General features: G+C 50.6%; 8 protein-coding genes and 3 long non-coding RNA genes across 27 annotated transcripts in view; 3 read left to right on the forward strand and 8 right to left on the reverse strand.

Moving 5' to 3' along the window:
- The first annotated feature begins 23085 nt into the window (after positions 1-23085).
- Positions 23086-59459, forward strand: MAPK6 (mitogen-activated protein kinase 6). Of its 2 annotated transcripts, none has more exons than XM_020790032.3 (6): positions 23086-30725; positions 52152-53371; positions 53894-54038; positions 54763-54927; positions 55772-55973; positions 57075-59459. In XM_020790032.3, the coding sequence occupies exons 2-6, from the start codon at positions 52817-52819 to the stop codon at positions 58168-58170; spliced, it is 2163 nt and encodes a 720-aa protein (XP_020645691.3). In that variant the 5' UTR covers positions 23086-30725; positions 52152-52816; the 3' UTR covers positions 58171-59459. The 2 variants fall into 2 exon arrangements, with proteins under 2 accessions (XP_020645691.3, XP_020645690.3); XM_020790031.3 differs by lacking the exon at positions 23086-30725 and adding an exon at positions 45472-45735.
- On the reverse strand, positions 31271-45349 carry LOC140702461 (uncharacterized). Its single transcript, XR_012081646.2, has 2 exons — positions 43436-45349; positions 31271-31723 (listed from the first exon to the last, which is right to left on the reverse strand). It is a non-coding gene; the product is annotated as an uncharacterized LOC140702461 (long non-coding RNA).
- A 7777-nt stretch (positions 59460-67236) lies between the features above and the next one.
- Positions 67237-72127, reverse strand: LOC144584651 (uncharacterized). The gene is made up of 2 exons (XR_013539041.1): positions 72000-72127; positions 67237-67804 (listed from the first exon to the last, which is right to left on the reverse strand). It is a non-coding gene; the product is annotated as an uncharacterized LOC144584651 (long non-coding RNA).
- Positions 72128-92428: 20301 nt separating this feature from the next.
- Positions 92429-100719, reverse strand: BCL2L10 (BCL2 like 10). Its single transcript, XM_072981994.2, has 2 exons — positions 99700-100719; positions 92429-93659 (listed from the first exon to the last, which is right to left on the reverse strand). Exons 1-2 carry the CDS (start codon positions 100180-100182, stop codon positions 93528-93530), a joined length of 615 nt encoding a protein of 204 aa, XP_072838095.2. The 5' UTR covers positions 100183-100719; the 3' UTR covers positions 92429-93527.
- A 1588-nt stretch (positions 100720-102307) lies between these two features.
- GNB5 (G protein subunit beta 5) lies at positions 102308-118414 on the reverse strand. Of its 2 annotated transcripts, XM_072981876.2 has the most exons (13): positions 118307-118414; positions 115675-115819; positions 114423-114534; positions 113767-113903; positions 112934-112975; positions 111901-111977; positions 111008-111140; positions 109472-109615; positions 108542-108633; positions 108240-108288; positions 105844-105940; positions 104218-104384; positions 102308-103489 (listed from the first exon to the last, which is right to left on the reverse strand). In XM_072981876.2, exons 2-13 carry the CDS (start codon positions 115798-115800, stop codon positions 103478-103480), a joined length of 1188 nt encoding a protein of 395 aa, XP_072837977.1. In that variant the 5' UTR covers positions 115801-115819; positions 118307-118414; the 3' UTR covers positions 102308-103477. The 2 variants fall into 2 exon arrangements, with proteins under 2 accessions (XP_072837977.1, XP_078237159.1); XM_078381033.1 differs by lacking the exons at positions 114423-114534; positions 115675-115819; positions 118307-118414 and adding an exon at positions 114162-114180.
- A 1199-nt stretch (positions 118415-119613) lies between these two features.
- On the reverse strand, positions 119614-146382 carry MYO5C (myosin VC). 6 transcript variants are annotated; one of them, XM_078381027.1, is made up of 42 exons: positions 146213-146375; positions 144556-144666; positions 143664-143829; positions 143415-143559; positions 143061-143217; positions 142396-142539; positions 141656-141737; positions 140841-140948; positions 140350-140456; positions 139451-139716; positions 138432-138513; positions 137856-137996; positions 137157-137282; positions 136564-136647; positions 136124-136258; positions 135537-135634; positions 134923-135009; positions 134736-134847; positions 134379-134590; positions 133563-133728; positions 132528-132674; positions 131867-132031; positions 131617-131710; positions 131294-131344; positions 130515-130578; positions 129762-129942; positions 128963-129056; positions 128070-128133; positions 127878-127958; positions 126978-127158; positions 126408-126501; positions 125837-125900; positions 125189-125357; positions 124686-124773; positions 123907-124005; positions 122454-122608; positions 122228-122317; positions 121693-121843; positions 121201-121483; positions 120879-121053; positions 120431-120511; positions 119614-120263 (listed from the first exon to the last, which is right to left on the reverse strand). In XM_078381027.1, the coding sequence occupies exons 1-42, from the start codon at positions 146237-146239 to the stop codon at positions 120111-120113; spliced, it is 5280 nt and encodes a 1759-aa protein (XP_078237153.1). In that variant the 5' UTR covers positions 146240-146375; the 3' UTR covers positions 119614-120110. The 6 variants fall into 6 exon arrangements, with proteins under 6 accessions (XP_078237153.1, XP_078237152.1, XP_072837975.2 ...); XM_078381026.1 differs by having other exon boundaries at positions 123907-124008; positions 146213-146374; XM_072981874.2 differs by lacking the exon at positions 131294-131344 and having other exon boundaries at positions 146213-146373.
- Positions 146383-149647: 3265 nt separating this feature from the next.
- On the reverse strand, positions 149648-198954 carry MYO5A (myosin VA). Of its 2 annotated transcripts, XM_072981869.2 has the most exons (40): positions 198837-198954; positions 187880-187990; positions 187347-187518; positions 186872-187016; positions 184283-184439; positions 181598-181741; positions 180669-180750; positions 179994-180101; positions 179472-179578; positions 178548-178813; positions 177369-177450; positions 176780-176920; positions 175788-175913; positions 175228-175311; positions 174556-174717; positions 174266-174363; positions 174004-174090; positions 173794-173902; positions 172784-172995; positions 172104-172260; positions 170683-170922; positions 170216-170464; positions 169352-169445; positions 168691-168839; positions 168112-168222; positions 166368-166511; positions 165801-165854; positions 165235-165462; positions 164075-164175; positions 160675-160873; positions 160076-160150; positions 159045-159138; positions 156112-156258; positions 155609-155763; positions 154899-154988; positions 154210-154360; positions 153766-154048; positions 152488-152662; positions 152167-152247; positions 149648-151647 (listed from the first exon to the last, which is right to left on the reverse strand). In XM_072981869.2, exons 1-40 carry the CDS (start codon positions 198861-198863, stop codon positions 151495-151497), a joined length of 5550 nt encoding a protein of 1849 aa, XP_072837970.2. In that variant the 5' UTR covers positions 198864-198954; the 3' UTR covers positions 149648-151494. The 2 variants fall into 2 exon arrangements, with proteins under 2 accessions (XP_072837970.2, XP_072837971.2); XM_072981870.2 differs by lacking the exon at positions 160076-160150.
- Positions 198955-207328: 8374 nt separating this feature from the next.
- ARPP19 (cAMP regulated phosphoprotein 19) lies at positions 207329-211824 on the reverse strand. The gene is made up of 3 exons (XM_020790097.3): positions 211632-211824; positions 209727-209849; positions 207329-208775 (listed from the first exon to the last, which is right to left on the reverse strand). Exons 1-3 carry the CDS (start codon positions 211674-211676, stop codon positions 208605-208607), a joined length of 339 nt encoding a protein of 112 aa, XP_020645756.1. The 5' UTR covers positions 211677-211824; the 3' UTR covers positions 207329-208604.
- A 2556-nt stretch (positions 211825-214380) lies between these two features.
- ATOSA (atos homolog A) lies at positions 214381-242717 on the reverse strand. Of its 4 annotated transcripts, XM_072981951.2 has the most exons (13): positions 242512-242650; positions 230779-231070; positions 226060-226244; positions 225258-225460; positions 224616-224741; positions 222543-224349; positions 221342-221452; positions 220793-220872; positions 219800-219908; positions 218931-219089; positions 218012-218080; positions 216324-216523; positions 214381-214994 (listed from the first exon to the last, which is right to left on the reverse strand). In XM_072981951.2, the coding sequence occupies exons 4-13, from the start codon at positions 225395-225397 to the stop codon at positions 214841-214843; spliced, it is 2955 nt and encodes a 984-aa protein (XP_072838052.2). In that variant the 5' UTR covers positions 225398-225460; positions 226060-226244; positions 230779-231070; positions 242512-242650; the 3' UTR covers positions 214381-214840. The 4 variants fall into 4 exon arrangements, with proteins under 4 accessions (XP_072838052.2, XP_020645718.3, XP_020645717.3 ...); XM_020790059.3 differs by lacking the exon at positions 230779-231070 and having other exon boundaries at positions 242512-242717; XM_020790058.3 differs by lacking the exons at positions 230779-231070; positions 242512-242650 and adding an exon at positions 234691-234914.
- An 11542-nt stretch (positions 242718-254259) lies between these two features.
- Positions 254260-258783, forward strand: LOC144584612 (uncharacterized). The gene is made up of 2 exons (XR_013538986.1): positions 254260-254345; positions 258576-258783. It is a non-coding gene; the product is annotated as an uncharacterized LOC144584612 (long non-coding RNA).
- A 1679-nt stretch (positions 258784-260462) lies between these two features.
- The window catches only part of PKM (pyruvate kinase M1/2), a 22994-nt gene continuing 3934 nt past the window's right edge, over positions 260463-279522 (forward strand). Inside the window, exons 1-9 of one of the 6 annotated variants that reach the window (XM_078381031.1) lie at positions 260463-260599; positions 267694-267854; positions 268457-268548; positions 270623-270754; positions 271556-271742; positions 272192-272462; positions 273095-273245; positions 273987-274139; positions 278397-278563. In XM_078381031.1, coding sequence (XP_078237157.1) covers positions 267713-267854; positions 268457-268548; positions 270623-270754; positions 271556-271742; positions 272192-272462; positions 273095-273245; positions 273987-274139; positions 278397-278563 — 1295 coding nt within the window. In that variant the 5' untranslated portion in view covers positions 260463-260599; positions 267694-267712. Of the gene's footprint in view, positions 260600-265466; positions 265939-267693; positions 267855-268456; positions 268549-270622; positions 270755-271555; positions 271743-272191; positions 272463-273094; positions 273246-273986; positions 274140-278396; positions 278564-279086; positions 279254-279522 lie in introns of those variants that run through there. The other 5 variants (XM_020790146.3, XM_078381032.1, XM_072981920.2 and 2 more) reach the window with 5 other exon arrangements.

Below are 279522 nucleotides of genomic sequence, written 5' to 3' on the forward strand. Positions count from 1 at the left end.
CTTTGAGTGGCCTTCAGGCACACCTGGCTGGCAGCAACCCGATCGGAAAGCGTTCAAAGGGTGGGCTTGTTCAGGGGTTGCCAGAGGGCTGTCCTTGAGCCAGAGCTAGGCAGGTCTTGCTGGTTTAAAACAAATCAGGAATGGAAGAGAAATGCAGGAATCCCCTTCTCCAGACAGCAAACGCAAGGCCTTGTACACAGGCACGGACCGCTCTCCCCCCCACTCCTCTCTTTCTCCATATTCTGTCCCTGTAAACACTCTTTTTGTGGGAACCCTCACCAGTGCCAGCTATTTGAAGATCGTTATCCTGGCCTTCCTCTCCTTCTCTCCCTGGGGCGAAACTAACTGGCGCTTCTCTTCTCCACACTATCATGAGGTCTCGTGGTGTGATCAGCTCTCTGCCTTCCTTCAGATTTCCTCCAATTTCTCTTTTGGTTAAAAAAGGCAAACATGTCAGCCACATTTGCCACAACCTCTCGCTTTACACAGAAGAAAAACATTGGGGTGTGTGTGTCTTTCAACAGAGTGTCGGTCAGGCACACAGCAGCCAGGAAAGACGAATTGCCAACTGTGTGGCCGGGGCGGGACGGGAAACCCAGCGTCACATTCTGCTCAAAGAGTGAGGAATTTTTATCAGCGAAGCTGACTCTTCCACACACAAACACACTGAAACCTCTTAAGAGACTACACTCCCCCCCCCTCCCCGCGCTTCATTCTGCCAGTCCCTGGAAAAGATAATTTCCATAGACTACATCACCCAGAATCCTCTAGCACTCTCTTTCACTCTCTTTCTCTGTGGCATAAAGACACACTGATGTACATGTACATTTCCTGAGAAGTCAAGAGAGCCCAGTTTTAAACCCCCGCACAAGCAGAGTTTAAATCCTTTTGCACCCGAGATCTGTAACGTGAAGGTAAGTGGGAACCCCCCACGCCCCCCCCCAAGCCGAGGAACCTTGCGTCTCACTCCCAGTTTTCAGCATCCTTGACGTTTGTGTCGTCCACCACCCCAGCGGCCTGTCCTTCTGCCTGGGGCTTTCCATGCCCTCGCGCACAGCAAGCGATCAATACCTGTTTCAAAGGGGCTGTTTTGAAAGGTCGAGGGCGCAGCCGGGCATCTCGTTTGGGGGCCTCCCAGTCAGCTGATGGGTGTGTCGTGTCCCCCACGTGGTTGGCAAGAGCTGCCCTTGAGCTGGGAGGAAAGGCAGAAACCTGGCAACACCCCAGATCAATCCAGCAAGGAGTGCCTTTCTAAGTCTGAGATTACTTGGGGGGGGGGCGTTCCTTGAAGTGTTTCACCACTTTGAAGCAAAGTATTTTCCCACTGGAGGACAAGGAAGTGGGGGAGAAACCTGTTCCCTGGAATCCAGCCGTTTCCCATGGAAACAAGCCCTCTGTTTCGGCTGCTCCCCGGCCACCTGCCTCGTTCCTCCGCCAAGCCCCAGGAGGACTGAGGGAGGTGTTGGGAGCCTGCCATCCCCCCTCCCAAAGAGGGCTGTCCCCTGTTGTGTGCCTTTGGGAGGCCCACGAGTGGGTGTCGTGGGTCGGAGGGGGGCAGTGAATTCACAGGGGGGGGCGCCTTCCCCACGCCCGTTGACCTTCCCTTCCGTGCTTCACCTCTTCTTCTGCACATGCAGAGGCAACAGCCCTGCAGAGAGAAGGGCCACTTGAGGGCTTTGTTGCCCCCTCGTCCAAAGCAGAGCTTGGAGAAAGTTCCCTTTCTGGAGGACGCCCCCAAATCTTCCTAACAGTGGGGGCTCCGGAGCAATGGGAGCAAAGGCAGGCCAGCCCTGTCCGCGGCACTGCATGTCAAGGGCAGCCGTGAGGGGACTTAGACGACCCGCCCCCTCCCCATCTTGCCTGGAACAAGATTCTCTAGATCCTGTAGCCTCCTCCAAACATCAGCTCTCACTCTTAATGTGCCATTTTCAAAATGGATCAGGATCTAGCTTGTGATACAAAGGGGCAAAAAAGGATTAGCCCTCTTCCTTCGGGTTACCCTCCACCATACATAAAGGCTATGAATCATGCTCAGAGTTTGTTTGTTTTTTAGTGGCTAACATCAGAAGGTTGACTTAGTTTCATCCGCTACCTGCATTCAGGATTAAAGAAAGAACGAACCAGGTAACGGCCACACCTTGTTGATGGCAAGAGGCCAGGACTCTCCAAGTCATCGAATCAATTCACGCCCTCAAGCAAGCACAGAGTAAAACTGACCTAAGTGCAGGCATATAAGCATGTCTTACAGCGAGGCTCTGTGTGTGTGTGTGTGTGCTTGTTTGTTTGTTTGTTTGTTTGTTTGTTTGTTTGTTTGTTTGTTTGTTTGTTTGTGTGTTTCTTTTCATGGTCCAGAATCAGCACAGGGCAATGGACCCCTCGGTGCTGGAAATTGGGAAATTAAGAGCCCTGACGGCTCTGGCTCTTCTGGAGGCAGACTCTCCTCATGCAGCCGTTGGTTGGGGGACGCGTGTGCAAAGACAGACAAACCTCTTCTCCCCGTCCTGCCTAATTAAGCCCGGGAAACAAAATTGGCCTGAAATATAAGCCATGTTCTGCACAATCATTGGGGGAATTAGCCTTTTGGGCTAATAGGAAGTAAAGAGTGCTTTACAATTGCATGTATAATCTATACATATCTCTGTTTGACACCCAGCTCTTGGCTACAGCTGGCTGAATCATTTCCTGCTTGTTTCTTGCCACAGAAAGAATTGTTCTGAACCTCCTTCCATTCCCAACAGGGGAATATTTTGAAGCTGTAGGAAGCCTTAGTACCTCAACTTCCATTCCAATAAATGCATTATGAAGGACCCGTTTGTGCTGGCAAAACTTTAAAAGAGCCACATCTTGGGTGTGGACAAACCACACAGGCTCTCAGACCTTTGTCCAAACCCTCAGAGCAGGCAAAGGGCTGCTCCAAAGGCTTTCCCTTCTGGAGTCCTCAGACCACCCAGCGGTGCTCTTCTACAATTCATGAAAATATGGAAGCCGAGGGAAGAGAGTAACTGGGGAGTAATGTCCGTGCAGCCTGCACATTTATCAAAGGAAACCATCATTGATGGAGTTCTTCAATCCCTGTGATTTTCTGCACATGGTTTCTAACCATGAAACCACCTTGACCGCGGCACTGGAAAGGCAACCTAGAAATACAGGAACTAATCATCTTGTAACCAAATAATGAAGTTCCTGACAGCCATGACTGTTCATGCTTCTCTTTGGACCGGACAGGAGAGGAGGAAGGCCAGCAGATTCTTGCCCAAGAATCAGGAAAGGAGCTGGTGGTGTCCTAGCTTTGGTGTTCTCTTCTCAGTTCCCTGCCTGTTCCCATCCAGGATTCCTCCTTTTCCGATCCTGCGTTGGCAAACACGGTTGCACCACCTCATCTCTCTGTGTGCAAGAGTCCCCAGCCACAGACAGAAAGACAAGCAAAAACAAAGCAGAGCAATCCCCACAAACATCATCATGACTTGGACGTGACACGTCACCGTCCATATCTTCAAACAAACCGTGGGCTATTGCATGTCATCATCCCAGCCTCCACCAAGGACTGTGGGTTCAATCCTGTCTGGCTTTGTTTACAGACGGACGTGGACAGACGCTGGCAGGACCCTTGTGAGGGCTGATTCCCTTAAAGGAAAGCCACAACTCTGAAGAGAGACCACGTGATGCTGTGGTTAGAGCGACGTGGGAAACGCTCTCTTTCCTGGAACCCCTACGGACGGTGTGGCCAGTGGAGCTTCCTGGGGGAAATGGGTGAGATGTAAGCAGACCAGGTGGAAAAGGCTTGGCTCGTCACCCTGATCCGATGGAGTCAGGTGGAGTTTGTCCCCTAAGGCAGGGTGCCTGGAGACAAAGAGGCCCACGCACCCCAAGCATCTTCTCACCTGGGCAAAGAAGGATAAGCTAGAGCTCCCACTCCTGTGCCTTTTAGGCAGCCCAACCAGAGAAGCCGTTCCAATCATCCTTCTTCCACACGGGAGACAAGGCAGCAACCTCTTCCTCCACCCCACCCCCACCCCCAAAGGCAGCTGCCTGGGTTTCGAACTGCAGGACTCCTCACCAGCCAGTCTCCTGGCACCTCGCTGCCTCCTTGCTCCCTTCAGCAGAGCCCCCTGAGGTGGTGGCCACATCACCCCTCCCCTTAACGTAACAAGAGGGTCGGCTCTGTCTTCGCTTCCCCTTTGCCAGTACATGGAAACCTACAGGGTAAGCGCCAAAAGCACCACTACCCTCAAGACACAGATCTCAACGGCTCCTGCCTACTGAGCCGGATCAAACCTAGTCACTCTCGGCCTCGGGAGGCCACCTGCTGTCCGCCACCAGGAAGGGCTGGGAGAGAATCCCACTTGAAACCCTGGAAAGCAGCCATGGCTGCCGGTCAGAGCAAACCACCCAAGGTTGGAGGGGCCCAAGGCTAGGCTCAGCAGGCAGCTGCTTCCTCTCGTCTTCCCCCCTGAAGCGGAGAGCTCCGGGACTGTAGTGTATTAACTGCACGGCCTTTGGGCAGCCTTGAAATCGGAGGGTCTTGCCACAGTGTGACTTTGCACTAGGAGATTTGGAATTGAAGAGCTCAAAGGACCCCGAGGAAGTATGTAGGCTTCTTATGGTGTGCTGAATTGCTGCAAGAAGATGCAGAAGGCTTACAGAGTGAGCTGTCTGTGCCAGCGCTGATCTGCAGGGATTGGGGTAACGGGTGGGGGACTAGGAATCAGATTTAAGAAGAACCATGTCCTAGTTTTCTCTGTGTAATTTAGAGAACCTGTTCAGTCAGCATAAAGAAAATCTTTAGGGGAAAGAAGGAGATGCTGTGTAAAGCAGGGACAGGCCTTGCCTTGCAGCCAACAAAAGGCCAGCTTTCCTAAAACCTTGGGCTTGACTTGAGACCTGTAATTAACTCTAACTGAGAGAGGAGGCAAAGTTCTCCTATGAAGGAGGAATGATGCAGCAGGATTTGAAGCTTCCTTGCATCCATGATCAATGTCCTCTTTTTGGTGGGTGGGGGAGAGTCTAGCTCCCCTCCTGGGCAATGTTTTCCTAGACCATCAACCGCTGACCAGCCCAGTGCTTTCTAGGTTCTACAGAGCCACATCAGTGAGCCACAAGAGAAATCCTCCTCCTGATTCACAACGCCACTTCCTGTACTCACGCAGCCACCCCTTACTCATCAGCAGAGGTGGGAAAACTTTCTCCTGTTTCTGCAATCCGGCTCCTAGAATTCTTCAGTCCACAGGGCCCATACGTTCCCTGGGATCTGGAGTCCAAAAGTCACATTTCCCCTCTCTAGCCAAGGCTACCTCCAAAGTACAGAAGTATTTACTGGCTGCAGGTAGGGTTGGAACCGACAGGGCCCTTTTCTTGCAATTTCACTGCTCTTTGACTCCACTGTTTCCTTCTGACCAAGGAACACAACCTATAGAAGCCCTTCCACCCCATCTTTCTTCTCCAAAGAGCCCTTTTGAATTTAGGGGACTCTCTGGTAGGAAAGCCTTCCCTAGAACATAAATGGCACTAATACATAAATAAACCTCCCCCCGCGAGAAACGGCAGCAGCAGGCAGCCTGTCCCCCTTTGGTGTCCAATCAAGGCTTTGGGATGGATTTCCATGTGCATCTGAGAAAGTCACATTGCTTTCAGCAGCTTCATGTGCTTCCAAAGAGCATGGCGAGCCCCACCAGGCTGCTACATGTCTGATAAGCAAATAAAGCCAGGCAAAACGTGATGCTTTGTGTTATACACTGCAGCTGAGTTGGTTCAAGGAAGGAGAGCTTCTTTTAATGAAGCAAGCAACTGCCTGTGAGTAATCAAAGGGCTCTTGCAGCAAAAGCTGCCTTTAGGTGATGTCAGCCTTGGCACCGATTCCTTCCTGGGTGTGAGGCTGGCAGTGGGCAATTATTCTGTTTGGCAAGCTAATCCAGGGCAAGGAGGCATCGGTGCCTTCCTGCAAGGGTGGAAAGACGTCTTAAAGCATCCAGAGCCTATGTTCGTCTTCCTGCTGGAACCTCCAGAACCTCAAAACACATCATCTTGCCGTTAAGGATTGGGGAGCCCAAGGATTTGTTCTGGCTGTCAGAGAGTCACAAAACCATCAACGCAAAGCCCTCTCACCTGGCTAGTATCCTCTTCCGACTGTGGCCAACCAGTGGCCACCCCACACAAGCAGGACCAGAGGCCCACTGCCATCTTCATCTCCGTCATCCCCTGGGAACTGATATGAAATCCTTATTAGCAGCCTGTGATGATGGCTTGAACTTCAGAAAAATATTCTCGTTTCTTTTAAAGCTTTCAAGTGCCATGCACAATTGTAGGCATCTCTACCCGGTGCCCCCATACATGCCCTTTTCCTCAGTGAAACAGCCCCAAGCACTGGAACCTCTTTTTGTAGGGCAGCTGTCTCCACCTTGAGATGAGCTGCAGCGTGTGCTTTTCTGCAACCAGAGTGGGGGAGCGTGGAGAGCCCCCCTTCCACCCCCAAGTCCATCGCTGGTGGCCCTCCCACCCTTTCTCCTGCAGGTGCAGCTTTCATATCCTGCCTTTCTTCCCATGTTTTGAGCGTTTTTCTCAGGGTGAAAAGAATGAGCAGCTGCTAAGATTGCAAACTCTCTGGAGAACTCTCTGGTTTCAGGGACCTGCTCCTGCTTCCTCGGATCTCAAGACCATCTCAGACGTCTTGAAAAAGGGTCCTTTGCTGGGGAGGGCACGAGACGAAAGCTGACACCTCAGAAATATTCTTAGAAATATGCTTTCCAGGAAAATTTGTCACATCTCCTTGTATTTGTTCTGAGGCCTTCCCTCTAGGATGGATTTCTCCCGCCTTACCAGCAGTGGCATCAACACCCCTTCACCAAGAGTGCTGTTCCGTTTTCATCTGATACCCAGAGGCAGGAAAGATGTCAACACAATGACTGGCAGATATTCTCGATGCCTCAGCCTGCTTCAGCATGACCTATGCTGACCCAAGAATCTTTACATTAAAGAATGTGACTCCATGCTTCAGAAGCCTGTTTCCAAGCTGAAGAACATCATTTCCCAGAAAGTGGTTTGGTTTCTACTCTCAGCCTCTGATTCCACCTCCTGTTCTAAAGCTGGTTGTGCAACCTGGTTCACTGTAGCAAATGATATATCTGCCAGATGATTCTCCTGGACAGGTGGCCATGTTCATTGTTGCCACTTACAGGCCTGTAGCTTAAAGTCAAACAAGACAATCTTCTTAGCACGTTCATCATTTAGAAGTGGTGCTCTGTGCTTCGCAATGACAACTGGGTTTCCCAACAGCTGGATGCCTCTGCAATCGGTTTTGCAACCTAGGCCACTGTTTACTTTCTGTCAACCAACTGCACAAGAAAGCATGCGGGAGTGCACAAGATGCAGGTGTGGAAGAACACCTGCTATGACAAACCGACACCTTTCACCAGCTAAAAGAGCACTGTTTCTGAATACGTGCTAGCTTGATCCCTTTTTTTTCCACTGTTGCAATGACACCACTGGCACAGAAAAGGAGACAGCTCAGCTAAGAAAGGTATGTATACTGCTGGCATGAGGAGCAGGGTTTCTCCTTTTTCCTCTGTTGTCTCAGAGCTCTTAGCAACAAGTACAATAAACCACCAGTATGTGTCTGGCACCTCTGCCTGTCCTTCATCTCCAAGGCTGCTAATGAACAGGTCATTAGCCAGTCCCATGAGCGGTTCTGCTAAACCAAAGGACCCAAATTCAGCCCCTGCCACACACAGTTTATTAATGAGAGTTATATGACCCTAGTTTACCTCTGTGAAGGACACACAGAGCCCTTCAGCTAGACTGGCAGCCCTCCAGTGACGATCAATCAAAGCTCAGCACCTATTGAGCAGTGAGTTCTCCAAACACATAGAAAGCCTCACGCTGCCTGTCTGAGAAGCCCCAGCCAAACACATCTGGGAAAGGCTAGTTCACACAAAAAAATAACAACAGCTGGTGATCAGAAACCCCAGCCAATCAAGCCAGCAGCGATCCAGTAATCTTTGAGTACAGCCTCCTTTATTTGCCTCCTGCTCAGACACTGAAGCCTCTGAGTTTAACAGCTCCAAAGGAGGCAGGAATTTCTAGAACATGACATGTTCTATTTTCCAGAAGACAGGTGGGCAGAAGCCGGCCCTGCTGAATTTCTGCCTCTGACACAATTGTTAAAAGTACAGAAATGCCTCTTTCTTCCTTCCTTACTTACTTCCTTTCTTTCTCTTTTTTTAATGGGGAGAGAAGAGCAAGAACAGCTCTCTTCTTAAAGGTGGCAACCCAGTTGCAAACCTGTCTCTGTGGCACAAAGAGAGAGGTGCAAAAATGAGTCACAGGTGTTGACTGGGAAAAGGTCGTGTACGGTGAACCGGATGTCAAGCTGTGACTTCTGTGGGAGCCAGCAGTAAATATGCCAAGCTGCTTTTTGCAGGGAGCTATTGACTCTGAAGTGGGTGGCTGATATAGCAAAGGAAGAGCCAGGTAACCCATAATACTCTTTCATTCCACCTCATTCCCTATTGAAGCTTTAATAAGATAAGGAGGACATAAAAACTGGGTCTGTCCAATGTTTCTCGAGACACCCTGGAAATTACTGACTCTCACTGTTGTAGCAGAACCCGGGTTCATAGGGTCAAAACACTGGGGCTTCGAGGCTGTCGGGAATTGTGACATCTCTCGCTGCTCCTCAAACTTCCCTCTCCAGGGAAAGGAAGAAATCCTGAAGGGCCAATTTGGCGGGGGGGAGGTAGCAGGGGCTTCTTTCTCCCCCCAAAGATTGTTAATCCACTTGTTTTCTTTGAGGACTGATCTTCAGGACTGAACCCTGGGATTTCTCTGGATTCGGATGCCTCAAAGCCAAACAAGAGCTTTTCAACTGGGGGAGATACGTGACAGGTCAGCTCCTCCAGGAAAGCATCTTCAAGGTATCCGCTATGCTGGTGAAATCAACCCACCAACAGAGCTGATGGTTTCTTCCCACTGACCGACTGGCAAACAAAAGCAAGCTACTTTGCAGCTTCCAAAGTGATGAGATGAGGTTCACTGGAAACAGAAAGAGCACTGGGAAAGGGCAGAAGGTAGATGGATTAAACAGGGGGAGCCACAGCAATAAATCTGTGAAACACGAGAGGGGTGAGGAGAACCTCATGTCCTGTACTTCACTTCTGTACCCAGCTAGCTGCTGAGCTCCCTCATTATCTGTTTTGGCCCTCAGACAGAAAAGGATGCCTTAATCACTTCTCCAGCACTTCCATTCTTTCAACTGATTGCGGGTCATTTATAGCAGTGCTTCCCAACCTTGGGTCTCCAGAAGTTCTTGGACTAAATCTCCCAGAAGCCTTCACTACTAGTTCTGCTGGCCAGGATTTCTGGGAGTTGCAGTCCAAGAATACCAGGGTTATCCAAGGTTGGGGACCACTGATCTATGGTATCTGTTCCTGCTCTGAGCTCAGCTGCCATTCTCGCAACAGCTGGGTGGAGGGGAGGGGTTTCCTCCAGCCACAACACTGTTGATGAGAGTTCTCTCTCTCTTTGTGTGTGTGTGTATGTACTCTTTTGGACGAATGCACTTTGGAGATGCTTCCTGGAGGAATTTGGAATTTGTAGTACACATAAATAACATCAAGACATTCTACACAAGCAACTCATAGACTGGAAGAACAACAACAGAAAGTTTTCGCCTACAGATTTAGATCATAGACTATGGATCAATCCTACGCCCATGCTTCTTTCACACCATTATATAACTGCATCTCCATCCACGGATTATTTTCCTTGTTCTCTTGTTACTGAATGATCCTTGTTCTGAGTAGGCAGGTATGATGAGTTGATACAGAATGACTGAGGTCAAGAACAGCCACGATCAGTGTGAGCAACAAGAACAAAAACTAAAGGACAACTTCATTGTGACTGCAAGAGTAAACTGTGTATGTGTGTTGAGGGAACAAATACTGTATGTGTGTACTCCCATACCGGCCATGTTCTGATTTTACCTGCAAGTGCAGGTAAGGGAAAAGGCTACTTTCTAGCCACATTGCCCACTTCTGGTACTGACCCTCACACAGCATCATGTCTAAAACAGGAGTGGGAAAGTGTAACTGCATGGCGGGACAACTCTCCGGCCCAGAGATGGATGGGTGGTGTCCTTGCCCCCTGGCAGGCTCACAGTCATCAAAGGGGAAGTGAAGCAGGGCCGTGACGCCCACCATGGTCTCTGATGACTGGTGGGAGGAAGAGGCAGAATTCTCCCAGGGGGAGAGAAAGACAGCATGCAGGGGGATCTTCCTGCACCATATGGAAGAAGGCTTTGAAAAGGGTCATCCATCCCCCCCCCGAGCTTGTATTGGCCAGAGGGAAAATGCCCATGGGCTGATTAGGCCTGGGGTGGGAGGTTCCCTGATCTGCACACGGTGCCTTCAACCCGTGACTCTCCTTCCCATCGTTCTCTGAACCCATGCACAGTTTGAAAACAAGTGGTGAGCTTTTTTCTCCCCCAGACATTATACGCAGGCACAAAGGAATCAGAACCCCATCTCAGCCAGCCAGACATACACACACCCCAGACACTTAGGATCATTATCACAAGCAAACCAGGCAGGATGGACTGATTTCGTTTACAAAAGCTGTTCCCATCACCAGGAGCACTTGCTGAAAGCAACAGGCAGCCCAGAAAAGCTATATCAGCCCAAGCCAGCAACTGAAAACATAGGAAGAATGACTGACACAGAAGTGGCAGCAGGACAGCAGGGGTCAGGGGGCTTCAGCCAAGAACAAGGACACGCCATCGAGCATAGAAACTGTGCTGGTGCCACTGTTCACCTGAGCTGAGGAGGAAAACTCCAAGGCCGAAGCTGGTGGGATCCGCTTTTGGCAGGAAGTCTAAATAGGTGGATGCTGCGGCTCAAAGGGCTCCATTGGACACCGAGATGGAGTGGGGACTTCCGCCTCTGGGGACCTCCTTTCCTTTTTATGAGAGTAACCATGCGGAATGTTGTGCTGACAATGTAGTTTAATAATCTTAAATCTGGAATAGGGCGAAGACCCCCGTCTTTCTTGGGGACGGTGAAATAGCAAGAGAAAAACTCGGTGTTGCTTTGATAGACAGGTTATATGGCATCTTTGAGAAGTAAATTCATTATTTCTTCTTGCAGGGGTTGTGATGGAGGAGTAATGACGTGTGTTGTCAGATGAAGTTCGAAGAAGTGGGTGCGGTATCCGTTTTTGATGATAGAGAGTACCCAAGAATATATGGTGATGGATTTCCATGCAGGTAAGTGTTTCCAGAGGGTAGGGTTGGTGGGGTAGGTGGCGATCTTGGTCAGAGGAACGTCAAACATGGTGTTTGGGTTTCCGGTCATTCTGCCTAGTGGCAGGCTGTTGCCAGGTTTTGGCTCTTTGGTTTTTGAAGTATGGATTGTAAGAGTTTTGTCATGGAGGGTCTTGTTGGAACCTCTGGTACGAGTTATAGGGTTGTTTCCATTGATTTTGCTGAGGACGTTGCTGCTAGGCAGGGTAAACTCCCCAACATCTGGCTGCTGAACGTTTCTTTTGTACATTCTCTAGTATGTCATCAGTTTCAGCATGAAAGAGACCTGCTCCATCGAAGGGGAGGTCTTTGATACGTGCCCAAGCATCTTCGGCTAAGTTGGCCATTCTGAGCCAGGAAAAACGGCGTAGGGCTACTGAAGTAGCCATGGACTTGGCTGTAATGTCTATGGTGTAGCGGGCAGAAAGCATCTGTTGTTTGGCAACAGAGAGACCTTCTTTTTGGAAGGTTTGTGCTAGTATCTGGCAGGGATTCAATAAAGGTGCACATGTTGTCCCAGAGGAAGTGTTGGTAAGCTCCCGTGGCTTCTTGATAACTAGTGACTCACATGGTGAAGGCTGCGGAAGAGTAAAGCCATCTACCCATGGAGTCTATTCGTCGGCGGTCTTTATTTGGTGGTATGAGAGATTGTCGGTGTTGAGATCTCGATTGAGAAGCTTCAACAAATATAGAATTTGGAGCTGGTTGCTTTTGGAGAAAAATGGCTCTGGGTCATGGATTCTATAGCGGTTATCAATCCGCTTAGACACGGTAGATGAAGCGAGCTGTCGAGATTGTTGATGTCGACGGTTCTGGTTAGGGATCGGTGGGTGATCAGAAGGCATTGAATGTGGAACGGTGTCGAGTTGTTCGGGACGGGAATCCTCTGCCGATGGAATAACCGAAGGATTGCTGGAAGGAGTGGAAGGTTGTGGACTGGGAGGAGAGGACTTTAGTCGGTCGACTCTATCATCTCATTCTGGAGACTGAGAACAGGGTTGATGGGATGGAAATCTGTCATCATTTGAGGGAGATCCGACCAAATTTGATTCAGAGAGTTGTTGTGGTTGTGGTGGGATAGGAATCCTCTGGTAGGGAAGGGCATATTCTAATGTGTGTACTGTATTGCTACCACAGAAGTTTTAGAATCTTCCGATGAGGCTCCGTACAGGTGAGAATCACCCAGGCTGTGATTCACAGAGGCCATGAAGAAGGACTTGAGCTCCGCTCTTCAGTTGCTAGGCAGCTGTTAACCAAACACCGAAAGTCACTGTGTACCTTCTTTCTCCACCAGGCCGAGTTAAACATTATTGCAAACTGGTGGGGCCAGCCGGAAAAAAGTGGCTTCATGTGGCCCTATTTCCATGAAGCTCCATTCATCATCACTCCTACCTCTTTGGTTTGCTTGGTTCTCCGCAACTGGCCCCCCACCTCACCTCGCCAGTGGCCAGGCAGTTTTGTCCTGGCTGGGCTGCCTTTGGTTCTCCACCCTCCTTCAGAAAGTTTATGTTTTGCTTTGCTTTGTTTTGTTTTAAGTCTGTTTTGCATTTCTCTGAGCTTAAAAGGCGGCAGTTCCTCGAATGCCCTCTGATGTTGTGCTATTGTTTATATTTTTGTAGTTATGCCTGTGTTCCACTTCTACCTGACAAGGCCCTGTGTTATTCTGCATATTTGTTATATAAAAAGTCAGAAAAAATCCTTACAGTAATTAAAAGCATTTTAAAAGAGAAGAAAAATTCCACACTGAAGCCTGTGTAGCTAAGCAATAAATCTTTGCTTACTGCCCTTTCCTAGCCTAGGAGAGGGATTCAACCCCCACCTTTGAAAATACTGTAATTAACCTTTTGTTATCCTAATTTTAGCAAAAACAGCTTACAGTTTGCCAAGTTTCAACCCAGTGTGGCTTTTCAAAAAGATTTAACGGCCACCCCCTGAGGAAATGGTTTATGAGTGGATATGCAATTTAACTCAGCTAAGCCCCTTGCTATAATATGTTTACTTGGTGAACTGTTAACACAGCAGTCGCTTTTTCTACTTTTGCCATGTTTCCTGCCAGTGTGAATAAACGATATGGCTAGTTCGGAGTATCCCGCCTCCCACTGGAAGGGTCTCCAACGAGGATGCCTTTATTTCTGGGATGCTCAGCTCACCCTCTCAAGGAAAAAAAGGAGAGGCTTGTGAGCAAAATAACAGGAGGGGGCTATTCACACAGGCTCAGAGACAAATTGATGCAGCTCTGACTCAACCTCTGGGATCTGAAGACACCCTCGCGGCCATGAGCCTTGTTCAGTTAAATTTTAAAACACAGTAACCTGGCACAAACAGTCTGGCCAAGTGCCATGTTTTAATTGAACTCTGGAGACAAAAAATGTGTTTCTTGCATGAGTACCCAGGTGAAGATGGCAAGCAAACCCGCCAGGTGAAACTGACCTTCGGGCTTTTTAATTCCTTCTGTTATACCAAAATGGAAAAGAAAGCAGGAGCAGCCCAGGGTTGGGAGAAATCATGCAACACCCAGCCTCTCTCTCTCTCTCTCTCTCTCTCTCTCTCTCTCTCTCTCTCTCTCTCTCTCTCTCACACACACACACACACACACACACAGTATGGGGGGGGGGGTCCAATTTTCTCTTGAATGTCTCCAGCATGTCTAACTGGAAGCGTCTCCCTGTCCCTTCAGCCAAGGGGCAGCCCGGCAGCCCTGGTGGCATCTCTTCCGGGTGGGGCTGCCCTGAATCACACTGAGGTGGCCAACCTGCCTCTGGACAAAGGCCAGCCCTGTGCTGTTAGGCTGAGGGAGGCAGCCACCTCCGGTAGTAAAAGGTGCAGTTAGCTGTGGCTGTAACTGAAATCTAACTGAAATCCCGGGGGGAGGGATTTTCTGTGTTCTATGCCCAGGATTCAGCTTCGGCAAGTGTTCTCCTCAGGAGAAGGGCCTTTCTCTGGAGGAAAGCCCTCGCCCCTGCAGAAGCCCCCAAGGCCAGGAGAGGCTTCCCATGTAGACAGGGGAGTTGTCAGTTCAGAAGGGGTTCTGCTTCTGCTGCTGCTGCTCAGAGCTGTCTGGGCTCCAGAGGCAGGAGCTGACCTTCTTTCAGAGTCACCCTGTAGCAACGTGAAGTGGAAAACCCCAGAGCTACTTCACACTTTCCTTGGCATAAAAAGAACAAAGTAAGTGACAAATAATCTGCTGTCATTTCAGGACCCTGCCCCCCCCAAAAAAAAACCCTCCCTCACCCGGCCTAGTAAAATAAGGGTGGCCCTCGTTCGAGATGGGAAACGTCTGTGAGGGGTTTTTCGGACTGCAGCTCCCCTAAGATCACCCACCAGCCAGGTGACTTGAGGATTCTGGTAGCTGCCCTCCAAAAGGCCAAGCCTGTCCCATCCTTGACCGAGCTTCCTGAGAACTCCACTCCTGTTGCAAGCGGTCGTGCTCTTAGTGCATGCAAATGCGTCTCCTTGACACAGTGCCAGCGTCCTGGCCCCAGCAGCCAAGCTGTTCCATACTAATCTTGTTAAAGGCCAGAGATCCGGAGAGTTTGGTAACACTGAGCACATCTCATTCCCCAGCTATTTGAGACGTGATTTCAGGTGAAAGTATCGGTGGAGCAGAAGGCCAAGCCACATCATGAGACTGGGGCTTTAAAAAAAGAAGCAAGCACATTGTAACTTAAAAAAAAAAACTAATCTAAACTAAACTCCAAAATATCTCCCCTGTATTATTTCCAGTTTTGCATAGATGAAGACTGGGAGCCAGGGCCAGCGTAGTCTCAGGACGCATCCACGCAAGAGAAGGGATGCGCAGGCCAGGGAAGGCCATGTTGCGCGTCTGGTGGCTGGGCCACTTAAGGCGGGCCAGGAAAAAAAGAAGGGTCTCCACCCATCATCGTCCTCTGGCATAACTGGCACATCTCCTCCTCCGTCTGGCACTTTGCTATCAGATCAGTTCCCCTACAGTTGCTCCACCATAAGTCAATTCTGCCTGTGAAATCAAGATGACCTTTCCCAACCAGAACAGGAATAGAATGGCTTCTCTCCCACCTCCCATTCCATGAAGAGATTCCTGGGGAGGGGGGGGTAGAGAAGGGCTAATGCACGGTGCCTTATCTCTCTCTCTCTCTCTCTCTCTCTCTCTCTCTCTCTGGCAGGAATCCCAAGGGACTTCCTCCTCCCACTCTCTTTCTCCCCCTCCAGACCTGGCATCCAATCACCCTTATCAATAAATGGCATGCCTTATCTTGGTGATCTTTTGTCCTTTGAGATGCCTAGTGGGCAGGATCTCATCTGGGCAAAGTTAAGAGAATGGAGATGTGCTCACCGGAGTCCCTTAGGACTGCCAGGGGAATGGACAGCTGAAGTCTCTCTCACAGGGAACTGCTCTGCTCCTCCAATGGAGAAGCCCCCAGAGAAGGCGCAGTGTTTGTGTTTTGCAGTCCCTGCAGTTGTAGAGCTCGGCAGGCATAAAAGGGAGTTTGCTTTGTCAGCCCTCATGCTAGACATACGGACTGGGAAGTAAGCAAAAACTAATGGAAAGAGCACGTCTAACCCTGCACAGGCCAGACCAGATGCCACCACCACCCACTTTTAAAGGTTAAGAAAAGAAAGATGCTGTCGTGACCACCATCAACTCTGGGAGAATCCCCTCCCCATAACTTTGCTGGCCCAGAATACAGGGTGAGATTGCTGTTGCCATCACTCCATACACACGCATGTGCACGCACGCACGCACACACAAACACAAAGTGGGCTCTAGCTGCCACACTGATCCTCTCCCCCAAAAGTGCTAGTGTTGACTGCCTCTGAGCACAGAATCCTTTATGGCTACTAACGCTTTACAGGGTTCTAAACTATTCCAGACTTGAAGAAATGCAGTTCTGTGGTGGTACATGTTGAAGTGCAAGGATCCCCCTTGGGAGTGGGCCTTTTGTACCATGAATAGGTCTTGGTTGCCCATTCAAGACCAAGCCATTTCAAAATGCTGTACATGACAAGAGGGGCAGGACTGGAACACTATACTGTTGCAAGGACCATCCATTTCTGTTCCTGCTACTGCAAAGACTGCATCTGGGCTCAGAAGGGCAGAGAGAGAGAGTGTGTGTGTGTGTGTGTGTGTTATATAGAGGGGGGAGTCACATCATTGTCCCTGCTAATCAAAATGCCCCAGAGCTCTGATCCTCTCACCCTGACCCCACAGCATCACTAAAAGAATGACAGCTTCACCTGGGGGTGGGGGTGGCAAATGGCCTTTAGGGCCGGTGTGGCTCAGTTCCATTTAAAAACAAAGCAAAGCAAAATAGGTCCTGTTCTTGGCACAAAGTCATTCTAGGGTCTGAATGCCCAGGAACCTTTGTCAATCCTTAGTCGGAAAATAAAGCCTACAATTACAAGGACGCACACACAGCTTAGTCACAGTTGCAGAGCGTCTTTATCAGTACACTTGCATAACACTGGACTGAGTCAGACTCAGAAGAGAGGTACCTGCCGCTGGCACTTTTAGCTCAGCAGCGAGAGATAGTGGGCTGATCTCGCTGCAGTTTGCTGACTGTGACTTCAACAGGTGGTGGTTCTTCTTAAACAGAAAGCTGAACATCTTAAGGGAACCAGTAGCCAAGGGCTGTTTCTGCTTGAAAGCTGACAACAACAAGAACGGTTGTTTGCTCTTCTCCCACAACAGTCCTATAAGGTAGGTCAGCCTGCGCGACTGTGCCTGGCCCAAGGACATCCCATGAGTCTCACGGCCCAGTGAGAATTTGAACTCGAGTCTTAGTCTTAACTACCATGCCACGTTTGACACAGCTCAGCTACGGGGTGTGAGGAACTCCAAAGAAAATGCACAACAGAAATATCAGGGAAGTACTCGTTCAAGTCTTACCACGTCCCCCATGAGCTCCCACGTCAGCTTTTAGCCCCTTCCCTTTCTCTTAGCCTCAGTGCCCCCACCGGTGATCTGTGGATAGTGCGGGTCTAACTCCTGGTGTTATTGTAAGGATGACTCAGGTCATGCCTGTGAAAGAAACACGGGGGCTCTTCCCTTGCTGCTGGGTCAAAGTGAGAATGATTAACCAGGGCAGGATTAACCCCTAGATGCTGCTCAACACATCCACAGAACAGCAATCTGTGGCTCACCATTTCCACTACCCCTCTCAGGTTTACACTTTGTGAGTAATCTGGTCACCCCAGTCTCAGGAAGGAGCATCCATTCCCTTACCAGGGAGAAAATCCTTTTTACAAGGGAATTATAAGAGCACATGTCAATGCTCGATTCCTCCCACACACACACACACATACATCGTATGCAGAGTCTAGGTCAGGCCCTACATGGGACACCAGCCCTGGCCAGAACAGTAGAGAGGGCTGCAGCTGCTGGATATATTAAGCAGGCTGGAAAGAAAAGGAACCCCCCCCCACACACAAAAAAAGACAGGTTGGGCTTTTCTCTTCTTCCTGGCTTTGGGTGACCATATGACCTCCCTGTTTTTGTCCAGACCTTGGTCTTCTTTACCTTTGGTCTAGATGGGCGGAATAGAAATACAAATAAACAAACAAACAAACAAACAAATAAAATAATAGCCGTGCGCCCCTTGTGCCTGTTTGCACTGTTAGCTGGCCCAGAAGGAGGTCTATCCACCTCCCCATACTTACCTGCCCTCCTTTGTGGCACCACAGCTCCCATGCCCACCCTGCAATCTTGCCAGCAGAATTTCACGCAGTGGGTTGCTCCTGACCTGCCAACCTTCCTGGAGAACTGTGGAGCAGGGAAGGCCTCTCTAGCCTTCTGCATTTGGACACCTGAAACCTCCAAATGGTGAGGGGCAATGAGGATAGCCCAGGGTTGATAATACTTTCTTCTGGTTTTTTTTTTAAAAAAGCGACATGCAAAATAGCCACCCCCCTGCCCCCAACACAGTGCTTACACTGACCAGGTTCCTAATCCTGAACAGTTTGTGCATGTCCAGTTTCTAAAAGAGTGTAGAAACATCCAGTCCTTGCAACCAGTTTGGCACAAGTCACATACCCTCCGTTCTGTTGCCAGTGGAAAGCAATCTGCAATGCCTCAAATGCATGCCAGGGATTCAGCCCAAGGCCTCCCTTGCTCCACTAGTGTGAAAGGCTGGACACTTTTTCTTTGCTGCTTCACACACTCAGGCACAGCCTCTCCTGCACTGGCTTCTCAAGCAGGTTGAATGTGCATCCACAAACCTTAACAATTTCAGGAATGATGCTTGAAATACATTATTTGACCATTAAGCACCACAAATTTTATAGGGAAGGAAAATCTGAGTTAACACCAGCCATTATTAACATCAGGGTGGTCAGAACGGTCTGACAGTGGAGTGGACTCTTGTAAGTGGCAGAGCGGCTCCACAGCTGGACATGTTTTGAGCAGAGGCTGGAGGGCCATCAGGTGGAGACTCTGTTTAAACAGAGCCAATGTTCATATTCTGATCCTTGGGGCATTTAAGAGCATCAAGTGGCAGGACCTCGCCCTCCTCCCCACCTTCCCAAGAGGCAGTGCTGCTGAAAGAGAGGTCTTATGAACTTGTTCCACCCTTCCTTGCCATCCATCCATCCGTGGTGGAAACAGAAGCCAATGGGAACAATCTGACTTCTTCACCCTTGGGCAAGGACCAACTGATCATAAAAGGTGGCAGCTTGCAGGTCCTGGGTGGCCCTCCCTTGTTGTTTGTTGTGCATGAATACTTGGAGTACGGTTCACCCTGAGACGATGAGCAAAGAAACATTTGTTCTAGGGTGTTCTGACTTTTATCTGTACACAGAAAGGAATCTGGAGGGGGGGGGGTGCCCCTCTCCTGACTTATTTTGCCAGATAGCTTCTCTCTCTCTTTTAACATTGTGAATTGCTTTGCTGTTTGTTCTCAGCTGTTAACTTAGGAATGTTGATATGGGTCTAGAAGCCCTGTCTCCTCCTTGCTCTGATGAGATAGGTTCCTATGGCTCCAAAGGGACAGCCAATCAGTGTTTTATAAATCTAGCTTCTGCTGAAAGCCAGAAGACCAGATCCAGCTGGTCCAAAGTTGCCTATGCTGCCCCCAACAGTAGCTCTCCGGCAAAGATCTCTTCCTGCAGCTGATATGTGGGACCCTTGGAGATTATTCATGCTAAGTTTTGCAACACATGCCACTTAGGGGTTGCCTGGTCTTTCTGGAACAGCTGCATATTTCCCTCCCAGGTAAACTACTGTGCATTTCCCACATGCACTAGCTTTTGTTTTGCAGTTGTTCTTTGGGATGTAGGCGCAGGCACTATTTGCGAGTCTGATTATGCTTTGAGGGATGTTCGTGTCTGAAGGGACACTCTTGAAGTGCCAGGGCACATGCAGTCTTTTTCATCCCTGACTTGACCCAAAATTTCTGTTTTACACAAACACAGATTTGACTCAAATTTGCACAGGGTGATCTACAGAAATATTTATCCTTTAAACCAAAGGTCGGCAAGCTCCCCTGCCATGTTGCTGGACTGCAAACCCCAAGATAAAGCCAAGAGGGAAAGAGTTCTCCAAGTGTTCAGGTTCTGTATTATGGCCAGTGCACTTGGGTATTATGAATCCTTCTTCCTGAGATTCTATACGCACTGGGGATGTACTAAAAACTAAGAAGATTTTAGAGTATCCACGAGAGTGCAACCATCCATTTACTTCTGGCACAGCAGCCAGCTAAGCACACACCCCTTTTGTTGTCTTCGCAAGACACCCCTGCACAAATTCTTTCCCTCCTGGGAAAGCCGGTGCCTGCCCTCCCCACTTGCCCCTTCCCACAAGTTCCTATGGCTTTAACCTTTACCTGAAAGACAGGAATCTAATCAGGCCATCTTTTCCTAGAAGGGATGGCATACAGCAATAACAGGGGTTTGTCAATGAAATATTTCCAGAACATAGAAGCCACGGGAAGGGAGGGAGGGAGGGAGGAGTAGCAACCTTAAAGCTGCCACTCAGCTCCAACCCCCCCCCTTTTTTTGGTACCCAAAGTACAATTTTACATACACATCACAAATGTCCTGAAGTATGGGATTTTTGTGGAAAGATTCTGTTCGATTCTGTTCAAAATTAATCTTGTATCTGCTAAATTATCTAGCTTCAAATTGGGGGAAAGGAGATGTTAGGAGCACACAAACCATGTATATATTAACTAAGATTACCATGCAACTAAACAATAAAATGTAAAATGGTCCTCAGATGGGTCATTTTGGACAGAATGTTTGTTCCCTCTGGAGGAGTCAAGGGTGTAAAGTGGTGTAATCTACTAGCTGAGATGCAAGCTAAGAGGAGGGACAGGGTCTGGTGACCTCTCTTTATGGTACCAGGGGAAAAAGGGGGGGGGGGACAATAATCTTGCTAGCCATTCCCTTGCCATCCAGGGTTCAGGTCAGAGCACAGAAAAGGAACTTCATTGACCAGGAGATTCTGGAAATCATAATCCAAAAAAGAGCCCCTTTCCAACCTCTGCTTAGAGAAGCTGCATGTCCTACTTTAGAAGGGGCAATCCTCTACTGGAAGAGTTGTCTAGTTAACCTTGACTCCGGAACAGCTGAATACAAGTTAGAAAAACAGAATTCCTGAGTAAAAATCACTGCTCAAGGTTCTCTGCATGCCCTTACAAAATTAAGCCCCACTGAGTTCAGGCTATCCTTGAAGTTAAATAAGCGGCAGTCCTGCCTACCAAGCACGGGGCATCTTGGGGCCCATCAGGTTTCACGAGACTTCCCTCCGCAGTGGCTGCCTGCCCTGGCCGAGGACCGACCCTTTGTAACTTTTTGAGTTTGGGAAAACTGCCGTTCCAGGTCGATTCCTCCCAGAATCTCCGTCATCAAGGCTGCCATCCAGGCTGGCTGGGGATCCCCCAGAAGGAAAGGTCCCCACTTTTCTCCCTGTTACCCTCTGCCTGACAGTTGAGGCTGCCAGGTGTGTTTTTCCTTCCCTGCCACTTTCCCACAAATCTAACTCAAAATGGACCCATCTCATCTTAGGGTCCTTTTTTCATGCTTGCTCCATGTTCTTTGGAAAATGAGGAAATGAGGGGAGGGGGGCTTGGTTAGGACCTCTTTCCCTTTGTACCTCCACCAGGTTTACGCCACAGAACAGCACGGGAATTCACCTGTAACAAAAGCATTCCATAGGTGAGTCTTCCCACACCTTCCTTTGCTCTGGCAGGGTGAAACTTTCACTCCCACTAGGCTGGGTGTGACCTGTATTGCTGTGCCTCCTTAATCCCAGTAACATGATAACCAAAGACTGTCTTCTCCTTTGTGATTCTCTTACTGGTGATTTTTTTGAGGGAGGGGAGAGAAGGCTGGCAGAGCTGCAGCTGACCAGCCTGTGGAAGATGCCACTTTGCTTACCCTGGTGTAAGGTTACAGCTTTAGATTGCAACCCTATGTTATATGGAAGTAAATCCCTTTGTAACTCACGGGCCTAATCCAGGCTGTGAATGCTCTGGATTTAGGCCCACAAGGAGTCTTGCTCCGACCAACTCTCCTCAGACTGAAGAAGCTACTCGGATGAGTAACGAAACATTTCAGCCTAATAATTAAGAAGCCCAGTTGCCAGATAACCTCACCCGGAGGACCGAGAATCTTCACAGATATAAGGAGTCTGACTCTTCCTCCACTCAGAAATTGCCACCCACCCCAGAAGCTTCCCCCACAACTTCCCCCAAACACCTACATGAAACTAACGTCTGTTCATCCACTTAGCATATTACTGGAAGCCGGGATTCCTTAAGTCCTAAAAGATGTCTAATGTCAGAGGATGTTTTTCTCACCCCCCCCCACTTGCAAATTAACTTGCTCTGTTTTGTAACTGGGGTAGGAGGGGGGAGGTGGTAAGCACAGTGTTTATTTGCAGATATGATTGTTCATTCAAAATGGCCTTTTAGAATCACATCAGTGGGACAGACTTCAGCCTTTAATGACAGGTTCTCTGTTACATAAACTGGCTGGACTGCTGAGTCCTTTAGTTAGCCGGCTGCAGAGCCTGAGGTTGGGAGTTTGATCCCCCGCCCCCCCCCCCCCACGGTGCCTCCTGGGAGTACAGCCAGCCTGTGTGGCCTTGGGCAAGCTGTCCTGTGGTCCCGGGGCACACCCAGAAGAAGGAAAAGGTAAACCACTTTTGAGTATCTTCTACCTGGAAAACCCTGAAAAGGGTTCCCATGGGTCAGAAAGGACTTGAGGGCACACGATTATTTCTCTGTCATCTCTTGTTCAGCCCTTATTTGAAATTGCCACATTCTGAGCGGAACAGAAAACCTGATACCAAAGAGGGTAATGCCTGTGAGTCATCTCACTGCAGCACAGCGAGCACCCTCCTGTGCCAGAGAGAGACGACGCACCGATGTCTCAGCGACAGAGTCTGCCCTACTTCTTAGCCCAGTGCAAGACCCCCTTTTCTGCTGATTAAAGCAGACAAGCACAGCTTGGTCCTGGCCTCAGGCACCAAAAGTTGCAGGCAAGGCAAGGGCAAAGGGGCACCAAGCAGGAGGGAGTCCTCCCTGCCGTCCTTCTCCTGTGCCCTCAAGAGAGAAGTATCAGCAGGGGCTCTCAAAAGGCTCCCACTCTTGGGTCCCGACCCCCCCCCAATGCTGGCACAGGGGCTGGGAACAAGCTGGTGGCCGCACACATACCTGCCAGTCCCGCCATGAGATTGGCTGCTTCCTGAAAGGGTAGCAAATTTTAGCCTTTAAACATGTTCTTATTGCATGGCCCCGTACCAAGAGATGTTATCATCTAGTTTGACTCCGTAGTTGGCTTGGCCCCGCTTCTCTGTATTCAGAAACAGAGGGCCTTGAGTTTTGCCCTGTCAGTTGTATCCCTTTGAAAAACTGGGGAGTCCAAGAGTTCCATCATAAATTGTCCCCTTCTGGCATCACCACTCCACATTTTATTGTTTAGTTACATGGTAATTTTAGTTAATATACATATATACCTTGTCTCTTTCTGTGTCACTGACCTGTTTCTTTCTTGACAAACCTCTTTCTTCACCCCTGGATGAGTCTGGTAGTCTTATTTAGCTAACAGCAAAGGAATTAGAAACAGAAGATATGAAACCAATGTGGATCCTTGCAAGGGGGGGGAGGAATCTCATACTTGAAAATATTCATAGTGACTATGGAAAGTTCCAATTGGGTTGGATTTTGGAGCTTGATGGTGAAACATGGCCAATTTTAAAGGCAGCACTTTTTTTGTGATGGGGATCCTATGCCTTTACATCATGAGCAGGCAACTTCAGTGGATGGGGCGGCAGTGGTTTTCTGCCACTGGTGTCCCCTGGGGATGGGAATTAACTACCACAAAATGACTCTCAAGTTATGTCACACTGTTCCTAGAGGTTTCCAGGGACAAAACCCCTGGATTTTGCTGGGTCGGCCACTGGGGGTGAGGGATGGGAGTGAGTTGCAGGCCATTCAGACTGATGAGTGCGGAGCCTACCCAAACAGCCTTGCTGGCCACAGCAATCCTGCACCTCTGTTTTGCCCGCCCCTGGCTTCACACCATTGATACCAAGAGACAGGTCAGTGGGAGGATGACTAAGCAAGAGTCTGGTGCCATAAACAGGATCTGTCTCCAAAGTCTGTACATTCAGCTCCCTAGCAGGTGACATTATAATGGTGAGCACAAAGGTTGTATCCGAATGGCCCCATTCCAGCAGCAGCCTTCAATGTTTTATGGTTTAATTACACAGCCATCTCAGCTGACACATGTGTGTGTGTGTGAGTGTGAGTGTGTGTGTGTCTGTATGGCACTGACCTCCTTCATGCCTAAAAGGACTCAACCCCAGCATATTCCTGTGAGTCAAACAAAGGAGTAACATTTGGCCCTCCAGCTGTTTTGAGACCACCACTCACACAAGCCTAGATGGGTCTCAGGGTTAGCTGAGTAGTAGGGTATCAGGCAGCACTGGAAGGCTTTTGCTCAAGTTTAGGAGTGGACATCGAAGATTGTTGGCTGGCACCCTGGGCACAGCTGGGCAGCATCTGTTGCGTAAGGCAGTTGCCTCAGGTTCCCTAATGGTAGTACTGCCACTGGAGGAAATGCCAGAAGAAATCCCATACTGCTGTAGTGGGTGCTAGAGCTACCTCATATGTGGCATACTGCTCATGATATCTGTCTACAGGCCCTATCTATATCTATATCTATGTGGCAATTTCATGCACATTCATTGGCCACATGGTCATCTGGGGTGGCCTTTGACTGAGAGGAAGTTGGCAACTTGGAGTGTGTGGTTGAGTCTGGGTATTCTGAATGTGTTCTGCCTTGCTATGACTCAGGACCGTCCCCCAGGATGGGAAAACTAAATGTTTGTGGCATCCAAGCAATTAAGTCTCATATGCATGTCAACAACAGATTGCTCTGTTAAATGGCTTATGTTCAAATCATTGCCAAAGGGGAGGAGTGGGGAGAACATGCCATTTCAAAATATTATTTTGACTGATCCAAACTTTATAAAAGAATCTAAGCTGATGTTCAGTTATCTGAAATGATGGGCCTTTTCCATCATTCCAAGCCTTCCTTCCCTGCCTCAAATAACGGTAAGTGTCCCTTAACAGCTTGCTGTTGTTGCTGTTGTTTGCCTTTTGGCAAAGATCTGATGAGGAGAAGAAGCACTCACGTGGATGCCACCCTGGACTTCGTCTGGAAGAGAGCAGAGGCAATCTCGTCTGACTCTCCCAGCTGCTGCAGGATAGCTCCTCACTTGTTTTTACCTCGGCACCCAGAATCATCCAATTTTTGCTCACTTTCGGGACTGGCAACCGAAAGTAGGCCAGTGGTGCAAAAGAAGGGCTTAGGAAAGAATCGATTGTGTGTTGCAAGCACACTAGATTTTTCTTTTGAATCTGGTTTGGGGTGAGGCTTCTTTAACATTCTTGGGTGGCCACATATCCTTTTTTCTTAAATGAAGTTCATTCCTCTGTTTGAAGGGCTGCCAGAGAATGATACCCCCCCCCTTTCAAAATGCCGTGCATTGGAGGGCTAGCCAACCCAAGACTGAGAGAAAAATAAAGAGCCTAAGGCAAGGCGCAAGATGTTGCCTGTTTCATGGCTGGAAGCTGGCAAGAGTGATGCCCATGTGCTACCCATTCCTTTGTTCTTCAACATCTCATGGCCATTGCTCACCCCTGCCATCTGTCTCCAGAGGCAGCCAATTCACTCTCCCTAAAAATGGGGCAAGCCCTGTTAGCTCTTGACCCTGCACCAACCCCTACTTGTTCTGTCTTCCATGTCCTCCATGTTCCAGAGCTGCAGATCCCAGACACGCATCACGGCAGCCTGTGCTTGTCTGCTTGACCTTGCTCTCCTTGGGCATAGTGGAGCTTGTCTCAGAAGAGAAGCAGCCGGATGCTTGCACTCTGCCCATGAGAACTGGCTCAGGGCCAGGCTGATAAATAGGAAATGAGGCATTCCCATTGAGTGCAGGAAGAGAACTTTCCTGCCTCTGGTCCCACATCCAAGAGGAAACTGCACAGCCCTTGCTTTCCGTGGGAAGAGAGAAGGGGTTTCTTCCGTTTGATCTCATTGGCACAACTACCTGTTGGGGCTCCTGTTCTTGTTGGTTTTATTTTAAGGGTTAAATGGCATAAAGGGAAATACTTCCTTTTGGTAGCAATCTGTCAGGAATTTGTCCTAAAATAGAGTGGCCACTAACACATCACCAAAATGGAGGAAAGAGAAAGACACACAGTGGGTCTTGCTTGAGTGGGAAAGACAGGTGTGACTTGTGTGGCTACAGGGCAGACGTTCCCTCAGCCACAGCCAGCCCAGCAGATCGTCAGGAATCCTGTGAGTGGTGCTCCCAAGCAGTTGGTGAACACCAGCATCAGGAGAAGGCTAGGGCAGCAGGCGTCCTAAATGAAGGTGAAAGAACACATGCTCAGCAGAACACATCCTTCCAGGAGTTCAGTCTTGGAAGGCAGGCAGGAGAGGAAGCACAGGTGCTGATGATGGGGGAGGAAACACACAGGAATATTCTGTCCTGAGAATATGCAAGCTGGTGCCTTCCAAATTTTTGGACTGCAATCACTATGAGCCCAGGTGTTATGCCTCATGGTCATGGATTATGGGAGTTGTAGGTTGCCAACCCCTATTCAAGCCAAGAACAATTTATGCAACCAGCCCAGGAAATACAGAAGGGAAAGGGGGGCATCATGTGCAACATTGGGCTACACGGCATAAAGGATGTTCCTTTATCCTCAGAGAGACACTGGTTGAACTGGACCAACACAAGTTATGCTTGCTGTACCACCTCTCCTGGATATTGCAGGCTGGCTGTGTATTAAATTAAACCAGATTCAATTTAGCACCAGACAGCAGTTAGAAACATTCCTTTCTTGGGTGCAGTTCCCAGGACCCCCAGCCAGTACTGTCAGTGTGGCCAGGCTGGTTTGGGATTCTGGGAGTTGACTGTCTCTCAGCTCTGCAGTGGTTTGCATGGAAAGACTGTTGCACGGACAGTACATGAGCCAGAATACAGACAGAATAACAAACCAGGGGCCCAAAAGCAGTAGGTTTCCTGTAAGTTTCCCTACTGCCCAGTCCAGGAACACAGTATTGGGTGTCAGCTCACTGGCACCCATTTTCCTTGCAGAAGCCACCTTGCTTTTCCTCATGGTGCAGCTTGGCCCAGATTCCGGCTTGGCAGCACCTGCCTCTCACTCTTAAGAGGGACAGTTAATTTAGGAGAAACTGTTATGGGAAAGGAATGGTTAGCCAAGTAAATAGATCAGATGAGCCCATCCAAATACGACAACAAGGCCCAGGGCCAGAAATATTCAGCAGGGCAGAGACAGTGGCGAGGAGCTGCAGAGGTCCTTGCAAAACAGCAAGAACCTCCATGGAATGGGAGCCCTTGACACCCCGTGTGCAGGTAGTGGGGCCGTGTGCTCTGCTTTACAGCGGACAGTTCTCTCTTCGGAGTCTTCCTCCGTTCAAAGAGCTGTCCTGTCTGAATGTGGCCTAAGGTTTTCAGAAACATCAGGGAGAAGGCCTGGGAGCTGGTTAGCAGCCGGGCCCGTCTCTCCAGCAAGCCCACCCCTCCTCCACTGGCCATATTCTTCCCTCCTCTGGGAAGGCGTATAGCATCCCTGCTCAAATTCTAGCAGCTACATATTTCCAAGATACACACCGATTATGGGTTAGTTAATCCCCTTCCCCGAGGTCAGTGGTTCCCAACCTTGGGTTCCTGGACCAAAACTCCCAGAAGTCTTCACCATTAAATGTGCTGGCCAGGGTTTCCTGGAGTTGTAGCCCAAGAACATCTGAGGACCCAAGGCTGGGAACCACTGCCCTTGACTATGCAAACAAATAGCAAAAAACAGAATAAAGAGAAAGTGAAACCACCATGTTTTGGAGTTAGATGTTTTTGGTAAACTACGGCAACTTTGTTGAAAAGGAAAAGAATGAATCCTCTGTTCTAATGTTTCCCTACTACACAAATCATATGTAACATAATCACAAGCATCTGGTTGCTGCAATGAAAACGTTACATCTATTTTTAAAAGTGGGTCATTTGTGGGTCAGAGATGTAACAAGCAGGGAATGCAATAAGTAATGTGATCCCTTTTAATGAGTGAGGAGAACATACCACCTATGGACTTCTGCCTGCGAATCACAGCTTGTCCCCATGGTGTACAGTGGCCCTGGAGGGTTAGCAATCCCTGTTACAGAAGGGGATGGGGTTTGGGGTGGAGTATAAAGTATTCCATTAGCTAGCTGTGTCTTCCAATAACATTTGGTTTGGCTTTGCTTCCTACTTTTGCATTCCAGTCAGCTATGTTTATAAGCATTTTTAGATAATTTGATCTAAGGCAGTGGTTCCCAACCTGAGGTAACCCAGGTGCACAGCTAGTGGTAAAGGCTTCTGGAAGCTGCAGTCCAAGAACATCTGGGTTATCCAAGGTTGAGAGCTACAGGTCTAGTGGACAGGAACAAAGCAGGAGAACAACTCATAGAATTAAACCAACCATCTTGCATGCCAGTTGCACTCATGGACATGTAGCCCATTTCCTCTGGAAGGTGCTGGGTTTGAGGAGCAGTGATTACAGGTTCAGGACTGCACCTAGATCAAGCAGAGTGTTAAGTGGGAATGCATGGGAACAGATCAGCCTGGCTAGGCCCTAGCAGCACATCTCCCCAGATAGGACTTGGTCATGAATCTACTGGATAGAATACGGTTGTCTCTGACACCTTCCCAAAATGGAGAAGAAGGGAGCACTAAGCTGCAGAAAACAGCATAAGCAAATATAGGTGTACAGCTACGAAATTAAGGTCCTTTTTGAACAGAGTTACAGTGCATGTCACTCAAGGGGAGAAGTCTGGGAGCTGATGACCAGTGTACACTGGCTGCTACATGTGCTGCTCATGGTGGATGATGGGCAACTTCAGTCTCTCATCACCCTCCTTCTGGCTCTTCACCTCTGAACCAGTTTTGGATTGGGCGGGCCTTCAAGTGGGGAGGTGGGGATCTTCCAAGAGAAAATTGTGCTGCCCTGCTTTAAAAAGGGGCACGAGAAAGAAAAGAAGCTGAGATGGCTGGAGTGAGATGGCTTTTCCACAGGGCTTGTTTTGGATAAAGCAATCCTTTGAGGTCATGTTTGCTTTGTGTGTGCAGCTTTTCTCAAGGCCTGCTGGAGTGGCTCAGCGTTCTGTGTACAGCCCCTTAATTGCTTGTTACAACAACTCATTGTGAAGACCAGTTGGAAGGGGAGCGGTCCTTGTGTGGGACAACACAATGTTCAGAAGAGAGGCCCAAGTGCTGTAGCAAATGCCGTCAACCTGAGAGGACAGCATGACTCTGATGCAGCACGTACACTGGAAGTGAGAAGCAGAGAAGGAGCAAGGCTCCTTTGATGCAGGTTTTAAAAGAAAAAGTGTTTCGGGGTCGGGGAGGTCAAGGTGACATCCACAATCAAATCAACCCAACAATACGCTGCACTGGTGAAAATGAAAGTAAAAAACCAGTTGGGGTAGATACGTATAGGACTTGCTTACACTGTGTTCTGCAGTAGCTGTATGTCAAAATTACCTCTCAAAGGCAGCTCTGCGCACAGTATTTTGCCATCATCTAGACGTAAAGGGGCCAGATCTTAAAGCAACATCTGAAGTCTCAGACAACGGCTAGGCTCTCCCAGCTTTCCAAGTAGGGGGGGGGGGGAAATCCCAGAGTTAGTGGGGGGTTTGGATCCTGGGCACCAACCCCATCACCTTTCCTCGCATGTGCCCCAAAATAATCTTTAATTAGCAGTGACTTGCCTTTCATCAGTGATGATTTGTAACTGATTAGGATGTCTTCACCACTGGGCCAGCAGAGCTGTGCAACAGGATTTTAGTCACTCACTTATTGCAAAGGGGTTAGTATGCGCGCTGTGCTTGCTCATGTTGGCACAGCGCAAAGCCAGACATGAGGGGAAGGGACTGGGGAGAAATCTGTGGTGTGTGTGAGCATTTGGGCTGGTCATGCCATTTGGAGCAAGTCAGGGAATGGAGCCCCAGCATTGCAGCTTGCAAGCCACCTTGTTGAAGAAGTCTTGCTAGCAGCAGTGGTGCCGGGCCTGGCTAAGGAAGGAATTTTCTGCCATCGCCAGCAACAGGAGAGGGTCTGAAAAAAAAAACATCCTGTGTGTAAAAGATGAGGTAGGCAAGGCCATGCAGGATGCCAGCCCTGGTGGAAATGGTAAGTCCCAGCAGGAACAGTGGCAGCTGCAGCTGGCATGACAAGCGCCCACCCTCTGTTACTCCACAAAAGCCCATCCTCTGGCCACAAATTTGGGCTCTAAAATCCCAGGGAATTTAGGGAAAGTTAGCACAGAAAACTTTAGGGCAAATGATAACAACTAAAGAAACATCTCATTTCCCCTTAGTTAGTGAGACTCCATCAGAGCTCGGAAAGGTCCTATCTTGGGGGGTTTGGGGAGCTGGAGCTGAAGAAAACCGGAGTCCAAGAAAGACTGCCTGCCCTGCTTTTCATTTCATCTCAGTGAAAAGCCCATAGCAAAATAAATAGCCGTGGATGGATTGGTGCAGCTCACCCGGCATCTCTGACTGTTTTGAAACCTGCAGCTTCTACCCATTCATTTCCAGTGGCTTTGGGGATTGGTGAGTTTGCTTCATTGAAAGAACTGGGCGGGGCCTTTGGGAAGAGCCACACACCGGCTGAAGGCTGGCTCCCTCCCCTCATTTAAAGATCAGGATGAAGCATTATTGCTGGTAGAGCAGCTGTAGTAGAGCCAGGGCTCCTGTCAGAGCTGTTGAACTTTCCTCTCCTCTGCAGATCACTTCTATTTTTGACCAGCAGTCTTCTGCTTGACCTTTTCATCTGTGCTGGGTGATTGTTTTAAAATTCAGCAAGTCAATTATCCTTCAGATAATTTCTTTTTTTTTTTAACCTCTTAGGAAGCCAACATGAGATTCAAGGCACTGCAAGGTGGCTGCAGCCATGGTAAGTAGATATGTGCCTTCTGACTCCCTCACCCAAACTGAACAAGCAGATGGATTAAGGGGAAAATTGGGGTGGGGGGGAGAGTTGTTACAGTTTTGAAATAGGACTGCCAATTGTGCATCACCAAAAAGAGAGAGAGAGAATGAGAGAAGAGAACTTTTCATAAAATAAAGATAATTTTGTAGTACCTAAGCAACATTAGATACAATGACTAGAATTCAAATTTTAAAAACAACAACACTATATCTGGCCTTTGGAGAGAAAACCATGGCTAGGTGACATGGGTGCTTGCTTACTCTGTTACTGTCCAGGGGCTAAGTGGTGATGAGTAACATCAAGATCCTTCCTCTCTTGGCTTTTAGTAGCTTTTGGTTTTGAACTAGACTTGAACGGAAGAGCTTTCAAACAGAGACCATCCTCTATACATAGGCACCCTGCTTTTGCAGCTATTTAATAAAACAGAGTAAAATAACCTAGGAAATGGCTTTAAAATCCACATACCTACGTGCAAGGTGTCATAGTAATGAGGCAAGTAGCGAGCAAAGAAGCTGTACTTCTGATTATTTTGTTAATGAAATATAATGGTGGGGAGGGTGGATTGGTTTCCACTTTCAGGTGGCCTTTCAATTGTAGGACCTGCCAATGCACATTCAAGGCTGAGTGAGAAGCGGTTAGAAAATATTGTGCATAGTGGTGTATGTAACATTACAGCTATCCCACCACCAGCACTGAAGCACTGGGAAGACGTACTGGGCAGGATTACAAAAAGCATATATATTTGCGTGACTTTTTAAGAATGCTCCTTGATTCCCACCATCACACACCAAGATCATCACATCTTTTTTTTTTAAAAAAAGGGTGTTGGGGTGTGAGGGAGTGTTGTCTCTGTTCCTGAAACAGGGCGTTCAAGGTCAAAACGTAGTAGCTGGAGCCATGACATCATCGTGACGCAACCTTTCTCGGTGGCAGAAGGATCCGGAGCCCTGGTTCCAGGGCATCTGTTTACAGTTGAAAGAAAATCCGTGTCAGCATCTGGGATGGGATTGCATGAACTTGAAAAACAAAACAACGGGGAGGGGAGGGGCCACTCTGGGAGATACAAGGGTTTCCTCACCACCACTGGCATTACCAACATAGCACCCTGCACATAACTTCCAGTCCCTCTTGCTTTTGGAAGTGAGGCAGGGTCAGGCCTGGTGAGTCCTTAGATCAAGGAACGTTCAGGATCTCCATACAGGGCTGGGCAAGAATCCTCCTGCTGAAGACCCTGGAGAGCCCCAGATGCCAACCAGAGTTGGCAATATGACTGGGCTAGATCAGCGAAAGGTCTGACCAGAGTTTGGAGGTGGGGGCCTTTGAGGAGTCCAAAAAAAGTAATTGTTTTGCTCAGGGTAAGGCAGTTTTCTCCATTTCTAGGGGGGGCTGACTTTTGTTGCAGCCGCTTGTCCTCCTGCCTGCGGCAGCTTTCTTTGCCCCCACTGAAACTTTGGGGGTTGATAAGAGTCCTAAGTGGGACCTGTAGTATTTTTCTCACTGCAGTACTGCAATATATTCTGGCCTTTCCATGGGCTGCCCTTGTGTTCAGTCTGCTGACAACATCCAGGTCCCCTTCTCTTGTTTCCTATTCCTAAGACTCTGTGGCTTTTTAAGACTGCTCAGTCCTCCTTGGGATGGTTTGTGGGGGTTCATCCTCCTCAGGATTCTTCTGAAAGTTTTTCTGCAAACCCTGGGCTCCCATGTGTCTCTACTACGTGCATGCACTGACATCTCCCTCAGGTTATCATTGGCCCCGAGTGTGTTTGTTCTGTTTCTGCTGGCCCTCACCGTTCAAGTTCACAACTAAAGGGAGTGATCATGTGAGCCTGGAAGCCCCACTGCTGCAGGGAAGAAGCACCAGCTGTTTTGTGTAGCAAAGAATGCAGAATGGACAGCAAGGGGCAAGCAGACCCAGCTAGGGTTGCCAGATGAAATGGAGGGCAGGGCTCCTATGCCTCTAATAGCCACCTTGGGTGCCAGTTAGCCACCTCAGAGGCCAGAAAAGAAATCAGGAGGTATTGCTTGCATAACTAGTTGTTGTTGTTGTTGTTGTTTAGTCGTTAAGTCGTGTCCGACTCTTCGTGACTAGTTACACCTACTCAAATGGCATCTTCTGAATCCTGTTCTCAGTTTCATATGGTCACCCCATCCACAGTACTCAAATTCCCCGTGAATAGGAGAAAATCACCTTTCACAGTCTCACAGATACAGTTGAACTGAAAAAGTTTTTCCAACGGGTAAAGCATAATAACTGTGGGACAACTGCCAAGGCCTGCTGTTCCTCACTCCAAACTCCAGGAAACTTTCACTGCAGCAATGCAGAAGGGAACGTCAAAGCAGTTTCTCTAAACCTTACTTTAAAAGACCAAAACCAACCCCCCCACCCCCCCACCCCCCAGGTTTCATTCTTGTAGCATGGGTATCCTTGAGCTGAACTCCCAAATCGGGTCAGGTGATTATCTGCCGAAATTGCAAATCAACCTTGTAACAAAACCTCACAACATCTGTCCTTATGGGACCAGAAGAGAGAAGTTTGCTCTCGGAACTACAAACGAATTTATGTAACCCCGTTTAAAGCTTTCACAAAATGTTCTGGTGCTAAGAGGATTGTTCTACTTAACGTGTGAGATGAAAATACTTCTGTCTCCCACCCCCACCCCACTCAAAGGTCAGGAACAGTTAACAGATAATCACTGGAAAATACAAAAAATAAGCTTTTAAGAAAAGGGGGTTGTTGTTGGGGGTTCTTTCAGTTGGGCAAACATGCCTTGGCACCCTTCGCCAGCTGGCATAAGCAAAAGCTTTATTCCTGCAAAGACTGTATTCGCTCTGCAGGAAGAGAAGGAGAAAGAAGACTCACATCCAAGCAATCAAAAAAGAGGGTTTCCTTGGGTTGGGGGCCCTTCAATACTGTCAACAGAAAGACAACAGAAAAAGGTCACAAGAATTGAGAGCATTACAAAGATCCTCCCTGATCATCAGACAAAGGAGCTGTCCCCAGATACTCTGCTGCCTGAGGCCAAAGATCAGCAGCTCATGACTCTGAAAAGAAGGAGACGGGCGGGGAGCTCAGGAAGAAGACCAGGAAACTGCCACTGCCGCCCCCCACCCCCGAGCGCCTTCCATTTGAGTGACTTGCCTCATTCTCCCGGATGGCAGGGCTGGCTTCTTGTCCTGTGGTGACCTAGCCTCAGTACACAGAAGTTCTATTTAGCCTCCAGAAAATCCATAGTTCCCTCATGCTATTGCCCCTGAACAGCAAAGGGAACTCACAGAGGTTATGTATATTCTAACCCCAAATCACTGACAGACCTGGTACCAATTTCTTTAACCAGCCACCACCACTTTTTCCTTTAACATTACCAAAGTTAGTGAGCATCACCTAACATCAGAGCTTAAGAACCCATTTGAATTCTCTAGAAATAGTTGTCCAAACCTCCCCCCAGGTTTTCCACCACAGCAGACAAGCAGACTCACTCTCTCTTGGAATTCCAGCCCAAACGCCATTCAGAGATAAAGAACCAGAGGACGATGCAAGAGCGGGGGCCTCGAAGGAGAGCCCACCCACCGTCATGAGTGCCCAAATGGCAGCACACAGCTGACCTGCTCAGAGGCTTCCCTGCAAAGCTGAGAAAGGTCCCCTGCTCGTATATAAACGATACCAATGATTTGCTAAACTTGCCCCTGCCCTTCTAAGCTAACACATGCCTGACTGAGATCTTCTTATTCCTGCTCTTGTCCTTTCCCCCCCCTCTTTCTTTGGGGGTGCTTGTTTGTTTGTTGTCGTGCACCTGTGATCGTGCCTAAGGGGTCACCCTATAAAATAGTGTAGGTTTGGCAAGAGGAATGCTGGGAGTTGCAGCCGAACAGCCGTGGGGCGCTGCCCTTTTGCCAGCCATGCTAGGAGGGGGAGGGAAGGTGCAAGACTCTCAAGGCCAGATGGCCAAAGATGATCTAACGGCACCCACCATCCCAAAGGCTTTCCAAATCCCCCTGTTGAGTCAGCCTATGTTTTGGATCTGGTTTATCTCATGTTGCTGCTGTAAACTGTGAGTAAAATGATCTCCTCTTCGCCCATGGGCCTGGAGAGGGGTTGGCGCTGGAAATTTTCCATTCTCTGCTTGCCACCTTATTATGTTACAGCACTTACTACAGTGTCTTAATAGGAATTACACTGCATGGCAAGGGATTTCATAAGCCCAGTCACTGATTTACAAGTCAGCTTTCAGTTTATATTGCACTGACAAAGGCTGAAAAAGACAAGTGTGGATTTTGACCTAAAACAGGTTACATGTCCATTCCTGGAATTCTTTTACACTAGGAAAAGTACAACTAAAGATTTTATTTTTATTGTTTTATTGGCAGGTTTTTAAATGATTGCTTCAGTATTGCTAGGCTGAGTTTAACTTTTAAGAGGTGGGAACTGCACTTGCCAACAATGGGACACTTACAGGCAAATGAGGATTGTTTGAGTGCTTTCCTGTGCAAACAACAAAATGTTCCCTGTGGATAGAAAAGTAGGTTAGGATATTCAGAGGGAATTAGCTCTGTAGGCTAACTCTACTGAAGCCATAAGAAAAGAGCTTAGAAAAGTTACTTAGGGTTTACTTACTGCACTTCTAGGCCACCTTTCTCCCAAGGGTTAACATCATCTATCATGAAGCAGTGAAATGCTGCACTTTTCATTTATCTTATGCTGTGCTTTTTTTTTTATTGCAAAGGGCACCAAAGCCCTCTTTCTTTCCCTCCCTACTCTGACCCACTCCACCAAGGACAGAAGGCAATTCCTGCTGCAGTTACAGGAACCACAGAAGCCCGACTGGTCCCCAGGTTGACCCTAACATTAGCCCAAGTGAGGCAGGCTGCTTTGGAAAATGGTTGGTGTTGTGTCCAGAGTATCAATATTTGCTCTGAGATGGTGACCGCATGACCTGGACCACCCAACAGCAGATTTTGTCTGGTTAGCCAGTGGAAAGAGAGACCGCAAAGCCAGAATTTCCTCCAGAGCTCATCCTGGCTTACTCATGTCACAACTTCAGCGAGAAATATTTAAAGGTGTAATTGATGCCTGATTCCTTTTGGCAACCAAACTGAAAGTCCCTCCCCTGAAACACTTTTTTTTTTCAGGAGAGCATAGCATCTTCAGATAACAAGGAGCAAATAGGCTTACATAATAATAAAGCTAGAGCGTCTGGCTGTAGAAGGGATACATCTGCACTTGCCTTTGCATTTATGATCCTGCAATGAAAGCCAGTTTAAAGGATTTCAAAAAGTATATTTGCCACAAAGAGAGCTTTTGCCCTGTAATTTGCAAGCACTGGGCTCATTACCCACTGCTTCCTGCCAATGGTTTCTGCTGCAGAATTTGGTCTAATGGCAATTAAACTGCACTTACGTTGCTTCTGTTACTAGAAATTTATTCCACTAGAAAGCTAGAGAGATGCTGCATCTATAAAACTCAAGAGAAGTTAATAAGTCTCTGGCCACATGAAAATAACTACCATTAAATATGCTTATCACCAGTGGTATGTCTCATCCCAGCATCTGAATATTTGGCAAAAGTGTGCCAGCAGAAATCTCTGCAGACTGATCTCATCCATGCAGTTGGACTTTCCGTCCCGTCACCTTTATAATTAATGCCAAGATCTTCCTTTTGGATTTTCAAAACTGAAAAACTGTCTGGGAGGAGTCTTGAGCAAGGGGCATTTCCTTCTTGTGCATTTTGGAAACTTTCTAGTCCTCATTAAAATGTTATGTATCCTTCCCACACTGTCTGAGGATGGTGGGACTTGACTGGGATAGGTTAGGCTTGAATGGTGGATGGATATAAGATGGGAAAATCATTAAATAATACAACTGTGGAGTTGGAAGCAATCCCAACGGCCATCAGGTCCAACTGGCTCTGAATGCAGGAACCCCACATCAAAGCGTCCCTCACAGAGAGCCATCCAACAGAGGCAGAGGCGAGCCCCACCACCTTCTAAGGCAGTCTTCTTGCCAGAAAGGTCTTCCTAAGGTTTAGTTAGAAGCTCTCCCTTCTTGTAGAGAAGCAGTATGGTACAGTACTAAGAATGTTGGGCTACACCTGGACTTGAGAAACCAGGGTTCAAATCCTCCTTTGGCCCTTGTTTCTTGTTTTCATTTTTGTCTGGATTGTCTTCTGCCAAGCCACCCCCTCCCTCCTGATCCCTTTCAGATGTAGTGTTGTCACCTATCTTGTACTTGTCCATCTCATTTTTCCTGCCTAAATATAGAACTTTACATTTCTTTGCACATAGCCATTTGAGTTCTTGGTTCACCTTGGGCCAGTCTGTCTCAGCCTTACCCACCTGTCATACGGAGTTGTGGGGTTGATAACTTCGGAGGGGGAAACCCCTTTTGCAGTGAGATCTGCTCTGCTGCTTGGGTTGAGTAGCTTTCCTTGGCTTGCAGGTTTTCTCACTGGGTACCATAGCTCCCTATCACTACTTCAGATTGGAGATAATGAAAAGCAGCCTCCTTCCCCTGCCCATAACTAGCTTTCCTACCTGAGAGAATGCACAGTGAAGGTGCCATAAGGGGAATCGCCTACATTACTGAGTTTGGGGACAGGGGGGTTCTCGAAACTCTCATTCCCTCCCCCTCACTAGGCCAGATCCGACCCACATGCTAGAAATTCTCATACAGTGATGTATGCTGACCTTTGTTCCCTCCCTATGCAGGGAAACTTTAGAACATAATACTGTAGTTCTAACAATGAGTTCAGCTCAGTTGAAGAGGAGTTGCCGCAAAACATTACTGTTTCTTGGCAAATTTCTCAATTTAAATATTTTCATTAGCTCGCAGTTACTGAATGATTAATGGTTTGCTTCAATGGGTGGGGTTAACTGCACACATCTCACATTGTTTATGTCCAATCAGAGACTCATGTGCAAGGACAGGACCCAGTCTAATCGGCATTTTATTCATCCCCATTTTTATAGGACACAAGAGTTGTGGATCATGTTACAATACACAGGAACCCTTAAATCTCCAAGGCTGCAAGGATGCTTGGGCAGATCTGGCGCTCGTGTAGCTCCCCAACAAACCTGATAAATGCATTTAGGTAGGGAACATGGGGCGTTTTTCTGCTCCCAGCTTCAAAATCCAGTTGTAACAGGGCAGCCTTGCCTATAAAAGTGCCCAAGCTAAGTAAGCCATAACAATCATTTCGAACAGATTGAACTCAGCTTCTGTCCTAAAGGATAGACACTTCTTGGGGTTTGATACGTGGGTTCCCATCTCCAAGCTGCTAACCAAATTTGGCATCAAGTACAAAAAGTCTATGGTGTCCTGCTGCATCACAAAGCACCTCAGCAATCAGTGCATGTTGGTCTGTGGGATTTCTAGCCATTTTAACAGCTTGGCTTGCAACAGCAGGGCTCAATGGGCAAGGCCAGGGGGCAAACAGGAGGCTCAGGGGCTGCACGTTACCCATCCCTGTAGGCGCTGGGTGTGTCACACAGCATTGACCGGATGTTGCTTTGTGTTTCTAAATGATAAGTAAAGAAGATCCATGGATTTCACTGGGGCTAGCGCACATAGGATTTCAGCCTTTTGGAATACAGCATCTTCCTGGTCCAGTTACACCACTTGGAAAAAGCTTTTGTCAGCTTTGAAAAAGCAGCTGGACACTGCTGTTGCTAGCCGGGCCCTGTGTAATCCCATGTGATTTCCAAAGCTAGGCCAGGTCAGGCTGGGTCAGTTCTTGGATAGGAGACCAGCCGTCTCCAAGCAAGTCTAGGAAAGAATCCTGCTAGCTGGGTGCGAATGCCAGTGCCAGAACTGAGCTAGATGGACCCGGATCGGATCCAGTTTAAGGCAGCTTCTTGTGTGCCTGTGCTTTGCTCTTGGTTTGGAAACTGGCAACACTGGCCAGAAGATTGTGGAAAGGAGTTGAAAACCTCACGGGCCTTCTCATCTGTCCGAGGCTCTGCTCTACGCAGACATAGGCCTACTTCTGTGGAGGACGAAATGGGGGTGGAGTGAGGATGGGCATACAGGTAAACCCCACCCTGAATGTCCCTACCACCTGTTTAGCCATGTACATGAGCAGACAACTGCCTGAAAAGGGTTTCTTTTCAATAAGGGGTTGTAAGACTTCAATTTTCTGCCTTCACAGAAAATTGCTGTGCATTTTTATTTATCATTTTTAAAATGCATGTGTTTTGCATGCTTTTGTTCCATTGATCAAAATGTGTGTATGCACATTTTTCAAAGGTATGCATAATTTCAGCAAGTCTAGGAAATGTCCAGATAATCCTTGATAATCTTGAGAGGCGTTAAGCGAATGTGTGGTAAGAACCCAAATATTAACTCAGTAACCTTTTTCCCATCTCTAGTAGTAGGTCTAGTCTGAAGTCTTGTTAAATGCTACCTCTGGAGTAAGCCCTAACCAAAGAAACGGGGACATGTACTGAAGCAACCTTCCCTAGGACTGGGTCATCAGGGAATCTCTTGTGGCTGGTCAGTGGTAGAAAGTGATGTGCACTTGCTGAGCTCAAGGGGTGGGACAGATTCCTGAGAGAGAGAGAGAGCTGGCCAACAGATGGAGGCAGGAGGTCAGAGGGGTGGAAGCAGAAGCGTCAGGGTCAGCAGACACAAAAACACATGTGTCAGGGGAGAAATGGAAAACATGAGTCACATGGAAAAACTGCATTTGAAGAAGCTACCAGTTGCACAAGAAAAGCCTGTCGCCAACATGTTTCCATTCTAACTGTCTTTTAATCCCCTGGATCACTGCCAAACATCACAAAATCACAAGAGCCTCGTGGCGCAGTGGTTAAAACGCTGTACTGCAGCTAAAACTGTGCTCACGACCTGGGGTTCAAATCCCAGGTAGCCGGCTCAAGGTTGACTCAACCTTCTATCCTTCCGAGGTCGCTAAAATGAGTACCCAGCTTGCTGGGGGGGCAATGTGTAGCCTGTATAATTAAATTGTAAACCACCCGGAGAGTGCTTGTAGCGCTATGGGGCGGTATATAAGTCCAAAAAAAAAAATCTTCTCCCAACTCCAGACCAGCAGAGCTTGACTATGACTGTGGCATCTTTAATAGCAGGGCAGTCATGAATTCTGCAGTACAGGTGCTCAGCATGACTGTCTTTCCAGCTATATCTCTGGAAGGTTGTTCTAATCCATATTAACTAAGCAAGTCCAGCAGTGTTCCTCTCCATGGGGAGCAGGTCTTTTGTAAAATTTATGGGTCTTCGCTGCTGCTCCAGGCCAAGCCACTCCAAATTAGGTTGCATGGCAAACTGTTGCCGCTGATTTAGTTCCAGTCGCAGCCAGAACTAAGGCAGGATTTTCACTCAATGCTGGTGGAAAATTAGAGGGAACGTTTCTCCCAACAGTCTCCTGATCCTGATCCTAGAAAAGCCTATATTCCCTCTTACTACTGTGAGCTGTTCAGTGCAGGGGAAGGAGAAGGGAAAGGATGTGGTCATCTCTGGTTATCAGCAAGTTTTCTGTGCTCCAGCACACCACAGATCTCTAAGAATGAGTCTCCGTGTATATCAGGGAAGCAAGAGCAATGAATCAACCAGGAAGACTGGTTAAATGCAACAGGGTTAGAAATTCAGGATTAATTTGATCAAGCACCACTAAGATCTCCCTCATTTAAGCTTGCTCTGTAGCAATAATGCCATTTAAGAAACAAAGACCAGAATCCTGCTGATCAGTTAGTTATGCAGATATAAAGTCCCATTATGTCAACTGCAGCAGAAAGTTGCTGCCAGTTAATCAATTGCCACTTGTATTCTTCATCATGTGCCAACTCGCACTGCAAGGGACACAAACCGTAGTTCGCTGCTGGAATTTACAGTCTAGCACTTAACAACCTACCAACAGGCTGGTTGGTAGTGCTGCTGGCTGGTTGGCGCTCCTTGGATCCCCATGTCCAAAACCCCTAAAGGGCCAAGATTATCTCATCCTGCTTCTCCTCAACACCAGCCACCTGGTGCCCTAGTTTAAGGCTCTGGCCCCAGGATCTTTAGGTAACGGAGGGATCCCAGGATGCAGTGGTTTTCTGCAGTACGGCAGAAGTTTTATGGCACCTCTGCTCTATCTCATCCCTACAGCCTCCGTCTGTTTGTTTAACATTCCTCCCCTTTCTCCCAACAAAAAAATCAAGGTAGCTAACAACATGCTGTGTGTGGAGTGTGGAGTGTGTGTATGTGTATCCAAACACAAAAAGCCACAAATAATGTATCACAGTAAAAAGCAAGTTGTGACTTAAAATCATCTAAAAGCACAGCAAGAGGAAGGGTTTCTCCCCACAGGGTTACTGTGCTACCTAAACAGACAAACGGTCATGTCCCAGCTATTCTCTCAGCTCCTACCATCCAGACCCATCGTCCATCCAGTGGATTTCAGGTCAAGATTAGCCCTGCCTTTTTAGTTTTTTAGTTTATGGTCCTGGCTTTTATTTATGTCCAGTGTTCGTCCCGGATCTCTCCCCTTCCCCCCACCCCCGTTCTTAACACCTGGTCGTGGTGCTGCTGCTTCTGCTGCTGCTGCTGCTGGGGACTCTTTGCTCGCCACCCTTTGGCGCCGCCGGCGGGACTCACTCCTCTGGGGCATCCTTCGAGTGGGACTGGGCGGCTGGCGAGAGCTTCTTCTGTCCTGGCGCTGCCTGGCTGGGAGCCTTCCTCTGGCAGGGAGGCCGGTGTGTCCCGAGCAGAAGCCACTGGCCCACACGACGAGGGAGTGGGTCTCTGGGATGGGGAGGCTGGGAGTGTTCCCGAGCAGTCAGCTGTCTTGAACGCTCTGCCCCACACCGGTGTCCTCCCACGTGGTCTGCTACAGTGGGGCCACCACCTGCTGTGTCCCCTCCCCACTTTGGCATGGGGGCAGCGGATGTGCTCCCTTGATCCCTCCGAGTGGGGCACAGCTCCAGCCCAGGCTAGAAGAGGGGTGTGCGTGTGTGTGCGCACGCTCTTAGACCTTGAAATTATTCTGAGGGAAGGCAAGAGGGACTCTCTGGTCCCCCCACCCCTGGACAGCACTTCTGGAGCCCCCTGGGCCTGACAGGAGGCTAGCTGCCCCCTTTCCTTGGAGCCCTCGTGGCTCAGCGCCTAGGAACCGATGCTCCTGTATCTGTGGCGTGCTCTGGGCGAGAGGTACCTCACATCAAGCACTCTGTTTCTCTTTCTCCACCCCACTCCCACTCTTGCAGTGTAGGAGTCTGTAGGTCATCATTACATCCTTGAGAAAATAACACCCACACCTCCTTTTTGTCAAGGTGAAGGTGCAGATAGAGAGTGGGGGGGGGGGAGTTTGGTTAGAGTGGAAGCCCTAGAAGTGGTGCCTGTGTGTGGGATCCATGTGGTCTTGTGGTGTGTGTGTGTGTGTTTGGGGGGAGCTTATTGTTTAACCTCCACTGCCTTGTGGCTATATCCACTTATGGAAAAGGCTTCAGGAGTTAACCTCGAGGCAAAATCCGGAGCTGGAGTCCCGAAGGCAGTTCGTGTCATTCTGCCAACTCCTGCAACGTTGCTGGAACCAGTTGTATTGGCTCTTGCCTTTCCATTGGACCATTTCAGCAATGTGGAGAGGGGGGATCTGCTGCTTGGGTAACAGTCTATCCTCCGTATTACTTTACCCAGGATTAATCCTCTGGAGAGGACCCTCTCGATTCAGAGCATGTTACCATAGTCTCTTGAGACTGAAGGATGCCTATGATGATGATGAGTGTTTATGCACTGTGTTTTCCCCATTGCACTTAAGACAGGATGTTGTTTAAAAATAATGCCTTGCAGTCTAACAGATGTGACACAAAAGAGAGGGAGGGAGGGAGGCAGGAAGGAAGGAAGACCATAAGGTAATGCAGGTGCTGGTTCTTCTATACTCTTCCCTCTCTTTCCACTTCAGCCCTCTGACTTTGTATTTTCTATTCAATTTCAAACCAATAATGGCAGAACACTTCTTCTATTTATCATACAGTACTTAGGAATATTTGGAAGATACAACAGAAATTCTTGCTTCTAACCTTCAGTAAAGTGTAGGAACAGGACTGACCCAAGAGATTTTGCTGCCTGAGGTGAAGAGGGGGAAAACATGATGGCACCCACTTTCCTCCTGTTCCATGGACTGGTAGTTGATTCACACTCCAATCCTGACTGTGGGACAGAACCATCCATTGCAACATAGGGTGCCATGCTAACTTAGGGGGACCATTATGGCACATAACCTCTATCAACACCTCACAATCGCTACTGCTGCAGTGGCGGCGGCTGCAAAGGGGGCCACCACTGCCTCCTCCCTGCACGTACTCTATTAGGCAGCCTAATAGCAGGGCCGGCCCTGATTAGCAACCCTCGTTCTGCACCACAAGACCCTTTCTTGTTTTCACTACAGCGTCTGACCACAAAGCTGCTTCTCTGGGAATGCGGCCAGCTTTGAGTATTATATGGACCTTGATATCAGCAGGCGATCATCCTATCCTGTTCTTCCACAGGCAACAAAATATCTTGGGCTCACCCTGAATCCGATAAAGTCATCTAAACAATACAAAGGTTTATGCAGCAGAAGATGACAATGACCTTGTAGAGCACATTTTATGTACCTGGCACTTTACAAAGGACCTAAGGACAGGTTCCAGCCCCAAAGCGCTTTCAGTCAAGAAAACAAAGGAGGCAAGAGAAACCGGTGCACTTACCCGAGAGTATTTTCAAAGTCAGTTCAGAATAGACATTCACAGGATTGTAGTTTGAGGAAGCACAGGTGAAAATTCCGGTCCTAAAAAGAAATAAGAAGCAAGTTCTACCAGTGTTCATTGGGGCTTAATCACAAATTAAATGAGTTCTGGGTTGCATAAGATACAAATACCCGCCTCTGTTTGGTTACAAGATAACTCATTTCTGTATCAGGGAAACAGATTTTTTGTTTATAGTATATACGGAATAAAATACACCACATAGTTGTCGATTTGTTTGTTTTTGTCAGAGGACTGTCTGGCTACAATTTGCGTTTGACCTCACAGTCCCCAAGGCCTAAAAATACTCCAAGCATCTGATGAAAAGGGTTATGATCCATGGAAGTTCCTGCTAGAATAAATTAGTTGGTTTTTAAGGTGCCAGTGCGAGGCTTTTGCTATTTTGACTACGACAAAAAAAAATGACCGACTACCCTTTTGCAAACAGCACTTGAAAAACTAAGGGCACCATCCAGTCCCAACTAGAGTAGACTTGATGATCAAATGGGATTTGTTAAGTCAAGACTCCTGCAAAGTCTTGTGATTTTATGGCTCTACTGTAGCTGGGGGCTATGAGCATTCGAACTATGGGCTGTGCTGTGCAGGGACGCCCAAGACGGACAGGTCATCGTGGAGAGGTCTGACTCAACGCGATCCACCTGGAGCAGGAACTGGCAAGCCACTCCAGGATCTCTGCCAAGAAAACTCCGTGGACAGAAACAAAAGGCTAAAAGCCCCCACGGTTGTTCATAAATACTGCATCCCCTTTTGTGAAGGATATCGACATGCATCATTAGCCCAGAATTTTCCATGGGGTGTTTGTGTCAGCCAAGGGTCTTGTGGCAACCTTATGAACTAAGGACTTCTATTTGCCACTGGGTTTCCTGCCCTGCGGCCCAGTTCTTCTCATGCGACAAGTGAGCCGCAGTTCAAGAAAGGGCAAGCCAAATAAAATACTTAAGGCTTTAGGCTTCTGCCGTGCCAGAGGTTGGGAGTTTGATTCCCCCACTGGGCCTCCTTGACGGGGAGGGGGGGGCAGCGGCAGCTGAACTTGATGATCCCTTGTGTCCCCCCTACCAGCTCTGCAATTCTAAGATGATGATGGTTAGAAGACCCTTTCCTGCTTTTAGGAGAATGGATGGTGTATCCACAACCATGTTTGGGAATGAAACTGCCTCCCCCCCCCCCAAAGGACACTGTGGTGGTTTTGGTGGGGTGAACTTTTCAAGGATTCGGGGGGGGGGGAACGTATCCCTTAAAATCTGCTTGGTTATGCATGCAGCGGGTTCTCTCCTGGACTGTTTCTACATCTTCCCCGGGGGGGTGTGTGCTATTTTGTGAGATAACACAGTGCTGCGCTGGCAGGGCCTGCCTTGCCATTAGGCAGAGAGAGGTAGCCGGGGGTGTTTGTGAGTCTTGTCATTGTGACTGCCAGAAAGGAAGAGAGAGAGAGAAAAGGGAATTTGTGGAGATCATTTTTTTTCCCCTCTTTGTCCTCCGATGAACTTCTCTGGGGTTGGGGACAAAAAAAACAAAAACATCTTTGGGAATGTTCCTCTTCTTTTTGGACTACAACTCCCAGATCCCCTCAGCCCAGCTGTGAGGACATCTCTGGAAATGTTCCTCACAGGGGACTATAACTCCCAGACGGCCCCAGCCGTCTGGGAGTTGTAGTCCCCCACCCATGAGGGCCGTCTCCAGCTGGCTGGGGGAACCTGGGAGTTGTAGTCCTTTCCCCCCTCTCCCCCCGTGGAAGGTTTCCAGAGCGGGGAAGGAGGCCCGGTTGGGTCGTCTTTGGCGGCTTCCCCCTCGGGCGGCCTCGTCCCTTTTGAGGTGGGGGGGGGGGGGCGAAGCCAGAACTACTCCTCAGAGCAAGAAAGCGGCCGCGAGGGAGCCGCCGGGGAGGCCCTCCTCCCGCCAACGACGCCTCTTCCTCCTCCTCCTCCTCCTTCCCGGCCTCGCTCCTCCCTGAGGCGGAGCCGCCTCACCGCCCGCCCGCTTGCCTGCCTGCCTGGCCCGCCTCGCTCTCTTTCGGTCTCTCTCTCTCGGTGTCTCTCTGGGGCTCTTACATGGCCGTGGCCGCGGCCGGGCCGAGAGAATCTTCCGCGGGCGCCCAGGCCGGGCCGAGTCGGCGCGTCGGTTTCCCCGCTTCTTCCTCGCCATTCCCGAAGGAGGCGAAGGAGGCGAGGCCGAGGCTTTCGCCTTCCTCCTCCTCCTCCTCCTCGCCGCCGCCGTCGTTCTCCCTCATGAGCCTGGGCAGCCGGGTGAGTACCGGCAGCGGGGGAACCGACCGGCCGGCGGAGCGGTTGGCTGACGGGGGTGGGGGGGGAGGGAGCCCGAGGGGACCGGGAGGGGGGAGGGCCTCGGGGGGGGGCTGGGGGGTCCTCGCCGTTGACCCTCTCCTTGCCTCGCCTCGCCTCTTCCTTCCTGCCTCCTCGCCGCCGCCGCCGCCGCCGCCATGGCGCACAAAGGGCGCTTTGTTCTCGGGGCCGCCCTCGCGGGGCCTCCCGCTCGCCTCGCCGAGCCCGGCTCAGGTCAGGCCGGCCCCCCCTCTCTCCGCCCGCCCCCCCCACAAGCCTCCCCAACCCCGCCGGAGAGAGAGGGCCCTCCGCTGAGCGGCTCCCTTCCCTCCTTTCCCTCGTTCCGCAGTGCGGCGGCGGCGGCGGCGGCGGCGGCGGGAGAGGCGAGGAGACCCCCCCTGGGGGGGGGACCTTCTCTCGGGGAGCCCCCCTCCAATCTCCTCCCCCTCCCTCAAAGGCCCCCTCCCGCTTGGCTGGTGGGTTGGGAGGGGGAGGGCTGAGGAGAGTGTCCTCGGATGACCTCTCCCCCCCACCCAAAGACTCGCCTTCTCCCGCCCGCCCGCCGGCCAGAGGGGGGGGCAGGGCAGGGCAAGGGGGGGGCTCCAGCCCAAATGTTTGGATTGCCCCCTCCCCTCCTCTCTCCTTCGGAGGACGGCGGTCTCGGGGGAGGGGGCAGAGGCGTCATCGGACTCGGGGGGGGGAGGGGGCTTTCCGAGGGGGGGGCCTTGTGCTGTTTTATTCTCCTAAATGCTCTTGGATGCCTGAGGAGGAGGAGGAAGAGGATGATGAGCATTAACAAACAGTTCCTTTCGGTGGCCTCGCTTTCTCTCAATAAATAAATAGGGTAACCAGGCTTGGGTCCCTGGTGCTGGTAGACATGAAATCGGGGAGGATCCCCCTTTTTTCCCCAGTGGGGGCCCACCGACCCCCCCCGTTGAACCCCTGCCTTCCTAGGGAGGAAAGGAGGGGGGGCTGTGATCCAAGGGGTCCACTTAGGGGTGCCCCCCCCCCCGAGTTCAGAGGGGCCTCCCCAGTCCCAGAAAAGCCTGCTTCTTAGGAGGGCCTGCCTCAGGGAAAGCTTGAGCCAGAGCCACACCTGTGTGTGTGTGTGTTTGTGTGTTTTGTGTAGTTTCCCTTCCATCTCTGTTCCTCTTCTCCCCCAAGGGGGCCAAGCCCTAAGACTCCCTAAGTATGTCTGTTGCGTTAAGGATTGTTGGGAAATTGTCAGCAACGCAAAAATGTTAGCCCCCCCCAAAAAAAAAATGCTGACTTAGGCCCTGTGCTGGCCTTGTGTAGGATTGGCAATGCCAAGTCTCTACTCCTCGACCTATGCCTGCTTGAATGGAAGGCGGGCCAAACTGGGGGGATGCTTACTTCTGAGTAAACATGCAAAACGGGGGGGCTATTGTGTAGGTACCTTTCTCTTAGTGTGGATGGCTTGAGAGCTCTCAGATGGTGATGCTTCTAGGGATTTCTTAATCCAGCGTAAAAGATGGGGTGTGCCCTGATGGGGTGAGTTGCTTATGAAAGAACCGTGCGCCCCCCCCTGCTCTCTTCTGGGGAGGGGGCGGGCCATGCAGCAATGGCTTGCTCCCCCTTTTGCCACTGGGTCTCTCTCCTCCCTCCCTCCCTTGCATTTCCTCCCTGCCCTCCTGTTGGGCTCTTAGGAGGAGCAGCTGCAGCAGCAGCGTTTGTGTTGAATTACAGAAGGAGGGAATGGAGGGGGGGCTCCTCTTCCCCCCCCTCGTTTCTTCATCCAAAGCAACTGGAGAAGCCTGATGCCTCTTCCCTTTCATGTTATTATTAGGGCTTGCCTTCTCTCCCACTCTCATTTGAGAACCATCTCAGGAAAAGCCATTGCATTTTAAGGATGGCAGACGTTTGGCGGGTGGGGGGGCTTCTGGTTAAAAGAAGCTTAAATGCCTGTTTTCTGTCCTTCCCCCTCTCCTCTTCATCCTCATGTTGGCCAAAAGGCGCCTGATTTTGTAAAAACCTTGGCTGTAGTTCCCTTGCTACACCCAAGTTCTTCCAGAAATATCTGTCTCTACCAATATAGAGCTGGTGATACTCTTGTGTGTAACCTTGTTGGGGGGGGGGGGGAACCCATCATGGCAGGGATCAAACAGGCTGTGCCAGAAACACTGCCTAGGAATGTTCCTTTGGGGTGTTTCTCTGGACATGATGAGCCTTCTTATCTGACCTTTCCCATCCCCGGCTTCTGTCCCAGGGGCCAGACTCTGTATCCCTTAAATGGCTTCACTCTTCAAACAGCTTTGGTCTATATATCATGGATCAGGATCCTAGAGGACGGTAGAGGTTAACACACATATCCATAATTTCCCAGCCTTCCTGTAAGAACATGAGGTTAAATTGATTATCCCAAATGGTCTTTAATCTGTTTGGTAAGATGGGTGAAGTTAAGTAGTGAAGCTTAGTGGTGATGGTGAAGACAGCTTGTGAGGGCTGAAATAATTTGTCCTCAGTCTGGGTTCATGGCCCAAAAAGTGCCTTATGTTTGCTGACATTCATGTAAAAACCTCTTTATCATACGAACAGTTAAAAAAAGAGGTGGCTTACCAAAGTCGTGGGCTTTAACTCGTAAAAAGCCAGTAATAGTTTGCATTATATGCTGCCATCTATCTTATGGTAATCTCTTCTGGGGGAGAGGGGGGAGGGCTGTGAAGCCTTTCTCCAGGCTGTTTGTTCTTGTGAAAGCAGAACGTTTTTGAAAAGCCATTCTGGTGAGCAGTCTACGAAAAAGAAATAGAAGCTTTAATATTAACAGAACCTCTGAGCCGTAACTTACGGTGAAAAAGTACAACAGTGGCTTTATAGGCGTCTTTCAATCATTTCAATCAAAGGCAGCATGTGGAAATTAACAGTACCTTGGCCTTCAGAATGTGTGGGGACGAGGTGGGAGGTTTGAGCAAAATCTAGTTCAAGGGAGTTGTGGTGACTCATGACTTACTGCTTGCAACGTGGCTGGTTTTTTTTCCCCTTAAATCCACATAAGCACTTCTTGCAGTTACACAGATGGGCCTTGAGTTTCTGTCAGCTTGTCTACCAGCTCTTTTTCAACTCTTCCAGAATCTTACTCAAAGTTGCTGTTACCTAATTGTGTAATGGTTTCTGCAGTTGCCATTATAAAATGCTGTTACTAGAAGTTATTACTTTGAAATAGCCCAGAACTGCGTAACTCATGATAGGGAACAGCACTTGCGTCATTGGTCCTGGAAGGTATAGACTACGTATAGTAATCTCCTCTTTCAAAAGGTTTGCCTGTACTGTATATGAGTTAGAAGACTTCCCGCATGTGTTGCCACTAACAGGAAAATGCATTCAGAGCCGAAATAAACTCTTTTATCTTCTTTGAAGTGGGTGGTTTCCTGGTAAAATAGGAACATTGTTCTGGGCCTGAGAGTTAGAATTCTGCATTTTATATTTGTGGCAGTTATAAATAGCCAAAGTAAAAATGAAAGACTGTTCATAAAATTAAATGAGGTACCATGTCAGTGTCCAGGAGGGGAGAAAACAGACTGGCCATTTCTGATGCTGTAGATCAATGAGTCTTTGTTATGTTGTGTGTGTGTGTGCGTGCGTGCATTTTATTGTTCTGCTTTTCTGCCAAGTAAAAAAGGTTCAGGGAGGCTAGGAAGAAACAGAAGAAGGTGGCCTTCCATGGCCACAGAGCCTTGGTCTCCATCCAGCCCAGGGTGACTGTCAGAACTGATTGGGAGCAGCTTGGGTGTTTTGCGGCTTCAGGCTGTGTTTATTCCCTGACCCTTTGCTGGTATTCCATGGTGGTGGTTCTTCCCTCCAAGCTTGGGTGTGCTCAGGGTGTTCTTGCATTGATTAGCCGTGTTAAAAATACAGAATTAAAAGCAGCTTTGACTGAGTGGCTTTTGTGTTACGTTAGAATTTTTAAAACCCCGTCCTTTAAATCAGCAACAGACCAACTGGTATGCCAAGGGCCTGCCTGAGTGTCAGAAGTTTATCATGGTTACTTGGGTGCTGCTACTGATGTTTTGCTGAGGGTTGCCCAAACACAGCATAGAAGATAAAATGTGCAAGACATGGAAAATCTGATTGCTAGATGCTACCTGGTCATAACCTTTCTGGGTAGTCTCAGCAAGTAGAGGTGCTCAGCAGACATTGCCCTGGAGGTGAAAACGGGGAAGAATTGCAAACATTAATAATTCTCTTCTTTCTGGTATATTTGCCCAGACAGTTTTGAAGTAAGCCAAACGTGATCTTAATACCTGGGGTGTACTTTGAACCTTGGCAGCCCAGGGTCTCCATGGACTGCAACTCCCAGAATCCTTTGCCACCAGCTCTAGGGGCCAGGTCTTCTGGAATTTGCAGTCCAAGAACACCCGGGTTGCCACTGATGTCAGAAGTTGTTGGCAGGTTTGAGTATCTGGGGAAGGTTCAAAAAGCTGGGCTTGAAGTCATTTTTTTTCATTATGCTATTTTCTGGTGGTGACTAGTTCAATTATTTGAATGCAGTGGATGAGCTTAGCAACGTAAAAGAGAAATTTCCTGCCCTACTTTTCTGTCCAAACTGATTGGACAGAAAAGTATGGGCAACATTTTTAATATGATACAAGCCAGCAACAGTGACTCAGAAGTGACGTTTTTAGCTTTATGCCTGTTGTTTTCTGCCATCACGGCACCCTGTGCTTAATAGTTTAAATGAAAGCTGTGCCCTGAAAGATAACTAATGGAGGCTGCAGTGTGGAAGCACTTAAGTGGCCCTGAGAAGAACACACGCAATAGAGAGGGAACTGTGTGCCGGCAGGAGGAGGATCGCTTAGGAGAGAGCAGGCCTTCAAAGCTAGGCTGCAGGAGGCATCGTTGGTCCTGCTGTGCAAAGGAGAGCCTGCAACCAACTGTTGGGCTTGCTTGTTTATTTCTGAATTATTATTATTTATTTACAATATTTTTACCCCATGAGCAATCTGCAGAGCAGTAGACGTCGGAAGAAAGGCAGGATCTATAAGTCAGTTTGCTCTGTTAAGGAAGGAATGCCCCTTTTTTTGTTTTGAAAATATATTGGCACGTGACCGTGGCCTGAGTGATCCTGTTGTCAGGCTGGAAGCAACCAGTGGCTGTAACCAGTGTTGGCTCTTCCATTGGCATCCAAGTCATTTCAGTCTTTTTAACGCTCGAATACAAAACAAGTGACCACCTTCCTCCCGCTTTGCTAAACCTGCTGTCCTCGGATACATTCAGACTCGCCCGATGATGGCCCTCAGACAGACATCAGGAAGGCTGTGGAGAGTTAGCCAGTGCCACAGCTGGATCCTGTAATGTACTGTAGGACTTTTCCAAATAATGCCCTCTCCATGGGAAGTGACTTCATCAGTTGAAGTCATAATCTGTGAAACCTGTTTTGTGGGGAAGAAGTGCCTCTGAAAACTTGACCCTGTGCATTGAGCTGGTATGTGGGGATCCTTAAAGGGTGAATTTACGTGTGATAGGAAAGAGTCTTGGGATTTTTAACATTTCCGTTAGGATACCACAAGCCGCTACTGAATACTGTCTGAAAATCTGCTTAGAATTTAGCAAAGAAATAATAAGCCAGTGTTCTTGCCATGCAAAACAATATTTCCAGGCAGTATCTCTCCTTGACAAAATAATCTGTACTTCAGATTGTATGATGTTTTGTCTTAATTCAGTTACTCTCTTTTCAATAGCTTCAGGCTCACCTGTAATATAACAGCTTCAAGGTAAATGCCATGAAGCAGGGTAGTAGTATCCCCATGCTGGGATGGAAACACGCAGGTGTTTTAAGTTGATGAGTGAATGATTTGAGATTCTTGTTCCTTATACAGTACAGCACAGGTAGTTTAAAATCTGCAATTAGCAAACTTAGAAAATGGGTCTCCTATGGCCAGGAAATTTCTCTTTTAAGTTGCTAAGCTCATTCACTGCATTCAAATAATTGAACTAAACTTTTCTTTAAAAAGTAAAATCCTACAGCAAACTACAAAGGTTGAACAGAACAAAGAAAACACACAAAAGTACAAAGCCTCAATTACTAAGGTTTCTGCAGACAGCTGCATTTCAGTTTTCACTTGCCCTATACCAATGAAAACTTGAAAACTTTTTTTTTTCCAAACCTGGAGCCTTTCTTGAGTAAGAGCTCTTCCTCGCTCTGCATGTGGTGGCAAGTAGAGCATCATTAACCAGAATTAACTTGTTCAGAAAAAAAAAATCAACACCACGTTTCCCGCAGATCAAAAGGTTCACATTGCCTGCTTCTGTGCATGGTTTTGGATATGCTAATTCCACACCCCGTAAAAGTAGCATTTTTGCTTTTTAGAGCGTGTAAGATTTTGGAATGCTGACACGAGGTTTCTTTCTTTGTTTTTCTCCAGGTTTTTGCCAGATAAGATGGATGGCAGCTTTGATTGTGATTGTGGCGAGCTGGAGCCACCTGATCATTAACTAACGGCATCTTTTGTAAACCAAGAGTTGCCTCTTCCTTGATGAACTAGGCCATAAACAAAAGGAAACAAAAACCGAAAAAAGCAAGAGGAGAAAAGTGTGCTTACCAGCTTCACAGAATGAAGCTGCTCAGGGCCTGTCCAACACTGAATGTATCTGCACTGTGAGGAGGATGTTAGTAGAAGTCTGTTATGTGCATATTTATTCACATTTTTGTTAAATGTTAGCCAGTTTAGCACAGTAGATCGGAGTGCGTAATATAATGTCACTTCATTCCGTTTTGATTTACTAGTATTTCCTTTTAATGTCTGCGGATATGCTGCACCTTGCTTGAACTATGAATGCTGCAACCTCTCTCTCTTCGCTCAGTTTGATTTGTAGTGTAAGTTCTATGTCTCAAGGGGTTCCATCAGGCCGGGTTGGCTGAGGAGGCAATGAAAGTGTCAAGAACCCATCCTGCAATCAGCCAGGCGTTTTTCTTCTCCCTTTCTGCAAGATCCTTCATATACCAGTTGAAGTATCTCTCCCTTTCTATACAAGCTTAATAGTTTTAAGAGGGAAAAAAAAAAAAAACAGACCACACCAAATTTTCAAAATGGCAGAGAAGTTTGAAAGTCTCATGAACATTCACGGCTTTGATGTAGGCTCTCGCTATATGGACCTGAAACCATTGGGCTGTGGCGGCAACGGCTTGGTTTTCTCTGCCGTCGATAACGACTGTGACAAAAGAGTCGCGGTCAAGAAAATTGTCCTGACCGATCCTCAGAGTGTCAAACATGCTCTGCGTGAGATCAAGATCATTCGAAGGCTTGACCATGACAACATTGTTAAAGTGTTTGAAATCCTGGGTCCCAACGGGAGTCAACTGACAGACGATGTGGGCTCTCTGACAGAACTGAACTGTGTTTACATTGTCCAAGAGTACATGGAGACAGACCTGGCCAACCTGGTGGAGCAGGGCCCCTTGCCGGAAGAACACGCCAGGCTCTTCATGTACCAGCTGCTACGTGGGCTCAAGTACATCCACTCGGCAAATGTTCTGCACAGAGATCTCAAGCCAGCTAACCTGTTCATCAATACCGAAGACTTGGTGCTGAAAATTGGGGACTTCGGCCTTGCACGGATCATGGACCCTCATTATTCCCATAAGGTACGTGAAGAGGGGCAGAGCAGCGCTCTTGCTCTCTCTCCCTCTCCCTCTCTCCCTCTTTCTCTCTGGTGCTGTATTCCTTAAGCTGGTTGTTGTCTAAACCTTCAAGAGACACTGCTTGCTCTGTTCCTTTATGAGACCAACAAATGTTTTTAAGAGTTACTTCCAGGTTTATCTTTTTAAAAAAAAAAAAAAAAAACACTGGCCAAAAGGGCTGGCTTTCCAGCAGAACATTCCCTTCAGCAGTTCAACGTAGTAGCCTTGTGGAAGAGCTCTCTGTAGATCTTGAGACTGTGAGTTAAAGCTGTGGGGCGTTCTCTATGGGGCTTCCTCATCTGCAGCTCCGTCTGCCTTTCAGGTAGAGGCAGTTCAAGAAGGCGATGAGTGGCTCAAGAGGATTCCTGCCTCTTGGCCTAGCTAGCTGGCCTCACAGTTGCCACCCCACCCTTAGCTTCTTGGAGGAAAAGTATTATACAGATGTAATAAATGGAATGCACATAACATTTCTCTCTCTCTCTGCAGGGCCATCTTTCTGAAGGATTGGTAACGAAATGGTACAGATCGCCTCGCCTTTTGCTGTCGCCCAACAACTATACAAAAGCCATTGACATGTGGGCTGCAGGCTGCATCTTTGCTGAAATGCTGACAGGGAAAACTCTCTTTGCAGGTTGGTACAAACCTGTCATGATAAGCAGAAAGTGCTTTGCAGACTTACTGGTGCCAGTGAAAGCTTTCCAGGTCGTTCACTGTGAAATAAAAGGAATGAATGTTTGCAGATATTGGTGCAGAGAAGTGAGAGGTAGGAGCAGTTGTTTTGAAACTCATAGCAGTTCTGGTTACAACATATTGATGCTAAGGTGGCTTTGAGATCTCAGAGTGTAGAGTCAGGCCAGCTGGTGCCAGAGCCATATGACAGATCGCAAAAGGCACAATTAATATGTTGATCTTTATCCTGGCGTCATGTGTTCATTGAGGTAGGACTCACCCATCAGGATATGTTGCAAACAATACTTTGCCCCCAAGCAAGTTGGATATTCAGTTTATTGACCTTGGAAGGATGGAAGTCTGTGCCAATCTTGAGCCAGACACCTGAGCCTGTCAGAATCAGACTCTGATCATGAGCAGAGTCTTGACTGCAGTACTGCAATTTAGCCACTGCACCGTGAGGATCATCTTTTTAAAGTGTTATTCTACAAACTTTTGGATTCCCCACTTCTTCTGACAACTTCCTCTTGTGTGTGAAGGCTGCTGTTTAGATTATATATGGACTGGCATGCAAGCGTATATAGTCATGGTAGTATTAAAAAAAACTTCGTTTGTCATGGTTATGAAACTGCCTAAATGTCTAGAACCCTAGTGACGTGGACTTTCTGACCTTTTAAACCTTTTAGGCGCACATGAACTTGAACAGATGCAGCTGATTTTGGAATCAATTCCTGTTGTGCATGAAGAAGACCGCCAGGAACTTCTGAGCGTAATTCCAGTTTACATTAAAAATGATATGACTGAGCCACACAAACCTTTAACTCAGCTCCTCCCAGGGATTAGCCCTGAAGGTAACTTGTCGCTGTTCCTTCTTTGTTCCTTCCACCTCCCACTCCTCCTGGCTCGCCTGCATTGGATAATGAGTGTGTGTTCACAGGCGTAACATCTCTCACAACACTTTGAAACACACAGGGTGGGCAAGATTTTGGACAGGTTGTGGCCTGGTGTTTTCCAGCTCAGGTGTGCCCTGTGCAGTTAGGGGGCTTTCGTGTGTATCCCATTGCACAACTTTTTAAAGTCGTGTCCCTTATTAACATTCTGCTGATAACATTGGCTTTCCCTCTGAATTGCCTGGCTCATTGAGTTTGAAGGGTGGTTCAGTAGTCTTTGGGGAAATCAAACTGGGCTTAACTTAAGATGTGAACATTCAAAATGAGAAAGATACATTCATGGGGAAGCCTTTTTGTTTTGTTTTTTGGTGGAGGGCGGTATTCATTGGCGGCCCACAGTCGATCACAGTGGACGAAGTGTGCGGCCAGAGTTTCTTCCTCTCGTCTCTGGTAGACTTGCCGCTTCTGACACTGACCTAAAAAGGCAGTGACTGATCCTTGTTTGCTACCATACAAACCCTGTTGGGTTCCAGTGTCAAAGAAGTGCAGCAATGCAAGATGTTCTGCATTGTGGCGGTGGGCAAAGGGTGTGTGGAGGCAAAAACAGAAATCAAGAACTCTTTTCCCCGTTTGCATTGCACTCACCCTAATCATTTCCTGGCTCCCAAGTCTATATGATGAATGCCCAGAGGTATCTCATCTTGGCCCCAAATATAGTTTGCGCCATGCTTGACTTTTGTGCTCTGCTTCACGAGGTGCTGGTTTTCAGAAACTGATGGCTGTTTTCGTTTTGCCCCCCTTTTAGCACTGGACTTCCTGGAACAAATCCTGACCTTCAGCCCCATGGACCGATTGACAGCAGCAGAAGCTTTATCCCACCCCTATATGAGTATTTACTCCTTTCCAACAGACGAGCCCATATCAAGCCATCCTTTCCACATTGAGGATGAGGTGGATGACATTCTGCTCATGGATGAAAGTCACAGCCACATCTATAACTGGGACAGGTAAAAACGGCTTTGGGAGTCCTTCTGCATTGCATGTAGGTTGTGCCTCAGTCCCAGGTGGCAGCCAGTGTCTTAACATTAACCTTAAAGGAAAGGCCTTTAAAGGGGCAGAAGCACCTTAAGGTGCTCAGGAAGAGAGGTGGGACATTAAGCAGAATGATGGGTAATGGCTCTCCTCATTTTTGTTAAGTTGGATTCTCTTGGAATTTTCCCCCACTCTGTTTGTTTGCTTGCTTGCTTCTTTAAAACATTTCCCTGCCTTTCTTTTTAAAAGGACCCAAGGCAGCTCTCCTTATTTGGTATAAAGTACTTTTATTTTTTAGTGCATCATTGTCGCTTCTTCAACACAAATTGCTCAGTCTGCCAAACCACTCCCATTTCCATTGTCTTCTGCTAACACCACTTTAGGGAATGGCATAGAATCCCATGTGTGCGTTTGACGCTTTACAGTTAGCGCTGCCATGGGGCAGTGGTCCGTCTCCCCATTCTGACCATTACCAGAGATGGATCAGAAAGGTGAATGTAGCTGCAGAGGAATGTCTGCATTAATGCATCCTCTAATTCAGTATAGAGTCAACATCCAATCTTGGCCATGGAAACTCATGGGGGAGAGGTGGTGGTAGTGGTAAATGACTGCTTAAGCATCTCATATACCTCGAAAACCCTGTTAGGATCACTTTAACTCAGAAATGACAAGACAGCACATAAAACAACAGTCCAATATATTGACTTGGCTATTAAAAGGGCAGGAATATCCCAATGGGGAAACTTGCAGGAAGAAACAAAGCAGCGGATATAGTAAAAGAAACCAATAGTTACCCAACCTATCAAAAAATTGTCATTCCACTTCTGCCTTTGCTACCGCATAAATGAAATTGGATGTCAGAGTTTCAAGCCATCTGAAAGATCTAGTCCTTAAGTTGTATTCAGTTGCTGAAAACTCTGAAAATTAAAGATCTGTAAGAAATGTGAGAAGCTGACAGTTAAAAGGGGATGCTTTTAAGGCTAAAAAGTATGTTGTGATTCAGAGTACTTGCCTATTCACCGTGTGAGCAAAGTGGATGCCTATAACTCACTGACAGGGGCCATTGATCATTTCAGATACCATGACAGTCAGTTTTCAGACCACGAGTGGCCTGTTCACAACAACTTTGAATCCGATGAAGTTCAGCGTGACCCAAGGGCTCTTTCTGACGGGACTGATGAAGAAGAGGTGCAAGTGGACCCTCGCAAATACCTGGATGGCGATCGTGAAAAATACCTGGAGGACCCTGCTTTTGATACCCACTTTTCCACTGAGCCTTGCTGGCCCTATCCAGATCACCATGAAAACAAGTACTGTGATCTGGAATGCAGTCATACCTGTAATTACAAAAGGCGGTCCTCTTCGTACCTAGATAATTTAGTCTGGAGAGAGAGTGAGGTGAACCATTACTATGAGCCCAAGCTCATAATCGATCTTTCTAACTGGAAGGAACAGAGCAAAGAGAAGTCAGACAAAAAAGGAAAGTCAAAATGTGAAAGGAACGGATTGGTGAAAGCTCAGATAGCTCTGGAGGAAGCCACACAGCAGTTTGTAGAAAAGGAGAAGCAGCAGGGGTTTGACTTTGATTCCTTTATAGCAGGAACCATCCAGCTGAGTTTGCAGCCGGAGTCGTCCACTGAGATTGAGAAGCTCAATGACCTGAACAGCTCTGTGTCCCACCTAGAGCCGAAAGGCATTGCCAAGTCAGTCAGCCGAGAGAAGCAGGAGAAGGGCATGGCCAACCTGGCCCAGCTGGAGGCTCTGTACCAGAACTCCTGGGAGGGCCAGCAGCTGGTCAGTGGCGGGGAAGAGTCCTTCCTCATAGGCCAGTTTTGTTGTGAAGTCAGGAAGGACGAGCAGATAGAGAAGGAGAATCCCTACACCAGTTACCTGGACAGGTTTTTTAGCAAGAAAGAAGAGGCAGAGATAGTAGACTCCGAGCCAGTTGATGATGGGAAGCCGGGGGAGAAAGAGAGAGAGGGAAGCTTTTTAAGTCATAGTGGGGAATTTCTTTTCAATAAGCACCTCGAAGCGATAGGTATTCCTCAGTTCCACAGTCCCGTTGGCTCACCTCTTAAATCAATACAAGCCACACTAACACCTTCTGCTATGAAGTCATCTCCTCAGATTCCCCATAAAACATACAGCAGCATTCTGAAACACCTAAACTAAACAGCAGACATTTCCTTTTTTTGTACTCATGAAACGTGTGTTCTTTTTTATTGTAATTTTTTTACTTGAAAATCAAATGATGTTAACTTTGGTATGGATTTCCTTAATTTCCTGTTTACCCTTGTTTTTGCAATCCAGACTTTTCTTTACCTGACAGTTCTTTTTTTTTTAACTGGCATGTCATTTGCACACAGAGGTAAAAGAACAGAGCAAAACAGTGCAGATTGCAGGAGAAAGCAAGAAGAATATGCACTAAACCAGCTTAGAAACACTCTCCGTTTAAACCGTTCATGCTTTGCAGGGTTAAGAATCTTGCCTTGAAAATTCACACAGTGAGATTATACATAATTGCATGAAAATATCTATTTTTTCCCTGAAACATTTTTCATTCATATGTATTTTAAAAAAAAATTCATACTGTACACATTTCTTAGGCACATGATACCAGCAGCAACTGTAAATGAATGCAGAATTTGGTACGCATGTGTTATCTACCTCAAGGTAACAGCAGTATGTGGCAAAACATTGACCACCTGTAGTGCTTTTTGTAACGCACTTCCATATAGCCAGCATTGTTGTAGTAGGTGGTATTACAGAGAAAACTCATTCAATATTTATAAATATTCTGGTATGCATTCTTTATAGTGGGAATGTTAATATGCAGCGTTTTTATTTATTTTAGCAAATTATATTTTCTGTAATGATAGAAAGTCAAATTTTTTGGACTTGCTTTACAGATAAAGTTCTTGTTAGCACTATGGTTTATTGCCTACATCGCTGAAACAGATTAAATGACATCCCCTTATTCTGAGGTGATCCATACAGGTTTTTTTTAAAAGAGTTTTCACTTCAAGTCAGGCACTCGCTGTGTATAGGAATTTGCAGTTTGGAGGTGCCTGATCTCTACAAAGAAATTAGGAATTGTTTTATTATAAAATGCTCCTAGAAGTCTTAATTGTGTTAATTTTTTAAAAACAATTTTTGTAATGTTAGCTGTGTGCATGGAAACAATTAAGGTACAACATTACTGTAGGTTAAAAGTTCTATCTTGTCAGGCATTTTGGTTTTATTCTATGTTTTTATTGAATGATACCCTTGTCTCATTCCCAGAGCAAAGCATGAGTGTAATTAGGTTAAATGTAGCATGTAGCTAATCGGTCTTCTGGAAGTTTGTTTTGCCTTCTGGGTTCTGTTTTTGGTTTTTTATTTTTATTTGTTTGGGAAACTATGTACCATTGGCTCCCCTGTTTTAAAGAAAGAAACCAATAAAACACGGCCAGCGAAACAGACCCTCTTGTGTCTCAGCCTGGGAATCCCTCTGGCCGCCGTGAGTGTTAAAAACAGCACAGGGTTCCTGTCTGTTCTGAGACTGAAAGAAACGATGGTGGTGGCCACAGGGGCTCATGTGTGTGGTTTTGTAGGTGAAACATCCATCAAATTTTCAGAATTGGCTCGAAAGAAAATTCTGACCTTTCAAGAAGTGAACTTTGCCCCTCCTCCAGGGCATCTCTGCCCCTGCAGATGCCTTGGGCCGATTCCCCCTTCCTTTACTGCTGGTCATACTGGGAAGGGCCTGCAGAAGTCCAGACCGCTGGAGGGAGGGGCCAAGGTGATCTTGCCCGGCTAGTCTTGAGCATCGTGGTCTTTGGAAGTTGAGGCGAGCTTCCAAGCTGGGTGATCCAGCTCTGTGCAGGGTGACCTGGGTCAAGCGGCTTGCCTGGCACAGCTTTTGTGGAAAGAGGCTTTCTTTGCCAAAGTGTGTCGCTCATCCTTAAAACGTTCTGCATCTCTTCACCCATGATGTTTATTCCATCTTCTATTCACAATGTTGCTGGAGGTGTATGAATCCTGTTCCATAGCATCGGCGTGGGAGTGAAGAGGAGGAATTGGCCTGCTTTTATAGCTGCGAAAGAATGGATCCATTGAAGTACAGTGCCTTGTAGACAGTTTACAGTTGCCCAAGATGGGTATTCAGATTTTGATTTGGGTTTGAAGCAGGAAACGGTGCAGAAAATTTAGACCGCTCCACTACCATGCTTGCTGATTTGTTTCAGATAATTTCAAAGTACTTGGCCAGTGCAGTGAGAATGCATGTGATACTGGAGCGGTCGTTTTCTGCGCAAAGCGTGTCGTTTTCATGCTTTGGGGCATGAATTGTAATTGGAAACTGCGGCAGCCGGTTTCCCAGGGCTACTTGGCACCTGACCAAAGCTTAGTTTTAATAATTCGAGTATGAGAAGAATGCTCAGCAATGCTCTTTAAAAAGAGTTTAGGAAGCTTAGCTTTTTCTGCCACATTGCTGTGTCTCTCCTGATGGCTGAATCATTTTAAGCAGTCCTTTTTCACACGGCTACATCAGCTTGGGCCCTTGTGATGATGCCATCTTGGGACCTGGATTGCCGAAACCAGCAGAAAATACAGAAGTATTCTTGGAGGCCAAAAGCTGTCCCAGTTTTTGAAAACCACCACGAGGTTCCAAGTCATTTCCATTGATCGCAGGTGGTTCCCTTCTGCGAGTTGTACTGCACTCAAAGGGTCTGAGATTTCCACCTCTCGTCTGCCTGCCTCTTGTTTCTGGTGGTCATTGAGAACCACATTTCTTATTTAATAGGTGGCAACCTGAAGCCTCCATTCCGGGTAACCCAAAACAGAATTGCTGAAGTTTTCCATGCTCATCAGTTCTGAATTCTGGCTCGGGGCTGGCTGCCGGGTAATAACGCCCTCAAATAAACTCTTCCCAGGGAAATGTCAAGCAAGGAGGTCTAAATAGGACCTGCTAATAGAACTTAGGTAACAGTGTATCTATTGCAAAATAGGAAAGTGGCTTTTCTTTCCTCTCTGAACTCCCCAGACGACAACGAACTCTTCAGACAAAGCAACTTAGTAGACTCGAAAGCACAAACTTCCTGAAAGAGAAAAAAAATGGGGTGGAAAAGCAAGGCCTGAATGCTACAAAGCCCAGGCACTGCCCAAGGTTCCTCTCCCATTTCTCTCCTGGTCTTGATATAAAGGGGTTGCAGATTGGTGACCGCTTGCGTTTTTCTCTCCAGCCCCAGGTTTCGGTCTGCATAATATTTCTTTTGGCTGCTTTTGTTCAGTGACCGGGCTGCACTCTTGAAGTCTTTGTAATGTGCTGTGCCTGCTTTAGCAAAACCTTGGGTTCTCCTTGCATTCTAAATCCACACCATGCCGGGAGCAAGGCTGTGACAGAGGAATGCCCTTTATCTCGTTGCAGAGAGCCTGTTGTGCCATTTTGTACAAGTCTCTCTAGCTCTCCCTCGCGTGTCCCCCCCCCCCGGGTTCCTTTCTAACGCTGGATTACAGCAGGAAGCACCCCTACAACGACTTTTAAGATTGCTTTTCTAATTTAGCAATGCAAGGGTGCCAGTCAGCTGTATTAACTGACTCAGGCTGATAAGATGGATGGCAGTCTTCCAGATACTATAAACAGAATGGGAATCGGAGCTAAGCAGGCGTTTATGAGAAAAGCCAGTATTTCGAAATAGTACAGGTGTGTTCTCTGAAGTCAGGATATGAGTGTTGTTTCCTGGTTAGCAGGAGGTACTTGCCCCAAACAGGATGATTAGGGCTGAGCCAAGAGCGCACGGCCTTACTCTATTACCCTTAAGGATCAAAGCTGAGGTCAGCGCATGGTCATTCTGTCACTACGATCTTTGCTACTTGGATTTTGTATTTCTGTTGGGAAAGATCTGGTGGGATGAGAACGTTGCTTAGAAAACATGTGACATTGCATTTGAAAATGTATGTATTGCGATCTTCAAGGAGTTCCGTGGTCAAGTGGGAGAGAGGTGGCCTAGGTAAATAATACACTCTTCTAATTAATGCCTCTGTTTAAAAATACACACACACACACACACAATGTCAGTTCTGTTTAAAGCCATTTTTAAAAAGAACCCTTTTCACCTCTTCAGCTATAAAATGCTGTTGGAAATGACTACTGTGTGCTTAACAGTACAAACGAAAACGCTTCAACTGTGTTTTCCTTCACACTTCACTAATTATAGTTTTGGTGTGACCAAAATCATATGAAAAGACTAACAGCTTTTCTTGTGACTCACATGTCAGTTTGGATGAAGGTTTATTTAGGGTGTGCTTCTGCTATGGCTTGAGCAAGCTGGCACGGGAACGTTTCTGAGAAACGATTGAGAAGCAGATGGGGCTATTGGCTTCCGTTCTGCTTGTCGGCCTGTCACTCTCATTCCAGAACGGAGAGATGGTTGGGCGGGAATTTCATTTCTCTCTCTCTCTTTTTTTTTCTTGTTGCACGAGGGGTGGGTTGTTTTCCCCACAAATGTAAGAAGAATTATGCAGCAAGATATTATGTCTAGGGGGTGAGGGACGACACAGCACTGGTTCTCCCTCCCTCCATCCTCATCCACAACCCCCTCAGCATGCATGGCCTTGCCCCTTTTCACAGCCGACGTTGTTCAGCAGAATCACTGCCAACCGGATGCCACTGTCCACAGGTTTCATAGCATCCCATGTGAATGGAGGATCTGATCCCAACGTGCATCTTGAGTTCCACTCATTCATGGGTACAAGATGGAGGTATCCCTTCGCACCTGGGGGGGGGTTGCACCCTCCCAGGTCAGGGGACATGGCTTGTGTGGCAACAGCGCCTCCCGCAGGGTGTCACCCCACTCGTTGGAATTTGGGCAAACACTTCTTACCCTTTGATATCCTTGGCCATTCTCTCCTGAAATAAATCCCTGATGTTTGGTAGTGAAGACTAGGCGCCTCTAGAAGTTCAAGATCTCTGGAAAGCTGAAAGTGGAGAACCAGGGCTTAGAGCTGCACACAGAAGAAGCCTGCCCCTGGCTCAGCAGGAAGAACCTCTCTAGCCATCAAATGTTACCAGCCCACCGCAGTGCAAGGACAGGGCTTGAGTCAGGGCTCGCTCAGAAAGGGTGCAAGTTGGTGCCTGCACTTGTGGGCGAGCTCTCCCACTGAGTCACTGGACTCTGCCCTCGGTCTCTGGGATTAAGGGCACAAGCAGGAGCTGTTCGTTCCGAGGACGAGATTTCAGCTGGCCTTGATCTGTGCTCCAGATGAATGTATAGAACCAGCTCTGGTGATCCAATCAGCTGAACTGGGAGTTCTATGAACCACCCCCAACCGGCCCCTTTCCTTCACCTGCCAAGGTGGCCAGCAAAGGGCCCCGAGCCCTGCCTTCTGCAACATGGACCAAAGGCTGCAGTCCAGTTGTCCTCTCCTCCTCACTTAAAATCTGTTGCCTTTTTAAATATAGGCATATATAAATATAACATTATGAGACTGAAATGTCTCTCTCTCACACACACACACACACACCTCAGTCCCCTTTTTATACGGGACATTTTTTTTCAAGTGCTTCCTACTGATCTTGCAAGCCTGGCAGCTAAAAAATTGGCTCATCAAAAAACAAGCAAACAACTAAATATATATTCCTTGGTCAGAACCAGCTTCCCACCATTTTTAATGAACCCACTAATAAAGGAGCAGGGTGTGCAGAAAAGGCTTTGTGTGCTAATGACAGTTGGAAAAGTCACACGAGTCGCAGGCCTGGGTGGGGACAGAACAGCCCGGCTTAGAAGAGTGTTCGGAAAAGTTACTCCTTGGACTACAACTGCCATAATCTCAGGAAATCTTGTTGGCTGAAGGATCTGAGGCATTGTTGCTCTGGAACAGTGGGTTTTGCCCCCAACCCATCCAGAGGGGGACGCGGCTCCGGGACGCTTAGCCTGTTAACCAAGTATGTTCCCAGAGCAGCTGGGATACTGGAGAAGGGGTTGCGGGGGGGGGGGGGGAAGAGAGAGAGAATGTTGGCTTTAATTCTGAATTACTTGGTGTATTAAGTGTCCCTTCCTACCTTTAAGAAAAATATATATATAATAACATTCACAGGCATGCCATGAAGGCCCTGGACCTTGGTTGGCTGCAAGCCATGATCGGGTTAAATCTGGGAGAATCAACAGAACCAGCCCTGATTTTATCAAAACAAAATCATTTAAAAAAATTATTGAGTGTTACTAAATGGGGCAGACTCTCCTCCCCCCCACCCCCACTGCGTACACATGCAAACACACACACACCCAGATGAAAAGTGATTCTTGGTCATAATTGTTCAAGATAAGGGCAAGATTATCCAAGCCTTGACTGTTTCTCCGGAACCGTCTGTATAAAACAGATCATCTTCTATTTATAACTGCAAATTTACGCTCCTTACGAAGTCAATAGCAGAGGTCCTCACTTCTCCCTGCTGGAAAGATGGATATCAAAGGCTGAAGTTGTTGTTGTTGTAATTGGCCAGGCTTATCCTGCTCTATAAAATGAAATTGGCCTTTGGATGCAGGAAAAGGCAGGAAAAGGTGCCTTGGCAGGACGGACCCCTCCCAGCCAGCCAGCCAGCCGGGGGGGGGCAGATGGGGGGATTTTGCAACCTGGAATCCAGGCACTTCCCCTCTGCATCCTATTGCTTTTCAGGAAGAAACGAGTTGCCCTTCACAAATACTGTATAGGGAGAAACAGATGTTTTCGTGAATGTAAACTGAGTCTCTCTCTCTCTCTCTCTCTTTTTTTTTTTTTTTGGTAACGTCAACTGTCTTGGAGCCCCTAAAAGGACGTTATCTCCTCTATCACCACATCCATTGGGTCAACCGGCTGCTTCACCCGCCGCATGCAGGAAGAAGGTGGACCCCTGTCTCATGTGGCCTCTGTGCCTGGCCCTCTGCACCCCATGGGAAGGCTGCTCTCGCCTGGAAAGGCCGGCCAGGGCCCAGGCGGCTCACCTTCTTGCCACTCAACTCCTTTTTTCTAGGGCTCTTCCAGGAGCCGAGAGGGAAACAAGGAGGGCCCCGTGCCAGCGTTTGCTCCTGGCCGCGTTCCTGCCGCTCAGAGTTCCTTGGCTTTGCCCCGGGAGGAGCAACAGGGAACGAGGAAGGTCTGCTGGACCTCCCCGAGCGGTAGATCGGATCTTGTCTTCTGCGAACCTTATTTCTGATGTTGTTGTTTGAAACCAGAGAGCGTACAAAACAGCTGGCTTTTCAAAGGCTTTAATTTTCCTGAGGCTCAACGGTCCTGTGGTAAATATTAACAGCTGTGAAGGGAAGTGTAGCTGGCGGTGGGGGGGGCGGCGGTGTGGGGGGGAAATGAATCAGCCTTTGTCATCCATGCAAAACAAGAGGGAAAAGCCAATGGCCCAGCCAAGAAGGGGAACAGGGCGGCAGAGCGCAAGACCGGCGGAGCCTGCCCGGTGAGCTCAGAGGCCGGTCGTGGGCCTCGGAGGGCAGGCAGGCCTTCCGCAGGCGCCCCTGTTGTTCCAGGGAGCCCTGGACCAGAGACCTCGGGGAGAAGCAGGCTCTCCCTCCCTCCACGGGCGTGCTATCTGCCCCTCCTGCTGGAGACATTTGCCCCCCAGGACGGGAGTGTCAGGAGGAGCCCTGGGACTACCAGGTGGGAAGTGGGAGCAGACATCGCTCCCTTTGTGAGACGGATGCGAGGGACCCGCCTGCTGTCGCCAAGTCAGATCGTGCTCCCGAACAGACGGGGGAAACGCTCCTCGGCTGTGGGTGACCCTCCCCAGAGGCCTGCATGGGCGAGGGTCAAGGGACGTTTCCCAGGCTCGGTCTTGCTCAAAGCGTCGGCCAGGGAGCCCAAGCTGTCCTCTGCACAGAGCGGCTGGCTGTGTAGGGATGGTGCTGGGAGGCCAGGGAGGGATCCAGACCCCTTGTTGTTTAGTCATGTCCGACTCTTCGTAAACCCCCCCCCCCAGGGACCAGAGCACATGCCAGGCCCTCCCGTCTTCCATGGCCTCCCGGAGTTGGGTCAAAGTCACGTTGGTCGCTTTGATGACCCTGTGTTCGGGACCTTCATATTAGGGACCGTTAAAGGCTCCGTGGGGGTTGCCGTCCATTGGTCTTTTTCGCCCTGGCCCGGGAGAGGGGGGGGAGCATGCTCTGCTTTTGCACGGGAAAGGCTCCTTTCTGCGCCCCGGGAGACCTTCCATGGGCAAAAGAAAAGCCCTCGGCCTCAATCCCGGCGGGCGGCGAGGAGGCTCCTTCCCTTGGGAGCTTCGCTCAGGGTGGGGCTGCCAACACTGGAAAAGGATGGGGGGGTGGCTCTTGGTATTTTTTGACACCATACACATGGAGGCTCCTTCGCAACCTGTAGAATGAGGCCTGGTGAGGGGAACCAGTGTCCTTTACCTCTTGGGGGAGCCCTGCCCGTCGCTGGCGGAGGGGATGCCTGGGAGGTGAGAGGCCGGGGGGGGGCGCTTGGGCGAGAGAAGGGGCGGGGGTCCCACCGAAGTGGGCGGGGCGTCAAAGCAGCCCCCTCCCAGCTGCTTTGGGTGGAACAGGACACTTGGGGCCCACAGACAGCGGCGTGTGCAAAGGGAGGGCGAGGTGGACAGCCCCGCTGTGTTCCCTGATAAGAGGCTGCCCTCTGGCCCCGTTCTCCCTCCAGGTGTCCTATGGGGTTATCTCTACTCAGCAGCAAACAGGATTAACTGACCACTTGACCCAGTTCTCTCCAGAAACACTGCCTGGATGGCCTCTTCCTTTTGTCCCCTGCAAAGTGACACAGAAAGCAGAAAGAGGGGACAACCGGGAGGGACCCCGTCTGCCCATCACCAGGAGCCCAAAACAGCCCTGGATTGCGTCAAAGGCCAAGCAGGACCTCCCCAAGATGGGCCGAGAAGGCAGCTTGGGAGTCAAGTGTCCTGGATACCGACTTCAGAGTTATGGGCCTGGAAGGGCTGGTTCCAATAAAACTCCCAACCTTCAGTCCAGATGTCTAAGAGTTAAGCACTCAAAGCCATTGGCCCAGATGGCTTTTATCCATCCCTTCGGGTTCCTTAAACATGTGAAACTCCAGTTCTTTCAATCCATAACAGGAAGACCTTCGCCAATTGGGATTCCATTCTTTAAAATGAACAGAAATTAAAACGCTCACCTATCCTGACAGGGACCGTTCTATTCACACAGGCACCTTCAATACTTCTTAAAATCGCAGAATTCTTTTCGTTCACCCCCACCCAGGAAAAAAACAACAAAACAGGGGAAGACATGAGTAAGCTTGAGCACATTCTTGTCAAAGGCAAACCGAAATGGAGTGCTTGCTTATAAGGCACAAACCAGCCCTCTCTGGCTCTGGCACGCAGCCGCTCTTTGCTTCTGCTCCTGACCTCCTTCCTTGGATGCTCTCAGGATCAAGTGTCAAAGAGGTTCCTTCTCCTCTGCCACAGCCCTGGCTCCTGTTTTCCCATTTCTTTTCCTGTTTGGCATGCCTGCTATTTGGCATCCTGCTCCTGGCCACACGTGCCCTGCAGACAGCATTTCAGCAGCCCTTAAAGCCCAAGAACTGGATAGATGCGGGAAAACAAGCCGCCGCCGTCTGCGCTCCCCTTTTGAGGTCTCCTTGTGATGTTTTCTTTCCCTTGTGTTGATGGAGGAGGAGGAGGAGGAAAGCGCTCTTTAGCAGACCTTTGCCAGGAGGACGCCGAGGTTGAAAACAGATCTGGAGGTCTGTGAGGCAAACATGACAGACCTTCTTGAATCTCGGCGTGGGGACTTCTTGCCCCCGTGTCTAAAAGCGGCTTTCGAAAGCATCATCTCCTCTTCCCACTCTCAGCTTGCTGCAAAGGCAAATACATAAAACAGGAACATGAAAAAAGGGCCAGCTGTTATTTCTGCATCTCCATCTAGGGATAGGCAAATGTCAGCGGGTGTCCTGCTCTTCTTTTCTTTTCATGCCCGACAAGAAAATTTGTCCATGATAGCAAAACCAAGACCGGTTTGTGGCACCAGAAAGTTATTTATAAGTAATGTCTCCATCTCTGTGAGGTGCCCCGGGCTCCTGAGTGCTTTCAACACCCCTGCATGTTTTGGCAACTTAAAACTGCTGTCTTGGAGGGCAGCTTCAGAGGTGGTTTGAGGGGCGCTGTGCCAACCCAAGGGGGGTGGGCAGGCTTCGGCATGATCCGGAGAGACAGAAAGCTAAAAGGAGGCCAGGCTGGCTTCACAAAGCCAAACCAGAGAGGACAGCTTCAGGGGTGGCCATGGAAGGTGATCTTGTGTTCTTTTCCTCCCTGGGAGGAGACCTCAAGGGGATGTGAGTCTCCCAGGGGACACTCCCAGACCTGTCGCCCACTTGCCATCCCACCCATTGCCATTGCTGTCAAAATGGGGAGAGGCTAGCAGGGGGCTTTCTTCCAGAAGGTGGGGGAGGGAGGCTTACTCTCTCTCACTGTGCAACATATATGCCTATTTACAGAGGAGGTGGAGGTCATTCTCGACTTGGGGACTGGGGACCTGGAACCCCAAGAGGCCACCGAAATACATGAAATAAAACTGGAAATGGGTAAAGGTCCATTTCACACTTTTGGGGGGGGGGAAGTGGAAGAAGGCTACGGAGGCGTCAAGTTGTGCAGAGCAGCCTGTGCCCGATTTGAAAGTTGAACTATCTCTCTTGGACATTTCCAGCGGCTGCAACTTACCTCCTTCCTACTTTGAGAAAAGAAGGGGAAGGATATCTGGAGGCTGAAAAAAATACCTTTGGGGTGGGTGCACTTTGCTTCCCCCAAACCATGAGGTCCGGCATGGCTGCAGGTCCACCCTCAAACCGTTCTGTCTGGTTTCATCCCTGGGAATCCCTGGTCTTGTCAAGTGCTTACTGTTGGGCTTGGAGGTGTCCATGGTTGGTGCAAGGCTGCTCACGGGGGGCATCTCAGTGGCAGAGCTTCTGCTTGGCACCCCAGAAGGCCCCTGGTTCCCTCCCTGGGCAGCCTCTCCTGGGGAGCTGAGCTGCCTTCAGTGATGACAAGGCTGGGCTATGATACTGGGCTCCAGGATGGGGCCAGATGCCCGAAAGCTGCCACAGCAACGTTCTGGGGATAGAAGGGCCTGAGCCCTCCCCTGGCCAGCGTTGTCTGTTTCGCCAAAGATGAAGCGCCCAGTCCTCTCAAACGATTATTTTAATGAGAAGATTGTGCTTCTAACCAGATCACTCCCATCAACAAGACTTAAAAGGCTCGGCGTGGTTTGGATGGAGTCCAGAGGAGCCGAGGTAGACTCCCCAAACCGTCCCTGCTGTTTTCTCAGGCTTCTGGCCAAACGGGGCCGACTTGGTTGAACAGATCCCTTTCTTGGAGAAATGCCTGTGACTCGCCCGCATTTGCACGGGACAGTTTCAGAGTGACGTGTCTCATTGCCACACCTGAAATGTCAAAATCTGCCTTACCCAACCCGGTCTAGAATGATGACTGTGCCACCCAACAATTGCCTCTCGCACAGCAGGTTTAGAAGGCCACCTTGCCTTGGCATTGGACTGTGAGTAATTCAAAGGACTTGGGCAAAACCGACGCATCCACATGACCCCAGCAGTTCCTCTTTAAAAGTTGTGAGGAGTCCCTTTCCCGCCCGCGGTTAACAGGTTTTATTTTTAAGGAGGTAACAAACAAGAGTTGAATGTTTTGCCCCTTCAGAGTGAGAGCAATACTTCCTGGCCTCGCTCTGATTTGGCTTGGTGCCTTTGTAAGAGCACACAAGAATGTAGATTAGTAGAAATGTTACTCATTTGGAGAAGGTTCTCTGCCTCCCTGCTAGAATTGTTTTTTTTTCCTCATTTCAATTTGGAAAATGGTCCGTTATGATGGTGTCTGACCCGAAAGGGGAGTTGCAAATTTTGTGCCAAATTTTCACACTTTTAAAAAGTAACATCATCATCCTTTCTAGGCCTAAGTACACTAATAATGTAATGGGCGTGATTAAACTGTGAACCTCTTCCTGCCAGAGGACAATTAGACCTCTGATTACAGAGAGCAGCGAATCTCCTCCCTGACTTTGCTATGTGTATTTCCTGTGCTCTCCACGCGCCCTTAATTTCATCCTGGCCTACTAATGAGAGACACCATGACCAGAGGGGGTGGGGAGATTTCTTGCATGAATGCTGCCAGGCGAGAGGCAAAAGAGGGAGGGAGGGAGGGAGAAAGGGAGGCCATGAGGCTAGAGAGGAAAATGGCTGCTTCGGCTCTGTGGAGGAGAGCACGAGGAGGACATGTTTCCCAAGAGCTGGGGAGTCAAGTCACAGGCTCAGAACCCACCCCAAATTTGGAGGGGTTGGCGCAACACGTTATTCGGATATTCCTCCTTTTCCTGTCTCCTTGTCTTCCCCCAGCCACCCACCCACCCTCTCCTTCTGAAGCTCTGTTTCAAAGCATAAATGTGGTCCCCACCGCTCGAGACCCAAGTCCGATAAGGTCGGAAGGAATGGATGTGCTTCCCTGGCAGAAAAAGCGGCCACTGAGCGCCGTGGAGAGAGGAGAATGTTTCCATGGCCTTGTGGGGGGGGGGGCAGCTTTAATGCCCAGGCGTGTCCGTCTCCCCGTTTGGCTCTGGGACTCCTTTTCTTGACCAGAAGGAAAGCAGGACCGCTGGGTCAGTGGAAATAAGGAGGAAGACAAAGCCAGCAGACGGAGCAGAGAGTCCCTGAGTTTTCCAGTGCCAGGAGGACGGACGGCATCCCAAATATGCTGCCAAGCATGTTGAGCGAGGCTCCTCTCCTGAGGCTCTCTGTGCCCTCCCTGCCTTGCTGTGATAAAGCACTTTCCCTGGAACTCAAAACTGCTTTCGGAAGCCGCTTCGGGCTACAGCACCCTCTGCTGAATGTTTGCAAAGGAAGACTCGTTGTGAGTTAGAAGGTCCACCCGCTGCACGGCTGCTCTGAGATCCGTTGGGTAGTCTTCCTTTCAGGACCAAAAGGGCACATGAGACACCAAAGAAAAATGCATATGCTTCGCTATTAGCCTGCTTTCCCTGCCGGAACAGGATTTTCTCTTAGGTAAGGGTAAATCAGACTTGCAAATGGAGCCTGTCTTTACCTTCCAGTGATGGATCACAAAAGAAAGTATGCCCAAATACAGGATACATGTTAGGCATCCTTCAGCCTCGAAAGACTATGGTAACGTGCTCTGTATGGAGGACTCTGTATGTCCTCCATACAGGATACATAGGTGAAGGAGAAAAGCATATGCCAGGACAAACAGATGTCATTTGCCAGCAAAAGGAGCACTGCTTCTAAATGTGTGCAAAGTGTTCGGGCAAAAAAGTCGAGATGTAGATGAAATAGGTAGATTAATTGAAGAGATTCACAGAAAAGAGGATTTGTTACAAATAACAATGTTGAAAAATGAATAAAAGGTACTGTATCCTGACCATTTGGGCTGGATATTTAAGAAAGGGTTTTAAATGCAAGCGCTTCAATGTTGTTTTCTTAAGTAAAACAATTAACGAAATTGCATGGCACTTAAGTGGGAAACAATACAAGATTAAGCCAAAGGCTTTGCAGAACACATGGATTTCGGGATTAGAGCTGAAGGAAAGACCAATAGCATTACAGATAGTGTGTGCCCTGCTTTGTGAAGGACAATAGCCTGTTTGAAGAAGAGCACAAGGAGCGGGGGGGGGGCAGGGGGGGAAGGATCCTCTACCCCACCAAATTTCAGGCTGCCTCTGTTACCAAAAGGACAGGCCTCTGTCCCAAGAGCAGCCCAGTTCATGACTGGTTGACAGATAAAGGCCTAAATCCACTTGTAAAGAGCAGAACGACAGTGGAACCAGTGACCTCAAGGGGAGTTGGTGAGTGCTCCAACACTGGGGGCATTCAAGAATAACTTGGATAATCACCTGGCAGATATGCTTTGTATTCCTGCCTTGATCAGGGGGTTGGACTGGATGGCCTTGTGGGTCCCTTCCAACTTCACTTTTCTATGATTCTATGAAAGGGGAGACTAAAGTGGTCCCCTTGAATCATCAGGAAATTGATAAGCTTACCTTTATTTGTACGTTAGGTTGGTCTAATGGGTTGCGTCTAGTTTGGGCTGACCCTCCGGTGTAGGCCACAGAATTCCAAGAAGGAAGAGCAGAGGCCTTGAAATGGGAAATGGTTTCAGCATCAGGTTGAAGCTTCCCCTGTTGTCCCAGCCCCTTCCATTATGGTGTGACAAGCTGGAATTCTGTTTAAAGTAAAAGGCAGGTTAAGCACCTCCATCAGTCCATGTGTGGCAAACTCATCTAGAATTCTGGAGTGGGAAGGGGCCCTCGAAGGCCATCGAGTCCAGCCCCCTGCTCAAGGCAGGAATCCCCATCCAGGCAGCTCCGTCCATCGCGCGTCTTTGCATCCCGTCCAGGCTGGCCCTTAAATTGCAGCAGGCCCGGTATCCGTTTGCTTCAACAGCTGCTGTCTTTCCAACATTAAGATGCTCTGGGTCCTTTTGCCCACAAGAGGGCAAACCTGGATAGGGAAAGAAGGCTTGTTGCGACTCAGGGCAAAGAGCCAGGAAGCTTCTAGGTTTGGCTTTGGGGACCAGCCTCACCGCTCAAGGAGAAGAAGGGTGCACGAGGCTGGAGCGTTACTTTTGGAACAAAAAATGCTCCGTTTTAAAGATGCCTTTAACTTCATCCACTTTTTGATAGAATGGGTTTTTTCTTCTAATACAATAATTATCACCTTTCTTATAGTTTTACTTGTGCCTGTTTTTATCTTTGCCTGTTGGAATGTTATTGTGAGTTGCTCCTGGCATCCCGACAGGGCAACAAACAAACAAACAAACAAAAAGCAAGATATCCCACCAAATCAAAAGGTACAGCAAGTGTTTGTCCAGAAGGTTCAGCCTCAGAAAAAAGACAATTAGATTGTTTTGTTCTCTATCTGTAGCGGAAGGTTAGAGACAACAGAAGGCAAAGAAAACCTTGACTTTTTGAGTTTTTTAAATAAAACAAGGCTTGACTGTTTGTATATCTTTTTTTTTAAATACTGTACTGCTCTCTATTTTTGCATGGAATTTGGGCTAATGTATACTCTTTCTTATTTTGGCCAGCAATTTGAATTTTTTTTTCAACGAAGTGTTCGTGTTCTGCACACCTTTTTCAGACATATATACTGTATATGTTTTGGTTTGTTTGTTTACAAAATACAGGACTTCCTTACAAAATCTGTAGGAGTGGATTTCAAATGGCAAGTGAGTTCCTATTGATTCCATGTTTCCAAATCAGGCCGCTTCGCACTGAAAGGCGAGAGGATGGAATCTATCCCTCATGCCCAAAGTCTCAGTGCAAGAGGCAAAGTTGAAAAGCGCAAGGCCCTGAATGCATGCCCTGCGTGATCTGTCCTAATTGATTTTAGATATATTTTTTTAAATGCCCGTTTCAGTGCTTTAGGTGCTCCCAGAGAGGGAATCCTTAACTAGCAAGGAAAGCGGCAAGTGACTTTAATCCATGCAAATCCTGTCAGTGGGAAAGCAGCTTGAGCTCCCTTTGAAGTGAAACACACTGATGTCTTTCATGGGCCTCCAACTTAAACAGATAAGTACCATGAAACACAGTAATGATGGGAACACAGTAAGTCTTGTTTTAGTTCCATCATTGTGGTTGATTCTGGACTGACTCTGCTGCAAGGCGCGTGTTTACATTGCCTGTAATGTATGGACCCTCACGTCTAGCCTAGAAGTCCAAATACGCAGGGCTCTTAAAAACAAACTGTTTGGACAGCCCAGGGATCGGCAGCTTCAGTGTGACCAGCATCAAAGGGAACTGAGCGCCAAAGGCATCCGCTGGGAGAGCAGAGTCAGCTAAGCAAAGCAAAGTGTGCTGCTTATATACCGCCCCATAGCGCTTCAAGCACTCTCTGGGCGGTTTACAATTTAATTATGCAGGCTACACATTGCCCCCCCCCAGCGAGCTGGGTACTCATTTTACCAACCTCGGAAGGATAGACTGCACCACCTTGCAAAATAAGGAGCTGGGGACCCGTAAGGCAACCTCTGAGAGCCCCAGGAAAGAGGCGCCGGTCCCTCCAAAAGAGAGATGCAGGCGTGCCGTCTTGTACAAAGGGCTTCCTTAGCATCTGAGCCCACAGCCAAATAATTGCACACACACCTGGCATTTAATCTACACACACACACACACACACACACACACACACACACACACACACACACACACACACACACACACACACACACACACACACACACACACACACACACACACACACACACACACACATTGGCTCCCATGAGATAAGCCAGCCTGTGTAGCCTTGGGCAAGCTGCCTGGTGGTGCCAGAGCACCCAACAAGAGGAAGGAAGGAGAACCCACTTGTGAGGACCATCAGTACCCAGCGAACCCTGGAAAGGGTCACCGTAATCCAGAATTGCCTTGATTGATTGTCATGATTATGATTACGATTATTGAGCATCCTGTGCAAGTGCATCGCTTTGGCGTGAGGATAATTTGGAACAGAAGAGGCTGTGGTTTCATCTCCTGAAGGATGCCTAGAATTCTGCCAAGGACCAAGTAGGAAGGAACAGTTTGGAAAGGCGGGAGGTGTAGGGAGAGGCAGAGAGCCCCTTCTTCTGCCCTGGTCCCCCACCCCCACCACCACCCCATCAGCCAGTGCTTCTCCACACCACATTGGGTCCCCACCGAATCAGCTTTTCCTTTTACGAGATCAGCTGTCGGGGTTTAAGTGCAAACATCTGTGCGTGGGAAACATTTAGCTAGACTCGTGATGAGGAGCCAGAAGAGTGGGAAATTTGTCCCCCTCTTTCCTGTTCCCCCCCACCCCACACAGTTCAGTCAGAAAGCTGAGAAGCAGCCACCCAGCGAAGCAGACGGCCAGTCCATTCCCCGGGGATGGACGAAGGCTCCTCTGTCTGCTGCCCCTCCAGACGGTTTGACGTTGACCACGGGGGCCACTGGGAGCAGCCGCTCAAAATCCCTGGAGGAGGCTGCAGAGAACTGGGGAGCAGAGAATATTTGGTCCTCAGCACACCATCAAGAGGTGGGACATGTTTCCGCAAGGGAAGAGCTGGCAGCCGTTCGCTTATGCTGCGCATTCACTGACAAGAGACAAGGGAAGGATGCTGGCAGGTTCTCCGTCCGAAATTCCCACACCAGGAAGTAAAGTTTGCCAAGCTCTGGGGAGGAGCAGAACCTCTACATGCAGGGAGAGCGTACCTCTAGCTGCCAGGTGATACCAACAGGAAAAAAAAAAGATGATGGCAGCCTACGTCGTGGCATGGGGCATCTGACTTGCCAGCGCCAGGGGCCAGTTGGAGGTGCGTTTGAAGCTTTCTGCCTCCTGAATTTCGCCATGCGGTGAAGGTGAAAATCCTTCTAGAGAGGGTGGCTTGGCCCTGTCATGCAGCGAGTGGTGGGTGGAAGGTCTGTGAGCGCTGTGGGTCTCCCTATTGTCCCGTTTCCCATTGTCTTCTTTGCCGAGTAAACAAAGCTGCTCCTGCCCCAGAAGAAAAGCTTTCGGTCATGTGCATGAGTTAAATATTTGTTTGCAACAGAGCCACCACCGCCCCAAAGCCTGCACAGCCTGGGTGCCAAAAGCTAAAGTGAGCTACGCGGACAAAATAACCGGACCTCTGCCAGTGCTGAGTGCCGGGGGGGGGGGCTTCATTTGGCAGACGGGGGGGGGGAGAAATGGAAGACCATGAAGGACCCACCCCTGGCCAAAGTGACGGTGAGGCCCAGAGGTTCCTTCCCTTGGGCTCAGCAAGAGCTGGAATGGGAGACATCAGAGAGAAACCGGTGGATGGAAAGGGTGCCGGATGGAAAAGAACATCAGCCAAGCGGATTGGTGCCAGTCGAAGGAGCAAAAGGTGGGCCCCTATTGCCCAGGCCTGCCAACACCAGCGGTTAGCAGACGGGGGTCCTTCCGAGGCCTTTTCCCTCTGGAGATGCTGGGATTCCCAGGAATCTCCCACCCAAGGACTAAGTGGGCCCAGATCCCCTCCACCTCCAATCTCTCTGATGAGATCGAGTCCCTTCAGGGCAGTGAGGCCCTAAAACAGCCCCTTTCCTCAACGTTGACAGCTTTGCCCCCCTCTGCCCACATCACCTGGTCACTCGCTGCTGGGCTGAGGCAAATTAGTCCCCCTCCTCCGTACAAAAAGCATGCCATTGTTCCAGTTACTGTGACTGAGCAACAACAATAAACAAGAGTAATAATAACGCCAAGGTTTGTTTGCACTGGTCTTGTTGTAGCGAAATGCAGTCTTGCTACCAAATATCAGAGAGAGTTTTGGAATGTGTGGTTTTGCCTATTTGCACTTCCAGACGTTGCCTTTGAGACGCCTGCCGGATCGGTGACACAAAAGCCACTGACGCACCCCGTAGACATCAGGTATCTGGGATAAAGGAAGGGCGCGTTTCAGGCTGCCTCGTGGCCCGCTGGGACCCACAGATTGCTCAAGGCCTTGCGAAAACCCGCCTGGCTGGCGCTGGACTGTTGACCCAAGAGGATGGTCATCGGGGCCTCCCTGCTCTCTAGGTCAAGGGTGACCCTCGCCTCTGGACGGGACTGGCCTTCTCGCCTTTTGTGGGAAGGGCTGGAGGAGTGGTTGGGTGCCGGGAGAGGGACGAACACCATCTTATGCGTACTACGAAAACCATCAGCCAGCCCCTGAGCTCTGTGCGAGCCTGACGGCGCAGGCCTGGAGCACAGAACCCCTCATAGCGCCTGCTGCACTACGCTGTGGTCCTCTTCCGACCGGGTCCTCCTGTTTGGGCTCTCGTGAAGAGACACGTCTTAGAGGGCAGAGCAAGCCGGCAACAGGAGCCTTACCTCAATGGAGGAGGAGGAACCCCCTCAGGCCTCGTGGGAGAAAACGGGTGGCCCTTCCCTGCTGGGTCTTCAGTGGCCATACGCTCGGGAAGAACTGGTGGCAATGATTTTTATTGCTTGGCCTTGCGTCATCGTTTGGCTGAGGAAGAAAGCCTCTGCCTTCCACACATTGACGTTGCTGGGGGGGGGGGGGAGAGAGCAGGGAGTCTCCACCTGAAACTGCAGAATCCCTCAGAGGCGTCCTTTCCCTGGAGAAGCAGCGGCACATGCACCCGGCAGGCACCCCGGCGGAGTGTCAGAGTCAGACCAGGCCCAGCTTCTGAAGAAGATCCCATGCCGTTCCTTGCGACTTGCATTACAACATTGCATGCGGCAATGCATTATTTTTGCCGTTTCAATGAATTTGCACACAAAAACCCACCACCCTGTTCTCTTTTCTAGTCAAGAGTACTGTATATATATATTAAAAACCCCACCACATCCTTTCCTGGGTGAGCGGGAGAGCGTTCTTGTTCCTCATTCGCCTTGCAAGGATGAGGCAAGGGAGGGGTTCCATCCTGACAAGGGTGTAAAAAGGATTGATGGGGAGAGTGGGGCTGACTCAGGGGCCCCGATCCTGAATAGCAGCACCTCGACAGTGCCAGGACTGGGTTGGGATCTCACCTAGGTTTCTTCCCCTTGTTAGCATCCCTTGGAATCTACAGGAGGACGGCCTGGCCCCTGGCCCTTCGCAGCAACACGCCAGGCATGCTGAGGACCAGAAAGGTCAACAAAAGCCGGCTACTCACATAGGCAAAGCGAAATGCACGCTGCGCAGATCTAAGAGCGGTCCACTTATCGGCTCACAAGGTGGAAAAGGCAACGCCCGCAGCAGACGGAGCAGCCCCTAAATCCTGCCGCTTGACACCCATGGCTGAGGATTCCTGCCCCCTGAGGAAGGATGGCGGGCCCTTGAACCATAGTTGAAAGCACATTTGGGGGTGAAAGGCCTCTTTAAAATTAAGAGTACTGTTTTAAAAGAGGGGGGTCTGCACTCCTCCAGAGCCCTGGGTGGCAGAGCAGGCCTGGGCCTTGGGGATTAGCAAGGCCATCGGGGTCATGTCGCCCTCGCAGCTCCTTTTCCTAGGAGTGGATGCTTTGACTCCTTTTCTGCTGACCTGCAGCTGCTGTGAAAAGGTCCTTGCCTTGGAAAGAGGAAGATGCCATAGAAGGCAGAAGGTCAGTTCTTTCACAGTCTGGGAAGTTAAATCACACATTAAGGGAAATGGGTATTTCCTCCTGTTGCAACATTAGTCCTTCCAGACACCCAGTTCCTTCAAAGCGCCACATCTCAGGCTTTCAGTCCAAGTGGTGTATATATACCTTCCCAGGCACAAGCCCCCATATGTGTGTGAGTGCGTGCGTGCGTGCACACACACATGGGTGTCCGTGCCTGTGTGCATGTGTGCACACGTTGTTCTCAGGGCCCTCTCGCAGCCGGTCAGCCAAAGAGTGAGAAGGGGGCGACTTGGCCCCCTTCGGTCTCGGAGCGCTGGGCAGCTGGCACACGTCGGCCGCTGGCATTATTTGGCCATCAGCACCTGGCAAAGGCTGGCCCCCGAGAGAGTCAGGAGGCCACGTTTGCGTCTGTTTTTAGCCTTCGTTAATCTTCCAGTTGTCCGCATTTCCATCCAGGTCTCCCCCGGAGGATTCCTGCTGGCATTGGGAGTGGACAACTCGTGTGTCAAACAACAGCATTGTGCGGGGATGCAAAACCTTTCCAGCTCAACAGAAGAGAAGGAGAAGAACCCAAGAACCCAAACCCTCAAGATATTCCAAAGGCTCCCCGAGGGTGAATTGCAAAAGGCAAAGCGATGGGGCGACTCCCCTTCTTCGAAACCTGGCCTCCCCTGCTCTTCTCCCCCAAACGCCTGCGGTCAGAGGAGGGCAGCCAAGCCCCCTCCTGGCCCTGCCCCACACCCTTCTTCCTTCTGGGACAGGAACGGATGCCCAAAGAAGACCCCGTGGCCTGAGAGCCACAAGTCCCAGAAATTTCCAAAGAAGGGAGCACATTCCCCCCAATCAGCAGATGGACAAAATTAAAAAGGGAGCCAGGGAGGCCAAATCCAGTGATATTTTTAAAAGCAAACCAATTTATTTCAGTGTGAGCTCCTACAGGTCAAAACCATTTTTTTTCAGCCACAAGGGTGTGAATTTGCTGCAAGGTAACACTGAAATAAAACCTGCCCAACCTTTCCCGAAATAAATTTGTTACCTATACAGTACCAAACGCAGTCACTCCTTCTGTGCTTGCAGATGTGTGTGCTTCCCTGCTGTGATGTTGTACACAACTTATAGAGACCTTGATGTGTGCACACATACGCAGGAGACACACACGCATCTCACCCTGCGCACAGAATCTCACACGTCTTGAACATTCCTTTTCGAAGCCGAGGGGCACACTGGCAACCTTATTTCAAGACATTAATTTGCACTAGAGCAGTTATTTATGAAAGGCCACTTCCCTCTTTGCTGTCATGACTTGTGAAAATGTTTTTAAAATATATTAGGTGTGCTTTTGGGTGGGAGGTGTTTCAAGCGCAGGTGGGAGAGAGAGCCTTCCACAGGGACAGTGGTGGAGGAAGACCAAAAAAGCTGGTGGGTCTCGCTGTTAGTCGTGTCTTCAACGAGCCACTTAGGATCCGCTTACAGTGCAACCTAGATTTCATCTGGGTCCACAGTTTTCAGTTGTGCAACACCTTGATACGAATAAAGAACGAAATGCTTCCATTCTGTCTGGAGTGAGTGGTATCACCTTGGCAAGACCTTCAGGAGGGTCTCAAGGCTGGCGCTCCTGGTGAAGCCGCCGACAACGACGAGCGAACTCAAGTGGATGCGAGACGGGGGAAAACAGGCAACGCGGGATCTTGCCACACAGATATAACTTGTCAGCTGGACATCTTGGCTGATATAAGGGATATTCCATGTTTCTGTAGCTGAGATGCAGCTGGGTAAGGGTATGTGCTAAAGAACCTTGTTGGGGGGGGAGCTAAGCCTTGCAAGAGCTAAGCTGTGTCCACATACTACAGGGAGAAACGTGTGACCCTAAATCTTGTGGGCCCCAAACTCCATGGCCCATCAAGAGTGATGAGACCTGGAGTCTAGCATCAGAAAACCCTGCTTGTCTCAAATGTTTTGAGTTCTGCGAAAACATTGAACATAGCGACCTAGTTCGTGCAGCAAGCTTGGCAAGAGACTGCAATTGTTTTCATTCAAATGCAGCTCCTTACATGTTGGGTTTTCCTCACAGCCAGTGAAACCCGCTCCAGATGTAGAGTTCCTTGGCTGATGTTCTATGGTAGCCCAAAAGAGAAATATACCTTCCCTTTGAAATAGGAGCAGGCGTTAAAAAATAAATCTAGCATCTGCTGTAAACAGAGAGCCGGCTCTGATGTTTTGCGCCAGAACCCTTGAGCGTCGAATGTCTGGTTACTGGAATAGACACGGGCGGCTGTATCTGGGAAGGCTTTTCTTTTCCAGCAAGTTAAAAGGGAAAAGGAAAGAAATGCACTAGTGTGCACCCGGCAAAAGAAGAAAAATCTTGATGCTAGCAAAATCACGTCATCTATTTAGTCAGAGTCACAAGACCAAAAAAAGGAAAAAGGAAAACTTCTGTGGGAAGAAGCCAAAATTCCTTTAAAGGGAGAAAAAAATGTCTGGACTCGTTTTTCATCCAGTCTGAAACAATCCTTCAAAGCATTGTTTCCTTCTTAAAAAAAAAAAATCCTCTTCTTTTCCCTTTTTCATCCTTTCAGGATATTATGTCCTATCCCAAAACAAGATTTTTGTGAATATGATGTTTTAGCTGTGAAAGGTTTGGTTGTCGCCTGATGAAAGAGATCTTGGTTAATGAACAAAAAACAAAAAAAAACACTGGACATTGATAAAAAGGAAAGAAGCCTTGGTCAAACAACATGAATTAAGCTGACTAGTTGTTCAGGTGATTATTTATACTTGAACATAAGGGAAAACAGAAGTTGCACTGCACAAACACACAAACATGGGTGTCGCTTACAGTATTGCAGCAAAGGCCCAGAGGTCTTCATCGGTTGGCCAAAGGGCAGAGATATTCAGAGGCTGCCTTCTGCCCGGGGCCTGGCCTGCTTCTTGCCGGTTCCTCTCCTGGGTTTCCCTGCCAGAGATTTGGGGACCGTTGTTTGCCGAGAGCCGAGAGAACATTTTCGTGAACAGAACTGCCCCCCCCCCCCCGGTTGGTGCCAGCCTTCCAGACCGAGGCTTCTGTGAGAAAGGGGAACGACGCCTTGTCCAGTTTTCACCTGCGGTGTAAATAAAGTAGACCCACCTGACAAGAGAGGTGCCCTCCGCCGGGTGTCGCTCCTTCAGAAATCAACACACCGTGTTGGCTCCACATCATATGTTATGACTGGGTGATGTGTGAAGTCTGCAGGGACAACCCTGCGACTCCCACGAAACCATCATGACCAAGCTAAAGTGAGCCATAACATGAGCAGCGTGCCCTGTGTGTGTGTGTGTGTGTGTGTGTGTAGGTGGCTCACCTTTTCGTAACAACAGCAACAACAACAACAATGTATTTAACAGTACTTAGGTTTTGGTTAAAACTTATATCCAGGAGAGGAGGGAGCACTCTCAGCCCCCCCGCCTCTCACACAGTCGCCCCTGGAGGTGCAGCTTCCCCCCCCGCCCCCCAGAGACACCTTGGCCCATCCTGGCCGGAGAGGATGGGGAGAGCAATCTACGTGGCCCGCTCTGGGTGAGGGAGCGGAGGGTTGGGAACCCAGATCCCTGGAGGGCCGCCTGCCTCCCGAGGAACACACTCGACCCTCGAGCTCCCTCTGTACCTCGGAGGCTCTCAAGGTAAGACAAATAACAGGAGGCCACCTTCTTACATGGCTTGATCAATCCACTGCTTAGGCGCACAATCCTTCTGCACACACAGGCATCTTCTTGAAAGAGGCCAGAGGGAGAGGGAGAGCACGCAAGCAAACAGTTCCCATCCCTCCTTCCTTATCAACCACCAAAGCTGGATCCAAAACTGCTGGACCTACTCCGCTCCCCTCTCCCACTGGGTCAGAAGATCGCTGGCGGCCATCATGTTATGTCGCTACGCCAGCATCATCGCCCTAACGGTGTGAGTTTGGGGAGGGGGTGGAAGGGATGGCCACTCTCGAATGGGCCTTCTCAACCACACTAGATGCTGTTCCAAGTCCTCTCTTCAGAGCACATGACCCTGGACTCTCGAGACTGAAGGATGATGCCTAATCTGGGGGAGGGGTGAGTTGCCTCAAGGGAAGAAGCCACCACAGATGCACGGGCTGTTGTAGACTGAGCCGCACGACGCAGAGACGTCTTCCCAGGGCTATGCCACGCATGTCACACTGGCATCACTAAGCAAGAGGATTCTGGCTGTTGTCTTAGGTCAACTTATGCACAGTTCAGGAGCCAGGAACAAAGACGGCGCTACCGTCACCCTGTGTTCAAAGGCGGACACATCCAGACGGCTGTTTTACAGAGGATGCTTTTCTTGGGCGCCTGCTGCAACACACCCTCTCAAGCGTGACGGCTCAGTCAGTTCTTCTGGCAGAGGGATGAACGCGCACGAACCAGGCAGGTCCGTAGAGGCCCAGGGGAGCTCCGACGGGCCGTGCAGCACGGATTCCTTCGGCAGGTCCCTCTGTGGGGAAGCCACGCACGCCTTCCCGACACGGTGGAGGGACAAAACCTGGAGGATGTTTGCAAAGAGCAATAATTGCAGGGCGTGTGGTGTGGTATTTTCTTACTCATATCCTTCTCCTTCCTACGGAAGACAAACCCACATTTATTTTAAGTGGACCTAGCCTTTGTGCGCCTCGTGCAGCCCCAGAGCATGGCGTTGCTGCCTTGGAACGTATTTTTATGACTTAATTACCCCGGGGTTTGCAGCACCTGTCTCGGAGTCCGCCGGGATCAAATTCTGCTCGGTGGGCCGTTTGCAATGTGGTGTGGCGCACAGAGCTCTCCGGGGGCCGTTCGGGATCATCTCTGCCACCTCCTCCTTGGGAGCTGAGCCCCTCTTGACCTCCACCCTGCCTGTGGCCGTCCGTCCGGCCGTCAGTCCTGGGGCTGTTTTCCAGCCCTTCTTTGCTAGGCTCCTTCCCTGAGGAGTCGCTCCCAGCATTCGGGTCAATCGAGAAGAGTTGAAACTCTGTTTTGCAAAAATTCAGTTGAGAGCCATCTTTCGGGGCAGAAGAGGGAAGGAAGATGGCTAGGCGCTCTCCCCCCCCCCCGGTTCCCTTCTGCCACCACAATTCTGTGAACAGGGTGAATCCGTCCAGGGAGCCTTCACCAGCCTCCTTGGGGCTGTGCTACTGCCCGTCCCCCATCCAGCCACCACCCCCCCCGGGCAAGCAAGGAGAGGAAAGGCAGGAGGCCGGGGTCTTCTTTCCGTGAGGAAGATGGTGGCAATTCAGCCGCCAGAGAAAGGGAGACAGGTCGTACCTGGGGTGGAGGAGGAGAGGGCATTGAAAGAGGGGGCCGCGAGCCTCGGCCCCTGCTCGGCTCCTAGACCAGGACCCCTGGCAGGAAAGGGGTCCCTTGAAATGGCAGAGAACCCCCTTGTCCAAGTGGGGAGGGGGTTACCCTGTAGGGATGGGATGAGGGCCCCTCCCTGACTTGAGAGACCGACGGACCGAATGGAGAAAGGGCCACAATTTGAACAAAACCGTCCCATTCCCCCGGTGCGAATGGGCCCAGCGGGGATGGAGAGGCAGCGTCTCCTGCCTTGGCCTGTCATGTCCAGCCAGAAAACTGGAAACTGCTCCATCTGCCCCTTTGGGGCCCTGCAGGGACTTGCCCAGGTTCTTCAGATCCCATCTTGCGATTCAAACCGTGAAACCCAGAGGACTAGATATCCCACCGTCCCCCTGTGGCTGCTCTGTAGTCCTCACTGTCCTGTTTGGCTCACCCAGCTGGTGCACCAGGGCTTTTTTGGAGGGGGGGGAGGGGGCTGCTCATCGTGTGCCGAGTTCAAAGGGGATTTGGAGGGATTTTTGTCAGATGGGACTTAGCGCTGGCCGTTCCCTCCTCGGAGTCAAAGTCACGCCACAAGCCTGCAAGGGGCAGGCTTGCCCATCCTCAAGAGGCAGGCAGTCCCACGGCCACTTGGCCTCCTGCCCCCCCCCGGGGGGGAGTGGGGGGGCCCTGGATCATTTAGGGCTTCAGAGGGAAGGAAGCTGAGCCGGGTGCTAAGAAGCCGATCTCCGCCTCCCTTCCTTGCATCCGGCAGCATAACTCCGCTCCCTCCGGCCACCTCCGGCTCCGCTTCCCAGATCCTCCCTGTGTATCCCGATGCCCCTCTGCAGCTGTCGGGGGCTCTTAGCAGGAGACGGATCGATTTCAGCGTCCCATGAAATGATTCCCCCCCCCCGTGTCCCTTTTCAATCCTGCGGGCACATTGTTGTTGAAAGGTTGAGTTATTTTAGGGCCACAGAGGTTCTGCTACGGGAAAAGTGGCAGGAGGAGATCAAGGCGGGAGAAGGAAGGGCCCTTCTTGGTGGCAAAGCGCTCCCTGGGAGGAAGGGAGGCCTGAGGCCTCCTTAAGCTGGGCTCCTAAACTGCCCCCCCCCCATGCCTGCGAGCAACTCACAAGCGTCTCTGTGGTCACACACTGAGGGCGGGCAGGTGAAAGGGGCTCCAGAGAGATCCTTGGCCGGACCGGTGAAGCTCAGGCTGAGCGGGGGCCCTGCTTCGCAGGCAGGGAGCCCCACGGCGAACCCTTCACACCTGGGGCTCAACACCGGGGGGGGGAGGAGGGGGTCGATTTCACACCAGCTGCTCAGAATTCAGGTTCCATTGCATGAACTGATGCTAACTTCTGTGATGTCACAGCAGCTCGGCCAATGAGGGCAGCCAGAAGGACCTCAGCCGCACGAACATGGCCGAGGAGGCACCAGCCCTACGAAGGCATCAGAAGCCCCAGCTCTAAGCAAGGCGGGACAAGCAGAGAAAGGAGAGGCCAAGGAGGGGAAGGGAGAGAGAGAGAGAGAGAGAGCAACAGGAATGACCGCCAGGAACGCCACACCGACCCTTAAGCGCTCAAAGATACAACAGAGCCTCCCTCGTTCACCGAAGCAACATTCTGGTCAATCGAGAAGAGCTGAAACTCCGTTCTGCAAGATATTTCTCTGCCCGTCGGGACGGCCACCGTTGTTTACACTCCCAATGAATGAGGTAAAAGCTGTGTTTTTCCAGACGAATTAAGGGAGATATTTTTAGACAGACTTTATTTTTGTAATGCCACTTTTTCTCTCTCCCCAGAAGGTACACCACAACATTCTTCTGTTTCCTGCCCACGGCACCTTTTCAGCCGCACTGTCTGCCCAAGCCCACCGAGGGCACGAGTGGCCCATCGGGCCGGCCCCAATCCATCCGCCTGACGCCTTGCACGAGGCTGTTGGGAGGATACCGCAGTGCAGAAAGGGAGAGCCATGTTCAGGCCCCTTGAACTCCTGGGGAGGAAGTGGGCTTGTCAACGTCACAAAGAAATAATAAAACACGTCGTGCCAACTCTGCAGATGCCCCTAGCACGGGTGGATCAGGCTTGCCCTGTCACTCCTCTGGTGCAAAACCCACACAGGACGTACGAAGGCAGAACTCCTGAACCAACTACACAACGGCCCACAAATCCATTAATTTGAAAGTTTGCAAATCTTTTTCTTCAAAAAAGAAAGAAAGAGCATGACGGAATGTGTAGGACATGCTTTGTTTTCTAGAACATTTCTCTGACGAAAGAACATGTTTCTCCCTATTGTGCGTATTTATACCGGAGTCCCACATGGCAGGGAGCGAAGGGAGTTCTCCCAGTGGCCAGGCACCTCAAACAATTGTGTCTGGTATTTTTAAACTTTTCCACGCAAGCTCAAGTTGAATAGGTTTCTATAAAGAACCCCAGGCCTGTACGTCTTGTCCGTAAGGCTCATTGTGATGGAAAAGGTTAGCGCATTGAAAAATAAAAGTGAAATTCTAAACAAATTCCTGGGATTAAAATAGCATGCTTTTCTGCAACGCTGTCGTTAATCAGAAGGTGGACAGGAAGTCTACAAAAAACATCTCTCTGGCATGGATTAGTGGCTAACAAACTCCCAAGAGTCAAATGACATTTACCCCTGGCAGGGAGGGGGGAAAAATAGACCGGCCAGCAACCCAGCGTTGTTCTTGCAGGCTTTGGGAGCCAGAAAATTGTTCTTTCGTGCGTTATTATCCTTCTCCTTGTTCCTCTTTTATTTCTTGGGCATATTCTTCCAAAAAAGTGAAACGGACGAAGTGTGTTGAAGTGAACATGTACCTGAGTTAAAATAATAAAAACTGTGCATATTTAGAGTTCCCACAGGAAAGGGAGGTAGGGCTTCTGCAGCCTTAGTAGCTGCGTGATCCAGAGGGAATTTCAGCCTTGTATGGAAAGGGGCAGGAGCTTTTTCCATAAGCAGCCACCCTCTGGAGTGTGAGAGAGAGCGCAACCAAAGAATCCTTCCCTGCAGTGACAAATAGCAGGGGTTCATGAACTGATCGTTAAAAACCACCCTGTCCCACCGGAGGCCTCCCTGAAGACGGGCAAGACTCCCTTGGGCGAAGCCTCGGCTGGGCTGGAGGATCAGCAGGACTGGCCTCGAAGCAAACCGGGGGAAGGCTTGGGCTGGGGGGGGGGGGCGAGAGAGGGGCCTCCTCGGTCCTACTCAGGCTGCCCACCCCTTGGCTTGGCCTGGAGGTCAGCCGGCCAGATGTTGGGACCTGGAACACAGCCTGTTTCCTGTTGGCATGTGTGTCCCAAATTGCCTGCAACATCTGGCGCCCCCATGAAGTAGTGAACACCCCCCCCCAAAAAAAGAGAGAGTGCATTGTTAACATTTCTGGTCAGCTCTTGTAAACACAAGGCAGTGGCTTCCTTGCGTGAGCCCCCCCCTTCCGAAGGCCAGGCCAGCCCCAGTCAGGGAAGCACCGGGGTGGGGGGTGGGGGGGAATCAAACTCCCCACATCTGGCTCTGCAGCCAGAGGACCTCCTACACCCCTGAGCTCTCCAGCAGGTCTTCCTCTTTTCCCAGCATTGCTGCCTGTTCACCTGCCCCCCCCCCCGGCTCCCTCCTGCTACCTCCCCAGGTGTCGGGGAAGAGCCGTGGCAAATGTTGGCTCTGGGCTGGGGGGGGCGGGAGTGACCTTCCTCCCTCGGGTGGGAAGCAGAAGCGGGCAGAGTGGCTGTTTTGGATGGCAGGTCCCAGAACATTCCAGGCACCGGCCGGCTGGGGTACCTCGCAAACCCCAGCAGCTCCTTCCCACCTTCCGTGAAGAAGCGCCGGCTTGGAGCCCCATGTGGTCCGACAGCCCTTCCCTGCCTGCCCGGGAAGCACAGCCTGGATCAGAAGGGAGGGACCTGCTCTCCAGCCCGTGAACGTCGCCGGTGGCATCATGCGTGACCTCCCGCGCGGCGGTCGGAGGCCCTCCTCTCCCAAGACGTCCGAACGGGCTTTTGCCCCCTTTCCTTCGGCCTCTTTTGAGTTTGCCTCCCAGTAATGAGCTCCGGGCCGCCGAGGCCTCCAGCTGCCCACAGCTGGTGGGGATCCTTGGCTTAGTGCCCTTCGCCAGGTGGGAGGTGGGCCTCGGAGCCGCCCACCCAGGAATGGAAGCTGAAAAGGGAGCAAGGAAAGCTTTCTTTAGGGAGGCTCATGCTGTGTGATGCAAAGCCATCACGGCAGAAACGTAAACAACAATCACTCTGTGAAATTAAGTTTTGCTTAGTGGGGGAGACGTCGGCCTCCCCTTAGAGTGCCCTGGCTCTGTGGAGCCGGACGGTGTTGCAGCTGTTCAAAGGTACTCCTTAACATTTAGGACTCGTCCATCGGGCCAGACGAGACTGTTGACCGATTTGGGGTGCCTTTAAGGGTGTAGGAACGAGAAGCATGAGAAGCGAAGGAATCCACGCTTGAAATGAACGGCCAAACAGCTGTGGGTCTACACAGTCATGGGTGGCACATTTAACAGGACCCGCACCTTGCCGGAGGAGGATCCTGGAGCATCTTCTGCCCGCTTGGACTTCCAAAACAACGTAGAGGAGATGGATTGAAACTGTTAAAAATGGGATAAACACACGAGCTAAAAGCAGGTCTCCAAGACCCAGGTTTTAATTCCGATCTCTCCAGAATAGCCTCTCAAGGGGGAGAGCGCGTCCTTTCTGGCAGGAAAGGGGCTTTACCGCCTCCCGGCACTCTGTTTGCCAAACCAGGGCCCTGCTTGTCTGGGAGCTGTGCGGATGATTTTGAAGAAGGGCAGAAATGTTTTTAAACCTTTATTTCTCGAGTGGGAAACAGGCTGGCTGGGGCAAAACAATCATTACAGTTTAAAAGATATAAAGCTATATGAATATGAGATAACAAGAAGAATACACCCATTGTGAGAACCAAGAATGACCTTGGAGGGTTGGTGCAGGGAGCAAACATCCTAGAATTTCTCTCCCCCCCCCCCCCCCCCCCGCGTGGCCCTGGAGTTTCATTCAGCCCCCATTCTTCTGGGGAGCAGGGAGGCAGCCTAAGACCAGGGTTTCCCCTCAAACGGCCCAAATTAAAGGAAGGGCCCTTTAATTAGGGCTTAGGGTGCCTTTTACAGATGCTCGTTCAGTTCAGTGGCTTCATATAATGCACCAGAGTCTGGGCCACCGCTGGCTCTCCTCTGCAGCATTGCTGAGGATTAATTGTGAAATCATGTGCTTGTTTGAGTAAAGGGGAAAAGCAACCGTTAATATACTCTGAACCCATAACCAGGTCCAGACTGCAACTCAGGAAGTTTGCAGGGAACTGGCCTTCTGCGGCTCAGTGGTTGGGGGACTTTGTCCAGAACTTTACAGCTGAACTTTTCCTCTTTCTCGGCACTGGTGTGTGTGCCCCGTCCTGAGACGTTTTGGAGCAGATTTCATTCATAACATGTGATTTCTCCATCAGTGACTTGTGTCTTATTTCGTTTAGAACACATTGTGCAACCCCCCCGGGTGGAGGGAAGCCGGTGGGGCAGGGGGAGAGAGAGACAGTAAAGGACATTATATTTCTGTTACACATGGCATTCTGTTCTATTTTTTAATGTATGCCATTGTCTCGTTTTTTCTGAAGTTTACAGAAAACCAGCTGAATTGACCGAGGTGCAGAGAGATGGAGCCTTCTTTCCTGTGGCGAGGACCCTCTTCTTCTTCCGTTTGCTGTCCTAGAAAAGAGAAGCAAGTGGGCTGAACACAATCACAGCATGCAAATTGGGAAGAAAGGGACCAGAGCGTATGGAAATCACCCAAAAATCCAACCGGATGTCATCCCCTTCAGGAGAGGAAGAGGGAGAAGGGAGGGGAGATTTCCAAGGGGAAGGCAGGGCGGGGGGGGGGAGAGCCTGACATGTTTAAAGAATGGTCATCTTGCAGAGGTCCTTGGTCTTTGCACTTAGGATAAGAAACAGGATCTCCCTCCTGTTGGCTGGGATATGGGAGGCCTCCCAGCCTCGAGGGAGCAGAGCAAGAAGGCCGAAGAAGTGGAAGCGCCAGAGAGTTCTTCTGGGAGGTGCAAAGCCCCCCCCCCCAGCCTGACGGAGGTCAGCCGAAAGGACCCACAGCCTCCAACGCCAGATGGCCTTGCTTAGCACCAGCCGGGGGGGGGGGAGCTGTTCTGTTCATTAGAAACTGTAATAATGATCAAGTCCCGACTATTTTCCAAAGAAGCTCAAATGAGTTTTCAGCTACGGTTACTGACTGACAGCTGAGAAACGAAAGGCCAGAGAGAGCCTTCCCACCCACCCCCACCCCTGCCTCAGCTGCTAGGTCGGGGGGGGGGGCTCTGTTAAGAGCTGCTAAAGGGAACACGACCCCCACCTCGGCAGGCAGCGTCGGGGCAAGTTCAAAGCTTCCCGGAGAGGCACGCGGCCACAAGAACGGCTGGGCTGGGCGCCTCCCCCGTGATGCCAGGAAGCAACCGAGGACCGACAGACCCTTCCGGGCCGAGGGCTCCGTTTCGCCTTGGCCTTTCACCTCTCCCGACGGCACGTCCAGCTGAACCCACCCCCAAAAAGCACACTGCCAAGAGAGGGGAACGTTCCTGGTGCGTGGATAACCGGTTCACGAAGGAAATGGTGCCTCTCTCATGCGCCCTGGGAACCCCAAGCAGCTTATGGGAGGAGGCCACGGCACTGTCGTCAACGTTGGCGCGTGGGGTCTCTTGGGGGATGCTCCTGTTTTCCAAGTAGGAGGATGGGGAACCACCCCCACAGGGAGAGGCCTTCGCTTTTAAACAGGGTGGGTGGGGAAGGCTCGTTGGTACTACAGAGCCCAGAATCCATGGTGTTCTGAGAGTTGTAGTACGGAAAAGGTGCCTTCCTAAGCTGACTCAAATCCCGAGGATGAATCTGAACTCGGCTCTCCCCAGACTTTAAACACCACGCCGTGTGGGCCCTGACAGGCAACAGCTAAGGCACCCTTACACAGCCAGGTGTACCAAAATCCCCACCAGCCGAACAGCATCTGCGCACATGGAGAGCCAGAAATCCCCCCCTGGTCGGTCTGTGCCACCTGCACGAGGATCGGCTCCAGCAGATGAACCAACGGCCGGGAGAACCAGTGGCGACACGGGAGGGAGGGAGGGAATGGGCGTGGAGTTCCTCTTATTCTTTGTCCAGTATCTCAGTTTACAATGGGAGGAGGCGGCTGCTCGTTTCAGAAATAAAACACAAGGGTGTGTTAAATTAAACATAGCAACTCCGCTCAGCAAAGCTGCTGACCAACGGGCAGAATCGTTGAAGGGAAAAGAGGCAGGCATGGGCCACAGTTTTGTCCAACAAACAACCCCCCCCCAAAAAAAATCCATTCCTCTCACTCATCCTCTCCCCTCCCAGAAAAATCAGGCTTTGTGTAACTTAATAATGTCGTGTAACTCCATAATTAAAAGCCTTTTTTTTTTAACTTAAACTAGAAGCGAAAACTCCAAGTGATGTAAAGGGTGGGACGTCAGCACAGAAAAATAAAAGCCAGATAAGCCATTTTCCCTTTCGTTCTTGATCCATTTCCATGCCCATCTCTTGGGACCATTAAAATTAATCTGCGCTTGCAGGGTTCCTGCAGTGGCCGTTACTCGCTGCTGCTGTTTATAAGCACACGCTATTTATTTGACTATTTGACTGACCACGTATTTGTCCGTCATCGAGCATTACTGCAGAAAAGCTTGCTGGCTGCAATAAGTACTGTACAGCAGTCCTGGTTGAAAGCAAGTCTTCAGAGTTTCGTGAAATATAAAATGCACTAAACAACCCAGAAACAAAGGTGAGTTCATCTATGCCTTAACTACAATATAAAATCTCCGGGTTCGATTCCTGCCATTTCCCCTCCCCCGCCCCCAAATACCCAGACCATTTGGATTCATGCAACTGCTCCGGACGAGGGCCAGAGCTGACAGGGCTTTGCTAGCACGGCCGTTTTGCCTTCTCTTGGCCTCTCCGTTGCACCAATTTCAGCTGCAAACTGCCCGGAATGAGCGCATCCCTTGGCAGAAAAGCAGCCTACAATAAACGCAAGAGACGGAGCCGTGGCTCCATTTTCTCTCCCTCCGGCTGACGTCACAATTCGCATTTAACTTTGCTGGCTTCAAAAGCCTGGAGGCGAAGCAACGGCCTCTCTCTGCCCACAAGAGGAGCAGGGGAAACTGGGCCAGCCCAGGGGATTTTGGCAGGCAACGAGCCATCCAAGGAAAAAGGTCAAGGTTCACCCACACTGCCCTCTCCACTGCTCCGAGGACATCCATCTCTCTGGCTTAAGGGTATACACAGGTCTGTTCTCCAACTGCTGGCAAAACCAGATGCCTCTGCAACCCACACAACCAAGGCTGGAACACACTGTCCTCCTGCCATTTGCCACCCACACCCACACGAGCAGGAGATGATGCTCCGGGAGAGCCCACGGGAGTGTTCCTTTCAGCTGTTTGGCTTCTACATCTATCCCACTCTTTCTCTGCTGAATTTGGGGCACACGGTTCTCCACTTGTAAGGCAGGGTAGTCGGAGCAAAGCCAGCTGGGCCAAGACCCCCCCTGTGAGCGCCACAGAACCCGGAGCGCTCCAGTCTTCGCCCAGAACCACACAGCCCCCTCCCGCACCTTCTGTTCGCGACCGCGACAGCCGGGCACACGGCATGGCGGGACAACAATCCCTGGCTAGCAGCACCCCCTGCAAGAGCGAGGAAGTTCCCTTCTTCCTCGATGCCCCCAAGAGCCACGGCTGCCGGTCAGAGTCCGGCCCGTGGAGCCCCTGCCCGGACCAGTGCAAGTGGGTGACCTGCGACCCCGGAGGAAGACCGTCCTCTGCAAACCACAGAGGAGCGAAGCGAAGCTCCAGAGTCACGCTGCACTCGCGAGGCGGCTCGCAGGCTTCCTGTTTGCCAAAACTAGGGAGAGTGAAAGCAGGAGGGCTCCGCTTCCTTCTAGGGCGACCCCTGGACGAGCCAGCGAACCAACAAACCTGGACAAGAAAGCCAAGGGTGGCCACGGGATGCAAACGGGACCCTCTGCTGGACCGCTTTCCAAAATCCCACGGGAATTCTGGCCAAGTCAAGACATGCAGGCTGGTTTAAAATAAAAATATTCAGTTAAGTTTATTCACATATTAAAACTGTACAGGCTAAAGCCAAGGACACGAAACACTTTCAAAGACAAGTTTTTACAACACACAACAGAGCAGATACCAAAACTAGAACAGTTAGGTAGAAGACAGGTACAGCCCAGAAAGCAGTTTTGAGAGCCTCTTTTCATTTTTTTTTTTAAAAATGGAATATAACAAAAATAGATGTTAACCAGCTACTCAGTATTATACAGTGATAAATACTTCAAAAAATATATTAAGTTATATGGAGTTTTTGGATCGGGCAGGAAATCCATAGAAATCCCAGCCTCCCATGGAATTCCCCCTTCGATTCTCCCGGAAAGGTTTTCCAACCGTTAAACTCACTTCGGTTTATAGAACGGGTTCTGCACCCTTCCCTGTTTTGGTATCAACATTCCTGTCCCCTCAGCGTGTATGTAGTGTAATTAATACGAATGCCATTCTAACAAAAACATGTTAAGCAAGCCTGTGTGTCTGTGCAACATGGATGCTGCCGCTCGGCGTGTCTGGGCGGTGCGGCCGCCACGCTCTGCGCTGCCCCGTGGGGTGGGCAGAGTTCAGCTTCTCGCTCTGGCTAATACTGGCTCACGTTTCACAAGGCAACAAACACCTCCCCCCCCGCACAATCCCACCCCCCAACACACACACACACACACACACACACACACAGAGAGAGAGAGAAATCCACACACGTCTTTGCTTAAGTCCCCTTGCAAAGCCATCGCCATCACGAAGGAACTGCCTCCTGCCATCAGCAGAGCCCCCAGGATGGCCGGCGACCAGGATCACTCTCTCTCCCTACAATCCAGAACGAGGTGCCCGGCCACCATTTCGTGGCTCCCTGGACTTCCAGAAAGCAGCGCCCTCCTCACGTGTTCTGAGCCAATACTACTTTTAAAATATATCTATCGATGGAGCTGCTCCTCTCTTCCACCATCAGAGAAATATAGAGTGGACTCTTCACGGGTTCTTCGGCAGCTTTGGAAGCGACCGGGGGGGGGGGTGTCCGCCTGCCCGCGCCCCCCCCAGTCCCACCCGGAGAAGTCACGGCCGTCGGTGAAGTCCTTATCGGACAGCCAACAGGAAAGCCAGCCCAGCCAGGCCGAATCCTGCCGCCGCCATGATAGCGTTGCTGAGGGTACTGTTCTGGTCAGCTGCATCCGATCCATGTTTATTAAAGAAATGACAGAAGCCATCCTGGAATTGAGAGAGAGAGAAAGCAATCTTGAGTCAGTCAATCCTTGTCAGGCATTAATTAAATAATTAACCATTCCTAAATAGAAGCTTCCAGGAAAGCCACCACCGTCGCAAAGAGAACGACCGGCTTAAAAGACAGACATCGTTTCCTCGGCTGATAGCGATGGGCGCTCCCACCCACCTCACCGAGGAGGACACCTTTGGGCTCCAGCCGCCCGAACGCCTGAGGGCAAAGGGCGCGTGCTCGTTTTCCAGGCGCCCCCAACCCCCCAGGTCTGTCTCGGTGAACAGAGACGGAAGCCCCATTTTTTCATGTGCTGCAGCCTCCCTCCGGCAGAGCCGCCGGGCCCCACGCTGACCCACAGAAGACAGGGGCGTTTTCCACGGGGGACCCCGAACAGGTTGAGTGCAGGGGCCGGCCAGGAGCAGATTTTCCCCAGAGGCTGATGGTCGGCTACGCCCACGAGGTGCCCTCCTTCTCTACGCCAGGCAGGGGCAGATGGGATGGGTAGTCCAGCGACACCTGACCAGCAAGCGTACCCTCCTCCTGTCACAGACAACCACCCTTCGCCTCCCGTTCCCAAGGTTGTAGCAACGGCAGCAGAGCTGCTGTCGGGCGGAAAAGGCAACCAGAAACAACGGGCCCTTTGGGGATAAAGAAGGGCATTTCCTTCCGCCTCGGCGCTGCAGGGGGACTGGCAGCGAAGGCATCCTTATGACAAGGCCATCCGTGGCTGAAAACGAGCCTCATCGAGATGGGCGACGCCACTGCACCAATTCCACCTGGAAGCAGAAGCCAGCATCGCATCACGCACCGCCCCCGACCCCCCCTCTTCCGGCTCCCGGGGAGGGGGGGAGCCCCACCACCGGCAGGCAGCTGCCCACCGGGGCCAGAAAGGGGCCGGCAGCTGCACCGCCAGACCTTGCTCCCTTCTGAGAAATCAAGCCGGGTGGGAAGAGGAGGCCAGATGGCCCTCTTTGAAGGCCCGTTTGGCAGATGTCTATGTAAATGAGTTATGCTCTTAAATTTCTCCCGGAACTTTGTTCTTGACACTCTAATTTGTACAAACAACGAGCCTTTTGCACCGACCATCAGCTTATGTTTTTCGCCAACAGCTGCCGCCTGACGATTAGCATTCAGGTGGGCTCCTTCGGGAAGACCCGAGTCAAGCCCCCTTTCCCTCCGCGGACAGGATCGCACCGAGCCAACACCCTTGCAGGGGCTATCCAGTCCAGGGAATGTCTGGTTACGACAGCAGAGCACAACCCCAAAGGTTTGAGTCTGGGAACGAAACAGGGAGGCTCCCCCCCCCCTTCCCCACGTCCTTTTCTCACCGCCCTTAAGGAACTGGGCAACCAGGCAGGGAAAGCGAGGCAGAGGAGCAACCAACAGATTTTGCCCCAAGGCCACTTGCTTCTGAGGGCTGCAAAGGGGGGGGGGCTGCCAAGACTCCTCTCCCCCCCCCCCCATTTAGCGGGCCTCTGGGCTTTTGCATTTGCAGCTCATTTATATATGCTCCTCTTTGGTCTTGCCCTGTAGTAGCAACAACTGGTGTGTGTGTGTGTGTGTGTGTGTGTGTGTGTGTGTGTGTGTGTGTGTGTGTGTGTGTGTGTGTGTGTGTGTGTGTGTGTGTGTGTGTGTTTTCCAGCTGTTAGCTTGGCATTTCTCTGAGACTCTGCATCACCATGATCGAGGGCCACAATCCAGGAAACACTCAGGGGGGCCAATGCCAGTGTTAAAAAAAATTCAAGTAGTTTTTTTTTGTTTTAATTTTGAAAGGCTGTTGTCTTCCTGCGGCCATCCAGGGTTATCCATCCTCTTCTCACCTCCTGGGAGGCGAAAGTGACAGAGTTGTTATTTACTTGTTCCCCTTTGTATCCTGCTTTCTTTTCAACAAGCTCAAGTCAAAACTCAAGGCCCAGGGAGATCTCCGGGGAGTTTCCTGGCTCAGCGAAGGTACAGCCCTGGCTCTCCCAAGCCCCAGGACAAAACAGCAGCCACGAGGACGCACTGCCACACACAACGATGCCATTCAACCCTCTCGCCAGGACACGCCTGGCCCCTTCTCTCCCACAGGCACGGCACAGACACACCCAGCCATGTGCAAGATCCACACAAGGATCACCAGCCCTGGGACACATGCTAGAGAACGCCAGTCCCTGTGGCTCCTGGCCACGTGAATCAGTGCCAGCCACGCTTCTCTTTTCCCTCCCATGGCAGGCCGTATCCTGTGACAGCGGGGCTCTTGAAGGACCACATGCCACAGACCGCCCCTCGCCAGCTTCTAAGCCAATTCCCTTGCGTGGCATGGACGTGTTCTCTCGTTGCCCCTTCCAGGGGTGGGAAAGTGGGCTCGTGGCCCCTAAAGCCCTTCCTCCCCCTTCGCGAGGGTGCTCTGGGGCTCTGCACGGCTGCAGAATGTGACCCATGGCAGAGTCCTCTCGCCCAGCAAAGAGGCCGTCTTGAATAGGCCCAGCCTTCCCTCCAATGATCCGTTTGAAAGCGGAGAACTGAATGCAGGTTTCTATGTATTCTTTCCCCTTGGCGCTGTGAGAAACCGTTGCTTTGAAGTTGATCGCTCGCATTCCTGGCCGAGGTTTAAACCGGCACCCGCTCAACAATGGCCGGTGGCAAGATTTTTCAAGCAGGCCCGAAACCCTACCCTGAGAAGAAACCTTGCCATTAACATATGCCGAGGAGGATCCTGACCGTAGCCTTTCTCGGCCCAGAAGAAAAGTCGCCTTTTTTTTATCACGGCTGATCTGCAGGATGAACGACAGATCTTTCCGCACAGAGAACCTCTGTCGCTTTTTCTAGAGAATATATTATGCACAAAAATGCAGAAGACAGAAGACCCTCGCTTACAATACCAGACAGACAAAAATGCACCTATGTCGAAATATGTGAATCCCTAAACATGCTTGCAGGGAGGCTGTATCGTGAACGGTATGGGGTGGGGGAGCGGCAGAACGTCTTGAGGTATAAACAAGGACTAGAAAGAGTCTAAGCCCTGAAGAATGCAAAATATTTCTCTCCATCCAAGACAAAACAAAGGGCAGGCTTCTCCCTCCCTCGTGCTCTTTTGCTCTCTCCAGGTCGCTCAATGGGGAAAGCTAGCAAACGTCCCGGGACAGCATACAAGGCGGCTCATTAAAAGAAGCACAGAGCGACTCCCTGCTCCGCTCAACGTTTCGCAGGGCTGGGCCTCGTACTTTGACCTGCCAAGCACCAGGACCAGGGGAAGCGTCCACCACCGGGGATGAAGCAGACAGCTCAGTCCAAAGGCACATCCGAGATCATGCTTAACCACCCGAGGTCTGGCCTCGTTCTGATGAGATCCAGCCTCAAGGGGACCAGAGGCCTGACCCAGAAGAAAATAAAAGCAGGGGCTTTCCTGGGGGAGCCACGCCGTACCCTTAGAAAGTCCTCTGCCTTTTGCATCGCAGAGAGGCTTTTGAAGGAGACGTTCCTGTCCTGCCGTTCCAAAGGTCTGTCACTTCTGTCTGCTTCAGAAGGGAAACGACGGGTCAGAGATCGAAGGAGAAGGAGGGTCCCAAAGAGTCCTTTTGAGCCACGATGCCCAGAATTCCACAGGCTAGGCTCCCCGAGAGGATTCCGGGAGTTGTTGTCCCAAAGCCCAGAGCCCAGGCCCACCTTGGAATCCTTGCAGGCGCCTTCTGTGTCCACAGCGGGAGGGTGCCCAGTGCTGGATCGCTGCCTCTTCGCTCACCCTCACCTACGGGAGGAGAGGCCTAGCATCCTCAGCAGGAGGGGAAACATGGGACGTGGGCCACATGGGAAAGGAGACCGGGAGGTGCACAGAGGCAGCACGGACCTCCGCCTGCAGCTTTCCACTTAGGAGGAAGCTCCTCTTGAGCTGGACCGTCAGAGACTCACTCAAGCAGAAACCTCCTGGGCTTCCTTCTGGACCTGACACCCCTTTGCCCGCTCGTGGACAGCCACCTACAGCCCAGCACATTCTAACTTTGTTCTCCATTGCTCATGTGTTCACACTGCAGACAAAGAACTCCACACTTAACAACAACAACACAACACTTGGCACAAATCACCCACGCTTTGGAGCTGGCCTCCTTCACCAGCCATGCAACCCTACCCACGTCTACTTGGACAGGAGGCCCACTGAGTTCCATGGGACTTACATCCAGGTCAACCTACCTAGGACTGCAACCTCTTGACTCTTGAAACAAAGTCCCTTAAATAGGGCTGCGCCATACTAGACGACACCACTTCTAACTTGGACCAGCAAACGCAGGTGCCAATCCCGACACTGTACATCCAGGCCTGTAGGAGGCTGCTCTACCACACCGTTCCTGGGCCTGCCCTTGACCACAGCTCAGCCAGGCCAGTTTCCTCCAAGGCCCGGGTGCGGCAGAGAGGCCACCTCCTGTGGGCCGAGATGCCGTCTTGGGAGTCGTAGTCCGGGCCGGCAGAAGGCTAAAGGTTGAGAGTGCCACTGCCCGTGGCTAGGAGCCAACGGCTCTCCGACCTCTGATCTGGGAAACAGAACCGCCCGGGTTTCTCACGCTTCCGAGCGCTTTGGGTTACATCCACCCACCCTCCCCACCAGGGCAGGTGGAGGGAGTCCTTGCCCCTCACGCCTCAGATGCATTTTTAACACGGCAACGTCTCTTCCTCCCTGATCTGGTCGAGGAAGGCATGAAAGAGGGACAGCTGCACCTCACGGGGGTCCCAGCTGGAACCCCCCCTCCCATCTCTGGATGTGTCGCTGTCGCCCCGTTCAGTGGTGCAAGCATCGGGCCCAACCCCATTCCTAAAGCAAGGGGCAGGTGTGTGTCACAGTTGGCACGGATGGATCGGGCCCAACATCCTCGGGCACTGCTGGACCCCAGGGAGTGGCAGCTCCCTCCCCACCCTTAAAGGGTCCTGTTCCAGAGCCTGGCAGCGGGGAGACCCCATCTCTTCAAAAGACACTGAAGCAGGAGGAGGCGCCAAGGCCTGGAGGCTACTTGGCACCTGCCACCCGCCCACCCGCCCTCCCTCCCTCCTGGGCCTCTTCAGGGCGGGGGGGGGACCCCCTGCTCAGTCTCCAGAAGGCCTGACCAGAACCCTAACCTTTTCCCGAGCCCCCACACCTGGTTTCTTCTGGAGCAGTTTGGACAACCAGTTGCTGGCACTCCCCACACACACACACACACACCCAGAGGCAGGCTCTCCAGAGTGCCCCCCCCTGAAGCACACACCCCCCGCCTCTGCCCGGGGAGGGGAGGGGAAGGGGCTCCACGGTGAGCTCCTAGGCTGGGCAAGCCAACAGCCCCCGGTTCGTTTCGGGGGGTGGGTGGGGGGTGGGGAGGCATGGGGGGGTGTCGACGGACGGAGGGGAAGGTGCCAAAGGAAGCCCTCGGCCCCGGACCCGCTCTGAGCGGGCAACCGCCCACGAGGCTCCGCGAGCCCTCCCGGGGCAGAGCCCCCCCCCGGCTGCCCCCCCGCTCGCTCCCTCCCGGAGATTTGCCCGCCCCTCCCGCCCTCCTCCGGCCCAGCCCCCGACCCGGTCCGACGGGCCAAGGGGGGGCCGATGGGGGGGACCGGACGGGACGGGGGCGGGCAGGGGCGGCCCGGGGCCTCCGGCCGGCAGCTTCTTCCGGCGCCTCGCTTCCCTTATATGGGAAAAAAGATGACGCGGGGGCCTCCCGGGTGGATCCCGCAGCCAGACCCCACCACCCCCCCCGCGCTCCCCTGGGCGCTGTTCCCCTTGGGGTCCGCCTGGGGACTGGGGCGGCAAAGCGGGGCCCGCCGGTCTCGGAAAGGCCAAAAGGGTCTCGGTGGGGGGGGAGGGAAAGAGGGGAACCCCCGAGGAGGGCGAGGCCCCTCGCAGCACCCACGACAGAGGGGGGCGCGGGGGGGGCGGGCGGAGAAAGAGACCAAGAGACCCCCCCCCTCCCCGGCTTCCTCGGGAGGCCCCCACGAGGCAAGGGCGCGCGTGCGGGGGGGTCCTCCCCTCCCTCCCTCCCTCCCTCCTCCCCGTCCCGGTCCCTTCTTCCCCGGGGGGGGGGGGCTCACCCAGCCGCCGTGCGCCTCCATCCACTCGCGCTTCTCGTCGGCCAGGTAGGCGGCCAGCGCCTCGGCCAGGGCGCGCCGGGTCTCCTCGCGTTCCGCCCCGCGCTCGGCCAGCGCCGCCGCCAGGTTGCCCGCGAACACGACCAGGGCCACCACCCGGCCCCAGTTGAGGCCGCCCTCGGCTTCCATCTGCGCCGCCACCCGCGCCAGCCGGGCGCCCGCCGCCTCGCCCCCTCCTCCGGCCGCCGCCGCCGCCGCCCCGCCGACCCGGCGGAAGAAGGGCCGCTCGCGCCGCTCCAGCTCGTCCGCCACCCGGCGCAGCGTCTCGGCCGCCCGGCTCGGCGCAGGCAGCGCCCCCCCGCCGCCCCCGCCCCCGCTGCCGCCCTGCAGCCGGTGCTCCAGGTAGTCGGCCAGCAGCCGCGCCGTCTCCTCGCGCAGGCCGCCCGGCGGAGAAGAGGAAGAAGAGGGGGAAGGCGGCCCGGCCATGGCCCCCCGCGCTCCTCGCCGCCGCGGCCCTTGCGCGCTCCTCCTGGTGCCGCTGCCGCTGCCGCCCCGGTGCTGCCCCCGGTGCCGCCGCGGGAAGGAAGGAAGGAGCGAGCGAGCGAGCGAGCGGAGGGCAACAGGGCCCGGGACCGGCGCCTGCCGCAGCCTAAGAAGCCGCCCCCGCCCCTGCCGGCTGCCCACGTGGCCGGGCCGGCTCCACCGCGGGCTCCGCCTCCGCCGCCGCTGCCGCCGCCGCCTCCGGCAGATGCAAGCCGGGAGGGAGGGAGGGAGGGAGGGAAGGGGGGACGGAGGGACGGGGCCGGGAGGCTGCCGGGCCCCCCGCCGGGCGCAAAGGGAACAGCAGCGGGAGGGCGGGGGCGCCGCCGCGGCCGGGAAGAGGGGCCCGGAGCCCTGCCGCCCTCCCCGGGTCAAGGGCGAAGCGCGTCGCCGCCTCTTCGGGGCTCGTCCCGCCCGGGACGGAACTCTTCCGGAGCTCGGGCTGAGCCGCCTCCCGGCAATGTTGGCAGGGCCCTTGGTGTGTGTGTGGGGGGGGGGGGGGGAGAAGCCGGCCCTCCGCACTGCCGCGGGGGGGGGGCGCAGGGATGGAAAGGTGGCAGTTCATTGATCAACTCGGGAGCGTGGATTCAACGGAGGAGAAACAGAAACTGCTTCTAACAGGAATCCTGGATCAGCTCTTAGGGATGGCGAGATCGAGGGTCCAAGAGGAATCCCTCCTGTCTCTTCTGGCCCGCCCTTCCCTCTGGACTGTGCAAGCGCCCCCCCCCCGTCCACCCCCTCCCGAGTGCGCGGCCTTTTCATGGGAAGGCAGGACGAAAAGGGGAGGGAGGGACCTACTCCACAACTCCGTTTTGGGAACCAGAGGGGACCCTGGTTGTTCCTGGCCAGTGGAAAGCTGCGGGGGGGGGGCAGAAGAGTCCTTCCATTTCCAGGGCTGGTCCTCAATCAGGAGCCCCTGCCAGGTTGCCCTGGTGTAAGAGGTCAGCCAGTTCTCTGTTGGGGGGTGAGGGGCACCTCCTTTCCACTTCATGATCAGAAGCTGCCACGGAGCCAGCCAGACTGTCTGTTCCACCCAGCTCAGGAGAGTCTGCTCCCGTGTCCTCATAACCTACCACACCCATCATCCCCAGTGTGCTGTCCCAGTACATTGAACCACATCTCCCATCACCCTCGCCCCAGGCAGCATGGCAGCTCCCCATGCCTTACATCAGAGGATGCTCTGATGGCTCTCTTAACTGATCCCTCCGCCTTTGGACTTGGGGGGGGGTCACAGCAGGACAGAACCCCAGTGGTTGCCTGGCCCAGACTCCCACTGACAACGCAGGAAGAGGGTGGGGACGGAGCCTGGTTTGCACACCTCTTCTGCTCAAAGGCTTGAACTGTTTTTATCCTCCTTCCATACTTTTTTTGGGGGGCCTGGGGAAGGAGAGAAGATTCTTGGGAAAGTCTTTAGGAGAATCAGAAAGAAAAAAGTAAAAAGTGAAGGAAGCGTGAGAACGGGGGGGGGAACCCCTTTGCTTCCCCCCAAGTCAGCATTACCTCCACGGTCACTATGCCAACGCTCACCAGCACGGCCTGGAATGGACTCCCTCCAACTTGCTTAGCAAGCACTGGGTTCTCAACATGCCGAAATGAAGGCAGACACCACCACCACCACCCCCCGCACGCGGCCTTGCCTTCGGTTCTGTCGTCAGGGCGGTGGGGGTAGGGGTGGGGAGGTGCCTTTGGAAATTTGGTTTTGATTGGCAAAGAAATTATTTCACTTTGATATCAGCAGGAGGTGAAGAGAAACAGGAAAAGCAAGGCTGACATGAAAAACGGTTGTCTCTTCTTTATTGATCTTGCATCTACCCTTGAAGCCCATCATTATTCATGGTGCTCGGCTTGGATTCTCCTGGAGGATCAATAGGGCTTCTCTGGTCACGTCGCCTGCTCTTTTCCTGATCCAAACGGTCCCCCTGGCCCTGTTTCTCACATGAAGAACAGGCTCTGTTTGGTTTGAAAATGGGGATGTCGGGAAGCCGCAAACATCCTTCCCCTTTTAGGGGGCACCCAGTGCTGACATCATCATCCAAATCTCAGAGACAAGTAACGAGTCCCAGCACCTCTCTATGGAAAATACTGTTTACTGTCGTGAAGCCATTCATACACACATCAGCGCAACATGTTCCATTCAGAACTCAAAAGCATCTCCTCCATAGAGACTGCCCAACCCAAATGTACAGTGTGTTTAACTTGGTATTGCACAAGGAACTCCTACCATTTACAACTTCCCTTAAATATAGTGCATTCTGTTTGCCATAAGCCCGTATTTGCCACAAGCATTGCAAAATCTAGGTGCCCTTTTCCCTGAACAGAACATGCAGGGAGCGACTTGGTCAAAGGCTGTGGAAGATCAGAGGTGCCCACCCACCAGTAATGAGAGACTGAACTTCCAGCAGGGCCTCTGCAGCTGGGAATCTTTGAGAACAAGATACAAAAACCCGCCCCATCCTGAACCATCAGTATTTAAACCTCTTTCTCAAAAGAAAAAAAAACATTAAAAAGTTTTGTTTCCTTATCTAGGGAATCCCATAATCTAAATCCAGAATTCAAGATTTGAAATCTGGATTAAAGCAAATATCAAGATAACCTTTGTGCCCTCCTCTTCTAGTTTTCCTTTCCAAAGAAATAGAAAAACACAGACCTTGGGAATACCTAGTTGTTTCAACTACAACTCCCTGAACCTGGCAGCCAGCAGTGCCCATGTCTTGCTGCAACCAACCTACATTCTGTAAAATCCTATGTTACTTTTTTGTGGTCGACTCCAGTGGGTCCTAATAAATTGGGCGAGTAAATTCCTCATGTGCAGCATCTCTGTAGCTCAAATAAAGCCACTCTGCCTCTAGGGAAAAAAACAAAATTGCATGCAAACGCCACACAGAGAGTCTTAAATTCTTGCTTTACAGGACATTTTGAAAGAAGTCTGGCTTTAGAATTAATAAACTACTCCTAAGAAAAAAGTAGTTCCAAAGACAGAATTAAAAACAGCTGCTTCTACCACACACGGATCTCCCCCCCCCTCCCCACAGTATGATAAAAAGATATGCTGTTGTCTAACTAGTCAGGTTCATACAGAGACAAAAATGTGATAAAAACACTCAAGCGCCGGATCTTTTGACGATCACCTGGTTGCATTCATTCTTCCTCAGGGTCGTTCGGCCCCACCCCTGCCAGCAAGATCCCTTTCGTGGGCACAGGTGGGTTTACCTCCACGATCCCAGTTTTAATGCACGGAAGGCTAAGCCCAGATCTGTAGAGAGAAAAGCCAAGCACAGGGGGCGAATGCAAGAGAATTCCAATTTCTACTGTAATCCAAAGAAATTCTGATGGTACTGACACAGAGCCGAGACTGCTTCCGCCCCGATGGCACAGCTACCAAAATTACCCAAGGAAGTGGCCTGCCCAACCTTTGGGCCCTTTATAGACCCCCCTCCTGCGTGGGATGTCTGTTTTATGGGTGAACTTGCTCAGCTCAAGGGTGAGATGATGGCCCCAGAGCGCCCCGCTCCTCCCAGAGCTCATGCCATGGCTGTGTGTAAGTGGGCAGCGGCCAGAGGTCCAACGGCTGCAGGTCCCTGCTGCGGATTGGGCCCCCTGACCGACACATCTCCTTTTCAACTATTAAAACAGCCCAAATCTGGCAGGGAAGACAGCAATCCTAGAACACCAGGAGCCCTGGAGATTGTTTTTTTTTAACCCCCAGACCTTGGCCTTTTGGCAAAGCCATCTTGGTTGCGCAGAAGAAGGAGGGTGCAGCCCCCCCAGCCCCCCCTGCCCTGGAGGCAGAGTCCTTTTTAAAGGGGGCTACATGTGGCGGGTAAGGACTTGAAGGTGCTTGGCTGTTCCTTCAAACGACGCCCCCCCCCCCCCCCGGCATGAATTCTGCATAGCTTCGCCTACCGTCTGCTAGCCCCCAACACACAATGGAGGCAGGAGGAAGAAGGGGTCAGGGGAGGGGAAACAGGAGCGCCGTCTTACTCTCAGGGTGTGGTCCCAGGATCCGGAGCAGAAGGCGGTCCCATCGGGAGAAACCCTCAAGGTGCTGACGCGATTCTCGTGGCCAAACAGAATCGACACCCGGGACCCTTTCAGGACGTCCCACACGTTGATGGTGTAGTCGTTGTAGCCGGCAAAGAGCAAGCGGCCTGCCAGACAGATGGCACACGTTGAGAAAAGACAGAGAAATGGAAAAGGCAAGGCACACACAGACACACACACCCGGCACCGGGCCCTTTGGCCAGCCTTCAGGAGCTGCGGCTGAGCGAGTGGACTTCCCAAGCAGGTTCGCGGACAGAGAGCGGAGGGAGCGGAGACGGCCCGAAAGCAAACTTGGAAAAAGCAACCAGAAAGGAAGTTTTCTCACTTTCTCTCCAGCTACTCGGGAGAAGGCTGAGCAGGACGACTGAGCCGTCGTTCCCTTCAAGTGGGAGAGGGAAAAGCAGAGCTCCAGCGACAACGGGAGGGGCCACACAATCCACAGCCCTAAAAACCACACTCCAGTGGTTGTGCAGAGAGGCAGCCTGGAGAGAAGGGGGGGCGCCCTCTTGGACTCTGGCTCTCCAGGTGATGAGGGCAGGGATGGCGCGTGGGGGGGCACCTCGTCCCCTCTCTTTGCAGCTCAGTTCGACCCTGAACACCTGCAGAGGGTGGAGAGGATGCCCACGTGCAAGGGGCACATGCGGTGGCTGACCCACAACCACCCTTCCTTCCTCAAGCAGGAACTGGAACTGTGTTGGCAGGTCACGGTTTCAAGTAACCTGGACCGGAGAGGAGGGCACGGGGCCCGCCTGGCAGTGCCTCAGCCCAGACCGTGCTTGGCAGCCGGCCTTGCGCTGCCTCCCCCACGTTCTTCCCAAGTTTTCCGGGTGCAGGAGTGAGGAGAGAGACGGGGGAGCTGCTCCCTGCTGCCTCCCCACCCAGCGGGACCCAAGATGGTAGCACGCAAAGGGTTGGGGGGGGTCTCTTCTTTTTTTTTTTTAATTTCTTTTATTTATAATTTAAAAAGTACAAAAAATAATAATAAAAAAACCAAAAAATACAGAATACCTACTACTACAAAAAAACAAACTGTAAATTACGAGACTATAAATTACAAAACATAACAGTGAACCCATCACCCTCAGGACTAGCATTACACTTCTTTCCATCCATTTTCATTCCAAAATTTCAATGTTTCTTCACTCGGTGTATACCCCCTCCCTCTCCGAAATACATGTTCTAAAAATACGTTCCATATTTTTTTAAAGTCATTATTTTTCATTTGGCCCCTGCTTATTTTCATATCACATGTCAGTTTATCATTAATAGCCATATCCCACAATTCTCTATACCATTCCTCAATGGGGTCTCTTCTAAGAACAAACTACTTCCCTCCCCAGGGCAGGGACAGGGCAGATGGCTTTCCAGACACCACTGGATGACGATACCCGTGAGCCCCAGCCAAGATTGGCAACACTCCGGAACGGCCGCGCCCCAGGCCACAGGCCATATTGTCAGGGGCTGATGGGACCTGGCGTCCCCCACACATTCCCGACCCTCAAGGGAAAGAGGCAGAGCGAGCACCCTCAGCCCCTACGGCACGTTCCCCTCACAAAAGCGCCTCACCACTGAGAGAGAAGTCCACGCTTGACGCCCCAAAAATGATGCTCTCCTTGGAATAAATGGCCACCTCTCTGTCCGCTCGGAGGTCATACAAACGGCACTGGCAGGAAAGAGGGAACAGTTATGGCGCTCAGAGGGGGTGTTTCTTCCTTCACAAAAGGAAAGGAACCGTCACCCTGCGGGCTTTCTGGGGAACCCACCACCACCCTCACGACACCTGTAAGCACAAACACCCTGTCGTGCATGTGAGAAAACACCAGCCAATTCATGTGACCTGGGCAGCATCTGCGCCAGCCTCCCTTCAACGCTGTTGAGGCTCCCACTTACGCTGCCTCTAGCCATGAGACAATGCTGGCTGGGGCTGATGGAACTCGTAGTTAAAAACATCTCAAGGGCACCCAAACAGGGAAGGCAAACAAAGACCCACCAACAACTCTGTGCATGCAAGCTTTCTGGAGATAAGCCACTGACAACCAAGATTCTGTTGTGCGGTTACACAAAAGGTGTAACTTTTAGGGTGAGTTGCCATTAAGTTAAGAACCCTCCGTAGGCAGGATCTGTTTCATATTGAGCCACAACTGGGCTAATATTGCATTTGAGCAAGTATTTATAGTCTGCAATTCTAGGTTATTTGCAGTAGACATTTTAAGAGGCTACCTAGAATGTAGCCTCTTTTTATCGGGACTGTTAGCGTCCCTAACTTGTTTTGAGCACTAGTGGGGGGTATTAATGGAATACATACTTACATACATACATTAAATCTTGGGATAGAGCTACCAGGTCTTATGAATGAAAGTGATTTATTCTAGGGTTATTCCTCCCAAAAAAGTAAGTGTGCATAAGATGTTGGCATTTAATCATGAAAATGCACACCCTGCCTTTTTAGAAAAAAAAAAAAAACACCACCAAACAGCCAAGGTGATTTACACTCGTAATTAAAGCCACCAATTATAGCAGATGCCTGTTTTACTGATGAGGAATCATCATTCCAGCTTTTTGATATCTGCCACCAGGATTCTCTGATTATTGCTGCCTGAGAGATCTATGTTAGCTGACAGGAGAGATTAAGAGTCAACAGAAGCTTTTAGGCATCTATAAATGGAAAGCAATCTCCTCGGAAATGGAGATGATGCATTGCCACCCGAAATCAATGGGACCATTTTTAAAGTCTGATTGCAAAAGACTGGCAGCTGAGCCCTTAAGTGTCTTTAAGTGCAGGAACAGCTGAAAAGAAAGGGGAGCAGGACCTCCCAATTTACAAGATGCTGTTCTTGGCTGGGGCTGCAGAAATGCCTTCTTCCCTAACTCCTTCTACCACATATGCCCCCCCCTCCTCCTCCAAGGGGCCCTTTTTGTGACTCTGGCCCCAGGGATCCAGAGGCGGCTGGTCTCTTTCCACAGCTTGGGAAACCAGGATTGGCGCTCCTAAAGGACTCGGCTTCACACAAACAACCTCCCCCCCCCCGGCTGCTTTAAGTAAGTACAGTGCCAAACCATAGCTGAATCATCACTTGGGCACAGGCTTATGCCAGGGTGCCCACTTCAGGTTGGGAAGGCAAGCACAAACCACGGTTTGCCAATTTGGAGGTAACCACAAACTGTGATTTGCCTGCAGCAGGAAGTTAGGATGGGAAGGCAAAAGGCCAAGGTTAGAACTTGTTGGGAAAATGGAGTGAAAGAGCATCAGTGTGGGTAGAGCCCTCCGTCAGGGATGCCTGGCTTGCCTTTCCAGAAGCCAGAAATTGTTCTGCTAAAGAGCGCAGGGACTTCTGCCCAGGCAGAGGCTTGCTCGGTTCCCCCCCCCCCCGCCGGTCTCAGCGTCAGCAGCAGAGGACGGAGTGACTCTGTACGTCACGGCCTGTTCTGCTGCACATTGGCCGCCAACCAGATAGGAACTCAAGGCAGAGAAAGATAAAGCCCTCCACTCTCATTGCTCTGCTCCACTGTCGCACAAACGTTAGTCCTTCTGAACGCAGCCCGTGTAGTCTGCTGGACACACTTGCGTATTTTAAAACAACTTGCCTCATTTTTTTAAAAGAGTTGTTCTGGGTGTTGTTAGTTTGCAAAAGCGCTTTTTCAGCAGGGACTTCCAGGGGTCTCTTGTGCCACGCCGCTGAAACCAGGCCTGACCACCCCAAGGTTTCATCAGAGGAAAGGGCAGGTGAACTGCATTAAAGAGCCGCCCAACTTACCTCTGCCACAAGCTCGGGGGGGGGCAGAGGTCATGGAGCTCCTCCCCTCTTAATGGGGTTTTTGGAGACCAATTGGCCCCCAACGTGGGTCCAAAGAGGCTGCTGGGCTGCCCTTCCCATTTGGGCTGGGGCGCTGGGGAGCCGACTCGCCCTCCCGCCCACCCTCGGAAGAGAACCGGCTCTTCGCAAGCAACCACAGCTACATACGGTGGCATCATCCGAGCCAGAGGCGAAGGCGTCTCCACTTGGGTAGTACCTAGGCAGAGAAGGGGGAAGAGGCATGCTGTCGTCAGCAGGGCCGGAGCGGCTCCCCAGGGCTCGCAAAAGGCTTCTGGAGTCTTTGAGAAGCCAGGCTCAGCCCCCAGAGAAGATGGGTCTCCTGGACTGTCTCCAGGCCATCCCAGACGGGGTCAGGGAGCAGGATCTGCTCTGCCCAGCAGGATCTGTTCCCCAAGGAATGGCCTTCCCTCCCCTGCCAACCCCAAGCATTGGCAGGATCCAAGCCTGACCTGACGCTGTTGACGTCCGACTCGTGGGTTTCGAAGGACTGGATGCACTGGCCGGTCCGCATGTCCCACACCATGGCTTTCTTGTCACATCCCTGGAGGCAGGCGGGGGCGGGGGGGGGAGAACAAAGGGGAAAAACACATACCAGTTTACTTCCTCACAGAGGGAAGAACCTGCCCAAAGGCTCATGGAGCTGAAGAGGGTTTTTGTTTTTTTTTGGAGGGGGGGAGAGACAGAGCTTCAGCAAGCATCTGAAAACGCTCCTTCATTGAATGAGCCTTCGCAGTTCCATGTCGGTGAACCCAGAGATGAGAAATGTTCCTTTGGGGACATTTCGGCAGCAGGTATTCTTGGAGGGATCGGCCCAGAACGGAACTCCCCCCCCCCAATCCTATCTTGCAGGGATTAACAGTCTGCCTTAGAATTATGGGAGAAGGGCCAGTCCTTGCACTACGCCCTAGGGGGACTCTGGGGAGGGCAGAGGGGGGACCGGTGGGGCAGGACATGGCTGCCTGGTGGATTCCGGCCAGCCCAGCCCAGCCCACTTCCTCCATAGCCGGTTGGTTGGCCGTTCAATCCCCCTCCTAGGAGGCTGGTCATCTGGGGAGGCCCTGAAGCACTTCCTGCTGGAGGCCTCCAGCATGCTCTCGTGAACGAGAGGGGCGAAGGCTCAGCACCTCCCCAGACGACGAAGCGCAGGGCCCGTCAGGCTCGATCCCTTGCCAAGCATGCAAAGTCAACCTGCTGGCCCTTCGAGGCCCCTTCCTGCTCCTGGATTCTATGGTTCTACCCAGGCGGTGTGGACACACCCCCGTGTCCCTTCTGGACTGCCCTCCTGGCGCATTATTTGCCCCTCACTCCGTGGCCCAAGGACACTCACACGCAACACAATCCCCCTCCCTTCACCCTGCACGGACACGAGGCTGCCTTACCCCGGACACAAAGGTGTTGCCTGTTTCTGAAGGTGCCAAATCCAGGCACAAGACGTCCGCCCCGTGGCCATGGAAGCTCTGGAGCAGCTGCCCGCTCTCCACGTCCCACAGGGCACACGTCCCGTCTCCGCTTGCCGTCAAGATCTTTTTTGGGGGGGGGGGGGAGACAGAGGGAAACGGAAAGAAGGCAACATGGGTTATGAAAAGAAGGGCGCCGACCGCATAAAGGTGAAGCCACTGATTCTTTCACCTCCCCCACTGATTCTCCTGCCTCTGATTCACCTCCTCCTTATTTTGACTTCCCGATTCAGGTGAAAGCACAGACTGGCTTATTCATGTTTTTGAACGATGCTGGCTAGAATCCTGACCTTTGCGTGATCCCCATCCAGAGCTGATGGTTTTTAATATCTCTATTTCCATATGTGTTTTCTATTTTATGAGATTACAACCCACCCATAGTGGCGCTGTGATACTAACAGGAGCAGGATAGAAATTGAACAAGCCTATAAAATAAATAAATAAAAATATTCTGGGAAAACAAAGCTTGTTCTTTGTAGTTCTTCTGTAAATAACCCAGGGGCAGAAATAAGCACCAGGCCCCCACCCCTGACAGCCTTGCTCTGGAACGACCGGGGCCTCCTTTCCGGAAAGCCCAAAGCTGCCTGCCTGAGCTGCGCGCCTCCTCCCACTCGGGCCAGCCCTGCGCTTCCAGCCCTCAGGTCTCTCTGATAAAAGGCTGGCCCGCTTAGGCCTCCACATCTGCCTCTCCTTTCAGCCAGATAAGAGGATGATCCATTTTTAGCACCAAACTCTTCTCTTTCAATCCACCGAGAGACATGGCAGAGGTCGCTCGCTGCACGGTTGGCATTTGGTGGTCGCCTGCGACTGTCCCCGGGGCTCCCTCATCGGCCCCTTGCAGATGCCTTTTCATGGGCCTGTGAAAAGGCCGGAGGGTCACCTCTCCCGATTTGGGGGGGGAGGGCTGCGAGCAGGGGTCAGTCTGGGGCATCAAAGGGAAGCCCAGGGTGTGAAAAGGCGGTGCAGAGGAAGGAAGTCAACCCTGAGAAAGACCCACAGCCCCCCCCGCTTCCGGGCCGCAAAGGCCGCTGCCCTAGCCCTTCCCAGGCAAATGGGCAGGTTTGGAAGGGCCATGCCCAGAGGCCCACCCCCAGGGAGGAAAGCCAGGATCCCACAGAAACCGAGATCTCAAGGCCACCCTCCGGTTTCCCTCCTCAGCGGCAGAGTGGGAGGGGAGAGAGGCCCCACAAGGCCAGCTTTGCTTGTGCAGGTCTGTCAAATCTCATTTTCACTTCCTGATGTATCCCCAAAAGCAATTGGGGGGGTTCTCCTCTCTTCTCACCATCAGGCAGCCCCCCCCCCCGGTCAACCAGACCCATGTGCTGGGGCATGGTGGAGGTGAGCAGCCGAAACCCTCTGGAGGCCAGAGACGACGCCTCCCCAAGCACAACACCCCTGCCGCTCGGTCTGGGCGCCTCCACCCTCGGCTGCCCACCACCGGCCTCGGGAGGCCCTTGCCTGCATGTCGGAGTTGGTGAAGCTGCAAGCGGACAGGTAGTTGGTGTGCATGGCCACCGACTTCTTCTTGGCCGCCATGTTCTCGTTTTTTTCGAACGTCAGCGGGTAGACGGAGCATTTGTTGTCGAGGCCCCTAGAGTCGGAAACCAGGAGGAGGGAAAGAGTCTGCTTGAGCCTCCGTTTCGTAACATCATCATCATCATCATTGGAAGCCTCTGTTCTGACTCACCTGGCCTTCCCGGAGGGGCAGCAGGGAGGAGACAAAGGGGAGCCGAGTTCAAGGCCAAGCCGAGGCAGTGAGGGAGGAAGGGGAAGAGCTACAGACATTGCAAGAAAGCCCCCGTCATGCAAAAGGTGCCCTGGAAGCTGCAGTGGCCAGCTCGGTCTGGCCCACCAAAGGTACCCCTTAAGAGTAAAGATCCAACCATCGTTTTGCATGCTCTGGCACCCGTTGACTGGACTGTTGCCACACAGTCGATAGGGGGCTACCCTTGAAGACAAGTTAAGAGCTTTGGCTGGTCTAGCATGGGACAGACCTCATGCCAGGGTCCGGGGAACACGGGTCCTTCCCAAAATCCACCGGTTCTAAGTTTTGTTTCTTTTGCAAACCGATGCCCCAGGGGTGACGTTTGAAAAGCACTAACCATCCCAAGACTGGGTTAAATCAGGGCGGCTTTACTCAGAGGGTCAAGCTGAGTTTCTTGCTTTTTGGCTAAAAGATGCTCCAGGGGGGAATACAGCAGAAGAACAAGCTTCTCCATGTGGATATAAAATGCATTAAGGATCGTATTGTGAAAAATGTCTCTGCACATCCAGAGTAGAACTAAAGTTTGGTTCTCTTGGTCAAAACAAGGAAATCCCAGGTCCTTTCATTAATTAATGCTTCCACTTACCCGCAAGCGATGGCGCATCCTGATGGGGCATAGGCGCACGCCATCACCCAAGTACATGGCATTGTCACGGCATGTTCCTGAAATACAAAGCATGCTTTCCGACTCCTGACTCTCTTTCCAAACTGTCCCTGGCAGCCCCCTCTCTCTCCCCCACCCCGGCCCCCCTAAATGGGACGAAGCTCCAGGAAGGAGCAGTCCTCTGATCCTCGCCATGGCAGAAAAACGGGAAATAGCTGCCATCTGCCCATCAGTGCGCCGTGTGAACGTACAGGAATGCCCAGGGCACAGAGTGTTCTGGGGAGAGAAACCCCTTGGCTCCTATCACAGGCCTTCCTTCCTTCCTTCCAAGACAAAAGCGAGTCAAAGGCAAACAAGAAAGGAAGGAGGAAGACAAGGAGCTACAAAGTTTCACTTTTTACCTTTCTCTCATTATTGGGAAGTAACAAAGATCTCCTTGTTTGCTCTTGTCTTCCTTTCTGACACTAAGGCAGGCCCTTCCCCACCTTCCTCTGTGCCAGGTTGGAGCTCAGAAGAAAGGAAGAGTATCACTCTTAGCATTTGGAAAAAAAGGGGATTTAAAAAATAAATTTTAAAAAGCTATAAATTCCACTTGGCACCCCCAGCTGGCACGGGGCAGCGGCCCAGTCAGGCTCCGAGAGTCCTCCAAAGAAGCCAGGTCTTAAGGCTCTGCTTGCCTGCACCCGCTTCTGCGTAGCATGGCACAGGGCATTTTTTGGGGGGGGGGGGAAGTGAAGCACAACAGACTGGCCCCAAACGCAGCAGTTGGGGGTGCCTGGCCTTAAGCGCCAGAGGCCGCCCGAGGGTCTCAAAAGGGAAGCTGTATGAGCTGAAAAAAGTCCCGGCCCCTCCCGTGGCCTCCCCAGGGTTTAGAAGGTGCTCAGCAGAGCTAGAATGGATCCGTGGGGACAAAGAAGCCCCTTTCCAGCCCCCCACCGCACCCCACCCATTGCAGGGCTGCCCCGCTCAGCCTTCCTCCAGCCCCGAGGACCACCAGCTGCAGGAACCCCCTCACCTTGTTGGTTGTGAAGCCGTCCCAAACAATCACCTTGCCGTCCTGAAAGAGAAAACAGGGAGGGAAACGCACGTCAAGGCCTCGTTCAGAGATTCCAGGAGGGAGGGGGGAGTGGCGGCCGGCCTTGAGAGGAGACACGGAGGAGGGACCCTCGGGAGCTGCAGTCCAAATCCTTTGAGTCCCCCACACACACACCTGCCCCCTTCCTCCTGCAATCTTCTGGCAAAGAAAGAACTCGTTTCCCCTGCCCCATGGCTCCCCTTTTCACCCCACAGATACCTGCCTGCAAATGTACAACACAGCAAGCTCAGCCACTCTGCTTTGAGGGAGTTCCACTTCCCCCCCCCAAGACTAAGTTTTCTTCTGATAGCTGCTGCCAAGTGGCGGAGAAGCCCTTGGGCTGTGGCTCTCCTGGGACAGGGAGACCCAGGAAACCCCCCCCCTCAAACTGTTGCACCCCTGAGGAGCCCCAGCAGGCCCCACAGCTTGAGAAAGAAAGTCTGTGTGTGTGTGTGTTTAAAGGGACCATCAGGCCCAATATGTATTAGCTCTGCTGGCTGGTGGATTCTGGGCATGGTAGACCCCAAAAAGTGACTTTCCCAGGCGCTGGAGCCCCCCTGCTTTCCCTGAGCGCTGCTGGGGCTGTTCTGCGCTGCCCCGTCCACGCAGAGGTCCTTGGGAATGGCTCCCCCTTCCCTTCTTCTGGGGACATTTCCGGGGCTTTGCCCCCGCTTGCCCCCCCTCCAAAAGGCTGGCCCTTCTCCCAGGAGGCCCCCCCCGCCCTGCGCTCGCTGGCTGCCCCCCCCCCCCCGCCGCCGCCGCCGCCTTCTTACCTGGGAGGAGCTGACCAGCCGGCGCTTGTCTTTGCACCAGTCCATGCAGAGCACCTTGTTCCCGTGGCCCTTCAGCGCCCGGCGGGTCTTCATCACGAACTGGCCCAGGGCCTCCACCCGCTCCGCGACCTGGTGGACTGGCGGGAGGCATGGCAGGCGGTCAGCCCCGGAGCCCCGGAGCCGCCGGGCACCCCCCCCCCAGACACACAGACACACACAGGCCGGGCTCGCGGGGGGGGGCGCACCAGAAGCACCCCCTCCCTGGCGGGTTCCGGAAAAGAGGACCGGGCCGGGCGGGGGGGGGGGCTCCTTTCTGGGGCTGGAGAGGGAAAACGCCCCCCGCTTGGGCTTGGGCTGCGGGTGGGGACGATGGGGGTTGTAGTCGTCTGGCTCACCCAATACTCTCTGAGGATGGTCCGGGGCCGCCCGGGGGGGGGAGGGGGAGAGCGGCCTCCTTCGCGGACCCAGCGAGCATCGGGCGGGGCGGGGGCTCGATCCGGCCGCTTTGCCAGGCCATCCCCGCAGGGGCGAAGGGAGGAGAAGGGGAGAGGGCGCTGCGGGGACACCCCCCCTCCCGACCCTCCCCATCCTTTCCCCCGCCCCGCTCGGCCTCCCTCCTTCCCCGGCTCTCCCCCCCCCCCCCGCGCCGGACTCACGCTCGACGTCGTGCAGCTTGGCCCGCTCCTCCTCCAGCTTGCCCTTCAGGCTCTCGGCCTCGGTCTTGAGCGAGGCCAGCGTCTCGTTCTCCTGCAGCCCCTCCGTGGCCATCTTGCCGCCGCCGCCGCCCCAGCAAGGATGGAGGCAGGCAGAGGGATGCGCGCCCCGGAAAGGCGGTGCGCCGGGGAGGGAGGGAGGGAGATGATGATGACGAGAGAGAGAGAGAGAGAGAGAGAGATTGAGGCGCCAGCGAAGCCCCGTCAGCAGCAGCAGCATCAAACAGGAGGAGGAGGAGGAGCCGCCCCCCCCGCGGAGCCGCAGGCCCCACCCCGGCCCAGGCGGCAGCGGCGGCGGCGGCGGCGGGGAGGGGCTCTCTCCCTGCCCCGCTCCCCCCGCTCCGCCTCGGAGGGCCCCCCAGAGAGGAGTCTTGAACCCGCATCCCCGTCCAGCACCCTGGCCAGCGACGGTTCGCCCACGGGGCACCTCCCGGAGTGAAGGGGAAAAAAAGAAGGGGGTCTCCAGACGGTCCTGCTCAGACGCGGGGCGGGGTTGGGGGCTCCCGTGGTGACGCGGGTGGTGCTCCCGCCCTCCAGCCAAGGACACCTGTTGGGCTACGACCTGCCCCAGGAAGGGCAAAGCCGGGAGAGCTCTCCCCCTTCCTCGGGCACACAGCCCTGCCCAAGGCTGGTCAGCCACCCACCCCCCAGCGGTGGGAGATCTGGCAGAACAGATAGGAGGGAAAACCTCTGCACACAGGCAGCAGGTGCTCAACTGCGGAACTCCCGGCCACAAGATGTGGCGAGGGCCACCCACTGGTGTGACTTTAAAAGCAGATCAGGTCAATTAATGGAGGACAAAGCGAAGCTTCTGGGTGGCCCTGGCCAGAGCAGAATGCAGCGCTGGACCCCAGAGCCCCCCCCCCTTGGCCAGAGGCACCTTCAGGCCTCCCTTGGCATGATCAGGGCAAGGGAAGAGTGTGCCCAGCATGGGTGGCTCTGGAGAGGCAGCGGGGGGGGGGGAGAGAGAAATCTGTTCTGAAATCAGTGCACGCTCCTGCCTAGTTGCTTGTTCTTCAACAAAGCAAGGGGCGAGCACGGGACCTTTAGCTAGTTGTACTGAGAGCTGGGTTGGCTTCTTCGATTTATCTTGTCATGTGCGCTTACATAGCAAAGCATTTTGTTTACAGCCGAGCACAACACAGGCTGGTCCATGGGCATTTTAAAAGTGTCTGAAATAGAGGTGTTCTCCTACCATTTCTACACATAGTGAGCAGTAGCTGAGTTTCTCCGCCTTGCGGTAGATCTCCCGGAGGGCTCTGTTCTGGGAGCATCGGTCACAGGGCCCAAACACGTTGGCCAAAAAGGTCTGGTCACACATCTTGGCTGGCGAGGCGACGCTGGAGGAGGAGAAAGCAAGGGCGGAGCCTCATTATGTTCGGCACAGAATCCCTCCACCCCACCCCCACCCCGCCCGTTGGCAACAGGGCCGGTCCTGCCCTTGGGGAGAAGGGAGAAGATGCCTTTGGGCAGCGTCCTGGGAAGGCCAGGCTGAAAAGGCAGCCAAAGGGGTGGCTATTTATTTCACTGCACATGTCCTGGTGGGTGGTGGGGAGCAGGGGCTTGAGAGATCGCCCCCCCCTTTGCATGACCTGATCTCTCGGCTGGCTCCCAAGTGGAGGAGGTGGGGATATGCTGCCCTATTTCAGGCTAGAAATATCTTGGGTTGGCCCCCCTCTTGAGAATTTATTTACTACTGCGGGAGCAGATGCAGACAGAACAGACGACCTTCAGCCATCCGGATTGATACAAGAATTGAAAAGCTGAATTGTTGGCATTTGTTGATCTTGAAGAAATTTGCCGGTGATGGCCCTGTTCATTGGTCAGACTTACCAGCTCATCGGATTTACCTTAACGAGGTAATCATGTGAGGTTTAGAGTGCAATTTTTTTGTTTGCCACGTCTGCTTCTGCTCACATAGAAAGAAAGCGAGAGCTACCAGGTAACAAGTACATGTTCTTTTTTATTTGGGATGACATACAAAATGGCACGTCATCATTTCAAAAGAGGCATCATCCTCTCCTGTGTGAGAGAAGGAACCTTTTTTTAAAAAAATTAACTGGAGTGGAAAGGAACTGCTGCTCATTCGTCAAACTCTTTCAAAACATCGTATTATTTCTACTGTTTACAAATATTAGGGGAAGCAAAATGAAAATGGCTGTAGCAAACCCAGTCATCTTGAGAAGCTCTGTCTGTCTGATAGATTTTGGAGTGGGTGAAGATGATAGCCTTGGCTTTGGAGGATAGCTCCTGTTTTCCCCTCCCCCCCCCGATCTGTAGAAGGTCAGGATTTCTGGCTCCCACCCACTTCATGATAACACCCAAGAAAAGGACTCCCCGGGGCTGAAATTGTCCAGCCGAAATGGAGAGAGGCTGGGGTTTCAAGGAGCAGGTCTTAGGAGGGCCAGGCACTCCGTTTTCTTCCGTTGCTCGAAGGAAACTCACAGGCTCAACTTTCTTTAATGCTAGGAGGACGTCCGTTGGGCTACATTGGTGAATTGGCAGGAGGGGGGCTTCTAAAAAACAAAACCCCCAGCTTTGGGGGCTACCCATCCTTGATAGGCGGTGATAGCCCTTCATCGTTTCAGATGGAACGTAAGTCCTGCCCTGGTTTTCCCATTCCAGAAGGAGAGTCTGCCGCCCTTCCAGAGCTCTTCCTCTGCCTCTCAGGGGGTAGGTCTCGGAATCCCTGTTTCCAATAAAGCATCCATTTGTTCACTGTTTCATCATGTGCATCCTAGGGGCCGTGTTCCCACATGGTCCCAGTTCAAAGCTCTTTAGTGGATTCATTTAACCACTGGCTCGCCTTTGAAGCCCTCTTCTTTGTACTGATACAAAGAACAAGGTTAACACATGATGCCTGCTTGGACAACACAGCTGCCAAAGGTTTATGCCACAAAGATGGATATTGCCTGTCCCCCCCCCCCCGTTTCCTTCTCAGTTCAGAGGCCATTATAATTGGCAGCTCTCTTACCTTGTGTGTAAACACAGCAGCAGGCAGAGCTCGGGGGGGGGGGGAACGTATAGGAACAAAATGCACACGCTCTGCCCCAGCTCCTGGACTTCCCCTTCTTTTCTTGTAGCCCCTCCCCCACACCCTTAAAACATAAGTGTCTCCGGTAAAAGGTGGGAGAGCTTATTCTCCCCCAACTGCACCCTTCTTCTGCCACTCAGTTTTAAGCACTGCTGGTAGGCACCCGTTTTCTTCCCCTCCCCTAATATTCCTCCTCACAATCCTTCCCATTTGGACAAAAATAAAAAGAAATCCTATAATTCTCCCTTCCCATTCTTTCTTGCCAAATGCCCTGGCAATGAGTGTCAGGTGGAAGACCATCACCGGACTGAAAGCACAACAGGTCTTGTCCAGTCTAACACCAAGCTACATACCAGACACAAAAGTTTAGGCCAAAGCATTTGGGTGAGCCTTCCGGGGGCCCTGAGAAGCCACATGGGTTTTGCTGCACCAAAACTGTTCCCCTGAGATTATGGTCGGAGCCTTGCTTCCTGGCTGGAAGCGCTCGGCTGCTCTGGCCTCCGTCTTCCGTTCTCAGGAGAGAAAACGGTGGCTGCTGGTTGTGCAAGAGCAAAAGAAAAGGCAAAGCAGGCAGGTACAAAATAGGTAGAGGTGTGGGGGGGCAAGACTGCAGACGGAGGTGGTTCCTCCTTCACCCGTTTGCTCAATAGGGCACTCGTGCCAAGCAGGATGACAAATTTCTCCAACTTGTGAGGGCCCACTGTCAGCAGAGGGGTAGAAACAAGTCAAACCCCCCAAAGCACAAAAATCAAATATGCAGTAGATTTCAAAGTCACTACATCCTATTTCTTACCTTCTTTCCCCCGAGAGACCACTTCAAACCGTCAGGGAGGCAAGGAAGTGATCTGTGTGTCACTGGAAATGAAGGAGGACAAACCTAATGCTGAGCTAATCCACTTAGAAGGTTTTAAGGCACACAAGGGTGTGTGTCTGTCTGTGTGTGTCTGTGTGTCTGTGTCTGTGTCTGTGTGTGTGTGTGTGTGTGTGTGTGTGTGTGTGTGTGTGTTTCGGCTGCTTTTGCTCATGCTGCGTAAGCACGGGCCTCATCCAGTGCAAGGTGCACCAGGCACAGCCAGCATGGAAGAAGAGGCTGCTTTCCCCAGAAAGATGAGCCCAGGCTGTTCCCTCCCCTGGAGGCCTTTTGGTCAAGGGGGTCCCCTGGGCGCGTCCAGGCCCATCAGTGTCAAAGCCACATGACTTGGTCTCTGTGTTTTGCTCTGCCTCACTCGGGCAGTCTTATTCAGAGTTTCTCCTCTGGGTCCGGGACCCTGTCAAGTAGCTCTTTGGATCCTTTGAGCCCCTTCCGGCCTGCGGCTGGGACGTCTCAAGGGCTGCCATCTTCTTTGCCCACAAACCTGCCCGTCCTTGAACCACGGCTCTGCTCCTGGTTCCTCCATTGCCTGGCAGATCAGCGGGCAAGTGAACACAGGGACTTTACAGACAACGGAGCCTGGGGTGAAAGACTGCCTCTCTGGAGGTGGTGTGTGTGGAGATGGGGGCATTATTCTGCCTCATCCGTTAACGTTTAGGAAACGGCCATGCTTTTTAAAAAAGTGTTCCGATTTTTGGACTATCAGAAAATGTCTCTAGGGGTAGTTTCGTGTGGCTGGTTGGCCTTCCGGGCCATTTATTTGGGTCTATTGTTGCTTTGCCCATTTCCGTGATAAGTCCCCAGTGGTATTGTGGGTTGCAAGTGATCTTTGAGGGCCGGCAGGTCCTCTCGGCTGACTTTTTAAAATCTTGAACATACCACAGCAGCTCCTGCTGCTGTTTAAACTTCAAGAATTCCACAGCAGAGGGAAGGAATTTTGTAACCGAAAAAGAAGAAGGCCAGAGGGGATAAGGACCGAAATGTCGCTGGGCGTATTCCCCAGCCAGGTGGGGCAAGAGGACTTGAAAGGACGGAGAGAAGGAATCCGACTGAAGCACCAGAAGCTGACACTGAAAACATCAGAGATGATGTCGGGAACCACCAGCCGAAGGGAAAGCCTGCCTGGATTATTCTTGGGATGGGAAGAAGTGAGAGGATGGAGACCCTCAGCGGCAAAAGGGACGGGTGGAGAAGGCGGAAAGAAAGCTCTCTTTTTTTGGAGCACCGTATTGTGACCAAGCGGGATTTATTTTGCAACGCCTGATTCCGACGCCTCCTGGTGCCGACTGTACTGTGTCAACCTGCCTCTGTGCCACAATCCACACACACTCTTTCTTTCAAAAATACAGGTACAGGGATATAAATTTACAAAGCAGCATTATAAATATAGTACTAAAATATCATCAACAACTGCCTTCTTTGTCTTTCATTGCAGGAAATACTTTCTAGTCGAGAGATCCACCCCGAACGGAATGCCATAGTTGCAGGACTCAACAGGCTCCGTCAGGGCAGAAGGTCTGATCTAGGAACAGGGGAAGGAAGACTTAAAATTGGGCTTTGGGGTGCAGCACAGAACAGGGACTCCCACCCCCCATTGCTTCTGCCCTGATTTCCTGCTCTCCACACTGAGCAGCTTTATTTTGCCCTGGCTGTGGAAGGAGAACCCGGGAGAGAGATCCATTTGCCCTTCAAGGACAGAGCGAGTCGACAACCTGCACTTTCTTCCTTAAATTCTAGTGAGAAAGCCCAGTTTGAAACTGCTGGGGATTTCCATCAGTTCCAGAGCATGTGGGGAGGGGGTGAAAGGGAATGTCACTTGGAAGAGGTATTTTGTATCGAGCATCAGCTGGGCAGAGTTCTCTCTGTTGCTCAGCAGAGCCTGGAAGGGGAATAAAGACAGAGAAGGTGGAAGGGTTAAGGAGGAGCGTGGCCCTTCTGTGGGAAAAGGGGCTTATATATCTCTGCCTCCTCTTCCTCTTCCTCCTCCTCCTCCTCCTCCCAACACACACAAAAGTTTGTGAAGCGGAATGGTTCTTGGAAAGGTACCTGCACTTTACGGACAAATGATGGGGCCACCCTTTTCTCAAAATCATCTATCGGCGTGTAGGAGTTGAGGATTTTCACAATCTGTAGGGAAGATTTGAACAAACAAGTGCTTGTCATCTGTAGTTCCAAAAAAGAGGGTAGAATCACAGTCCTCCCACCACTGTAACTCAAGGCTGGCACTCGGTTCAGCCCCCAGCCTTGCGAAAAGGAAAAGGAAGAAGAGGAAAGCAGGAAGGACACAACAAAAGGCAACTGAGGAAAGACAAGAAACCATATTGGAAAGTAAGCAACAGTATAAAACGATACAATCACAAACATGGAGGGAGGTTTTCTAAAAAGTAGCCAGAACAACGAACCTGAGAGGGAAGCAAAGAAAAGTCAGTAAACAACATCACAACTGTGATCTGGAGGGCCACGGTTGCTGATGCTTTCCTGAGAAGGTCCCTACCTGGACCACGGAGAGGGATGTGCAGTGCTCACAGATCACCCTGGCATCCTCCTCGGTGGCCTTCTTCACCTGGAGGAGCCACGCGGCCTGAGAAAGTGGCTCCAGGGTCTCCTTGGCGGAGCTGCTCTGCAAGTTCTTCTCCTTCAGCCATTCCTCCAGGTAGCTGATGTTGCACCTTGGGGGGGGGGAGGGAGGGAGGGGGGATGAAGAAGCAGAAGGAAGCCTCATTGCTGCCTGCAGATCTCCTCCAGGCCAGGAGAAGCTCCTTTCTGTGACCCAAAGACCCCAATGATTGCTATGATTTGCCAAGACGTTCCCTTACCGTATCTGCATCCCTTTCCGGCAGGAGCACATGTCCTTGCGCAGAAAGAGGCTGTTGAGGGTGACGGCCCCAATGAGGAAGAAAAGCTGCCGGACGGCCTGCTTGAGCAGCTCTGCGTCCAGGCCGTTCTGGCAGAGGGTGGTGTAAAAATAGCTGAGCTGCTGCAGGATGGAGGTCATGGTGTAGGCGTCAGTGTCGTCTATGCTGGAAGATCGCTTGCGGAAGCCGGTCGGTTTCAAGCCAGAAATCCCCTGCAGGCTCTCGTACTCCAGCATGCCTGGCACTGTAGAAGGGAAGAGCCTTTGCTCGTGAGGATGCGTGCACAGGAAGGCAACACAAGAACATAGGCACACATACACGTACGTGTGAACAGACACACACGGCTAGACTTGCAGGAAGAAACCTGAAAATAGGTACCATTTCTCTTCTAGATCTTTTGGCAAATCGCCGACAAGGCATGTAACTGCTCATTTGTCCTGGTCTGTTTCTTACCTATCATGGGCTGAAGATTGTTCTCCATGACAATAATAAACTGATGATAAATGCGAATGGCCAGATCGCTCAGGACCTGCCTGTATTCTGACAGATCAAAGTGCTTCAGGTTGTTCCTGTTTTGCTCCGGGGTGTTGTGCTTCACGAACTCCTGAAAGCCAGTCATAGAATTGTGAGCATGTGGCAATCAAGGCCACAAAGAAGCCAAATGAAAGCACGAGCAGAGGAAACCAGGTGTTTGATGGTTACCAACTTCTCAATTTCGCTCCCCCTACCCCACCCATATTTTTTACCTTGTTGTTTAGGATTACTCCAACCTAACTTCATATTGAGTTACTCACTCACAATCCTCTCTTCTGCTCTTTCTGGATTCTTAAAGGCCACCGATTCAGAAGGGTAAGGATTAAAAGGATGCCATTTCAGATTTTTTTTTTCTGGGAGAGTACATTCAGCGGAGTGATATTTGCTGGATTTATAGCATAAAATGCATCGCGAGGATCAACTAATGTATATAGGAGGTTGAAATCCTTCTTACCTCTTCCCCGCTATACTGTTTGAGACAGTTAAGAAAGTGGCAGGTGTTGGATAACCAGAATGCCAACATCTCAAAGTCTTCAGCATGTTCCTAAATAACGAGATAACCGTGTTTGTTCCATTTATATTGTTCATACCTCCATCAGAGCACGATGCACCCATTCGGTCCTTTGAGACAAGGCGGCAGATGCTCAGGGCCACAGCGATGGGCCACAAAACAGGCCTACCTTAATTACTTGTTTGATGGCACTGATTGACATGTTCATAAAGGACTTCAGCATACCATCGTCATTGAGATAATCGGCGTATCTTATGCACATGAAGAGGATGTGCGCTGGGAGGTCGGGTATCATATTCACCACCACCCCGCGTGGCTTTAGCTCTACATCAATGCAAGAATTATTCCATCAGTGCCGAAATGATTCGATAAGGGTTTTTTTTTTAAGAAGAAAGGAAATAGTCAATTCCCCATCACCCCCACCTCCAAAATGTTTCTCAGATTGTTTTGAACCTCTCCAATCAAAGATGTGTACTTAGGGTTCAGAGATAAGAAAATAAACACAAGCAATGTGCTTGTTTTGCGCGCAGATGCTCTCACCTCCCTTGGTGATATTGTGAATAAAAGGAACCCGGATAAAAACCTTTCCAGCACCACAGCACATCATTCAAATGCAGAGAAGGTGTGGCCACAGATACAATCAAGGGGGACATCTTGTTGCAGCTGCTAAAATTGTCTGAATACCTGTTTGCACGTAGCTGGTCCGAAAGTGAGTTTAAAAGCTTTTCAGGGTTCATGAAGGGAAAAAATCTAGCATAGGAGGAGCTGACTGTGCAAAAGATGTACTGAAACTGTTGTGGTTACATGCCTCCCGTTGCTTCTGAGTTTGGGCAATCCTATTAATTAAGTCCTGTCATTAATAGCCCCGCTCAGACCTTTCAAATTCAAGGCCTATGCTTCCTTTATTGAAGGATGCAAATTACTAATTATTATTATCATTGTCTGAAACAATATATTATTCATGAGAGTTTTGGACTGAAAGTGAATAGGAAGTGAGCTAGAAAGAAGCAAAGGATCACGCATGTTTGCAAAAGCAAAAATAAAATTAAAACATTCACATAAATTAGAAAAGAGGAACAGGCAGGAGCTTGGGTGGCTTTATGAAGGTCATGAACACAAGAGAAAGTCAGACATGGGAAAAGAGGAGGACACAGAAAAGGCATCCATGTGGCACCTTCTGGGAAGCATGGAGTAAGACCTTTCAGGGACAAGCAGTTTGTGAAGGTCTGCCAAGGAAAGAGCAGTGTAGACAGAATGAGGAGGGAAGGAGCCAGGAAACCAGTTTTAACCTGAAGATAGGAACTCACAGTCGTGGTAGATCTGAGAAGGAAAAGCGGAAAGTGGACCCTGCCGTCTTTCCAGTGCGTTAGCTTTAGGGGTGAACAGTTTGAAGTAATTAGAGGGAAAACAGAGATAGGAGACCATTTTTAAACCAGTCTTCTCAAGCACTTAGAAACACTATATAGTCCTTTTAAGAAGACAGAAAACAGATAAGAAATACAGTAAGGAAAATAAAGTACTAGTATTGACCACCATTGTAAGACATTCAGCAACTTTGACCTAAAGTATTTGGCATTGCTTGTGATTCTACTGAGCAGAAGTTAAAAGGGTTACAGGCATACCAAGGATCAGATTTTGAGCGATTCTCGCTTCGTCTTCCTTTCTGTACTGCAACATCCCCAGGTACTCTTTGGGCAGGGGTGACACAGACAGTCCGTTGGCTGCTAAACATTCATAAAGACACAAACAAAGGGTCTATCATGGAAAATTAACACAGGCACCAATGATTTCATGTTAACAAACATGGTCCCTGCCCCAACCACGGGTCTTTCTCCTTGGTGGGAGGGGAGAGACAAGGCCCCCTGGCACAGACATTCCTCCCACCAGGAGGGTCGCCTGGTCTTTGGTCTCTATAAATCACGAACTGAAAGGGTGGGTTGAAGAGGGGACTGTGGTTAATGTGTGAACCTGTCTCACTCTACTCATGGTTAGCTGCAGGTTAAAGACAGTGGAGAAATTCAGGGCCAGCCCTACCATTGGGTAGGGTGTGACCAAGGCTGTGTAACCTGCACCACTACCCCTCAGCTAGCCAATTGTCCTCAGGTACGTTTGGGGAATAAAGGCTGATCCATTGCATTCCACAGCTATTCTGGCCAGACCTGGGGGGGGGGGAGGCGATTCCCTGTCTATCTTCAGGCAGCAAACTGCCTTGATCCAGCCCTCTTCCTTCACAGGCCTCTTAACAGATGAACACAGCAGAGCAGGATGAACCTGCCTCATGATGATAAACCCCCTCCCCATGATTATGATGGCCTCAATTTTGTTGTTTTCAAAATAGTGTTTTGTTGTTTGCAAGACACATTTAAATGGTATCAAAGCATCTATTAAATAAAGTTCTCACCTGTTTCTACAGACTTTCTAAGGGTCTTGATCTGATCCTGGAGTTTCTTTATCAATCTGTCCTTCTTATCCAGCTCTTCCTCCAGGTCCTGCAGCAGGCAAGAGAGTTGATCAGAAACCTCATTCTCTGTCAGTGACAGAAGGTGGGTTTCCTCTAAAAGGACACCCAAATGGGCCTCAATACACAGGATAAGCTTTGGGTTCACTGGGGGGCCAATAACAAGCAACCTACGGTAAGAACTGGAAAAACAAGTCCTGCTGCAATGTTAGAAGCCAAGATAATTTTTAAGCATCAACTGTGAATTCTGGATCTATATTTCTACATACGTATTACTGTGTGCCTCAACTTCTTTTGTACATTCCTTGTTCTTTGTTACTCTGTCTATAGTGTCGTTGTAGGTGCACTGAACCCTCCTCCTGGTTTGTGGGCCACAGTGCAAGCAATAGAAAACACAAACGGCGTGACTCTCCCTCCGAAGCCCATGGCATCGCTTCCTTCCTCACCGTATTTTCCATGGCGAGATGCACCATGTCCTGCCACATTTTGCTCTTGGCTTCATTCTCTCGGTCTGGTTGCTTCCCCGTGTGATTATCTGACTCCTGAAATTCTTCAATTCTGTCCAACAGCTTTTCTTTTTCCTTTGTGTATATTTCATTTGGAGCTTGCAATACTCTGAAAAGCAAGAAAAGAAAAGAAAAGAAAAAGATTCCCCACCCACCCCTGTATGTAAAGCAAACGCCGGCAATGAAGTGGTCTATAAACACTATTTTTCATTCACTTGGCACGCTTGGATCCTTTTTTGCTGGCTTTCTTCAGAGACTGGCATTGGCAGCTGGTCAGAGGATAAACCAGCCTGGCCATCCCTTGTCTCTTTAAAAGCAACTTGGGCTGAAGAAACAGGCCAGCCGTGCTTCCCCGCCATGCAGCTGATTGCTGCTGAGGCACGTCAAGCAGCTCTGCAAGAGCGAGACACCTCGTAGCCCTGCTCTCTCCTTCAGGAAAAAAAAAGGGGGGCATTTTTTCATGAACTGCCAAATACAATCACTTATGAACTCTTCTTTTCCCTGGGAGGTGAACATGGGTTTAAATCATGGCCCACATTTTTTTTTTACTTAAAAAAAACCCCAGGAAAATGGCCTCCTCCTGCTTACCTTCTTTCTTTCCCTTCCTTTTGCTCCTGGTGACGTAACAGAATGGCTATTTCTTCCACCTTTTCTATAATAAGAAGAAACAGAGTTTAACTAAGTTAGCCTAAGACTGAGATCTCATCCCTTTAATCCACGGAGAGGAACTTCTTTCTCCTGTGCTGGAGATACAGAGGTGGAAAGTGGTGTCCGTCTGTCTGACGGGGTGATGTCCATCCATCTCCTGTGGTGGTGAGACAACATCTGGAAGAGGGTGAAAGCTGATCCTTTTAAAAACAAAGACATTTGGGGCTGTGGAGTTTGCTTCCCCAGGCATCAGGCTTTCTAGTAGAAGATTCTGACCCCTGAGGGAGTGTGGCAGCATCTTCTCTCCCCAAGGTCTCAGGCACAGTTTTTCCCAGCTGTGTCCTGTGAGATCGTTTTATTCAAAAACAACAGGGACAGTCTGTATACATAACACAAGGGCCCATCACACTTGCTCTGCTTTGTATTAACTGCCAAAAAATTTCCCAAGTTAAAAAAAAGTGTGAAAATAGACATTATATTGACAGAACCAGGTTCCTACAGAGCAAATTACCTTTATGCTTTGCAGCTTCATCTTGAAGGTGTCTTTCAAGATCTGTCTTCTGCTTCTGAAGCTCAGAGATCTGTTGCTTAAGATCAGGGATCATCTTCATAGAAAGGGGGAAATATTTAAATACTGACATCATTCAGCAGTTCATCCTAAGAACGTGAAGTATTTCAGTTTTTACAAAGGAACCATTTGTGTGTGTGCAATGATTGATTCTCTCTCGATCTCAGAGGAGAAATCTCAACAAACCGGATTATTTAACAGCAAGTGTTTTGCTTCACAGACCACCTGTTTCTGCTCAGAAGCAAACTGCTTCTGGAAGACCTTCCTTGGTCTTACGGCAAAAGTCTACTGCTTGGAGCGGAAGAGAGAACATGTAAGTCTCCGCCTTGCTCCAGCAGAGTCCCTGTGACCCAGCCAATCCTGCAGCCAGCTGGGTGAAGGGATCCCACCACAGGCCAGAGGGTGACACATGTCGGAGGGAGCCTGCCGGAGGCCGGAAGATGCTCAAGAGGTGGTGCGTCCGCGACCCTGTAATGCAGTGGGATACTACTTCCTACCACACTTAGTTCTCACCACGTTTTCAGAAGTCAGTCTCGCAACCTGGAGTCGGATGCTCTCGTTCACATCGTTCTCCTCCCGGAAGAGCTTCTGCAGGTGGCTTATTTCTTGGCTGAGATGCTCCACTTTGGAATTGAGACCATCAATCTCCCTTTCGTAGTTCTCTTTCTGGGCCTGGAAATGGCTTTCCAGTACTCTGCCAAAGGGACAGAAATGCATAGAACAGTGAGATCAGGAGGATCGGGTCCACCAGGCAATAGACCAGCCTTCAAAGACCAATAATGATTTAACCCTAATTCAGTGTAAAAAAAAACGTTCCCACACAAGCATATTCATCCTCATAAGATTTTATGGAAGATTGTTCCCTCCCTTAAATAGGGAGTAAAACACCCCCCCACCAATAGTCAGGGACAATGGGCACTGTAGTCCAACAGCATCTAGAGGGTGCTAGGCCAACCGTGGCCAAAACAGGCAGTAGGGCCTAATAATACAACTACTACACTGAGAGCAGCTCTTGGCTCTTGTCTTGCAGAATAGAGCAGAGGCTCAAAACCTTTGTCCACTTAAACTCCCAAGCCGTGCTGCTCCAGGCAGAGCTCTGGGGTCTTGTGGGAGCAGAGGCACGGATCCACCCGATCTGTCCTTGTTCCATGCCTGAAGTTAAGCAGGGGCAAAGGGAATTGTGTTCTGTGGCTCCACAACACCCACAGGATGGGACTGTTTGCTGGCTTAAGCAAGCAAGGCAGGCCGATTTCATGGCCATCGCTTCAGAGGGCATTTCCTCCACTGTACATGGCGGTGTTTGGTCTGCAATGGCTTTTTGCTGCAGAGGACCCACGGATCATAACTGTACCTTCACTATCCCATGGGTGCTGAGAATCAAACTACCTTCAAACATTACAGTATGAGGCTCACCTTGTGGCTTTTTTCAGGCCTTCGTAGGCAAACCAGAGCTCCCCGTCCTCATTTAGATGCTGCAAGTCTTCAGGGGACAACCTGGGGCAAGGAAAACAGGGGGAGACAAGGGTGAGGGAGGAACCTCAGGCTTACATGGGACTGGCAAAACAAAAGGTGACCATTTCAAAAAGCAGCCGGGTGCATCTGTACCTGCTTCGTATGTCTGTAAAGTCATAGCTTTCTTGAAGCTGCCTCGTGATGTCCGACAACCTGTCTGTAAGTTCAGAAAAGCAACATGAGCACACCCTTTTCTCTGCAACCCTTCCGTTCATCTCACACATTCAGCTCAAACGGAGGGCTGTTGGTGATGCAGGATCAGGCCTGACCTCTGCAGCCATGCTGGCAACCCCTCGCTCCAGCTTCATGGCATGAAGCCATCGCATCAAACAGGCTACAGAGAACATAGAAGGCAGCCTGGTCTTCCCGCTCTGAAAGCGTGGCAGGAAACAGAGGGAGCCCTTGCCACCAGGAAACTAAAACTAGGTTTTAAAACCAGGCCTTAAAAGAAGCCAGACATGTTATGATGTCTGACACTGGCTTAGATTCGGTTATCAGCAGACTCACTGAATCCATGCAACTCACAAAAAGTGTTGACTTTGGAAGTCCCACTGAGTTGGTGGATTGGATTTATTGTCTGTCTAACTGGGAATCCTCTGCCTGCCTGGTCCAACGGAGCGGATAAATGAATCAAGACATCCCACTTTCTGCACATATTTCTAGCAAGGATAGTTCATCTTTTTCCTGCTAATCTTGAGCAGGGAACAGACCACCCTGGCTAAAGGAGATGTTTTCTCCATCTCATTGAATTTCTGTGCAAGATTTTACTGGGCACACACCAGACCTCTGCTCAACATCCCTGTCCAGTATTGCATGTGCAAAGAGTTGAATAATTGGAGGAAGAATGCAGCAATAAGGTAGGCTCCCCCCACGTCCGTGACACACACACACAGACACACAGACACAGACACACACACAGACACACACACAGACACACACACACACATGTATTTTAACCCTCTGAATGGGAGGAGTGGCCACCTTACCTCTCATTTCCCGCTTCTGGCCCTGCAGTTGCTTCTCCACATCCATCTTTTGCATCTGAAGGAGTTCAATTTCTTTTTGCAATTCAGGAATTTTCTAAACATTTACAAAAGGGGGACACAACGCAGAGAGTTCAAGTCAGTGATAGGAACAGAAAGATGGTTAAGGCTGGAGTTAAAGTTGTGTGGATTTGGAGTCAGGATGATTGACTTGGCTTTAAATGTATTTGACATCAAAAGGAAAATCCGTATGAAGGTCACCTTTGTACCCTTTCCAATGAAGGCAAAAGATTCCAGCTGCAGAATCCACGGTCTGTCTCTCCGCATCCCCCCTCCCACCAATCTTCCAAAGCACCTCCTGGAAGGTGAATTAAATGTGCCGTGACAGGCAAGCGGGGCCTCCACATTCAGCCCCACTCGACCTCAACCAGATACAAGGCCCAGAGCGGATGAGTCAGGACTCTCCCGCTAGTCCCAACCAAAGCAGACTGAGTGACTGGCTCCGTGAGGGTCACGCAAGAGCTGCCTTGCCCATCAGTAACCAACCCCACGGCTCTGCTCTCAAGCTGGAGGTAGAACAACAGACATTGATTTGACTGGGACGGGACAGTGTAGAAATCGAAATGGGGTCAAGGAATCTTTGCCCCCTCAGACGGTCCACCCGCCTTCTCCCACAATCACTCACCCTTAGCTCTGTGTGGCCTGGGGATTTCCTGTTTCTTTCAGGCTGTGAGGAACCCCAAGGGAAATGTGTGTGTGTCTGTGAAGGTCTCGTCCCCTCGGTTTCCATCGTTGCCCTTACCTTCACCTGGCTGGCCAGTTCTTGAGCTTCCATTCTGAAGTCCTCTTGAATTTGCTGTTCTTCCTGGACCCGGTTTCGGAGCTGATGGTTCTCATTTTTGAGGGATTTTATTTCTTCTTTCAGCAACTCAATCTGATTTTCATAATTTTGCTTCTGGTTGTGAAAGTTTTTCTCAAGTATTCTACAAAGATTCACATACAAATTACAAATTCATTGTTCTTTTCTCTCTAACAGCAAGTGGTTCCATCAAAAAAGGAAAAAGCAAACGATAGGCACGTAACCAGTATCTACACATCTACCGTATCAACCCACAAGCATCCGAGCATCCTCCTCCTTCTACCGGCCACCCCGGCCACTTGACTACGGGGCCCAAAAGGAGCAGCGCTGTGGCTCCCCCTGGAGATCCAGAAGTGTACACAGCATTTTCCAGCCGTCATTCACTTTTCATACAGGCAAATAAGTGCATGAGTTGGAAAACCCTGACTCGAACACCCATCACCTATTCCTAGGGACAGAAAGATAACGTTTTCCAAAATTTTTATGTTGATTTCACAGAGATTTAAGAGCAATTTTATTTCTGTGGTTTGGACCTCCTTTTAATTTGGCAAGGTCCACTCTCCGATTTTCTAGTCTATTTTCACTTAGTATCTCCACATAATCATATTTTGGTTCCATATTATGCAGAGCAAGAGAATCAAACTAGACAAGGGGAAAACACCATTTATGAGTAACATCTCAGTTTCAATGTCTTACATTCGTTGCCTTTCTTCTTTTTGAACATCAGCAAACAGCTGTTTTGTTAGGTCATCCATTTTACCTGCAAAAAGAAGATGTCTTATTTAATAAACTTTGCCAAATAAAATAATTAAAAACAACCACACATATGAGGTGCAGGTGGATAAGCAAATCTCAAGGCATTCAGTTAAAATCTGTCTTGGCTGTTGTGGATTGCTGTGTGCAATTGTCCATCCGCAATCATCCACAACAGCTAGGAGAGATGTCACATCAATTCTGAAGTGTCAAACCCTTGTGTACTTTAGAAACAGGGTCTCAGTGATGGTCACCCTGTGTAGCCACCACCAATGGAAAGTAAGATGTTAAAGCACAAAGGTCTGCCTCTGGCTACGTTACTGGCATAAAGTGCTAAAAAGTAATGGGATCCAATTCACCAGGCAATGACTTTGTGCAGTTCCCACTCATTTTAACAGATTTGCACAGGATAACATCTTAATGGATAGTGACAGACCAAGACTGTGAAGGTCTGCTAATACAGCAAATCATTGCAGGCCATCATAAGTGCATTTTTGTGGGCACAGGGAACTTTGTTCTATGTCCTCTAACACACTCTCCACATCTTACTCCACACTTCAGAGTTAACCCGGAGCTACCAATACATCAAAGGACAAAGGCCTGCTATCAAAGAATTCTGTTTCTAGAAGGAGTGTTCCCTTAAATGGTGAAAAAGGTATAATTGTGAAAAAGAAAAAAAGAGAAACATATGTCTTATCTGAATTATCTCTGGAACATCTCACCGGAGTTGTGCATTACAAAGAAGAGGACATTGTTGGACTGTGAAGAAAATGCTGCAAGAGCAAAGGAAATGCATTTCTCTGACCTTGTGCTTTAGCCCCGTGCGTCTGCCATAAAAAGCACTGCAAATCAAAGTACTGGAAAGGAAGGTCCAAAGGACAGAGACCGCCCTTCATTTAAGCATAACAAGGCCTCCAGGCCTTCCTGCAGGACCTCTTCTCCACTGGTGGCATTTCAGGGCTTCTTTTCTGCTTGTTCTCAAGACGACATCAGCACCCCCCTCATTTCTAAAACACACACGGGCGATTCATTTGGATCTCTGCACCTTGCATTTCCTCTGTTTTCTCCTGAAGAGTCTTTTCCAGTTGCTGCTTCTCTTCCTGTAGTTCTAAATTGTCATGTTCAAGTTTTGAGACCCTCTGAAAAAAACAAAACAGGAAACGGCAAGACAGAAGTCGGTCACAACCCACAGTGGATCTATAAAAGCACCGGGAGGCTTTCGTTCAGGCCTGGTCTTACCCTCCTTCGCAGGCGGCCCTTCCGTGTTTGGCTGCAAACACCACAAAGGGACTCACCTGTTCAAAGTCATCCTTGCGCTTCTTCTCTTTTTCTTCCGCTGTTTTTTTCTCTGCAGCTAATTTTTCAAAGTCCACCTGAAGCCTCTGGATGGTTTCTACGTCACTGGAGTGACTTGAGGCCAGAGTAGTCAGCCTTTCCAACAGAGCATTATTCTCCTTATTCTAAAACCAATAAAGAAAGTTTCTCAGAGCAGACAACAAGCAGCTCTCTCACTCTGCTCATCACACAGGAATGCGTCTCTTTCAAAAGGAATGGCAAGCATAGCCAAGCAAGGGAAACCTGGCTTTTCAAAACTCTGTAGCCTCTGTCCTATTGAGTCGCTCTCAGATCCACCAAGGCCACCCGGGGAGCTTCCCTCTCCACAGTGAAGCTCTGCCCAGGAGATACCCCGCAGGCAGGGCGCCCTGTTCCCTTCTTGCCACCAAACCTCAGCAACACCTGGAGGCAGGACAGGCCAAGAAGGATCTAAGGAAAGGGTTGTGAGAGCTACTGAGGTTCGTCAGGGTACAAGAGAGGAGCACCCTATGGAAAAGAAGGGAGCCCACAGAAATGACTCTTTCCCGATGGGCCAGCACATCTTTTAAGCATGGAAACTTCTCCTTGGAATTAAATGCGGAGGAACTGAGCACAAAGCACAAACGGATCCTTCTCAGCTACCTGATCTTCCAGTTTTTTCTGCAGCCGCTGCACCCGGTAAGAGAGCTGGATGTTCAGCACAAAGCGGCGAATGTTCTGGAATCTACGTCGAGCCAGCCACGCCCGGGCGTATTTCTGGAGCACTAACGCCTTCTGTTCTTCGACCATCTTGGAAAGAAAACAAGAACGTGCCTGGTCACCTGGCCGTCACCCCGCTCTACATCCACTCATGTTAAGAGCTTCTGCCTTCATCAGCCACGGAACAGGCCTCTGGGGCAGATTTTTTATTTTATTTAGTCCTTGCCATGGATTACACTCCCTGAACCTTGATTGGCGCCTGACCTCACCCCATGGGCTTGAAAAAAAGCCACACTCTCAGAGCTTGGCCCCCAGTAGTATCTGAGGCACCGTCATAGCCTCCCAGCCAGGTAAAGCGTTGTTGATGTTGCAAGTCAGCCATGACAGGGAGACGGTGGAGAGAGCGCCAAGGGCGAGGTGGCCGAGAAGGCTCCCCCCCGCCCCGCCCCCAGGTCCCCACCTACCTACCTACCTACCTACCCACCCCCAGGCAACCTTCCCTGGCTTGCTCCTGCCCTGCTGCTGAGCAGACTGGGCATGGCTGGGCACCCTACAGGATAGGTGTAGGGACATCCTCCGTCATCCACTGCTCAGGGGCGCACTGGGTGCCCCTTCACCAGGCACCGTGAGGAAGATGGGGGGGTGGCGCTAACCTGGCAGAGGACCAGGGATCTCCCACGACCCCCTGTCCCATCTGGCTCACGGATTGTCTGAACTGGGGGCTTCTTGGTGGGCAGAAGCTGCTCTCGGCAGAGTCTGGGCAAAGGGGTGGTGGAGGCAATGGTTCAGGCCAGGTTTTACGACGGGGAGAATTCAGGATGGACACCCTGAGCAGGCCGCCTGCTCTAGGAGACCCCCCCCTGAGGGAGGGAGCAGTCCTGGCCAACACAGCCGCCACGACCCTCCCTGGAGAGAAAGCTCACCCACCGATGGGGCGTGTGTGGTCTGTCCGGGAGAAAACATGCTCACCGCCTTTACCTTCCGGTATCTCTTCCTCGCCAGGAATCCTCGGGTGAAAGCCTGGATGGTCACGGCAGCGACGCGAATGAGCTGGCAGAGCCGACGCACCAGGTATCCTCGGCAGTACTTCTGCAGGACGATGGCCGCCCAGGCTTCCTTCAGAGCGGTGGCTGTGATGGCTTGTCTAAAGAGGAAAGGGGCCTCAGCGGGTGTGCCTTCCCCCCCCCCATTTTGCCACCTGCATTTTTCCTTGGGATCACATCACACACACAGCAAAAAACATAAGCCCCCCCAGGTCCGACTACACAGAACACCCAGGAGGTGCAATAACTTCAGTCCCTCAGAAAGGAGGAAAGCCATCGGGAGGGCCAGGGGGTGAAACCAGACCCAGAGGGGCAAAACGGGTTGGGATTACAAATCCCATTGTCCCTCAACACTGGGAACCAAGGAAGCTGCCTTTTCCCAAGTCAGAGCCCTGCTCCTTCTGGCTCACTCTTGATGGCTCTCCGCTCTGGCCGGCAGCAGCCACCGCTCTCCAGGGCTGCCGGCTGGATGCCTTCCTGGCCCTTTTCTGCCTGGAGACCCTCCTCTGGTGGACTCCCCTCCAAGGACCAAAACATTTGAATGCTCAGGAACACATCCACTAGACGCCATTACACAGGGCCTTATTCACAGAGATACTAAAAAATACTTAACCGGAAACAGATCCGAGGTCTGGATGGCTGAGCCTCCTCCCATATTTACAGGAGGACGTGACTCTGCAGGTGTGGCCCCCCCATCCTTCTATCCTTCCCGATTCCCCTGCAACCAACGAGGCAGGTTCCGTGCACTTACCGTACAGCCCTCTGCCCTCGGACGTACTGCTGGATTGTTATGGCCGCCTGCCGGAGGCGGAGGAATTTCTTCCGCTGCAGCCAGCCACGCATGTTCTTCTGAATCATGATGCATGCCTGCCTCAGCTTATCTGACCGCAGTTTTTCCAGGTACGCCACCTGTCCTGCTCGGAAGAAGATTTTTGTCCTTCCAAACTGATATTGACTCTGGTCCTATGTTTGGTGCGCGGGGAGGGGGAGGGGAGAACACAGCAGAGAGAGGGTTTTAATTCTAGCACACATAAAGGAATAATACAAAGGCAGAAACGCATGTGAGGACTGATCACGTCCAAAGGCTGATGGTTACAAAACCTCCGACCTGGATCAGTCGCTGCAAGAGGGTCTTGGAAATTAGCTTCTTATCGGCCAGCGAGAGTTCCTGCTGGGACATGAGGATGCTGTAGCGGCTGTAAAATTCAATGTAAGTCCACCTACAAAAGAAAGTTCGGGCCAGTTACTTATCCACACAGAAAAACTCATAAGACCCCACAGGGGCTGCTACTTACCTAGAGGGGTAACTCTGAGAGCTGATCCGAATTGTTTCTAAGACGCCACATGCTCTCAGCTGCTGAACCACCCTTCTGGAATCAAACCTTTTAAAAGGAGCATAAGATAGTTATTTTCTGCCAGGTTTATTAACCATTGGGTTCTATGACTGTACGTATGACCAACACAGCACAGTGTGTGGATTTAACAATGGGCAAATAGCGGGTGACTCTGTGCTAAATGCTTTTAAAAACTCCGCTCGGTGCTTCTACAAAGAATAAGCTGCCCTTTTTTTGTTGATTATCTACTGGAAGGGCATTTCTGATCTGCATTACTTTAAAAGCAACTAAACCCCATCAGTTTTCATCTATCATGGTCCTGAGATTCTGTCTTTTTCCTACCAGTTTTTTTTTATTGCTTTCTATTCTTGTTATGTTTGGTTGTGTTTGCCACCCAGAGTAGCAGCTTTTCTACTAGTTGGATGGGATAAAAATGTAAATAAATAAGTTAATGTACCTTTTGCCCAATGTAGAGGTGATTGGGTGCCCATCTGCCCTCAGTCTCCCTCTTTCAAGGACTTAAACTCTTGAGAAGCAACGTGGTATTCCAGCCAAACACACACACACATACTTACTCAAATGCTAACTTCTGATCATTTGGCTTTATGCAGCGAACGTAGTGCGGGGTGGTTGCATTAAGCGTCTCCATTAATAAATACAAGGAACTGCGAAACTGGAAAACAGGGAGGCACCACAGGGTGAGAGACCTGCACACAGTCTAGATGGGGCTTTTCACGGACAATTGACAAACGAGGTCCAGGGCTATCAATGGAGGTGAGCAAGGCAGAGGGATGGTCTCCTGCCTCACTGACTGCTCTATTCCAGACCCCCCCTCCTTTTCACCCCTCTTCCACCCCAGCTCTTCTAGCCCATCCATGGAGAGGATCTGGAATCGAAGGTGCACCATGCCCATCTCCCGCCTTGAGTGCAATGCAAGAAGTGAGACGGGCTCCATTCCAATGGCTTCTCAGCCACGAAGCATCCTGGACAGCCTCAGATGAGAGGCTGACGGGTTCTTGGCATCCCTTTGGCCCAGAGGGCTGCAGTGGAGGAAAACATGTGGAGCATGGAAGGACCGGTCATCTCGGTGTCTCAAGTGGCTCTTCATTTCTTACTGTAGCAAACAAGCAAACAAAAGGTTCCTCATCTGGGAAAAGCATACCTTGTTGCCAACCGTTGTGCGGAACTGTTTATTAGGTGGTTTAATCACTATCTTTGCAGACTTCACTTTGATTGAAGAGCTGAATGGTGAAATCGGTGCTGGACTTTCTTGGAAGAAGTTGGCACACAGTTGAAACTAAAAAAGAAGTAACAGTAAAATAAGTGACTCAATAAAGGAAGCCATAGCCTCATGTTGGCAAGAAGACCTGAGCAAGGGCTATTACAGACATAGCCTTTTGCGGGTCATAATTTAAAGGTGGAAAAACAGAACGATGACAGTCAGCCCTAAAAAGAGTTTGGAACTAGACTGACCATCTCCCTCTTTCAAGGACAAAAAGAACAGGAAAGAGCACCCTTTGTATTTTTTTCATGAAAACTCTGAAACAGCAAATGCAGCATTCGTCACAAGTATCAAGTAACAAAATTATGATGTTTACAGACCTTGCTGTTTTTCAGGATTTCAATCAGTACATCATAAACTGTGTCTCTGTTTTTTTCCAAAAATCCTTCACTTTTGTACTCTACCTGAGCAAGAGAAAGGGAATCAACAATTTCTAAGCAACATGATAAACAAAAAGAAAATACATTTAATCCCATTTCTAAGCTAAACGAGTGGATTGTGTTTAAGGCAATATCCTCCCATAGCTTCACGGCAGAAAGATAAGCCGTAGGAAGCGGCTTAAGCCACTGGCCCGAGATGCTGGGTGTGAGCAGGAGGCACTTTCAGGCCAGTGTGTTGTGTGATCCCCAAAACAAGAGAGGGCTCCTTCCGCATCAAAGGACGCTCAGAATGTCGGACCTGAACAGGCTGTACAGAAAGACACGGCCGGGGCCACTTCATTTCTGCTTTGTTATCCATCCTGTCAGTTATGTTTCCTTTTGTAAACGAGGAGCTCACTGAGACTTATACCTTTCCTCTCTTGAATGTCTGTTATTGAATTAGGGACACATCCTCACTGGGACAGTGGAAAAAATATACTATTATTATATCTAGATCAAAGAAAGAGTTGCTTTGCCCCAAATGAACACCTTACCTTATCAGCAAAGTGCTGGATTACAAAAGAGGAATTGGACATCCTTGGCTTCTCAAAGAGTGGGTTCTTGTTTACAAAATGGTTGTATAACTTTAGAAGCCAGTTCTCATCCGTTCCTTGAGGTAGCTGTGATTTTTTAAAAAAAGGTGAAGCAATGAAACGTTTAACTTGACCAAGCTGAGAAACAATTTTGGGGCACCTTCTCCCAGCTCTGAGGCTGCTCCTTGAGCAGCAGGATCCCGGAGACCCCTTTGTTTCTGTCTGGCAACAGGAGCTTCTCAGAGGTGGTGGTGGTGGTGGTGGCAGAGCCCACCCTCCTCCCCCCATCCTCTCCCCACTGCAGAAGGTCAGGAGGCAGCACCAGCACCGCCGTCAGCGGCCCAAGGGCCAGCAGCAGGATGGCGCTGGGTCCTCCTTCCGCCTCGGCTTCTCAGTCTCAGCCAAGGGTGCTTCAGGCACAGACTGAGTTCTCGGACGGCCTCCTTCACACTGACCTGCCATTACTATCTGGCGTAAGCTTTTGCAAAGTCCAGGAAAGCTAAGCCGGCTTGAGGCACCAAAAGCCTCTTCTGCTGCTTTTCAGCGATACGTAGACTGGAAGGAAACGGGTCAGCCCTCTCTGACCTTCCCAGACAAAGGCAAGAGATTCCAACAGAAGGACGAAGGAAGGGAGGGACCCGAAGGAACCTGGGGACTCACCAGACACTCCTCGTCCAGCAGCTCCAAGATGCCCATTTTGGCTTCAATGAGATCAATGACAGGCTGGTTGTCATAGAAGTCAATCAGGGTCCACGGGATATTTTCTTTCATGTATTCTTCTTGCTCAAGTTTAAAGACGTGCTGAGGACGACACAGTCCAACACCATCACTGCCAAAGCCGCTCCCTCACAAGGGACGTCTAAGATTGGGCCTCCCTCATAACATCAGACCCTTCTGCCGCCCATGACTAACCTGGCTCCCACTGATCTCAATAGGCCTACTCTAAAAAAAAAAAAAAAAAGAAAGGATTGCCTCTGGGATTAGCCAAGGGCCCTGGGAAGAGAGACCATTACGGATATTGGGTAGACACATTTTGGATGAAGCCTAGTCTCTCTAGACTCGTCCCGGTACAGAGGGGGAAACCTATTTACACCAGAAAACAATTAAAAGCTTGGCCACCTCATGCAACAGAACAGGGGGGGGGGGAAGAAGACGAATCAATTTAAAAGATGATTTTGTAAAGAATAACAAGACAGATTCTAATCAAATGTAATAATGTCTATAAAACTTTCTTACCAGATTAAACTGCTGCTGTAGCTTTTCATTGGCATAATTGATACAAAACTGTTCAAAGCTATTCATATCGAAAGTTTCAAACCTGCAACACATTGTTGGAAATTTAATTATTAGCTTGCATTTCATTTTATCCATGTCATTACTAAATTCTATATTTTTGTGGGGGAGGGGGAATGAAACACAGCAAAACCTCTGGGAGGAAAGCTGGCTGTTGAACGTAAAAGCCCAAGCCAGCAATATTCTTGTACTGGAGTCTATTGGATTAATTGGCGTGCAAAATATATCCTAGGTTGTTCAGGATTACTGCTGGAGGTCTGCCTGATCCACCCATGAGCCTCTCTGGGGCCCATTTAGAATTATCCTGGTGTCACATCCTGCCCACATGCAAGAACATGGGTGGGGAGAGTTCTGCTGTTTGTCCTTTTTTGCAAATAAAATCTGGCTATACACACAGGTAAAGGAGGATGCTCAGCCTCTGTGCAAGTAAACAGAAAAATTGTTTAAAGAGTTTGCCTAATGTTGTGAACCTTGTGGAAGACGTTTTAGATTAGGAAGTCCTGTTAGTCTCTGCTGGTGTATCAGACAAAAACAAAAGGAAAGTAAAAATAATAATAAAAGAGACAAAAATGTGGTGCCACCTTAAAGACTAAGTGCTCTATTTTAATGTGACCTTTCGTGGATCAAGGCCACCTCCTCAAATGTAAGAGTCTGGGGAAGGAGAATCCTTCTATGGATTACAAGAGCAGGAGCCGATCTGCTGCGGATACCCAGCAAAGCTCTGAGACCACTTTGTAGCCATTGCCACTTGTAAATGAACCGGGTTGCCGGGATACATTTTGCATCTCATTCGGTAGACGTTTCTGTGGCTTAAAGGCATTTCTTCAGCGGCACACAGGTTGAGCAGAAACATACAGTATTCAATGTCCCAGGCTGTGTGTTTTGGTGAAGTCTTGTTTTAGCCCCCATCCAGATAATGGCACATTCATGCGTTTTGTCTTAAGCAGGCAGGCTGGCCTTACCCGTAGATATCCAGAACCCCAATGAAGGTGTGCTGTCTTCCTGAGAACAGCAGTGCCTTGTTAATCCGTTCCACAATGAAATCAAAAAGGTGAGAGTAGATCTTCTTCGCCAGAGCATCTCGGGCATTGAGAGCCTGGACTTTGGTCATGGGCTTTATGACAGTCTCAGAAGAAGTGGTGATTTTTCGGTGGCACAACCATCGCTCCATTTTGACACTTTCTAACTCCAGCAGTTCACAAAATATGTGAAGGTGTTTATCATCCACCTTTGAAACACAAGGAATTAAAAAAAGGGGGGGAATCACTGGGTGGTGCATTAAGAGGGGGGGAATTTTTAATAACATGAAAAAACAACCCAAATAGGGTAAGCATGCATTACATAAAAAGGTATCCCAAGAACAATGGATGTTAAAACTCTTGGATTCAGTCTTCAGCCTCTGTCCAAGCAGAATGGAGCTTGAGGTGTCCACCGGAAAGGCCTCCTGCTGTTGATGCCACCGGTGGAAGCTGGGCCAGAGTCTCACAACAGGTGGAGTCTGGTTTAAGTGAGGGGGTAACCTCCACTCCCCACTGCAGAACTCCACAAAGGTGCTCTCGGAGGGCTGGAACTGCCCTCCCTCAATGGAGCATTTTTACATCAACCAGAATGGTGGCAAGGGGTGGGTAAAGTCCTGACCTTGCTCTGAGCATGGCCTTGGATTCATTCCTTTGCCCAAGCAGACTCCCTCCTTCAAGGAGGCACATGGACAAGGCGGCAGACCACATCTCTGCTGCATTTGACAAATAAATGCAATTTATTTGACTTCAAAAAGTAACAACGTAAGCAAGCTGGTGGGAAAATCTGACAAGAACTTGCACCCAGCTACCATAAAAGAACAAAGTCTGTTATTAATTCTTACACTAATGGAGGATTTTTCATCACCCGCAGAAGATATGTGCACGTTGCCTAAATGAAGAACAGCTGCCAGTATTTTGAAAACATCCATCTGGAAATCTTCCTTAAGACCTGGGGGGGGGGAGGAAGATGTGAGAATCACCCCTCGCTCACTCCAATTCTCCCCTTTCCACAATAAGATTGGAACAGCAAGTCCTTCTGCTCCTAGCTCTGCCCTCTTGCACGCCTCGATTCAGACAAGAGTCCCCCGAAGTTCATGGGGCTGGCTCTGAGACAAGCGGGCTGCGGGCTGCAGCCTGACAGGGCTGGGAGCTTCCTGCCTGGAATGGAAGCAGCAGAAGCCACCAGGCCACCGAGAGCGAAAGGACCGTCCACACAGCTGGCAAAGGAGGGCTGCATTCTGGGTAGCAGCCATTTTCCTGTGGACATTAGGATCCCTGCAGATTTTGCCTCCCCAAGGACCCAGCTCATTTGCTGAAGGCAAGCATCACTTACCAAGGAGGGTGAACGTGTTTTGAGTCTCCATCATGTTGGCTTTGTCATCCACGCCTTCAATCACTGGGTTTCCACCCATGTTTGTATAATTAAACTTCTCAGCTCCTGCTGCAGATGAAAAGCCAAATAAGTTCACAAGTTAAGAGTGGATAGCTGAGAATCTTCTGGAAGGCCACCATGGGCCAAACTTTGCAGGAACACAAGAATCCTATCAAAGCTTTTTAAAGATTAACAGACATGTTATTTTCTAGGTAAAAGCTTTTGAACAGAACTGGGAAATAACCAGTGACAAATAACTAGCTAATTGTAATGAGTTGCTTCCTCCAGTACAAAGCTGTAACTACATTATATTATGACTATAACTTAACTAGGGATAGTGAACTCCACTTCTTCTGCAGCATAGCTTTAGTTATTTCCATATTTCTGAGGGTGCAACCACCCTAAACAGTGGAGGAGGAATCCCACCCTGTTCAGGTGACCATTCCTGCTGCCGCCTCAGACTGTTTTTGTGGGCACTGAGGTGGCAACAAGACCAGCAGCTTGTTGTGTTCAGGTTTTTAAAAAATTGCAATGGAAAGGACCTGCTTCAGCCATTCTTGAAAGACATGCTGGTAAACAGCTAGTTCTAAAACTTACAATAGCAATTGATTACTTTTGGGACCCTTGTAAAGCAAAGATATATAAATATAACAGATTTCTTCTTTGAAGATAACATTTCAAATTCTGCTTTTGAAACATATACAGTATTGTGGAGTGTGTATCAAAGAATGAAAGCAAAGCAATGGAAAAAAGAAAATCAGTCTTTGGAAACATACCCAGCTTAAGGTGCTTAAATTCTGGTCTCAGAGCTGATGCGCACAACTGATAAAATATATGGTAATTTCTTTCATTTTCTGACTGTCAACAAAAAGGGGGGGAAATGATAAATCCAGAAGCAATAAAAATATAGAAGCAAACCCATAAGCCTAGCCTTAAGGATGCTTGCCTTCTTCCTGAACAAGGAGGCTCCCCTGTGATTCATCTCACCTGCATTCTTATAGCGATACCAAGGCAAGTCACTTGTCGCTAAGTCTTGGGGTCGGGAAGACCCACCAACTCCTCTTGTGACTGACTGGCTGACTGACTGGAGACCTGGCACCCGGAGGACCGCCCACAACTTCTAAAATGCAACAGAGCACTTCTGGCTGAATGCCAAGCGGGGCCGCTCAACAGCCTCCCTGCCAGGAAGGGCTCTCAGTGTCCCTCCTCTCCCTGCTAGGGGTGCCAGATTCGGTCTGCATTGACAGAACTGCTGAACTAAGAATTGCTTGTCTTAAATAACAACAAGAGCTGACAAGAAGGAGGACGACGACTCTTTGAATTATTAACTGGGTCTGGCAGAGGAAATGCTATTTTTTTAAAAAATGTGGCCCCATTCTCTCCCTCTAACCTTTTATTTGGAATCCAAAATGCAAAGGAGCTTTTCCTGTACTGCAGGATAAATGTGTGGAAGATGACCTGCTGGAAGTAAGTACTGTAAAGGCAACCGGTATTTCCATTACTGAATTTTACTAACCTGAGAGACAACTCTGGATTTCTCAAGCAGGTACGTTCTCATATTTGCACCAATGATCTGGTGCCGTTTGTCAAAACTGATTTCCATATATTTTCCAAATCGACTGCTGTTGTCATTCCGTGTGGTTTTAGCATTACCAATGGCCTATAACATGGGGAATCATTTTTAATTGACCACATGTATGTTCCTTTCCACAAAGAACGATGCAGAGACACAACATTTTCAAAGGAGATTTTCAGACAGGAGTGGCCCCATTGGTCCGATTCAGCATGCATAACAAAACCAGAGGGGAAAATTCCCTGCTTTTGTTATGCATGCTGTGCATAACACTGTGGCACCAGTGAAAATTGCCTGAATCTGTTAATCCTACAGGTGCCAAGAGCCTTTTTTTGTTTTTTTGGGTGGGAGTAGTTATTGGCAACATGAGAAAAATGCTGGCAATTTCCACAACACCCTTGCAGAATTTACGCTCAACATTTGCAGTCAAACAAAATGAAACAGATTTAAAACAGTCTTGGAACCTGTAAGAACAGCCTTCCAATTCAAAACGCCAAGGGTTACCATTCTGGCAGTGCAGGGGGTACTCAACAGGTCAGAACGAGATGGTTGAGCAAACGAGCTGCCTGCTCTCTCTCCTCCTCCCCCCCATAGCCTCCCCCAGCTACCTCCATGATGGGATTCGATGCCAACACTTTATCCTCCACTTGGGTGTTGCTGGTCGACCGGCTGACAGTGGCAAAGTATCTCATGGCGTAGCGAGCAGAAACGGTCTTCCCAGCTCCTGATTCCCCACTGACAATGACAGACTGGTTCCTATCATTCCTACAGCAAGGAGAAACCCATGTGTGACTCCAGATTCATGGGGGGGGCAATTTAAAAATTCTTATGAAATACAGACATGCTGTCCTTGTGATGTGACCCTGCCTGGGAGGTGTCAGCACCCTGCAGGGGAGCCCCAGAGGGCCCCATGCCCTCGGTTCCTGGCAAGGGCAGCCCCAGAAGGCCCTACCCGGCTCTACCTTGCCATCTGTTTGTAAGCTTCTTCTGCCACAGCAAAGATATGCGGATCCATGTCTCCCATGTTCTGACCGCTGTAGGCGTGGATGATGGCATCGCCGTAGATAGGCAGCTGTTTATAGGGATTCATCGCCACCAGAATTATTCCTGCAGCAAAATGACAAAACAACAGAGAAAGACACAAGATGGGAGCAAGAGCCGCCTCCAGGCGGCTTCCCAAGGTAGAAGGCAAAGGGCGGGCTTTGGTTTACCGCTGTAGGTGTAAATCAGCTTGGACTCCACAAAGCGAACTTTGAGATTATGCAGGACGGCCGGTTCATGAAGGTAACTGAGTGCCGTGAGGTCATTTTCGCCCACGAGGATGTCCGGGTTGCGTAAAGGAGGCAAGGCGCCAGGCTCCACGGGGTAGGCCAGTGGCTGTGGGCAGAGGAAGCAGAAAAGTCACACCCAGGGACAGCCTTGAACCCTGGTGGGTTTCAAAGACAGAGGCGGAGGCAGCCCAAGGTTTCTCAAGGCAGCGTTCAAGCCATGGCGAAGCCTGCCTACCCCAATGTAGGCACGGAGACTCTCCCTTTTGGGCCGAGGGGCCGCAGCAAAGCGGGCCTCCCTTCAGATTCAGCCAGTTCTGGCCAAGTACAGGGATGTTCCTTCTCTAGAGGACACAGCGCTCAGAACATCCCACCCCCCACTCCACTCCAACCCCCCCCCTAGAAATGCCCTCCATGGTTTACATTAATGGCCACATGACCCACTCCATATGACAGGCCAGGCCACACATGCCCTTTGCGCACGCATGCACGTTGACAAGCCTCCTTCCCCGTTTCAGGGTGGCTGGTTCATCTAGACCATCTCTGCCTGCTTGCAACAAAACTTGGCGACATGGTTGTAATTATGGGTGCCTTCGCATGAGATGCCAAGCCAAAGATCGGTGCCCGCTCTGGCCTGGCATGGCTGGCGATTCACGCGTAGGACAGAAGGGGCCAAATACGCCCCAGAGCTTGGGGGTCAAATGACAGGAGGGGCCACTTTCGTTCCTTTGGTCTGGTCCCTCCCAAGAAGAAAAACGGGGCTTGTTCTCAGCAGGTCCAGCGTATTTGAAAGTCTCTAGCAGGAATCACAGGAACGCCAGTCCTCCCCCCTCACCGTGCCATCTTCCAGCTGCAGGCGGAGGACGCCGTCTCCAGGCTGATAGTTTGATGTGATTTCTGCAGACTGCCAAACCTCTTTGCTATCGGGGATCCAGACCCGGTTGTACTGCAGAAGCAGAGCAAAAACATCAGCCATGACAGACGTACATTACAGCTGGTAGTCATAATAACCTTGTTGCAGCGAGTTCCAAGAGAAAATCTAACACCGGACATGTGGCAAGGAGGCAAAACAAACTCATCGGCCTCTCTGGAAACTGTTTAATTCCTGTTTCCTTTACATTTGTTGCCAATCAAGCCTACATGGTTTCGTTGTAACACCAATTGTGTTACATTTATTAACTAAATATCACTTTCATCTTGATAATAAATTGTTTACAGCTTACTTACTGTGAAGTAAATTTGTCTAATAAATAACCTGTGTTACTTCCAGGATTGTTACCCAAGCTCATTTTTAGTTTTAAACCTGTGAGTGCAGCTGCTACCGTTTGCAATACTGGGAACCCTAAACCCAAAGCATCCCTCCTTCCTAGAGGAGAAAACCCGAAGGAACTGGTTTCTGCGGATCCTGGAAGCAGGGTGGCCTCTATGGGTGGGTTTGCACCAGGGATGAAAATAGAAGCGTGAAGTTCGGGCTGAACACAGTCGTTGCAAATCAGTGGCACCCACCGCGCGCCTACTTTCAAGAGCAAAAGAGCAAGGGAAGCCCCCCCCCCCCGGACTCAGCTCAGCCCTCCAGATGCCTTGAGAGGCCACAGGAGGACTGGCCCTCCCCGGCAGGAGGGCTGGTGTTTGCCCACCCCGCGGCGGCTGCTGCTGGGGGGCTTATCATTAATATTCTTTTTAGTCTTTATTGGGGGGGGAGGATTCTTTGTGGACGGGGCCTGCGTAGGCAAAGGGGCTTCTCCGCTCTGCCCCCTTTCTGGAGGTCCAAGAGGAGGCCACGGCCTCCTGGAGGGGAGGGGGGCCGTCTTTCTTTCTGCGGGGGGGGGCTTCCTTTATGGGGTCCCCAATGGGGGGCGGTGGGGGGGAGGGCAGCTGCAGGGGCCCGGCGGCGGCGGTGAGGGGGGGGGGGTGTCCGCGGAGGGGGGGGGAGAGAGACGTCCTTCTTCTGGGCGGAGGCCGGATCGGTCGCGGGCGCCTCCAAAGGTAAACGGAAGGCGCCACCACCTGCGGATCAGCGCAGTCTACCTGACAAGCAAACACGGCCGGTTTACTTTGGGGGAGGGGCCCCCGCCCTCCCGCTGCCCCCGGGAGGAGAAGCCCCGAATCATCCTCGTTACCCCCATCATCACCCTCCTCCTCCTCCTCCTCTCCCTTCAGACCCACCACGGCTGCGAAAAAGCCCCCCTCCCTCCCGCAGCCTCAAAGAAAGCCGCCCTGCCCGGCGGGGGGGGGGGACGAGAAGGGGGGGCAGGGTTTCCCCCCTCCCTCCGGTTCCCTCCAAAGGCCTCCCGTCTCTCGGGGCTCCCCCTGGGGGGGCAAAGGCAGCCGGCCACGAAGGGCCCCCCCTCTCCTTCTTCTCCTTCTCCCTCCCTCCCCCGCCAGCCCTCCTTCCAGAGTCCTGGGGGGTGGGTGGGGGTGGGCCTGAGGGAGGGGAGGGAGAGTCCTTTCCCCCCCCCTACAGACACACACACCCTTCCAGGCGGGCTCACCTGCGTGTAGAGGCCGGCGAGCGCCATGGGCTTTCCCGGGGACCCGGGCGGGAGCAGGAAGGGAAGGCCGGGCCGGGCCGGGCAGGTGGAGGGACAGGTGGCGCCTCCTCCCCCGGCCGGCTCGCCCTCCGCCGTCCCTCCGCCAGGGAGGGCCCTCTCCCCGCCACGCCACGCCACGCCGCCCTCCTTCCTCCTCCTCTCAGCTGCCGGGAGGGTTGCCGAGCCCCTCCAGGGGAGGCCGGGAAGGATGAGGAGGGTCCGGGCCCCTGATGGAGTGAGGTGGGGGGGACGGAAAGAGAAAATCCCCTGGAGGTGGCAAGCGGGAGAGGCGAGGCCGGAGGGGCCCGGGGGGGGGGAAGCCTCGCGGGGTGTGTGTGTGGACGGACTGGGAGGGCCCCCCCGGGGGGAGGGAGAAGGTCCGAAAAGGCGGGCAAAGGGTGCAAAAAGCCCTCTGGGGGGGGGGGGAAACAAGCCCCCCCCGGAGGGAAAAGCTGAGGGGAAAGGCCGAGCGAGCGAGCGGGAGAAGCCGCCCTGCTTCCCCCCCCCCCCCACAGGCCGGCGCTGGAAGGGAGAGGCGGGCCCGGCCTGGGGGGGGGGAGAGACTGAAACCGTCCGGGGAACGGCCAGGAAAGGGGAGGAAGGCCGTCTCTCCGCCGAAGGGAAAGGCTGGAAAAAGAGAACTGAAGCCGGCAGAGCCAAAAGAGCAGGAGAAGAAGAAGGGCTGGACACCCTGAGGAGAGGGGACCCTCTGGGGGGGGGGGCGGGAAGGAGGATAGAGGTCTTCTCTTCCCCCCCCCCCCCCGGCGGAAACCTCTCCTGAACCCTGGAATGAGCGTCAGGAATAACGTCGGCGTTTCTCCTGAGGTAAATGTGAGGGGAAACACAAACACAGGTGTTCCCTCCCCCCCCCCCCCCAAAAAAAAAAGGCTTAAAAGCCAGGAACTGTGAGGAACTTGCTCCCACGAGCCCTGTTCTGGCGGAATCTCCACAGAATCTCTGGAAGAAGGGAAAACTGAAAGGGAAAAACAAATGAAACGGAAGGGGTTCGGTGGAATCAGAAGAGGAGAAAGAGGAGGAAAGGGAAACAACAGGTCCGACCGGAGAGGAAGAGAGGAAGAAACAGAAGAAGAAAAGCAAGAGAAGCCCCGCGAGGGTATCAAAGGGCAGCCTTTCTCTCTCTCTCCCCCCCCCCACAAGAAACAACACAAAGAGACTCGTGGGTTGTCGTTGTGGTTTTTATTGGGACGTTTCCGTGACAGCTAATAAGATACAGCAGTTATGAAGCAGACATGGAGTCACTACAACAGCCGACACAAGGACACTTCCCAGCTGATGCCATCCTGGTGCCATTCGGGCTGCCTGTGAGAGCCAGCAGCGAGGGGGGGGGGGCGAAACTGAAGTCCTGGAAAAGGATCCTCTCTTTTTAAAAAATTAACATTAAAAACAAACAAACAAAACCCCAACCCCTGCATATTTAAAACCATCATTTTCAAGGGATTCGTACGCCAGACATTGAGATTTATCCAGTTTCAAATGTTAAATGGAAGAGACTTTCAGCTTTCAAATGCTGGTGGTTTGGAGACATGGAGACAAACTTGTACCGAAGTGATGCAACCCCAGGTGGCAGAGGGAGAAGAAAGGTTTGCTTGAACCAAGAGGGCTTGCATCTTATTCGGCAGCACCCAAAGCAAAGCCAGTTCTGCCCCCCGAATCTGCCCTGCCCAGATCAGACCCCCCCCCCCCAGGCCCGGCCTCACCTCTGCCTGAAGGAGAGACCAGACCTCTCTGCCCTTCCTGTGCCAGGGCGACAGCTTCCCGGGGGTGGGGGGGTCACAAGGCCACCTGGCAGAGAGGCTGTGCCCCTGGCCAGGTCCACGCCACCCACCCAGGAAGGATTCCCTTTTTTCAAGGGCCTGAGGAGGGCCCCTCACAACAGCCACTCCTTGCACGAAGTCGCATCCTGACACCCAGGCAGATGCATTTGAAGTGCAGGGCATGATTTCAGCACTGGCCAAGACTAAGGATCCAGTCACGTGCACACCTACAAGGCTTTAACACTGCACACGTGATCAGCCGATATTTAATTTAAAAAAAAGTTTTGATTTTTTTTAAAAATAAAGTTCCACCCCAATTTGAAAGCTGAGAAGCATTTTGGTAAAATCTGGATGCAAGTTTATGCTGTTTAATCAGGGAATTCATCACTGACAGGAAAAATAAGTGATCTAAAACTTAATGAGGTAATATTTGTTCAGTACTCGGCACTGCAGAGTTCAAAAGGGTTCCTGTATATATTTTTCCAGCATTGGAGAGCTTATTCCGTATCAAATTAACAAAAGCAGAAATACAGACATTCCACATTAAGAAAAGCATAACCAGGCTTTAAAGGATGAGAAAACCTGGGAAAAAACACAGATGAATGTTTTCTGCTGTGTACCAAACACTAAAAATGTTAAGCAACTAAAAGTGCAGGTGAAATACTGTTATGTAACATATTAGATGAATTACAAAATATTAGTTAAACTCAGGGACTTCTTTCTTTAAAAGCATCTTCTTTGTGAAGCAGCATGTAGGTTTGAGGCGACAAAAAGCAATAGACTAGCAAGTATAAGGATAACGCCTATGGAGATCTACCACTCTTGTAAGTAAACAAGGTACAGTAAGGCTTTTAAAAAAAAACAGGTAAACAACATGAACAAAATAAAAACATACTTTTAAACATATATGGAGTAGTTCAGTTTTTTGAGATAACATCGTTCCACGAGATGATAGGCAATATCCCAGTTAATTCAGAGAGTCAGTAGGATGTTACAGGAGATTGTTACATTCGGGTTTCTAATTTTTAAAAGTGCTGCTGTTTCCATAAATCTGTTTCATTAAGTGGGTACAGTGAGAGTCCAACAACGTTGGAGACATTTAACGTGCCCCCTCCCAATGAAAGAAGACATCATCTTCTGAGCCTTTGGCCAGTTCAAGGCCTTCTTGGAGAGGATCCTTCTGCATTGCCCATGTCTGCTCATTGCTTGAACTGGCCATAAGCGCAGAGGATGCCCAGCCTTGACGAGACATTTTAAAGGTAGGCCTAAGAAGAAACACACTTCCTTAGTAGTCATTTTGGTAAACCCATACCAGATGTCAAGTAAATGTATTCAAGTAAAAACTCTTCCTTCATAAAGAAACGAAATAGACTGAAAGACAACACTTGAGTGCAGGTACCTGAATCTTTTCTAAAACTGAAACCAACAGAAAAACCTACACCTCCCCCTTATCCATGATGCCATAACAAAACATCAGAGAAGGGAAAGCCCCCCTCCCCAAAAAATCAACTTTTCAGAACAGTCCTTAAAAAAAGGCACATGTCCTTCCCATTTAAAGCCGACTTGGTCAAGCAACCAAACATCGCACTAAGGATGTGCCCAAAAAGATATTTTGAGTAGCAGAACATTTTAACAATAGGCCTTTACAGCACAGGGATATGTTTTAAAATAAACATACATTGCTCAAATACGCTAAAAATATTGCACATGGTGATTTGAAAATATGTGATTTCTTCCTATGTATATCTGATCATCCTTAGCCATGGAAAAACAAAACCAACACACATCCCACCGGGCCTAGAAAACATTGAGCATGGCTTGTCAGAACCTTTGAAATGACAGCTCCTCATGGAGGCAAATCTGGACAAAACCCAGAAGGTGAGAGATCTCAACCCCCCCCCCCCCCCCAAAAAAAAGCTTTTGATCAAGCGGGATCCTGGTTTGCAATGTTTCCAACTAAACTTTCCCACGGAAACAAAACTGGAATATTATTTTTCAAAAGCGCATCGAAATCAGAGGCTACTTTCCTTTCCTCATAATGAAAATGTAGCAGGGCCTGTTAATTCTATACCGGGGAGATTTGGACAGAAAGAATGCCCAGGCATTTGAGATCCAACTCAAAGGTGCCTCTGCCCCCATAACACAAAATAACTCAACAAATAATCCTAAAAACAGACACACTGCCATCACAAAGCAGCAACCAGAAAATCAAAATGAAAAATTAACATACAAAAAATAATGAATAAATACTAAAATACAATAGGTTTTGTTCCTGGACCTCAAGATCTTGGGAGTCCTTTAGCAAACGTACCTTAAATAACTAGGACGAGTCTTCCAGTTCGTTGTTTGTGCTTAGCTACCATCTCCTAATACCAGTGATATTCTGGATATTTTTATAACTCCCGTGAAAAGACTGGACTATTAAAGTTGTGTTTTGTTTCAAATTCTGTATTTCTCTTGCCTAATGATGCTTATGTACATTTAAAAAACCCACCACACAGCAGAAGTTGGATATGTCTCAGAACAATACTAACTAAGGAAAAGCTACGTTGTACCGTATCATTAGCCCAAAGATTTCGGGAACTTCTTCATTTATGCCCTGCAGCCATAAACATAGAAGCTTTTTGATTATGTTCTTCTGGGTAACCACCTCTAATGCTCTTCCGCCACAGATGCCCCTTGCGGTGGGCAGAGCTTCCCACGTGTGTGGTGATTCTGGCTCAATTCCACCAGGCTTCTACAAGACACATGCTGGGACTGCCCCTCGACTGCTGCCAATTTGCACTAAACTTTCCGGCCTCTAAAGTACACGGACATGATCTTTAAATGCTTCTATTCTTTGCTAAAGGAGAATCGCGCCTTGCATTAACGCTGCACCCCCCCCCTTAGGTCCTCATCTAGCAGCAAGTCATGTACAACTGCCCATCCTCTGCTGTGCAGACGGTGCCACAGGGATGGGCGACTGGCAGCCCCCCGGACGGTGGGACCCTCAGCCTCACCCCTGTCGAAACAGCCCCTTCCTCAGGTGTCCCTAACTCCCTCCCCCCCCCAACGGTCGAGGCCTGATGCTCAGTTATTAGTCACAGACGGTCCAGTTGGTTCTGAAGTTAAATGTCAGACAGCCTGTGACCAACAAGGAGAGGGCCTGAAAACCCCTTCGGTCTATAGTGGAAAATGCCTAGCTTCTTTATACAGGCCTCGTCATGAGAAGGATGGCTTTGTACAAATGGGGGCCTTTCCCTCCGCCTCCAGCGAAGGGAAGCGGAAGGGAAAAGCAGGACCTGCAGCATCCCGTCTTTCAGCCACGCAAGATCGGGTATCTGCAGGACGTTTTCAAGCCCTCTTTCCCTACCCCCCTCCACCCCTCACCCCCGTCCGTCCATCCTCATGGCTTTTCAGTGTGTTCGCTATCACCGAGACAGATTACAGGCAGCAAACTCATGACTGGTAGCGAACGGCACTCGTGGCTTAGACACGAGTGATGAACCCAAGACCCAGACTGCCTGGAATCTGGATGGTTTCCAATGCAAGAGACGAAGGGTTGAAGGGGAAAGTCACGGGGAAGATATGCTTGGCATCCATCAGCAGCTGAGGGGAGTCCTTCCTGTCTCGCAGGCGCAGCTGGAAAGGGGAAAAGGGGCTCGTCAGGTCAAGCTAAGTCCTCGGCTTAAGCAGATTTACACCCGATCCCTCCCTTCCACGACAGCCAACGGGATATTAAACCACCCATCTGAAGCAAGATCAATCAACAAGAATGTCCAGCCTTGTGGGGACGGAACTGATCACACAGATACAAATGCATGCATAGACAGACACCTGCCCACCCCCCGGTTTTGTAACACATCACCCCACCTTATACATATCCACCCTATGGCACTGTCAACAGCAACAAGGTAGAAGAGGAGGAAAAATGTGACAACCTTACCATCACCATCATGATCCTCATCCCTGTTCTCATTCTTCCCCTCATCCCTATCGTCTCTCTCTCTCTCTCTCTCTCTCTCTCCCTCTCTCTCTCTCTCTCTCTCTCACACACACACACACACACACATACAGACGCTCCCTGATATTCTTCCAGCTGAATCCTCTCTCTCAACGGAGAGTGAGTCGGATGAACAGGGGAAGAGAGGTATTTCCTACCTGTATTGTCCGGATGAAGGACACAGACACTCTTTCCTCAAACTCATTCACCGGAGTATACAGGTTCAAAACTTTAACAATCTGTAAGAAAACACAAACACACACACACATACATATATATATCCTGGCCATCTCTACATCTAAAACAGCTTTAGAATTACTTTATTTTAAAAGTCTGTGTCTTAAACGAATGGCTTTCTCCTGTGTGGCCCCGCACCCCTTTGGAGGCCCCCTCCCAGGCGGAGGTCTACTCTGGAGGAGGAGCGGAGGGGGCACTGCTAGCCAGGCCGGCGGCGCCCGCCCAGGAGGAGCCCGGCTCACCTGGGCGGTGGTCAAGGCGTTGCACATGGAGCAAATGGCTTCGGCGTCATCGTCGGTCTTCTTCTTCACCTGCAGCAACTGGGCGGCCTGGATGAGGGGCTCCAGGGTCTCCTTGGCACCGCTGTTCACCAGGTTCTTATCCCGCAGCCATTCCTCCAGTTGGCTCACGTTGTACCTGCAGGACAAAGGCATGGAAGCAAAACGGAAATCAAGGCCTTGAAGAACAAACACTTCACCTGGATGGGACTGACATTTTTTCCTTCACGTTTTTCCTGTTAACACTTATTTCCATCCACACAATTTCCTGCCAATTATTTAGCAAACGTTTTGTTCCGAGCATGGCCAAACCCGCTTCTTTCCGGAGCATCCACTGCATTATTATGCAAAACGACTTGAGAAAGCCAATCACGTCATGACGGAAAAAACACAAGCCTCCGAAACGTTGCCTCGCTCACCGTTGGCTATTTTGGTCAAAAGACAGTGGTTCCTGTTTTCACCCTTCAGACATCTTTTAACTTACGCCTCCTGAGCAGGGTTCTGCTCCCCTGGCCCCCAGGACAATTTGACATTTAGCTGTTGGCCAGCTAAGGATCCCAGGGCCTGAACTATGCAAATATTTGCCACAGGAAATGAAACCCCTTGGCTGGCTGCTCCACAGTCCCATTCCTTGACCGCCTGGCTGCCCAGGGAGCTGTGCCTATGGGGTCTCTGCCCAGCAGTCCCAGGGCTGCGGCAAAGGAGCTGGTCCCCAGACCCTTTCTGCTGTGTGCAAAATGCCAGGCCTCTCCCCATACCCAGAACGTATGGGGAGAGGTTGTGTGCTTGGTCAGACAAATGCAAGGATAGGAAGAGAGGCAGCAGGGGCCAAAGGGGTGTGTGTGCGCTCCCATCTCCACAGCAGAGTCCCCACCTCCCCAGTCTCCATTACTATGAGCCAGTAAACACTTACTGGGAAAAGGTTATTGCCAGGGTAGTTTAGAGCTTGGCTCTTAAGATTAAGATTTGCCCAAAGTTACGAGACTTGCAGAAGACTCCTTAGGTCTCCTTCCCATCTCCTTGCATCTGCAATTCTCTGTTTGCAAGGGGATGCCCAAATCTGCTGCCCTACCATCTTCAGAGATACGCGCACCTGACAAGTGAGTGAAACCACCCCAAACGGGCTCCGACTCCCAGAGTCCAACCGCCCCTGGAAGTCATTACCCGACTCATGAAGAATTCGAGATTCTGCTGGTGGTGGTGGTGGTGAGGATCGGAGGTGGGTTTGGGAGGCCACCCTACCTGATCTGCATCCCCTTGCTCCAGGAGCACATGTCCTTCCGCAGGAGCAGGTTGTTGAGGGTCACAGCCCCAATGATGTAGAACATCTGCTTGACCACCTGCTTGATCAGCTCCGGGTCCATCCCGTGTTGGCACATGATGGAGTGGAAGGTGTTGAGCTGCCGGACGATGGAGTCCAGCGTGTAGGTTCCTTCGTCCGCAATGCTGGAGGTTCTCTTCCGGAGGCCGGTGGGCTTCACTCCGGAGACGCCTTGGATGGTTTCATGCTCCAGCATGCCTGAAACTGATGGACACCCAGACTGTGAGTAAAGAGAAGAAGTACTGAGCTCTGAAGAAGGATGTCGGCGAGGCCGCTAGGAATGATCCTGACCCGTGAGGAATCAGAGAGAACCCCAAAGGGAAACCAGGGCTTTCCCTCTTGCACGATCCTCTGCTTTGCCTTACCAATCATTGGCTGCAGGATGTTCTCCAACACTCTGACCAGCTGCTGGTAGATCTGAATGGCCAGGTCGCTCAGGACTTGCCTGTATTCGGCAAGGTCGAAATTAGTGAGGCAGTGCTCATTCTGACGAGGGGTGTTGTGCTTCATGAATCCCTGGATGGGGAGAGAAATTATAACAAATGTTGAGGTCGGCTCTCCTGCACCTTCAGTTCTTTATCCCAAACCGTCAGGATGGGCAGCATGGGGGCGGGGTGGGGGGGGGGAAGAGAAATAAACCAAGCATCATTTAAATCCCAAATGAGGCTAAATTCCGGCTTGTGCACAGGCCCCTCCCCACGGCAATGCAAGGCTCCACAAAAGGCCTCCTTTCTAGCAGACATGCCCAAGGCAAAAGTTCTCACCTTAGAGAGGACGTTTCTCCTGCACGGGTTGGGAGGCGACATCCAGGTCCTCGCCTGGTGTCAAGTAATCCCCATCTCTCGACAAATCCAACCCACTTTTCTCTCCCACGCCACCCGATTTCCAGCTTTGGCCCAACAATCCCACTGGACTGGACCGGACCCCAACCCTACCCAGATGGCAGTGGAGGTCACAGGGATCCTGACAAGAAAAGCATCTCCCTGCCATCGCTAGTACAAAACTTTTTGCCTGTGGCCAAGTACTCCTCATGAACAGGAAGGGTAAAACTTGCCTCTTCTCCACTGTACTGCTTCAAACAGTGCAAAAACCGGCATGTGTTCGATAGCCAGAAGGAGACGGTTTCAAAATCATCACCTTTTTTCTAAAAGCAAATCAAGAAATAAGTATAGGGTAGACATTAGAAGACCATTTGAAGAAAAATTTGTCATTCAATTCAAGAAACCAAAACCAAAGCCCACTGCTGTATGGGTAAAAGGCACTTTAAGGTTGTCTTAGATTTTCCAAACTAGGCTGTAAATGTTTTTCCTAGCCATTTAATCCCATTTCACAGTTTCAACTTCAGTTCCTGCAATGAATGGATGGTTGCATTTTGTGTGACAACGACACTTCCTGCTGCGCAGCACCAGACCACTCACAAACAGTTCCTTGAGGCTGAATTCAGAATGAAAAATCTTTAAAACAACGTGGCCCATTTCAACACAGTGTGGAAACTGCATAAGCATGCAACTGATCTCACAACGCTGGGCAAGAGGAGGAGGCGTCGTCCAAAGGAAAAGCCTGCCATAATGGGCGAGTGCTTCTATAATCTCCTTTCTACCACCACATAATGCAACAGGATACGGGCCCATGCCCTTTACGGTCAAGCTCAGAGGCCAGTCTAAACTTCAGGCCTGCTTTGTTTGCTAGTTGGTTGCTTTGCATCAAAACCACTGCTTTGGCTCACGCTCCACACTGACATTTTAACTAAGAAGGCAAACTGACCTTCAGGATTTTCTTGATGCCATTAATAGTAGAAGTCAGCAAGGATCGCACTTTTTGATCATCGTTCAGGTAGTCTGCGTGGCGAACGCACATGAACAGAATGTAGGCCGGCAACCCTGGGATGAGGTTGACCGCCACACCGCGAGGCTTCAAGTCTGCAGGAGGACACAGAACAGGCGGTCAGATGACCCTTTGGTTCCTTTAACGTGACCTGAAAAATCAGCAGCCCTCCAAGGAACAGCCCCAACGAGGGCGGGAGAAGACCGCTGCGTCACTGGATGCCAAGCCCCCTCCTCCTCCTGCCACAGTCCATTTTTCTCTCTGGTTGTTATAGAAGAGAATAGCTTAAGACTGAACAGAAGCAGCCGCAGCCTGCGGGGGTTGTTTCCTTCCTCTCCTCATCACACAAACCAGACGTCACTGCAACCATCACAAAACGGAACGGTAAAGACAGCCGCCCCCCCCCACCTCCCGCGCGCTTGCCCAGTAGAAAGTAAGCTGACCCAAAATCAGGTTCTTGATGAGTTTGGGCTCGTCCTCCTTCTTATACTCCAGCATCCCCTGGAAGTCCTTCTCCTTCCGTGGAATGTTCACGGGGTGGATGGGCTCGTCAATTATTTGCCCCGGAGAAATGTTCTCCATCTGGCCCACTGGAGGGAGAAAAGGGAGGAAAGGTGAAGGAGGAACGCCCGGCAAAAGCCCATCCCGTTCTGGTCAATTTAGGCCACAATCTGCCAGGGGACTCACCGTTGGAACCACAGGGCGGGGTCAGATGCCACTGGACTGCAAGCCCCATCAGGTCTAGCCAGCACAAGAGGATGGGACCTGTAGTCCAGCAATATCTTGAGGCCCACAGAATCCTTGTTCCTCTGGCCCAAACACACCTGCTAAACAGCTTCCCCTTAACGCTCCCCCCTCCCTCCCAAGCAGTGGATGAACACAAGGGCCTTCAGGCTGGGCGAAAAATCCAGAAGGGCCAGACAAGCCACCCCCCCCCTCCAAGGGATACCCCACACGAGGGGACACCTCCCAACATGGAGCCAGGGGCATCTCAGCTTAATCCTAGGTTGTTTCCTAAACCTTGTCCCGATGCAACAGAACCTGCTGAGAAAGTTATAGATGGGCAGAAGTAACACCCCCACCCCCACCCCAAAAACACCTGCCCTCCGGCTACTTTTGACAGGAGGCAATCCTTCTTGGCCAAGTCATCAGCTGCTTTGGTGTCATGCACTCCCTCCCCTCTGCCCCCCCCCAAAAAAAGGTATGATCCTGTCCTTGCAGATCTGGAGGCAAACAGTTTAGGGATGTTTTGTTTTGTTTTGTTCACACGGCAGAACCAGATACTACCCCCAGTCCCCTGCTACAGCTGAGAGCACATCATTTAGAGAGATGCAGCTCTGGCAAGCTTTGCCCTCGAACAACTCTTGGATTTAAGTCCTGACAGCCAACCACAAAAGAAAGCCAACTGACCTGCAAACTATGCACGGTGTAAAAAGAGCTTGCTGCCTACTCAGATGCTTTCAGCATTTGAGGAATCTTCTCTTCTAATGATGGACTGTCATACATACCATTTCTTTCAGCTCATAGTGACTTTAAAGGAACTATTTCCTTTAAAGGAAATACTTTAAAGTAAAGTGACTTTAAAGGAACTAAGTCCAATATTTTCTTTGAAGCAGTAAGATTTAATTATAAATATAAGGGCTGATGGATTGTTCTCCCATGGCCACAAGACATTCAAGATTGCAATCATAAACGCACCTACTTCAGAATCAAGGGAAGTTACTTCAAATAAGCAGGCATCACTTCAAAACTACCCCAAGCCCAAGAATTTAATTACAACAAACTGGCCTGAAAGTTTCTCAAACTCCTTTCAAGGAAATACTGGAAACAAGAATTTGCTGTTCTAAAGAATGCTAAAGAAATGACCTCAGCAAGAGCAAAATCTAGCAAACTGAAGCCCTGGAAATGTACAAAGAGAACGGACCGCCCCCCCCCCGGAAATGCCGGTGAGGCCATCCCGCGGAAGACGAGTCCAGCCGGAGGGTGCTCATAAATTCCAGAGCTCTCTGCGGCTTAACTTTTCTTTTCTTCCTCCACGTTACCTACATGCCAGGTGTCATCCACCTGCGGATCAGAGTCTGGGTTCCCAAGCTCTCTTCCGTGTGGCGAAGGGAAGGCAGCGCTCAGGCCTGGGCCGCTCCCCGCGGGGGGGGGGGGCGGGCGCTGAACCAAGTGAAAGGTCTTGAAGGCAACCTTTCCGTCCACGGCCCCGCCCCCGCCCCTGCCCGCCTCAGGCGAAGCTTCCTGAAGGCAGAGAAGCCTGCCCTTCCTTCGTTCCACTTCCTGAAAAGGGTGACGCACAACCCCCAGGAAGGACAGCGTGGGCGCCAAGCGGGCAGGGAGAAGGGCTGTCCCCAGGATCGTGGCGCAGGGCTCTTCCCCAAGGGATGCAAAACTCCTGGCCAGCAAATAATCATGGTGGGCAGAATGAAGTCTCAGCAAGGAAGTCGCGTCAGCAGCAGGGATGTCCTGCCTGCCCCGTCCCCCCCCCCCGAGAGGCACGAAGCACAGCAATACCCAAGACCAGTGGTGTCGAACTGTGGCCCTCCAGATGTTCTTGGACTTCAACTCCCAGAAGCCTTCACCACCACCTCTGCTGGCCAGGATTTCTGGGAGTTGAAGGCCAAGAACATCTGGAGGGCCACAGTTCGACACCACTGCCCAAGACCATCTGAAATTCCACAAGGGCACTTGGAGCATTAGCGGACATTTCACGAAGGGTTCTGAAAACACACCGGTCCGATTCACACCCACATTCACGCGCCAAAGGAAGCAGCGGCAAAGGAGCAAGAGTTCAAAGAGCCCCCCCGAAGGATTTTACCCCCCTCCTCCCCCCCCAGGCGCTCGGCTCGACTCCTTTTCCGGCCCTGCCTCTAGGGGCTCTGTGATGGTAGTCGGGGCGGGGGGGGGGGGTTGCCTGGCTCCTGGTATCTTGCACATACAATCAGTGGAAAAGAGCAGAAGTAGAAAAGCTTTTCCGATGAATTCTGATGCCAAGCGTTCCCATATCTTGAGGAGAGGGTGAGCGTTCTTAGCTCCCTCCGCTTGAGCCCAACCTGCTCTCGGCCAAAAGCAAACACTGTTCCTTGAGGAAACAGAGAAGCAGGGCGTGAACTTTCACGATCTCCACCTCTCTGCCTGCTTGCACTCAGCCGCCAGGAGGCGCTCCGAAGTTCACGCACCAATGACTGCTTCAGAAAACTTTCACAGCTGTATGTACAGAAACATCCGGGGCTGTTCTAGCTCTTCTATCTGGCCATCAGCCATGGAAGACTCCCTGCCACCGCCTTCCCCCGCCACCTGCCACGGAGTGCAGGGGACCCTCACGCTGCCAGACCAGAAGCAAACCACCCGGGCTCAGTCAGAAGTGTCTTACCTTCCAGTTCATCAATCTTTTTAGCAAAGACTTTCAGTTGCTTTTTCAGCTTGCGAACCGTCTTGTCCTGTTTTTCCAGCTGCTCCATCAAATCCTACACCATAAAGTGGAGAGAGAGAGAGAAAAGGCTTAGGCACGGAGAAGGGTCGTCTACACCAGAGACAGAAACAGACCAGGTAGTGCTGTTAGCGCTGCAAGAAGAAAGGAGCCCCCATGAAAGGGAGGCCCACGTCGGCCGGACGTCAGAAAGGCTGCTGCCGATGGCCTCAAAGAAGATAAGCAGGAGGCTCCGAAAGTGCACGGAGAGACACGCAGCATGACCAAGACAGATGCCTTCGGCTGGCGTGCCAGTGCACAGAGGCCACCAGAGCTATCACTCACCATCCAGCAGTTTCTCTCTCTCTCTTTCATGGGGCCAAGGGGACCCCATACTCACTAATCATCCTCTACCTGCCTGGAGGAGAACGGGGTCCCTATCTCCTGCTCTGGACAGGAGCAAAACTGCAGGGCAGGACAGGCTGCCCAGCTGGGCGACAGAAGGGACTCTCCTGTTGCACCTCGGGGCAAGGACGGCTCGCCATGGCGGCTGACTCCCTGCCCCGACGACTCGGCCCTTCTGGGGCTCCTGGAACGGAGCTCTGCTTCAGGCAGGCAGGCCTGGGGCGATGCTGCCACCCGGGCAACCCAGGACCAGAAGGAGCCCATCAGTGACCTAACTGTTGGCCAAAGAGCAAGCCTGGAAGCCCAAAAGGCTCCCAGTTTCGCTCCAGAAGATGGACGACATCCCTCGGAGAACCTGCTTCCGTCATGCTGCGGGGTCCTTATTAGTAGCGGACGGTGAGCACGGACGGGGGGAAAGACGGCAACATGACGGACACAACAGAAAGCGCTGGGTTCGGGGGTGGGGGAGGCGTGCCGTTAGGAGGGCCTCCTGGAGGGATTTCCTTCTCCAGCAGACAAGGCGACCGGCGCCTCGGTTAGTGCTCTGGAAGCAGCAAAGAGAGGCCGCGCAGGCGGAGGAGGGTACGTACAATCACCCGTTTGTACAGGGAAATCCGGTACGACTGATACTTCAGGGGTTCATCTGCATATAACTCCTCATAATACTGGAAAAACAGGCATAAGGTGGAGAGGTTCTTCCCATTCACTGGAGACGAAAACTCTCTCTGAACCCTCCATCCCTTCCGAGCAACCTCAAAACCGGCGACAGGCACTGCCCGGCCATTCCAGCAGAGACCCCTCTGAGCCAGGGCGGAAAGGGCCGAGGGGCCACGCGTGGCCGGAGGGCGGCTGGCGGAGGCGCTGGCACTCCAGGGAAAGCGCACTGGGGCCATTGCACGGCGCTTGCCCTCCCTCCGCTTTCTCTACATGGGTGCCTCTCACAGGACAGGGAAGCGCCTGGGTTTCCAGAGCCAGAGAGAACCGGAGGAGGCTTCCTCTGCCGTGCTCGGAGGAAGCCCAGCAAGCCTTCACAAGCCCCACAGCCCCCCCCCCAGGGGCCTTGTCTCCTCCGGCCTGGAAGGCAGCCCCTTGGGCTTTCCATCGCGACCGCCAGCCCCAGCGCCCGGGCTCCCCTGACCGCCAGCCCTCCCGGGGCCTCTCCTTTGGGCGGGAGGAGCGTCTGGCTCACCAGGTTCTCGTTGGTCAAGCGGGTGATCTCGTGCTGGAGACTGGCCTCGATCCGGGCCTCCGGGGGCAGCTGGAGGTTCTGGGCCAGGAGCTGCTGCTGCCGGTTGTTCTCCTCCTTCAGGCTCTGGACTTCCCCACGCAGGGCTTCCAGCTCGGCCTCGTGGCTCCTCTTCTGAGCCTGCAGCTGAGACTCCAGGAGCCTACAGCCGGGGGGGGGGGGGAGCAGGGAGGGAGGAGAGAAGAAGGGGAGCAGGTTTACAGGGTGGACAGCGCGGATCCTCACCAAAGGCCCGAAGCTCCCGATGCGGCTCCAAAGGCACGTGCAGCGGCAGAGAGACCGAGGCAGTCAAACGGTATGGAAAAGCAAGAGGAGCACAGAGTACACCCTTCCTTCTTCAGGCCTTTGGAGGTGCTGCCGCCGCAAGAGGCAAGCGCCAGAAGCGACACCAGTCCCGCGTCTCGGCTTCAGGCGGGATGAAAGGAAACACAACGCCGTCTACCAGGGAGGGGCCTCAGCACCAAGCCTACCACCAGCTTGCTTTTGCAGTCAATCCGGGGATGCCATTAAGAAGGGCAGAAAAGGGTCCCCGGTTTGGTTCGTGGTGGCATTTTTACCACCACAGGGGTGGGAGCTGTGGGGTTGTTGGCCACCTCTGGTCCTCGAGACCCAGCGCTTTGACCGTCAATCCAGAAGGGTGCTTAGAGCATCCGAGAAAGATGCCACGCCCTGAGCTTTCTTGGGGATTAACTACTTGAAGAGGAAATGGAAGGACAGCCCCCTGCACAAAAATACCGCCACCACCACCCCCTGGACTGCCGAAGCAGCTTCTCAAAAGGCACAGGGGGTGGGGGTTCACAGCCGGGGTCACAGAGGGAGGCCAAAGGCAAGACACGGACGGACGGCAGGGTTGCTGCCAGGTCCCAGCCTGCCCTCGGCCACCCACAGACAAGGCAGCTGCCCCAGGAGGGCAGCCCGAGGGCAGGGCTGAACAGAAGCGACCCCTGCCCTCTGCTGAGCTGCTCCTTCGGACACTTCCCGGACTGAAATGGGCTGAAGCGGGACAGCTGGCAGCCACCCTGACCCGCCCCATGAAGGCCAACATTAGTCTTTCTTTGTCCCTGGTGCCAGCATCGTTGGCTTCTCGCCCAGGCAGAGAAGACCCCAAAGCAGCTCAGCCCCCTCTCCCCCTTCGGGCTCCGGGCAGGACCCTTCCTGCTCCCACATTAGCTTCTAGCAGACTTACAAAAGGGTGTCATCAATATGGAAACCCTTTTGTTAGCAGTGCGAGAAAAGGAGAGGCGCAGGATAAAACAGGGTCCCTGGCCGAAACACCCCTGTGGGCTCCCTTTTCTTCTTGGGGGGAACCAGCCTGGCGATGGCAGAGGCTTCTGCCTGCTCCCCCCCCCCCGCCCATCCCAGGTAAAAGGGAGAGGGAGCAGGAAGAGGTGAAGCCGCCCTCTGTACATGCTCACTCACCCTCCTCGGCTCATCAAGGCAAAAGGCAGAAGGCTGAGCCGAGCCTTGTCCGCAGTTGCACCCTGAGGACTCCTCCTGACTCCCCCCACCCTGGCCCATTTTGGGGCCTCCTCCGCGTTGCGTGTACAAGAGCCAGGGGTGTGCTTCGCACTTTGACAGCCAAGGGGGGAATCCCCACATGAGCTTTCATGAGCACATGGGGTGGGGTGGGGTGGGGGCTGGGCTCAACTGGCCTAGCTGGCTGGGGAGCCCAGCCAACAGCCGCCCGGCGGCCTGCTGGTAGTGGGGCTGCTTCTGGCTCCCCTTTCTGCCTTTCCTCTCCACCCGCTCGTTGGGAGGCCCTCTCTTGAAGGCGACTGTCAGAAAAGCCATGCAGCAGCTCGTTAGTAACACAGCAGGGAGAGACAAAAAAGGAAGAAAGACAGAGAGAGAGGCAGATAGAGAACAAGAACGCCCCTCCTCGGGAAAAGTCTGGGGACCTGTTGGCCTGCTTCAGCCCTTCGTACACCAGCCACAGCTCTCTGTCCTCGTTCAGCAAGTGGTAATCCTGAGGAGACGACCTTCCAAGCAAAAGGGGTTCAGAAATGCAAAAACACAGAAAGGGATACATGAGGAGGGGGAAGGAGGAGGACGACGTGGACAAGGGGGAGGCAGGATGCTAATTTTCAAATGGATCATGCAAGTTAAGTCAGCATTACTCTTTGATTTTCTTTCCTTTTTCAAAGGAACAGATGACCCTCCCCCCCCCAAAGGACATAAAACCCCTTCAACACGACCACCCCCAGCATGTCTGCCCAGACGTGAGCCTGGTGTGTGCAGGAGAGACCGAAGTTGACCAGTACGGAAAGGGGCAGGATCAGAGGGCTAATTTGGGGGGGGGGGGTGTTAATGGGACCTGCTGTGTCCAAAACCAAAACTGAAGGGCGGCTGGACGTCCACCTCCCAGTTTTAAACAAATATCCTGGCCTGGGAGACAAAGCGAGGCCTGGCGGGTGGGACGTCCCCTGCCTGGAAAGAGACCTCGGCCGTCCGGAGGATTTTCTGGCCGCCACAGCGCGTGAGGCCAAACAGCCATCGGCTCGAGGAGGGGCCCCTCTGGCGGCCCCACAAACACGGTCCTTGCGAAGCACGGTCTCCAGCCCTGCTCTTAAGATCAGCCTCTGGAAAAAGCCCCCAGAGATCACTTATTATGAAGGACCCACTTGGGGGTTTGCCGTCAGGTGATTTCTGCCTCAAGAGCCCCTCTTCTGTCCAAGGAAGCCATAGCCATAGCACAGGGCAAGGGAGGAGCGCGGAGAGGGGGAGGAGAGGGAGGACCTTTTCTCGACCCCCCCCCTTTCTCGGCCTCCACTGGCCCCGCCTGCCTGCGGCAAGATGCCCGGGTGCCAGAAACCCCAGGCTCCCTGGGAGCAAGAAAGGCGTCCCCCTCCCCCCCTAAAAAGAAGTCCATCTGCCCAGCTCTTTCTGCTTGGCTTCTCCCGCTGCGGGGGCAGCGCATCCAGCCCTCCCCTCCAGGGGACCAGCCTGTCCCAGCCTCGACCTCTGGCAGGCTTCCCCCCAAACCGACCATTGTCCCAGGCCAGGGTTTCTTGGCCTACCGCCACGGAGGAGGAGCCCGGACTGTGGCTGTCTCACATCCATGCCGATCTAGCGACAGAAACACGGAGCTGCCGTTCGAGACAACCAGGAGCTTCGGGTCTCCTCCTGCACGGCCTCCGTCCCCGAGGAGAAAAGAGCCCCCCTCTCTGGCTCTGGGCAGGAGCTCTACAGCAGGGCGGAACAGCATGGCCGCCAAGCCATCCTCCGAGGGTCCCTGCCGGTCTCTTTCCTCCGTCTGAACCAAGGGCAGCAACACACGGGCCCAAATGCATGGGCAAACTGAGCGCGCGCGCACACACACAGACACACACCCACACCTTCCTACCTGTTTGTCTCCTTCAGACCCACGTACGCCTGGGCAATCTCTCCCTTGTCCTTCATCTTCTGCACATCCTCCAGAAAGATTGTGGCGTCAGTCATGGTGTTCTGAAAGGAAACCGCAAGAAGGATCAGCGTGTGTGTGTGTGCTTGTTTGTTTGTGTGTATGTGTGTTGGAGGGGTGGCAGCAGGGCAGCCTGCACATAAAGGGGGTGTGTGATGGTGGTGGTGGTTAGGGGTCTTCAGGGAAATTTGCACAGGGACTCGGACGAGCAAGGGGAGACCCAGGTTCAAATCCCTAGGCAGTCCCAAAGCTCACCCAATGATCCTGGACCAGTTATTTTCCCCCTCTTGCCCACTTAGCGCAGGGTTGCTGTGAGGATAAAATGGGGAGGACACGCCGGCTGCCCTACCCACCCTGAAGGAGGGAGGAGATACCAGCATAACGAGATAAAAACATAGCTGCTGCGGCCCCAGCGAGAAGCGGAAAAGCCCACCTGGCCACCCAGAAGGAGCCTCCACCCTCTGGGGCGAGGAGCCCTGGCCCCAGGGAGACCCGACCGAGCCGCCGGGCGAAGGGCAAGAAGGCACTCAGAAACCATCCCCGTGAATTTGGGGACGGCTTGAATGTATCGACCGAAATGCCCGCTGAGTGCCATGAGAACACCTCTGACACGGAAGGGAAGCTCACAGACCACAGAAGGAACCCTGCTTACCTTGTCATCCTGGCCATCCGGGGGGCAGGCAGGAAGGGAAAAGAAAGAGACACATCCCATCAGCGAGAGATGGCCGACTAGAAACCTCTGTACGCCCCCCCCCCCCAGCAACGGCTCCAGCAACGACGGCCAAGGTTTGGGAAGGCTGCCCTGTTGGTTCAACAGGCTGGAGAGGACCCCTCTTCCCAGAACCCTGGGCGGCAACAGGAGGTGGCAGAACCCAGACCCCCCCCCACACACTCCAGAGACAGCCAAGGGCACGGCGGAAGGAAAGGGGTTGTCTGTGTGGGGTCTCTCTCTCTCTCTCTCTCTCCCCTGAGCAGCTCTTGCGTTGTTCTTGGATCGAAGGCAGGAGGAAACCCACCCGTCAGGGACCACGATCCTGGCGCTGTCAAAGAGGAGGAGAGACGCCAGGAGGAGCTCCCGCCTTCCCCGCCAGCCAGCTTCTTACCTTGGGCTGAATGGCCTCCTTCTGGCTCATCAGCTGAGACCTCAGGATGAGGACCTCCTCCTTGCGCACCTCCAGCTCCTCGCTGACGGAGGTCATCTGGTCCAAGAGGACCCGGTAGGCCGGGGCACCCGGGGCCGTGACATCCGGAGCGCTCCTCTCCATCAGGGACTTCCTCAGCTCGTTCAACTCATTCTTCAGCTTCTTGTTCTCGGATTCCAGCTCTTGGCGCTGCAGCAGAGAAAAGGGAAACCACCGGCCCATCTGGAAGGACTCCAGGCGTATTTGGGTCCGTGCCTCCCCCTCCTCGGACCCAAAGTCCCTCAAAGAGGCAAGCCCCTTCGACAAGTACAGGGGGAAGTCCCTCAGTCTGCCTCGGATCGCTCTTGCCAGCGCTTCGTTCGCAAGTGGGCAAACCGTCCTGAAGACTTCTTCGAAAGAGGGCGCCCTCGGGGCCTCAAAGCATTTCTATGAAAACGCTATCTGAATCTGCTTTTAAAATTCTTCATCTGCCTGGTCATGTGCACAAAAGAGGATCCCCCCCCCAAAAAAAAGAGACCCGGAATTACCTTAAGCGATTCGTATTCCAGTTCCGCTCCTCGCATCGGAGGCCTTTCCTCCTCCTAGGAGAACAGAGACACAGAGAGAGACAATGCTGTCCTTCCTTCTTTGCATTGTGTGTGTGTGTGTGTGTGGGAGATCTGCAGAAAACACTGAGATCCAAGCAAGAAAGACTAGATGCACGAGAGGGCAACACGCTTCTGCAACTTACTGAACGCCACCCATTTCAGGGATTCATGCTCACCCTCGGGGCGGGGGGGGAACTGGTCTGCTGGGGGCGCCTGCCCACAGTGGGAGAGGCCACCCGAGGGCTGCAGCCGAGGGCCTTCCGACGCCGGCATTGATTCAGGCCCAGTGTGGATGTCCAAGGGAAGGCGGGGGGGGGGGCTACGTCCAACTGCTCTCTGAGCAAATACACCAGGAGTGGGAACCCACCTGTCCCTTCCTTCCTTCCTGTCTGCACCTGCCCAGCATGCCTTTCGAGGGCTGGGCATGAAGGAGGCCCTGACCTCCTGGAAGGGGGTCCCAGGGGCTCCTCAACGTCTCCCAAGAGGGAAGGGGCCCCCTTTCCTCACCTGGGCCTTCGCTCGCAGGGCCTGCTCCTCCTTCCGGTCCAGCTCCTCCTGCAGCCACTGCTTCTCCTGCTCCAGCTCGGTAACCCGTTTTTGCAGCTTGAGGAAGAGAGACATGTCCAGAGGGGCTTTCTTGTCGCTTGGCTCCTAAGCCGAGGGGAAGCAGAGGGTGCTCAGAATATGCCAGAGTCATCGCGGAATTCAAAGGGGGACCTCAGCCCAGTCCTTTCCGGTCCCTGGGTGCTGCTGGAGGCTGGAAGCCGGCGAGGCCCAGCAGCTTTGCCCCGGCGGCGCAAGAAGGCTCGGCCCCGGACTCCTCTGCGCGACAGCCGAGAGCTCCCGGCTGGGCCTGGGCCACCTGCCCCCACAGGGGAATGACGGTGGTGGGGGCACAGGGAGGGGCGCGCCGGGAACACCACCTGGCGTTCTGGAACAGCCCCATTGGCTGCCCCATGCCAGCGGTGCTGCAAAGACCCCGCAGGATGCGAGGTCACCAGCTCAGCCTGCAGGCAGCCACGCACGCATGCGCGCGCCCCCCAGCCCCCTCAGAGTCAGCAAGGGCAAGGAGAGAGGGCAGGGGGAACGAGGAGCAGAGGCGGAAATGTTACTCGGTTAGGAAGAGAACGGCTGATCCGCATTCCAACTCTAGTTCCAAAGGTTATTTGAGAATTTTTAAGAGGTCATTCCAAAAAAGGAGATCTAATACAACAAGGCATCTACCCTAAAGCTTTACAGACAGAAAAGCTGGGAACTAACTAGACGTAGGCTTATGGATCATACCTTTCTTTCTTACTTGTTTGAAAGGGAAGGGAAGGAAGAAAAAAGGTAGGTTTACAAGTTAGATTCCAAGAGAAATCAAACACACGCCACGTTTCTGTAACTGGGCGCCCACGTGATGACCAGTCTCAGATGTTGGATTCAATGTAAGGAAGGGCCCAAGACGTGTGTCTTGGACCCGTCAACCGCTTCCAACTCTGAAAGCGGTCGCTCTCTCTTGTGTTTGTTTGTTCAAGAACTCTCTTCGGATGGAAAGAGAAGGAAGGAGAGGTTTTCAAGACTGCACCGGCTGTGCTTCTTTGGGCGGGGGGGGGCGAGAGGGGAGGGTGTCCTGCCCTAAGCGAGGCCTCCATGGAGGGCAGGAGGGCCTCGGCTTCTCCCAAAACCCCTTCCAGAAGCCACGGCAGAAGCAGGGCCGGGAGGAGACTCCACGGGGGCCCAAGGCCGGCCTGTATCTGTCAGCCTCCTTCTGCCTCCCCCAAAGCGGGCTGGGAAATGCTGGGAGCAATGGTCCAAAGGGGTGGCGTCCCACGGCTCTCAACGGGGCCTCCATTTCGCAGTCTAATGCTTGGAAGAGAAAAAAAGGGTTTGGGCGACCCAGACCCTTTAACCCACTCAATGCTGGGTTCTGCACTCTGCTGTGCTATCGTTCTTATAGCACACAACACAGAAATCTAAAAAGAATGGGGGAAAAAACCCCTAATGCATTAAAAAGAGAGGGGATGGGGGAAACATTGTCAATTACCCTTACATAGGAGGAGCCCAGTTTACAGTCAGAAAAGAGGTGCAGCTTCACAGAGCCGACGGGACCATCTAAAGGGTCCCTGCGCCATGTCAGGGGCTGCTCTTCGCACAAGAGGGGTGATCTTGTGTTCACCCACAGCCAGCTCTGGTTGGTGGCAGGGTGGAAATCCACCCTGGCTGGGCCAGCAGGGGGCGCCCCTCCACTCGCCCACCGTTCCAGCCTTACCTCCTGCCGCATCTGTAGTTCTTCGGGCTCCGTGATCTCAGAGCTATAGGTATACTCGGATTCATTGCTATGCGTGGAATCCCTTCTTTTCTGCCCAGGCTTGGAGATATTCTGGGGTGTTGTGGGGGGGGGGTTGTAGAGAGAAAGAGAGCAGGGAAGAAAGGAAGGAAGGAAAGGCATTAGCATGAATGTCGGCCTGTGAGTTCCCCCAAGGCTCCGTGCTGGGCACATTGCTTTGCAGAAGAAGAGCCAAGAGCTTAGCAAGGACCAACAGGTGGAGGAGAACTCTGAGCCACAGCCAGAGGAGGAGGAGGAGGACGAGCGGGAGCTCAGGCGACGGCAGGGGTACCAAGCGGTTGCCTTTTCGGACTGCGGTTTCCCAGCGTGGCCACTTTTCCAAACAGCGGGATGGGGCAACCCTCCCTGATCCAAACGGCAGGCACTCTCTGCGCAACCCCACCGCCCTTGGGCCCACATCTGGGGTTCCCCCAGGGCCGCAGCGCCACCCCCAGCTCAGCCGCTGGTGGGTTGTTTTGGTTTTTTGGGCCGGCCCCTTCCCGGCAGTTTTAAGCCGCTCACCACCATCAGCGTCATCTCGTCCCGGAGGTCGTCGTATCGCTCCTCCAAGCGGCTGAACTCCTGGAGCAGATTCTGGTACCTCTGTCGCTCGTTGTTCAGGTCCATGTCCAGCTGCTTGGTCTCCTCCAGGAGCCTTTTCTCCATGACCTCTGCGGAGGGGCAGGGAAAAATGAACTCAGGTTCTAGGCTGACTATTCATGAAGAGTGTGGATATCTTCCCCCCCCCACTCCCCCCCAAAGGAAGGTCACTCTCCATAAGGAAACAAAAGACTGTAAATTGGGGTCTTGTCATATCTGCAATATGAATAAACAGAGCCGATTTCAAAAACATTCATTACCGGCCTGCTGGGTAGGCAGGCAGGAAGGGGCCCGAAGATGGACAGGGTGGCCTTCCCCGCTTTGGGTCCCAGCCTTGCCTGCCCCCTGGGAGCCTGCCCACCTCTGGCTGGAGAGATCGCGACTTCTCTGTGCATGCATCTCGGGCCTGGCGAGGGACAGGATTCCCCTCCAGCCAGGGACCCACAACAGGGCGACTCATGGATGTTTACGCCAACCTACATGCATTGAGGTTTTGTGACCTGGAGCAGGAGTTTAAGTGAGGAAAACCAAAGAGAAGGAAAAAAGAAAAGAAAAAAGATTTCAGCAAATAAATCCAGCGTACCTGTTATCTCTCTCGCCTGCTCCTGGATGCGGCGGTTCAGGTCCTCTTTCTCTTTCTTAAGCAGCATGTTCTGATCTTTCAGTTCCAGCACCAGCTTTAAAAAAGAGGAAAAGATATCAGAAAGAACTCCTAGCTAAAGCCAAAAAAGATCCCCCTTAATTAACACAATATGTTAGTCGGGGCAGACCACTCGAGGCCACAAGGGACCTGCCAAACCTTCCTTGCCCCTCCCCCCCACTCGGGCTCCCCAAAAACAGGAATCCATGGTCCTCCAGAGGTGTTGGACCAGAGCACCCCAAATCCCCTGCCACTGGCCAGGCTTTACGGGATAGTCTGGGAACTGCACGCCGACGCTTGCCTCTGGCTGCAACACTTGCCGGAAGGCTGAGGCTCCGTCCTTTGGAAGAGACTCCCAGTCCTCCCGGAAGGGCACACCGCTTCTACAGTGGCGCCCGCTCAACTCATCGTATACATTATGGACTATCTTCCAGCCCAACCCGGGGTCTGTCGCAGCAGCCTTTTTAATCCTGTCCTTTTGGCTCCCACTGGAGATGGGAAGCCACCGTCGCTCTTTGGGCCTTGGGCAGGACCGCTCTAAAACAACCCTGCTGTGTTGCATCCACGGAGGCAGCCCCTGGAGTCCCGCTCCCTCTGAAGCCTCCTCTTCCTTTCCCAGCCTCTCCTGCCATTCGGGAGTTCTACAACCTCCTGGCCTTCAATTCATTCTGCTCAGTTGCTTTTGCTTTGACATGTTTTCAAATGAGCATCACTAACCTACTAAACTTGGCAGTGCTACAATCTCGTTGTGGCCACCTTGTGGGTGCCCTCACCTCCATTCCTGCGGCGCACGGCACGCGGGCTCACCTGGTCGGTCTCTTGCTTGTAGACGTCCGCCTTTTCTTCGATGGTCTGCTTCTCGGCCTGTGTTTGGTGCAGCTCCTTTCGGAGTTTGGCAATCTCCTCCTGAAGGCTCAGGGCTCGGTTGGTGGCATTCTTGGCCTCCTCTTCACTCATCTTCAGTCTTTCCACATCGTTCCTTAGCTTCTCTGTCTCAGAGCTGTATGCTGCTTCCAGGGTTGTTAACTTCTCAAGCAGCGACCTGGAGTCTCTTGTCTGAAAGAAAATAAGAAATAAATGCTGATCCTGCCTGCCATACATTCTGCCCGTGCACGCCTTTCCATTTTAAAAGAAGACAGGGCACTTCTGCACAATATGAACAGATCACGCCGCCCTTCCCTTTTGCTGGAGGAGGCGGTGTGTGTTTGTGTGTGTTCGGGATCTGGTCCTGCACTCCCAGCAGCCTTCACGGAGACCCAGATGGGCCACTCTACCTGCTCATCGATTTTACGCTGGAGCTGCATGATCTTGTTCTCCATGCCAACGTTGAGCTTCTTGTAGTGCTCCACGGAGCGCGCCTCAATCTTCAGCTTCTTCAGCTCCCTCTTGGCAATCATGCGCCGGCAGCAGCATTGCAAGTAGACAATCGCCTTCAGGGCCCTCTGGTAGCGCCTGCGAGCCAGCCAGCCCCGCACGTGCTTCTGGATAATAGTGGCCTTGTGCTCCCGAAGCATCTGCAGAGTCACAAACACTCAGTCAGGATCCCTATTCCTAGATTTCAGACTTAAAAGAAAAAAAAAAACCCACCCAGCTACAGAGGTCAACCAGTTCATACCAACAGCTAAAAGAGCCACTTAGATCGCGGATGAAATCAGGAAGCAGAAAAAACAAGAACACAAAAACTAGGAAGGAAGGCGGTGCAGCATCCGCCGGGGACGGAGAGCATTCGTGTGAGGTACAGCGCGGACGCACTGCAAGCTACCAGGCTCTTGCCAGGGTCTTCCTGGAGATACACAGACACGTTCTGTCTATGACCCCCGTGGACTGCCTGTCCCTACCTTATTTATTTATTTATTTATTTATTTATTTATTTATTTATTTATTTATTTATTTATTTATTTATTTATTTATTTATTTATTTATTTATTTATTTATTTATTTTATTTCTATCCCGCCTATCTGATCTTATTAGATCACTCTAGGCGGCTTACAATAAAAACAACAATGTAATTTTAAGACATTACCTTGAACGCCAGCCTGATCTGACGGGGCCTCATCCAGACCCTCCTGAGAGTTCCAAGGCTGGGATGATCCTGAGAGCTTCATGAGTTACAGCGGCCCTTCCCCAACCCCAATCCCTTCCAACCCCCAGAACCACAGAGCAGGCAGGGCCACCGGCGGGAGTTGCAGCCCCAAAAGGGAGTAAAGGTGCGAGACGGGGAAATACGCCTTTCCGTTGAGCAGGGCAATCTTTCTCAGATCTGCTGTGCCCAACAGGTCTGAAAACGATGATGGTGTTTTATGTTCCAGGAGCTTTAGCTGTTCAAATGCCATGTCCTCTCCTCGGCCCCCCTGGCGATTCCTCTCTCTGTGCTGCGGCATCTTGTCCTTCGGAGCGGGCCAGCCTCTGTTCCTGCGCTGCCCTCTCCTCTGGTCCCCACCCTCTCTGCTCCCTGAGAAACACGGCCCGCATCCTGTTGTGGAGCCACAGACAGGGTCAAACCTGACTCCAGAGGATCACGTAAGAACCACCCAAAGCCTTGCTACTTAAATCCAGAGACATCCACTAGTTCCATACTTTGGGGGAGATGAAGGAACACCCCCCTCGGAAACGCACCTCTCTGGGAAGAAAGCAGGATCATGACCGCCATCTCTGCCCCTGCACCAAGCCAAGCATTCAAAACCAGGCACTTACTTTCTGGTACTTCCTCCTAGCAAGACAACCTCGCAGGTAGGACTGGATGACCACGGTGGCGGCCCGAATGCGGAGGTAACGCTTGCGGGCAGCGAACATCCGCTGGGACTTCTGAATGACGGTGGCTGCTTTGGTTCTCCGGAGGAAAGTGGCCAGGCTGCCCAAGAACAACAGGAGTCAAAAAAGGGAGCGGCCTTTTTATGGACAGTCTCCACTGCCATTTCACAGTCATCTCGCCCTATTACTCTCTCTCCACAGGCATGTTCAAGTTCGATAGGCCACTGTGGGGAAGAGACATGGGCCCAGGGAACCATTTTTTCCCTCCCCAGGACTCTCCCCAGGCCACCCACCCCCACAATCCAAACCAGAAGCAGTCAGAAATGCTCTTTCAATTTCACAAAAAAACCCAGGTTGGGGGGAGGTGCCGTAAGGAAACGGCCTTATCCTCAAGAAGGACTGGCACACCTGGAGACTTTGGGGAGCTGCAAAGCTGTGGCTCAGCTGAAAAATCGTATTATTTTAACTTTGGTATGTGTGGGGCAGTGGGGGAGGTGCTTCCATTTGGTCTATAAACAGGCTGATGAGACTCCCTGTGGAAGACTCCATTCTAAAGCAATGCGTCACTCAAATGAAGAGCCTGCTTGCCCACGTGGGCTGGGGGTGAGCGGGGGGGGGCTTACCATCGCGCCTGGTAACCTCTGACGTATCTCTGAATGGTGATGGCAGCCTTCCTCATGCGCAGGTACTTCTTCCGCATCAGCCACCCCCTGATGGTCTTCTGGATCCGGATGCAGGCAGCCCGGAGTTTATCAGCCCTTATTTTTTCCATGTAAGCGACCTGACCAGCCCGGAAAAATATCTTTGTCTTTCCAAACTGGTACTTATCCTTGTCCTGTTTTCAAAGGAAACAGACAATCAGTGCATTCTTTAAGAAGTGTTTTTTTTGGGGGGGGGCAGGGCAGGGCGAAGACTCAGTGAGGGCAGGATTAACAAGAAGATCATAACGGTGCCCTAGGAAGGACAAGACGACCTTCTCAGGATCAGACCAAAGGGAAGAAAGAGAATTGTTCCAAATCCTGTTATTTCCATTCATCAGCCAGATGGAATATTAAGGATAAAAAGAGACCACTGACCATCATCTGATTGAGAAAGGCTACGTTATGATGCAACGTCAAGAGAATGCAAGGCCTCCCCAGCCGGGGTCTGCTCACAAGCTCATTTGCCACCCAAGGCAAGGGTCCAAAGCCATGAGACCCCACCGGGTGACCGGGTGCCAATGTTTATTAAAAGGAACCCCACGAGGGGGAAAAGAGACAACGACCTGGTTGTGGCTCCCTCCTCCTGAGGTCTCCCTTCCAGACCAACAGGCCACACGGTTAACTGGAATGAGCAAATGCTCCCAGGGGTTTGTGGGAGGCGTAGCCGGGCCCTTCTCTTTCAATGGAAAGGCAAGAGAGTCTCCCTGGGGCACACGGGGGGGGGAGGGCAGGGAGGCTCCACCTTTGCTCAAGCAGGACGGCCGTCCCATCCGTGCAAACCCACACGCGTAGCACTCTTTCCTCGTCCGGGGCCAGTCTGACCTCAGCCGGCCCATCCGGTGGATAAACGGACCTGCCCCCCAAGTGCCCGGCAGGCTCAGGGACAGCCACACCCTTTGCAAGCATGAACATGGAGGAGGGGAGTTTGCTACCAGAATCAGAATCTCCAAGACGTTTTTACACGTCTGCTTCCTGTCGCTCAGGACATCTTTCTGCTTCATCAAGACGCGATAGCGGCTGAAGAACTCCTGATAGGTCCACCTAGTTTCAAGAAGAAGAACGGCATGACTCCGAAAGGAAAGCTCCCTGGGGGGAAAAAGGTTTCGTCTTCCCGTGAAAACCTCCGGTCACGAGGGCTTTACCTGGAGGGGAAACCAGCGGCGCTGATCCGGATCGTTTCCAGCACCCCACACGCTCGGAGCTGCTGCACGGTTCGCTTCTCATCAAACCTACGCAGGAAAACCTTGGTCAAGGGGGTCTCCCTGGCAGACCCCTCTCTGGCCGATGGAGGGTTCCGGAAACAGGCCCGGAGGGTAACGGGAGGTTTGGGGGACCCAATCCATTCCCAGGCCGGAGCTTCCCCTCCACCCCAAGCGTGAGACAGTCTGTGCAAATGGAACTTACATGAATGCAACCTTTAAGTCATTTGGTTTTATACACCGCACGTAATGTGGAGTCGTGGCATTCAGTGTCTCCATCAAGAGATGCAAAGAATTTCTGAACTGAAAGGGAGGGATTGAAAAGAGAGCAAGTTAGGAAAGGGAAACATAGGCACACCCACCCACCCCAATCCGGTCAGCTTTCTGAGCAGAAATGTCACTCCGCAGGCTGAAAACGCTCTGTCCCTGCTATGATGGGAACACCATGGCGCGTCACCCATTTGCAGAAGGGCCCGATCTGCCGACGCCACTGACCTGATGCCCGACTGTCTTCTTATGCTCCTTGCTGGTTTGGGCCACTTTAGACTTGGCTGGCTTGACTGGGGCTCGAGACGACAGAGGTGTTCGGCCAGAGGGCGTTGCCGAGGTGGAGCTGGCCTCCTTCTCATCCTGGAACAGCTCCGACAGCATCTTGAGCTGGGCCAGACACAGAAGAAAACACCTCCGTTAGAAAAGGGGCCACTGTCTCCTCAGGGAAACACAAACAAAAGAGGGAATTAAAAATGCACAGAAGGAGGATATCTTAAGGTTTCTGGAAGAGCCATAAACTTTACTGCTCCTTAGCTGCTGATTTGAAAAAGGAGAAGAGGTGGGAATGGAAGGAGGAAGTCTCCAGACTTAGGCACCAATGTTTAAAGCAGCATTAACTTTACTTGTAAAACGTGGCAGGCCTGCAACTCAATCAGGCTGCAGATGAGGCGGCATCACGCTCTCATGCCGTAGTTTTCTTTGGAGTAAATCTGATAAGACTTTAGAGAACAACTACATGTTTTGAGGGCACTAAACAAGATACAGTTCTCAAGACACTGGCGAGTTTCAGCGTGGAGTCATTAAACCGCGATTAGGAGAGCAGGCTAAAGTGGCCAAGAGCTCAACATAGAATAAGCAGGGAAGGACTGGAAAGTGGGAATGAATCCCAGTACTAACCTTACTTGATCTAAGAACATGGATTTGCTCTTCATAGACAGTGTCTTTGTTTTTTTCCAAGAATCCTTCACACTGGTACTCCACCTGGAATGACAAGCATTCTGTTTTACAACCCTAATAATAAAACTGGAACGGGACGGGGACCTCTGAGCGTAAACGCTTCCTACAAGCCCCAAAAAGCCAAGAGAAGGTGTACATAGTCTTCATCTCTCACAGGAGCTCAGAATACAAATACTTCCCCCAAGACCGGCTCCTCTTCCAAGGGGCACGCATGTTTTCCTGCCAGGGGCCTTGGTATTATTCACACGGTTTGGAGACCTGGACGGTGGGTCCTCTTCCGACTCCCCTGCAGGCCTTTGGGCATGCCCGCAGGAAGAGGTCCCACCGCCCAGGCTGGGCAACCTCTGCTGGTGCCACCGAGCCACTGACCAATCCTCTCAGCACAGGGGCCATCAGGAGGCAAAGGGATCCTCCGGCCAGCCCACAAAAAGGAGACCCGACGTGCATTTCTGGGGCAGTAAAAGAGTGTCGAGTCCAGCAGAAAACACAAACCCTTTTACCTTGTCTGCAAAGTGTTGGATGATAAACGCTTTGTTTGACATGCGGGGCTTCTCAAAAAGTGCAGTTTTATTCAAGTGAGTATTGTATAATTTCTGGGCCCAGCTGTTGTCGGAACCTTTAGGCATCTAGACAAGGAAAGAATAAAAACATGGCAAGCATTCTGATTAATTTCATCTTACAGCTGAGGTAGAAAAATCCCTCTGTCGTTTTTGGGTTCTCTTGAATCCCTGAGACTCAAACAACCACGGCAGGGCATTCACGGTTCATTTTGCTGCTGACTAGAAAGGGACGGCCCATTTATTTATTTAATTTTACATGCCGCCTATTCTTTCCAACACTCTGTTTCCTACCACAAGGCATATTCTGCGAGAGCTACCCTTCCTTGCTCATTTTAGAGCCTGCCTTCTAATTTCAAAGAGGACCAAAGACCCTCCAGGATGGACTGAGTCACGCAATTGATTTTTATCACAGGAGGAAAACTAGGCAGAGGAGGGAGGGGAATGGCACTCCAGAGGGGGAAAAGAATTAACTGCATCAGCCACGGTGCAAATCTAGCACGGTCTCCTTCACAAGCTCCTCTTTAGGACCAACACACAACCTCAAGGCCTGCTAAGTGAGAGGCCATTAAATGGCACATCCCTCAGCAGCTGGAAGACTTCAACCCCCCCAAAACACACACACACACACACACCCAGAGTCCAGTCCTCTTCATTCTCACTCAGAAGCTGCCCCCTCCAAATTGCTCCCAGATTCATGAGCAGCCTCAAGTGGGGCTGGTCCTGAACTCAGCAGGCCAGAAAAGTCCAGCCACCTGGTAGAAGCCTAAGCACAGTGTTCAAAGGAAGGGCGGTAGGGCTCCATTGTCCTGCAACGCGACCCATCTCCCACATCTCGGCTCCACAACTGTATACACACACAGACACACACACAGAGAGAGAGATGGAGATAGAAAGAGAGAGATACACATCTAGGAGATCAAGACTCCTCCTACCTTACATTCCTCATCCAGCAAATCCAAAATACCCATTTTGGCCTCTATGAGGTTAATGCAGGGCTGATTGTCGTAAAAGTCAATCAAGGTCCAAGGGATCTCTTCTCTCATGTATTCCTCTTGCTCCAGCTTGAAGACATGCTGCCGGAAGAGGGATGAGCAGGGTTATTGGGGGCCTGTTCACTGGCGCTTCCCTGACCGCCTCTCCCCTGCCCCGCTCGCCTCAATCACATTGAATCTAAATGCAACCCATTGTTTGCCAAGTGGCGAAATAAGCAGGTGAAAGCAACCCTTCCTTTCTGTATCATGTGCTCAAACGCCAACATTTTAAGAAGGCTTTTACTCTATGAAAAGAGGAGGGTGGCAAGAAGACTAGATAGCAACATGGGGAGAATGAGAAGTTAAGGAAATGTGACAGCGGTTCTTCTTAACAGCCACCACCATCATTCATAAAGCACTCAACATTTTTATTTTACCAGGATGATGCACGGCCAGCTCAACAGCAGCCCTGAGGATCCAGTGATCCAAAGGGACAACATGGTGGGTGGGAAAATCAAAACACAGATCTCTCCCTTCCTCCTCCTCTTACCATATTGAACTGTTGCTGCAGCTTCTCATTGGCATAGTTGATACAAAATTGTTCAAAGCTGTTTATCTCAAAGGTCTCAAACCTGCAGAGAGAGAGATAAAAAGCAAATGCAATGACTGGCATGAGAAAGAAAGCTGGCCACCATCAGCTAACGGTGAACAGAAAACGGCAACCAGGTGACCTTAAAATGGGACAACGCTGGCAACAAACGCTGGCTGGAGGATGGGAGGAAACTGAGAAGTGAGTCAGAGGGGATACGGACTGGATTTCTCCAGCCACCCCTCTCTTAGCCACACCCAAGCAGAGGGGTGTTGAACGAAGCTTCTGCCCTCCCCGGTCCCCCCCCTGGCACAGCAGCCAAGCTGAAGGAAGGGGTGTTGCACCCTTTGGAAAGGAGGCGGAAAGGCCCCGTCTCTGGGCCAGGTGGCTGAAGCCGAGGCAGTGGCTGAGCTCTCTCTCTCTCTCTCTCTCAGTCCTCGGAAGGGAAGCGTTTCTAGCCAGCCCTTTCTTGGGTGCTCCCAGGAAAGCCTCTTTGAGGGGAAGGAAATGGCGGCCCCAGGCATTTACATGCAGCAGCTGTGCATGCCAGGGGGCTGGCCAGATCCATCCCTGCAACTGCCCCACAGACCAAAAGAGTGGGGTGGAAAGGCATGCTCTGCTATCACACTACGTGGAAAAGGCAACACACCCACACCCTCTTCCTGGAGCCACTTAGGGGTCATCAACACTCCCTCAAATTCCTTCCCACGGTTGGTGGACCCCCCCCCAATTCTTCCTGGAAGCCCTCCAACCGACCCCCCGGCCCAGCTCATGAAAGCCATGCCTTCTGCAGCACCGGGGCCCCTAGAACCGGCTTGTCCCGGCACAGAGCTTCTCGTGGCTCAGTTATGTAACGGCCAACCCCACGTGTGGGTGCTGACTTCCCTGATGAGGGGAGGAGGCCAGAGTCCCGCAGGAGAGGCACGATCCATAAGGGTCAGTTCACACACATGGTCCTGTGGCCACAAGCACACACGGGTGGCCCTTCAGAGTTTGGAAAAGTTACTTTTGGCCTACAGCACCCAAAGCAACCTCCCTCCCATGGCCAGCTTGGGGAAAAGATTCTGAAGCCCCAAATTTAACCTTCCTGGACTCTGGTGCCCCACCGGGCGGCCGGACGTGCCGAGAGACGTCGCTCACCCGTAGATGTCCAAGACGCCGATGAAGGAGTGCTGCTTCATGGTGGAGAGGAGGGCTTTGTTCACATGGCCCACAATCCAGTTGAAGAGGCGGGCGTAGATATGCTTGGCCAGCGCATCCCGGGCGTTGGTGGCCTGCAGCTTGGAAATGGGCTTGATGTAGGTCTCCGTGGCCGTGACCAGCTTCCGGTGGCACAGCCAGTGGGCCATCTGGTCATACTCCACACCCATGAGTTCACAGAAGATCTTCAGGGGCTCATGTTTGGGCTGAAAGGACAGAGAAGGACTGGAATCTGGAAAATCACACTCACCATCAATGCTTGCTGTCGGTGCTCCTGAGATAGGTAAAAAGCGACACTGGAGGTTGGAGAGGAGAAAGGGCTTTGAACCCCAGCACCTACGGACCCCAGCCAAGAGGTAAAGAAGGGGATCTTTGAAAGAGGGGGCCTGCACAGCTCCTCCATAAGGCCCACCCTCCCCTCATTCCTCTTTAAGGGTAATCCCGTGTTTTAGAGAAGCCACAGAAACTACAGAAATACTCCAGCGAGCTGCTGACTTTGCGTCCTCACATCTAGAAAACTAAGTTTCTGCACAGCTTCCCGATCCATCACAGGATTGCAGCTTTGTGCCAACACAGGACAAAGAATCCGCTCCATCTAATGTTTTCCATGTCAGCGTAACTCTTGAACAGACACCGACTGGGAATTTAATAGAGCTAGTATGAAGGGGGAAAGGGAGGATGTTACTCAAAAGGATGTTTTTGAAAAATGGAGGGCGTTATTCACAAGGGGGAAAGGCGGTGGGGGAAATGGAGGGTGCCTGCATTTTTGTGGCCCACTCCACAGCACAGAAACCCCCCAAGAGCAGGGAGGTTCTATCAAGGGTCCCCACGGTAAACAACACGTCCGGCGTATTTGGGACTTACAGGTATGATGCAGCTGTCAGCATCTCGAGAGGTGAACGCCACATTGCCCAAGTGAAGAATAGCAGCCAGGATCTGAAAAATTCCCATCTGGCAGGAATCAACAATACCTGCCGTACGGGGAGGGAGGAACAAATGAGAATTCGGCTTGTTGAGATATGGATGCAGGGGGAGGGTCAGGGTCGGAAGGGGGGGGTTCTTCCTTTTGAGCTGCTTGAGGTACAGAAGAAGCCTTTGTTTTCAGCAGGTGTTCATCTTCCTAAAACTCACGCCATTCCTTCCTCCAATTTGTTCAGAGCACCAAAGGTGCCACATTTTCAGAGGAAAACCCACCCAAAAGCATCTTCCCAAAGTTAATGAGCTGTTTATACACAGATGATTTGGCTCAATGTACAAAAGAAGGGCGCTGTAATTCATAACCCTTTCACTATTTGCTGAAGGCCGTCGTGGGTGGGGGGGTCGGGGTGTGTGTGTCTGCAGCCGGGGGTCCGATCCTGCAGGGAACCAGGCCCGTCTCAGCCTTACCTAGCAAAGTGCAAGCCCGCCGGGTATTGGCCATCTCTTTCGCGTCATCAACTCCATCGATCGACGGACTGCCCCCTTGTTTGGTGTAGTGGAAATAGTTTGCGTTCCCTATTTAAACAAGGAAACATGCGCTTCTTTGCATACCATGAAGAACAGCACACAACGAAGCGCCCTCCCTTCACTGACAGGACCAGGCAAAACCTTACAGTTGTTGCACCCTAGCTAAACCTAGAAGCCACATCCAACAGACCTGGAATTATCTGCTGGTCCCACTGCAGCAGCAGCAGCAACACCCCCCCCCCAACACACAGACACCCACCCACCCACCCTTCTCCGTCCACCCCAAAGCCATGTCTGGAGGGCAGGAAACTTGGTCCTTCGGCAGCTCCAAGGGCTGCAGGGGGTGGGGGGTCCAGGCTTCACAGGAAACCCTAAAGGGACACATAAGATTTTTTTCCCACCTTTGTAACATACACAGAGGACAATAATCAAACTTGAGCAGTATATTCAGCAATAAGGGAGGGGCTTCTAATGCACACAGAAAGAAGCTTCATTCCCCTTCACAGATTCAGAGTTTGGAAAGGCCAACACTTTGAAGAAGGCAATTCTGTCAAAGTGACTCTACTTCAATACGGGCCGTGCTGGAGGCTCAAGGCGGTGCATGCAGATCCATACCTAACCGCAAAGTTCTAAATTCGGGTAATGCTGCAGAAGCACAGAGCTGGTAGAAGATATGGTAATTTCTCTCTTCTTCTGCCTTTAATACAAATAAATAAAGGTAAGATATCTATCAAGGAGTGAGGAAAGAGAGAGACACACAGAGAGGAAGGAAAAGATTTCATGCATTAAGAAAGCAGCACAGAAAATGGAAGTTCCGGGTGGGATGTGTGTGTGTCAAAGGTCTTGGGGAAGCACATATGAATTCATTGAAATCCTTCTACTGTACTTCTTTTAAAAAAAGAAAAGTCTGACCCCTGAACACAGGCTCTTGCATTCTGTTTAAACCCCTCCAGCAAAAAGGGAGCAAACGGCAGCCTGTTGTCCTGATGAACAGCTCTTCCCAAGGGGAAGTTTCTATCTGCCTCCCCTAAATTCCCTCTCCCCCTCCAGCACTCATTCCAAGCCTGCCTTCTAGAAAAAGAGGAACCCCACCCGCTTCATCTTCTGCATGACAAGCCCTGAAGTATTGGAAGGGAGCAACCTTGTCTCTCCTCCCTCTTCCCTCCGGCAGGCCACGAAGCGCCGTCTACTCCCCTGCCCCAACACCCTGGTTGGTTCTGCGAGGCCTCCGGTCTGGCGGGCCAGCGTCTTTCTTCCACTCCGCTGGCTGGAACTGGGCCCTGTTGTCCAGGTACGGCCCGAGTGCAGCCAAACGGAGCGCCACCTTCCTTTCCTCTCCGCTCGCCTTCGCACAACAGCAGGCGGCCTGACACGCTCCCGGCTCTTATGGCTTTGGCCATGATACAGGAATGCCCCCCCCCACCCCGAGCTCCCTTCCCCTCCTCTACCAGGGTGGGGGCTAACCTAGACGGGCTCCCAGAGACAGCCTCCCGACAGGGCCTCCCACGCACGAAGACCCCAAACGGGTTTCACATCCATTTTACCTGGAACACCACTCTCGATTTTTCTAGCAGGTAAGTTCTCATGTGGGCACCGATGATGCGAAACCTCTTGTCGAAACCGATTTCAATGTACTTCCCAAAGCGGCTGCTGTTGTCGTTCCGCGTGGTCTTGGCGTTCCCGATAGACTGATGGTGAGGAAATCGCAGAAAGGGTTTAACACGTTAAGGACCCAGTGGTGGCGGCAGCAACACCAGAAAAGATGGCGAGAAATCGCGGGAATCTCAATTAAAGTACTGTCTGACTCGTCGGGTATGAACTTCCACTCGAGCAGCAATACTTCGCTGCATCAGTTGGTTAGAGGAATTCAAACCAGTTCTGAGGCTGCAGCTCAGAGTACTTTTTCCTGGAAACAAGTCCCACTGAATTCAATGGCCTACATTGAGTTGTTCATCCCAAGAAGGGAAGAGCCATTCAATCACTGGCATTTATGGAAGTGACAGTTTATCAAGATTCAATTCAATTCAATGGGTCCACACTAACTGGGACGAACAATTGGATTCAAGCCAATGTGACTTACCCCCCCCCCCCCGGGTCTAGGATGCCCCTGACAATCAGCCCGAAAGGGGCCTTGGATTAAACAGGCAACCTCTACTTTAAAATATGTATGGCCAGCCTCTGCAAACATGGAGCTCCTCTGCGCCTCACACAGGGATGGGGTGACGAACTCGTCCAAGAAGAGGCTTTCTGAGGCATTATTACCTGCACACTTGAACTAAGAACTGAAAGAAGGCTTGGTGTTCTGGAGCGATTGTTTTAAAGCATATTCAGTTTAAAGAAGGGATCAGTCTAGCATCTGGAACATCAAAGCTCTTCTGACTGGGATGCAGCCTCAATTTTCATTAACAAATTGTCATCAAAAGTCATACGACACCCTGAATTTCTCTTGCCATAACTGCATGTTAGGAATATTCTGGAATACATCCACAAACTAAGATTACTCTTTATGTGACAAGCCCTGTTCCAATGCTTGTTGTACTGGAGATAGGGAGGAAGAGATCAAAGCACGAGAAGCAGAATAGACATGGATTTCCACAGCAAATCAGTAATTCTAGCTTATTAAACCTCAGTACGAATAAACTGCATGCTCATGCACACAAAAGCAGGTCAATAAACCAAGAAGATAATAGCTTAGTGTGACATCCAAACACAGGACAAAGTTTAAGTGCATCAAAACAAGCTGGGATCGTAAACCAGCTGCAAACCGGTTTTTATTTGGCCATCCTTACCATAATCCCAAGTCCAGGCATCACACAGAGTGATTCATTCCTATCTTATTCAACCACTTGTAGAAAAGGAGGAGCAAAGGAAGAACCACCAGGATGGGTAGGTGCCAGTATTTAACCCCCACCACCCATGTTTACTAAGCCAGAATGGTTGGCGAACTAAGACAACTTTCTGTGTTGGCTGCTTTAGCCCTGTGGCCCTTGTGCTGGAGGCAGGATGGCCATGCTGTTTGCACTCTCTGAAGAAGCACAAGGTAAAACCCGTTGGGTCTGTAGGCCTTGGAAACAGCCAACGACAACACGGCGCCAATTTGCCTTCCACACTGCAGCCGGCGGCTCCTTCCATGGCCTTTGAGACAGACACGCAGCTCCAGGCAACTTTGGGGTTGCCTGTTACAGCCTCGTCTAGGCCGCAGGGTTGCAAGGAGAGCTCAGGGCATATGCAAAACCGCAGAAATGCTCTCCCTGGCCTCGCCCAAGAGCCGTCCTGATCTGCAAGGAACCCCCCTGGAGACTTTTGCAAATTCCTGTTCCTGGAAGGAAAAAAGGACCCCTTGCGCACCCCCTTCACGAGGCGATGTGGAACGGCTAGGCGTGGCATCAGACCACCGGTGGGATTCCACACAACACGGCAAACCAGGCAGAATTACCTTCTCACCGAACACCTCAAAACCACCTGTGCCAAAGTTGCCTTAGGGTGCCACCTCCACTGTGGTTTGTGTTTCAAGAAGTTCTTAAATAAGAAAGAAGTATATTTTGAAGAAAAGATTACAGAAGGAAGCAAATCTGGCTTAATTTGTCAGCAGGTCTCTTGGATATTGGCTGTCCAGCCAAGAGTGGCCTTTGCTGGTCAGACGCCCTTCTTTTCCACCCCACCCTCATATCCTTGTCCCTCTTCTGTGGCCTCTTTCTGACTGCGAAGTTGAAGGAAGAGCCGGTCCTTCTTTGTTTTACTGACTGGCTAGCCACTGTGGGCTGAAAAGTGGGGTAAAAACACTTTTAAAATAATAAATATCCTTGCATAACAAGCTGTACCACATGGAAAAAAACTGCAGTCTGCCTAATTTGACCATGTATGCTTGATCTTACAACAGCACTTTATGCCACATCAAAGCAAAAAAAACAAAACCTAAGATCTATAAATAAAGCAAAAGGAATTACTAAGCGTGAACCCTTAACTGCCTGTAGAGGGATTTATGCCACTGCATTCTTACCGTTTACCGTGTCTCCTGCAGGTGGCACCAGCCTTTGGATTCAGACCTAAAGACTAAGCCTCCGTCTGCGCCATCCGCCAGCGATTTTACGTGGTCAACTAGCCCTTCACTCAGAATTTGTGCTGAAAGGTTGGCATGTAATCCAATGGAGATTTGGGCACCTAATACGAAGGAGGACCAAAATCCCAAACCGCCACCAGGCTTAAAAGGACCGGGCTCCTGGTCTTACCTCCATGATCGGATTGGAAGCCAGCACTCTCTCCTCGACGTTCGCTTCGCTAGCAGAGCCGCTGACGGTAGCAAAATACCTCATGGCGTACTTGGCAGAGACGGTTTTTCCGGCTCCCGATTCCCCGCTGACAATGATCGACTGGTTCCGTTCATCCCTGAAATGGGAAAGCGCCCGGCCCTTTCCGTCATGTCTCGGTGCCTTCAGGCCGGCTCTAGCAGGCTGACCGATGCTGGGGAGAGCGAGCCTCGAACGCACAGCCTGAGCAAGGGAACGCCTCTGGGAAGTTTTCATTCGGAGGCCAAGAGCCGCCCTTTGCTTGAGGTAAATGTCTGTTGCGTGGAACTCGACAGTGACAGGGCTTCGTGTTCACAACAGCCTAACACAAAACACCTAAAGATTCCACCCACAGGCAGGAGAATAATAAACCCGCCTTTCAAAGACTCTGTGAGAAATGCAGGGACTGAAGCCGTTACGAAGCCCGACAACAGAGCAGCCCGCATCCCCCTTGGCTAACAAAGTATGGATGCCACACTCAAATGGCAGGCAAGGCCCTGGCACCGAGAGGCTCCTCAGAAGCAGAAGCCGCCCGGACAGAGTCCCTCCTGCAAGGAAGGCCGGGGCGGAACAAAGGCTCCTTGTGCCCGCTTGCGGCCTTCTCGGAGCTGCTTCCCAGGCCGAGCTCGGAGGACGGACGACGACGGCGACTCCCGCAGCCGCGCTGGCTTTTCTTTATTCGCTAACAAGGGAGCGCTTGTTCCCCCGAGGGTTTAAAGGGGGCCCAAGAAGGGGGCCCGGACGACACTTCCGACGCATCTGCCTTCCAAGGCCCCACCCGTCTCTCCCCCTCCTCACACCTTCTCCCTCCCTCCCTCCCTCTCTCTCATTTCACAAAAACAAGGCCCAGTTCCGGAACCAATGCGTGATTCTTCAACTCACAGCAAGTAGGTGGATCACCTATTAATTTTCAACAGCATAAGATCCCATAGGTGATCAGCCCAGCTGGCCAGACCGAGAATTGTAAGCACCACCGTGCGCTCTCTCTCTCGGGTGGATCCCAAACGGCAACTTTGGACTAAAAATCTCCAGGCTGTGAGCGATGCGGGAGGACTGGGATCGCTGACCACTAACGGGCAGAAGCGGGATGGTCAGCCCCTGGAAACCCAGAATCATGCAAAGCCCTGTTCTCTCGGGACATTCCAGGCCTTAAATCCTTCCCATCAGGTTTCACAATCAAAAGAAAGGAAACCCCAACCCGACCTCAGATAAAGCAAATATCGGCCTGGCCGGTCCCCAGTGGGGTCTACCAGGGAGACGGGAGATTCAACCCATCACTCACACAAAGCCCACGGCCGACCTGACCTCACACCCGCTGCTCCCTGGCTGGGTCGTTGTGAGGAAACAAGGCAGAGGGAAGAGGAGCCGAAAGACGACGTAGGCTACCTTGAGCTCCACGGAGGAAAAGTGGAATATAAAAACGGAATAATCAAACCTTCCATTCACCATCTTGGGTGCTACAGGGATAAAAGCCGTCCGCCCTGGCCTCTGCGCTGCGGTTTCTTCCCCTCTGCGAGCATCTGCCTGTCCTGGTCCCGCCTCCTCCTCCTCCTCCAGCCCATTCGGGGCTGCCAGGTTCACCCCTTGCTCTATCTTGCTTCTCTACGGGTGCCATAAGAACCACCTGCTGTGCCCTCTATCCGCTTCCTCTGCTTCGGCGGCCACTTCAGTCCACACACGCCAGCTCTCAAAGGGCCTCCGAGAGTCTTTGCCAGTCACTGCCTTCACCAACTGAGTGCAAGATCCACGTTCCCATCCCACGGCAGCCCCCCTGAAGCCAGCCGAGAGGCCCTTCCTGTCCTTCGCGTTGGCCCACCTGGGCAACAACAAGACTGGCACCCAAAGGAGGGTGAGAATCCACCTTGAGCGTCACCTGTGACTTGAAAAACCCACCAGTCCAGGTTCCCCAGAATGGCACAAGTTTTCCTCTGGCATGGCGTCTCCTCCCCATTCGCCCCGACCACCCTGACAGCTGTCAATGGCAGAATAAACAGCTGGTCCCGATCGAGGGCACCAACGCCACGGGAAGCATCTGTTGCCGCCTGCAAGATCCCGACAGACGGCGTTCTGGGCTGAGAGGTGAGGCAGCAGGATGAAAGGACTTCTCCGGGGATTCCTCTACTCTGCTGCGGTCACCGTGGCCACCCCACCGTCGGATAATGCTTCATGAGCAGCTCCCGGCCAGGCCCCTGAGGCGAAGCGCCACCACCCGATTTTACCCCATTTCCCTCCTGACAGCAACAGGCTGCGACAAAGCTAGAGCTGGTCTTTAGGGCCGCCGGAGCCCAAAAGCAAACAGGGTGGGAGAGGTGGCCGGGGTGGGGGTGGGGGAGAGAAACCTGGGAGAGTGTCGACTGGGACACCTTTTCGAGAAACATGGCTTCGTTTTACTTTCTCTCGGCACAATTCCACTACAGGCTGCCTCGTCCCGGGATGGGGGGGCCTTCTGCCTTTCTCCAAGGACACCCCACCAACCCTGAGGGAACAGACCCGGGCCCTGTGAAGGAACAAGAAAGCTCCTCGCCCACCAACCTGGCCATTTGCTTATAAGCCTCCTCAGCCACTGCGAAGATGTGCGGGTCCATATCGCCCATGTTCTGTCCACTGTACGCGTTGATGATGTCTTCCCCATAGATAGGCAGCTGTTCGTAAGGATTTATGGCGACTAAAACTATACCTGTGGAAGAAACAGTTTAAAGGAAATCAGAAGATGTTCTTGGCAAATGTTGACCACAGGCAAGCATGGGGGGGGGGGGGGGCTTGTTTCGTTTTGTTCCTTGCTTTTGCTCAAAACTCAACTGGATCAGAATGTTCCAGGTTCCCCCCCCCCCTTCTGTTAAGAGACAGCGAGAGAGTGAGAGCACGGGAGCACAAAGCAGGCAGCCAGAAGGGGAAGGGACGTGCCCGGGAGAGGCTCCCCCCCCCCACACACACCTCCAGGTCTCCCCCCCCCCCCCAACCTTTCTGACACAGGCAGCAGAAAAAGGCAGGCTGGTTCTGTGCTCACCGCAGTAGGTATAAATGAGCTTCGAGTCTATAAACCGAACTTTGAGGTTATGCAGAACAGCAGGCTCGTGGAGGTAGCTGAGCGCTGTCAGGTCATTTTCCCCCACAAGTATGTCGGGGTTTCGCAACGGCGGCAGCTCCTTAGTCTTGGGATCGAGGCTATATTGCAGATCCTGGGAATTAAATGGGAGCAGATAAACGAAAGCCATGTTTCTAGATCCATCGCGTGCATCCTTTCCATAGTGTAGCAGCAGCTGAGATAAAGGAAGGCTTACATACACCAGAACATGACACACGGCGCTATACCGTCTGCAAACAGACAGAGATGGCTGGGTACCCACAGAGTGCTGATTGCATTTGTTTTAGGAATACTGAAAGCCGCCTCAAGAACTTTCTTTTGCAGGCAGAATTTAAACATTCCTGTCAATGAAGAGGAGGCAAAGGATCCTAGCAGGAAAGAGTCAACCCTGGGTACTGAAGTCCAAACGTTTTTACCAGGGTTACAATGAAGGGTAAGGGAAGAGTCCACGTTACCTTGCCATCCTCCAGTTGAACATGGAGCACTTTGTCTCCCGGCTTATAATCTTTCACCAGTTCGGCCGACCTCCAGACCACATCCGAATCGGGGATCCAAATCCTTGCATACTACAAAAAACAACCACATGAGCTTGGACTGAGAGCAAGACAATCACATTCTCAGCTTTCCTCCAGCAGTTCCCTCTTGTTTTCTTCCACGCCCTGCCTCAAACGGCCTCCCAAAGCTCCTTTTGAATACTTTGTGTGGGGGGGGCAGACTGACAGGCCTGGGGGCAGGAAGGGGCCCCTTGGGGTGCAAAACAAAAGCCACCAAAGCCACTCTCTCATCCCTAAAGTCAGATGATCTTGAAACGGAATGGACACCCCTAGTAGGAAAGTGGGACTCCATGGCTTTCTCATGGGGAACTAGGCCAGCAGAACACTTTCCCACGTTCTCACGTGGAGGATTCCACCAAAGCCACGACTAGAGGAGATCTGGAGTGTCCTCGTGCTTCTCCTTTGAAGTGTCTAATCTGGATGTGCAGTTGCCCCATTCTTCAAAAGAACAGGCAGTCGTTGAACTGGAAATTCACAGAATGAGCAGCAGACTTACTTCTTAGCTGTAAATCTCTCTTTCTTTCTCTCTCTCTCTCTCTCTCTCTCTCACACACACACACACACACACACACACACACACAAACAGAGAGAGAGAGATCAGTTTATGCCTATTGGGGTGTTCTAAGAGCAACATGTTTATCACAAAAAGGAACAAAAGAATGTATTTTAGCCTCTGCAATCCGAATTCACGGGGTGCCTCCCCCTACAATTTCACCCTATACCTGTCTTGGTACGTGCCTTTACAATGCAATCAATCAATCAATCAATCAATCAATCAATCAACATGCAAGCCAAGAACCGTGTCCCTGTTTCAGACCATGAGTTGACAGATGTGTTGTTCCTGTTTAGATCCTCTCAGTCTGGCTTTGCATCCTGAGTGTGCCTAGAGATCAATGCCCTGTGGCAGATCTGTGGATGTCAAAGCAGAGACATCCAAGGGTATGCTTTGAAACCTAGGCCTATGAGGTTGAAATCCTCAACAGATAGTGGCTGAGAACACAGAATAAAGCAACAGCCCTTCCCGAAAAAAAAACAAAGCAAAGCAAAATGAGACAACCCCCCCCCCAAAAAAAACCCACTCTGCCATTTACAAAAATAGAAGGTAGGGTTGTGGAAGGAGTTTCATAAAGCAGAACATAAGGCATGCAAGATTAACAGTGCAAAGAGGCCCTCGAGACCACTTCTACAGCTGAGCTATTATGCAGGAATGACACAATCTTGCAAGGAAATCTCACAAGAAGGAGGTTTTTCACAAGTCAAAAGGTTTCTCCCAAACTGCTACTAAAAAGCACCTGTGATTTTCACCTCCTAGCCACTAAACGGCTGGACAGAACAATGCACAGGGAAAAGGTCCCTGAAAATGTTCCCCCTTCACACACTTTCAGACTCTCATCCCTTTAAAGAAAAGGCACCCGCGGATCCCTGTCTCTCTCCTAAGAAGAGCAAGAACACACGAGGGCAAGCATCCTCTCGGACTCTCTGCTCTCCCCCAAGATCACATGGACAAATCATCAGACCGTCTCAACCACCAAAACACGGGCATCACAAGACGCGCTGGAGGCTTCCACCTCTTCAAGGCGCTCTCGGCCGCTAGAATTAAGCTCGTTTTTGTGAGGCCTTTCCAAAGTGGACTCTCGGAAGGAAATACATTGGGGGACTTTTTCAGCCCCATCACAACACTCAAGAGCAGCCCAAGCATCTTGAGCAGCTACCTGTCGGCATTGTACACCCCGGTGAGGGATGAGGAGGGCATCCAGTGGGACGAAGGGCGGCCGCTTGTGAGGATGTATGCCCATTCTGAGCACACAAAATGAAGACAAGAGGGCATTTATTGACTGCAGAATGCAGACCAGACTCGTTAATCACCTGAATTCCAACTATAAACAAAGTTTTATCAGACTGCCCCAACAACATTCAGTGGTGTTTGGTAAGCGGCCCGGCCCCATCAGATGTCCATCTGTTGAGTCAGCCACGGATGGATCAATGGCTCAGCATTCTTTCAGGGGGCTGGATCCACCAGATTCCCTTCCTCCTCCCTGAGAAAGGGGTCTCCTTTCAGCCAAAAGAGGCTCTTTATATCCAAGAAAAGAAACTCATCCAACCCACCAGGCCACGATCGCTCCCGTTTTCCTTGCTTGCTTCCTATGTATACCAATAAGGCTGCTTGAGAAACAAAACATCTCGTTCACTTCTTGAAAAGGTCGACACAGTCCTCGGGAGCAGACGTACGCCCAGCGACTGTTCAGGCCCTCCTGCCGCTTCTCCTCTGCCCCCCCACCCACCCACCCAGCAGAAGCCCTGCTCTTTCAGGAACTCAGGAGGGTAGTAAGTGGCTCCCCTAAGAAGTCCATTACGACCACCTCCTCTGGATCTCTCTGGAATAAGAGACAGAAGAAGAGATTCTCGGCCCCAAGCCACACCACCCACGGCGTCCCCCTCCAGGGTTAGCTTTTTTGGGGCCACTACGAGCAAAGGAGGCCTTCAAAAAACAGTAACAACAGAATGGAGGGTTTGGGTTGCGGGATGTTCGTCTTGCTGAACACTGCCTTCTCCGTGCCCCACCTTTGCTTCTTCCCCTTACATGGCAAGGACTACTAACTGGCCTACACCAAAGGGTACCTCTGGAGCCTTAGACTGTGACATTCAGACATGATGCTTCCTTCGTTTGCAAGAAGAGGAAGCTAGAGAGGAACTCTCTCTCTCTCTCTCTCTCTCTCTCTCTCTCTCTCTCTCTCTCTCGTGGAACTGCATGAATTCTAACAGGGAAAAGGAAGGAGGAAGTGAAGGAAATGTTGCCACTGTCTCACAACGGCCCACACAAGCAGAAGACAGTGGCTATAGCCTGCTCGTCCGTTCACAGGTTTAACGAACTGTATTACTCCAGCCTGCCTATTGCTTATGGCTCCCACACAACACCGACTCTCTGTAACAGTTTTAGAAAAGGGACAGCCATTGCCTTCACACCTTGACAGCTTACTTCTGAGTAGACAAGCAGAGGGTCGCATTGCTATCTCTCGTCTCCGGGTTGTCCTCTTACACTACGACCCCCAAGAAGTCACCATCTGACAGAATGAAACTCGACCGTGATACCTCTGTATTGTACGACCAATTTGGTTTAGACGGGTGGCATGCTGACAACCCTACGGCACAGCCTTGCTCCAAAACCACAGAAATGACAACTGCACCAGCAGGAACAACACTGTCTGCAGGGGAAAACACACCAGGCGGTTTCCCTCAAAGATTACCGACCATCATTTGAGAACCTCACTCAGGCCACTGAATCCTACACTATAAATACCGAACACATCAGATAACGTGGAAGACCTTTCGGTGAGCAGCCACGCCTCTGCCTGCAGCTGAAACCAGCCAGTTGTTTCGTGTGACTTGGCACAGGACTGCCATGCTGGTAGGGGCCAGGAGTCACAAAGCACACCATGCCTACGAAAGGGGTAAAGGTACAAAATCCCGGCACTTACTTTAACATACATATAGTCCAAATTGTCTAGCCTTGTCCTGTATTTTGGCTGGTGGACGCCCTCGGTGATTTGAGCCGCCGCTGCGGACGCCTTTTTGAGCAACGGGTCCTCCATGCTCCTCGATGGCCACAGATCTGCCGCGCACTTCAGGCAGGCATCTCCCAGCGCGTCTGATATCACCCACTTCTCAAACCAACCCTCAAAACAAGCCACAAAGCCCCAGCAGAGGCTGGCGTGTGACGGCCAGGGCCAGCTCCCTGAATCCCTTCATTGTCGGGCCTCTCCCCAAAACTTTAGCCGGCGTCTTCCTCTGCACAAAGAGCAAGAGTGTTTCCTTTCCGTGACCCTAGACGGAATGGCAAAAGCCCGGGTCTTGTGATAGTCATCAAATGCTGAAATCCAAAAACATCGCTCCTGGCATCAGTAAATATTTTGTTCTCTCCGTCCATTCACATTCAGTGGCCAGCCTCAAGGGCCCTCCTATCATCTCAAACGATGGCCCCCACGTCCCCTCCCGCCCGGGAAACCACCACGGCTTCTTCGGCAGAGCAGATCTGTAGCAGAGCCGCTGGCATTCCTCCGTCTGCACAAGGATGTGAAATCGAACGCTCATCTAAGGCTTTCTTTTCTTTCTTTTCTTAAAGTGCTAAGACTTTGGTGGCAGGATATGAAGTCTGCCTCCGTATCCTGTTCTCCCTCGGCTGCTCTTATTTCTGGCCAACCCTTCCCAAACCCAGAGGTGGCCTGTCCTTCATCAGGACTTTCTTTGAGGCAGAGGTTGGAGGACCACCTGCCAGGGATGCGTCAGCCGTGGGTTTCCTCCTCCATCACAGGGTGACCTTTGGGGTGCCTTCCAGATCACTCTACAGTTCTGTGAAACCTCTTTAAGCAGCTGAGACCCAGAAACAGACTTCAGCCCCGAGAGCCAAGATATGTTTGCTAGCATCCCTTACAGGAGACTTTGTTTGTACGGAGCTGCTTACGCTTCCTCCCTCCCTCCCGGAGCTTTCAAAGTAATGAGAATGCCTGGGCTCCGTCGACAGCTTCTCCCAGTCCAAACCCATTTGTCGTATTTTACTGGGATGCAAGTTGCCCCCCCCCCCGCAAAATAACCTTCATTTCACAGACCTGAGAACAAATGAGGACTCTGGACTCACAATCTCCCAATGAAGGCAGAAGACATTTTTTGGGGGGGGGGGGTCCCTTCTACAGGGCACATTTCGTTCTGCTTTGGAAGGGCGGCGACGGAGTGGCATGCTTCCCAAGCAGGAGGACCCCGACTCATTTGCGAACCTCCTCAGTTAAAAGAATCCGGGGACAGTTGATGGCGAGGACCGAGACTCCCCGGGCAAGGCCAGATGCAGGAAGGAACGGAACAGGCCAAAGGGAGACGCATCCTCACCCTGCCTCCCTTGCCTTGTAAAGCAGCACCTGGTATAGGAAACAGGATCCTTTTCGGAGAAGTGGCATGTCTTGCCTCAGCACTACAGCTGGTGTGAACGTGAGGTGAGGGACTCCTGCATTCATGTTAGATGAGGCTTCAGCCTGCTTTGCAGGTTCCACTGAAGCATCTGCTTTCAAGAAGGAGCCCCAGCACGGCTCACACACCGGCACCCCTTCGTCACTTCTCTTGGCCCAGAGTAGCCCCCCCCCCCGGCAGTGACGGTGGCGAGGGGGGAAGGGGGGGCTGGCAGCCTGACTACAAGCTTCCACTTCTTTAACGATGCTTATCTGACCATTAAGTTCGACTCTGTGCTGCAACTCCACAGTACACTGGAGTTGCCCCCCATGAGAAATATTGATGAGGGCCATGATGGGCGATGAGGGCGGATCCCTCCCTTGCCTGTGGCTGCCTGGCCCAGGAGGGCTGCGGCAGGTCCCCCTCCCTCACGGCTATCCCTAACACACAGGGCCAGCAGAAAAGATGGACCAAAAAAAGAGGGGGGGGGCTTCTGCTCCATAGAGGGATATGCAAGACCGCCCTCAGGGAGCACAGCCGAAGGACTACTAGGCACACCCGCTCCGCTGCTGACTCCCTCGGAGTCCCTCTACAGAGAAGTCTGCAAGGGGCTGATTCATGCAATCCAGGGCGGGGTGGGGTGGCTTTCAGATTTCACATTATTCAGCATTTATCTGCTCGTTTTCTGCCACACCCCAAAGCAAACGGGCTTCCCTTTAAGCTGCATGTAAGTCAAGAGTACTTAAGAGCGCTCCTTCTTAAGAAGGCACATAGAGGAAACCTCCACAAGACAAGGCCAGGCACTCAGAGCCTTCTGAAAATCCAAGAGGCCTCCAGACAGGCTGCTTCACTGGCCCTGGTTTTCCCTACTATGGTGTAAAACCAGCAGGCAGGAAAACCATCTCCACTGCTTGTCAGGACGTGCACACTTTCCCATCCTATCCCATGGGCAGACACGGGCAGAGGCGGGGTGGGGGAACGGGCGGAGTCTCCCCAAAGGACCGTGAGGTCCCTCTCAGCTGATTCCCACTGCTGGGTGGCTTCCAACTCGAACACAGAAGCAGCCAAAACCAGCACGTTGCCCTTGGCGTTGCTTCACTGCCATGGGATAAGGAGCTGGCGGGTGGCGATCTTTTGCTGAGCACCGACCAGCCAAAGCCACAGGGAAACTCACCTTTTTCTGCTCCGCTGCTGCCCCCAAAAAAAGGCTCTTCAGGGGTAAATCAGACTTCAGCCCTGCTGCCAGAGCAACAGAACCATGGATGTCAAGGGGACCCCGGCTGCCCTTGACTCTGCTTGGGTGGAGACTAGCCTTTGTGTTCAGAGCCCTCGGATGTCCGTATTCTAAATGCTCCTGTGCAAAGACTCACGGGCCATCCTTTTTGCTCTGTGACAGATAAACCACCAGACGGTTCCTTTTAACAGAACACTTCTTGGATGAAAAATTCCAAAGAAATGTTCGGGGTTCTCATGATCCAACGTGCATTACCCAATCCATTCCCCAGAAGCTAATTCGCTGAGCTAGATGAAGCTTTCAGAAATACAGAAGGACCTGCACAGGCTGATCTCGTTTTCTCCTCAAATGAAGTGCTCTCAACGCAAATATAGCTGCCAATCTGTTTCGTATTTTTGGAGGAAGGCCTCCGAAAAGAAACTGCCGCTTTAGACTTGTCAACGTACAAAACTTTCTCATTGCTGGTGATGCCTAGGCTGAATGGCAGAGAGCCAGGCCTCTTTCTGCTGTGCCCTCTCATGCTTTTGCAGATTTATTATGGCAGGATTTTCACAGAAACCCACTTCTGCCTTCACTGTACCCTGTTGCTGTCACATGACAGAATTCTGATAAGGTAGTAATAAAGCTTTTCTAGGCAAAAAAATGGCACTGTTGGATTAAAATAATTAAGTATTTAGACAACAACATAATTGTGAAGGCTTAGTTCATATATAGGATTAACGCAGCATGCTGTTGGATGCTGGAATAATTCTACACATTTCCCTTTAGAATCCTCCGGCTGGGGCGCCAGACTCTAGTGTGGTTCAAAATTCATGTATAACTCTTATGCTCCCAAAAACGTAAGTACAAAACATAAACACAGAGAGAGAGGGAGGGAGAGAGAGAACAGTTCTCTCTGTCAAGGTTGTCTCCCACAGCGTTGACAACCCTTTGCCTACAGCACCAACGTGGAATGAGCCTTAAAGGGCCTTATGACTCCCTGATCTAGAGGCTGAATTCGAGATGTTGTGTTTGGGGGTAAGCAGATCACTTTGACTGCTTCCGTGTGGAACCTGTGGAGTTCTGGATGGCCAAGGGCACTGTATTCATTGAATATTTATTCATTAAATATCTATTTATTCATTCATTGAATATTTATTTTTGGGAATATTTATTTATTTATTGAAAGCAATCTGTTCGAACCCATGCAATTCAACAGTATTTTGCTCCCATAGGCTGCAAATAGCATACTTTCCTCCCACCTATTTCTAGTTCTGCCGTAACCTAGCTGTTTCCAGTATCTCTCTGACTCAGTGATTTATATGTCCAGTTTACAGCATTTATTTGCTGATATAGCCAAACTAAAGATTGACTCATTGATCTGACAAGACATAAACCTGCCAGCCTGTGAATATAATTGCATTTCCTATACCAATAACAAACTTATGGCAAATGGTATGTGATGCTACACCAGGAAAAATCACGTTGAAAGCAGTGGCAATAAAGCTGATGGCTAGATCTTCTTGATAGTGCTCATTATTATTATTATTTATTATTTATTTAAACACACACATACTTTAAACATGTACCCTGTTTCTCTGAAAATAAAACAGGGCCTTATATTAATTTTTGCTCCAAAAACGCATTTGGGCTTATTTTCAGGAGGTGTTTTATTGTATAACAAACTAAGTTTATTCAAATGCAGTCATGTCATCTTATTCTGGTTGCTGCACAGTGGTGGAGGGCAGGGTTTCACTTAACTGGGCCTTATTTTGGGGGCAGGGCTTATATTATGGGCATCCTGAAAAATCATACTAGGGCTTATTTTCAGGTTAGGGCTTATTTTAGGGGAAACAGGGTAATACAAAACAAGCAAAGGGTTTTGAAAAAAACTGGACTTGATTTTTCTATACAGGACAAAACATACAAATAGCAAATTCAACAACCCACTTCACACCATGCATGGAGTAAAACTTGATCTCCATCACATCATCATTTGGGTAGGTGTAAACAGCAGGTTTACTCCAACACAGGAGTTGTGCATTCAAAAGCACACAGATGATTTAAAGGAGCAACATGACGGTATTTTCAGCTTTGCCAGAAAAAAATAATAATATAAATTAAAATAAAATATCTCAAAATATTGTTGTTTATATTTAAAAAGACATGCACAAGCGTCTTAAAAAAATAACTGGTCACACCTAAATTAAACACACACCCAGGTAGCAATTTGTGAAATTCCTGCAGGAAAGCTCGCCCGAAGGCCCCAGACCATCAGGGAGACTGCTTGGACTTCAAAAGAGGCCCCAACGCTGGATACTTTCAAATGCCAGCCAAAAACATGGATGTACATCCAGGCCTTCCCTCCTGTCAACTACTGATTTCTTTTGCTTTGCTATTTATTATTTATTTATTCCTGCACTATTTGTTATTGTTGTATGCTAATGTTTTTATGTTTTTTTTAATTGTTTTGATATTCTGTAAGCCACCCAGAGTGGTAGAATATACTAGATGGGCGGGATATAAATCAAACAAGCAAACAAATAAAAAGAACAAGCAAAGAAGAGGCCATTGGTTCCCAGTCTCTAGACTGTGACGGAGGTTATCATCTAGTGGTCAAAGCCCAATTTTAAGGCTGCCTGAAGTGCAAAACACGCTTAGAGTTCAGCAAAAAGGCACCTTCCTCTCCACACGTTATTCTGCGCTACCTGGGAGTCAGGAAGAGAAAAACTGCAAACAGGGCTGTCTTCTTCCCCATAATTATGGGAAGACGCCAAATGATGAGAACTTCTCTCTGCTTCAAAGGAAGGAGAAAGCTGTCGTGACAGCGCAGATCGCAACACACGTATTTGGAATCAAACAGAACTTTAGCCTTACATCGGCACACCCCCCCCCCAAAAAAATATCTCTGCCCTGCTGCCTAGGGCCATTTCCTGCCCTTAGATTCCAGGGTGCCAGGGGGGAGGCAGACAGACAGACAGACGTTACCTAGGCTGATATCCACTTACTTGGGGGGGGGGTACATTCTACTGAACACAGGGTTACATTTGAGGTGCTGCAGAAAAACCGAAGAGGTGCTCCTCGTCCCACCCTGGCTGCCAAGCAAAACTTCCACAGGTCAGCTTAAGGCATCACAGACAGTCGGGGCTCCCAACTGACATATGTCTCTCCTTTGGTATTCAGAGTAATTCCACGGGACAATGAGCTTCCCTTTTTTTTGTAAACTGCAAAATTAATCCTTTGTAGCGTTATTAGAAGCTGGCCAATACCACCCACAGGGCAAGAAAAAGCCCAGACCCCCCCCACACCCACCCCCGAACCACAGACCGCTGTGCCAGTCCGTGCACCTGCGTCCGGAAAAGCGGGCCGCGGCGTCTTCTCCAATGTGACGAGGGGCCTAACGAGCCCTCCCCTCCCTCTAGAGTCTACGGGGGCCCACCTGTCCTGCCCCCCCCCACATGGGGCAACGCCAGGAAAAAAACCCCAAAAACCCTCACCTTAATTCTATCAGGTTTATACAGAAATATGGGGGGGGGCAAAGTTCTTAAAAGAACCAATCTGGAAGAAACTCCCAGGCACTTGCAGGGGCCAAATTCAGACAGGACCCCCCCCCCAGGGGTTGGGGGGGGCTACTAAAGAGGATGACCCAGATTGGGGGGGGAGAGAAGGGGAGCAACAGCCTCCCTGCTGCACAAAAAGGGCAACTCCCCCTCCTTCTCCCTGGGGGGGAGGGGGGAACCTTCTGAAAGGAAGGGGCTCCGAGCTGAGGGCCCCAAGCGGTGGGTGGGGTGGGACCCCCTTTCTCCGGCCCCTCCCGCGAAGGAGGCCCCCTGGCCCAGGCGGAAAGGCCGGCGGCCTCTGCCCAAAGGGCTGGACGAGGCGAACCCCCGGAAGGGCCCCCCCCGGGAGACGCCACTCGCTCCTCGAGGGAAACCAAGCGGGGGGGGGAGGGAAGCGGGAAAGGGGCACAGGAGCCCCCCCCCGCCGGACAGACGGCCTGGCAGGAGAGGCAGGGACCGTCCCGGTGGGGGGGGGGGAGGCCCGTCATCCTTCGTCTCGCGCCCCCCCCCACCCGCGAGGGGGAGGACAGCCCGCCCCCCCTCCTCAGGCGGCTCCCCGGGCCCCCTCCCCGACCCGGTGGGGCAGGCGCGAGCGCGCGCGGGGGGGGAGGACGGGACCTCGGCGGAGGATGCTGAGGAGGAGGAGGAGGAGGGAGATGATGCTGAGGAGCCGGGCGGGGCTAGCTTTGCCCCCTCACCCTCCCTGCCCCCCCCGGTGTGGGTCCCCGGAGGAGCCCCTTCCTCGAGGTCACCCCCTCCATCCTGGCGCCGGGCGGGCGGGGGGGGGAGCGAAGGATGGCGGGCCGGGAAGGATGCTGGGGGCCTAGAGGGCCACCCGGAGGAAGGAGGGAGGGAGGGAGGGAAGGAGAGGACCGGGGGGGGGGCTGCCGGGAAGGGGAAAAAGGGGAAGGGGCGCGGAGGGGCACCCGGAGGGGGAGGGGGAGGAGGAAGGCCAGGACCAGGCAGTCCAGTTCCCCCCCCCCCAAAAAAAGACGCGTGCTCGCCTCCAAATGGGAATGGGAGAGGGAAGGGAGGGGGAGAGCGGGCTCGAAAGCCCCCGCCTGCCCGCCCCCCCCCTCGGGCCCGGCCCTTCCCTTCCCCGGCGGGGTTGCCGGGCCTCCGCCGCTCGCCCGCCCGCCCGCCCGCTCACCTTGGTGTAAAGCTCCGAGGCGGCCATGACGGCAACGAGGCTCCCACGCCCGGCGCTGCTCCTCCTCGGCCCAGCCGGCCAGCCGGCGGGAGGGAGGGAGGGAGGGAGCGAAGGAGGGAGGGAGGGAGGGAGCGCCACTTGGCCGGGGGGGGGGGGCTGCTTGCCTTGCCTTGCCTGCTGCGGCAGCCGGCCCTGCTCGCCTCGGGGAGGGGCCGGGAGGGGGAGGGGCGAGGGAGAAGCAGCCCCCTCCTTTTCCTCCTCCCCCCTCCCCGCCCTTCGGGACCCCCCCCCCGCCTCTGGAAAGCCCGGAGACTCGGGGGGGGGCAGGGCTCTTGCGCCGCCTCCCTCCCTCCCTCCCTCTTGTGCCCCTTTCGCCTTCCTTCCAGGAGAGGCTTCTTCTTCTTCCAAGGGGGGGGGCGTCTCTCTCTTGGGCTGTGGCCTCCCTGACCTCTTCCCTCCGGCCAGGGACTCCCCCCCTCCTGTGACCCCGGGGGATGACCCTGCCCTTCTGCAATCCAGCCTGGAGGTCAGGGAGGCTTCCTCTTCGGACATTCAGCCCCTACCCTGGCGTGACCTTCGCCAACTACCGCCTTCCCAGGCCAAAATAATGCCCCCACCACCTCCTTCCATAACACAGCGTTTTCTTATACAAGAGAAGGAAGCGCTGCTCCATCTTCAGAGCGGGGGAAATCTACCTATATTCCAGCCTTTCACTTTTGTCATTTTTCATGTGTCTGTAAATATAAACATCGTCTTTTTAACACCTGGGATGTTGCTTCTGTAGAGTATTGTATGCAGAAGGGCTGCTGTAAAATCTCAATGCAACCCTGAAGCTGTAGTGATAAATTGTTCCAGAGCAAGTCCGACACTGAGGTCTAGCAAAGATAACACATATTGAACACTGCACCAGTTGTTCAGAGTGATCAAAAATGACACACCCAGCTTCAGTTGTGCAAGGAAGCTGAAAACACCAAGTGACACTGACGCAATACCATGCAACTTGCTGTTGTTTAGTCATTAAGTCATGTCCGACTCTTCATGACCCCATGGACCAGAGCACGCCAGGCCCTCCTGTCTTCCACGGCCTCCTGGAGTTGTGTCAAATTCATGTCAGTCGCTTTGCAGACACTGTCTAGCCATCTCATCCCCTTCTCTTGCCTTCACACTTTCCCAACATCAGGGTCTTTTCCAGGGAGACTTCTCTTCTCATGAGATGGCCAAAGTACTGGAGCCTCAGCTTTAGGATCTGTCCTTCCAGTGAGCACTCAGGGCTGATTTCCTTCAGAACGGATAGGTTTGCTCTCCTTGCAGTCCAGGGGACTCTCAAGAGCCTCCTCCAGCATCACAATTCAAAAGCATCAGTTCTTTGGCGGTCACCTTTCTTTATGGTCAAGCTCTCACTTCCACACATCGCTACTGGAAAAACTATAGCTTTGACGATGCGGACCTTTGTCGGCAAGGTGATGTCTCTGCTTTTTAAGATGCTGTCTAGGTTTGTCATCGCTTTCCTTCCAAGAAGCAGGCGTCTTTTAATTTCGTGGCTGCTGTCTCCATTTGCAATGATCATGGAGCCCAAGAAAGTAAAATCTGTCACTGCTTCCATATCTTCCCCTTCTATTTGCCAGGAGGTGATGGGGCCAGTGGCCATGATCTTACTTTTTTTGATGTTAAGCTTCAGACCATTTTTTGCGCTCTCCTCTTTCACCCTCATTAAGAGGTTTCTTAATTCCTCCTCACTTTCTGCCATCAGAGTGGTATCATCTGCATATCTGAGGAGGTTGATATTTCTTCCAGCAATATTAATTGCGGCTTGGGATTCATCCAGTCCTGTCTTTCGCGTGATGTATTCTGCATATAAGTTAAATAAGCAAGGAGACAATATACAGCCTTGTTGTACTCCTCTCGCAATTTTGAACCAATCAGGAAGCAAGAGTTAGAACCATATCCAGTTCTAACCGTTGCTTCCTGTCCCACATATAGATTTCTCAGGAGACAGATAAGGTGGTCAGGCACTCCCATTTCTTTAAGGACTTGCCATAGTTTGTTATGGTCGACAACAAACTTGCAACTTACCTTTTGTATTTTAAGTGCCTCAAGCCCTTTAGCAAATTAACAATAAAGCCTCCAAGTGTGATCAGCTCAATTAGCCCAATATAGAAACTTGTTTGTATGGCTGTATCTAAGGAGGACAACTGTGGTGTAATTCTAGCCATTTATAGCCTCCACAAGGCCAGAGTTCTCCTCCTTACAGGGCAGGACTCATGGAGAAGATACCCCCAGGAAGCAGAGTCTAAGCAGAAGCCACATGCATGAGATTCCTTGGTCTGGCCAACAATTAAGAATTGCGGATGGCATCAGACCCGAGGGCCAGCTACTCCGGTGTTCTGCTCGCCACTGGGTTAGCCCGGTGTTTCTGGATACTGGCCCAAAGGCAGCCAGCCCCTGGCTCATGATGGCTCTTCTCCTCTGCAGTGATTTGCATCTTTAGAGCTGCCCTCTCAAGCCTCGTCTCTCTTTATGAGCCTGAAGTTTTAAGAGGAGGCCTTTCTCTCCGTCCCGCTGCCCTCTCAGGTGCTCTTGCTGGCGCCAAGAGAGAGAGGGCCACCTCTGTCCCCGAGGGGTGGAACGCCCTCCCACAGCAGGCCAGCTTGGACCCCTCTCTGCCATCTTCCTGGAGGCAGGCAGAGACCTTCTCTCTTGTCAGGCAGGTTTCTCAGTCACTGGATGCTTCAGTGAGGGGCTGCTGATGCCCTCTTTCTAGTTTTTACATGGCTTGTTTCAATATTGAATACCTCTTCTTGAGGAGACAGGAAGGGTATCAATAGCTTGAATAAAGCTATGTAATATAATATATAATAAATACAGCCTCTAGCACCATCAGTCAGCTGGCAGCCAAGTTAGACAAGACCCACTAAACATCCTTTAGGGCAGTGGCTCTCGACCTTTTTCCGAATCGTGGCCCCCTTTTATAAGACCCAAGTAACATGTGACCCCCCCCCTTGCCACGTTTGTATAAAAAGGCATTTTTAAACAGGTAAAATCATCCCTTCTCAGAAAGTGAAGGCTTCTTTCTTCCCCCAAAGGGCCTGTTTCTCATACACACACATACACACTAAATTTAACATCCCGCTCTGAAAGGTCAAGGAAGGCATGATAAAACAAGGGCTACATATAAGTTGACCCATGATCCCCCTGGGAATCATGACCCCCAGGACGGGAAGCACTGCCTTAGGAGGGAGGAATGGCAAATCCTCAACCAAAGGTGATTACTTGGTTAAATTTCAGCATGCTTTCACCTCACAAGGACAGAAACAAGCCTGTTATGGAATTAAAGTCAAACAATATTAAGTTTTAATACCAATATTAGAAAAATAAGGTATATAAAGTTTGTTACAATAAGGTATGGATAGAGTTCTGCAGTTGAAACACACTAGAAAACAGGGCTGGTCACTTTTTCCTAAAGTGGAAAGCAAGTTCTATAGAAAATTATTGGTAGCCAGAACCAAGAAATTCAATTCCATTCTTGCCCAAGGTCTGGGGACAGCGGGAGACACAGATTAAAAGAGCAGACACATTTCTACAAAATGATGAAAACTAATTAGTTGAATTTATTATCCATACTATACAGGGTCAACGGTGGTATGGAGCAGCAACTTAAACTTTCACCACCCCTTAACATATCAAACCAAGGGGTTCTTTCCGTGGCCTCAGCACATGCCCTCCTAGGACTATGAAGGAACGAGCAGGTGGAGGGGGGGGGGTGGCCTCTCCAGAAACACTTCTGGAGCACTGCATTCCTCCACGAGCAGTGACTGGGAAGAGTCTGGGAAAAACTGCATCCTGTCTTTGTTACAGATAAGCACTGCTCGTCACTGCAGAAAACAGACCGACTGCTAGACTCTGGTGCAGAGAAATCTCTGAAAAAAGGTTCTTTATCAAATATTTATTTATTTATTTATTTATTTATTTATTTATTTATTTATTTAATTTATACCCCGCCTATCTGGCCCACCGGACCACTCTAGGCGGCTTCCAAATATAAAATCAAATAATAAAACATAGACAAATACATAATAATCAAACAAAAACAGCAGTAAAGATAAAAAGGAAAAGTAAGAAAAAATCAAGAGTTGGCTGGAGGGAAGGCCTGAATAAACAGCCATGTTTTTAATTGGGTTTTAAAGGTGCCCAGCGTGGGGGCCGCGCGAATCGCCGGAGGGAGATTGTTCCAGAGGCGAGGAGCCACCGCCGAGAAGGCCCGGTTTCGTGTCTTCTCCTTCCGGGCCTCTCTCAGCGTCAGGCTCCTCAGCCTCACCTCCTGACTCGCGCGGGTGATCCGGGTAGACCTTGGTGGGAGGAGGCGTTCCGCCAAATATCGAGGTCCTAAACCGTTTAGGGCCTTATACGTAAGCATTAAAACTTTGAAGTTGACACGGAAACAGATGGGCAGCCAATGCAATGCGGCCAGCGTTGGAGAGATGTGTTGATATTTTCTCACTCCTGTAAGGAGCCTGGCCGCCGCATTCTGCACCACCTGAAGTTTCCGTGTCAGCCTCAAAGGCAGCCCCACGTAGAGCGCGTTACAGTGATCTAATCTTGAGATTACGAGCGCATGCACCAAGGTAGTGAGCGCCCCCATGTCAAGATAGGGTCGCAGCCGGGCAATCCGCCAAAGATGGAAAAATGCGGTGCGGACTACCGATGCCACCTGGGTTTCCATGGTGAGCGTCGGGTCCAAATATATGCCGAGGCTGCGGACCCCACTCTTCGCGGCCAAGGTGGTCCCCCCAAATGTGAGAGAGCCACCCAAGCCACCTACCATGGGGGCACCCACCCTCAGAACTTCCGTCTTATCCGGATTCAGCCTCAGTCCGTTCTCCTGCATCCATTGCAGTACGGCCCCCAGGCAACGCTGAAGGGAAAGGACAGCATCACCTGCAGTTGGTGAAAAGGAGATGTAGAGCTGGGTGTCATCGGCATATTGATGACACAAAGCCCCACATCCCCTAATGACCCCACCCAGCGGCCTCATATAGATGTTAAACAGCATTGGGGAGATAATCGACCCCTGTGGAACCCCACAATTGAGACTCCACGGGGCCGAGACGCTCTCCCCAAGCTGAACTCTCTGGGGACGGTCCCCCAAGAAGGAACGGAGCCAGGCAAGTGCCAAGCCACCAATTCCCAACTCAGAGAGCCTCCCTAGGAGGATACCGTGGTCGACGGTATCAAAGGCCGCCGAGATGTCGAGGAGGACCAGCAGGGAGATTTTGCCACTGTCGGCCTCCCTCAGCAGGTCATCGTACAGGGCGACCAATGCCGTCTCAGTACCGTGGCGCGGCCTGAAGCCCGACTGAAATGGATCCAGGGCATCCGTTTCGTCCAGGTGAGCCTGGAGCTGATCGGCCACCACCCTCTCAACCACTTTGCTCATGAAAGAAACATTGGCGACAGGCCTATAATTGCCAATTTCGTCCGCCGCCAAACTAGGTTTCTTTCTTATGGGCCTAATGAGTGTCTCCTTGAGGGCGGATGGAAATCTACCCTTAAGGAAAGACTCATTTATTATTACTGTGGCCCATTCTGTTGTTATCGGCCTGGCTGCTTTGATTAACCAGGCCGGGCAAGGGTCCAAGGAGGAGGTGGTGGCTCGGCAGCGGTCAAGCACCCTGGAAACGGAATCAGGCGTTACAGGCTGAAAAGAATCGAAAGTCACTGGGTAAGATGGAGTGCTGGACATCTCTGCTCGACTCACTGTTTTTAAAAACGGAGAGAGCTCCCGGCGGATGGCCTCCACTTTAGATTTAAAAAAGGCTGCAAACTGGTCAGGGGAAAAACTAGGGGGAGGCCTATCACCTGAACCAGTTCCAGATAGGTCGCGCACTATACGGAATAACTCCGCCTGCTGGTTGGACGCTTCGCTTATCCGGTTAGCGAAGAATGATCTACATGCAGCCTTTACCTTAGTCAGGTAAAGGTTAGTTGCGACCCTGACAGCTGTCCAATTGTAATCCGTCGGGTTCTTCCTCCACCTACGCTCTAGCCTTCTCCTATGTCGCTTCATCGCTCGGAGCTCCTGGTTAAACCAGGGCGCAGGCCGAGCTCTGAGCCGGAGAGGGCGTTTAGGTGCGATCGTGTCTATAGCCCTAGTGGCAGCGATGGACCAGCTGTCAACCAGAGCCTCGACAGGAGCGCCAGCCAGGTCAGCTGGAACACCTCTCATGGCCTCCTGGAATCCAACAGGATCCAGTAGCCTTCGAGGTCGGACCATAGAAATAGGTCCTTGCTCCCTGCGAGGGGGGAGTGCCACTGAGAGGTTGCATTTTATTAGGTGGTGATCTGACCATGACAATGGGACCAACTCGAGGTCAGTCACCACCAGACCACACTCGCTCCAGTTGGTGGAAAAAACCAGGTCTAACGTATGGCCACCCACGTGGGTGGGGCTGATAACATGTTGGGACATGTTCAAGGAAGCCATGGTTTCCAAGAACTCAAGAGCTGGCCCTGTGGTCTCTGCCCCCGCATGCACGTTGAAATCACCCAAGACCAAAAGCCTCGGGGATCCCAACAATGCCGCGGAGACAAAGTCGGCCAGCTCCGGTAGGGAAGTGGCTGGGTCGCAGGGAGCGCGGTAACCCAGCAAAATCCCAATACCATCCCTAGCCCCTATCGACACGTGGAGTGCCTCTAGACCTGGCTTTACCACCGAGGAGCGCCTAGTAACCTCTAAGTTGGATTTGTAGACAATGGCTACTCCCCCGCCCCGCCCCTCCAGTCTACCCTGATGCTGGACAGCATAACCAGGTGGGCAGATGAGAGCCAGAGGAGGACCCCCCTCCCCATTAATCCACGTCTCGGTTATGCATGCCAGGTCTGCATCCTCCTCCAGGATAAGGTCGTAAATCACCTGGGTTTTGTTGGCGACAGACCTGGCATTCAACAGTACCAGATTTAGAGTGGAGGGCTGGCTGATCCGGCTACCTCGATATTGGGGTTTTGTCACAGTCTCAGAACAATGAACAGCTTTCAAACATCTGTCCATCGTTCTTCTGACACGAGTAGGCAAAATTCATATGTTACACTATGTACATAAGCTTAACAGCAACCCCTTGTCAGAGTTAAGCTTAACAATGCAAGTTGGCCACCCATTCACTCTCAAAAGAGACAGTTATCTTTCTCCTTGGATCCTTAACAGAGAAGATGACCAAACTATCTTCTGTCATCAAATTTTATCGAGAGCAGCAGGTCCCCCATTAGAGCAGGATCAAGTAGCTGATGCTGGAATATAGATTCTTGTAGATCACCAGTCTACGTTCTTTTGACAGTTTCGGTTCATTGGTGGAAATGGACTAGGGCACTGTCACATCACTAATACAGAATGGTCATCTATAGTAGGGATGGAGTAGGGAGGTTCATGCAGTTCTAGATACCTTCTCCCATTTGTAAAACCAGTTCATCTTACTGTGATCTGCGGGTGGGGGGGGGGGGCACAACAACGAGGAAATACTCCAGGATCATTTTCTCTTAGGAAGTAACAGGTTTAGACCATGGTCAATTCTCACAAGATCTAGTCTTCATCATAGAAACACAAAACTAAAAACAGCCTTCTGTGCAGGGCAATTAATGTTACTCTTGCATTCTACAGTTCTAGTTTATTCTCTTCATCATATATACAAAAACAAAAGTTTAAATCCAGTTAGTCCCAAACAGAGTAGACCCGCTGGGTCCATGAGACTTTGCTAAATTAAGATTTCAATCCCACTGATTCAACAGGGCCACCTGAGCTGGGACTAGTAACTGGGTTTAGATCTCTATCAATCTGCTAAGTTTATTTAACAAATGGTGGTCTGTCTCAGTGATGGTACCCCAAAATTCAAATGCAGCAAGGAGATATCAAAGTTGTCTGTCATGATAACAGGGCTGATGCCATGACATCATGACAACAAGATAGCAAAATTAAATCTGTACAAGCACTCTTGAATAAACCTTCAGGGGACCCATACGCAGCAACAGACCCACTTTTGGTTGGGAAACAAGGCTGGCATGGAGACAGGGCAAAGTCAATGGGAGATTCCAGGCTCGGTATGGCTGAAAGCTACTTTCTGACCTGCTTAGGTCAGAGCTAGCAAACATGGGTTGTGGCATCACTCAGACCTGCTTATTAAAAGGGGCTCTGCAGAAGACGGGTTACTGTGGGGTTTTGGAGACACCTCTTGGAAACATTTAAGCCACAAAGAGAAGTTGTGCTCAAACTTTGCTTCCCTTAGACCTCAAACTTCAGGAGAACATGATCCTCACAGAGTAGGATGTCAGGCAGCAAGAAAGCCTTCCACAGGGAAGCAAAAGGCTACCAGCAAAGTGAGCTAGTTTTGATATGTCAGATGTCCAGCTGCATTTGCTATCTAGGTCAATCCCTCCAGCGTATTTTCTAACCGAATCAAAGAACTGGTGTGTTTATAATGAATAATTACAGTATCTGTACAAAAATGTAACCAATACCACCTTTATTTCCCAATGCAAAAATGTATTTTTTTAACCAACTACTCCTGAACTAAAAGATGTTTTTAACATGTCAGAGACTTTAAATAGCAGCAGAAGTTTGTCTCCAGGTTCACGTTCTAAACATCTGGCAATTCACACAAGTTTTTAAAGTACATTTTAAAATATGGTGGAAAGAAGATACAGTAGTATTGAAATATCCTATCCAGTATGATCTACAAATTGCTTACTGCACTATATTTGCCATTAAATTAATTTATCCCCCTTGAAGTGGGAACTACCTTAGGTAGACTAGCTTAGGTGTTCTGTCTTCTGAATGCTGTAGGGCATAGCTGACACACGCCAAGAAAGATGTACGAGCAAAGCTGATTCAGCAGTACTTCAAGCTCTTTTAGACCTTAAAAATATAAGCTTGTTACTTTCAGTAAGGTAGCAGAACCAGATATTAGGATTTTCAAGGGTACAGAAATATTTGTGCTTCTGATTGGCACATTTTAAAATGTAATGATAACAGATATTTGGAAAAAAATTGTGCAAAACTATCTTATTTACAGAAATGGCACAAAAGTGAACCGGGTCTACACACATGCACGCTTCATTCACTGGCAAAATGTGTTCTACACTCTAGAACCCAAAAGAATGCCAGCTTCAACAGGCAGTTGTCAAGGAGCACAAGGTTGGCAGGAATTACACCAAAAGGAGCAAATATTGCTCAAGTAAAACTCTACTGTTAAAGCTGAAGTTGGTTTAAGGCCATTCACGTTCAAGAGCAGATACACAAAGTCAGAGCCCCTCCTCCTCCTCCTTTAATACAGGCTTTACCGTCTAGCAACTCGCGGTCCAAAACCTCTAATTTACAAAACCAAAACACAACAAGGGGTTGTGGTAAATCCAGACATACGATGCTGCAATTAAGGTGAACTAAGGAAAGCAGAAAGACTAAAAACAGTGAAACTTGCCATGTCACGCTTGCTGAAACCAGTCCTACACTAGCAAATAAGTAATATATACATTTTTTTCAAGTAGATTACATTGCTCTAACGAAAGGTGTCCTTTTTAAAAAAAAAAAATCAGTGCATTCTTCTCAACTCCTCCTAGGACTACAAAACTTAATTCTTAACAGGACTCTCTTATCATAGCAGCATACGTATCACTACCTGAAAAGCGGTCAGTCAATGACTTAAGGGAAAACATAACATATGAGAAGGAACAATTAAGGAACGACTCAGGGAATGAGAAGATCCATGCATCTCTCTGCCCGTCTAGTCAGCCAGCCAGCTTGCTAGCCACCAGAGATGGTTTCCGCTGTGGAAGGTCCTGTGGAGTTGGAATGTGGTCACCTGTGACTTCAGTCTTATCAGGAGCTGCCGCCGGGAGCTGCTTGTTCTTCATCTTCGCTTTGGCCATGTTGTAATCCCCAGAATCAAAGTACTTTTGCTGCAAGACAAAGGCAGGGGAATAAACTCACTGAAAAACAAATCAAAAACTGCATTCATCAAGAATGGTATCTCTGTACAGAAAAAACCTAGGTTTCCCCAGTTTCTAAGTGTGAATGTACACGTGTACCAATGCAAAACACCTTTTACACACACACACACACACACAAAAGCAGAGCACTTGTCTTTGAATCCTTGAAGCAGTCTTCAGTCACATTAGATTACATGTTCTGAAAGAGACATGTTACTCAGCATTTTTCACTGCTCATTAGAAAAGCATGTCTACCTTTCTTTTAAAAGCATATTGCACAGGTCTGAGTAGCAGTTTTGGGTAAAAATGGATTTTTCCCAATAAATATGGTAAATAAATACATATTTAATAAATACTGGGGCCCTGGTCATCCAGAATCCTATGAGTTCAATACTGAAGGCAAAGTTGTCTATGTGTCCCCAAACACATCATCTTTAATCCATCTTCTTAATCGTGGAGCCATAAGGACCTTTAAAACTCATTAAACACAGTACTGTATGCAAAGGATTGTCAATGCTATGGAAGAGAATCCCAACAGAGAGAACTATTATCTCTGCCTGTGTCCGAGTGAAAGAGAGAATGAACTACCGTAACTGTTTACACTTTGTAGCTATGGTTTAGGGGCACAGATTTTGAACTACATGGGGGTATGCCGCCTCTAACCCTAGCATTGTTAAAGGGAGACATGTAAAGGCATGGAGCTTCTTTTATTAAAATACTGGAAACAATCTTGCCCCAAAACTTCGACCCCAAGTATGCTTTCCTTGAAACTCAACTGAAATCAACTGGCCGCTCATGCTCAGAATATAGTTTTAGGACTAAAGCACTGGCATCAAAGCAAGCCACATAGTTGTAGAAGCAAACGAAAGACCACTATAATCCAACAGAGGCCTTGATGATGGGCTAGTCACATGGACTCACTCCTTTCTGGAGGCGCTTCCTCAAGAAATCCGACCCTCCAGGCTTTTGTCCCAGATGAGGATACCTCGCTTTCAACTTGGCTTCTTCAGCTTTCTCAGGACTAATCACCTTGTCTTCCATTTCCTGAAAACACGAGGAAAGCTGATTTAAGTAAAGGAAGAACTAAGGGGCACATCTAGACCAAAGTTGCATGTTTTGCAATGCGGCCATCATACAAGCAAACAAATCCATGTCCATGTAAATAACTCCTGTTCAGTGAACTGACAGTAGGACAGCTGTTTACTTTAAAAGCAAAGGCTTTCAATTTAGTTTGGACACTTCATTCCCTAATTAGCCTCCTAAAAAAAGAGATGCAGTATTATAAAGAAACCCAAAATCCAGAAAAGGACAAAACATTTTCTGGGACCAACTAAAATGCCAGACAAGTGTGCAAGGTCCCAAATCCTCCAAAATTATTTAGCAAACTTAATGATATCAAAAAGTGGGGGCAGTTGGAGGGAAGGGCGATCCTCCTGCATTGCAGGTTGATCTATAGTACATCTATGTATGTCTGGGGACCAGCAGCTGAGAGGGAGAAAGTGACATTTTATGCACTTTCCTTTTTTGCTGAGATTTTGCTTTGGGAGGTATCGCCTCTCTGTTCAACAGGCTAACAAAATAGAACCCTATGTGTTGCAGGAACACTGTCTTTGCTGTGCTGTGGGTGGATTTTGAAAGTACCCCACTATGGCCAAGCAACTGGGCCACCAGGACAGCCTTCCTGGCACAACAACAGGTTTGGTAAACTACCACAAGAAAAATGTCCAAAAACCCATACTGTGTGTTGTCTCTTTACGGATGTGTGTGTGTGTGGGGGAGAGAACAGCGCCCAAAAGGCACAGACCTGTGTGGAAGCCTGCAGCACCCCTGGGCAAGCCATTTCAAAAGAACAGAGAAGGCTTGATCTGAAGGGCCCCCTCCTGGGCACCTCACCCCTGAGTGGGAAAGGGGGAGAAAAGGCTCAGGGTGGCAGGTGTCACTCATCACCTGGCGGGACTAGTGCCAAACGCCAAGGCTTGCTTCTCCATACTGGAAACAGGGGCTCTCTCGGTGTACATACACAGGGGCTGGTTTCAATCCTGACCCACCGACTGCTCTTTATGAATCCGGCAGGCGCCCCGTAGATCTGGGGTGTGCGTTAACTGCATGGGGGGGGCAGTTGCGTCAGGCGGAGCTGTCAGCAAGACCAGCAGAAGGGGCGGCTTTCCCAGGCCGCTCTTCTGCCAAGCGGGGGGGGGCTCCCTTCCTCCCTCCCTCCTTAATCCAACAAGGTTAAGGCCCGAGGAGAGCCTGCGGGGAAAAGCAAGGCGGCCCAACGCCGGACGAAGCACCCCTGGCAAGCCCCCCCCCGCCCGGCGCCCCTCCCTCGGAGACCGGGGGAGGGAGGACGATGACGTCACGTGCATCCCCCCCGCAGGCCAGGCGGCGCTGGGAAGGCTCCACGGGCGGGGAAGGCAGGGCGGCCTGCACACTCTCTCCCCCCCCCCCCGCCAAAGGGCACGGAGGCGAGGCGGGCTGGCCGAGCGGGGGAACGGAAAGGCGGCTTCCGGGCTTCTCCGGCCTGGAGGCCGCGCAGGGAGGAAGAGGCGGCAGAAATGAAGGCCGCACCGGACGCCGGGAAGGAGCAGGAGCCCCGCCGCCTCCCCGCTCCGGGCCCGGGGGGGGTGGAGAAGGGAAGGGGGCCCCGCCTGCCCTCCCACCCTCTCCGCAGGGGGACCCCCCGGGCCAGCGGCCGAGCGCCTCCCCCGCCAGGCTCCTCCTGAGGGACCCGCCGCCCCGCCAGGCCAAAGTCCCCTCAGCCGAGGCAACCGCGGCGGCGGCGGCGGCGGCCCCCTTTCCCTCCCTGCGCCCCGCCGGGCTTCTCACCTTCTGCTCCTCGGCCGAAGCGGGCTCCGGGGTCTCCGCAGACATGGCTCCCCCTCAACCGCGGCAGCCGCCCCGCCGGCAGAAAGCCCTCCCGCCCCAAAAGGAGGAGGAGGAGAAACAGCTCTTCTTCTTCTTCTTCTGCCGCCACCAGCGCGCACAAGATGGCCGCTGGGGTGCAAATGACGAGGACGGCGCGCCAGCAGGCCCAAACTTCCTCTGCCTCAGCAACTCGTTTGGCCGAAGAGCGAACGAAAGGAGGCGGGCCCAGGGCGAGGCGCAAATACCCAGCTCTCGCGCGAGATCTCGTCCTCGGCGCGTCATCTTCTCGTTCTTTGGAGGGGGCGGGGCCCGAGCCCCCCTTCTGGCATTCTGGGAATTGAAGTTCTCGGGGACATGACCAGTTGGTTCGACTTCCGGCTGTCCAGCCTGTGGCCCGTCGCGTGCCGTTCTGTACAAAGGCGGCTTGTTTCGGAGTAAGCTCCGCTGGATACAGGGGGGACTAATTCGGAGTCATGCTTCCCTCCTCCTTTTGCCACTTTAAGGAGCAGCCCTCTTGCACAGCGGGCTGATATAAACTCCTTAAGAGGAACGCCACCGCTTTCTTTTTTTTCACACGGCTTCAGAAAAAGTAATTACCGTTACAGTATTATAATTTTAGAACGGCAGAGCCGGAAAAGACCCTTTGGATCGCTGAGCCCAGACAATGTCAGGGAGGCTTAGTGGGGATTCAAACCTCTGACTCTGCAGCCAGAGGCCAAAACCACTGAGCTCTGCGTGTACTGTACTGGTGGTGGTGGTGCTGTTTAGTCGTTAAGTCGTGTCCGACTCTTCGTGGCCCCTTTATGGACCAGAGCACGCCAGGCCCTCCTGTCTTCCACTGCCTCCCAGAGTTGGGTCAAATTTTTGTTAGTCACTCCAGTGACATTGTCCAACCATCTCGTCCTCTGTCGTCCCCTTCTCCTCTTGCCGTCACACTTTCCTGAGGGTGTATATTGAGGGTGGCGTAAAGACCACTTTTCAAAATATTCACTTAGTATGCAGCATCCTTTTTTTTTTTTAATGGCAAGAACTGTACTCCCTGAAATTTATTATTGTCCTTGGTGCAAGAAAGCCATGCAATAATGAAAGGACATACTTTTGAAACATAGGATGCAGTGCAACCCCACCCACGTACGGAAGAGCAGGTGTGTGAATGAGATATATGATTTCTGGGTGGCCAAGTTGCTTCCAACTTACGGTGACCCTAACAGGATTTTTAAAGTATGCAAGATGTCCAAGGAGTGGGTCTCCATTGCCAACACACGCCCCATAGGTTTCCACAGCCAAGTGGGGATTTGAGCCCAGTCAGACCTTCTATCCATCATACCACAATGACTGCCAAATGGAACATATGTAAAACTCCAATGTGTCGGTTTGATGTCCAGGGCTAGGAGATCCACGGATTGAGAAGCTTCCTGTGAAAAACTGGACCTTTTTCTTTCTTTTTTTTCTTTATTTGTTTGTGTTTTGTTTTGTTTTCAGTGAGATGTTTTGGGGAAATTGCAAAACAGATTATGGGCATCTTCGCCACCAATCTCAGCTATTGCTATTGAACACATCCCACTGGGAAACAAGAGTCCAATTATATCAGAAGCTACACAATCCTCAGCATTCACAATAACCTGCCATTCTGTCACCTAAAAATGTTTGGAATTGTTTGTTCGTGGCTGAGCTCTCCAAGTGGTTGATGGCTGCTCTGCAATTCAAACCCAGAGTACGTTCATGCCCTGCTAAACCATGTTCTGTTCTGCGTTACAATGTCAAAGTTATCAACCACTACCAAAAGCATCTGAGTAAGAGTTTTCAGAGAAAACCACCTGGGGCATTGGGGATCAAAGGCAACTCCGTGGGCCTACTCTGTACACAGGAAGGAACCTATCTAATGCTATGGCTCCCAAAATAGGTCAAGACCCTGCCGTCCAGGTTACGCAAGACAGAAGCGAAAAATAACATCTTGGTCTCTGCTGGCCTTTTCTTGACTCTAAAGCCCTGCCTGATCCTTCAAGCCAGGCTGTCTTGTGCTTTGTTTGTTTCTGTGCCTTTAATGTTTAGCCTTGTTTATTGCCATGAGTCAAAGAACGCAAGTGCTGTCATTGCGAAGAGGCGCCTTCTTCCCTTAGGAAGACTAATCAACGCAGGCTTGGTGGATTCCTTAACTCTTATTGCAAGATGCAACCAAAATTCTGACTTTCCATATGGCCTCCAAGTGGCCAAAATGGGAACAAAGGAACAAATGAAAATCTGCTTGAGACCACACAGATCATCTCGAAATAAAACCAGGATTCGCATGATGCTGTTTTCACTTATATTTCAGATATAAATACTACTTTGTTTTCACAGTACATCCTTTTAAAAAAAACACAGTCTGAGAAAGTCCAGTACGGGACAATAGGAATTATGGAAAATTTTGATACGGGTTAGCAGAAAGCAATAGGCTTTGAGGAGAGGCCTTTTAAGGGGAAAGGGCTGGTTATGAATTGGGATGGGGAGCTGAATGAATAGTCCAATCGTTTTGCAGTGTGGTTTCATGCGTCGTCATGGGACCTCTGGGGGGAAAGCAATGAACAGTGGGAGAGGAAAATGCACCCACCCATCGATCCTGCTTCTGCATGCTTGCATAGTATGATGATGAGGACGCAGTGGAAGTGCAGGATTCCATCCTTGTTTTAAGCAGCATAAGTATCACTTAAAAACACATCACACAACAAAGTAAAGACTTCTGTATATATTTCAGATTTCAGTATTAATGTCAAAAATACGTAGTATGATTTTACATAGGATTTGTGCTACATTAGAACAGTAAAGACAAACGTCACTTAAGAAACATTAAATATTAAATAACCCAAAAATAAAATAAGGTGTAAACACTAAACTAATTCAGGAATCTGCTATTGCAACACATCCAACAAAGTGGTTTAAAACCAGTATAAAAAGATGAGGACGAAGGGTGTCCCACCCAGCTCGGAATACACAAAGCTCACGCCAGAGGCTTCCTCAAGGACTGGTCCAAGAGGCTCGGGGAGTCTTGGCTGCCCCTCCACCCCCGGTTAAGACTCACCACCTCACTTTCTTCATGATTTGACTTCCTCTACATCATGTAGGTCACGCCAGCTGTTCACCTGAAACAGGGATCTGGTAATGGAGCAAATACTTTTCATGGTTGTGTCTTCCTAACATCGAGGGGAGAACTGAGGGTTCATCGGAGACTCAGTGTAAGATTTGAGTTCATACGCAGCGCCACTGTCCACTTCCATGGACTTCCGGGAGAACAAGAGCCTGACGTCTCTGTAGAGGTAGATCTTTCCAGACTTGGAACTCTGGAACCTAAGAGAGGAACGAATGCAAGTCAACATGATGGCAACTGAAGCGCTGCTGCGTCTCGCGAGCCCCACAGAAAGGCCGAGGTTTCTACAAGAAATTTCTTTCTGACCTGAACAGCAGCCAGGATCATCCTGGTGTTCACGTCTGGTTTGGCAAACGTGCCGCTGCTAATTGCAGCTAATTGGCACGGTGCTAGGGTGCATCTTGGCTGCATGCTTGGTCTTATGCCTGACTGTGCTACCGAGATGTGCCTTGCTGCTTTGTCAATTCACTGCACATCGTCTTACGCAAACACCAATGGGATTCCGGCCAAGCAGCCGTTGTGCTCGTTCCAAAGGAAGCCAGCCTCCTTTTCTCTTTATCCTTAAATGACCTCTCTGTCTGAAGCCTAGAGACTTTGGCATTTCAACTTCTTTGAAGCAACAAGAATGGATGGAAAACAATTGATTGCAGTTATTAATTACTTCTTGATGTCAAGGTAAATTATTGGGCTGGAACCTGAATACTTACATTATGGAAAGGTAAGCTTATGTGTTCCTGACACGCCACACCCATCTCCCTCCGCCCAGCCTTCCGCCACCCATGGAGAAGCAGAGTGGATCTCTTGAAGGAAAGGAACCGCAGATGGATCTGTTCCACCGAGAGTTGCCAAGAAAAGGTTTCAACAGGCCTCAGTCAAATTTGTGCATCAGCTTACTTGAAAATGCTATAGAAGCTGGTTGGTTTCTCTTTGTTACACAGAGAATGGTGGACTCCACACCAGCATCACCCTCTCGGGTGTGGCATACACAAATCATATGCCAGGGTGCAAAAGTGCCCGGCCAAAACATAGCAGAGTTCTGATGAACACACAAAACCAGGAGCATGAAAAGCAGCACCGGCACATTGACCCTTGGGTTTTAAAAGGCTGCTTTTGTGGAAAGGATCCCTGTCTGTCAAGTTTCAGCACCAGGCAAATGTTTTTGCTGACCACCTCTTGCTAAGGGGATTTCACAATGGAAGTGCTGACATAACTTTAATGAGGACCTTCTAAACAGAGGCTGCCACAAAGCCATTTACAGCTGCATGGCTTCATTCGTTCTAGAGAGACCCTGTACAGTTTCCACCACTCGACTTGAGTCCCTGCTTTCAAGTCTCTTGTGAGGGGAGGGCAAAATCCAAAGGATGGGAACCGGCTGAAATTTCCATCATCTGGTATTAGGACCCCTTGCCTTTTTCCAGAAGATTTTGTGGCCTTGATGGAAAAGGAGGACATTCGTTTCTTTCTCTCTTTTAAAAAGAAGAAATAGCCCTGCCTGCCAAGTCCTCCTGTGACTCATTCTGCGGCCTCACCTCAGGTGAATGAGGTAGCGTAGCAATCTTTCTTCTGGATGTCGAGCATTTTCTTTGCGGATGTTCCTCTTTGTTTCTCGCCTCACGGGGACAGAAAAAGTCCTTTGCCGCAGGAATGTTTGATGATTGGCTGGCATCTCTCGTAAGTCGTATATCACCACAAACATCTTCACCACAGTCTTGTTAGGATTAAATAAGGTCTGAAAGGAGCAAGCAAGCGTGTCAGAAGGACACCCATCTATTGAGCACCTGCACGGAATAGCCTCAGCCCAACCTGATCTCAGCAGAGGTGGAAAATCCACTCTCGCACAACTGAACTGGATTGCCTTGTTGCACAAACAGCTGCACAAGGGGTCACTGCAAGTGGCTGTGCAACACGTACACAACCGGACACACAACTGCCTGCACAACCACTGGAACAAAACCCATCAGATTCCACTTTCTCACCTACTTGAAATACCTGCTGTTGCTTAGCTGAAGAGATCCTGTGCTAGTGTAGGACGGTATTGGGATATAGGCTGACCTGAAAGGGTTGGGCCCCCCCCCCCCACCTTTGCTGAATGAAAACTTCCATCCAGGGGCAGCTGCTCTTAGCAGAATGAAAAGGGAGATGATTTTGATCTGCTGCCTTTTCCTCCTCCCACGTTTCCCACATTGTTCTTGAAAAGCTCCCCCCCCCAGTTCTGGATCAAGTGATTGGCAAGAGGTCTCTTCCTGTTCTATTGACGAAAGCCTTACGTGAACCCAAGAGCCCCCGCCCCCACTGATGGTGGGGCCCCACTGGCAACATCCCCAGTAAAATAACTGCCACACAGACCGGTGGCCTCTGAGCACCACCTCTCTGGCTTGAACCAAGCTTTCTGCATTAAGGAATGAAGATTTATTGCCATGAATCTGCACTACAAGCTATACAACCATGTCAAGGGGGAGGGGGGAGAGAAAGAGCCTGGATTTACTGTTTCAGCTTTGAAAAACATACTGCATTTTGAAAACCAACAAGTAACTCTTGTAAAATAATAAGATTAAAAAGTAGTAATGTCCATGTGTGGCAAATCACAAACAAGTACCAGAGGCAAGATGTAAACATCACTAATTGTTTAGCAGTTAATGTAACTCTAAGCATCTTTTGCATAGCCATAGCAGATTACTGGCTGGTTACATTCTTTCCGCTGTGAGCAGAAATGCCCAAGCAGGATGCTCTATCTAAGCTATACCTAAGAACTCGGAGAAGCCCATCGACCCAAACAAATCCTTGTGAAGGACCGGGAGTGGGGGACGGACTCTGACTCCTGGTGAGAGCCTCTAGAGATACAAGAGCCCCACTCCCTTTGGTGGGATGAAAGCAGTGGCAAAGGGGCATGGTTAGCACCCTCCTCTCATCATGCAGGCTTTCCGCCCACGTTCAGAAGGACGGAACGGGGCTCAAGTCCAAAGAGGGAGGCTTCCGTGGCTAAAATGCTCGAGGAGGCCAAGAGTGGAACTCAGAAAGGTGAGAACTGAAAAACGGAGGTGAGAAGAATGGGAACACCTTCCTGAGGACTGGCAAAACTTGGCATCAGATCCTTTAGGGTTTTTAAAGTTTAAGTGGGCAACTAATGGATTTCCTGTTAGCCCTAGAGAACTGACCTCGTGGCCTTCAGAAGCAAATGCTTAGCTGTTAATGTAAAGGGAGGGCACAGACTACATACCACTTGTATTGTTCCTGAAGGAGGCACCCGGTAACCCCTTTTGCCAAGGGACTCTAAAGCAATCACACCCTAGGTGCAGGGAAAGGAAAGAAAAAAACCCAAGGTTACCAGCAAGCACCTAAATGCCAAGTCTTTGAATATTGACGTCCTTAATGCCTAAAGTTCTACACAATAGGCACTTAAAAAAAAAAAGACTTTTCACACACAGTTGACATAGGCAGCATGTCAAGTAAGTATAAAGTAGCTGAGGCCGATGCCGTTTTAGTCTCCTCCTCCTCCTCCTCCTCCTCCTCCTCCTCCTCCTCCTCCTCCTCTTCCACAGTGTCCTCCAGAAGCATCTTTGTAGTGGATCACATGCATCTTACAGTTTGCACTTAGAGCAGATGATTAGGCGCCAGGTCTAGTAGCCAAGGGCCCGATCCTTGGTGATGAGAGGAAAGACAAAGACAGCCACAAGAATGGGCTCCACCCACAAGGGGGTGAGCAGAACATCTGCACTGCAGCCGGAAGGAGCGTTTGCCTGGCATAATCCGGTCCCCCGTTTCACAGTGTTAACAGTGGGGGGGGGGGGTTGGCCAAGAGAGGAGGGGAAGGTACATCACAGTCACCAAACTCACTACAAAGGGACAACTTCGTAAGTCATATGACGGGGGTCAAGATGTTTGCTAGTAACATTTTTTTTAAAATGCTAGTAACATTTTAGCTCAGCAGTTTAAAGGCGTTTGGTTGCAGAGCCAGAGGCTGGGAGTTCAATCCCCCACTGAGCCTCCTTGGTGGGGCTGGACTGGATGACCCTCTGGGCCCTTTCCAGCTCTGTAGTTCTAAGTTCTTTGGGTGAAAGGGCTGCATCACCCATAAAGTCCACACACCACACAGTCCCAGAGAACTAAAGAGAACAAAAGGATGCCGAGAAACGTACCATGTAGGGAGAGGGTGCGTTGTCGTCAGAGACACTGTAGAAGGAGACCTCGACTGGAAGAGTCATGTGTGTTGGGCAGAAGACGCCACTTGCTCCCACTTCAGCCGTGAAGCCAGCTACGATGCCCAAGGGATCTAAGCGGTAGTTCAGTACAGACTCCTGGATGGAAAGAAGATCAGAAAACACTCCACTTTAAAAAGCCACCATACACTGGGCCTGAAAAAGCTACCTCGGATGAGAGCAGGCCCACCTAGGCCAGCGACGCCTGCTCTGACCGGCAGCAGCACCTCACATACATCTTCAGGCAGCTCTCTTCCCCCCCACCCCACCCCCACCCCCACCCCTTTGATTCTTTTTGTGGGAAAAGCCCTGGGTCTGAATCTAGAATGTCCCGCATGGACAGGAAGTTTTCCACCCCTCAGTCACAGCCCCACTGAGCAAAGGTTGTCTTAAGCACGTGGACTAAAAGCACACCTACCAGAGATGAAATTGCAAAGATAGACCCTTTAAACTAATTGAAGTCAATGAGTCCCTAATTAAATATAAATGCACTTTTAAAAAATGCATTTATTTTAAGACTGCCTTCCAGGACATGTTGTATTCTTCAGGCAAGGTACAAGTTGAAAAAACAATATATGATCAAAAATTCATGTATTAAATGGGCACAAAAAATCAAACCAGAGAAAAGAATCGTCAGCAAATGAAGAGGTTAGATTAGCAAAACAATATAATTCCACCTTGTACCATTCTTGGCAGCTGCAACTGGTAGAAGCTGGCTCCGAAAGCCGGGCCCTGAAGGAAGCACGCCAGGCGGGAGGATTAGCACATCGGTTTGGTGGGGCAGGGGATTTCGCGAACAGGCACATTACCTCAAAGTTTCCAAGAAGGCTAAGACTTGTTACAGGTGGAGCGCTGCAACTCAAGAGCGGTCTCTCCTGGATATCTGGTTCCTGCTCTCCATTTATACATCTTTGTGGACTAGAGTAAATCACAGCAAGAACTCAGAGTGAAGACCGCCCTCCTCCACAGCTCCATGCATACAAGTTTTTTGAACTAATGACGGAGTCTTTGAACTACTTCTGCTTCAAGGTTAAAGAAATCTATAGAACTTCAGGGCTTCTCTCTCAAAAACAATCCCCTCAATGCACACTTGCTATAGAATAGATTTGGAAAAAATGACAGTGCAACCGCGGGGATGGTCCCACGGTTTGGCATTCCACAGAAGGTCCAGGTACCCTTTGGCTGTGCAAACAAGGGGGAAAACATCTGCCTGAACCTGCTTTGTCTCCCTGAGAAGAGACAATTCACCCAGACGGCATCATTAAATCTGGGCTCTGGGGTATTTGTCATCAACAAATTAAAAGGATTCTGGGAGAATAAATTCCCATGTAAATGGTGTAGGGCTCAGTGTTTTCAAACTTCGCATGCCTACCTAGGAATGTAAGGAAGCTGTTTGAGGTGGGGCTGTCAGCTGGTTAGAGAAATATTAGTCAACTGAGCAACTAAAACTAATGTAATTGATTATTTTTCAAGAAAAATTGTTCTGATGTGCTGCACTTATGTTTTGCAACAGGTGGTGCCTATAAAGGAACCTCTCCTCCTCAGCTCTTCTGCAGGAAGGAAGACCAATTTCAAGGAAGCGGGCACTGCCTGCAGTTTTTATCACTTTTTCGAAAAGACTTTCCCTATCAGGAATATTCTGAGTTTATTTAAGCTGATTTAAAGTTAATGAAAGGTTGCAATTCTAATTACAACATGCATAAACTGAGCCTGCTGGTGCCTTTTTCTAAACTTTTATGTAGGATTATCTTTTCTCAAAAAACTTTAAAGAATATCTTTTCTTAGAAGATTTTAAAGAATACCTTTTAGAGGACAAACATTTCAGGTGCAATAGTGATGTATCTAAATCAAAGCATCCTGATCGTGTTTTCCTTTCAGGAACCTCAAAAAGAAGAGAGGTGGGAGAAGAAGCGAGAGAGATAAAATTAGTTTAGATCACAGGTAGTAAGGAATTTTTGAGACAAACGGCTACAGAAACCTTGTTTTTGACAAGTGCATTTTGTTTGTAAATATTTTAGTTGGTAAAATTCCATAGAAAGTGTAAAAACAAAAAAAGCCAAAATGTCTGCAGCGCCGCTCATCTAATATTTATTTATTTATTTATTTACTTGCATGCATTATGTATACTTTGTCCAATAGCCAGTCTTTGAACAGTTTCCCCTTAAATGTAGAATTAGATCATAGAATTAAGACGTATAAATAAAAATCTAAAAACAGTATGAAACTAACAAGAGTGAATAACGTTTAGAGAAAGAACCTGAAAAGCACAAAATACCAGTATGCTTTTCAAAGCCTGAGCAAATAAAAGGGAGAAACTATAAAAGGGCTGGGCCTACAAAAGAGCAACTTACAGGACTAGAGAGCAGAGGCAATCCAGTTCGAGGATGGAAAGCTTTTGTTGAAGTCGCATCAAAATGGTGCAAGTTGTTTCTGTGCCACGTAGGTTTCAGCGGTAGCAATCTCTGTGCACACAGAAGGAGAAAAATCAGCTATAAATAAGAAACCTATTTAGGCTAAAGTCAGTTATTCTGAATATTTTAGAACACGTCTACCTATGTGATTTCTCATGCCGCATGCTTCACTCTAAATGTCAAAACATGTCACAAAATCTGGCTGCAGGGTCCAGGTTGGGCCCCCTGTTGCTCCCCAGGGGCTGGAGCCACAAAGGGGAGGCCATGGCAGCCAGCAGCCGGTATCGGCAGAACCCACACCAAGGACAATTCTCCTTGTAGATAGAGCTTCAGTATGTTACTTTAAATCCACCACTTGTTTCAAAAGGCTAAATTGTCAACATGCATACTTACTACCCACAAGTGCATAGAAGCCCCCCATCTATTATGAAGCGTGGCTCTTTGGGTAATCCATGCAACATTGAGGAATGGGATACCCCCATTTTAAAGCAATGCAGTGTTGCAGATTAGCGGATAAGCTTTCAGAGGAAACCACAGCGGGAGCCTCCGGAGTATGTCCAGTACTTTCTATGGCCAAAGGTAGTCAGACCGGTAAGTGGCAACTAGAGAGGGCCCATGGAATCAATGGAACATCTAAAGAAGAAGACCCACCAAATCTCCACCAATTCAACAGGCCTCCTCTAGCTGTGACTGACTAGGCTAAGCAACAGGATTTCAGCCTCTGTGTACCATTAGCAAAAGGCGTACACCATCTGCGGGGATAAAACTTTGCATGTAAGGGGCGCAGCATCAAGAAGATTTTGATGGAAATGCAGCAAAGGGATAAGGGTTTCCGCCGGCCCATTAAAGAGGTAAGCTGTTGTCGCCACACCCACTGCGACCGAAAGAGAGGTAGGCAAACACGCGCGTCTCTCTCGCATGGATCAGATCCAGGCTGACCGCTGGGCATCCGCCCCTCCAAGCAGACAGCGCTGAAGCTGCAGCTGCAGCACCCCTCTTTCCTCTGCCCCACCTAGGAAGAACCTATTGCCCCACAAGATGCTGTTTTACTGACGGCCACAGCAACACAGCAGTTGTTCCTATGAGATAGGTAGGGAAGTGACCCACAACAGCACACGGGAGGGTTCAAAGCAACACTCACAGTTGTCTCGGCATTCCTTTGTTCAAACGAGGCCCCTCGACCATCTTCGTGAGACTTCTTCTGAGAACGTTTCTGTCCTTCGTAATCCGAGGGATCTTCATTCTCATCGTTGGCATTTTTTACCTTATGTTGTTTATTTCTGCATTTGAAACTTTCAAGGTCTTTGTGTAAACAGTTTTCAATACTAGCGAGTTGAGAGTTTTGTTCACAAGCATTTGGTTGCTTTGAGTCTGTCCTCGAGCCGTTGGGCTCACCTTTGTGCAAACCGTCCGGCACCTGTGTTACCGTCACTTTCACACGTTCAAGTATTTGGGGCTGATCCAACTGTGGATTGCTCAAGCAGTCCGAGGCGCTGCTCCGAAGCTTCTCTGTGGAGATCGGGTCATCCCTAGCTTTCAAAGGGGAACAAGGCTTGGCAACACTTTTCTTTGCCACTTGAGGTTTATGGGAACAATTCAAAATTAGAGATTCCAATTTATCTGCTAATTCTGGCTTATACCCTTCCTTGCTACATGATTGGTTCAAGCAAGTCAAAGGACCTTTAGTTCTATGGGTCGGTGACTGCTGAAATGGGTTTGGGACCACTTCATTGGACTCTGCTAGAAGCAGCTTCCTCCTGACTTGAGAGGTGGGGGAGACCTTCAATTCAGCATCACATCTGAACGGACTCAAGGGGGTGGCTGGGGTTTTCCTTTTTGCCTTCTGGCTGTCCTCCGATAAAGTTGATCCGGAGAAGGACTCCGAAGGGACCTCTCTGCATTTTTTCAGCAGGTTGTCTCCTACGCTGGGACTGTGGAAAGCCTTTGGATTGACTGGACTAACTTCATGGACATTAAACACAGGATGGGCAGCAGGTGCCACCGGCGGATCACAGTGAATCAGATGTTGTGCTATCCTGGCTATGACCTCCTGCCGCTCTTGAAGCAGAGAGCTTATGAGAGGGTTGGTTTCCTCTCTGGTGTGACGGGACCACTGGTTCACCAGAACATAGGAATCGGATAACGGTGCTTCTGGTATCTTGGGGGCTTTTCTGACGCTGCTGCTTTCTGATGAAGTTGGTTCTGAATTAGGGGTAAAAGGAGAGGACCATTCCCTTCCCTTCTGGGGCAAGCTTTCTTCCTCGTACGTGCTGCGTAAAACCTTTGAGTTCAATAAACCGGTTTCCCCCGTAGTGAACGGCCGTCCCGTGACTGGCGATGTTGCTGGATCACAGTGAATCAGGTGCTGAGCAATCCGTGCGATTACTTCATGGCGCTCCTGCAGTAAAGAGCCTATCAGAGGAACAGATTCTCCAAATGCCGGGCGAGAACAATAGCCGTTATGAACGCTGGAGTCAGCCAAGCAAAAAGACTTCCCCGTTCTCTCTGGCGGTTCTTCTGGTGGCTTTCTAGAATCAGCAGCAGGGGTGCCGGACTGACCTTTAGGCTCTGGCGACCCAGAGTCGGACAACAGCCGGGCCGAGGGGTAAAGCTTCCGGTTCCTGGCAGGTGCCGTAAATTCACCGCCCGTTTGTGCCCCTTCAGCCCACCTCAACCTGCCACAAGCACGAGGCGAGACGGGCACGCTGCCCAGCTCTGTCTTGAGGGCACCCCAGCGCTGAGGAACGGTGCTATCTTCCACCTTCTTTCCATAAAAGCCAAGGTTGGTGTGGATACTGCAGGTCAGAACAGGGTAAGTGGATTGTCTCGGCAAAGACTGGACACTGACTTTCAAGGCCACGTGATGGGAAATGTTTGGGACTGGGAAAAAATGCTCTGTTGGTGGCTGAGAGAAGGTCCACTGCAGATCCACATGTGCAGCACTCACTCTGAAAAGAAAAGGGGAAAAACAAAACAAGGAATAAAGGCATACAAGAGCTTCTATGTAGATCCAGCTGTTCAGAGACACTGTTCAATACAGCAGCTTCCCTGAGTTCTCAAATACAGCTGTATTCTCCAGCAGCAGCAACAACCCAATTGGTTGGCTAAAATTATTATTATTCACAAAAATGTGTTTTCTACTGAATGAGGTCATGCAGAATGTCATAATCAGAAAAGCTATTTAAAGCTTCTTCTCTTTCTGCTTGAGACTTACCGGTAGAGAATATTACGAGGGACGGCTCCATGGGAGACACTCAGCCAAGCACTTAGCTGAGAAAAGAACACAAAAGAACGGACAGCCAACAAGAGGGTCTTCTCTTCGATAAATCGATCACCACTTCTAAAAGCACACCAAAGAGAAAGGCGTAAAGTTGGCGGAAATAATGACACATAAAAGACAACAAAACAGTCATTTATCTCGGATATAATTATCTAGGAAGTTGAGAAAAACATCTCACATGGGAGTACAACTCAATGTGCCAGGACAGCAGGCTTACCAAAAAATACTATAAAACAAGCAAAACCAAGGGCGCCATGAAATATTTTCATCAGACATACTAAAGGTTAAATCCAAATTTACAACTGGAGTAGATTAATTGAAAAAAGTCAATACTGATGTAAATCCCATTGATTTCAATGGGTACACTGTGGACAGAACTAAAACTGGATGTACTTATAAACCTTAAGGAAAAACTAGGCATATACCTTTGATAAATACTAAATAAAGATTATGTTCAATCAAACCGAGACGAACCCAAAAAGACTCAGATCTATGTATCACTGCGTTATGTATGCAGCAACCACCAAGCGTCCAGCCTCAACCCTAGACCCACCCACCCCCCATATACAAACTTACTGTCGTGGAACTGGCTCCAGAAGCCACCTTTCCAGTAACAGCGCGTCTTGCTTGATGGCTGGATCCTTCAAGTCACTCCCTTCTGTGGTGGGCCCTTCGTCACTATAGCAACAGTCTGGAAGCAGCATCACTTCGATCATGATAGGGATATTATTCTTCCACAGCAATGAAACCTCAGACCTTGTGCGCTTTGCTTGACGACACTTGAATCAAAGAACCAGACGACACAAGACCAGAATTAAAGTCAGCCTCTTGTGTACAAGCCAACCTCTGGTTGTACTCTGGTACCCTTAGCTACCAATAAGTGCAAACAAAAACTCGCACGGAGTGAGTTCTAAGGCCCTTTACAAGCCCATGGAAATCCCACTGAAGGGTTACCAGGCAGAGTTTGGGTTAAACATTGATTTTTCTGGTATTCTACAGGGCTACAGGAAAGTTGAAGAACAAAATCTACTAGTGTCACATCAAAGGTTTCAGCTTCGAAAGCTTCAATCAAGAGTCGTCTTCAGGTTTTAAATCTTTAGTCAAGAGTTCTCCTCAAGTTTTCATCTTCCCATCAACCAATACGTACCTAGAAGTCCCACCAGTCCTTCAGAGCGAGCATCTTTCTACTTCACCATTCTGCTTTAAAGGTAACAGAAATCATTTCATGCTCTCAGTTCACAGGTACTGAAAGCATTTAAGAAGCAGCCTAAAAATGCTGACATTTAATGCCAGTGTTTGCAACGTAATTTACTGAACGCAGCCCTTTAGACAAGAGAACAGCGAACAAGGACGACGAGCACCTCGGATCATCCCGTACCTGGGCCGCTTTGTCACTGCACTCATGCTTGGTCGTTGGCGGCTGGCTTGACTGTGTCGGAGGGCAGTGGAATCCCTCTGTCCTGCCCTTGACGGAATACTCCGGTGTTCGCCCTTCCGTAATCAGCAAGGCCAAGTTGACGAGGAACTCCTCCGCTTCATATTCAAAGTACTCCTCTAAAGTGTCTAACACGGGAGGCAAGGGCCACAGTCAGCCAAAAGCGAACAACAGACACAACAACCCAACAGACATTGCATTTTGACAAAGGTGCCCCTTTAAACCCTTTTAATGAATGCAGGACACCGCTTGCATCCTCTCCCAATAATGCTTGCCGCCTTCAGAAAATGCTTTCTCAATGCCAGGGCCAAGCAATGTTACAGCCCTTGACAGGCTGTGGTTCCCACAAATGACTGCTTCCACAAAACACTGTCTATCTAGAGACAGCGTGGCTCTGTGGCAAGCCCAGCCCTACTGGTAGGCAGCTGGAGATGGTGGCCTCAGGGAATGGGCACGGGCGCTTAAGAATGGGCAACAATCTGTTATTTATTTAGTTGCTGAATTTTTATTGCCCGGGACAGAGAGACAAAGATGTTTGTGGGATTTTCTGACTCGTGTGCCACAACAGCTGGTGAGATGTAGGGTGCAAGACACTTTATTTTGGTTAAGTCGGGAAGAGGGTGGCCAAGATGCCTTCGGTTGCTGCATAAGCTCTGGGAAGACATACCGCTTTCCCTCGGAATGCATTCCACCCTCAACCCAGGCCTTCCTCTCCATATGGGATACTTTCAAATGCAAGATACTCTGACCCACAGCGTTACCCTGGAAAGGAGAAACTGGTTCTTCTACCTCCCAGATGGGAAGGGATGTTCTAGGATTATGAGGTTCCAAAACGGAGTTACCATTCCCTGCTGGAACACTTTGCTAGCTATGTTTGGAAGCTAAAGAGTTGGTTATTCAGAATCATGCCTTCCTGCTCTTCATTGCGATTTTGAGCAGGACTAGAAGACAACCATCTGGAATATCCCCGGGTAAGAAGAAAGTGAACCCTCTCGGGAAGTGACTTTTGTCTCAGTTCCAAAGGACTGGCAACCTCATCGGGCACCAAACTTCTAACAAGGGGACACCTCTGGTGCAAAGCAAGGTTCGGCAAGGAAAGGACACAGCATTCATTGTGCCAGTGCACGTCCAGTTCAAACTAGTAGAAGGAATTAAAATTCAGCAGCTCCCAGCTGATCAAGCGGCAGCTGGCAGCCCTCTTCATAAATTACAGTGAGATACTTGATTCCAGCAGATGCAGAATGCAACCAATTCCCTTGTTTCAAGTTTTTATCATACAACCCTCCCATTGTGAAACGCTGCGGACCTCATTTGCATTCTCCTTCCCTGGCACTGTGGGGCCAAGTGTTTTTGTAATGATTACAACACTTTTCAATTGTAAGTTTATAATTCGCAATGGTTAATAACAGAAAGGTGTGCATTCATTTACACCCCCACCCCCACCATGTTAACAGGACCTCCGAAACTGTATCTCTAAGGTGGCAGGAAAAAGGCAGCAGGTAATCTTGACAAGGAGGCTCCCCCAGGGAGAGGACCCTCCCGGTATCCAGCCCCCGGAATCCCCTTGCCCACAGCACCCTCTGGAACCGTAAGAAGGAAGGAAGCGCTAGCTCGCCAGGGTATAACTTCGGTATGAAAATACTGTACTGAAATCAGAGTCTTAAAACGCCAGTGGTGCATGAAGGTGCCTCAGAGATCAATCCTGCTGCAAGAACTTTGAACCTCGCTCGTCATCCTAGGGTTGAGGACGCAATGAACTGCTCTGCCTGCTGTGGGGGGAAGGCAGGAAACCTTTTGCCACAGTTCTGCTGCTGCCACGGCTATGTATGCAAGAAGCCAGAATCCACAAGTGACAACACTCGTATTAGGACCAACGTGAAGTCCACTAAAGCATGGAAGCCTTCCGATTCTTTAGAACTCTTCATCAGTCTAGGTGACACAAAGAATTTGGGCTGGGGGGGGGGAAAGGAACAGAGAAGAAAGAGGTCCACCTACCGGCATGCGTTTCATACACCACAGAAAACTGCACCAGCCCTTGCGATGCAAAGGTCCTATTTTAGCGGTGGGCAGGCATGTGGCGGGGGATTGTGAGGAGGGCGCCTCAGCCTTGTTTTCTGTTCAAAGCTATCTTAACCACGTCCGCCCGAGTGCCAACTAGCTCACGGGTGTGCCTCTCTGTACTTTCCCATCCAGGCCACAGACGGAGGTCAGGCTCCTGCGCAAATCCAGGAAGAGCCTGTTGAAGGACATACCTGGCTGCTGTGCTTCCCCAATAACTGTCCTGGCAAAGCCGCCTTCTCTCGCTCAGGGAAGGGCAGCCCCATCCTGGACCCTCGCCCCGTGGGGGAAAGCCGCAGGCTCTGAAGTCAACAGGTGGGAGGAAGGCCCTGGATTCAACCCGCAGCACCTTCAGAGAGAGGACTCAGAAGGAATCCTGCCTGAAGCTGTGAAAAGCATCATTCAGTCAGAATCAACCACGCGGGCTTAGAGGCACAGAGGGTCTGACTCAATAGGAGCCTGCTTCTTAGCTACAGTGTTATTGCAACTATAAATAGGAGTAATTTACAAGGAACACACCCTCTGTGTGGTACTTTTGCAATGAGTGGTTAAGGCCAAAAGCATAAAAAAGCACAAAACTCTCTTAAAGACAAAGCAAAGGAAAGCAAATATAGTAGTGCACTTGGAAAAACTTGCTTTAGAACACAGAGATTATGAAAGTGTAGAATTGTCATAAAGTTTGTCCTGTTTACATCTGCAGACGTTGTCCAGAGATTTGCCATGAGCTCTGTGGCACAACAGAGTGAAAACACAAGATGTACTCATGGGGCAACCACCAGATGTTACTAGATCAGCAGACGGTGGAGAAGGAGAAAGCGAAGAACTGGCAGGTTCCCGCTCCAACGTCCCTTTCCCGTTCACTGCTCTGTGGATGAAGGGGCGTCCCCACAGTTCAAAACCACGTTCCTATGGCCGCTGGGCTTTTTGGCTTAACATTCTACAGCAAGCCCAATTTTCAGGGGGCTGCACGTCATACGCCTAGCTTTCACCAGGACTGCTGACAGCCAGAGGCCGAGAACAGGCACTGATCCAAGCAGTTAAGATTCCCTCCTCGCAACCCCCTGCACTCAGAAGAACACAGCCCCAACAAGGACTCGATTCCGACACCATGTTTTTCTTCCACATTAGTCTGCAATGTGCTAAGCCCGGATGAATTTCAGAGGAAAGTTCTTCAAGACAGGAGAGAAGGTTGGATTCTGCTGCTCTCATTCGACACCAAGAGGTGGTGGTCATGGCAGCTTACATATGCAAACTGCCTTTATTTTATAATCAGGGCACCAACTAAGCTGCGCCCCAGAGAGCATGATTAACTGTCGCTCTAGCTAATGAAATTTGAGGAGGTCTATTTTAAATTATGTAATTTTAGACTATCAGTAGGCAGATGCAGGTTGAAGACAGCACCAATTTGCTTGGCTTGAGTTTGTAATTCAGAAGACTGAGTGTGCTGTGTGAGATAAGGATGATTCCAGGAAAAACATACCATGATTATTATTACTGACTGTATCAAAGATCCAGTTATTAAGCTTGACTTGGGTGCTAAAATGTTGCCAGAGTAGTTTTATTCATCTAATTACAAAAATAACCTTGAACAGACAGACAGACAGACAGACAGACAGACAGACAGACAGACAGACAGACAGACAGACAGACACACACACACACACACACAAAAACAATCGGGGTTGCAGCTCTACTCCAAAGAGGAGTTGTACAACTAATAACACAAAAAGTACAATTCAGTGCTTTTTAGAAACAACAGCATAAATAGATGCTGCTTCTTTTATCTTTTTCAAGGAAAAAAATTTAGAACCTTTCTGGAAAAAAAATGTTTAGCATTGTCTAAAGGCACAAAATGTGCAGGAGGGTCTCCCAGAGTGTTTTCCAGCAGCAGTGACCTAATTTCACCCTTGCTATTCCTGGGTGTTATCACAGTTGCAAGCCTCCCTCTCCCGAGGGGAGCTTATTGTTGCCTGCGCGTTTTTGTAACAAGCTAGACAGTGTATTCTTGGAACACATTTTCTAAGGGCCAGGATTCCCCACTCAAAACACACCGGGGGCGGGGGGGGGGACGATGATTGCAAAATAACAACGTCTTTGCTCCTCTGAGGAGGAGTCCACCCTCCCACCCCTGCTGTCGCAGCTGTGTGGGTCTTCCACTCAAGTGGGGCGGCTGCATCCTATCCTTCTTCTCGCTCTGAATTGGGGGGGGGGAGTGGAAAAGGGCCTGGCCAGGCACAGGGGCTGGAAGCAGATCTAGCGTTTCAGTCCTAAACAAAGAAGGAAAGAAGCCTTCCCTCCCCCCCCCCGTTCCAGAGAACAGCTCCAGCCCTCCCTTGCAGCTCAAGGAAACAGGGATAGAAAAGGGCACCGTCTTTTCCCGGCCTGTATTTCGCTGCCAGTGAACAACCACCTCAGATCCAGCAGGGGACAAAACAGGGCGGCCGGGCTGCAGGAACGCTGAGAAAATGGCCCTTCGGCGGTGGCTCCGGTTCCAGATTGCTCTGCATTCAATCCAAGGCTTAGCATCCAGAAAACACACAGAGAGAGACACAGAGAGGCGTAAAATGGATTCTTCTTAGTTCTCCACCAGCCCTTGGATCCCACCTCATGACTCACGGATCCATAACCTCGTTCCTCATCTTTAGCCAGTGCCGCACGCTCGTCCTGCCGGTGGCAAGGGAAGCCTTTGTTCATTCTGCTGGTTGCTGAAAATACACAGACTTCTGTCCCAGGAAGATGCGAGGGAGGGACCTGGGGGTTCCTCGTATCTGTGACTTCCAAGAAATGCTTCCGTCTGACCCGACATCACTGCCCCCCCGGACTCTCGGGTGCTAACCATGTCTAGCAACGCGCAGGTCCCCCATTTCTCAAGTCTTGGTTAAACTGGCTGACAAATCTGAGGATAAAGAACGCTTTTGAAATGATATTGATCAAGCAGAAGTTGAGTTCATGCAAGCGGCACTGGGTTAGGTGGGCTGCTGTCCAATCTAGTGTGGGATAGGTTTCCATACCTCTACGCCTTTGCAGCCTAGCTTCAGATCTGCAGCTATGGCACCTCATGGGCCTTCGCAAGGATGCCTCTGCCAGACAAAGGACAGGAGTCAGGTCCCCTGGGAGGAAAGGCTAGGGGTGTGAATCAAAGACCCTCCGTCCCTCCCATGTGGACATAAAAAAGGGAAGTTCTCCAACTGTATATCATGGCCCCGCAGCTGCTTTTCTCCATAAAATGCAAAGCGGATATAAGTGTGCCGCTTATATCCCGCCCCATAGTGCTTAAAGCACTCTGTGTCCGTATCGGTCTTCAAAAAGACTGCCAGGAGGACCCGGGCCTTTCACGATCCGTAGCAGCTCAGGATGGCAAAGCACTGCCCACTTTAGTGAGCAAGAGGGCCGGATCTCTAAGAAGTCCTTGTTCAACCCCGCCTCCCGCCTCCTTCAACAGACCCATATTTAGCAGGCTGAACAAAGAAGTCTATTCCAGAGCCAGAGCCGAAGTGAGTGTCAATGGACATCCTGCGTGGTGTCAAGTAAGAAGACGCCGCTGCTCTACAAGAAGCCAGCCTGAGTTCCCTTGGTCTTATAGGCCTAGTTTCATGGCCTCCTGCAGCAAAAGATCAACCAAGAGAGGCAACTTCGTGGCTGCTTCACGGGCAGCTGTCAGAGGTGAGAGGCTAACATGCACATCGCTCTCGTCCAGGAGGGTTTCTGCCTGGGAAAGGAAGTCCCCTGCAGACCTTCCTGTCCGCCCTGGCCCAACTGGCCCCTTCGGTGGGTGGGTGGGCCGAGTTCAGAGTCTGAGACAGGCTGTCCCTGGCCGAGAGGATGCCCCAGGGCACACAGCCCTCCCAGCTGCCTGCACAAAGGCAAGGGGCTCCAGGGGCTCCTGATCCTTTCAATCCAGGGGGACCTCAAGGCCAGTCTCTAGACAAGTACGTAGTAAATGAACAGGAGGCCTGTAGCCTTCATGCTCCAATGAACATAAGATTTGCCAGTCATTGGGGTGACTCTAAGGAAGTCAAAGCTGGTTGCATTCAAATGAATCTTAATCTGGAACTAACTTTTAAGGTGTGACAGTGACTTTAGAGGACATTTACGAGGCAACTGAAAACACAGCAAGTCTACAGGCCTTTTGACTTTCCACTTTAAATTTAAGCATTTCTATTTCAAGACTCCCTTAGAAAGCTTATCTCAAAAATGAAACAAATGAACAAACAAAAAAACTTTTAAGCTTTTAAAATATGTTAGAACCTGAGATTCTCAGACTCTCCAAAGCCACCCGGTCCCTCCTCTAGGGCCCTGGAATCTCCATGAGAGGAGCTGCGGAGGACGAACTTGACAACTCACACTTTCCATCTATTCCATGGTCTGTGGCTCGGCTTTGGAAACCATTTCCTGTAGTTGCTCTGAAATCCTCTTTGGAAGTGACTAAAATCAAACAAGGATCCAGGCAGTGGGAACCCCTACCCCACAGGTTCTTCCTAGAGAAATACTCAAGATCCTCTTGTGCCTGTTTACATCTGCAGACGTTGTCCAGAGATTTGCCATGAGCTCTGTGGCACAACAGAGTGAAAACACAAGATGTACTCATGGGGCAACCACCAGATGTTACTAGATCAGCAGACGATGGAAAGGGAGAAAGCTAAGAACTGGCAGGTTCCCGCTCCAACGTCCCTTTCCCATTCATTGGTTCAAAACCATGTTTCTATGGCTGCTGGGCATTTTTGCTAACATTCTAAAGCGAGCACAATTTGCAGGGGGCATCATGTCATAAATGCCAATTGCAACAAACAAAACTTGGGAAGAGAGGAAGAAAGTTACACAAACATTAAAAAAAAATAACAATCATCATAGAACGTCGGAGCTGGAAGGGTCATCAAGTCCAGTTCATGCCAAGGAGGCACCGTGGGGAATTGAATGCCCAGCCTCTGGCTCTACAGCCACAACTCTGGAAGCTGTATGAGAATCGCTTTATGTTGTGCATCAAATAAAAATCTAATCCCAACCGTAGCAGAGTGATCAATGCACAATTGTCTTCAGCCTACACTGTTGAAAGACCAAAGATCACCCACAACTACCTCAGCTTAGACAGAGTTGTATGTGACATCTGTGATGGACTCATTCATCAGTCAAAAATAGCCGTGGTGTGTGTGTGTGTGTGTGTGTGTGTGTGTCTTCTGGCAACTTAAAGAACAACACATTTTATTTGGCATGAGCTTTCAAGGTAAAAATTCTCTCTCTAACCGAAAGCTCCCTGTGTTTCCAGCTGGGCAAAAAGTACTGGATGAAGGTTGGCAGCACCATCAAACTTGTAAAGTGCTGGATAGCTCAGTGATTTAGGCTTCTGGCTGTGGAACCAGAGGTTGGGAGTTCGATTCCCCCGCTTGTGCCTCCTGGACAGGGGCTGGACTGGAGGATCCATAAGGTCCCTTCCAGCTCTGCAGTTCTAAGACAACGATGATTAAAATATGTTGGATAACTGGAAAGTCTGACTCTGTTCCAGCAAGTTTTCAATAAACATAAACACTCTTCTTAGATGTGGAGGAGAGGTGTGCCCAAGGTGATATTTTCCCCGCTAGAGAATGTTGACATCCAGTGTCACAACGGTCACTTAAACCAGACATTTGCCCCTTCCAGCTTGCAAGAGATGCTACAAGAAGAATCAACCTCTCGGGCCAAGCCACGATTCTCGAGCCCTGAACACTTCATCCAACACCCAGGGCTACCAGGCAAAGAGAAGGGCTTAGTTTCCAATGTTTCATTAGTCCCTTTTGTTGAAAGGTAATTTAAAATGGTGCCCAAATAAATTGGCTAGAAGTTAAATACAAAACAAAAAATACACAAAGGAAATACATAGTCACATAACAAAGGAGCAGGCATACACGTCTAACTAGTGAGAACTCTTCTGTGGTTACACAAACACAAATAGCAATATTCAGTTCTAATTCACATGCTGCTCCCCACCCCAAAAAAGGCCAAGAACACCTGATACTCTTAAATTACTGTCAAGACCCTGATGTTTACTTGTTCAAAATTTACTTCAATAAACTACTCCACTGAGCGAAAACACGGAGCCATACAAAGTATGAATTCAGAATGCAATAGTGTAATTCTAGCAGAGATCTAGGCTTAAGTTATAGGTTGGGATTAATAAGGGTCTTATTTAATAGTCAAACTACAGAACAGAATGTCACCATCTGCGAATGAGAGAGTTAGTCTCCTTGCAAGAAGCTACATTTCACAATCATTCTGATGCATCCCTTCTTCTCACTTGTATCCCCTTCCCTATTGTTCAGAGGCAACAACCCAAAATTGTTTTCAAAAACTGTTTGTCACCGGTGAGCGCTGAAACGGCTGCTGCCCGGAAACCCTCCGTGTGTTAATATTTTCACACCCAGACAAAAGGAGTGGCAGCCAAGGGCTAACGCTGAAGACGAGGGAGAGAACAACACAGAGCCGGGTTCACAAACCACTTAGGAACACTGAAGCGTTCGGAAGAACCTCCTTCTGGCTACACACCTTCTCTGTGCGGCCCTTTGTCTCCAGAGTGGACCATCCTGGCCTGGCGATGGAAAAGCCGTGGCCTGCCTTCCTGGCAGCCAGCCAGCCCGCCCAAGGGGCTAGAGCCTGGGGGCCCCGGGGATCCCGACGCCTGCCGTGGCCGGCCCCAAAAGGTTCCGCTTGGGGGACATTTCCAGCCTTTCCGTGCAAGACATTCGCTCCCCACAAAGGAGGCAGAGTCAGGGCGCACATAGCAACAGAGCCCGCCGCTGATTGGACAGGCGGCAGGCAGCAGCCCTTCGCGGCTCACGAGCTCTACGACAGTTTCCTGCCTCTTTGGCAGCCGGATCGTGTTTTCTTTTCTCCTCTTGTGAACCCAGCTGTGTTTGGGCAATCGGAGAGGACAGGAAAGCAGAACAACAAGTAGCAGGACACACTAAATGTGGCACCAAGTGTGCTATTATTACTTCAGCTCAGCCTGAGGGGGAGGGAAAAAAGGCATATAAACAGCAGCTTAAAAAAAAAGAAAGAAAGAAATCAAACTCAAATATACCCCGTGCTTACCAATGAGAAACCCAAGGGAAAAAAACATTTGTGTTGAATGGCTGTTTGGCTTGCAGTGTGTGTCACTTAACAGAGCTCTTCTGCAAATATATATATATATTTCTGTTGCTCCATAGACATAAAACCAACATATTTTAGACTTAGCAGAGTGAAAGAACAGGCACTTTTCAGAGAAACAGGGTTTCTCAAAGGGGAGAAAATTTTTCTGAGGACAAGGGCAAAAGGGGAGAAGTTAATCCCATCGCTGTCTCCTCCAAGCATGCAGACAAGCCAATTAAGAAAGCTGTCCGTAGAGCAGCTGCTGCAAAACTAAACCATGGCAGGTCAGGTCCCCGATTTAAATGGGAACAGGCGGTTCATCCCTACGCAAAGAGCCCCCGAGCCCCAGCGAGAAGCACCCCCAGCGTCAGATTCCAGCACGCCCAGGCTGGGCTACCTTTTCTTCTCCCTCCGATTTGGCTGCCCAAACATAACAGTTGCTGCTGACGGTTCAGCTCTTCCCCCACACTGCTTCCCAACCTCCCCCTGCCCCCCCCGCCCCCTGCCCCCTGCTCCAAGGAGCAATTGCTGTTGATCTATCCACACGTATTACCCAGACCTGTAATTATAAGTGCCCTTTGCCCCGTCAGTCTTTGGAGCAGCAGAAATGTTTGTATACACACCAGGTTCAGCCTGGACAGATGCTTGATTGCAAGGTCCAAATTTTTTTCCAGAGAGGGTCAAGTCAGAGAGTTTCATCAATATGCCATAAGCAGGAAAGCAAAATTTTGTTTTAAAATAAGCAGGCTTGCTACATCCAAAACCAATGCCATCACATCTTAGCCCACAGGAGTCTCTAAAGAGATGCGGGGAGAACAACAATGAATCACCCACCTGGGTTTCACAGAGAGAAACATTAATCCGGTGTGCGCCACTGCACAGCGGACATCCACATTCAATAACAGGGCGCTTGGTCTTTGAAGAAGTATTGCGTTTTGCTGCAGGCAAGGCTTGCCCCCACATCTTGTACCATTTTTAAAATCATGCTAAAATAACTGTGCCACTTTGTTTTCATATAGGACCCTGTTTACATTTGCAAAGTGCTTCACAGGCATCCATCAGCAATCCTTGCAAAGGTCGGCCAAACAACTTACCTTGGAGGCTCCTTTGGAGAGGATTACAGAGATGCCTGTTTGCAAATGTGAATGTCTAGCACAGTGGTTCTTAACCTTTGTTACTCAGATGCTTTTGAACTGCAACTCCCAGAAACCCCAGTCAGGACAGCTGGTGGTGAAGGTTTCTGGGAGTTGCAGTCCAAAACTCCTGAGTCACCCAAGGTTAAGAACCAGTGGTCTAGCACACCTCCACTTAGCTAGAAGGGGTCAGGAGAGCCAGGTCAGTTTAAACTAAGCCAAATTACACGGTATCTGGCAACAACAGTGGAAGATCACCCTTTTCTGCTGGAAAAATGGGAGTCCCGAGGAGGGTGGCCGCAACCCCAGCGCTGCCCTCTGCCCACCCAGGAGGGGAAGGGCCCGAGAAGCCCGCCGTCTGCTGTCTCCAACGGAGCCCCTTTAGGCCGAGACCAAACAGGTTTACTGGTAACCCTGTCCCTGCCCGTGGCTTGACTGCCAGATCTCTCTCCACCCAGCTCAACTGCCCCCACCAAGCGATGGGCTACCACCCCTTACAGCCAGCTCTTATGCTTCCTTTCACCTTCAGACTTGCCTCTGCAGGCTCTCCTCCCAGGGGACGGCTCTCCGGGAGCCACCCTCAGGCCACCCTTCTCCAGCCTGTTCCTCAGGCCTCCCTTTGGTGCTCCTCCTCCTCCCATTCCCGGTGACCTCTCCTGCTTTTACCTATCTGTGTCGCTCGCCTTTGATCTTCCGGAACAGTTCCCTGTATACAGGAAGATGAAACACACACTATCTTGGAATGCCCTTAAAAACAACTCAAAGGCTGTTGCCACACTTTATTTTGACAGTAAGGATGACCTTCTACTGCTGCTTCTGAAGTTTTTAACTGTCAAATTGTTGTTTTAAGCTGCTTTTAATCTTTTAAAAATTATATTAATTAATTAATTTTGTTTAAAGTATGTTTATCCCGCCTTTCTCCTTAAAAGGGACTCAAGGAGGCTCACATCATTAAAAGACAGCATGTAAAGCTAAAAACAATGACACAAAAGCAGTTAAATAAACTAAATTTGTTTCTTGCTTCAGGGGAATATAGACACGTAAACAGGCAGATGGGACTTGATACACAAAGCGTGCTCAGTCCAAGCAAGTCAATGGGCCTGAGTCATACTTTGAATGATTAGGCATTATAGTCACAAAAGAAGACTGGATTCCTGGAGGTTTAGGAATCACTGCCATGGATGTAACTCCGGGAGCAAAGTTTGCTCCACAGAAGCTTATGGTACAGACAGAGCACAAGTAACCTTCGAGTCCTCTACACACATGCAGGAAAGAACACCTGCCTTCACCTGGAAGTGGCGAACCCTTCAGGGTGCGTCCCTCTCTCTCCTTCCTGTTGGCGTGATCACAGGGAGCCCCAGGATAATTCTGCTAAATCAACCAGTTCTATACTGAACTGGTTATTTTCACCACTGAACCGATCCTGGATTTCACTTTCCCTTCTGTCATAGTTGTAAATACTGAAGATTTATTCAGTTATATGCAGAAATTTGCAGCCAACTTAATTCACTAGTGCCCTAGTGAGTTGGCCATGCCTTCTTCAGGTGACTTTAAAAAAGAATGAAGGACCAGCTGTGAAAGAAACCCCAGAACAAAAGCACTTTTCTAACATGTAAAACACAGCACTAAAATCAGACCCAATGCCACATAAGAATATGAATGCTTTAATATGAAGAATTAAGAAATAACTACAAATGTAGCCGTGAATCTATTTGAAAACACATTGCTAATTTACGTCTAAACATTGAACACTCGTGATTACTGGGCTTCCATCTTTACTGTGAATCTTGCATTTCCCCCCTCCCTCTCCCAAAAACTAGCTTCCAATGCCCAGTGTCCTGCACTTATTTCACAAATGCCTATGCCAATTTTAAAAGATCAGGGTGATTTACTAGAACATAATGCAAGATAATAATCAAAGCTTGTTTTCATAACTTGAATCTTCCTGCTAGTATTTCCTATCGACTAAGACCTAATGAGAAGCAGATGTTTTATTGATACACTATCTGCGTTCTGAAGATTACAAACAATTATCTGAAAAGAATAGGCATCCTGCATTACAATCCATCACTTTATCACCAGAATACAGGCTACTGGTTTTGAAATTCATGTACAATTCTAAAAAAAAATCAAAACTCAACACTTTATCAAAACCATATTCAGAAATGCTGGGGCAGGACATGATGTCCAGCCTGCCCAGGTAACATTTTCCATTATTTGGCAACAGAATGAGCAGAAAGAAAGGCCAAACGGATGCATGACAGTAGGAGCCTACCTCTGCACGACCACAGGGCATCTAGTCTCATGGAGAATTTTTTAAAAAGAGTGACATCCAAATAATTTTTGTATCCACTGTGTATCTTGTACAAAATGGAAGGCAGCAGGAAAAGAGGAAGATGAAACATGAGATGGATTGACTCAGTAAAAAGAACCCTTGGCCTTGAGTTCACTAGACCTTCATAGAGTCTGTTAATGGTAAGACTTTCAGGATTATTACTTCATAGGATCCCTATAACCTGGAAGCAACTGAACAGCACGTAACAACGGCGGCGGCGGCAGTATATCAGTACAGTACTAGAATGGCACGGCCAGTTGTCCCTTTAGATTAACACTAAATTCCCATAATTACATCCAAACCCATGGGGAAACATGTAATGTTACTGTTATGTACCATCAAGGCACACTGAACTCATGACAACCCTAACAATGTTTTCAAGGTATGCAAGATATTTAAGGAGTGGCTTTGCCACTGCCACTCACTATGGCAGAGAGGGATTTGAACCCAGGTCTCTGCCCACGACATAACACTGGCTCTACACATAGGCTCCATTGCTTATAAAAGGGATCAAGCAATCCTCAGAGTTCTCTCTCATTTTGTCCTAAACACCTTTCAGGGATAGAGCAGCCAGAAAAACATCTTTCCTTCTACAACCGGAAGCAGCATCCCATCCCTGCATTTACCTGAGGCACCTGCAACTACAAGCACAGGCATTTTCACAAGAGCTGCCACCGCCCTGCTCAACAGGAAGCAACTTCACCTGAAGCTCATAGGCTTTGTTTATTATTCATCACCCCAACTGGATTGAGCAGCTCTAACTGCAAAGTCTAAATGCAGACTATGCAAATTTCCCAGCAAGCTAGTCCCACTATCTTGCTTGCTCCTTAGTAAGCGTGTGCAGGATTGCCACCTAAGCTTATTGCTCTAGCATAATCAACAGAACCATGATAGGTAGTCCCGACAAGATTAAACCCACTGAACCAAAGGGCTGCATTGACTGTTAACCCACCATTCTGTAATCAGTTGATAAGTCTACTCTGATTGGAGCCAGCAATAGGATTTGGGCTAGTCAAATCAGAATTTCGTGTTAGAAGAGATCAAAAAGTTAAAATGCAGCAGATCATTGAGCTCAAGCTGCAAAACGTGAGTTGCTAGCACAAAATGTCTGCATTTCGCACCCCTGCCTTAAAACACACACAAGAAGTGGGTCTCTACATTCCCACAGCTCATCAGCCATTAGTCTTTCTTCAGCCTTATATTCTGACTCAAAACATTCATAGTAGCCTTTGATCAAGGCACGAGACTCTTGTACTTTGCCTGAAATCTGGGAATGCAGATGACCAGAAGAGAGAGGGAGTCATCTCCTTATCACTCTGTACCCACATTAAGCTTTGCATAATTTAAAATCAAGAGCTTCTTTTCCTATTTATTTGAAATATTTATCCTTACTTCAGAACATGCTTGCTTTTCTATCCCATCTACAACTTTAATCACTTGGTGACTAAGTCCAAATAATAATCACAAATGATTGTTGATAGAAAAAAACAAAGCACCTTCTTCTGATATATAAGGTTTTCCTGATCTAACCTAGAAAGCCCATAATGCACAGACATGGAATGTTCCTCTCCTTACTGGCTGATGCAGCACGTTCCTGCCAGCCCCCGTATCAAACAGATGTCACTGCAGTTCAGCGGGGAGCTCTGCTTATCCCCTTGTCCTTCACTACTAATTGACAACTAATGGAAGTGGGCGATTGCAAGCTTGACTGCCTGCTTGCCCTACAGCTGCCCTGCAGGAAGTGGCACAGGTAAGCATCGCCGGCACAGCTTGTGCCTTCAAAAGAGCCTCTGGGGGCTGAATGTGGCAATGACGCCATACTTTGGCCCTTTGCGTTAAAAATAGATCCATTGATCCTTAAAATTACAGACCTTATTTGCTTTCAGCATAATAACTGACACTGGAGGTCCCAACTTGACTGTGCTGCTGAGAAATGTAAAGCAGTTTGAAGCCCCTTTTAAGGCTGTTAGGTGTTTGCAAGCTTCTTAGAGAGATCACTGTGTCAGTATTTCAAAATGCGGCTTTCTACAAGCAGTTCTAGATTATGGTTTCATCACTCCTCCTGCCACAATACTGGCTGCCTATTCTAGAGGCACACTCATCATAAAGTGCCATTGTCTTTTCTCATCCTGCATCAGCTGTGAGTTACTCAAATCCTAAATATATGTCATCAAGCTTCTGGGTAGTAAAGGTCATTGCAAAAATACCAAACCTTTGTTTCTATTGTAATACACTTTGCCATCTTTAATACTCCTACTTACAGTACTAACAACAACAACGAGAACAAGAGACTCTATGGCTCATCTACTTCAGCTCCCTTCATGGAGGTACATGAAGTAGTCAGTACCACCGAACAATGTAGGATGACTGAACACAGGTAAGTCTTCCGGAAAAATCTGGTTCTCAGCATGTCCCACTGGCTTCTCTTATTTCACTGTCCAAGTGATGTTTAAAACTGTAAGCAAGAATGCCTCCTGACTGGAGCAGGGGAAATGCCACTCTCCAAACCTTTAGGGTGAGCCCCCCCCCCCATCCTGGTCCACCAACCACTCTCATTACAACATTCATTGATTTAGTCAGTTAGTGGTTCATTTATATACCACCCTATTAGTGTGATACAGTACTCTGGATGATTAACAAAATAAAGAAGCAAACAATAACAAACACACACAATAGTTCAAAGCAATCAAGTACCTGTGCTCTCATACCTCCACTGTATTTAAGTGATGCCCTACAGATTACTAAGGGCCAAAATAACCAAGTTTAGGGTTCCCTAAAACAAGTTTCATGTTTTTAAACCTCCTCAACATCTAGTCCCCTTGTAGGTTTTTTAGCTACCTAAAATTATTTGTGTAATATAGGAAGTTAAGGCAGTACAATTTAATGGGGGGGAATGAAGTTGGAGAGTCCTCACTGTTCTAGAAGATGCTATGAAAATTAGGCCATAATCCTACATATACTTACCAGAAAGTCCCATTAAACTCAATGTGATTTCTAAGCAGGCCTGTATAGGACTTCACAACTAACTGAAAATACTTTTACAGTTTAAGAAAATCACCCAGACTTTGATAACATGATTTAAATTGGCAGCCACAATTAACTGAACTTTAATCGCTTTGAGCAGCTCTTACAAGAGCTATGGGAAGGGTGACCTGGTACAAACAGACTGTCCTATCTGATCCACTGATTTCATCAACTAGCCACAAACACAATGTGAGGTGAGGCTGATAAAGATGGAAATGTTTGTGGGAACGGGTTTTAGCTGTTTTGCATGAGTTTCGAGGCTGTCCTTATCTACCTCTGTGTCAGTCAGAGACTGTCATTGATAATTATCACCCCAGATTGCCATCTCGGCTTCTTGTTTGTAATGTTGCAACTGTATGACAATAGCCGAAGTACAGCACTCTTTTACACTTGAAATGATACTACCCATCTCCCCAACAAAGAGCGGGTTTCTAAAATCCCACCATCAGTCTCCATCGGCGGCCAGATCTCCAATGATGAAATAAAGCCAGTAGGTTTACACAACCACCCTGAAACAAACACACACACACCATACTCTACCCACTAGTTTCAGTAACCTTCGGTGGTGGAACACAGCAATCTCCTCCCCAAGGGGCTGATCCTGGAGGGAGACTGATCCTGCACTCTTCGGGGTGCCCTTGCCACCCCTTGGAAAAAGCCTCTCGCCCAGGAACCCCCCAGCCCCCCCCCACACACACACAGACCCTCCTTGCCATCAAGGGACGCGTCCATGCCAGGCTTTACCTCGGTCGGGCTTCATGTTGAGTCCAGCCTTTCCTTTCCTGCCCAAGGGTCAACAAAGGAAGTCTTTTACGGGGGGGGGGGGGGGGACGGGGGGTGTCCTCCTCCTCCTCCTCCTCCTCTTTGTCCTCCTGCGGCCAGGCTGCCTCCAGCCGGATTCCTCTCCCTCTCCCTCTCCCTCGGTGTGTGTTGTTGACGGACGACGACGATGATGATGATGATGATGTCGTCGTCGTTGTGGGAAGGATTCAAAGCCAAGCCAGCCCCTCGTCCTTAACGGATCCTTCAGCAGAACCCGCGGCAGCCGGGCTGCTGCCTCCGCCGCCGCCGCCGCCGCCGCCAGGGCTTCATGGTCCGGGTAGAGGCGGGAGGGAGGGAGGGCGAGGGGGGGGCCCAGAAGCACTCCGGCCGGTGGGTCGGGGGGCGGGCGGGCAGGGGGCGGAGGGGCAGGGGCAGGAGAGGCTCAGCACGGCACGGCAGGGCAGGCAGGCGGCCCTTCTCTCCGTCAATCAGTCAGTCTCCCTCCCTCCCTCGGCCGGTCCCTCTGGCTGCCCCTTGCCCGGCGTCCTCCCTTGACGCGGCGGCGGCGGCGGCGAAGCAAACCTATTTATAACCGGCGGGGGCCGAAGCGCAGACAACAAAAGCTGGCCCTCCCTCCCCCGCCGGCCCTCCCGCCTCGCCCTCCTCTTTCCCTCCCACGCGCTCGCGGGGGCCCCTCCCTCGCCTTCCCTGAATCACCCCCGGGGCATTTCTCCCCCCCCCCGCCCAGCCCGCGGCCCCAAAAACCGCCGCTCCCCTCCTCTGCCCTCCGCGCCGGCCTCCCCGGAGCCGGTCCCGCCGGGGGGGGGGGGGAGAAGAAAGGGGGAGAGAGAGAGAGACGGGCACCGGTCAGCAGACCCTCCCGCGCAAGGCCTCCTCGGCCTCTCCTCCGCCCGGGCGGCTCTGGCCGGAGAGCGGAGGGGAAGGACGCGGGACCGAGCCGCGCCCCCGCGCAGTCACACGGCGGCGACACTCGAGACGCGCGGGTCAAGCGAAGAAGCCGCCGCCGCCGCCGCTCTTGCTCCCCGCGAGGCCGCCGCCGCCGCCGCCGCCGCCGCCACGGCCGCCGAGGCTCCCCCCCGAGGGCTCCCCATGCCTCTTGGCCGCCGCCCCCGCCGCCGCCGGTGCTGCTGCCCCTGCTCCCTTTACCGGGCCGCCGCTTGAGAGTCTCCCCCCCCCGCCCCCCGCAGCCGAGCGGGTGGAAGGCTCCGCCCCGGGAACCCCTCCCGCCTCCGCCGCCTCCGCCGGGAGGTCTCCGCCCCGCCTGGCGCGCAGGGCTGAGGAGGAGGAGGAGGAGGAGGCCCTCCGGGTCCGCTCCCGGGTCGGGCCGGCATCGCCCTGTCAAAAGCACCGCCGAGGTCACGCGGCCCGGCGGGAGCCAATCGCCTCCTCCCGTCGGCCGGGCGCTTCCGCCTCTCGCCTCTCCGAGGCCCTGCGTCGCCACGGCAACCGGAGGCTTTGGGGCCCGGCCGGGCCTGCCGCCAACCCGGGGGCCCCCAGCCTTTGCCGGCTTCCCGCCTCGGCGTGGCTTTGGCCCTTGGCTCCTTGAAGGGGAGGGGAGAAGAGGGCGGCCCCCTCACCGAAGGCTCGCTCCGCTTCCCAGCCCTTCCTTGCTCGGAGCACCCTCGGCGTCGCTCCTCCAACCTGCCGGGAGCCATAGAAAGGTGCTCGGGCAGAGGTGAGGGTGGCCAGGAATCCGCCGGGGATCCCCAGCATCCTCCGCCTCCTCGTGAGGAGCTCCTCTTCAGAACCCCCTTTCTCGCTTCGTGGCCCTGCTCTGACTTGCTGAGCGACCACTTTACGAAAACTGTTCACTAGGACGGCCAAGGAAGGGACACTGTGGTTTCTTGCCATGCTTAACGTCGTGGCTCCTTCTCTTAAGTGAGGTGGTGCATTAAATCTCAGATAATGAGCCCAGGTTGGCAACCAAGACTATAGCTCTCTGCCCACTTACGCGGGAACAAATTGGATGGCAATCCGAAGGGCTTGCATCTCTACATGGACCCTGCTTAGAACAGCTCCGTCAGTCAGTAGATAAGGAGTTCAAGGAGAGATTTCACCCTTACTCCTCCCCACCGAGTTTTCCATGTTGAGCAGGGATTAGAACCCAGCTCTCCTGACTCCTGGTCTGACTTGGTCTCTACTGCGCCACACTGACTTTCGGATATTTTTGACTTCATGCCGAAAAAGATGCGCAGAAGAGGTTCATACATAATTTAAATCTGGGGTCAGCCCTCAGGCGAACTATTGCCAGGAGGGAGCTGCCTGCCTGCTTAACTCTTCCAGATCCCCCACCCTCGGTGCCTCTTTGTCCTCTATGACACTGCAATCACTTTTAAGCAATGAGTGCTTGAACTGTGGTGGTTGTGGGGGGGGGGAGGGAGAAGAGCAACAGTGCCTTGTTCAGTGGACCGAAGAGCCCACCAGCAGGACAGCCAGCGGCCACAGGATGCTTCTGGCCCAGGGTTCCAACCTTAGAAAGCCCACGCCTGCCTAAAGAGTCCCCGTGCGGTCAGAGCAGGGGTTTGGGTACGTAAAAGAGCGTTTTCTTGGGTGAAAGGTTTTTCAAAGCATTTGTCTGTGAATTCATTGGGACCTGTTCTAAACCGACAAAGTGCGTAAAAAGCTGACACAGAAACAGACAGAATGTTTTGCCTTCAGAGTGGCTATGGATGCCCACCGCTGCCCTTGTGGAACATCTTTGGACCACAGTTCAGATTTCAGTCTGCCGTGGTTTTGCAAGGCTGGTTGGTGGGTCTGTTTGCTCATATGGGGCAGGTTAATGATCACACCACCGGGTAACAGAAAATAAGCAATGCTATCAGGTGGCCACAGAGTTTGGCTGACCCCAGCGTCTTTGCCCAGGACGCCTTCCCTGCTGAAAGGATGGGGCCTTCCCAGAGCTTTTAAACATCTGGGGGATATAGTTCTGCTCTTTCTGGGAGCTGTCACCCCAAAATGTAAATTCCCAAGTTCTAGTCTTTTCTCTGACTTCTTGCCAAATGGTGTGTGTGTGTGTGTGCGCGCGCGCGCACACACATGTGCACGCTTGTGTAAAAAGGGTGCAAGAACTGGTGGACAGTATTAAAAGGGCCTTTTCTCCTCTCTGCCCTGTTGACTTAACCAAGGACATGATTGGTAGCTACTGGGTGGTCCTCTGGTGCTACTGCTTTGGAAGGCGAGGGCCAGGCTGTGGTCCTCCAAGGCCGCAGAAGATTTAGTCTTCCCAGGACTTCCAGCTTGCTTCTAGAAGTTGAGGCACTCTCCGTAATGTGTAAAATGTGTAATAGAAAGCCTGTTTCTATCCGCCTTGCAAGCAAACATAGATATAAATCCTTCCCCTTTTACCATTTGAAAGGTATTCTTGGGAAAGAAGGGTGATAACATTCCAGGAAGCATACTAGAGAGAACCAGAACAGTAGAAATAGAAACAACATATGCCTGTTTTTCATGGAAACTTTGGGGTATTCATAATTCCTACCTTGTCATTTATTAGTTATGTTGTGGAGTTCCATGGACTGACAAATGTTGACAGATGGCTTTATTTTGCAACACATCATTTTTCAAATGTGCCATCCTCCTCCTGGCTCTGGTCCAAAACATTCAAAAGAAAAACGTTGGTGCAGCCATGAGGGGGGAGGGCTTCCCTCTGTGGGGTTTGGGCTCCTGACCTGCTCTGCATAGCTGGAGGCCAGTTCAAAAGTGGGAACTGTCCCACCTGAACTGAGGATGAGGTCTAGCTGAAATATACAGCAGGAGGGACATTTTGCGCACAGGCCAGGAGTCAGGCCAGCCCAGCTGTGGTTCTCCCAAAGGAGAGGTTTTTAGTTGCTTGGTAAGGCGGCTGAAACCTGGGTGGGACAGATCCCATTCATTCAGACAGAGAATGCAGTAAAGTGTAACAAGGCAGGCAAAGAGCTGAGATGTCTTCAAAGCAATAAAACCATCTGGCCCCAGGGACATGCAAAGTGAATCATCACTATGCAAAAAGCAGGGATGCTGTGGTTGCCACGATTAACTTTTGTTTGCCTCTTAACTGGGGCAACTGACAAAGTCAATACGTGCTGGGCTGTTTAACTTCGGGAAGGGGGCATATCGGTCATGATGGAGAAGTATAAAATTATGCACAAATTGGAAAAGGTAGGTTGGAAGAAACTTTTCTCTCTCCCCAGAAATGGGAAAACCCGTTAGAGTCACCAGTGCCCTAAAGCTGAGTAAAGGAAGATTTGCAACAGCTAAAAGGGTATGTTTCTTCATACACTGCAGAGCTAACCTGTAGAACTCACTGCCACAAGATGGACTGATGGCTGGCAATGGGGACAGCTTTAGATGAGGACGGGAGACTCATGGAGGAGAGCTGCTAGTAAAGATGGCCCTCCAGGACCTCTCATAGAGAAGGCAGCCTGTCTCTATCCATCAGTCAGGAAAGAAGAAAGGCCGGCAGGCCGGTGCAGCCCTTGTGGGCCACCCGGAGTCGACAGGGTTGCCCATTGAGTTGACAGATTGACAGACCCGGGAGGCCCCCTTTGGACTGACCCTGCGTCAGGACTCTTACGCTCTTCTTTAAATAGAAGTGTGAGGGATCCCTGTCGAAAGCAAGGGTGAGGGCATCTCAGGTCCTCCGCGTACTTTTGGACTCTGTCTCCCATCATTTCTTAAAAATAACTGCTAGCGGGGGATGATGGGAGCTGAAGCTCAACCCATCCAGAGAGCACCAGGCTGAGGAAAGCAGGGCCAAGCACTTACTCTCACAAAAGCCACCTTTGTATGTGTTTTCTGTACTCATGGCAGAGGAGGTTCTGCTGGCATCAGCAGTGTAAAATACTATATATTTATCAGTGTGAGATATTTATAAAAACAGGTGTTTTCAATCCGTGCCTATAATGTATGGATCTTCTGGATCCCACAAAATGGCTGTGTGAATCAGCTGGCAGCTAGTGTGTGCTTCTGAAGAACCAATCAGACAGTCCTCACAGGTTCACACTGTAATCAGTGAAACGGGCTTTAATGCTTTAAGATGCCACCGTTGCCTTTGCTGCAAAAGGTCAGCCTGACTGCCCTTTTGGAGATCATTATCATGTGAAAGTGAAGCATTCTGCACAGGGGGGTGCAGATATTGTAGCCATGGAAGCTATGGTTGCCTTTAGAAGAAACTGTTGATGACCCTTTTATGGGATGACATCTCATCCTTCGTGATCTGCCTTCCCACAACAGCTGCTGCTCTACTAAGAAGTGAAGGAGGGACCTTCTAGCCGTGAGTCATTCTGTGATAAAAGCACAACTAACCATGTGGTAATTAGCACAGTTCCCTTCACCCCCATCCATCCTGATTGATGCAACTGCCAGCTTTTGTCCTTAGTTGAGGAGGAGGGCTGGCAAATGGTTGCTGGGCTTTTAAGTTGATGAAAAAGTTGATGAACCAGGAGCACATGAGGTGGTGAGTGTGGCTGAGGGTCCCTGGGAGCCAGCCTGACTCTTCATGGGACCCGACGGTGGCAGAGGGCTGCTTCTCAGCGCGTATATCTGCCGCTGTCTTCCAGGAGAAGGTCCCCTTCGTCTGCCGCTTGCTCCTTGGCAAGACAGAGCCTCCGAAAGGGAGCCTATTGTCCTCTGATAGTCACACCAAAAGACCCACCAGCATGGTTGCCACGGGCTTCACTCCCATGCTGTGTCTTGTCATAGGGGCAGAAAACAACTCGGGGTCTGTTGGTGGACCTTGCCCTCCTGTGTGTCTCACTCGTGGCCCTGCTTGCACTTTCCAGTCTCTTCCAAGGGACGAGGTGTCAGCCACTTCCACCCAAGCTCCTCAGGAGAACCTTCGCTGGGTGGTTGACACGTATTTCCTCACGGCGTCCCCATTTCCCTCCTGCTGGCACTGGGCCTGCCATCCTAAGCCAGTCACTCTGGTCCAGTGGGGTTCACTTTCAAGGAAGCTTCCCTGCAATCCAGTCAGAAGTGTCCTCAAAGCTCAGCACACCGTAATTAGCTCCCTTCTCATCTGCTCCACTAAACTAGCCAACTCCCTTTCCACCTGCCTGGCCTAATTAATAACCTTGCATCTGCATATTAATCTTCTAATGTAGACCGGACTCCGGCTCGTTGCCTATGCACTTTAGTTCCCAGTTCAGAGGCAGTCTGCGCAGAGGGGTGGATTGGCTGCTTTGACATCCGTCCTGTCTGAAGCGCCGCCAGCTGGTTTCTGCTGACTTAACAAAAGAGGAAGCAAAGGGACAGCGGAAGACTCTCTGGCCCGCCCTGTGGCACAGCAGGCCCTCCGTGTGCCTGCCAAGGGCCCTGCCTTGCATCCCCAGCAGCCGCCAGGAAGGAAGGGAAAGACCCCGATGGGCCCAGGTGACGGAGGACTCCCCTGCTGGACAGGCCCTGTTGCGGGAGAGGAGGTTCCCCGTGAACTAAAGCGGGGGTCTCGTCCTACGGAAACACCCCCCCGTCGGAACTGCCCTGTTTCACTGCCATCTCAGCTGTTTATTCATTCCCTGCCTCTTTCCCGGATCAGGACCCAAAGCAACTCATCGCATGAATTAAAAGCTGATGCGGCTGGAACGCAGTGTTAGCACGTGATTCAATCAGTTATCATTTGAAAAACAAGCACCAAGATAAAATAATGTTAAAACTATTTAAAAACACCAAAAGAAAAAAATGCCGCAGCACACACCAGCCCTCCCCCCCCCCCCGCGCATCAAAAGGCCCTTCTTCAGAAGCTGGTTGGAAGCCGAAGGTTTCCCTGGATGGAAAGAGAGCTTGGCCTGCAGGTGGGAGGGGGTCACAGAGGGGAGAAAGTCCTGTTTAACTTATTGGACACACTTCTGGGCAGACACGTTTCAGACGGTGCTACAGCAACTCGAGCCAGATTAAAAGGAGTGGTTACGGTTGCCTGCCGTGAAGGAGAAGGACCTAGATCTGGATTGCTACCATGGTGTAATGTTTTGTGCTAGAACAACCTTGTCAGTCCACTCACCTCCTCCACAAAATCCTGGCCGAGTTGCAACTGTGCCAAGTGGCCCTGGATTTCCCAACGGCAGTCTCTCGTACGGGGACCGAGAAGTGACCAAGAACAACCTAGATAATAAATGTGTCTGCAAAAACATGTTTGCTACCTTCATATTTTTTAGGTGTACGCTCAAACCATCGGAAGCACACACTAAAACATGTGATACATGACGTCTCATGGTGATTAGTTTTTTCCTGGCCTGCTCGTTTGCTTGATTGTTGTAGGAATAACATGGCAATTGTCTTTACTTCATATGTCCCAAGGAGCTGAGCCATAGTGCAGAGAACAGCTTTTGAAGCTGGAATTAAGCCCCGGATAATGTGTTCAGGAAAGTCTGAATAGGAACCATGGGCAAGGAGGAAAAGGGCGGGACATGATTCATCATCCACAAAAGCAGTTTCATAACTTCATGGAATAGATTTTCTGACATTGTGCTGTAATAGGCTGGAACCCTGTTGCTTAGTATAGTAAGTCACAACGACGGTGTTTGTGTGCCTTCAAGTCAGAACAGACTCACAGCAACCCTCCGAGGGCTTTCAAGTTTAAAAATGAGTTATTCAAGGAGAGGTTTTACCAGTTCCACCTCATCCCCCAGTGAGGTTCCAGGGCTGAGTGGGGGTTCCATCCCAAGGCCTGCTGAGCCCGAGTCCCTCACTTTATCCACTCCTGCCACACTGGATATCCCACAACGAGAGCAGGCCCTTCCAATCAGTGGGGATGTGGTGAGTCCACTCCTTGATCAGGGCCGCTGATTCAAAGAGGAGGCCCACTTCGGTGGCCGCTTGCTGATGCCAGAAGAAGGCCCTGTTCTCGCCCCCTCGGGACCCGAGTCCCCGCTGCTTTATCGGCTGGAAGACGGTCTTCGAGATAGGCTGGACCCAAGCTGGAGAGGGCTTGAGCCATTATAAGTGGCACCTTGAATTGTGCCTCCTGGAAAGGAACCTGCCCTCGCAAGACATGCTGAGTTGCTCTAAGATTTAGCACAAAATGTCTTTTGTCGTCGTTCACTTTCAGTTGTCTTTCTTCTTTAATCAAGATGTTGCCACTTAGAATAGAATGTTCTGCTTCTATAAAACAAATTAGCTATGATTTAGTCCCAGCTCACATATGTATGTGCGTGCGCGCGCACCCATCACGTCTTTAGTGAACCACTTATTGTAGTCAAGAACCTTACACAAGGAATCGATGGTGTTAAATGACAAGCAACCATGTTTTCTTCCCTTGCGTAACTGCTGCTTGTTGGAGCTCTGAGTCAATAAGATAAGAAGTCTTTCCAGAAACCACATTGGCTAAAAGCCCAAAACATTGAAATAAAACAAAACAACATCTGAGTTTTCTGTGAATTACACAAGGGCTTGCTCCTGCAATGTGCATCGCTCAACATATACCCAACAAGCCTCTTGACCAGATGCCACGATGCAGAGTTCCAAAAGGTACCGATTGCACCGGGCATGGGGATGCCCCTGCTAGGAATGCTTCCCTTCAGTCCTGGAAGACCCAGGCTGGCTTGTTTGCTCCCTGTCCTGCGCGTCCCTGTCAGCACCCTCCTCTTACTAACAGCTTAAGCAGTCTATTAATTGCACCTCAGCATTGAGGTTGTCTGTGGCATGGTGATGTTTTCATTTGTGAGACAGGAAATAGGAAATGAAGCACACAGACACGCAAAGCAAGGCAGGCAGGTGTACATACCTAAGTTGTTCTTAACATCACTGTGTGAACCGTCTCTCCTCCCAGAAGCTGGGGAGCGGGATCTTTAGGCCCACAAGGATTCTTTAAGAAGGAGGCTGGGTGAAGAAGCAGGTGAGGGGTGATCCAAACCCAGGTTTCCGACCTTCAGGTCCAACAGCTGGATCAGATCACTGCATTGTGCGTCTTTCACTCTTAAGCACTGTAAGCGGAAGGCAGAGGGGGGCCATAGTGTTTGGGAAAAGCCTTTGGGTGAGGCCTACATGATGGAAACCACCTGGTTTTCTCCAGGAGTAGCGACTGCGTTAGTCCCCGGGCAGGGACTGTGCTTTCTCCCAATCTGAGCTACAGCCGTCTTTGCTTAGAAATAGGACTCTTACGTTCTCAGAGCAAACCATACATAGAAGAGAGTGAATAGGAAAAGCAGAGGCTCAGTAAGGCCAAGAATGCGTACCTCTTCACTCCTGGGTCACCCGCGGTTCCCGAGCACAAGAGCAGAGACCCCCAGCGTGCCAAGGGGAGCATTTTATCTCTTGGCACACTGGTGGGAATGCTAGCGTCCCCCCCTTCCAGTATTTTGCCTTGCTGCCTGCTCCCCCTGCCCATCATCTTGGCCTTTCAGAGGTACAGAAACAGTGGCACTTCTCCTCTGGAGCATGGTCGCGGCGTGCTCATTTGCTGGCTGAGTTAGCCTTTCTTGTTGGCTTGAGTTTGTTCCCAGCCAGTGGCATGACCGGAAAGTATTTTGTAACACGGGAGTGCCTTAACGGTACCAAACACTTTGGGAAGGTGGGCTTTTGTTCGTACCATGGGAGGACCCAGGCCCTTTGGCAAAGTGATGCGGCCATGGAGGAGAGCCACTATTTTAACAAAAAGCCATTGGGAAGGAAATGTATAAACAAGACAACCAAGTTGAAGTACTTGGTGCTTTAAAATGAAGGGACCCTGTCCCTCTGCCACCTTCCGCTTCCACCCCCACCCCCACCCCCTTGATTTGAAAACAAAGGGCCAGGGATGGCATCCATTCTTCTTTCTTTCTTTCTTTCTTTCTTTCTTTCTTTCTTTCTTTCTTTCTTTCTTTCTTTCTTTCTTTCTTTCTTTCTTTCTTTCTTTCTTTCTTTCTTTCTTTCTACTGTAAATGTAACCAGGGGGATCAGGACCCGTGTGCCCTTCTCTAGGTGGCCAGCTTCCTCAGGGAAGCCTGAGCCACAAATGCACAGGGCTGTATCCCGTGTCGCCTTCAGATGTGTTGTGTTTGCCCTCTGCTGGCAACACAAAAAGTTCCCTCAGAGACTTATTCCTGGCTCATTTCCAAGCATCTGTTTCTAAAATCTTTTGGAAACAGGTTCTAAAGCCTTCTTCTTTTCATAAACAGGAAATGGTAATTATTTTCTTACGTGACTCACAAGAAAACTATCAGAACGTAACACCTAATTATATGGTGGAGAGAGCTTTGTTGGCTAACAAGCTGAATATCCAGCACACTTTTCCATCTCATAAAGGATCCTTTAAAACAAAATGGTGATGGGCTGCTGGCCGTGTGTGCCCTTGAGCTTCTGGAGAGGGGCAGAGGGGAACCCAGCCCAGGCATCCCATGCCTAAGGTCCAGCTTTGGTCCCTGCTGGCACATCTCCAGGTAGGGGTGGGGAAAGTCTCCTGCTTCAAGCCTTGGGCAGTGGCTGTGGGCCATTCGGCAGAGAGCAGGGCCGGCTTGGCCCTCCCCTCCCCTCCCAAGGAGGTGGTGAAACCTCCATCCCAGTCCAGTGCTAGTTCCAACCGGAGGGCAGGGACACTGCAGCTTGTATTCACTCAGTTTGCTGAAGCCGGGTGTTCACCAGTTTAAAAGCTCAGACGGCTCGCTGTTCCTGGGGCTGGGCTGACTGTTAGGTGGAATGAGGTGTCCACCTCAGGCAGCAAATAAAATTCCTTTCCTTAAGGTTAGGGCTAAGGGTTGATGCTTCTGCTCACCTCCTGCCCTCCCCCCAAGGGCGCGCGCACACACACATTTATTGGGGCATGAATGGGTGCCATTGTCACAAGCAAGGTGGGGTTTGGAATGAAAACTTCCTTCTAGCTATGAATCTGGAAGGAGGAAGGACCACGCATTCCTGTCCCTTGCAAGGAAATATGAGAAAGTTTATCCTGAGAAGGGAAAAGACAAAAGCGAACTGAAATCTAGCAATTGGACCTGAGGGGGCACCACCAAGGCCAGGAAAGAAATCAGCCCGAACGCAGAAGCGTGATTGTGTTCCTGGGGGGGCGGGCACAAGGAGTTTCTTTTCTTAACTGGAGAAGGGGCTGCCGTGTGGCTGCAGACTTCACAGTGAACTATCTAGTAACAGGAATTACGGCAATCTTAATTAATTTGACTTTCGCTCATGTTGTCGCTAGTTACTAAATGGCAAATAAAAGTTCTTTCCAGTGACCCTTATGTAAAACTGCTGTAAATGCTCACAATAAGTGGTACCTTGCGAATATGGCCAGCCACATCCCCTGGTAGCCCTCCTCCTCACCCTTGGCTGGGAGATACAGGGTTGGGCTCAGCTTCTTAGAACCACCAGGGGTGGGGGGGGGAGTGCCTCCAGGGCACCCCAGGCTCCTCGCTGGCCTTGGTTGCGTCACCCACTCATGCAGTCACTCAGCTCAGTTTGAACACAGGGCTCGGGGGGTCTCCTGAGAGTGAGTGATGGGGGGGGGGAGGCTGGTGTTATGCCTTCTTTGGGTGGCACTTTGTCTTGTCTTTCCTCTATGGAGCTTGCCCCCCTCTCGTGCTGCTGATGGAGGCATGGAAGGGGGGGTAGTCCTGCCTTCTGAGTCCCCAGAAGATGGCTTCCCTGTTTACCAGTGGCCAACACCCTGCTTTTGTGTGTGTGTGTGTGTTTGTGTGCGCACACGTGCCTATCTCATATTTATCATAGGTCATTTCCAGTCAGTTTCTGATTTCTTCTCTGTGCCGTTTTATTTGCATGCAGGCTCAGGGCAGCCCCCCCCCCGCACCCCCAGTGGATTCTGGGTGTGGAAAAACTGGACTCCAGCACTCGGGAGCTTGCTCACTCTTGTAGACTGTCTGCTGCCTGCAGTTCCTGCCTTAGACAGACTCCCGGTGAGTAGACCAGGATAATTGTTCATCTCTCCTTTAGAGGGCGCTCACGGGCAGGAGAAGGTTTCCAGAGAACATGTGGCAGGGCAGGGGCCGGGGAATCTCTCTCTCTCTCTCTCTCTCTCTCTGCCTGTGAAAGAAGAGATTCTCATCAGATCTTTGGAGAAGGTGATACAGCAGAAATAGCTTTTTTTTGGGGGGGGGGAGAGATCATTTACAGCGGGAACAAAGGGGTCTGAGTTCTTATATACCTTCTGCCTTATATATTTATTTAGTCACTTATTGTTAGTAGTGACCTTTCTATCCAGTACAGGCACCACATGATCGTGGTAGGGGTGCTCTCTCCAAATTTGGGGGAGACATGCCCCTGCTCAACCAATGAGCCTCATCCTCTGTCTTCTCTGTGGTGCACTCAAGGTAGCACACCTGGCTTTCTTGCTCCCCACTTTATCCTCACAATTGTCCTATGAGGTAGATTAGGGGTGTGTGTGTGTGTGTGTGTGTGTGGTGTGTGTGTGTGTGTGTGTGTGTGTGTGTGTGTGTGAGAGAGAGAGAGAGAGAGAGAGAGAGAGAGAGAGAGAGAGAGAGAGAGTTACCTCCTTGGGTCTGGGAGGAGCCTTTCAAGGATGCTCCTTAGTCCCACATCTGCATTGCTGCTCACTAGTCAGGAAAAGGGAGAGTATGGAACAGTATTTATCTTTAAATTCCCCAGCACCAGGAACCGCCGCTGACATCAGGCATCTACAGGAACACCCTATAGCATTTGCTGCTGCCACAGAATGAATGCTCTGCCCGCCTGTCTATCCTGCTGTGTCCTCTGTCCCTTGTGAGACCCAAAGTGCTTCTCCTTCTGGCCCTGGCTGAGTATGGGGCATCCCCCCAGCTCAGGGCTGAAGCAAGCTTTCAAGCCAGGAGGGGTCGGCCAGCATCAGCCTTGTGGGTGCTGTAGCAACCAGGCACCTGGGATTTCCCAGGCCAGGAAACCGTGGGAGTGTCTCTCTCTTTTTTTCTCTCTCTCTCTCTCTGATGAGGGTGCTGTGCCTTTGGGACGGTCCCATCACTAAATGGAGGCCAACATAGACGCAAAACTGCCATTTCTAGCAGCCGGTCTTCCCTGGGGAAGGGGCACAGTTCTCACAGCAAAACATGGCACTCCTTCAGAGACACGCGTGGCAAACCCTCGACCCTGCCGAGCAAAGGAAGAGCTTTCCAGGGAGTGGTGCAGTGCAGAGGATAAAGGGGGGGGCAGTTTGGATCCTCCCTCCCTGGCTCCCCATGGACCAGTCGTGCTGAGCCTGAACGACCCTACTCGAGTGTTGGAAGGACTAAGTGGGGAGGCGGAGGCCCTCCAGTTGGTTGAGCTCACCAGAAAAAGCATAGACTGCAAAACCAACTTTTCCAAGTTCTGGGGTTAGAGAAATAAAGAGCCCCATGTTTCCTGAGTGCAGCTAGCTGGGGATGAAGAAAACAAACCCAAGAAGCAACTCTCTCCACAACCGATGGGTGAGCAGAGATCCAGCAATCTAGGTCTTCAGCCCGACCACCACAACCTCATTCCCTCAACACCTGCAATCTTCGGGGGTGTCTAGATTTCCTTTTAATTTTGTTGCAGCATCCATCTGAGGGACTCTGCCTTCCTCTTCAAAGAGACAGTTCTGTTAATCCAGCTTTTTTCAAGACGTGGCTGCTCTACAGACAATTTCCTGACTTTTCCTTACAGCCAAGATTTTTAGGGTTTGATGTAGTGCCATTCGGCATTTTAGACTCTAGGTCTAATGGTCATGGGGAGGAGAAAATTTGCCCCTCCAGGGGCTGATGGGAGTGCCGCTGCTGATGGAGGTGTAAATCCAACACACACACACACACACACACGCACACACCCCAGAGGGACACACACACACACACACACACACACACACACACACACACACACACACACACACACACACACACACACACACACACACACACACACACACACACACACACACACACACACACACACACACACACCAGAGGGCCACACGTTGCCTCCTTCCTACCTAGGAGAGGCGCAGGCAGCAGTGCACATACTTCACCATGTGGCAGGCTTCCTGGCTGCACGAGGTGGGAAGGTTTCTGTCCTGAAGCCTGGCAGAGCCACCCAAGAGGTAACGTTGCCAAGATACGCCCGTTGGGGGAACAGCTCCAATGACATTTCAAGAAAAACCATAACTACTGTACATCGAAACCAAAGCAGCCCACAAGCCTGCTTGACATACATCTGCCGGTCCTTGCCTCACTGTGCCAAAAATGATGGGGAGCCATTTGCAGAAAAGAGGCAGAACAGCCTGGTCTCTAAACCTGCAACTGATGGGGAGAGGGGGGGTGTAGGGGGAAACTGGAACCAAAATGAATCAGAGGATGAAGGCTGGGGAAGAACAAAAGAGTGAGTCAGGCAGAAGAAGGATGACTCGGCAGGCTCAGAAACCTGCCTCTGAACGTTTCGCTTTCCCGTGACAATCTCAGTGGTGAGCAAAGGAAGAGGCAGCGCATGAGATCTGGTCAGTGACAAATTTCCACACGTGGGTTTCCAAGGGGTTTTGGCACAGCTGCCCCTTCTCCGGAAAGCCAGAGTTCTTCTCTTTCTGTTGCAAGGGGGGCCACGCAGAGAGACCGGAAAGGAGTGTGCGCTGTGTAAGCGTTACAGTGGGACGGGGCCATCCAGTTTTGGGGCCTCGCGGCGCTGCGACATTCCCGGGGCGCTTGGTCTGTAGCTTGTTTTAAGGGACTGGTTGCCACTTTGCTTCCAAAGCTGCAGCTTCCCTTCCATGGGGAAATGGAAACACTCTTCATCCCCTGGTTCTTCCCTTGGGCCACAACTGCAATGCACGGACAGGCCCTTCCCGTCTTGGCCAGCCGGCCGCTTGCAGGGCCCTCTCAGGAAGGCAACCGGGGGAGTGGTTTTGCCGTGTCGTACCAGGAAAGCTGCAGGAGGCACCCCAGTGGGTGCAGCTGTCTGAGCACCTCTTTTCAGGCTCCGTAAGGTTACCTGGGCCAAGGGGGCAGAGATTCACAGGGGGATCACCAGACGGTCTAGGGCAGCAATGGGGGCGCGCACGGTGCCATAAATCAGGGCATCACAGGAGCAGAGGCAGCCCCGAAGTCTGACCTCTTTTGCTTGGGGTGGGGACAACTGGCCAGTCCTATTTCTGGGGAGCAGCTGACCATGTCATTCAGGAAACTGACTTCTGCTCTAAATCTGTCTCCTTTTACTGATACGTGGGCTTTGGCAGGTTTCTGGCTGCAAAGATCACAAAATAAGCCTTCAAGGGAGGCTCTGGGGAAGGGCAGGAAAGTGAGAAAAATGTCTTTGTTTTCCAGGAGAAACCCTCAGCCCAGATGGAATGCTGATGAAACCCCGGCCTTTTGGCAAAAGTGGCTTTAGAATACAGGGCCATGAGGATTACCCTGAGGGGATCCTTCTGATGTCTGGAAGTCTGAGCCTCTCCTGCTCAGCCTCTTTGCCTTGTTCCTTCCTCCCTGCCAGAGATACAAAAAGATCTGTGGCCACGCACAGGCCTTGAAATTCCTTTGCTGCTGCTTCCAAACCACCAGCCCTGAAGTGATTTTGAGGGAGGGTCTCTGCCATGTGGCGGGCAGGGCCATGCCTTCCTGCAACCTACGAGTAAATCTCCATTCCACACACTGACAAAGGGACCAAGGGCTCTGGAAGGTTGCAGATAGAAACCCAGAGCAACAGAGGTCCATACAGGCAAAGGGCTTCATCCACAAACAGATCTTTATTGTGCAAACAAGTCATACCGTTTCGAGTTCATTTTCCTAACTGTAATTATGCAACTTAATTTCCGCTTCTCCTGCAACTGGCCTCTTGTAATGGAAAAATGATACTGGGGCAACAGGGGCAGGAAATCTGCAGTCCTCCAGGTGTCCCTGAGCTGCAGCTGCAGTCGGTCCTTGAGGGTGAGGAATGATGGGAGTTGGCGTCCAGGGACATCTGGAGAGCCACAATGGCTTCAGGACCCTTCCACACCCACTCTTCAAATCCCCACTAAACGCCAAGCACCGGCCACGTATTTCCTTCCCCCCCCCTTTTTTTTTGCTGTTTACTGTCTTGCCTGAGGAATCCTGCTTAATTCCAAAAGCTGTACACTTATTTTGTGACCTTGTGAGAACCCATGATTTTGATATGGACTGAATTGTTTTTTTTTTTCTTCCTTGTGGCCAACACAGCACCTTTGCTTGTTCTGATTCACAACAGGGGATCCCACCTCCGCTGACTCAGAAATATGCCCGCGTTCAACAGGATGCAAACCCGTATAAAACTTGGCTGATCTCTCCAGGAGCCCAACAGGTCAGTGCCAACCAATGCTGGTTCTTAAGAGGGCGGCTCACTCTCTGGTGTCTCTGGCTTGGGATGGCCACTCCGCCAGTCCTCCCCTTGCTCACTGATTGCAGCTAATAAATGAACAAACAAAGGCACCCTTTGACAACTCCTTGGTCCCCAACGCCCACTCTTGCAGTTTCCTTTGGCTTCCTTCCTTCTGTCCATCATCAGCTCCTTCCTTCCCTTCCCCTTCCCTTCCCCTGACCTCCCCCAAATTCTGCAGGATCCTGAGACTCATTCCCCAGGGCCAGGAAAATCATCACCGGCCATTCACAAAAGGAAGGATTGGCCATCCTGGCCCATTAACCTGCCATTTGCCTCATAAAGGAACTCCACCCACCCAGCAGTCAAATAGTTCACTGTTCCTTTTGGAAATGAATGGAATACAAAGAAATTAATTGTCCCACCTTTAAAGTTTTCACCAGCTCCCCCCCCCAAAACCCCCCAACAACCTCACTCTCAGGGGATTCATCTTGGAGGAATCCTCCCCCCACTCCCTCTTTCCCTTCCCCCCCCAAGGAGGAGGTTGGCATTCCTCAGGAAGGAAATGGGACAGCGGGGGGGGGGGGGAAGGGGCTCCTTTTGTGAATGGCTCTGCTTGGGAGCCGCCGCCGCCCCCCCCCCTCTGGTGGGCCTTCTTTGTCCTGGGCAGCAGTGCCACCTCCAATCCCCAGGCCGCTCTTTTGGTGGCCAGGAAGGCTCCAGCCGGGGCGGGGGGGCGGGGGGGCTTCCTCTGGACTCCTGGAATGCTCTCCATGGGTTTGGGGAGCCTGAAGCCCTGAGTCTCCCCACTTCCTCCATGAGGTGTTCATTGTTACACAGGACGGTGCCCTTTTCCTCCCCCTCCCTCCCCAAATACCCCCCGAGCCACGAATTTGAAGCTTCCCTGGATGAGAAAGGCCTTTCTCTGGGCGCCGGGCCCCTCCCTCCTGTTGCTCGGATCCAAGCCGGAGCCTCTCCACCCCACCCCCCTCTCCACCCCCGCCTGCCCTGGGGGCCAGCCTGCCGCCCTCCCGCTCCTCCTCCCCAGGGGGCTGCGCTTTTGGGCCTGCCATTTACTGGGCCCTGGAAGAGGCCGCCCGCGCTGCTTCCCCTCCGCTGGGATGATGCCGGGCGCCTCGGGAATCCCCGCAGCCGGAAGGAAACGGGGGAAAGAGGGCGTCCCGCTTTCCTCGCCTGCCCGCCCGTCCCGTGCGGGTCCCCTCGCGAAGCCGGAGGGCTCCTTCCCCCCCCCAAAAAAAAAGAGCCGGAGGGGCAGGCCATGCACGGGGAGCCAGCAGCCTTCCCTCCCCGCGGGGCCCCATCATCCCCAGGACCGAGCCTGCGGCCGGGCACCTTGGACAGTGACTGGCGGCCCGGGCGGCGGAGGGGAAAAGGGAACCCCGCCGGACGGGGCGGGACGGGATGGGGCGGCCCGCTCGCCCACTGGCCGGGCTGCCTGCCGGGCTGCCTCCGTGGGGTGCAGGGAAGGAGCGGCGGGAGTGCCCGGCTCGCACGTGGCGAAGGAAGACGTTCTCCGGAGATGCGCCTGGGCTCCCGGGCCCGGTGGGTGGGGCTTCCGCCGGCCCCGGCCCCGCCCCCTTTGCGGTCGCTGTGAATCAGGGGCCCCGCGCCGGCCAATGGGCCGCGTCCCATTCGGCCGTTGGTCTTCTCACTCCTGATCCCGCCGCCGAAGCGGAGGAAAAAAAGTCCGAGCGGCCCCGCCCCGCGGCGCTCCTTGAAACGCGATTGGCGGAGAAGGCGCCAAGGCCGGCGCGGAGGGATCTGCGGGGCGGCGCTGTCCGGCGTCACCTTGACTGCGCCGCGAGCCCGAGAGCCCCTCAGAGAAGCGGAGGCGCGGCGAGGAAGCGCACGGTTCAGACTCGGGAAGGTAAGGGCGCCCAGCGGCAAAAAAGGCCCTTTCCCCGGCCGCTCCGCTCCGCTTGGCCCGTTACCTCCGCTTCCTCTCTGCCGGCCGGCCTCTGGTTCCGAGGCTGCTCCTGCCGCCGGCCCGTGTCCCCCCGTCTCCCTCACTCCCTCCATGCAGCGGGGCCTTCGGTGGGAGAGCCGCCGCCTCCTCCTCCTCCTCCCCCTTCCCCCCCCCGGAGGGGGGGCTGGAAGGAGCCCTTCTCCCGCTGCCCTCCGTGGCCGAAGCGGGAACCGTGCGGGCGACGCCCCGAAGAAAGCCCCGACCTCGACGCCAGACCTCGCTCAGGAGCCCTTTTCGGCCCTCGCGGGTGGGCTGGGGGGGGTCGGTGGGGGGGTGTCGCTGGGTGGAAGAACGGCGCCCTTCGCTTGGCCTGCGGGGTGGGGGTGGGGGGTCGGCTCTTCCATCCCGGGGGAAGGAGCCCTGGCGGTGGAGTCCGGGCCGGTGGGAGCCGGGCGGGGGAGGGGGGAAAAGGGGGGGTGTCCTGGCCTCTGCTCCCCCTCCTTCCACGCCTTCCCCAGCCCTGGCGAGCCGGCTCCCTGGGGGACTCATCCGGAATGATGCTCCAGCTCCTCCTCCTCGTCAGGTTCGCCTCCAGGCGGCGGGTGGGGGTGGGGGTGGGGGGGAAGGAGGAGGCGGCGGCGCCGGGGGCGGCCGAGTGGAGCAGTCGCTTCGGGAGGGTGTCGGGTTTCCCGCTGTGTGCCCTTTGCGGCCAGCCTGGCTGCCCCTCCCGCACCACGGGCCCCGTTTGAAGGGCGGGGGGGGTGCCCGGATGGCGCAGGCCAGGAATGCGCGCCTCCTCCCTCGCCTGAGGCCCTGCAGATCGACGGATGCCTCTGCGGCGGAGGGAGGGAGGGAGCCAGCCAGCCCTGCCTGGGGGGGGGGACGGGGGAGAGAAGGAGAGCGAGAGCTGCCCCCCCTCGCCTGCCGCCGCCTCGTGCCTGCCTGCCTGCCGGGGATGCGGGGAGGAGGCCTGGCGAGGGCCGAGCTTCCCTCCCCTCCGCCCCGGGGGCCACATCTGAGCATCCTTTGGTGCGAGCCCTAAGAGGGCGGGGCGGGGCGGGGCGGGCCCTCCGGAGGAGCAGCACCGGGGGGGGGAGGGGGGCACCGTGACCTTGGCGGCGGCGGCGGCAGCTGTTCTCTGCCGGGCGAATCTTTCCGGCTTGCGGAAGTCCGGGTGGTTGGTGGCGCCCGCGGAGGGAGGCTGCCTGCCGAGGTGGTGGTGGCGGCGGCTCGGGGCAGAGGCCTGTCTCCTTTCTCGATCTGGAGTCGGGGCCCCTCCTGGGGAGGGGCGCGGCTGAGGGCAGATTGCCGTCAAAAGTTCCTTAGGAAGAGATAAGCGCCGAAAGAAGTAGCAGAGGTCCGAGTCCAACACCAGGAGGCATCTGTGCGGAAGGGGTGGAGAAGCCCCAGTATATGTTATCCCCATGGAGAAGGAAGGGGAGCTCCTGGAGTATTTTTGGTCAGAGGTCGTCCCCTCTTGCTCATCTCCAGACATCCCTGTTAACAAACATTGTAGCTGCCTCTGTATCTCTTGGGTCACAAACCCAGCTTGAAATCTGCAGATTTTTTTCATTCGCTAGACTTGGCATGATAGGAGACCATTAATGTAAATAATTTATGCAGAAGCCTGGGGAGGAGCAAAGATCCAATTCCAAGAACTGTTGGATCCTGTGTACAAATCTTACATTTTTAATAGATAGTTTTATAATACAGAATTAAATTCTTATTCTAGAGTAAAATCTTCGAGCTATACCTTTTAAATTAAAACTATTGCATGAGGTTTGTAAACAGAAATTATTTTTAAAAACCTTTTAAAATGAGAATTAAATTTAAAAACACTTTAAAATGATATAAGTATTTTATTGGTTTTAAAAAAAGAGCACTGATATTTATCCACTCTGAAGGCTCACTTTACCATAACAGAAATGATGAAGCTGCCATGGCCTAATAATTTGTCGTGAGAAGGAAGGGATGTTTTAATTCAGATTCCTGTGCTGCTTCCACTGTGCTCCGTGCTTGTGTGCAAAACTAGTAATTTCCAAAGAACTCCCTTGGTCCCTGAAAGCTGACCTTGGAATAAAACCTAGTCTAAGAAGTGCTACATTTCTCCCCCCTTTTTTCCTGCCAACATTATGCAAAGTGTTTGTACCAAAATCTTCAGTGATATTGCAGATATTTCTAGGTGCTTATTAGCCCTGTACTCAGCCTGAAGATAATACCACCTAGCTACATGCAGCTGCTGGGGTCTGTAAAGGATGGGGAGGGAGAAGAGTAATGAGATTAGCCCTGGTCCATAGATGTAGGAGCCAGTCTGACCAGTCACCCCAAATGATCCTGCTGTGGAGAAGACTGGTATGGGTGGAGGGACTGCTCGCCATTTCTGTAGAAAAGATAGATCTTTCTCTCCCAGACATCCTGATGTGCAGGGAGAGCTTGGAAAAGGAATAAATTGCTCAGAGATGCTTAGGATTCACCTTTGCCATTTCCCTCAGGGGCTTCCTATCTCTGGCTTTGTTTCAGAGCACCATCTGGAGGTGCTCTAGAACAGCAGGTATCCTGTGTGGCCAAATTCTTGCATGAAGTGAGGTGGTCTCCCATCTCCTGAGATGTCAGAATGTGCTCAAAGCAGGAGAAGTCATTGGCGGGTACAAACACCAGCATATGGTAGGCCTTCCTGTGGAGGTGGTGCAATTTCCAGTTACCGAAAGCAGGAAATGACTGAGCAAATGGCATATTGAATGGATTATTAAGAAATCCTCTTAGTCAACCACAGAAGTGAAAGTTAGTTATGAAAATGGAATGTGCTATCATAATGCGTGTGTTTTTTTTAATGAAAGTGAGCACCTGCACATTCACCCTCCACAACTTCTGCCTGCACTCCAGACCTATTGGGGCTCTACAGCTCCCATATCCCCCACCTGCTGGAGAGAGAGTGATGGGAACATAATTTTAGGGACGTGGTGGCACTGCGGGCTAAACCGCAGAAGCCTGTGCCGCAGGGTCAGAAGACCAAGCAGTCATAAGATCGAATCCACGCTACGGAGTGAGCGCCTGTCGCTTGTCCCAGCTCCCGCCAACCTAGCGGTTCGAAAGCATGCAAATGCAAGTAGATAAATAGGGACCACCCCGGTGGGAAGGTAACAGCGTTCCGTGTCTAAGTCACACTGGCCATGTGACCACGGAAGATTGTCTTTGGACAAAACGCTGGCTCTATGGCTTGGAAACGGGGATGAGCACCGCCCCCTAAAGTCGAACATGACTGGACAAAAATTGTCAAGGGGAACCTTTACCTTTAAAAGGAATTTTAGATTACTCCTTTCCCTTTTTAAAAAAAGTTCAAGAAAAATTGTGAGGGGATTCCTAAAAATCCATTGCTTGTGCTTCAGATATGCAAACTAAAATATTGTGCTTTGCCTTTTCCTTCTTCAGCACTCCCAAGTGCATTGCACGTTATAAATGAGTTTTGTTCACTAAGTTGCTATTTGACCAACAAATGAAAGATAAAGTAGCCAAGGGATCTGCAAGTAGAAATTATTAGGATCACCAAACTGTAACAAAATTGCTCTGTTTCTGTAACATTTTAACAATCCAATCAAATGTATCACCTAAATGCTGTGAATAAAACTCCCAGTTGCTTTCATCTGATTTGTATGCATTGTGAGCTATATATTTTTACAGTTTGTTATGTCCTGAAATAATTTAGTTTGTATTCAAGCAACAAAGAATAGTAAATTTGGATTAAACTGTGTAACCTAAAATTAGAATCTGTAAAGCTGACACTCTTCTGGAAGGTTTGCCTGCTTATAGGCAGTTACTTCTCTGTTCCACAGAAGACTGCACAGTTGCAAACTTTCCTGCAGCAGACTAAATTGAGCTGTGCCACATTCAGGGAGGCAGAACAAGACATAGTCCTCGCCCAGCTTTGCCATCACATGTCTTGGGCTTGCTGCAGCATGTTGTGCCGGCCAGCACGTAGGATTCCAAGGGAGCTCTGCTTGCCATCGCTCACCGCTCCAGTGCAGAGTAGAGCTTCGGGCAGGTCACGTGCGGGCCGTGACAGCAAGGCTGAAGTGGCTCTAAATTTAGCCAAGAGGTTGCTCCCCTTCTGTAAAGGGGTCATTTTTTTTTTCATTTGACAAGCAGAGTGGTTATTTTCCCATTTGTAAATGAAGGAATATTAAGGCAATAGATATTAGTAAAGTTTAAAATTGTGCTTTAGGAAGCATAATCTTGAGTTTATATACATATTTTAATGTCTGCTTTGTTTATGTGGTTTTAAAAAATACAGTACAATTTTAAACAATTGTGTACTCACCTTTCAGTTATCCCAGAACATCAGCCCAAGAAGGTTTATTGTGTGCAAGAAGTGAAGTGATTGTCAAAGTCCTTTACTGTTGAATTGGTGCAGTCATCTCTCTCCATAACTGTTTAGTCAGCATTGTATCTCAAAAATAGCTTGCAGGGTCTGGGTTTAATGAAGAGACTTTAGAGGAAGGTCCAACTGATTTTAGTGGAACCAACATCGATTCAGCCTGCCAAGAATGACAGTCTGAGTTTGCACTGCCCCCACCGTGCTATTTGACATGTTGAATGTAGTTTGAGTGCTGCACAGAGGGCTGCAGTATATTAGTTGATCTAGTTAATCATCGTTCAGCTCATGAGGTTGGATTGTGTACAATTCTAAATCATGATGTGTTACAGAAGCTGAGTTTACATTCTGCCTCAAATTTCAGAAATCTACTTAAAAACATTTGACCTAGGGAGACACCAGAGTTTGTGAACTTCTTTCAATAAATATAAGGCACTTACATAAAAAATTCTATGGTGCATCCTAAATTTAAATTCTAGATTATAAATATCTGATTTATTTTTGTAACCTTCCTCCCCACCTTCTGGAATTGAAGGAATATGAGTGTCAGTTTTCTGTGTAATACTGACTTGTTAATAATTTGGAGTGTGGAAAGTGAAGCTATATGCTTTTATCCTATTGACCATTCTATATAAATGAGTTTCAGTGCCATTAACAGTTATACTAATTCAGACTTTTTGCTTACTTTCAGCAAGAATTGAGGCAAGCACCAGCAGAAAGAAGGGCCATTTTAATACAGCATAAAATATTGTATGCAGAAGTCTGTAAATATGCTATGAATCTGGCTGCATGAGAATCTTCCTGCTTTTACTGTGCCAGGAAACATGAGTACGCCTCGCTCCAGCAGCGTTTCCCCGAATCACTACTTTCAGAGATTTGTATTTTTCCATTATTCAGTTGAAAGTGAATCAGCATCTCCAGGGAGGCGGCAGTAAGACCTGCATCTGTGAATTGGCCTATGGGAAGGGTTGAGGGAGGAGAGAGAAAGCGGCTTCCATTAAGTCTCATCCAAATGAGTTAAAGCCAGGTCTGCATGAGAAACTGCACGTACTTGCAGACGTCTGACCGGAAAGGGTGGAGCTTCTCTTCCGGATGAAAGCTGTGTTAAAGAGCTAGTGCAGAAGACTTAAGCTGCTTGAAATAACTGTACAGCTGAAACTGAGGTGGTTCTCTTACCCAAGAGAGTTTAACGGAAGAGAGAAACAGATACTGCAGCTTGCTGAGCCCTTAAATTGAGAAAATAGACTAGTGATAATTATTTGTTCACACAAGTAATTGAGAAACCTACATTTAAGTAACTGTGAAATATCAAACTAGGGTGGCTTATTTTCCCAACAAATGTGTGTTGGTTCATCAGTTGATGCTAGCAGATGACAAGTACTATACAGTTACTTTACTGGAAGGTTACAGTGATGTAGGAATTGTGATCTGAGATTTTGCTGTAGAAGAGGGCATTACACAGCAAGTCCTAACAATGCAGAAGAGATGTTAAAACTGACTGTGAATGCACAGGTCTGGCAACCTGCTAGGGGTGCGTGCAATTGCTTGTGTTTGTTCAAGGATCAATGGTAGCAATCCCTCCAACTGCACTGCACACAGCTGTGGCTAGTGGAATATAAACCATGATAGAATAACCTTCTCCAGTGTAGTATTCTTTAGATATGCTTACAGTTCCTAAATATACTGGCCAAGGTGGGTGAGGGTAATGGATACATTAGGAGAATTTGGCTGGGTGTGTGCCATGTTGGGCGACTGTGCTATAAAATGATGGTGACTTCCAGAGTGGAAGTTTAGTGAACTGCTAATTTAAGTGGTAATATCACTTGCACTAGCCATAAGGTGGAGGATTAGATGTTTGCCAATGTGCAATATAAAGCTTAAGTCTTTTTAGCTCTTCTGGATTTCTGGATTTGTTTTACGCTTCAGTTGCATTAATGCATGTTGTAAGTTATGCAGTTTAAATGGCTAATTTGAAACCTCAATTAAGTAAGTGCAGACAGCTATGTGCCTTTGTGGAAGCTTGAAATACAGCTCGATTTTAAAATATCTACCCTATACTTTCCTCAGATATGTAGTGACAGGCTTTCAGGTTTACGGTCCTTAGCTTAGGCTGTATCTGCACTGTTTTCCAACATGATCAGGAATGAGTCAGCAGTAGATTTGCTGGTTTGGAAGGGCTTTGGTCTGTTTCATGACAGCTGTAGTTATTCCTTTGGTAAATCTGTGGTCCAGCTAAAATCCTTCCCTGGGGGCTGATAACGGGCCCTGAAAGGCTTTGGAGTACCACACATAAGTCCAGCGCCTTTCAGTGTACAAGTCACGTAACTGGCTGCTCCAGGGTCAAGAGTGTGTCTGTACCTGGGCTGAAATGCCTCTTGAAGCAGTCCCTCGCCCAGCTTTGCCCATCACAGCCTTGAGTTCTCACTAGGTGAAAGGATGCTGGCTGCCTGCTTCACAGCAGTTCAGAAGAGTCAGGAGCTCTCTGGGAGTGCATCGCATTAATTGTGACAAGTGCACATTTCCTCCTGTTCTCTGTGTCTCTGGACCCCTAAGAGAAGAGGGGGCAGAAGTAGATCATCAAGAGCTGGGCTGAGCTGGAGCGGGTGGAGCAGAAGAGCTCTTCCCCAAGCCACTTGGGAACATTGGGCTTTGCATGTCACGTAACGCCTTTCTTCTCTGGTTTTAGATACCAGCTCTCACCAGCCATGTCGAAGCAACATGATGCTTTCATCCAGACCCAGCAGTTGCATGCTGCCATGGCAGACACGTTCCTGGAACACATGTGCCGTCTGGACATTGACTCTCCCCCAATCAATGCCAGAAACACTGGCATCATTTGCACCATTGGTAAGTAGAGGGGAACAGTGCCGTTTCCTGCCTTGGGCGAGCCCATTTCCTGAGAGAAATCTCAGCGAATGGAATAATCTATCTGTCTGTCTGTCTGTCTGTCTGTCTGTCTGTCTGTCTGTCTGTCTATCTATCTATCTATCTATCTATCTATCTATCTATCTATCTATCTATCTATCTATCTATCTATCTATCTATCTATCTATCTATCTATCTATCTATCTATCTGTTGAATTTATACCCCACCCATTTATTCAACTGAGGAATTCAGAACCGATTTAAGAGCATTTCTGGTTGATCCTGATTATTGAGCTAACTCTCTTGTCTGGAGATCCATGGAGTAAACCACAGAGATGAAAAAGAGCAAACTTAAACCCCTTTTAGGAAGTTTTGCACATAGATCATTTCATGATGTAATATAGATAGCAGACCAGGAGATGAGAGTCAGGTACAACTCACCTTTGCTTTGTGAGGCAAGTTCTTATGTTTTGGTATTAAATTCCAATGGTAGTAACTACCATAAGTGTCTTTCTCATCAAGTTAGTCTTGTAAGGGTTAGCATGTTGCCATTTACTAATAAAACCTTCTTTTCAAATATCTAGGGCCGGCTTCTCGGTCAGTGGAAATGTTGAAAGAAATGATTAAATCCGGAATGAATGTTGCCCGTCTCAACTTCTCTCATGGAACTCATGAGGTAGGAACAGGTTGGAGGGGCAAATGAAAAACCACCACCACCAGGGATTGCAGTAAACAGTGAGGATGGAATTATTTGTCCGGTCGCCCCTGAATATGCTCGGTCGGCTCAGGTCCTCCTGATCATTTTGGAAGCTGCCCATGCAATCTTTGACTTGGTCTAATGCAGACTTCTCGTTAGTTAGTTATCTCATGCCCATCCTGTCTTTCTCCCAAAGTAGGGATTGAAGGCAGCTCCTAACTGTCTGCTCACAACATTCCTGTCAGAGCCTTGCTGCATTGGTGGCTTTTTCTGCTTTTTGATGATGGAGAAAGCAAGTCCAGAGGCCAGAATCCTGTTTAGATTGCAGACATTAGGAGGTTGCCGTTTTGCAGATTGTATTGCCTGTTTTACCAGCTGCTGCCCATCATGTGGCCCGTTTCCATTGCTCAGTCAGCCACACAATGGACAGCTGGCAGGACCCCAAGACTGCTTGCATGGTTGCTCTTCCACACTCCACACAGAAGTTTGTTAAGAGCTTAGACTGAGAATTTAGGGCAACACAGAAATAGTGTTGTGTAGAATGAATGGAGAATCTAGAGAAACAAAAGCTTCCACAGCCAAGTCCTGACTACCTTGAAATACAGAGCTATAAACATGCAGGAGGAGAACATTCAGGAGCGAATGTCAGACTATGGAACTTGGGGAAATCTGTTGCATACTGAGTGTGGATGGCTTGTTTCTGTACTTAGTGAAAGTTCACCTGTGAAAGGTCACTCCCCTCTTACTAAATCATGCTGCTTGGCTTATAAACAAGGTATGGGAACTTGCTTGGTCTGGAAGCTACACGCCTCTCCTGCAGTTCAAAGTGGTATGCTACTGTGAATGAGGTTTACACAGTTGCATAGTCCATTGAAAGCTACTGCTCTCCTTTGCTAAAACTTAGGAGCTGTTAAAACACTGCCAAATTCTGAGATCTTCAAGAAGTGAAGGGATTTGCCAGTCTGCAAGGACTTGGCCTTTGGATACAAAAGGGTGGTGCTTGCACCTGTTTCAAAATGCCAGGGGTGCTGGGGGAAGGTGACAGGAATTGCAAGGAGGCTGAAAGAGAGGGCAGCCTCCTATAAATAGAGCAGCCCTTTCCCTCTTTCTGCTGGGCTGGGCAGCTCCTGTTCCCAGCTGCAGCCTGCCTTAAAGGCCACAGAAAGGTCTCTGGATTGCCTTGAAAAGGTCAAACTGCAGTTTGCAGGGCAGGCGGTTCATGGAGATCCCCCTTAGCTCACAACGTATGTGCCCTCTGCCCTGTCTTTTACTTTAAGGGCTTCATGTTAAAATTGGATATAAACATACAGCAGTAATCCTCAACTGACTGGCCTTTAGTTTAACAAGTTCTGAGTAGTTTTAAGATGAAAAAAGAGGTAGAAATAACTATATTCCCCCCATACCTGTTAGAGACAAAGATTTGGCACCTCAGTTTGCCATCGAAAAATTGCATCTAGGGTTGGACCAAAAAAAAAAAAAAGCTCAGGCGAATTCCTGTCATGTTGCTTACTAGCTTGTACTGATATAGTAGGGGTTCTTCCGTCTCCATTGGCGTGCTGGGAAAGTCAGTATGGGGCAACATTTACATAACCTTGGCTGTGAAGTTTGCCTGCCCTCGATTGCTGTTTGATCAAGATAAGCAAACCATTCCTGGACAGATAACTTCCACTTCACAGGTTATCTGCTAGGGAGGAGGAGACTACTCTTGAGTAGAAGTGAGGGCTGTGAGGTCCTAGGCTGCTACTGGTTGAAGCTCAGAGCTTTATTTTCCAGTAGCATGCTTCACTGCAGTCCACCTACACTGGCCAAGGGACCATTTCCCACATTTTGGTTCTCCTAATAAAATTGGAAGAGTAAGGCCTTTCCTCCCTGTGTTACAGAGTGAAGTGCTTGCATTTGGGAAAAACTAATTAGAGTGACTATATACTAATTGCCCTGCTGACCAAGAAGTGCTCTGAGATGCCAACATGCAAACCTAATGGTCCCACTGTGGCAAAATCTTCTGCAGCAAGAGCCTTCATTGTGTTAACATTTGCATTTTCTTCCTTCCTAGTATCATGCTGGAACCATCAAGAATGTACGTGAAGCTACAGAGAGCTTTGCTTCTGATCCTATTACATACAGACCTGTTGCTGTTGCACTGGATACTAAGGGACCTGAGATTCGAACTGGACTCATCAAGGGCGTAAGCTGCATTTACATTGTTCTGTAACTTTTTGAAGCTTCTGTTCACTCCCCACTGTCTTGAACATACTCTGTCTTGTGGGCCTTTCAATCAACTAACTGGAAGGGCATGGGGTGGAGTCAAAGCTGAGGGTAGTGAGATTTCCATGCATAGTCTTATGCAGCCTGTTTTTGCACACAAGAGTCTCTAGGCTGGAGTAATAATGTGCTATCAGCATTTGGTATTTTCCTTTTTTCCAACCACCATGAAATGTCATGGAAGGAGAGCAGTTGCTGTCTTTTAAATCCGGTTGGGATGAATTCTTCCCATCACCTCTAGTATGGGTCAGTGAGGGTCATCTGCCAGAAGTGGGCAACTCAGGGTCGTCTTGTCTGCCCTCAGACTTCCTGCAGTACACTTTAGGATCCACCATACTCTCTTGCTTGTGTGGCTTTGCTGTTGATGTTTGATAGAGTCAGGTGAGAAGCTAAGCTGCTCTGCACTAGGACTTCCTGGTATCCCTAAAGCAGGGGGCCATATTGCAATCCCATAGCATCAAGGTTGGACTCTGGCTGAGAGGCTTTCCATGCAACCTGGGAATCTTGCTGCATTTAAGAGTTTGCCAAAAGTCAGGGTCAGAATCCACACTCGAGTGGCAAGGCCAAATCATTAATTGGGATTTGCCTACGGGTGGACTTCTCATTTCACCCTCCATTCTAGTTTGGATGAGCCACTGGGTTAAGAGCCCACCGGGCTGACCCTGCCACCCTGCAGCAAGTGAAGGTCTTGAACGATGCCTTTCCCTGGTCTGTTTGCTTCCAGAGTGGTACAGCAGAAGTGGAGCTGAAGAAAGGAGCAGCGCTGAAGGTGACCCTGGACAATGCCTTTATGGAGAAATGCGATGAGAACGTCCTGTGGGTGGACTACAAAAACCTCATAAAAGTTGTGGATGTGGGCAGCAAAATCTACGTGGACGATGGCCTCATTTCCCTACTTGTTAAAGAGAAAGGTGTGTTCCAAGACTAAACCTTCGGCATATCTTTGTCTCCCCTCCAGGGTGCATTTCCTTCGAAAGGCATTTTCAAGATCAAAACAAATGAACACAGTAATTACAGTTTCAGCATTTAAACTTTGGGAGCAGTGAAGCTATTTGCAATAACAATTTAAGTTAGCACGGTGTTTAAAATCTTGTACTGAAAGTAAGTTTTAACAAGAGTTCTCCATACTGAAATATACAAAACTAAGCAGAACTATTCAGAGAGTTGAACCATCTTGGCAAAATGCCTTTGTCTAGTTGCTGTCTGCATCTTAGCAATGGCAAGAGAAGGCAGTTTCTCTTGGGTATATGCATCCTAGAAAGAGGTGAGGTTGGCCTAGATGAAGAAAGAATGACTGCTGAGTTTAATGGCTTGTAGAGGAATGAGCGTTGTGAGTCACCATGCTTGGTATTCTGTTCAGGGGATGACTTTGTCATGACTGAAGTTGAAAACGGAGGCATGTTGGGCAGCAAGAAGGGAGTCAACCTGCCAGGGGCTGCGGTGGACCTTCCTGCTGTTTCCGAAAAGGACATCCAGGACCTGAAATTTGGTGTGGAGCAGGATGTGGACATGGTGTTTGCGTCCTTCATCCGCAAAGCTGCTGATGTTCATGCTGTCCGGAAGGTGCTGGGGGAAAAGGGGAAGAACATCAAGATCATTAGCAAGATTGAAAACCACGAGGGAGTCCGCAGGTGAGTGTGCTGAGGACGACCTTCCTGGTAGTCTGAACCCCTTCTCTGAGGCTGGATCGCCCTCTTCTTGGGTGAGAGGGGAAAGGACTTGTGAAAGGAGACCGATGCCGGTCCTAAGGAAGTGAGCTGGAGAGTTCCCTTCTTTCCTTTCAAGTGCCTCAGTTTTGTGGTCTGCTTCTATCTAAAGGGTGCAAATGGTGTGTTGGAGGCTGAGCATCCTGGTCTGGCCAGAATTGCCTTGCTAGGAGGAAATGGTGAATTGGTCACAGTTGGCTGAAATGAGAAAGGAAGTCGAGCAGCAGCTCCCACCCAATTGTGCAATAAAATAACAATGTAACAAATATGGCTGAAGCACATATACGCACACGCGATTAAGCAGAAACATTGCAGTTAAGGGCTGGGGGGTGGGGGGAGAAGGAGAACATACATAAACTTCAAGAAAATATGACCACATACCCTGATGCAGATCTATACACAGTTGGTGTTTGTTATTACACACACAAATGTCAAAAGTTTTTTGAGATCCTTACTGAGGGAACTTATTTCTACTCAGCGGTGAGCCCCAGTATCACCCCCCCCGCAGTCTTTCCTCTGCACAGAAAGTAATTCTTTTCTTTTTGCTTCACTTTCAGGTTTGATGAAATTATGGAAGCCAGTGATGGCATTATGGTAGCTCGAGGTGACCTGGGTATTGAGATTCCTGCTGAAAAAGTCTTCCTTGCCCAGAAAATGATGATTGGTCGATGCAACAGGGCTGGCAAGCCAATCATCTGCGCTACTCAGGTACTGGAGAGAAGTTCAGTCTAAGCCAGGTCACTGCCATGCAAGAGATGTGTGACTTTTTAAAAAAAGTTTTCTTAGTACTTGTAGCACCTCTTAGGCTATAGTCAGCTAGCATTGAAACCCGAGATATGATACTGGCGAGTACAGTGCACGACTAGGACTTGACATCACCGCCTTGAGCCAGCTGGGATGTTGGCCTGGCCTACTGTCTGTCATAAACATGTGAGTTGAAAAGTTTTAGTCTGTGGTATGGAGAATATAAAATTTTCAGCAAGGATCTGAACACGAAGAATTAAGACCCAAGTTGTTAAGGGCACACAGTTGCACTACTCCCTCCCACAGCAGGAAAATAGCGGTCAGGTACAATCTTGCAGGGCAGCCTCATCTGGTGTGTGAATCTGTCCGGAGCATGGCTAGGATGAGCTGTAGTTAAATTCTATTTGTTCAAGGCAAATTGGTAGTGAAATGACTGAAACAAAGAAAACCAGGCACATGCAATGAAATAATCCCATGAGTGATGTTGACTCTTGAGGAAATATGTTCTGGATTGCAGCTGAGCTTAGGTGATCATTATGTACCTTCAGGGATACCTTTGGAATGCATAGGTGTTAGCAGAGTTGCCTCCAGGATTCAAGCAGGGCAATGAGGAATGCTGTGCGGACTGAAGCATGGCAGATGTTTTACATCCATGAGTCGGTTTCTGTGGCAGTGAAGCCTTTGATTCTTGTTACACCTGTCTAGATGTTGGAGAGCATGATTAAGAAGCCACGCCCAACTCGGGCAGAGGGGAGCGATGTAGCTAATGCCGTCCTGGATGGAGCTGACTGCATTATGCTTTCTGGAGAGACTGCAAAAGGCGACTACCCTCTGGAGGCCGTTCAGATGCAGCATCTGGTGAGCAGTACCCCCTTCGTTTTGTGCTGTCTGCCTGCAGCCCTCACACACACCCTCATCTTCTCATCATTCAGCCCGTTCCAAGCCTAGTTGATCAGCCCTTTGTAGCAAGTCACTTGCATACTGGCTGCAGGTCAGTCTCGCACCGCTGGCTGCCTTTCCTTCCTTGTCCAGGAAGCACGAGGTGTCGGTGTAAAAAACTTGACTCTTTTAAGCCAATGTTGCCTCAGGATGGGCCAGAAGGAGGCTTTGGGCTCTTGCAGTGGGGCCCCTTCTCTCCTTGACAGTTAATAGCCCTCTGGGGATTGCCTTCAGCTTGACTACATTCCTTATGTTAGTGTTGCCTCTCTCTGGAGGCTTTTCTGAGGGAGGGTGTCTCATCCCAGGAGAGTCTGAGCTTTGTGCCCTTTTTTAAAAAACATTTTATCCCACCATAAGGACCAAAGGCAACTATCAACATTAAAAACACAATATTGAAAGCTAAAAATGGTAAATTATTCAAATATTTAAAAAGAATTAAATAAATATTATATTAAAAATGTTCAGTGAAAGCAGTACTAAAACAGATTGAAAGCAACAAGGCATGACACTGCCTTTAAAACCCCTCCCAGACAGCCAGTCACTGAGGAAAAAATCTGCCTGAAGAGAAAGGTCCTCACCTGCTTGCTTAAAGGCGGGAAAGACAGAGCCAGCCTAGCTTCCTGTGGGAGGGAGTTCTAAAGTCTGGGAGCAGCAGCAACAGCGAAGGCCTGCTCCTGTATCCCCGCCAAACACATCTGTGAGATGGTGGGACCAAGAGAAAGGCCTCGCCTGATGATCTTAATACCTGAATAAGATCATAGAGGGAGATGCAATCTTTTAGATAGCTTGGGCCCAAGCCATTTAGGGCCATATAGGTTAAAAAGAGTACTTTGAATTCTGCCTGGAAATGGATCAGCAGCTGAGAGAGAAGTTATGTGTTCCCTGTAACCAGCCCCAGTTAGCAATCTAGCTGTGGTGTTTTGGACCAGCTAGAGTTTCTGAACATTTCCAAAAGTAGCCCCACCTAGAGCAAGTTGCAGTAATCCAGCCAAGGTGTAAGTAGGGCATGTATCATTGTGGCCAGATCCGATCTCTCAAGAAACAGGCACAGTTGGCACACTAGTTTTAATTGTTCGAAAACACTCCTGGCCTCCAAAACCTGGGCATCCGGGCTCAGGTACAAATCCAGGAGCACACACAAGCTGCGCACCCTCCCCCATCCAGCACAGGCTGCATCCCTGTTCCCTGATCTGCCTTTCGAATGGCCTCATCCATTACACAGGTAATCTGGTGTGGGCTTGATGTTTGATAAGTTCCTCACTGTGCTTCACTCTCTGGAATAAAAGGTAACCCATCAATTGGCGGAACCCATCTTTTTGACTATTTAGCTTCATGCCTAGGGGAGGGGTCTGGAGGGTTGGAGCCCATACCCAGGCTCATCCTATGGGCAAGGGATGGTTTGGCCCAGCCCTTGTCTTCCCCAAGGAGCTTCTTTTCAGATATAATTGCTTTGTTCCACAGCTGGGCCATTGGACAGTGTTTAATGTTTTTTTTTTTTTAACAAAGTGCATGACTTTGGGCCTTCTTTATGTGGTTTAAACTGCCAGAAATCTCTTTGCTCTGCTTTGGAATTCTCTAGATTTTATTTGACCCCTTGACTCTGAGCTCTGGAATAAACATACTGATTTTGTTGGCTGTCTGCTGTGAATTACAACAGCCTTGATAACCTACTAGATTGAGAGCTGCGGTACAGGTTAGCCACCTTACTCCAAAGAACCCCTGCCTAATAGAAGTATGGCAACCCTCCCTCTGCTCGGGCTCCGTTCTGCTGCCCCTTGGCACTCAGCAGGGGTGGGGGCCCAGGGCAGGCGAGCATGTCTGTGTTCTAATGCTGTCTGATCAGTTACTAACTATCTAAAGCTAGGACTTCCCTGATCTCACTGTCTGCTTGAAGCCATTTAAAATGCAATCGCTGGCTGACGCCTGGGGATTCCAAGAAGCCCTCCTCAGTTGCTACAAAAAAGCACTTCAGATGAAAGCCTCTCCAAGCCCAAATAGGAAGGTGGTGGTTCTAGATGCACTTGGATGGTCTCCCCTTTAATTTATGTGATGAAACTTACCACCATGTGCAGCCCATGCAGGGAATCCCAGCTGTCTTCGTTTTAGGATGCAGTTAGGAGAATGGGAACTCACAAAGGGTGAGCTCAAAAGGCCAGTCGAGGGCTTTGCCCCTATTGGTCTTCAGGCTAATAGGTGCAAGTAACTCACGACCGTCCACCTGACCGACCGCAGATTCACCTAATTGTATAACCACACACACACACACACAAGTGTTGGCTAACCTAGTCCTTCTCGGTTGTCCATTGGATTTGCCACCTGATTTGGGAGGTGCAAAAGCCCACCCGTGAAATGCAGCCAGAACCTGTTGGAACAGGCTTCCTCTGGCAAGGTTCTGAAGAGCATCTGCCTTCTAAAAGCAGCTCAGCAGGTTTCTGCTGGATAACCTAATGTTTGTTTCAAAGATTCTGGAGATCGTAAAGCTTTGTTGGCATTCCAACTGACTCCTTTTGATCCCCACTCTCTTGGGCAATTGTGTTGGCCTAGCCTGGCAGATGCTGTTGGTTACAAAATAGTCAGTGTTTCTAAATAGTGAACGAGGGAAGAAAATATACTGCCCCCCCCCCATTACACAAACATGAGGGCAGGCTGAAGATCTCTTGACTCCCTACATTCTGGGCTGGGAGCAGATTAGAAGCTTAGTTTTCACAAATGATGTTGCAAGCCTGTTCTGGGTTTGTACCCAGAATACTTTATACTGACCTCCCCATCTTTTGTGTGGTGGAAAATTTTCTGTGGGATGACCATTCAGTCACATGGCTGATTCGCTTGCACTCTGAAGTCGTCCAGGCACGGGTTGACCAGCTCGGAGGCCTAGGGCTTAATTGGTGTGCATTTGCAGCACAGAGCCTCAGCTGACTTTGACCTCCCTGAGGTTCAAGCTCCCAACTGAAGTCTACAGATTTTTACACACACACACACACACACACACACCACACACACACACACACACACACCACACACACACACACACACCACACACACACACACACACACACACACACACCGCCACCCCTGAGGCTGGTTATTTAGGCCATGGGGCTCTTTCTGGGTGTCTTGTCTGTTCACCTGCTGCTGTTCTTTAAAATGGGCCTCATTCTTCCTCTTGGGAGGGAATAACTGGACACCCCCTCTACAGATCGGGCTATGACATTCCCTTGAGTACCTTCTGCTTTTTAACTCTCATGCAATCTTGACTGTCTAGATGGAATAATTCTTAAATGTGTAGTTGTTTGCATGCTTTTTAAAATGAAGTGCAAGTCTCTGCTTTGGCTGGTTAAGGACACACGCACTACTGTCAACCCAAACCTGTATCTTTTTACTGGGAAGTAAGTGTCCCTGGGTTCTGTGGCATTTATGTCCAGGTAGATACACAAACACTTCTGTTTCAGTCCTCAGTGTCTTTTGGATGCAACCAGGGGAACATACGGTTCCATTCCGAAAAGTTGTGCAGGGCAGCATGCTTGTTGTCCCTTGGCTACCGGCTGCTGCCCTCGTTGGAGTATATTATACATGTGAAACTTGGGCAGCCAAAGGAGAGACAATGTTGGCTTTCTCTTCAGAGGACGGTGGTGCAGCGAAGGGGTGAGATTAAGGTCTCTTTCTCTAGCAGTTACATCAGTCAGGTTTTCAATCAAGACATCAGCCACCCAACATGGTGTCTGGGTCCTCAAGGGGAGAGAGGCGCCCCTTCCGTGATGCAGGGATCCTTGGCTTTGCAGTCTGATAATGCTCCAGGCTTCAGAGACAGATGATGGGAAACAGGGTCTTGGCTGCCTTGGCCTCCTCCCCTGCTCTGCTCGGTTGGATGCTCTCAATGGTCTAAACAAGGGTGGGTGGAGAGTGGCCCTCCAGGTCTGGTTGGGCAACAGCTCCCAGCATTCCTCGGGTCAGACAGAAGCTGGAGGGTGGAGCCTGCCTCATGTCAAAATTGGCATGGCTGATTTCTGCTTGGAGAACCAGGTTGCTGCACCACCCTCCTCTAACCTTGCATGCTTGACCACAGATGAGCCATTAACTCTCTTTGCAAATTAACGTGATCCTATTCCTCTGGTATATCTCTTTCCTCCTTTCTGTGTTGCTTCTCTTTTCCTCCCACCCTCTTACTCTGGCCTACAGATTGCTCGCGAGGCTGAGGCTGCAATCTATCACCGTCAGCTGTTTGAAGAACTTTTCCGCCTCACTGCTAGCAACAGGGACCCTCAGGATGCCATGGCTGTAGGCGCTGTGGAGGCCTCTTTTAAGTGCTTAGCTGCAGCTGTGATAGTTTTGACAGAGACTGGCAGGTAGGGCTCAGAGCAAGGCAGACACCTAGGATTGGTAAGAGAATTTGTAATCCCTGCTCAGGTGCGGAGAGGTGGTCTTGAAATCAAGCGATTCTTCACACAGCTCTTTCTCGGTCAAAAACAAAACAAAAACAAAAACAAAAACAAAAAAACCCACGAGTCTGCCTTTCACCTTTCTAGCCAAGGAGGATTCGAGGTAGGTAGAAGCAGAGCAAGAGTGACTGGCAGTTGTGCCTGGATTGAGTGCAGAGGCGGTGGGCAGAATGGAGTGGGGGGCGGGACTTGGCAGATTTGGCTGGTGGAAAGTGAACGCTGGCCAGACCGCACGTGCTACTTCTGCTCTTCTGGAGGGTGCACCCGTGTCGTCTTGGCTGAGGAGGCTCTGTTGGGTTTGCTTCTGGTTTGGCTTGATTCGCTCCAGCGTGTTGGCCCTCTGCCAAGTCCAGCTCCCCACCTTCACCCACGCCACTGGCAAGGACTGATGATGCGAATGCTGTCTTCCGAATGCGTGTTGCTCTTATAGATTGCTCGCGAAGCAGAGGCAGCCATCTTTCACAGGCAATTGTTTGAAGAGCTCCGGCGTCTGGCTCCCCTGAACCGGGACCCGACTGAAGCGGCCGCTGTTGGCGCCGTCGAAGCTTCCTTCAAGTGCTGCAGTGGGGCCATTATCGTGCTCACCAAGTCTGGAAGGTAGGAGGTAGAAGGTTTTGGCAGAAGTCATTCAGGTGACTGGAGAACGTGACACACATCAGACTTCTGAATGCCAGCAAGGTCAATGTTGGTTTATTTTTTGGGTGAAGTAGACTGTCGTGACAGGACTGTTGCCTCTTCCCTGACTTTATCTGGGCTGGAAAGTTCATTGTCCACAAAAGATTCGTACTATGTTCCTAAACCAAGTTCAAGATGCCTCACTGCAAGGGAAACAACTGTTATAAATCGGGTCAACAAAAAGCAATGTA

This window comes from Pogona vitticeps, chromosome 12, assembly GCF_051106095.1.
Source record: "Pogona vitticeps strain Pit_001003342236 chromosome 12, PviZW2.1, whole genome shotgun sequence".
Classification (NCBI taxonomy): domain Eukaryota; kingdom Metazoa; phylum Chordata; class Lepidosauria; order Squamata; family Agamidae; genus Pogona; species Pogona vitticeps.

What these genes read in the sequence shown, in the direction of transcription:
- BCL2L10 (XM_072981994.2), bottom strand. Translation starts at nt 100,182, where the DNA reads ATGGCCGGGCCGCCTTCCCCCTCTTCTTCCTCTTCTCCGCCGGGCGGC. An exon ending in TGGAGGCGCACGGCGGCTGG is followed by an intron (nt 93,660 to 99,699) that starts GTGAGCCCCCCC and finishes TCTCAATTCCAG; the next exon opens with GATGGCTTCTGTCATTTCTT.
- ATOSA (XM_020790058.3), bottom strand. Translation starts at nt 234,727, where the DNA reads ATGGTCCACTCTGGAGACAAAGGGCCGCACAGAGAAG. An exon ending in AAAGGAATGCCGAGACAACT is followed by an intron (nt 221,453 to 222,542) that starts GTGAGTGTTGCT and finishes CTGTGTGCACAG; the next exon opens with AGATTGCTACCGCTGAAACC. An exon ending in CTTCAGGAACAATACAAGTG is followed by an intron (nt 216,524 to 218,011) that starts GTATGTAGTCTG and finishes TGCTCCTTTCAG; the next exon opens with ACCTTATTTAATCCTAACAA.
- MAPK6 (XM_020790032.3), top strand. Translation starts at nt 52,817, where the DNA reads ATGGCAGAGAAGTTTGAAAGTCTCATGAACATTCACGGCTTTGATGTA. An exon ending in ACCCTCATTATTCCCATAAG is followed by an intron (nt 53,372 to 53,893) that starts GTACGTGAAGAG and finishes CTCTCTCTGCAG; the next exon opens with GGCCATCTTTCTGAAGGATT. An exon ending in AGGGAAAACTCTCTTTGCAG is followed by an intron (nt 54,039 to 54,762) that starts GTTGGTACAAAC and finishes TAAACCTTTTAG; the next exon opens with GCGCACATGAACTTGAACAG.
- ARPP19 (XM_020790097.3), bottom strand. Translation starts at nt 211,676, where the DNA reads ATGTCTGCGGAGACCCCGGAGCCCGCTTCGGCCGAGGAGCAGAAG. An exon ending in CTTCGGCCGAGGAGCAGAAG is followed by an intron (nt 209,850 to 211,631) that starts GTGAGAAGCCCG and finishes TCGTGTTTTCAG; the next exon opens with GAAATGGAAGACAAGGTGAT. An exon ending in GGAAGCGCCTCCAGAAAGGA is followed by an intron (nt 208,776 to 209,726) that starts GTGAGTCCATGT and finishes TTTGTCTTGCAG; the next exon opens with CAAAAGTACTTTGATTCTGG.
- MYO5C (XM_078381026.1), bottom strand. Translation starts at nt 146,239, where the DNA reads ATGGCGCTCGCCGGCCTCTACACGCAG. An exon ending in GACTGACTTCTGAAAACGTG is followed by an intron (nt 126,502 to 126,977) that starts GTGAGAACTAAG and finishes CTTTCTATGAAG; the next exon opens with ATGATCCCTGATCTTAAGCA. An exon ending in CATCCCTCTCCGTGGTCCAG is followed by an intron (nt 120,512 to 120,878) that starts GTAGGGACCTTC and finishes TCTTCCCTACAG; the next exon opens with ATTGTGAAAATCCTCAACTC.
- GNB5 (XM_072981876.2), bottom strand. Translation starts at nt 115,800, where the DNA reads ATGTGTGACCAGACCTTTTTGGCCAACGTGTTTGGGCCCTGTGACCGA. An exon ending in CAAGCTGCACGACGTCGAGC is followed by an intron (nt 113,904 to 114,422) that starts GTGAGTCCGGCG and finishes GCCTCCCGCCAG; the next exon opens with TCCACCAGGTCGCGGAGCGG. An exon ending in TCACCAACTCCGACATGCAG is followed by an intron (nt 109,616 to 111,007) that starts GCAAGGGCCTCC and finishes CCCCCAAAAAAG; the next exon opens with ATCTTGACGGCAAGCGGAGA.
- MYO5A (XM_072981869.2), bottom strand. Translation starts at nt 198,863, where the DNA reads ATGGCCGCCTCGGAGCTTTACACCAAG. An exon ending in TCTTGGAGATTCTGATTCTG is followed by an intron (nt 172,996 to 173,793) that starts GTAGCAAACTCC and finishes CTTTGAAAACAG; the next exon opens with GACAAGGATAAGTACCAGTT. An exon ending in GCAGGCGAGAGAGATAACAG is followed by an intron (nt 168,840 to 169,351) that starts GTACGCTGGATT and finishes GCCCCTCCGCAG; the next exon opens with AGGTCATGGAGAAAAGGCTC.